The 288,358-nt window shown below is 40.2% G+C and overlaps 1 protein-coding gene and 1 long non-coding RNA gene across 2 annotated transcripts; both read right to left on the bottom strand.

Moving 5' to 3' along the window:
• Positions 1 to 84,067: 84,067 nt before the first annotated feature.
• SEPTIN7 (septin 7) lies at positions 84,068 to 156,325 on the bottom strand. Its single transcript, XM_010587172.3, has 13 exons — positions 156,203 to 156,325; positions 154,569 to 154,671; positions 138,786 to 138,892; positions 124,302 to 124,402; positions 123,029 to 123,163; positions 113,490 to 113,607; positions 109,498 to 109,590; positions 108,374 to 108,470; positions 106,581 to 106,632; positions 99,699 to 99,824; positions 89,974 to 90,109; positions 86,368 to 86,507; positions 84,068 to 85,120 (listed from the first exon to the last, which is right to left on the bottom strand). Exons 1-13 carry the CDS (start codon positions 156,308 to 156,310, stop codon positions 85,081 to 85,083), a joined length of 1,356 nt encoding a protein of 451 aa, XP_010585474.2. The 5' UTR covers positions 156,311 to 156,325; the 3' UTR covers positions 84,068 to 85,080.
• Positions 156,326 to 157,807: 1,482 nt separating this feature from the next.
• On the bottom strand, positions 157,808 to 185,760 carry LOC135232254 (uncharacterized). Its single transcript, XR_010322751.1, has 3 exons — positions 184,396 to 185,760; positions 175,946 to 176,264; positions 157,808 to 173,440 (listed from the first exon to the last, which is right to left on the bottom strand). It is a non-coding gene; the product is annotated as an uncharacterized LOC135232254 (long non-coding RNA).
• Between the last annotated feature and the right edge of the window lie 102,598 nt (positions 185,761 to 288,358).

The raw sequence follows: 288,358 nt of genomic DNA, 5'->3' as shown, positions 1-288,358 counted from the left end.
CTATTTTAGATAATGAGGATTTAATTCTCTTATATGCTCCTCACACTTTACCTTCCCCTTGACCTTCTTATAAAGTTATTGCACAATTTAAAAAAATAAATCAATATTCTCTGTTTATATTATATGATTGCAAATTTTCTTCACGATTGAGCCTGGTAGAACATTATAGTGATTTCTTGTATCTTTTTTTTTTTTTTTTCTGGAGTTAATAACAATTGCTTCAGTTTTTTTTTTCCCTCTTAATTGCAGGCATCCTTCCTGGAGCCCTCTGCCTCCTATTCAGATTGATACTGGCTGCTTCTATGGCTGCAGTACAGCACTCATCCTGCAAACTCCTTCTGCCTGCTCTCCTCCACCCGCTGGTTGGTTTCCTGGAGCCCAGGGCTTAGCTTTTTCTTGGTTTACTCCCTGGACTCTTCGTTGGCACCCTTCCCGCAATTCTTAGGTTGAGATCTCTTTGCTCTGCTGAGCCAATTACCAAAATGGCTCTTCCAAAAATGTGCTCATCTCTTATCTGCTATTACTCTATCCTTCTTTATTTATGTATTTATGTGGTTCTTTGGTTTACACTAAAAGAAAAAAAAATCCTTTACTGTCGTTTTAAAGGGTTTCAAAAAGAAAGAGATAAATGTTTGTGCTTGATTTGCCTTGACTAATTTATACCCTACCATCCTAACCCCCAAATGTGAGACTTGGTCCATAATTCTCCTTTTTCAGGAGGTTTTCCCACTAACCTGACCACAACCGAATGGCCATTTGTTCTCCGTCTCTTCAGGAGGTGAGTGTTTAGTCTATCAGAGAGTTTACGTTGCTCTGCACAACGGATTTGTGCCTACGAAGCTACCCAGACTCCCATTTTTCTATCTTTTTTTAAAACAAGCTTTTTGTTTTATAACCATTTTTGGTTTGCGGAAAAATTGCAGAGAAAATACAGAGTTCCTATATACCCCACACCCGCTTCCCCTTATTATTAACATCTAATGTTTGTATTTATTACAATTAATAAGCCAGTATTGATACATTATTATTAACTGAAGTTCATACCTTATTCAGACTTCCTCAGTTTTTACTTAATGTCCTCTTTCTGTCCCAGGATCCCATCTAGGACACCACATCACATTTAGTCATCCTGTCTCCTTAGGCTCCTCTCGGCTGTGACAGTTGACTCTACCTTTGTGAAGTGAATCCAGACACACTTCTAGCAATAAGGCAAATGTATTCTAGAGATACTGTGGTGTGTTTAATTGTCAGAAAGTTCACAGCCAGAGATAGAAATAATGGTAAAAATAACAGATATTTTCATATGAGCATTCAAAAGTCTCAGGAGCAAAAGGAGGGGAAAACTCACCAAAACCAAACCTGTTGCAGTCGATTCCAACTCACAGCGACCCTACAGGACAGAGTAGAACTGCCCCACAGGGTTTCTAAGAAGCTGCTAGTGGATTTGAACCCCCAACCTTTCAGCTAGCAGCCAAATTCTTAACTGCTTCACCATCAGGGTTCTGAAAGGAGAGGAGGACACAGTTTATATTAAGATTGCGGAAGGAGAGAAGAGAGCCAGCTAAGCAGAAGGACACCTGCTAGCAGGTAGGCTGTGGGCAAATTCGTATTCTATCACTGATACCACTTTATAGTAATTATATTAGTTAAGAAAGGGATAAGCTGCTGTAACAAAGACCCCAAAATGTAGTTGCTTAAATAAATAAATACAGAGGTCTTAATTTCTCTTGTTCAACATTCCAGAGGTAGGCTGACAGTCTGTCAGCGAGTTTACCTTGCTCTACGCAATGGATCGTCATAGTCATCCCAGACCCCAGCTAAGGAGGGGCAGGGGGCCAAGGCAAGTCAAAAAATGGAGGCCTCTGGGCTAGGAGCCAGAGGGAAATGTGGAGGATTTCACAGCCAAAACCGTGAGTCCCGCTTACTGGAGGGAAGGATCCGTTCCTGGAAGCACTCTATTGCACAGTCCAAGGCAGGCAGTTGTTTGCTGTGATGGATGAAGATGGTGTGGGTTTCTCCTTTGCAAATAGAACTTCTTTCAAAGAAGCCTGGTTTCTTGGGGTGGGGGAGGGCATGGTGATGGTGGTGAAGGTGGTAATTAAAAGATCTAGCAAGGTGTTATGGAGCCCTGGAGGCATAGTGGTTAAAAGCTCAGCTGCTAACCAAAATGTCAGCAGTTTGAATCCAACAGCCACTCCTTGGAAACCCCACGGGGCAGTTTTACTCTGTCCCGTAGGCTCCCTATGAGTTGGAATCGACTGGACGGCAATAGGTTTTTTGTTTTTTTTTTTTGGTTTGTTGTTGTTAGGTGCCATCGAATCACTTTTGACTCATAGCGACCCTATGTACAACAGAACAAAACTCTGCCTGATCCTGAGCCATCCTTACAATCATTGTTAGGCTTGAGCCCGTTGTTGCAGCCACTGAAACATCTCGTTGAAGGTCTTCCTCTTTTTTGCTGACCCTCTACTAAGCGTGTTGTCCTCCTCCGGGGACTGATCCCTAGTGATAACATGTCACTAGGAATGTAAGATGTGAGATGTAATCTTGCCATCCTTGCTTCTAAGGAGCATTCTGGTTGTACTTCTTCCGAGACAGATTTGTTCATTCTTTTGGCAGTCTGTGGAATATTCAGTATTCTTCTCCAAAACCACAGTACGAAGGTGTCAATTCTTCTTTGGTCTTCCTTTTTTGGTTTAGTAAGGTGTTATTTTAAATGCATGAGGAGCTTGCTAAAGCCAGAGTGGAACTCCTAAAAATCGAAGACTCCCTCTGCACAGTGGCTAGCCCTCCAGGATGGCCGGGTCACCTGAAACCTGGGCACCTGCAACTGGACGTGGCTGTGTGGGTTCTGTTCCCAGGCAGTTCACTATAAGGTGATTTTCTCGGCCCTTGGAGCCCCTGGGCGGTGCAAATGGTGCTCAGCTGCTAGCTGAAATGTTGGGGGTTTGAGTCTACCCATCGGTGCCTAAAAGAAAGGCTTGGTGATCTACTTCCGGAAGGTCACAGCCATTGAAAATCCTAGGAAGCGCAGTTCTACTCTGACACACACGAGGTCTCCATGAGTAGGAATGGACTCTATCACAACTGGTTTTGTAGGGGTGCTCAGTTGCAAACCTGAGCCTGTGGTAGGCACGAAATGTGTGGCTTGACCAGCTCCTCTTTCCCCATCTTCAGCCTCTGGGCTTAACAGGGAGGAGGCACCTTCAGAACAGCTTCCGTTGCCTCTCTCTGGTCCATCTACCCCTTCCCCTCAGGTAACGGGCTTCATTCACATTATTCTAAACTACTTTTTTTCCCCCCTCAGGAAGAAAAATGTAAAATGTTCAACTTACCTGGTTTTAAAATTAATAATAGGGAATTCAAAAATCACTCAAGCCCCTGAGACAACCACTGGTAACATTTTGATGTATATCTTTTCAGACTTTTAGAATTGCATACATACTTTTTTAATGAAAAATGAGAACCCTTCTTTACATGCTGTTTTAGAACCTGTTTCATTGACATAGAGAAATGTTCATGAATTATTATTATTATGTGTCAGTGAATATTCATCTGCAGGAAGAAAAAAATTTCAAGGAGTAAGTAAACTCAGGTATACGTGAAAGCATTAGTTGCATATTTTGACTGGTGAAGGGCCATTTACTGAGCATGTAAAATGTACTGACGAAATTTTATTGGTGTGATTGTATTAACTCCCTACCACAGTCCTGTGAGGGTGTGGAATCATCTCCACACAGAGGAAGCGGAAACTTAGCTGAATGGACTTAGCCGGAAACTCACCTGGGACCACCCCTCTTGTCAGAAGAAGCAGGAAGCTCAGAATCCAGGACTGGATGCTCTTAAATGCCTGTCCCACTGTTACTAGCACAGGAGGGAGGACTGGAAGAAAAACAGGTGGTGGAAAGGGAGAGACAGCTCAGCAGAAAAGAAACAGAGATGCCTGGAGAGCAGAGATACACAGAGAAGGAGAGCGTCAGAATTAAAGAATGAGGGAAATGAGGAAAGAAACCTGGAGGAAGAGATATGGTAAATGTTGAGACTTAAGGTTTGGTGGGTGTTTGGGCTGGAGTTTACCCCCTTATCCTACTGTTTTCTGAGATGTTGTTAAGCTAATGAACCATGGCTCCTAATTCTTTAATTCTCCAATTCTTTCACCTACTTCAGGGAGTGGGGGTCTGCAAACTTTTTCTGTAAAGGTCTAGATAATAACTATTTTAAGCTTTGCGGGCCGTACAATCTCTATTATAACTATTCAACTCCGCTGTTGTAGCAGAACAGCCTGCTATATAGCAGTGAATGAGCATGGTTGTGTTCCAATAAAACTATTTACAAAAATAGGTGGCCAGCCAGATTTGGCCTGCTAGCCATAGTTTGTTTATCCCTGACCTATAGAAGAGTGTTTTTGTATTGAAATAATTCTAATGGAAAAGGAAAATGCATTTTTTACCCAAAGGGTTTCTGGGGATAGGGAGTTGGGAGCGGTCACTTAAAGAGGCCTATTATAAGTTGAAATGGCTTTGAAGTCTCATATCTACAAATTTGTGCAACTTTTGGATTATTCTTCATAACTCAGGATGCTGCTGATTGGGAGAGAAGACAGGGTAGAAGTTGAAAAAAAAAGTTGAAGACAACCTAAATGAGATTGGAGTCTCTGTGAGGCGTTTGGCCCAGACTGCTCTTCTCCATTAGCTCAAGTAATTGGTTTAGCACTCCAGTGAGTCAAAGGTCTCATTTTCAAGTTGCCATGGAATCCGAGGCTGAAAGAAGATGGATATGGCAATCTATTTATTGACTATTTCTTTCAACTTCTCCCTGTTTAGATTTTCCTTTGAGATGATTACACCATGGAAGGTAAAACGGATGTAGTTTAAACTGAACATACAGCTTGTGGACATGTGCCAAAGGGCTTTCTCTCCCCATGGCCTTTCTCTCCAAGGTGATGACACCCTGTACACCAGCCCACTCAAGGGCATCACAGAAAGGGTCCCAGGTAGATAAAAGTATACTTACAGCTGGCATATGCTTCAGCCCTTTGAGAGAAAACAAACAGGGTGCCAGATGAGACATAAGTCTGCCTAATCCCCACGTAGCTCTTGGCATTGTTTTTATTTTACCTCAGGAATGATGTCATCTCAACTCTGCAGACTGGGTTTTAGGCTACATTTTAACCAGGTCTGTTTGACTGCAAACACAAGAGTTACTTGAACTCAGAGAAATTGGCCATAATTTTTCTAACTAGAAAAAGTTAATCTGTTCTCCGAAAGACAGACTATCATCACCAGTCAGCTTCCCTGGAAAGAGTTGATCGTTAGTGTTTTTCTTTATTCTAACTATTGATGTGTTTACATGGTCCCAGTGAATGTGGACAGTCTTTGCTGAAGGGCTCATTCCAGGTGAGCCCAATCCTAAGAAGCAAGAACAAATGGATCGTCATCCCATTGTTCCCAAGAGAACATGGTCAGCAAAGGCAGCCAGCCTGGAAAATTCAGTCCCAAAAGGCAGCTTTAACAGAGCTCAGTGGATCTTCATCACCATTTCACAAGCTTCTGTAAACTTGGGTTTAGGATTAGAACAGTGAGGGATAAACGGTGTGATGGAGAGGGGGCAAAAAAGAACTTTTTAAAAACCCAAATCGCTTATAGCCCGTGTTCTACCCCCACTGCCCCCTCTGGCTGAACTCCATGCTTAGGTTAAAAACATCATTGTCCTGGGGTTCTGGGGCCTGTAGGAAGGGAGAAGGGGCTTCCACAGCCTGTAGTCTAGGTTCGAGCCAATTTAATCTGAATCTCAAAAGATAAAGCTCCTCATCTGACATCAGGGTAGCAACAATATTCCATTGAGACCCAGTGATATGGCAGTTTGGGGGTGTATCAGAATGAATGTCCCCATTTATTGTCTTCTAAAGTGGAAGGCAACTACGATTTGGGGACAGTTTTCTTGAAAGTGCCACTGTTGCTTCTGTACCCTGCCAAGGCACAACCTAGTAGGTGGGAGCATTAGACTCAGGGGATGCACTTAACCCTCCCAAGAATAGATGTTCTCTCTCACCACTCAGGATACCCCACTGAGCCTTCCATCTTTTGAGGCCTTTATTGGCCTCACCACATGGCCATGATAGATTACATCATGCCTTCTGAAGCTTCGTCAGCATCAGGTCTTGGTTGTCCCTCTTGGTCTGGTCAGCCCTAATTCATTGGCCTCAGGTGTGGTCTGGCTCTTAGGAACCAAGACCAAAGGCCACGTTGTTCCACACCTCACAGTGGCCATTTCACAGACTTGCCATTTCTCCAAAAGGGGCAGATTGAACAGCCTTTGAGTTACAATTGGGGAAACTGCAACTAGACCCAAGACAAGGTTTGACATTTGAAATGGTAACATCTAGCCTCTGGTTCTCTCTTAATGCCAGCTGTATATTAGGGCCTTCTGCATTGGTTATCTGCTTCATCGACATATCATGTCAAGTGGTATGGCAGGAACTGGCCAGCTGCTTACTGAACCCGTTTCCTTCTCCTCTTGAGCACAAGATAGATTACATTTTCCATGAGATCTTCCTAAAAATCTTCTAGAGAATGAGCTTCTGACAAACAAAATGTCTACAGAGACATCAACATAAGGACTGGTGATGATTATTAAACTCATGGTCTTTTGTAGAACTGAGACTAAATGTGGTTTAAAAGGGAGAGCATATAACATGTAATGCCCAAAAGCTTGCCCAGTGTAGATATAGTATAGTGGGGGTGGGGGAGAATGGGAAAAGCATACACACACACACAAAAAAAAATTTATCTGTTCTCAATAATTATATCAGTGATGGTAGCATTGTTATTCTGAGGCTGTTCTGGGTGTAAAGTGGAATAAAGTAAGTAAGTCTCTGTGGGATATTCTAACTCTATCAACCCCTGTGTCTACACAAGTATTGGTGTAGAAGGAAGTAGACGAAAATATCATGTAGACGTGGTAAAGTAAAAAGCTCTGTAGCCCTGATTTTGAATTGGAAGTATCAGTAAAAACTCATGGGATAGTTTACCCTTAAAAACATGTAATTATTCTGCCCATCAGCAGACAAATGGATAAGCAAAATGTGGAACATACATATGATGGAATACTACTCAGCCAGTAGGAGAAATGAAGTGATACATGCTACAGTATGGATGGAGCTTGAAGATATTATGCTGAGTGAAATAAGCCAATCACAAAAGAACAAGTATTGTATGATATCACTTACACAGAAAGATAAGAAAAAGCAAACGTATAGACCAAAGTTTATTATTGGTTACCAGGGGCAAGAGGGAGGCGGGGAAAGGGAGGTTAACAGTGATGGAACAATTGCATTTATTAAGGGAGCGTTACACAGCCGATTATTGTAATTGCCGTCAATAAGTCGTACATCTGTAAAATGTAGAACTGGCAAAAGATGTGTGTTGGATAAATTTACAACAACAACCAGAAAAAGATAGCTGCTGAGGCGCTTATGTACAACTCAAAACCTCATGGGATTTGGTTCCTTGGTTTGAAGGCTTAGGGTCGTGGTTTCATGGGATATCCCGGTTAAACTGGCCCAATAACATGTTTAATGCTCCTCTTTGACCTCCTTGTTCGTTGCGTAGTGTCTGGGGTCTTAAAAGCTTGCAAATGGCCATCCAAGGCATGACAATTGGTCTCTATTCATCTGGAGCAACAAAAGAAGAATTAGGAACAGGAGGAGAACACGGAATGTGTGACTCATTACCTACATGAATAACTGCCATGAGACCAGAAGAACTGGATAGTGCCCTGTTACCATTCCTGAACATTTTGATGAAAGGTTCTAAAGAAGAGTCCTGATCAAAAGGAAGAAAATGCAGAACAGAATTTCAAATTCTCAAGGACTCTAGACTTTCTGGAGCCATGAAATTATGGCCCTGAGATAATCTTTAAAACATAAACCAAAAATATCCCCTAAAGTATTCTTTTTTTTTTAATTAATTTTTATTGTGCTGACCTTTCAGTTAGCAGTTGAGCACTTTAACCACTGTGCCACCAGGACTCCTTCCTGTCCACTGAAGAGGCCTAGAAACAATGACCAGCCCAGTAGCAATGAACATCCCTGTTGTTTTTGTTGTTGTTAGGTGCTGTCAAGTCAGTTCTGACTCATAGCGACCTTGCTTACAACAGAACGAAACACTGCATGGTCCTGCATCATCCTTACAATCATTGTTATACTCAAGTCCATTGTTGTAGCCACTGTGTCAATCCACCTTGTTAATGGTCTTCCTCTTTTTCAGTGACTCTCTACTAAGCATGATGCCCTTCCCCAGGGAGAGGTCCCTCGTGATAACATGTCCAAAGTATGTGGAACAAAGTCTCACTATCCTCGCTTCTAATGAACATTCTGGCTGTACTTCTTCCAAGACAGATTTGCTTGTTCTTCTGGTAGTCCAGGGTATGTTCAGTAGTCTTTGCCAACACCATAATTCAAAGGCATCAAGTCTTCGTCAGTCCTCCGTACTGATTGTCCAGCTTCCACATACATATGAGGCAAATGAAAACACCATGGCTTGAATCAGGCACACCTTAGTCCTTAAAGTGACGTCTTTGCTTTTTAACACTTTAAAGAGGTCTTTTCTGGCAGATTTGCCTAGTGCAGTATGTCATTTGATTTCTCAACTGCTGCTCCCATGGGTGTTGATTGTGGATCCATGGAAATTGAATCCTTTACAAGTTCAATATTTTCTCTGTTTATCATAATGCTGCTTACCGATCCAATTGTGTTTTCTTTATGTTGAGGTGTAATCCATACTGAAGGCTGTACTCTTTGATCTTCATTAGTAAGTGCTTCAAGTCCTCTTCACTTTCAGCAAGCGAGGTTGTGTCATCTGCATAACGCAGGTTGTGAATGAGTCTTCCTACAATCCCGATACCTCATTCTTCTTCATATAGTCCGGCTTCTTGGACTGTTTGCTCAGCATACAGATTGAATAAGTATGGTGAAAAGATACGACCCTAATGCACACCTTTCCTGATTTTAAGCCACACAGTATCCTCTTCTGCTTGAACTACTGCCTCTTGGTCTATGTACAGGTTCCACATGAGCACATTTAACTGTTTTGGAATTCCCATTCTTTGCAATGTTATTCATAATTTGTTATGATCCACACAGTTGAATGCCTTTGCATAGTCAATAAAATACAGGTAAACATCTTTCTGGTATTCTCTGCTTTCAGCCAAGATCCATCTGACATCAACAATGATATCACTTGTTCCACATCCTCTTCTGAATCTGGCTTAAATTTCTAGCAGTTCCCTGTGGATGGACTGCTGCAACCCCTTTTGAATGATCTTCAGCAAGATTTTACTTGGGTGTATGTTAATGGGTATATGTTAATGGGAAGCCTTGGTGGCGTGGCGGTTAAGTGCTATGGCTGCTAACCAAAGGGTTGGCAGTTCAAATCCACCAGGTGCTCCTTGGAAACTCTATGGGGCAGTTCTACTCCGTCCTATAGGGTCACTATGAGTCGGAATCGACTCGACGGCACTGGGTTTGGTTTTTTTTTTTTTTTGGTTTGGTACATTAATGATATTGTTCGATAATTTCTGCATTCTGTTGGATCAACTTTCTTTGAAAGAATGGGCATAAATATGGATCTCTTCCAGTGGGTTGGCCAGGTAGCTGTCCTCCAAATTTCTTGTCATAGATGAGTGAGCATCACTAGCATCCAGATCGAAATATTGTTTCCCATTAAAACAAACCAGAGCATCTTGGGGAAACGGCCAATTTCAGGTCTGGGGCAGAAAAGTACAAGATGACCCTGGAAACTTGTCATTCCAGACGGTAAAGAATCTATCATAGACACTGGAGTCATGACGAAAAGACTCAGGAGCCAACCTGAAGAGGCACTCACTGGCCAAAGATGGGCAACTTGAGCTGCAATAAGAATAATAATTGCAGTAGACAGAAAACTATCAAATATACTTAAATACATTAGTTTGCCATGATACTTTAAAAAAGTAACTGGTTACCTTCAGACTATGATAGGGAATTAATTAATTATCTTGAAAACTGGTGAATAGGGGGAAAGAATCAAGCATTTATTCTGCCTTCCCTGTACAAATGGTACCACTGGGTAACCAAATAGTAGATGAGGAAAAGCAACTCTCATAAAACTATTTCAAGTAATAAATAAAAAAGAAATTATAGAATTAATCTGTTCACCATTTTGCAGTCTCCAGTGAATTAATGGATCCAGGCACTGAGCATCAACAACTGCCAAGAGCAACAGAAAGAGAGAGAGAGAGCCAGACATCATGTGCCTCCTGATGAAAGAACACACCACCACCTATAGTCTTGCCAAAGGGATTGAAAATGAAACAGAACAAACCTCTGATTTCAGCTGCCAGTTTCAGGAAACAGAGAGCACAGAAAAACATGTTGAATTGCACCATGAGTATGCAATCTGCAAAATCCAGACTGTGGAAAACTACATGTGAGATGTTCCAGGTTCTCCACTAGGTCAACTGAAGGACAACTAGAGTGATGGAGGGGAAACCTGTCCATCTAATGAGACTTGAAAGACATAACATGTTTTTCACTGGGCAAGACCAAACTATAGAGACCAGCAAAGAAACACCAAGAAGTGGTAATTCCTAAAGGTCAAGAATGAAAAACCCGTAGCCCTGAATGTGAACTGGAAGTATTAGTACAAACTCATGAAATATTTCATCTTTTTAACTTCTTTCCATTCTCCTAAAGTATTTTTAGTAGACGGGGAGGAGCGTGAGGTGTCTGGCAAAGTTCCATTTGGTGACTTGGGTAGTGATTAAAGAATGTTCACCTTACCGTAACTCATGAAGCTATACATTTATCTTATTATGTATTTTATTTTATAATTAAAAAAGAAAGAAAGAGAATTATTTAGCCTTTGTTTGCCAAAACTCCATTCATTAGAACAATGATCTCAAGGTACTGAGAGGTCTTGGAAGGTATCCAGAGCCTTCTAAGGACACTTTAATTTTTCCAGGATATTTTTAGTGTTCAGTACATTGCATTGCATTCCTGTACATTAACAAGTGGTGATTCCAGATATGCTGTATCACAGAGGAAATGGCACCTGAAGTCTCTTTTCCAGGTCCTATGGACGGCAGTGTCTGGTAGCAGTATTAGGAATACTAGTTCTGGGAAGGCAACCTCTTTTCCTCAGTCCTCTTTGTACTCCTTATGCCCAGATCTCAAGAACTGTTTGCTAACTGGATAAATTAAAAAATGCTACAGCTACAGAGGACCATGAAATTCACCCAGTCTAGTGTTTCCTAAAATGTGTGCTCCTCCTCCCTAGAAGAAGTCCCTGGGTAGTGCAAAGGGTTAATGCACTCAGCTGCTAACCAAAAGGTTGGAGGTTAGAGTCCACCCAGAGGCACTTGGAAGAAAGACCTGGCAATCTATTTCCAAAAAATCAGCCATTGGAAATGCTATGGAGCACAGTTCTGCTCTGACACACACGAGGTCATCAGGAGACAGAACCAACTCATCAGCAACTGGTCTGATCTGGTCTCCCCTAGAGACCCACCTGCTTCAGGATCTCAGGGGGGCCTTTAAAATGGGGATCTGGCCCCATTCCAGATCTGCTGAGCCAAGATCTCTGGAAAAGGGGCATGGGACTCAGCCTTCGCTCAAGCTCCATAAGCAACTCTGATGCTTAGTGAGGTTTGAGACCCACGGGTCTACTCCAACCCCCTCGTTTTTTCTGGTGAGGAAACAGAAGAACAGAGACAAAGAGCTGCTTACCAAACAGTTGTGCAGCAGATTAGCACAAACCAGAACTAGAACCCAGTTCCTCTATTCCTAGATACCAATGCTTCCCAGCATGTCCATTCATTCCCTCCCTCCCTTAAAGTTATAGTAAGCTACTCCCAGGTGCAAGGCTCAGGAGGTACAGGTTTGAATAAAACAGACTCAGTCCCCACCTAAATTTATGGCACTTGGCATCTAACAGATGAAACCAACATTAATTTTAAAAATTCACATAGTATATAGTTATGGACCGTGATGGTGTCCTAAAAGAAAAGAACAGAGGCATCTCGCCTTGTCAAGGTGGACAGGACTAGCTTCCATTAGGAGGTGAGCCTAATTCGGGGGAGGGTGAGCCTTCTAAGCTGAGAGGAAACCTCGAGTTATAGAAGGCTCTGAGGCCAAAGGGAATTTGGCTCAGCTGAGAAACTCAAAGAAGTCCAAGGTGGCTGGAAGACACTTAAACCAAGGCTGAAGAAACATGGAGATGGAATTCCCTGAGCACTCCTGGAATTACCCTTTTTCAGTCTAGATGTAAGACAGCAGTTCTCAAACTAGGCTGTGCATTTGAATCATCTTAGGAATTTTTAAAAATACTTCTGCCCCTGACCAACGCCATGAGCCTGATTCAGCAGGACCTGGTGGAGCCCGGGAATTTCTTTCTTTCTTTTTTTTTTTTTTTTAAGGCTTCCTTGTTTATTCCGACGTGCAGCCAGGCTTGGGAAAATGGTTTCCCAATTTAACAGTGGAAACACTAGTGGCAGAGTGGTTAAGTGCTACAGCTGCTAGCCAAACTGTCGGCTGTTCGAATCCACCAGACGCTCCTTGGAAACTCTATGGGGCAGCTCTCCTCTGTCCTATAGGCTTGCCCTGAGTTGGAATGGACTCTGCAGCAACGAGTTTTTAATTTAACAATTGGTGTTAACGAGTGCACTGGCTGTGAACCTCAATGTGCTCATTTGTAAAGTGGGAATGAGAACACCAGCTTTAGGGGATTATAGCAGGTTTTTTTTTTATTGTTGTTGTTGTTAGTTGCCCTCAAGTCGATTCCATCTCACAGGGACTCCATGTGTGCAGAGCAGAAGGGCGCCATAGGATTTTCAAGGCTGTGACCTTTCAGACACAGATTGCCAGGTCTGCTTTCCAAAGCGCCTCTGGGTGTGTTCAAACCACCAACCTTTCGGCTAGTAGTCCGGTGCTTAACTGTTTGTACCACACAGTGACTCCTGGTAATATCTGCAAAGAACCTGGTACCTTCCTGCATGCTGAATTCACGGTCACTATTTTTTTTTTTTTTTTATTAATAAATGCGGAAACCCTGGTGGCATAGTGGTTAAGTGCTGTGGCTGCTAACCAAAGGGTCAGCAGTTCGAATCCGCCAGGAGCTCCTTGGAAACTCTATGGGGCAGTTCTACGGTGTCCTGTAGGGTCGCTATGAGTCGGAATCAACTCGAGGGCAACGGGTTTGATTTTGGTTTTATTAATAAATGCAGGCCCCTGGTTTCAAGGAGGACTGTTTTTAGAAGGATTATTTTTATCATTCCGCAAAACCTCTGATTGTTTTTGGGAAATCCAGCATTGCTCTCCTTCCGACCCCAGAACAATTCCTGACCGTTTCACGCCCCACCCCGCACTGACAGCACGGGATTTAGGGTCAAAGCTGTTTTAAATCTACACACACCCTTTCCTCCCCTCCCTCCCCCTCCCCCAGCCTCACTCTATTTCCCAGCTGCCCATATGGGTGAATAATCTTTTCCCTAAAAATAGACAGCGGGTGCAGGCTCCATCCAGATTGCATTTCACCTCTTGTTTTTAAGGCTGTCAATCTGGCAACCAGTACTGAGGCTAAAATATCTTCTTGAAAATCTTAAATGACGAGAGGAAGGCCTCCTGGGTATGAATTCTTGGCCTTGGAACAGTTATGTGACAAAATCTCCAGATCTGAAAAAATTGAGCAAGAGACTTTTTTGAACCACAAGTATTTATTCTTGCAGAATCAGCATAGACTCTGGGACTATTGCAGCTGGAAGGAAGCATTAAGGCCACGTAGCGTGTTAGCCATGCAATGAGCGGGGTGTGGGGGAGTTGAACCCAGAGTTTACTGCTGGATAATGATTTGAGACTCAACAGAGAGAGGCTCCTTACCAGGAAATAGCTCCCTCTTGATGCCACTAGAGACTGAAGTCAAATATGAGTCTCTCTTTCTAGGTGCACATATCCTACCTGCTGGAGGGATATCGGAAAATGGGCCATGACCAAACGGGAAGGTTAATTATGGCTCTGGAAGGTGACTTTTCTCTGATACATATATACATATATAACATATACGCATACATATACATGCTGTTTTTGGGTGCTGTCCAGTCAATTTCTACTCATAGTGACCCCATGTGACAAAGTAGAACGGCCTCATAGAGTTTTCTAGGCTGTAATCTTTAAGGAAACAGATCATCAGTCTTTCTCCCATGGAGCCCCTGGGTGGGCTCAAACCATCAACCTTTCAGCTAGCAGCCATGCCCTTAACTGTTATGTCACCAGGGCACCTTATACAGGTATACATATATATACGCATATGTATAACCAAAGGCTATATATATATATATATATATATATATATATATATATATCCCATGCCATGGAGTCATTTTTGACTCATTGCAACCCTATAGGACAGAGTAGAACTACCCCAAAGGGTTTCCAAGACTGTAAATCTTTTCGGAAGCAGACTGCCACATCTTTCTCCCATGGAGCAGCTGGTGAGTTCGAACCACTGACTTAACCACCGTGCCACCAGGGCTCCTGTACATATACACCCACTCCTCACTTATGGACACGGTTAGGTTCCAAAGATCAGGTCATTATGCAAAAATCAACATCATACAGAAATGGAGGATGACCATATCAGATGAAAAAATGAAGGATGATTATACCATTACATAACTTCCAAATTATATTATTACGTAACTGCCAAACCACTGAGAATTACGGCCCAGCCAAGCTGACACAGAACCGTCACAGCCAGTGTTACTCTCCCCTTGCATTTCAGCATTTGTTATGGCCAGGTGTACATCATTAATGGCAAAATAGTTGGGTAGTAGATTTTTTACTATTGTTGTAAATGCAAAATGTTGGATAATGAAATAGTCCATAAGTGAGGAGTAGGTGTATTCTACCAAGGAGTCCTGGTGGCACAACAGTTAAGCTGTTCTCCTACCTCAGAGGAGAACATTGAAAACATTTGATTAAGAGAATATACAACACAAATGGTGCTTCGGGAAAATTTGAAGGAAATTTGTTATGAATAATTATGAAAAGTTATAAAAAGAATTCTTTTGTGTTCTACTTTGTCACATTGGGTCACTATGAGTTGGAATCAACTTGGCAGCATACAGTGTGTATTTTACCAGTTGCTGTAGAGTTGAATCTGACTCATGTTGACCACGTGTGTGTTAAAGTAGAACTATGCCCCACAGAGATTTTAATGACTGATTTTTTGGAAGTAGATCACCAGGCCTTTCTTCCAAGGCACCTCTGGGTGAACTCAAACCTCCTTCCAACCTTTCGACTAGCAGCTGAGCGTATTACCTGTTTTGTACCACCCAGGGACTCCCTATGTTTACATATAAATAATATGTAAAGGAGTATAAATATAAAAGAGGCAATGTCAAGTACAAAACAAAAAGGGAAAATTTCTAAGTACTGTCTGAAAATCACAGTGATAACTTTTTTTTGCCCACTGTCTTACTTGAGCCTGATTTCAACTGTTTTACCAAATCAGTGACCCTATCTTGAATATTATGTTAATGCTAATAAAATAATGCCTTATGGGCTATGGGAAACCCTGGTGGCATAGTAGTTAAGAGCAACGGCTGCTAACCAAAAGGTTGGCAGTTCCAATTCACTGGGCACTCCTAGGAAACCCTATGCAGCAGTTCTACTCTGTCCTTTAGGGTCACTATGAGTCGAAATCGACTTGACGGCAACAGGTTTGGTTTGTATGGTTTTTTATGGGCTATGAAGATATGTAGGACTCTGGGTCCTGCCACTAAAATTTCAGTTCTTGTAGTTGCATTTCCTAGTTTTCTAATTCTCTTCTCATTATCAGTCAACAATCCCTTTCAGCTGTTACCCGAGAAGGCAGTTACCCATCTCTACCCAGCCCCATGTCACCTCAGGTGTCCTCCCTCACATCTAGCCCATTCTTCCTCCTTCCCCTCTTCTGACTTGCTTCTTCTGAGTCCTGGTGGCTTAAGAAACAGGATATCCAGTCCTCTGAGGAGCCAGGCGCTCCTTGGAAACTCTATGGGGCAGTTCTACTCTGTCCCATAGGGTCGCTATGAGTCGGAATTGACTCGACGGCACTGGGTTTGGTTTTGGAGGAGTACAGAGGGCATTCTCAAGGCCAGTGAGTAGACAACCGGTCCTGGAGTTGGGGTGTAACCAGCATGGTGGTCAGCTTTTGGGGGTGCAGTGCACCGGGGTAAGGAGTTGTTTTCCATGTTCTCACAGCTCAGAGGAGAACATTGAAAACATTTGAGTAAGAGAATAACATGACGCAAATGAGACTTAGGAAGATTTGAAGGAAATTAGTTATGAACAATTATGGAAAGTTATAACAAGAGTACTTTTGTGCAAGAAATAACAAAACTTTAACATGTTTGCCAATACATTTATACCAATTTGTTTTGTGACTATTAGGTGGATATAAGCTCATTTAGCTGTGTAATTAGTTATTCCTGGTTGGGGATTCTTCAAACTCTTTCACAAATGTATCATGCCTTAAGCACATTCTATGTCCCAAGCATTTGTTGAACATTCCTTGTACGTTATCATATTTCATTAATAAGTCTAAGGTGGTAAGAAACATTATCTTCATTTTCCAGTTGAGAAAAATTAATATAGGTACAAAATGGCAAAGTAAAAGGCCAAAGGCCCACAACTAGAAAGTGACCAAACTGGGATTCCAACTCTCGTTGATCAGTGTCAATAACTGGAAATAGGCTGTGGTTACCTGGAAATGCAATTGTGGTCCATGTCTTGCGTTGGTGTTTTGAGAAGGCACAGCCAATGAAACTGTAATGGGATCTTTGGTGTCCATCAAAGAAAGTTGGTATGGGTACTCCACTGAATTAAATACTCCAGCCCTGATTCAGACTTAAACAGTATGTCACATATGGCTCTGGGGTAGACAGGAAGCTTGTTTTAAATATGTCTGGGAAGAGGAAACAGTGACTCAACACAAATGGGGCACTGACATACCAGGCCCATCGAAGTGTGGAAAGACCCTCTTGGCAGTCATTGATGGCAATCTTATGTCACTGTCTTAGTCATCTAGTGCTGCTATAACAGAAATACCACAAGTGGATGGCTTTAACAAAGAGAAATTTATTCTCTCACAGTCTAGTAGGTTACAAATCCAAATTCAAGGTGTCAGCTCCAGGACACGGCTTTATCTCTGTCAGTTCTGGAGGAAAATTCCTTGTCATCAATCCTCCCATGCTTCAGGGGCTTCTCAGGCACAGGGACCCCAGGTCCAAAGGATGCCCTCTGTTCTTGGTGGTATGAAGTCCCCATGTCTCTCTGTTCGCTTTTCTCCTTTATTTATTTATTTGGAGATATTAGTTTTCTCTTGCTGTTGTGACAAAATTACCACAATCTTACTGCTTTAAAACAACACAACTTTGTTACATTACAATTCTGGCAGTGAGACGTAAAAAACAGTCACCCTGGGCTGAAGTCAAGTAATAAGAAGACAAACATCTCCATCTTTGTCTAGAACTAGAAGTCAGAAGTGCAATTAATATTTTTATATAAACCATGTAACCAGTGATGTTGAAAATTTCCTTTTTTAATTTTTTTTAATGTTTATTGTGCTTTAAGAGAAAATTTATAAATTAAGTCAGTCTCTCATACAAAAATTTATATAGTTTTTTTTTTTTGCTCGTACAAAAATTTATATACACCTTGCTATGTACTTCTAATTACTCTCCCCCTAATGAGACAGCACACTCCTTCCCTCCGCTCTCTATTTCCGTGTCCATTCAGCCAGCTTCTGATCCCCTCCACCCTCTCATCTCCCCTCCACATAGGAGATGCCAACATAGTCTCTTGTGTCTACTTAATCCCGGAAGCTCGTTCTTCACCGGTATCATTTTCTATCCCATAGTTCAGTTCAATCCATGTCTGAAGAGTTGGCTTTGGGAATGGTTCCTGTCTTGGGGCTTTTCTCCTTTATATCTCAAAAGAGATTGGCTTAAGACACTACCTAATCTTGTAGACATAATTAATATAACTGCCACTAATCCATCTTATTACATCATAGTGATAGGATTTACAACACACAGGCAAATCATATCAGATGACAAAATGGTAGACAATCATACAAGGGAACCATGACCGAGACAGATATTTTGGGGGGACACAATTCAATCCATGACAGTCACTATGACTGGCTCCCTGGGCAAAGCCTGTCTAACTAAACGTCTTTCTCCAGCTTGGACTCTTGGGCCAAGCCCTCACATTGCTTTCAGAGGTGCTCGTGGGATGACAGGATAACTGATAGTCCATGGAAAACTAATCTAGACACCAGCAGGGTCTCTGCCCCTCCAGCTTGGGGTCTGTCCTGTATCTCAGTTTTGATCTCATTACTCCAGTTCAAAGCTGAGCCTCTTCACTGGTGTCCACTATGAAAAAACAGAAACAATCAAATTAGTGGCTGTCAAATTGATTCCAACTAAAGGCAACTTGGAAACCCTGGTGGCGTAGTGGTTAAGTACTACAGCTGCTAACCAAGAGGTCAGCAGTTCGAATCCTCCAGGTGCTCCTTGGAAACTCTATGGGGCAGTTCTACTCTGTCCTATAAGTTTGCTATGAGTTGGAATCGACTTATTGGCAGTGGGTTTGGTTTGGTTTGGTTTTGGAAAGGCAACTCCATGTATTTCAGAGTAAAACTGTGCTCCGTAGGATTTTCAATGGCTGTGATCTTTAGGAAGTAGATTGTGAGGCTTTTCTTCCAAGACATTTATGGAAGAATTTGAACCTCCAACTTCTTGGTTAATAGCCGAGTGCTTAACTGCGCCACCCAGGAACTCTAGTGTCCACGAAGTAAAATTAAAAACCTACTTGTACCAAGCATTTTAGATTAAACACATAGCCATTTCAGTGATTATTTAAAGAGCAGTGGAGCTAAGCCACTCAGAAGAAAGGGCTGGCAATCTACTTCCAAAAAATTCAGCCAATGCAGTGCAGTTCTACTATGACACACGCGGGGTTGCCGCGAATCAGAGCCAACTCGATGACAACGGTTTATTTTCCTTTTTTTGGGAGCTAAGTCACAGAAGAGGAAGGACAAACTCCTACCACTCTTCTTTCCTCACCCCCTGCTCCCCTCAGGAGTGACACATAGACTCTTCTTGTCCCTTGCACTTCAGCAGCAGTCCTTGTAACTTGATCATGTTCCTGGGGCCTTACTCTCTTTCCCATTAAGGAATTCTTCCCCCAGCGCACCACGCCTTCTCCAAGAGGAAGCCTGAGGAACAAAACTTCTCCATTTTTTTATCTCACCACATAACCATAGCTAGGCCATTTGACATGGTCCTTTTTAAGATTTTTTGAAGTACAGAGATCTGATGATTTTTTAATAAAAATTTCAAAAGTGAGAGAAAGTTCACCCACAAAGAGGCTGAGAAACTTGAGTTTGGTGCCATTATTTACTTAAAAGCACGCATCAGGAATTTGGAGCCCCAGTAACATAGTGGTTAAGAACTTCGCTTCTAATCTAAAAGGTCAGCAGTTCGAATCCACCAGCCGCTCCTTGGAAACCCTAGGGGGAAGTTCTACTCGGTCCTATAGGGTCGCTATGAGTTGGAATCCACTTGACAGCTATGGGTTTGGGTTTTTGGTATCAGAAACTTAAGGCGGTGAAAATGTTTCCGCATCTCACATTCTCCGTCAGACTGCATTTTGCTCAAGTTTCGTTGCAGTCTGGGCTAAAGGCCTGATTTCTTAAAGTGAAACCCAGGGATGCCAGAATATTCACTCATTAAACACAGAGGTCATTTCCTCGCTGCTTCCTGTTTTGCCTTCATCTTTGACAATCTAGACTGGGCTGAGGAATTTGCTCTTGTGTCAAAGGTCCTTCCAGCCTGTCTTTTTATCTTTCCCTTTTAAATCTGAAGTTTTAAAGTGCCACCATGAGTGCTGGGCCCAAGGCCACACAGGAAGTAGCTTGTCGTTCCAACGTTCCCCATTCTCCGTGCTGTCAATGGCATGGGTAGATCAACAACCCCCTCCTCCTCACGTGCCACGACTAGCTACCCCCTCCCCAAATCATCTTTGCCTTCCAAACCAACTAAAAGACAAATTAAAACACAATAAAAACGAAGTTTGTTTCCAAAACTTAAACTATTTCAAAGGTTTAGAGATTACTCAGGAGGTAAAAAAAAAAGCATTTCACAGAGGAACTGAAACAGAATGCCAAACCAGCTTTAATAAATTGTGGAGCAACAGTTTCATTGCTAAAAGAGGTGTTCCAAGTATCACAAAGATGTTCCCTCAACGGGAAAATTATAATAATAGTTAATATTTATTGATTATAATATTTACACGGGCTACTTCAGTTGAGTCTATGAGGTGGGATTATAATTATCCTCATTCTACAGGTAAGGAAACTGAGGTCTAGAGACAATAGGTGACTTGCTGCAAGGATGCTCAGCTAGTAAATTTTAGGGTCAGAATTCCCACCCCAGTGGCTGCGTTCCAGGGCCCGTGACCTTGGCCACCAAGCTGCACTGATCCTGGAGGCTGGTGCCCAAGGTCCTGGACTTCCCATAAAGAAAGTATAGAGGGAATTCTCTTCCATGGTGACCATCTCTGAATTCAAATTACTTTTTCAAAAGTGGGAGAATTTCCTTCTGTCTTCTGCTAGCCCCAGCCTCTGCAGATTTTGCTGCTGCTTCCTCTGTTAAATGCTTAAAACCTCACTATCCAGCAGCCAGAACGGCCTTGTATCCGCACGAACCTTTCCTGCATCACAGCTTTGCAGGTCTGTCCCCTCTGCCAGAAATGCTCTTCCCTCGGGAGGGTCAGCTCCTTCTGTTGTTGGTTCAAACATCACCTCTGCAGAGAGGCCTTGCTGACAAACTCCTGAGTGACAACCATATTTCCCTGCTTATTACTCTCATGAGAAATTACCTTGTCCAATACGTCCAGAGAACTAATGGACCACATCTACTACGGCCTCCACCAGGCCAAGTCTAGTACAATTGGATGGTGCCCAGCTACCACCACTGACTGCTCTGACAGGGATCACAATAGAGGGTCCCAGGCAGAGCTGGAGAAAAATGTAGAACAAAATTGTAACTCAGAAAGAAAGACCAGATGTACTGGCCTGAGAGAGATTGGAAACACCCTGAGTATGGCCCTGGGACACCCTATCAGTTCAGTAACGAAGTCACTCCTGAGGTTCATCCTTCAGCCAAAGATTGGACAGGCCCATAAAACAAAATCAGACTAAGGGGGTGCACCAGCCCAGGGACAAGGACTGGAAGGCAGGAGGGGACAGGAAAGCTGGTAATAGGGAAACCTAAGGTTGAGAAGGGAGAGTGTTGACATGTTGTAGGGTGGTTAACCAATGTCATAAAACAATATGTGTACTAACTGTTTGATGAGAAACTAGTTTGTTCTGTAAACCTTCATCTAAAGTACAATTTAAAAAAAAAAGAAGTTACCTTGTCCATTGATGTCTTATTCATTGTTGGTCTGCATCCACTGGGTCTGTGAAGACAGGGACTAGGTCTGTCTTATCCCCACTGTCTCCTCCCAGTGCCTGAAGCCCAAGCCCAAAACTTAGGAGAAGAAGGCCAAGAAGCTTTGCCTCTCTAAGCTTAACTGCAGTAATGGGGCCTCACACCCACATGATAGGGCCAAATGTCATTTGCTCATTCATTCAACATTTGCGACCCCTTGTGTGACCAACTGCAGAGCCCTAGTGGTGCAGTGGTTAAGAGTTGGGCTGCAAACTAAAAGGTCAGCAATTCGAATCTACCAGCCACTCCTTGGAAACCCTATGGGGCAGCTCCACTGTGTTCTATAGGGTTGCTAAGAGTTGGAATCACCTTAAGGGCAAAGGGTTTAGTTTGATTTTGTGTGACCAAAGGCATGATGATGGTTGCTATTAATACAGAGTTTGTTTGTTCGTTTGTTCATGCATTCATTTTTAAAGGCACAGCCTGGGTTGTACTAGATTTCCCAGATACAGCCCATAACCCACCTCTTACGGGGCAGTGAGGCATGAACTTAGGTTCAAATCCCAGCCTCATATCGCTTATCAGCTGTGTGGCTTTGGGCAAGTCACTTAACCTTTCTGAATTCCATTTCCTCACCTTCAAATCCCTTCCCACTCTCTGCAGCTCCATGCAGCCACTAGAAACCACACTACCTTTTTCTCTACTGACTTTTTTTTTTGTGTGTGTGCATTAGGTGAAGTTTTACAGAGCAAATTATTTAACCATTTAATAGTTTATATTCAGATTGTTCTGTGGCATTGGTTACAGTCTCTGCAATAGGTCAGCACTCTTCCCGTTACCACTCTGAGTTCCTCATTTCCATTCATTCAATTTTCCTGCCACTTCCTGCCTCCTTATCTTTGCTTTCGAACAGATGTCCTTTTGGTCTCATACAGATAATTGTTTTAAGGAGCACTTCCCTCAAAGGCATTGCTGTTTATTTTATTGTTGTTGTTGTTAAGTGCCGTTGAGTCGGTTCTGACTCACAGCAATACCGTGTACAACAGAATGAAACACTGCCTGGTTCTGTGCCATTCTCATAATCATTGTTATGCTTGAGCCCATCGTTGAAGCCACTGTGTCAATCCATCTCATTGAGGATCTTCCTCTCTTTCGCTGACCCTCTACTTTACCAAGCATGATGTCCTTCTCCAGGGACTGGTCCCCCCTGATAACATGTCCAAAGTGAGATGAAGTCTCACCATCCTTGCTTCTAAGGAGCATTCTGGCTGTGTTTCTTCTTTTATAGGCCTATTTATTATTTGCTGAAAGATAATCTCCAGGAATGGCTGCAGTTCCAAGTTAGAAGAATGTCTAAGAACCATAGTCTCAGGGTTTCCTCCAGTCTCCCTCAAACTAGTAAATCTGGTCTTTTTTACGAACTTGAATTTTATTCTACATTTCTTCCCCGCTCTAGCCAGGACCTTGCATTGTGACCCTGGTCAGGGCAGTTGGTAGTAGTAGCCAGACATCATCTAGTTTTTCTGGTCTCAGGCTAGTGGAGACTGTGGTTCCTGTGGTCCATTATTAGTCCTTTGGACTAATTGTTTCCTTGAGTCTGGTTTTCTTCACTCCCCTTTGATCTGGATAGAAAGAGACCTATAGTTGTATCTTAGAAGGCCACTGCAAGCTTTTAAGACCCCATATGCTACTCACCAAAGTAGGATGTAGAACATTGTGTTTATGAACTATTTTATGCCAATTGACCTAGATGTCCCCCAAGACTATGGTTCGTAGCCTTCAAGCCCAGTAACTCAGTCCCATGAGGTGTTTGGTTGTATCTAATATGTTTCCATGACTGTGCCCCCGTGTGCTCTATTACATATATGACTATTCGTGCAGCACATACAAATACATATGTAGAAATATCCACAGCCAAACCTATATATGCACATGTGTGCAGTCCCATACATCCTCTCACACCTATTCAGCTTACCTATCTTACCTATGTATCCACTCATAGTTTCTTGTTTCTTATTAATGTTGTTGCAGGATTGTATGTGTTATAGTAGTTACTGTCATTGCCTTTTATTCCTGCATACCTCTCAGGGTCTTCACTTGCCTTGGTCATGTTGCTCTGACTTCCCCCATATTGTGTACTGCCTTTCCCTTCACCAAAGTTAACACATCCCTGGTAGCCATAAAAAAATGTTTCTGTGTGTAAACCTTTTCTTTACTATTTATAATAGTGGTCTCATACAATATTTGTGATTGACTTATTTCTCTCAGCATAATGTCCTCCAGATTCATCCATGTTGTGAGATGTTTCAAGGATTCATCATTACTCTTTATAGTTGCATAGTATTCCATTGTATGCACGTACCACAGTTTTTTAATCCATTCATCTGTTGATGGGCGCTTAGATTGTTTCCATCTTTTTGTAAATAATGCTGCAATGAACATGGGTGTGCACGTGTCTATTCTTGTCACGACTCTTATTTCTCTAGGATATATACCTAGGAATGGGATTGCTGGATTGTATATATTTCTATTTCTAGTTTTTTAAGGAAGTGCCATATTGTTTTCCATAATGGTTGTACCAATTTACATCTCCACCAGTAATATATAAGAATTCTAATCTCCCCACAACCTCACTAGCATTTATTATTTTCTGTTTCTTTGTTTGTTTGTTTTTTTGATCAGTGCCATTGTTGCCAGATAAGATGGTATCTTTGTAGTTTTGATTTGCATCTCTCATTTTTTTTTTGTTTTTAATGGCTAAAGATCGAAAGTGTCTCTTCATGTGTTTTTTTAGCCACCCGAATGTCTTCTTTGGTGAAGTACCTGTTCATATCCTTTATCCATTTTGAATTGGGTTGTTTATGTTTTTGTTGTTGAGGTATTAAAGTTTACTATAAATTTTAGAGTTTAGATCCTTATTGAAAAAATCTTTTCCCAGTCTGTAGGTTCTCTTATTCTTTTCGTAAACTCTTTTGATAAGCACAAGTGTTTAATATTTATAAGGTCCTAGTTAATTAGTTTATCTTCTGCTGTTTGTACATTTTTAGTTATGCTTGGTTTTCTATTTACGCCGTATATTAGGGCCCCTAGTATAGTCCTTATTTTTCTTCCAAGATCTTTATAGTTTCAGGTTTTACATTTAGGTCTTTGATCCATTTTGAGTTAGTTTTTGTGTAAAGTGTTAAATATAGATCTTATTTCATTTTTCTACAAATGGAAATCCAGTTTTGCCAGCACTATTCATTAGAGACTTTCTCTTCCTTATTTAATGAACTTCTCCTGTTTGTCGAAGATCAGCTGTCCATAGGTGGATGGATTTACTCCTGGGTTGTCAATTCTGTTCCATTGGTCTATGTGTCTTTTGTTGTACAAGTACCAAGCTGTTTTAATTACTGTAGCTATGTAGTATCTATTGACTATTTTGTTGTGAATCTCCTAGGAGTTCAAGGACTTTCCATCCCTCTCTTTTAAAATTCATCTGAAGCACAGAAGGCAATGCATGATGTCTGGGACCCACCCTACTCAAGCAGTGGTGGTTCGGTGGTACAATTCTCATCTTCCATGCGGGAGACCTGGGATAATTTCCTGGCCAACGCACCTCATGCAAAGCCACCACCCATATGTCAGTGAAGGCTTGAGTGTTACTGTGATGTTACACAGGTTTCAGTGGAGCCCCCAGACTAAGATGAACTAGGAAGAAAGGCCTGAAGATCTACTTCTGAAAATCAGCCATTGAAAACCTTTATGGATCACAACAATTCAATTTGAAACCAGTCATAGGAACAGTACAGGACCGGCAGCATTTCTTTTGGTTGTGCATGGAGTCCCTGTGAGTCTCGGCCCGACTCAACAGCAGCTAACAAGAACAGGAACTACTCAGGTAGTTCCTCATGGTAACTGGTAACATCTTCAATGGCCTTCTTTCACTGGGAACCAGACAAGGATGCTGTTTATCACCGCTCTTATTCAACATTGTGCTAGAGGTCCTAGCCAGAGCAATTACGCTTTATAAAGAAATAAAGGGCATCCAGATTGGTAAAGAAGAAGTAAAAGTATCTCTATTTGCAGATGACATGATCTTATACACAGAAAACCCTAAAGAATCCTCAAGAAAACTACTGAAACTAATAGAAGAGTTCAGCAGAATATCAGGATACAAGATAAACATGCAAAATCAGCTGAATTCCTCTACACTAACAAAAAGAACATTGAAGAGGAAATCACCAAATGAATTCCATATACAGTAGGCCCCAAGAAGATAAAATATTTAGGAATAAATCTTACCAGAGATGTAAAAGACCTATACAAAGAAAACTACAAAGTACTACTGCAAGAAATTAAAAGGGACCTACATAAGTGGAAAAACATACCTTGCTCATGGATAGGAAGACTTAACATTATAAAAATGTCTATTCTACGAAAAGCCATCTATATATACAACGCACTTCTGATCCAAATTCCAACGACATTTTTTAATGTGATGGAGAAACAAATCACCAACTTCATATGGAAGGGAAAGAAGCCCCGGATAAGTAAAGCATTCCTGAAAAGGAAGAACAAAGTGGGAGGCCTCACTCTACCTGATTTTAGAACATATTATACAGCCACAGTAGTCAAAACAGCCTGGTACTGGTACAACAACAGACACATGGGCCAATGGAACAGAATTGAGAACCCAGATATAAATCCAACCACACAGGAGCAGCTAATATTTGACAAAGGCCCAGTGTCAGTTAATCGGGAAAAAGATAGTCTTTTTAACAAATGGTGCTGGCATAACTGGATATTCATCTGCAAAAAAATGAGACAGGACCCATACCTCACACCATGCACAAAAACTAACTCCAAGTGGATCAAAGACCTAAACATAAAGTCTAAAAGAATAAAGATCACGGAAGAAAAAATAGGGACAACGTTAGGAGCCCTAATACAAGGCATAAACAGAATACAAAATATTACTAAAAATGGTGAAGAGAAACCAGATAACTGAGAGCTGCTAAAAATCAAACACCTATGCTCATCTAAAGACTTCACCAAAAGAGTAAAAAGACCACCTACAGACTGGGAAAAATTTTTCAGCTATGACATCTCTGACCAGCACCTGATCTCTAAAATCTATATGATTCTGCTAAAACTCAACCACAAAAAGACAAACAACCCAATCAAAAATTGGGCAAAGGATATGAACATGCACTTCACTAAAGAAGATATTCAGGCAGCTAACAGATACATGAGAAAATGCTCTTGATCATTAGCCATTAGAGAAATGCAAATTAAAACTACGATGAGATTCCATCTCACTCCAACAAGGCTGGCATTAATCCAAAAAACACAATATAATAAATGTTGAAGAGGCTGTGGAGAGATTGGAACACTTATACACTGCTGGTGGGAATGTAAAATGGTACAACCACTTTGGAAATCGATCTGGCGTTTCCTTAAAAAGCTAGAAATAGAACTACCATACGATCCAGAAATCCCACTCTTCAGAATATATCCTATAGAAGTAAGAGCATTTACACGAACAGATATACGCACACCTATGTTTATTGCAGCTCTGTTTACAATAGCAAAAAGCTGGAAGCAACCAAGGTGTCCATCAATGGACGAAGGGATAAATAAATTATGGTATATTCACACAATGGAATACTACGCATCGAAAAAGAACAGTGATGAATTTGTGAAACATTTCATAACATGGAGGAACCTGGAAGGCATTATGCTGAGTGAAATTAGTCAGATGCAAAGGACAAATATTGTATAAGACCACTATTATAAGATCTTGAGAAATAGTATAAACTGAGAAGAACACATTCTTTTGTGGTTACGAGAGGGGGGAGGGAGGGAGGGTGGGAGAGAGTTATTTACTGATTAGATAGTAGATAAGAACTACTTTAGGTGAAGGGAAGGACAACACTCAATACAGGGGAGGTCAGCACAACTGGACTGGACCAAAAGCAAAGAAGTTTCCTGAATAAACTGAATGTTTTGAAGGTCAGCGGAGCAGGGGTGGGGGTTTGGGGACTATATGGCTTCAGGGGACTTCTAAGTCAATTGGCAAATTAATTCTATTAAGAAAACATTCTGCATCCCACTTTGAAGTGTGGTGTCTGGGGTCTTAAACGTTAGCAAGCGGCCATCTAAGATGCATCAATGAGTCTCAACCCACCTGGATCAAAGGAGAATGAAGAACGCCAAGCTCACAAGGTAATTATGAGCCCAAGAGACAGAAAGGGCTACATGAACTACAGACTACATCATCCTGAGACCAGAAGAACTAGATGGTGCCTGGCCACAACGGATGACTGCCCTGACAGGGAGCACAATGGAGAACCCCTGAGGGAGTAGGAGAACAGTGAGATGCAGACCCCAAATTCTCATAAAAAGACCAGACTTAATGGTCTGACTAAGACTAGAAGAATCCCAGTGGTCATGGTTCCCAAACCTTCTGTTGGCCCAGGACAGGAACTGTTCCTGAAGCCAACTCTTCAGACATGGATTGGACTGGACAATGGGTTGGAGAGAGATGCTGATGAGGAGTGAGCTACTTGCATCAGGTGGACACTTGAGACTATGTTGGCATCTCCTATCTGGGGGGAAGATGGCAGGGTGGAGGGGGTTAGAAACTGAGAAAATGGTCACGAAAGGAGAGACTGGAAGGAGGGAGCAGGCTGACTCATTAGGGGGAGAATAAAGTGGGAGTATGTAGTAAGGTGTATATAAGCTTATATGTGAGAGTCTGACTTGATTTGTAAACTTTCACTTAAAGCACAATAAAAATTATTTAAAAAAAAATTACTAACAATGCAGAAGTGAAACTAGATAACTGGGAACTCCTCAAAATCAAACGCCTATGATCATCCAAAGACTTCACCAAAAGAGTAAAAAGATTACCTACAGACTGGGAAAAAGTTTTTAGCTATGACGTTTCTGATCAGCGTCTGATCTCTAAAATCTACATGATACTGCAAAAACTCAACTACAAAAAGACAAATAACCCAATTTGAAAATGGACAAAGGATATGAACAGGCACTTCACTAAAGAAGACATTCAGGTAGCTAATAGATACGTGAGGAAATACGCTCATTAGCCATTAGAGAAATGAAAATCAAAACTACAGTGAGATTCCATCTCACTCTAACAAGGCTGGCATTAATCCAAAAAAACACAAAATAATAACTGTTGGAGAGGCTGTGGAGAGATTGGAACACATATACACTGCTGGTGGGAATGTAAAATGGTACAACCACTTTAGAAATTGATTAGGCGCTTCCTTAAAAAGCTAGAAATAGAACTTCCATACGATCCAGCGATCCCACTCCTCAGAATATATCCTGGAGAAACAAGAGCCTTTACACGAACAGGGATATGCACACTCATGTTCATTGCAGCACTGTTTACAATAGCAAAAAGCTGGAAGCAACCAAGGTGATAAAGTATGGTATGTTCACAGAATGGAATGCTATGCATCGATGAAGAGCAATGATGAATCCGTGAAACATTTCATAACATGGAGGAATCTGGAAGGCATTATGCTGAGTGAAATTAGTCAGTTGCAAAAGGACAAATATTATATGAGACCACTATTATAAGAACTCAAAAAATAGTTTAAACAGAGAAGAAAATATTCTTTGATGGTTATGAGAGTGGGGAGGGAGGGAGGGAGGGAGGGAGGTTTTCACTAATTAGATAGTAGATAAGAACTATTTTAGGTGAAGGGAAAGACAACACACCATACAGGAAAGGTCAGCACACCTAGACTAAACCAAAAGCAAAGAAGTTTCCTGATAAACTGAACGCTTTGAAGGCCAGCGTAGCAGGGGTGGGGGTTTGGGGACCATGGTTTCAGGGGACATTTAAGTCAACTGGCGTAGTAAAATCTATTAAGAAAACATTCTGCGTCCCACTTTGGAGAGTGGCGTCTGGGGTCTTAAATGCTAGCAAGTGGCCATCTAAGATGCATCAATGGATCTCAACCCACCTAGAGCGAAGGAGAATGAAGAGCACCAAAGACACAAGGTAATTATGAGCCCAAGAGGTAGAAAGGGCCACATAAAGCAGAGACTACATTAGCATGGGACCAGAAGAAGTAGATGGTACCCAACTACAACAGATGACTGCCCTGACAAGGAACACAACAGAGAACCCCTGTGGGAGCAGGAGAGCAGTGGGATGCAGACCTCAAACTCATAAAAAGACCAAACTTAATGGTCTGACTGAGACTAGAAGGACCCCAGAAGCCATGGTCCCCTGACTTTCTGTTAGCCCAAGAAAGGAACCGTTCCCAAAACCAACTCTTCAGAAAGGGATTGGACTGGACTATGGGATAGAAAATGATACTGGTGAAGAGTGAGCTTCTTGGATCAAGTAGATACATGAGACTATATGGGCAGCTCCTGTCTGGAGAGGAGAGGGCCGAATGGACACAAAAATAGAGAGTAGAGGGAAGGAGTGTGCTGTCTTATTAGAGGGGGAGCAACTAGGAGTATATAGCAAGGTGTATATAAATTGTCGTATGAGAGACTGGCTTGATTTGTAAACTTTCACTTAAAGCACACTAAAAAAAAAAAAAAAAAAAAGGCCCTCTTTCTAAATAAGGGCATGTTTGCAGGTACCAAGAGTTAAGACTTCAGCATAAATTTTGGGAGGGCATCATTCTATCCATAACACTTCTGCTATAATATGGGGGTGGGGGGTGGGTAGGGGCCATACCATTGCGGATCCCATCACCACCATCCTGGCTCTCGCTGTTTAGCAGGCAGAGTTGGCTGTCAGGCCCAGCTCCATTTCTAAATGCTGTCCAAGCCACTTGGAGACCTAGGAGGTAAGCCTGCCAGATCTAGCTTTCAGGCCACTGGTTTGCAGCATAAAGGATACTGCTCTTCAGCACAAATTAAGGAACTGATAACAATCTGTTGCCAAGGTAACTATTCTTCCAAGACATTCAAACAAAGAAATTACTCAGGTAGTCAATAGTGATGTAATTTTGAACCCAGAGGCCATCTGGCATCAAGTCAAGAAGAACAGCCAAAAGCCCATGTGCATTTTTTTCTTAGCTTGCAGTTTTACTGAGAGCTCAGGCCTGGGAACCTTGTTGGCACCCCCAGGCCCTTACAGCCACAGAGAGTAGCGGTATTTGTCACCGTGCCTGGGAAACAGAAGTGGTCTTTTGTGGAGCAACTTGAGAAGGCTCCCGTGCCAAAGTCTTCCTCTTCCAGCTCTTGTAAACCCTCCCTGCTGAGGGGAGCCCAGAGAACAGCCGCTCAGCTTTTTTCAGGGCTGGGAAAGTCAGGTTTTCTGTCGCCTTGGCGCAGCCCAGGGACTTGAGTCCGTGGTCGTTGGCCCAGGATTTACACAGAGAGAAGGCCAAGAGGGATGGGAACCTCCAGACCTTTCACTGACTTAGAATCGGGACTTTCAGAGCTGGAAGGACTCTTCACAGGCCTCAGCGCAGCCACCCCGCTCCCTCTGTTGATGAAAAAGGAGCCCAGAGAAGGTTGCACAGCTATGGGTGCACGGCTCTTGCCTCCCAGAGCCAGAAGGTCTGAGTGAATCGGGCATCAAGCCTAGCATCCCTTGTTTGCTGTGGCGTCCCCTGCACTCGCACCCCCTCTGTGGCCCTGCTCGGCTCCACGGAAGAGCACAGCACGCTCCTGACTCTGTTCTTGTCAAACAAAAACGATTCGTTTCAAAACTCCCACCTCCGTCCAACCACCCAATCTATCTTCAGCCCCACTTCCCTCCCACTCCTTTTGCTCAAGCAACCACTCAGTTACCAGTTGCCATACAGTCGACTCTGACTCATGGTGACCCCCTGTGTGTCAGAGTAGTGCTGTGCCTCATAGGATTTTCAGAAGTAGATGTCCAGGCCTTTCTTCCGAGGTGCCTCTGGTTGAACTCAAACCTCCAACCTTTCAGTTAACAGCAGAGCATGTTAACCACCTGCACCACCTAGGGACTCCCAAGTGTCAGTAGGAATCCCAGCTTCCTAAAAGAGCCATGTCAAGCTCTTAAGAGTGTTATGTAAGATCAGATGATATTGGAGGGAGAATGGGCTTTGGAATCAGCCAGACAAGGGTTCCAAACTGACCCTGCCACTTTCTTGTACTTTATATTGGTTAAGCTACTTAGTTTTTCTGAGCTTTAACGACCTCATCAGTTACATGGAGGTAATAATAGCTACCAAGGAAGGTTTTAGGAATTAGTCTGCAGAGTGCATGCAGTGGTGTCTGGCACGTGTAGGCACCCAGTAAGTGGCAGAAGCTTCCCTTTGGGCTTCTCGCATCTTACCAGACCCATCTCCTGGCGATTCCCTGAGGAACTCTTTACTTTGGCCATTTGCTGTAATTTGCTTTATTTGGTGACCATGGCTATAACTATTTTTCATCCAAGTAATGTTTTCTCAACACCTACTGTGTGCAGGGCCCCTGCGCAGTGCTGGGGATTCAGACACCACTCAGCTGCAGTTCCTGCTGGCTAGAGCTCATGGCCCAATGGGAAGGCAGAGTGATAAGACAAGTACAGAGCAGCAACTTCCCAGGGCAGAAGGGGTCATAAGCGAGGCACGAACACTGGCCGGAAGTACTCAGATGAGAGGGAGCTTCATGGTTTGAGTAGTGACTAAACTCTTCTCTGTTACAGCAGGAATCTGGTTCCCTAGTCCTGGGGGCCTGGGCTGGGAGTAAGAGTTGCCCCCTTGGGTTCCATAGTATAGAGACAAAGCTTGACAGTGCCTAAGGGGAAGCTTGAACAAGAAACAAGTGGACTGTTGTGGGCCGGGTTCCCAAGAAGCAGATCCTGGGGCATGGATTCAATGTATGTGATTTATTGAAGGGGTGCTCTTGGGACGAGGCGAGTGAGGGAGGAAGGGAAAGGAAGCAGAAGGAGCTAGAATGCTGTCTCAGCTGAGTGTAGTTTCAGCCTGATCCCAGGGGAAGGGAGGGGGGAGTGGGAAGCGGGAGGCTCTGAAGTAAGAATTGCAGCATTTAGTGGACACCATCTTGAAACAGAGCAGCCAGACTTCAAAGGGTACAAAATGGCTGATAAGTCATTAGTTCTGGGTTTGGGGAAGGTGGTGGATGTCTCTGGGTGAAGCAATCCCTATTGGGCTGAGGACAATTCTCCAGGAAAAGGGGCAGCTCTGAGCCCTTAGCAGCCCTTAGCCATTCAGCTCCTGGAGAAAGGGGGCACTGGCCCACTGCACTGTCCAAGAAGGCTGGGTGGGGGCAGAACCTGGTGGGGGCAGCTACATGGAGATGGGTTGGAGAAGGTTTTAGAAGGGCAGAAGAAGGGGAATCCTGGGATGTTAGAGCATTTTTTGTGTGTGTAAGAGTTATTAACTCTAGCAGTGAACATTTATTGAGCTTTCTTTGTATACTAGGGATGGAGAAGGTTTTAGAAGGGCAGAAGAAGGGGAATCCTGGAATGTTAGAGCATTTTTTGTGTGTGTAAGAGTTATTAACTCTAGCAGTGAACATTTATTGAGCTTTCTTTGTATACTAGCTCTTGTGCCAAGCCTTTTATTAAATATAACCTCATTTTACCCTATTGAAATATCCACTTTGTAGGTGAGAAAATGGAGGCTCAGAGAGGTTTAAGTCAATTACCCAGGGTTACACAGCTAGAAATGATCCGAGCTGGGAGTTGAACTCAAATCTTACTCTGAACTTAGTGTTTATAGATATACAACTTGATTGATCTGAGGTTCAGCTTCATGGACACCTTACCTAAAAAATTCCTAAAAACATAACCCAAGGATAGCAAGAAGAGTTATAGAGTTTTATTGAAGTTAATGGATGGATTTTCATTCTACTCTGAGCACAGGCTAATTTGTATGTCTATTTCTAATACAGTAACCAAATCAAACTCCTGGAAGAAGAGAAGGGCACTTTTTCTCACTTTCCTCTGTCCATTCACCATCTCTGAGCAAGTTTCAGAAGGTGAATTTATTCAAGGTTCAATAAATATTTCTTATGTGTCTAATAACATTCCCGCCTCCACACCTGGACGAAGTCCCAGGCAAAGCGTTGGCAGGAATGGAGCTCCGATTGTATTTATAGGTCGGGAGACTGAACAGTCTCCACCGCAGCATTGAGGAGCAAGCTGCCAAGTGGTTGATCTGAAGATGTGAGCATCCAAAAGATCACGAATAAACATATCGATGGTTTTTTGACAAATACACTTCGAATGTAGTTTGCCCTACTCAGCTGTCTCCTCTCATCAGAGCAGACTTCTCCCAGGGGCTGTCTGGAACGTTCAGCAGCTCACCTCAGAAAAGGGCTCTCTCTGGGCGGTAATGGAAGGTGGAAGGTCTGCCAACAGTCACTGGACACAGCCACTCTCTGCAACAACGCAGATAATGTCATGGGGAAGCCTGTGGGGAGAGAGCCGGACTTCCTGGTTAAATCACTACAAGTCCTTTTCAAATACTAGTTTACTTCTTTGAGCAGGAAAGATAGACTTCTTTGCTATTTCATCACTCCCAGATTTGTAAAATGGAAAAAAACATTACATTGGGGTTAGGAGTCCAGCCGTTTTCAGCCCTCTGCCATTGTGAGGTTCAGTAATCTGAGACCCAAAATCTGGACAAAACTGGTAAATTTAGGGGAAAAGTGGAGGTCTCAGGAAGAGCACTAGTGTGGCGCAGCGAGTTAAAATGCAATCTTTAAAGTCGGACAGAAAAGGTTCTAGTCCTACTTCTGCCACTTATCAACTGGGTCACCATCGACGGGCAAGTTGCAGTTCATCTTTGAGCTAATTTTTCTCATGTGTAAACCAAAACAAAATCAACTCTTACAGTTATTTTGCTTTAGCCACTTGATGAACTTCTACCCCTCTTAACACTGCTACCCCTTCTGATGTACCCCTCAAACATCCGAGTGGCCTTCCCCACCTCCAGGAAGATATGCACCAATACTGTACACACATTTGGTCTGTGTTCCAGTCAGGCTCCTTTGTGGAGACCCAGTCAGTAACTCATTGTGGGCAAGTCCCTCGTCTTGTTCATCTCTGTATGATGGAGATATGATTTATAAATAGGTGAGTGCCCTCGTCCTCTTCCCACCCCAACTGGCTAGAGAGAATTTTGTCTTTGCCTACTCAGGTGTTCCCTCTCACCTAACTTCTAAAAAAAAAGTTTAGTCTTTAGCAGCCAAGTTATAAAATATTTGTGATAGAATTGGAACTACGAGTAAAAAGAAATAGGACCTAAGCTGCAAGAGTCAGAGAGGCTAAGTTTAGCTCCATGGCAAAAAGCCGAGAGAACCTGGGAAAAGGGGAAGGAGGATAGTGAGAGCGAAACCACTTAGGATGGGCACCCGGAAGACTGCACAGGGAACTGGGCAAGTGAGTTGTTCTAGGACATCTCCTAACTGCTGGAAAAGAGACAAAAGAGAATTTGGAGGGGTTTAGGGAGTTATGAGTTGGTTCTCTATTAATTTTCCTCAAAAGGTGAAAGCAAAAATTATAATTTGGTTTTAATTAAGTTTAATTGATTTTAGAATGTGTCCTTTTAAATGTGTCCCAGCACCTAAAATGTATTTGGGTTACACTGTCTTAGTTATCTAGTGCTACTATAAACAGAAATACTACAAATGGGTGGGTTTAAGATACAGAAATGTATTTTCCCACAGTTAGGAGGCTAGAGGTCCGAATTCAGGGTGCGGTTCTACGGGGAGGCTTTCTTCGTCAGCTCTGGAGGAAGGTCCTTGTCTCTTTTCAGCTGCTGTTCCTCTGCGATCTTCCCATAACTTCGCATCTATCTTCTCCCATCTCTGCTTGCTTGTGCTTAGTCTGCTCTTTTATATCTCAAAAAAGATTGATTTGAGACACACCCTACACCAATCCTGCCTCATTAACATAACAAAGAAAGCCCATTCCCAAATGGGATTATAACCACAGGTATGCTGTTGTTAGGTACTGTTGAGTCAGTTCCAACTCATAGCGACCCTACAGGACACAGTAGAACTGCCCCATAGGGTTTCCAAGGAGTGGCCAGTGGATTTGAACTGCTGACCTTTTGGTTAGCAGCTGAGTTCTTAACCATTATGTCACCAGAGCTCCAATGGGGGTTAGGATTTACAACACATATTTTGGGGGCTGCAATTCAATCTATAACATGCTCATATCTTCAGAGCCTAGAATGGTATCTCACACATGCCCGGACTTTCAGCTGGTGGGTTGGACTGGCTGTCTGAACACTAGTGGGCTAGGAAAATACTTCCCATTCTTCATGATCTGAGCCACTCCCATTACAGTCACAGTGATGCCACAATAGGGAGCTGTTATACACAAGTGCGCAAATGTGGATGTATAACCATAATAGGTAATTTTAGGGATATAATCTCAGCCCCCAGTGAAACCCTGGAAACCTGCTTTCTATTACATGAGCGTGACTGCCCAGCCACAGTTGATCTAAAACAAGACAATAAGATTCTCTCTTCTTGGAGCTTGGAATTGGGACTGACACACTGGTCTCAGACTGGGCTGGTTAGCATGAGCAGTTATGTAAACCCAGAGGCCACAATGTGGCAAGGTTTGATCTTGTGCAGCGGAAGTTCATCTGTAGAGAGAAAACAAGAAGAATGGAGAAATGAGAGAGGAAAGGTCAAGGGTCCTGTCTACCCCAACTTTCTCTGAGATGGCTTTCAAATAAATGTCCGTTTTGGCTTACACTAGTATGAGGTCGCTTTCTCTGCAGTCAAAGTAACCTTGACTAAGGCAATAATGTCAGTGTCCTGAGCAGAGTCCTCGGCATTGCTGATTGTCGTTCTGTCAGCATGGTCTTCTTAGCTCTGGGGAGTTTGGGAAACCACAGGCTCATAAGAGCCTCATAGGTGGGTAACCAGCAAAAATTTGTGCTGTCAATCCTAACCACTGTGCCTGTGGTTATAATCCCATTTGGAAATAGTTTCTGTTATGTTAGTGAGGGAGGATTAGTGTAGGGTGTATCTTAAATCAATCTTTTTTGAGACATAAAAGAGATTAAACGAGCAAACTAGGCAGCAGAGATGGGGTAAGATAGATGCCAAGACACATGGAGATCTCCGATGAACCAGGTAGCAGAAGTTGAAGAGACAGAGCTGACAGAGAGAGAAAGCTTTCCCCTAGAGCTGGCACTCTGAATTTGGACTTCTAGCCTTCTAAATAGCGAGAAGATAAATTTCTGTTTGTTAAAGTCATCCACTTGTGGTATTTCTGTTATAGCACACTAGTTAACTAAGACAACATCTGTTATGTATTGAATTACATCCCTGAAAAAGATACGTTGAAGTCCTAACCCTTGTACCTGTGAATGTGACCTTGTTTGGATGCAGGATTTTGTTTTGTTTTTCATGTTATCATTTGACAAGGTCATACTTGAGTAGGGTGGGTCCTAATCCCTTCTGAGTGGCATCTTACAAAGGACAGTCACACAGGGCAGAGACTGATGTCATGTGAAGAGGCCTGTAAAAGCCAAGGAACTGTCAAGGAATGCCTGGGGCTAACAGAAAGTGTAAAAAGACCAGAAAGGATCTTCCCCTAGAGTGGACAGAGGGAACATGGTCCTGCCCATGCCATAAATTGGGACTTCAAGCCCTCGGAACTGTAAGGTAATAAATTTCTGTTCCTTAAAGCCATCCATTTTGTGATGTTTTGTTATGACAGTCCTAGGAAACTCAGGCACCGTCTTGCAGGCTGCTCAAGTGCCTCCTGCCTTAACTCAGTCTATCTAGATTAGCAAAGGGCAGAAGAGGTGACAGCACTCACTGTTTCAATCTCCCTTTGATACCAATGAAAAGAAAATAAGAAAAATACCTTTTTCCAAACAGAAGGTCAGCAGAACAGCAAGGAATCAATGTTTTCTCTATGGATTTGGCAAATAATTTTTGAAGGTGTTAAAGATAATCAAGGACACAAAAATAAGACCTAATTAGGCACTGGCTTTGCCCTCAGGAAAACTGAACCCAAAGATGAAAATGTATAGGTTTTGTGGAGAAAGCTTTCTGGATAGTCAATAAAAAAAACCAGTGTTACCCCATTGTCACCTTAAAAATTGAGAGTGAGAAAGATCTTTTTTTTTTTTTCTAGCTAGTTTTTATTCTTAACTGATATCAAAAGAGAAAACACCACAAAAGGGCCACAGAAGCCAGAGACTCCATCAGCCTGCATAAACCAGAGGCTTCATCAACCTGAGACCAGAAGAACTAGCTGGTGCTTGACTACCACCAAGGACCGCCCTGACAGGGAATACAACAGAAAGCCCCTGACAGAGCAGGAGAAAAGTGTGGTGCAGAACTCAAATTCACATAAAAAGACCAGACTTAATGGTCTGCCTGAGACTAAAGGAACCCCAGAAGACATGGTCCCCAGACTCTCTGTTAACCCAGAACTAAACACATTCCCTAAGTGAACTCTTCAGACAAAGGTTAGACTGGACTATAAAACATAAAATAATACTTGTGAAGAATGTGCTTCTTAGTTCAAGCAGATACACGAGACTAAATGGGCAGCTCCTGTCCACAGTCAGGATGAGAAGGCAGAAAGGGACAGGAACTGCTTGGATGGACACGGGAAACCGGGGGTGGAAAGGGAGAGTGTGCTGTCACATTACAGGGATTGCAACTAGTGTCACATAACAATAGGTGTATAAATTTTTGGATGAGAAATTAACTTGAGCTGTAAACTTGCACCTAAAGTACAATAAAAAAAAAAGATATTTTCAAAGCTGTGTCCAGGAACCAAGGTGAAAAAAAAAAAAGAGAAAACACCATCCACTCATAACTCTACAAAGCCATGGGCTGGGTGACTATGCCCTCAAGTGCCTAGTGAGAGGGGAGCCCATGGAATAGGCCCATCACAAACACCTTCAAACCAAAATCCAAACATGTTGTCAAGTTGATTCCGACTCATGGCAACCCCATGTGTTACAGAGCAGAGCTGCTCCAGAGGGTTTTCTTGGATGTAATCTTAACAGACGCAGATCACAAGGTCTTTCTTTTGAAGCACCGCTGGGTGGGTTCGAACTACCAACCTTTAGGTCAGTTTGCACCACACATATGAACACTTTAGAGTTCTCCTATTTGCAAATCAATTCAGAGGTCATTAGCAGAGCCCTGGCTAGAAAGAAAAATCAAAGGGGCCTTGTGAAAACGTGTACGGCTGAATGCAAAGTTCTTAAAAGAAGATGAAAAAAAAGTAATACAAGTTTTTCAAAAATGATTATTCTCTAAAAACATTAGTTATGTGCTTCTCTTGGCTCCCGGCACTTGTATAAACCAGAAGTGCGGGGAAGGTGATTGTGGCCCTGCCCTGGGCTGGAGCTCCCTGATTGTCTTACACCCTCTGATGCCCTGAGCAGCCCCCTGTTACTTTGTTTCATGTTTTCTCCAGGGGCTTTGGAAAACTATTGCACACTGCATTAATTAATTATAATTAAGAATATTATAATAAGTACCAGTAAGTTTCCTCAAAGGCTTCACAACCAAGACAGCTGCCTTTTTTTTTCAGGTGTTCTAGATTTTGGGGTTAGTCTAATATTTTATTCCAGAATCTCTGCTGTTAAAAAGAGGCTCTGCAGCTCTTGGCCACCACTCCAGAGGAAGAGTGAGACAACATCATCTCCTTTGTGAAGCATTCACCATTTACGAAGACCAGCCACCCCACTTGCCCTGTCCACACGCTGGGTAGTTTATAGCTTCTCCCCAGATTCCACCCACAGTGACTCAGGACACAAGAACCCTAGATATACTGGAATATTTGTTCCTGCAGCCCCTTGTTCTTACACACCTGCCCTATTTTTAGGTCCCACCTCCCTAGCCCTCAGCCCTCTCCCCACAACCAGCCTGGGTGGCATTGGCTGATGGCTCCTTTGTTGCCCTAAACACGTTTTCCCTTTGCATCAGCCTGTCTCTTCGCAACACCGCCCCCGCCCCACCCCACCAGTTCCCCATTTCCTCTTGGAATGGAAAGGAAAATAAAAGCCATCCATGGCCCATGGGGTTTGCTCTGAAAGGGAGACTAATTCACCTTTTTCTTCCACATTACCTTACAGAGACTGTTGTGCAAAGAAGAAAACCCAGGTGCCCTGGCCTGAAGCCCTAATCAAATTTTTTTTCTAAGTACTTTAAACAAATAGTAATAATTTCCAAAATAGAATTTTTTTTTTAAATTGGGGGAAATGTATAAGAATGAATCTATAGTTAAGCAAATCCTCAAGTTGATCTAATTCTAGTTAGAGTTTTTTTTCTCCAAATAATCAATAAAGCAGCAGGATGACAAAAAAAAAAAAAGGATTAGAAGTCTCCGTAGCAAAATGCTAATAGCTGTTATCTCAAGGCAGTGGGATGAAAGATGATTTTACTTTTGCTCCCTGTATATCTAAATTTTCTATCATATCCATTGCCCTCAAGTTGATTCCAACTCATAGCAACCCTCTAAGAAAGAGTAGAATTGCCCCATAGGGTTTCCAAGGAGCGGCTGGTGGATTCGAACTGCCGACATTTTGGTTAGCAGCTGAACACTTAACCACTGTGAAACCGGGCTCCTTTTCTACCATCAACATGTATTAATTTTGGGATAATTGTTTTAACAGTAAACATTATTTAAAAAATGAAACCATATGGAGAGTAATTGCCTGCGCGCTCTGGTTCTGGGTTCTGAAAAGGCCCCCAGGCCAGTACACTGCACCCGGAGCAGTCCCGTCTGGTGCTGGGAAAGAAGTGAGAGGCAGCGGCATAGAAGAGAAAGCATATGGCTTTCCAGGAAAGCTGCGCATTGGAATTCAGGGCGCGTTCCCCTCTGACACCACATCGCACAAAGCCCTTCAGATCCTTTGGCAATAAGTGCACTCGTGCGAGAGTAAGAGCAGCATCTCAGCTGGGTCAGGCCACCTCTCTCTGTGTCCTCTAGCCAACAGCCAGGAGACAGGAGAGGTTTTCCAGGCTCAAGTGGCTTGTTGCCAGTCACTGAAATGGGAACAGCAGGCACGTGGCCTGGCTACCAGGTATGAACGTGGCAAAAGTGAAGTCATGCAAGGGGGCAGATGGGCGATATGGGCAAGAGCAGCCCCTCTGTGGTGCAGAAGGGGATGGTTGGGACCAAAAGGACAGGGTGGCCAGACCAGGCAAGCCTAAGGTTCATCCGGGAGGTCCCCCTACCCATCTGTTCACTCTCTGAGCCCCTCCTCTGTCCCTGGCGCTTGCTAAAGGTTAAGGATAGCCACATGGCTGCCCTGATGTCACTGTCCCTAGGGGATGATGACATGCCAGGCCCATAATAAAAGACTGAAAGTTTAAGAAGCATGTCTGCCTTCACACAACAGTGCAAGGCGCAGTGGGAGTTGGAAACAGACTGTGGAGGTCAAGCTCAGTTAGCAAAACACAGACATTTCCTCTTTCTTTCCCCCACCCTCCAAAAGCCTTGCTGAGGTCATAGCACTAAGGGTAAATGTTTACAAAACCAGGCTTATCTCCTAGTTTAAATCAACCAGAAAACTCAGGGATTCTATTTCCAGGCAAACACCTAAGTACCCAAAGCAAAGGGGTTTGTAAAATGCTGCAGATTCTGCTAGATTCCCTCTGAGAGTCTTGGGGAACGTGATGTTGATTCATCGCATTGTTCCTTTAATGTATTCATTCGTTTGCTGAGTATTAACATTCATTAAGCATCTACTATGCGCCAGTGGACCCAAACATACCACCGATCATGAAGACAGCACAGGACCAGGCAACGTTTCATTCTATCATACACAAGGTCGCCATGAGCTGGAGCTGACTCAACGACAACTAACGACAGCATTATGTGCCAGATTACCGCAATCCCAGAGTGCTCCTCTCAGACAAGCGAAGAAATGGGGAGAGCAGACTAAAGTGGGGCCTGGAACTAATGGAGATCTATCTAAGGAGCATTACAGGAAAAAGTGTTTGTGAAGCTCCCCCAGGCAAACCAGCAGCATCATATTTAATATGATAAGCCATTGCTGATGAGTCTATTCTGACTCATGGTGATCCCACATGTTATGGAGCAGAACTGTGTTCGAAGGGGTTTTCTTGGCTGTAACCTCTAAGGTCGTTACGAGTCAGAATCGACTTGACAGCAATGACTGTTTTTTTTTTTGGTTCTATGGAAGGGGATCACAGGGCTTCCTTCCATGAAGCCCCTGGGTGGGTACGCGCCACAAACTATTTAGTTAGTAGCTGAGAGTAAAATGCTTGCGCCACCTGTGGTCCTATTTAATGTGATATAGTATCAGCTTTTCCAGATTCGTTATCCTCATCCCTTTAAAAGGAGGAAGAAAAAAAAAAAAAGGAGAGGTCGTATTAGTTTCCTACAGCTGCCATAACAAAATAATGTAAATCGTGTGGTTTATAAGAAGAGAAGTTTATTCTATCACAGTCCGGATGCTAGTAGTCTGAAATCAAGGTATCAGCAGGATACCGCGCCCTTTCAGAAGACTCTAGATGAAGGTCCGTTCTTGTCTCTCTCAGCTCCTGGTAGCCCCAGGCATTCCTTGACTTGCAGCTGCAGCATAGCTCAGTTGTCACAGTGCTGTCTTCCCTCTGTGTGTGTGTCTCTGTCTCTTCTCCTCTTTTATAAGGACACTACTCTGATTGGATTAGGATCTACTCTTCTCCATTGTGACTCCTATTAGCTGATAACATCTTCAAAGACCCTATTTCCAAACAAGGCCATGCTCACAAATACTAGGGGTTAGGACTTCAACATACGCTATTGGAGGACAGAATTCAGTCCATAACACAAGTGTTTTTAGAGTCAGAGGGAAAATTCAGAAGATTTCACTGTGGCTTCAGGAGCCATCTCTGGTTGTCATAGGATCAGACCCCAAAGGAAAAGGTCGAATGAGAGAAGCTTTTATGACTGTTGTGACTATTTAGGGCAATTTCAAAGATAATTTCAAACTGGTTTAGGTGACAGAGCACCTGAAAGTCATCAGAGCTGGAAGGAGTTTCCGACCTTACCAAAGGCCCCATTTCCTCTTTTGTATAATAGGGTAGCAGTAAGTAGTACCTACCTCATGAAGTCACTGCAAGGACAATATAAATAATGTATATGACTCACTTAGCACATGTCCGGTGCATATTAAGACTTAGTGAATGTTAGATATGAATTTAATACTAAGCTCTTCAAAACACATGACATATTGAGGCATTAAATTCCATCAAATAAACTATGAATAATTTTTCCAGCTACAAATGTGACCATGTTCCAAGTATGCAGGAATTTGTATCTCCTTAGAAAAATATAAATTATTGAATATTTTCTTGAGGTTTTTTTTTTTATTCATATTTACTTGTTGTTAGTTGCTATCAAGATGACTCCAACCTGGGGTCATCTTATGTATAACAGAATGAAGCATGGCTCAATTCTGAGCCATCTTCATGATCATTGGTGTGATGGTTAATGGTATGTGTCAAGTCGGCTAGGCTATAATTCTCAGTGGTTTGGCAGACACTATGCATCATCTCCCATTTTGTGATCTGATGTGAGTAGCCAATCAGTTGAAAAAGGAGTTTCCTTGGAAGTGTGGCCTACATCCATGATATAAACGGATGTTCTGGCAAAGCTCACTCTCTTTCTGATGCTGCAATCTTCTCAGCGTCTGACCCCAGTTCCTGGGACATAAGCCAGGAGGGGACTCCTGCCTGTGGCCTGACCTTCAGGTTTTGAGTTCATCAGCCTCTGCAATCCCATGGGCCAGCGGAGGTCATCAGCCTGTCATCTGACCCACAGATTCGGAACTTGACAGCCCCTACAACTGCGTGAGCCATTCCTTCACAAATACATGAGGCATTTCCTTGAAGTAAACTTCTCTATCTATATCTATATATGTTTCACTGATTTTGCTCCTCTAGAGAGCTCGTTTTTAGAGAGCTCAGACTAAGACATTTTGTACTGAGAGTGGTTCTAAAGGAACAAAATCTTAAGGAGGAGTTTTCTGAATTGGCTCTCAAGTCTGGCTAAACTTAAAGGCTCTAATGATTCTAGTTCTAGTAGTGAAGAGGGCACTGCTAATCCATGGTGTGAGGTGGCAGTAGAAACATGTAAAATATCCCACCATTGGATCAAATATTTGTGAGGAACAATGCCTGGGTGATTGTGTATTTGATAACTTTCAAAGTCTCCATTGAATTGAGAAGTATAGGGAGGCTGGTTGGTTGGTTCTGCTTTCTGTAAACAAAGTGATGAAAGAAAAGAATGAGCTCAGGGCTTCAGAGTCACAGGTCAAACACAGCATAAAAGACTCGAAAGTTGCAATTTGTGCCCTGAAACAAAGGACAGCTTCAGTAGTAACAAAACTGATATTGCGGAACATCAAACCCACAGTCTTATTCTAAGAGTAGCTGAATTATGCCAATTAAATTGCCAACCTGGAATGGTGTCTGAAGTTAAAGTGAGGGCATTGATTGGGAAGAAACGGGGCCTTGAAACTTGGGATGGAGACATATGGACAGATAGTCAGAAAGCTGGGGATATTTAGCCCCTAAATTCTGCTGGATCACTCCTGCTAACAGAACCAACACTCTCACTCTGATTTGAAGAGGTTACTCCAGTTTTGTCTGCCAAAACACTCTCCCCAGTAAAAATATTATCCCCTCCAACCCCATCTGATGAAGTTAACCCAGCTGTGTCTGAAGAGTCTTTGTCTGATACATTACCTGGGACATCACCTGGGCAGATGCCTTGTAAGGCTTTGTTGTATGTCCCCAGGACCCACCGTACCACCTGTTTTTGCCTCTAGACTTATTGTTAGACTTAAGTCCCAGGGAGCCCCAAGAGGTGAAGTACAAAGTGTGACCCATGAAGAGGTATGTTATGCTCCAAAAGAAATGCTTGATTTTTCTAATATGTACAAACAGAAACCTGGGGAATATGTGTGGGAATGGCTATTAAGGGTATGGAATAATTGCGTAAAGACCATAAAGTTGGATCAGTCTGAGTTTATTGATATGGCCTATTCAGCACAGATTCATTATTCAGTGTTTTAGCTCAAGAGGTTAGAAAAGGACCCAACAGTTTATTTGGTTGGCTGACTGAAGCACAGATTAAGAGGTGGCCTACACTAAATCGATTTTCAATTCCAGAACTGCCTTGGTATACCGTAGAAGGAAGTGTCCAAAGGCTTAGGGAAATTGGGATGTTAGAGTGGATTTATCAGATTGGACCCACAGACCCACCCAGAGAGTTCCCGGAGGACATATTTTTCACCACAACTGTGAAGAATAGGTTGTGAAGGGAGCCCCAGCAACCTTGAAGACTGCTATGATTGCTGTTTTATTTAGATCAGATTTTACAGTGGGAACTGCGGTAACTAAATTAAGACACCTAACTACAATGGGGCTTATTGGACGCCAGGGTGGTAGGGGCCAAGTGATGGCACTTGACCACCAAAGACAAAGTGAGCATGGTTACCGTAAGGGACAGCAGAGTCAAACCAGTAATCAGAATAGTCTAACTCACGTGGACTTATGGCACTGGCTACCTAGTCATGGTGTCCCTAAGTGTGAAATAGACAGAAAACTTACTAAACATTTACTTGTGCTGTACAAGAAGAATTCTAGATCAAGAGAACAACAATCTAACTTGAATCACCAGAATGGAGGGTCACAGCCCCTCAGACTTGAGCCAGGTTACAGACCCATAACCCTCTGAATGGAGGGGAGGCCAGGTCTCCTTGAAGAAGGACCCCACTGCACTGCCAAAAACTTATACTGTTAATCTTTCTCCCAGCCTTCCCCAAAAGGATCTATGGCCTTTTATGATAGTGACTGTATTTACTGGGGAAAAGGAAATAATCAGACTTTGGGGGATTATTGGACACTGGTTCTGAACTGACACTAGTTCCAGGAGACTCAAAAGTCGCTGTGGCCCATCGACCAGAGTAGGGACATATGAAGGTCAGGTTATCAATGGAATCTTAGCTCAGGTCTGTGTCACAGTGGCTCCAGTAGGTCCCTGAACCCTTCCTGATTTCTCCAGTTCCAGAATGCATAATTGGAATAGACATACTCAGCAACTAATAAAACCCCCACATGGGGTCCCCGACATGTGGATTAAGGGCTGTTATGGCAGGAAAGGCCAAATGGAAGCCATTAGAACTGCCCCTACCTAGGAAATTAGCAAACCGAAAACAAATCCACATTCCTGGAGGGATTGCAAAGATTACAGCCACCTTCAAGGTCTTGAAGGATGCAGGGGTGGTGATTCCCACCATATCCCCTTTCAACTTGTTTATTTTGCCTGTGCAAAAAGCAGATGAATCTTGGAGAGTGACAGTGGATTATAGTAAACTTAACCAGGTAGTGACTTCAACTGCAGTGCAGTCTCGGATGTGGTTTCATTGCTTGAGCAAGTTAATACATCTCCTGGTATGCAGCTATTGCTGTGGCCAATGCCTTTTTCTTGATTCCAGCTTTGAAGGATCACTAGAAGCAGTTTGTCTTTAGCTGGCAAGGCCAGCAATACACCTTCACTGTCCTACCTCAAGGGTGTTTCAACTCTTTAGCCCTATGTTATAATTTAGTCTGCAGGGAACTTGATCACCTTTTCCTTCCACAAGACGTCACTCTGGTCCATTACGTTAATGACATTATGCTTATTGGACCTAGTAAGGAAGAAGCATCAAGGACTCTAGACTTAATGGTAAGACATTTGCATGCTAGAGGATGGGAAATTAATCCAACAAAGATTCAGGTGCCTCCCACCTCAGTGAAATTTCTAGGAGTCCAGTGCTGTGGGGAATGTTGAGATGTTCCTTCTAAAGTGAAAGATAAGTTGTTGCATTGACCCCTCCTACAAGTAAAAAGGAGACACAACACCTGGTGGGCCTCTTTGGATTTTGGAGGTACCATATCCCTTATTTGGGTTTGCTACTCTGGCCCATTTATCAAGTGGCTCAAAAAGCTGCTAGTTTTGAGCAGGGCTCAGAACAAGAGAAAGCTCTTCAATAGGTCCAGGCTGCTGTGCAAGCTGCTGTTTCACTTGGGCCATATGATTCAGCTGATCCAATGGCACTTGAAGTGTCAGTGGCAGATAGAGATACTGTTTGGAGTCTTTGCCAGGCCCCTGTTGGTGAATCACAGTGCAGATCCTTAGGATTTTGGAGCAAAACCCTGCCAGCCTCTGTGGATAATTACTTTTCTTTTGAGAAACAGCTTTTGGCTTGTTATTGGGCCTTAGTAGAGACTGAACGCTCAACCACAGATCAGCCAGTTACTGTGCAGCCTGAGCAGCCCACCATGAACTGGGTGCTGTCTGACCCACAGAGTCATAAAGTTGGACATGCACAGCAGCACTCATCATTAAATGGAAGTGGTATATACCAGATCAGGCTTGAGCAGGACCTAAAGGCACAAGTAAATTGTTTGCAGAAGTGTCCCAAATGCCCATGGTTCCACTCCTGTCACATAACCTTCTCTCTCCCAGTCTGCACCTATGGCTTCATGAACAATTCCTTATGATCAGTTGTCTGAAGAAGAGAAAGCTTGTGCCTGGTTTATAGATGGTTCTGTGCGATACGCAGGCACCACTCGAAAATGGCAGCAGCAGCACTGCTGCCCCTGTCTGGGACATCCCTTAAGGACAGTGGTAAGGGAAATCCTTACAGTGGGCAGAACGTCAAGCAGTGTTCATATTTCCTGGAAGGAGAAATGGCCAAATAAGCAATTGTATACTGATTCACGGGCTGTGCCCAATGGTTTGGCTGGATGATCGGGAACATGGAAGGAACATGATTGAAAAATTCATGACAAGGAGGTATGGGGAAGAGATAGGTGGATAGACCTCTCTGAATCAGCCAAAGAAGTGAAGATATTTATATCTAAGATGAATGCTCACCAGAGGGTGACCTTAGCAGAAGAGGATTTTAACAATCAAATGCATAGGATGGTGCGTTCTATGGCGATTAGTCAGCCTCTTTCCCCAGCCACTCCTGTCATTGCTCAATGGACTCATGAACAAAGTGTCCATGGTGTAGAAATAGAGGTTATGCACGGGCTCAGCAACATGGACTTTTACTCCCCAAAGGTGACTTGGCTGCAGCCACTGCTGAGCGCACAATCTGCCAGTAGCAGAGACCAACAATGAGTTCCTGATATGGCACTACGCCTTGGGGTGATCAGCCAGCAACCTGGTAGCAGGTTGATTACACTGATTACATGGAACGGGCAACATTTTATTCGGACTGGGATAGACGTTTACTCTGGATATGGATTTGCCTTCCCTGCATGCAGTGCTTTTGCCAAAGCTACCAGAATGTCTTATTCACCATCATGGTATCTCACAACACATCGCCTCAGATCAAGGGACTCACTTCACAGCAAATGAAGCATGGTAATGGGCCCATGCTCATGGAGTTCACTGGTCCTACCACGTTCCCCATCATCCAGTTCAATGGAATCAGTGTTGTGTCTCCAGGTGAGAGCATTTCTCCCTTTACAACTAAGACCTGTAGACCAGCAGAGCATAGGGTCATAGGGAGAGGAAGCAAAAATTTTGCAAGTGGCTCACTGTGGTAATAGTGGTGCCACTCCCATTTCTGCCCCTTGATTCCTGGACTGGTAAATCCTGGCTATGGGAGAAACAGCACCGTATATTGGGCACTGGTTTAGAGAATGTATAGCCCTCATCCTGAAGCAGCTGGCTTGATGAAATGATGGAATAGCCTTTTAAAGTCATAATTACTGTGCCAGTCGGGTGGCAATACCTGGCAGGCCTGGGACGGTGTTCTCCAGGAGGGCTTTTTTCAAAGTAGATCGAAAGGACTTTCCATCTGTCTTATTCTGGAAGCCATTGAGTCAACCCTGACTCAGCAAGACCCCATGCATGTCAGAGTGGAACTGTGCTCCATAGAGTTTTCAATGGCTGATTTTTTGGAAAGTAGATTGCCAGGCCTTTCTTCTGAGGTGCCTCTGGGTGGAGTCAAACCAACCATTCGGTTGGCATTGTATACTAAAAAGGATGAATTATACTGTATGTAAACTACACCTCAATAAATCTAACACAAAAAAAACACATTATATACTTAAAATGTGAATTTACTCTATCTAAATTATACCTCAATATAACCCAAAAACCCAAAACCAATTGCCATCAAGTCGATTCCGACTCATAGCAACCCTATAGGACAGAGTAGAGCTGCCCCATAGAGTTTCCAAGGAGCACCTGGTGAATTTGAACTGCTGACCTTCTGGTTAGCAGCTGTAGCACTTATCCAATACACCACCAGGGTTTCCAATACCTCAATATAGCTGATTTAAAAAAAAGAAAGAAAGAAAAAAATCATGTGCCCAATGCATTGCTTCTCCACATCTTTTAGCCTTTGAGCCCTTTCTATAGAGGAAACCTTCATGGATTTTTAAAATCTTTAAAAAATATATAACTGCCACCCCCCGCCCCCTTGAATTGAGTAGGGGACACTCTGTTGAATCCTCTTCTTCCACCTGCCCCTATCACCCTGAGGGAGCTGAGGACATCATTCTAAGTTAGAAGAACCAGGGTTGCCAAACCATCAGACTCTGAGTGTTGAGAGACAAGTAAAACGGTGTTTTAGAAGCCTCAAACTAAGGAGTCAGCCTGGTAAAAACTCCCACTGGAGAGAGATGTCCCCACCCTGGACAAGTCATGAAGAATTTGATTTATTCCAGTGGGTCCCAAAGGGATGATCTTGAGAAGAATGGCTTCCATTCATGAGCTGGCTTTCCTAATCAGCCACATGGAAACTCTGTAGTCAGCTCCATACTCCAGCTTGTGAGGTAATTAATCTTCACCATGACCTGAGGGCTGTTGATGAAAGGTGCAGGGGAAGGGCTCAGGAGAGAGCCATGTTATTAAGAAAAGCTCAGCTGGGCACTGAACAATGCAGCTGAACTCAATGGTGAGCAGGCCCAAAGGGCCTTTTCAACTGAAAAGCAGAGACACCAAGTGAGGCTGCCTTGGCTGAGGATAGCGGGGAAGGCTCAGGAGCAACCTCCACCTCACCCCAGCTCATCCATTTAAACTTGGCAATCAGATAACAGAAAAAAAGCTTTGCTATCCAAGCCTTCCTAATGTAAGCATCCCCATGACACAGGATAGAGGGGATGGGAGTGGGATGGAGGAGGAATGGAGGAGACGGTGGGAAGTGCTGGTGTCTGAGGTGGCTCAGAGCCCTTTCAGATGACACAGTCACAATGTTAAAAGGAGCTCAGGGCTCTTCCAATCCAACCCCCATGTTTTACAGACAAGAAACTGAGGCAGAGAGAGGGGAAGTGACTTGCCCAAGGTCATTCAGCTGATTGGTGGAAGAATATGATTTCCCCTCTGCTAAATCTTCTCCTAACATCCAATATTTTTCTTCCCATCAGGAAACTGGAGTCCCTGGTGATACAAATGGTTGACATGCTCAGCTGCGAACCAAAAGGCTGGAGGTTCGAGTCGACCCGGAGGCACCTTGGAAGAAAGGCCTGGCGATCTACTTCTGAAAAAGCTATTTGAGAACCCTGTTGAGCACAGGTCTACTCTGACTTGCAGGGGGTCACCATGAGTCAGAGTCGAGTCCACTTCAACTGGCTATCAGGAAATTGAGGTGCTAGGCCAAAGTCAGACTTTTTGTTACTTTTATTTATTTGTTTTTTAAATTTTTATTTTGAAATAATCATAGATTTACACAAAGTTGCTGAGATAGTAGTACAGAGAGGTCCCATGTACCCTTCACCCAGTTTACCCCAAGGATTACACTTAAATAATTACAGTACAATATCAAAACCAGGAATTTGACCTTGGTACAGTGTGAGTCACACAGTCTTTAAAAACCAGGGTTAAAGAGAGCTCCCCAGTTTCTTGACTTTCACTCTAGTGAAGTAGAATGTAAATATTTGTTTACCCATCGAATAAACGTGCTGGACCCAGGAGGTACAATAGTGACCAGACACAGACAAGGTCCCTGCAAGCAAACATTAGACAGACGATATTACTAATATATGGTAACAGTGAAACTGTACCTATTACTATGAACGACAAGGACGAGGTGTGCAGAGGACCTGTAACAGGAGATTTGACATAAAGCTACTAGGACAGGCTTCCCTGATGACGGGATGGTACATGGAGATCCTGGGAGCCTGAGGAGGAGGCAATCACGGGAAGAGGAAAAGAGAGGCTGTTTCAGGCAGCAGAAAAACACGTGCAAAGGCCCTGTGGTCAAAGTGAGCAAACGTGTAAAGGCAATGAAAGAAAGCCACTGGCTTTTCTTCAGTTTAATATTGTATCCGTTATACTTGCATTTGGCAGCAAGTAAACAGAAAACCCAACAGGAATAACATTTATCCCCTCACACAACAGGCAGCTCAGAGATGATGCAGAACTCCTGCATTGCATCTGAACTTGAGACAGGAAGAAAGGAAAGGTTTGAACAGTGGTCTCTGTCCCTTTTGATCAGGATTTGGTATAAGTTATGTTACTATCATAAGATGAACCGGAACTCTTTCTGTCTTTTTCAATGCTCTGAAATAATCTATTCATCATACAAATTATCTGTAACTTGAAAATGTGAAAGAAACTGGACTTGATGGCTTTTTGGAAAGGAGTTATTTGGCAAATTTCCATTTCTTCAATGATTATTAGTCATTTCAGTTTTTCAGTGCAATTTATATTGCTTTAGGAAATCATCTACCATGCACAGATTTTAAAATTCGTAAGCCTAACATTGTGGCTGGGTCACCAAGCATTGTCTTTACAATTTGTCTACATTCAATGCCCCATAGTAGAACCTGCCCCCCGCCCAGGTCTCTGAGCTAGAGTGCTGGTGAGCCTGACTGGATGAATTTTTCACCTGAAGAAAAACTCCCTGACTGACCAAATTTACTTCAACCTAAATAATAAGGAGGAGGGTACTATTTAAAGACATCAGGGCCTCAAAGGCCTATACAACACTTTCTGCACTTGAAAAAGACTTTGTGCCGTCAAGGAAAGTACAAGGGCTTTGGCCCAAAGCTGGATTTCAATCACAGCTTCTGTGCAGCTTGCTGAGTGGTTGTGGACGATGTTTGTAAAGCACCCGGCAGACAAACCCAGATCCAGTTGCTGTCAAGTAAATTCCAACTCATGATGATCCCATGTGTTGCAGAGCAGAACTGCTCCACAGGGTTTTCATGGCTGTGACCTTTTGGAAATATATCACTAGGCCTTTCTTCCCACGCACCGCTGGGTGGGTTCTAACTGCCAAGCTTTCTGTTAGTAGCTAAACACTTAACCATAGGTACCACCCAGGGACTATCCAGAAGGAAGAGGGGCTTAACTAATGACTACAATTTCATGTGGATACAACAGTCACCTTTGCCAAGCCTTCTCAATTTAGAGTTTTTCACTTAGAAAAGATCGGTTACATATGAGTTCTGGCCTGTGCAGGGACAGTTTGAAAGTGTCCTGTCCCGGGAGAACAGGTGACAGTCATTGCAAATGGGAGGGCCCCTGTCAGCTGCTCCCCTCCCCCACTTCTGTCTGTCTCTTGCTCCAAACAGCTCCTAGGTTAAAGGGACCCTTGCAATCTCTTTGGGTTCCTGGGTGGTGCAACACTACAGAATAAATCAGCTTCTGTAAAGATTAACAGCCAGGAAAATCCTATGGGAGCAGTTCTGCTCTGTAACACGTGGGGTTGCCATGAGTCAGAATTGACTCCACGGCCATGGATTTGTTGTTTGTTTGTTTTGCAACTGTTTATCTTACGATTACCTAAGAAGTGAAAGGCTCTCTTGAGGCACCTACAGTGTTTAGCGCCATTCTTTGAGAGAATCCCTCCAGCGAGGATTCCTCCAGGTGTTGCTGGGCCTTGCCTGACCACCATGAGCCTGCACCTCCAGGACAACTCTTATGAGCCTCGCATCCTGTGATTCACAGCTCTCACCTCCATATGGTTCCTCCCTTGGGGGCTTTTTTCCTGAATCACTTTCAAGTGATGGAAATTTGTAGAGTTTGGTGTTGACAAGTGGGGTCTCCAAAGAATTGCCTTCATGACAGTCCAAGGGCAGGCTGCTGGCCACTCACTTCTAACAACCAGGAACTGAACCACCCTCCTTTGCCAGACTCACAGCTTCACCGGATATCCTTGTGTTCCTGGTAGACATATGTGGCAAAGCAAATGTGTTTGGAAGCTGAAGTAGCCTGACCACCATGCTGATGAAGATGTGTTACTTGCACAGCACAGGGTGTCCTATGTATTATTAGCTCTCATGGTTAGAAGAATAGCAGTTGCATTCAGGTGGGGCACGTTAATGGCTTGTACAAGCATCCTGGAGAAGACGCAGTCTACACATGTACTGAGTCCGAGCGAGCTCTGGGCTGATCAGGGAAAAAGATACGACCGTGAGATAGCAGAGTTGCACATCAAGCTATTTATCGGAGCTGATGCATTGACAGTCAGGTGCATGGGGTTGTTCCCCACAGCAGGAGGTCTTTCAGAGGCAAGTGGTGCAGGAAGCCACCAGAAGAGTAAGAAGGCAAGGAAACATCAGGAAAGAGGAGGAGGAGGGGAAGGATGGCTTACACTTGATGTCTTTCTGCACCAAGGTGTGGAGTTTCTGGGTCAGAGAGCTCCGAAGGACAGCAACAACTTTGTCTTACCTATGGCTGGCAGGAGAGATCAGTCCCCTGGAGAAGGACATCACGCTTGGTAAAAGTAGAGGGTCAGCGAAAAACAGGAAGACCCGCAACCAGATGGACTGACACAGTGATTGCAACAGTGGGCTCAAGCATAACAATGATTGTGAGGGTAGTGCAGGACTGGGCAGTGTTTTGTTCTGTTGTGCATAGGGTCGCTGTGAGTCGGAACTAACTCGACAGCACCTAACAACAACAACACAGCTGGCAGACATTGGGTGCGGTTTCACAGGGTATGTAAAATAGGCAGGCTCTAGGTAGCTAAAAATCTGCTTATTTGGGCTATTTTGAAAACAACTGGATGTGTACAAATTTGGGTTTGGTGCTGGTGAGCTTTCTCTTGAGATGAGGGTTGGTGGTGCTAACAGGCCTTAGATTGCTATAAAGAAGTAGACAACTTGGGACTAATACACAGAATCCATCTTTGACTCACTTAGATAATACCAGAGAAGGGGTTAGATGAAATTATGGTGAGGTCTGACCTATGAGCTCTGACCGCGGCATAGTCTAGTCTAACTAGCCTAGAGGGTCTTACAGGCAGGCCTGTCACTTAGAAGCTGAAGCTGTTATGAATGTAGGCATTCCCATGTGTTAGGCACTATGTCAGAGATATGCACATCTCCATGGGATCCTCACAGCAACCCCCAAAGGCAGATACATGGTCCCTGTTTTATAAATGGGGGACTGGAGCTCAGAGAAGGTAAGTCAATTGTCTGGTATATGGAGAGCTGAGGTATGACGGAGTGCATATTTCTCTAAAGAACTGCCACCTCTCCAATTCTGTTTCTTTATCTGCAAAGTGAGGATAATTAAAAAAAAAAAAAAAATCATCATTTTTGGAAAGTTCAAAGAAAAATATGAATAGACAGAGGTGGCCAGGGCTGGCTGTGGCTGCCAGCTCCAAAGGGAATGTGAAAGAGACCGTAGGAATCACTGTTGTAGTCCTAAATCATAATAAATCATGGATGAATATTTTGTTAGTCTTTGAGTGGGAATTGCCTTTCAAGCATGACATGAAAGCTAGAAACCATAAAGGAAAAAAATGATAAATTTGACCACAAAAAAATCATTAACTTCTCTGTTAACAGTAGAACATTCTAAACAAAGGCAAGAAATTAACCAGAACATGAGAAAAAATACTTAATCACATATTACAAAGTCCTAAAATCCTAGATAAATAAAAAGTTGTCACAAATCAATGAGAAAAAAATGAACGACCGAAGAGTGATAAAGAGATGAACAGGCATTTTGTGGAATAGGAAATACAATACACAGTATGAAATCAGTGCAACTTCACTAATTAAGAAATTCAAACTTGCTTTTCATTAATAAAAATTAAAAAAATTTTTTTTTATTGATTAATGCATGATGTTGGCAAGGATATGGAGAAGTAGGTCTACTCATATGCCACTGATGGACAACTTGGCAATATCCTAAAATGTGCTTATTCCCTGATGCAGAAGTTCTACTTCCGGGAATATAATCCGGGAATATAGACTACAAAAAAAATCTCAATTTCATTAAGACTCACCTCCCCACCACCCACTGGAAGGGGCGCCAACACAGAATGTATGTATATGAGAAAGTAGACATCTATCTCATCAGTGCCTCACAGAAAGCTGTGCCCAGCATCTCCCCGTTGGAAAAATGTGATATGTTTTTAATTAAGGTAGTATAACCCAGAAATCAGCTGGAATCTCAGGACCTCTTGAGATCTAGATAAGTTTGACTTAAACCTCTTTCTGTAGGTTGTTCAAGTCTAAAGCCTTGGCAAGATTTCTCTGAATCCTGGGACATTTTCATGCTCACCTCTCTTCTAAACCAGTTTCTTTACCAAGATCTTGCTCTCTTTATCCAGTCAGTTGAAGGCCTTAAGAGCAAACATGAGGTTTCCCTGAGTAAGAAGAAATTGTATCTCAAGTCTGTAACATAGAAATCTTGCCTAGAGTTCTCAGCCTGCTGGCCTGCCCTATAGATTTGAGACTTTCCAGTCCGTACAAATGCATAAGCCAATTCTGTGGAATAAATCTCTTGATATATGTAATGATTCAGAATGTAACCATTCTGTGTTTTAGAAAGAACAGACTGCTCAAGCCTGAAGCGCAGTATCAACAGTCCACCAGGGAAGGCCAGTTATGAGACTACTGCAACCATCCAAGCAAACGTCAAAGAGGGGTGGTGGCTGCAACACTTTGTGAATATATTGAAAACCACTGAGTTGTATAGTCTAAAAGGGTAGATTTTATGGTATGTGAATTATATCTCAATAAAAAAGGACAATGAAGGCCTGAGCTAAGGAAGTAATAATGAAAGAAAATGCCAGAGGTATTTAAGTAATGGAAAAGTTTTCCAACTTTCAATGCCTGGAACCATCTTAATGACCCTAGAGACTCCCCAAGAACTATCGATTTTTCTCCATGACCCAGGTTCTCCTTGAAAGAAGATGAAAATGTTGTTATCTTAGCAGTTGTATAATGAGCAGGCTTCAGGAAAATCATCCCCATGGAGCTTGAGACTCCCCCATAATGCCTGCTGTTTAATGATTATTTTCCTTTTGTTTTGAAAACAGCTGAGATTAACAGTCTTCTATGATGGCTGGTGGAAGTGATGGGGTGATATGTATTTTGGTTGTTTGGTATACGCCAGGAGCTATGTAAAATGCTTTATGTGTGTTATTAACTCATTTAAACCCCACTATGATCCTGTGCTGGGGCCCTGGTGGCACAATGGCTAAGAGTTCATCTGCTAATCAGAAGGTTGGCAGTTCGAATTCACCAGCCTCTCCTTGGAAATCTATGGGGCAGTTCTACTCTGAGGATTTTTTGTTTGATTTTTACAGAACAGGAATCTGAGGCACCGAGAAGTGAAGTGAACTGTCTAGAATCATACCTGTAGGATGTAGTAGCTCAGGGGTAGGAACCCTAAGTCACCTACTGAAGATCTTAGAGTTAGGAAGTTAGACTCTAAAGACGAAAGTGGAAATAAGATCACAAGTGAAAAAAGAAAGAAGGAAGATGGAAGGAAGGAAAAAAGGAGAGAGAGAGAAAGAAAGAAGAAAGAGAAGTTGTTGTGAATTTTGGTTATTTGTTCCTGGGAGGGAAGAGAATAGCAAAGAAGAAAGGAGAGTGAAGGGAGGGAAAAAGCAAGAAGTCAGCAAGAGAGAAAGATCAGGGGTGCCATGAGGTGTGCCGGCGTCAGTGGGAATTCCCAGTGCAAATATGGATTTTAAAAGATTGCAGGCAAAGTTCTGCTACATGCAACTTTATCTTCAAGTTTGCCCTGGAGGGGCTAAGAAAACAGGAGAAAGCACTGTGCCCATGCTTGGGTCAAAGGAGCAGCTGAAACAAAAGAATAGCCACAAGATGCAGAGCAGAGAGCAAGATCTTGGTAAAGAAACTATTTTAGAAGAGAGGTGAGCATGAAAATGTCCCAGAATTCAGAGAAATCTTGCCAAAGCTTTAGACTTGTACAACCTACAGAAAGAGGTTTGAATCAAACTTACCTAGATCTCAAGAGGTCCTGAGATGCCAGCTGATCTCTGGGTTAGAGTACGTTAATTAAAAACACATCACATCTTTCCAATGGGGAGGTGCTGGGTACAGCCTTCTGTGAGGCACCAGTGAGAGAGATGATGTCTCCTCTCTCATACATGGATTCTGGGTTGGAGCCCCTTCCAACGGTTAGTGGGGAGGTGAGTCTGTAAGGACCCCAGGTAGTAAGGCTTGATACAGGAAACCTCTCAACTCCTGTGTTTTTGTTGTTGTTAGCTGCCGTTGAGTTGGCACCCAATTCATGGTGACCCCATGTGTATCACAGTCGAGCTTCCTCGGTGGTGCAAATGGTTTGTGCTTACTTACTAACCCTAAGATTGGGAGTTTGAGTCCACCCACAGCAGCACCACGGAAGAAAGCCCAGGAGATCTGCTTCTGAGAGCTTACAGCCATTGAAAACTCTGTGGCTTGCAGCTCAAGTCCTGCTGTAGAGATTAACAAAATTCACAGAGCTCCAAGAGCAAAAGAGTAAGTCCATTAGTCCCAGAAAATCCACACCAGTCACCCAAATTAGGGGTCAATACCAGAAATCTGAAGGGAGAGGATGGACCCAGGGGTCTTTGAGCCTCCTGGGAGCCACTGACAGTGGAAAGATGGCCTGGGGGTCTCCTGGAACAGACACTTTTGTGTGCACTGAGCATGAGCAGACTGGCCATGTTCAAACAGTGAAGCAATGATGAGTAAAGTATTAATTCAAGACAGAAACAAAAGTCAGCTTTAATCATTAATACTGCAAGAAACTAACTCCCGGCTCATTCACAGGGGCCATTAGCCATCCCTGGTGCATATTTTAGAAACACCATCCTTCTAGATTGCCAAGATTAAGGACTGGAGCTAACTAAGCATTTTCTGTCATAATGGGGGATCTGAATGATATAAATAATTGATATTCATAGAGAGTATTCAGTGGTTTCAACCTCCTCATCTTATGTAACCCTTGCTGGAGATAGTACTTGTTAGTAACATTTTTCATCTTTTTTGCCTTCTTCTACTTTGTCCTTATACAGAACTAAGAGTATTGGCTGAGATGGAAGGGGAGAAAAACAATCACCCACGAACAGGATGACCAACTGCCAAGTAACCAAGAGCTATATATCCTGTGTAGTGTCAGGACCCCTTCTGTTTGTTTCCATGCCATGTGCCATAGTGAAAGCAGGGCATTGTTGCCAACAGACCTAGCAGTAACCGAGCTCCTACTCTTAAACTCCATAATCAAAAGAGGCACGGACTATTTTTATTAATGGTTTTCAAATAAAAATAACAAAGAGATGCTGTAGTTGTGAGCTGCCGTCAGCCCCTGACTCATGCAGACCTCATCCACAACAGAAGGAAGCGCTGCCCAGTCCTGCTCCATCCCCATGATGGGTTGCAGGTTGGACTGTTGTGACCCATAGAGTTTTCACTGGCTAATTTTCAATTTTCAGAAGTAGATCACCAGGCCTTTTTTCCTAGTCTGTCTTAATCTGGACACTGCATTGAAACCTGTTCAGCATCAAAGTAACACGAAGCTCTAAGGACAGACAAGTGGTGGCTGCACGTGAGGTGCATCAGCTGGAGTCAAATAGGGCCTCCCACATGGGAGGCGAGAATTCTACCACAGAACCACCACTGCCCTCAGTAACAAAGAGATACTGGGCTTTAGAACTTGTCATTTCTCCTCTTCACATAAATACCCTGGAAATAATTGCTTTTAATATTCATAAGCCAAAAATCCTTGGTCAAAATTGTGCCCTCTGGGCAGCTCCAGTCACCTATTCACTGGGCTCCTGCCTCCTAGCACCTCTGCCCGAGTCCACCTCTGCTGGATCTAGTCCTTGCAATTCTGTTTTGGGCATGTCAGTCCCTGGGCTGAAAACTCTGACGGTAGCTTCTGCTTTGATGTCTACGCTCCTTAGGCTGTTTTTGTTTTTGTTGGCTGTTGTCCAATGGGTCCCTGACTCGTGGAGACCCTGTGATCAGACCATTTTGATCCATAGGGTTTTCAAAGGCTGTTAGAAGTAGAGCACCAGGCCGTTCTTCCTAGTTGTGTTAGTCACCTAGTCCTGCTATAACAGAAATACTACAAGTGGATAGCTTCAACAAGGAGAAATTTATTTTCTTATAGTTTAGTAAGCTAGAAGTCCAAATTCAGGGCATCAGCTTGTTACCAATCCCAAATCTGACACAAAGGGTCCTTGTCTTTTTCCGAGTAAGAATACACGCAAAAGACAAACTTTATCTTCAGCAAGCTTTATTTTGCTTGAGTCAAGCAAAAGGAGTCAGTGGGGATCTAAGCCTCTAAAAAGGACTGACTCGAAAAGGGAAGCAAGGCTAGAGCTTATATGGATTCGGTGGAGACAATAGAGTAATGAATATTTAGTAGGCTTCCTTCAAGGGGTGGGCACTTCTCAGAATGGCAGTGTATGCTAATTAGGTTGCCGTGCATCTGGAATCTAAGATGGAACCTGCTGATATTCAAGATGGAGTCCTCTCGGCAGCCCTTGGCATCACTTATTATGGGATATAGCACAAGCGCACTTGATCTTAGGCACTACATTGCCATCTTTGGAGGGCTAAGGAAGGTTAAACAGTGGTCACACTTTGTTTTTCTGCACATGTGGAGCCTGTAAAGGAGGAGGGGACTAGAAAAACACTAAGAAGGAGATAGTAATTCAAAGGTTGTTTCAATCTTATCTCATGTTGACAGAGTGGGTTCCTGTTTACCCAACTTCTAGATGGTAATGTTTTAACACCTGTTTTGTTCAGCTGCCGGCACAGTTAACACAGCTATCTATCTCAAGCTCCAGGGGAAAGCTTTCTCTGTGAGCTCGGGGGGAAGGTCCTTGTCATCAATATTCCCGTCAACTAGGAGCTTCTCTGCCCAGGAACCCTGGTTCCAAAGGACAGACTCTGCTCCTGGCACTGCTTTATTGGTGGTATGAGGTCCCCAACTCTCTGCTTGCTTCCCTTTCCTTTTATCTCTTGTAGGATAAAATGTGGTGCAGGCCACACCCTGGGGAATCTCCCTTTGCATTGGATCAGGGATGTGGCCTCAGCAAGGGTGTTACATCCCACCCTAATCCTCTTTAACCACAGTCAGAGATTATGATTTATAACACATTGGAAAATGACAAAATGGAGGACAACCACACATCACATGGCCTAACCAAGTTACACATATTTTTCGGGGGCACAACTGAATCCATTACACTAATCTTAGTCTGGAAGCTCTGCTGAACCCTATTCAGCCTCATGTTGTTGGTGTTGTGTGCCATAGAGTTGATTTCGACTAATGGCGACCCTACAGGCCAGAGTAGAACTGCCCCACAGGGTTTCCTATGAACCACTACTGCCCTCATGCTCCTTAGGTTATTATACTTACTCCTTACTTATCGACTATCTCGTTGTCCAGCATTTTGAAGTTACAACAATAGTGAAAAATCTACGGACTATTTTGCACAATAAGGAGGTGGTGGGCACGGCAGCAATAGCTGTGGAGCACGCCTGCCTTGAGAAGTGTCTCTGGGTGGCCTCCAGGAAGCTGAGGCATGCTGCTCGGTGCCCTTCACTCTCTCCTGCCAGTGGAGGTGCAGGCACAGGCAGCACAGAGCCAGCGGGTGTCTGTTCTGGGTTCCCGGCTCCTATGCAGCTCAAAATTGCTGTGTGGTGGGCAAGGAGGAAAGAAAGAGGCATCGGAGAAGGTGTTGGGAAGAAATACATGCAAGTTTAATGACATCTCAAAATGAGCTGAACTGGCCCTGAAGCCTCTGCCTCGGTGGGACTGGGTGCACAGCAAGGTTCCCAGGAAGGCTCCCAGAGCCCTTGCAGGAAGCCCAGAGGCTGGTGACTCACCAGGCCCGCAGGGCAGAGCGGGCTTTGGAATCGTGACAGGGCTTGCAGGGGTGGAAATGGAGCACTGGAGGCTACACCTGGAGGGAAGCTTTGACCCAGCAAGGGAGGAAGGTAAAGTGCTTAAGTCTTGGGCCCTCCAGTCACACAGCCTGGCTTTACCCAGCTATGGAATAATCCATACCCGGGCTCATCACAGCGATGAGCACATCAGTAAATCTGAGCTGTTATTTCCATGATCATATTTTCTAAATAGAAAGAATTGGACAAATGGGTGGTCTGAAAACAAAGAAAATCCTCTATTTTCACATAATGCCAGTTTTTGCATAATTACCTGGTCTTTGGAACCTAACTACATGGATAAGTGAGGAGAGGGTGTATTCATAAATCTTTACAAAGTGACTCTACAAAATGTGGTGATGCTGTTGTTTTGCTGACCCCACATCCATTGCCAAGTCCCTCCTCCCTTGCTGCTGTCCTTTATAGAGGTAGGAGAGGTAAGGACTCCCTTTCCTAATCTCTCTTAAAGATATTAGTAACTTCATGAAAAGCTTTTACATTCCTAAAAAAAGGAACAGAAGTAACTGGTACCACTCCTTCATCTCTCTTCCTGAATGAGTATGTGATGGAAGGAACCATGCAGGTTTATTGTGATCATGAAGCAACAAGCATGAAGGTAAAAGAACAATATACGGAGAAAGAAGGAGCAGAAAGATGCACAGGATTTTGAGGACATCAGTGAGCTTCTGCACCAGCCCTAAAGTGTCCACCTCTAAATTTCCTAAGCAAGAAAAATAATTCTCTATTCATTTAAACCTCTGTTAGTTTTCTGATTGATACATCTACTGATACACAAAGTCTTAACTCAGTAATGGTTATCTGCAAAAAAAAAAAAATGCAGCAAAATGGTGGGAAGAACATTTACTTACCATTTAACTAGATATTCCTGTCATGGATTAAACTGTATCCCCCAAAAATGTGCATCAACTTGGCTAGGCCATGATTCCCATTACTGTGTGGTTGTCCACCATTTTGTGATCTGATGTGATTTTCCCACGTGCTGTAAATACTACCTCGGTGGTGTTAATGAGGCAGGATTACAGGCAGTTATGTTAATGAGGCAGGACTCAATCTACAGGATTAGGTTGTGTCTTAAATCATTCTCTTTCGAGATATAAGAGAGAAGCAAGGTGAGAGAGAGATGGACCTCATACCACCAAGAAACAAGAGCCAGGAGAATACTGCATCCTTTGGACCTGGGGTCTCTGCAATGAGGAACTCCTTGACTGTGGAAGACTGATGACAAGGACCTTCCTTCAGAGTCCACAGAGTAAGAAAGCCTTCCCCTGGATCTCGTGCCCTGAATTCAAACTTCTAGACTCCTAGGCTGTGAGAGAATAAATTTCTCTTTGTTAATGCTGCCCATTCGTGGTATTTTATAGCAGCACTAGATGACTAAGACAACTCCCTACCTTATGCCTCAATCCTGTTATCTCTTATTTCCTTTGTTACTGTTCTGGCTAGGACTTTCAATTACAGAGTTGAATAGGAATGGGAAATAGGAAACACCCTTGTCTTGTTTCTGATATTAAAGGGAATTACTTTATCATTTCACCATTAAAAATTACTTTCACAGAAAAAAATTTTGCAAATATCTTTTGTCAGTTTAAAAAATGCCCTCTATTTCTAGTTTCCTAGACTGATTGCCTACATAAAAATTCAAGAAAGTGGTTATTAACATTATTAAGAGTATTTATGAGCATTATGCTCTTTTAAGATTTATATATATGGGATCAAATCGACAACAGTGCTCGAAAAGATAGGAAACTTAGGGGGCAGTGAGTTTACGTTACTGCGGGAGGAACAACTCAGAAAAGGAGGGTGAGCATGATTGCACAACTGGAAGGATGTAATCAATGTCACTGGATTGTACATGTAGAAACTTGAATTGGTGTATGTTTTTGCTGCGTATATTCTCAACAACAACAAAAATAAAATAAATTACTAAAAAAAGGAAAGAAAAAAATTATTAAAAGCATTTCGTAAGATCACTGGGTACAAAATCAAAATTTAAAAATTTGCATTTCTATATACCTACCGCAATTTTAAAATGTAAATACAGCATTTATTTGCAATAGCATCAATAAATTTAAAATACCTACAAATAAATCTAATCAAAGGCACACAGGATTTGATTGCTGAAAATTATAAAACTTTATTGAAACCATTAAAGAAGATCTAAATAAGCTGAGGAGAATGCCATGATTATGCATGAGAATAGCGGTTCTTATTAAACTTTTGGTTTCAGGACCGCTTATACTCTTAAATATTATTGAAAATCCCAAAGAGATTTTGTTTATGTGGGTTATATCTACACATATTAGAAATTAAAACCAAGAATTTTCAAACATATACATTATTTCATTTAAAAATAACAATTTCATTATATACTAACATGAACATTTTTATTTAAAAAAATAACTGTTGAAAAAATTCCTGATTAACTGCACTGTGTCAAGCAAAAGGCAGGCCCCTGAGTAAGATTAGTCTTCCTTATCCCCCAAATAAGGAGCCCTGGTGATCCTACGGTTAAGTGCTCTACCGCTAACTAAAAGGTCGGCTGTTCGAACCCACCAGCAGCTCCTCGGAAGAAAGATGCGGGCAGTCTTCATCCGTAAAGATACTCCATCCTGTGGGTTGCTACGAGTGGGAATGGGCGTGACGGCAACAGGTTTGGTTTTTCTGTGTGTGTACCCCAAATGGTTTGTACTCTGATACCAACTGAAAGGTTGGAGGTTCAATCCACTCATTGGCACTATGGAAGAAAGGCCTGGTGGCCTGTTTTGTAAGATCCAAACTAAAACCAAGCCTACTGCCATCAAGTCGATTCTGACTCATAGTGACCCTATACGGCAGAGTAGAACTGCCCCATAGAGTTTCCAAGGAGTGCCTGGTGGATTCGAACTACCGGCCTTTTGGTTAGCAACTGAGCACTTAACCACTATACTACCTGAGTTTCCTTTGTAAGATCACAGCCACTGAAAACCCTATGGAGAGCAGCTCTTATCTGAAACCCTTGGGGTCATCGTGAGTTGGAATCAACTTGATGCAATGAATTATACCCCAACTGAGCCAACTAGACTTCATCCCTGCTTCCGGCTGGGTCAGGTCCACTCCTGGCAGGTTTAGGCCCATATCTGCAGTTCAGGACAGCTTCCAGCTGGATCAGGCCTGTTTCCAGAGGGTGAGGACAGCCTCTGGCAGCAGGGGCTCCAGGTCTCTGTAAATCCCATGGATGGCGGCAATCGGTAAACTTTTCAGGTTTTGGCTGCCTCCCATCTTGGCCAGCAGAAGAGGTAGGAGAAAGATAAAGACCTCTATTCTTGTTCTGGTTCCTTGCTGCGGGAGGGGCACATCACCTAATTCTACCCCACCCCACCCCAATATTGTCTCCACTTGGCTAGAGCTGGGAACAGGAGGCTGTAAAGATTATAGCTGGGCTTTTCAGTCCTAGCTGCTATTGGTACTACTAGCATATTGTTTCTAGGTCTACTAACAGTGCTGCGGTGCATGAGCCCTACTATGTGCTTACTATGGACCAGTAAGCAACATCATGATAAACAGAGAAAATGTTAAAGTTGTTAAGGATTTCATTTTACTTGGATCCACAATCAACGCCCATGGAAGCAGCAGTCAAGAAATCAAATGACGTATTGCGTTGGGCAAATCTGCTGTAAAAGATTTCTTTAAAGTGTTAAAAAAAAAACCAAAGATGTCACTTTGAGGACTAAAGTGCACCTAACTCAAGCCATGGTATTTTCAATTGCCTCATATGCATGTGAAAGCTGGACAATGAATAAGGAAGACTGAAGAAGAATTGATGCCTTTGAACTACGGTGCTGGCAAAGAATATTGAATATAGCATGGACTGCCAGAAGAACTAACAAGTCTGTCTTGGAAGAAGTACAGCCAGAATGCTCCTTAGAAGCAAGGATGGTGAGATTTCATCTCACCTACCTTGGACATGTTATTAGGAGGGATCAGTCTCTGGAGAAGGACATCATGCTTGGTAAAGCAGAGGGTCGGCAAAAACGAGGAAGACCCTCAACGAGGGGGATTGACACAGTGGCTGCAACAATGGGCTCAAACAGCAACAATTCTGAAAATGGCTCAGGACAGGGCAGTGTTTCATTCTGTTGTACCTGGGGTCTCTATGAGTTGGAACCGACTTGACGGCACCTAAAGACAACATGTGCTGAAGAGATTCATAGTTGTTCCCCTTTAAAACTCTCATCAACTTTAAGAGGTGTAGGTGCTGTTAAAACCATTTTACAGGTCAAGAAATTGAGATACAAAGAAGCCAGGTGTCTTACCCAAGGCCTCGTAATGGGTGGCGGGATAGAGCTGGTCTGAGCTCTCCTGTCAGCCTCGGTGGCTACGCCCTGCAGCTCCGGCCCTAAAACGAGGCAGCCATGTTTTTGTCAGTCACAGTACCCCTCCCTCTCAGAGGAAAAAGCAGCTCAAAATCTCATGGGGAGAGGAAAAAAAATGTAATAGCCTAGATCAAATTTAAGTTAGTCAAAGTACTGAGGAATTTGTATTGCTAAACAGGAAAGTTACATATTCTGGGATCCAGCCGTTCCACTTCTAGGAATACACTCTGAGGAAATCATCAGAGTTGCGAGTACAAATTTGTTCATGAGGGTGTACACTATTTATATTAGTGAAAAAGTGAAAAACACCCACACATTCAAAAATAAAGCGCTGATTAAATTATACCTACTATATATATATATATATATATATATATCTAGAGTATATATGAAATAATTGCTGTTTGCTGCCATCAAGTTGGCCCCCGACCCATGACAACTGCATGTACAATGGAACAAAATGCTGCCTGGTCCTGTGCTATCCCCACGGTCAGCTGTGGGTCAGGCCGTGATCCCTAGGGTTTTTCATTGGCCGATTTTCAGACGTAGATCATCAATCCTTTCTTCCCAGCTCTGCTGAAACCTATTCGGCATCATAGCAACAGACAAGCTTCCACTGACAGAGGGTGACTATGTGTGAGGTGCTTTTGTCAGGAATTGAACCGAGTTCTCTTGCACGGAAGGTGAGCATTCTGCCACAGAACCATAATAGCTGGGATGCATTGAGTGCTTACCATGTGTCACTCTGTTTTAAAGCTTGATACATACATATTTAACTCATTTAATCCGTATAACAGATCACAGTGTGATCCTTAAAGTGAGGTGCAGGAATATTTCTGACTTGAGTAAATGTCCACGATCCATGTGGAAAAAAGTACTTTAGAAACTTTAGAAAACTATGTTTAAGAAATGTGTATATATATAAATATAAAACGACCATAATTACCTCTGAAAAGTGGAATTACTGTTTTTATTTCCTTTGTGATTTGGGAGATTTTCCAAATCTTCCTCAGTAACAATCATCTATTCCTTTTTTAAGAGTTCTTTAAAAATAAGCACACAGTCCAGGTATTAGCCTGAGGCCATGCCCACCCCCCTGATGCCCCAGCCCCGATCAGGCCTCTGGAGGAGGCTGGGCCACTGATAAGCAAAGTGGGGAGTGAGCCCAGTCGGTGCCATGGCCCGGCAGCCAATGACCCCTGGGGTGACCACGGGAGCCCTGAGCAAAGTGAGAAGACCCAACCAGGGCGCTTCTCTGCCCGGGTCCTGCCCACTGCGCTATTTGCTCTGTAGTTGCACGTGGATGCGTGGCCTTGGGACTGGCTCATCAAGCAGGGAGCCCTCAGGTCATTCTGGCCATCACTAAAAATGGAGTTCCAGGGGCTGACTCCTCAGGACCAAGGACAAACGTCTTACTCCAGCTTTAAGATCCTGTCGCGACTGGCTTCTGCTGACCTCTTGGGCCCCTTCACCCCAGAAAGGCCATTGCCTCCTAACTTTCACCTGTACACAGGGTGCACTTTACTCCCTTGGCACGTTTGTCTAAGCTGTCCTTTCCCTCCCCAGCTCCAACAATATCCCTTCTTGTTTCCAGGCTATATCTATGGGTGATGCTGTTGAATCTGAGGCTGGTGTTGATGCAACTGCTATAAACTTATGTGTGATAGTAGTAACAGCAATAAACTTACGTGTGATAGTAGTAACAGCAATAGTAATAAACCACCCATTTATTTAGCATTTATTATGTGTTGTTTAAAAATGTACGTTGAATCCCATTTAATCCTTATAGCTCATTTGTGGGCAGGTAATAGTTTCCTTCTTTACAGATAACCAAGTTTTTCCAGTTGTTGCTTGCAACAAGTTCACGGCCCTCAAAACCTACTACTTAATATCCCCCAGGAAGGAACTGCCTCTGCTGCTGCGGAAGCCAGGAAGGGTTACTCTGTGGAAAGAGCCTGACGCTAGGATAGTGCTGCCCTCTGGTGTCCATCGGGAGTTGTGTTCCCAGCTCTCTCAAAGAGCGGGCATCCAGGCACATGCTTACTCCCCTTCCCCAGTCATCTTCCTCATCCAGGCTTCTTTTAAATAAGGAAGAAGCAGGCAAAACAAGGCACAGGGGTGGGGGACAAACAGGCCTTCCCAACACCCCATTCCAATACCCAGCCCACCTATTAGGCCATGTCCGAAACAAAACTTGCTGCCCTCATGTCGATTCCTGACTCACAGGACAGTTGTTGTTAGGCACCCTTGAGTCGGTTCCGAATCACAGGGACCCTATGCACAACAGAATGAAACACTGCCTGGTCCTGCTGCACCATCCTCACAATTGTAGCTATGCTTGAGCCCATTTGTGCAGCTACTGTGTCAATCCATCTTGCAGAGGGTCTTCCCCTTTTTCGCTGACCCTCCACTTTCCCAAGCATGACGTCCTTGTCCAGGGACTGATCCCTACTGATAACATGTCCAAAATATGTGAGACTAGTCCCACTGTCCTTGCTTCTAAGGAGCATTCTGGTTGTACCTCCTCCAAGACAGATTTGTTTGGCAGTCCATGGTATATTCAATATTCTTCTCCGACACCACAGCTCAAAGGCGTCAGTTCTTCTTCGGTCTTCCTTATTCATTGTCCAGCCTTCACATGCATATGAGGTGACTGAAAACATCATGGCTTGGGTCAGGCGCACTCTAGTCCTCAAGGTGGCATCTGTGCTTCTCCACACTTTAAAGAGGACTTTTGCAGCTGACTTGCCCAATGCAATATGCCATTTGATTTCTTGACTGCTGCCTCCATGAGTGTTTATTGTGAATGCAAGTAAAATGAAATCCTTGACAAACTCAGTATTTTCTCCTTTTATCATGATGTTGCTTAACGGTCCAGTTGTGAGGATTTGTTTTTTTATGGTGAGGTGTAATCCATACTGAAGTCTGTGGTCTTTAATCTTCATTAGTAAGTGCTTCAAGTCCTCTTGACTTTCAGCAAGCAAGGTTGTGTCATCTGCATAACGCAGGTAGTTAATGAGTCTTCCTGCAATCCTGATGCCCTGTTCTTCTTCATATAGTTCAGCTTCTCGGATTATTTGCTCAGCATACAGACTGAATAGGTATGGTGAAAGGATACAACCCTGATGCACACCTTTCCTGACTTCAATCCATGCAGTAGCCCCTTGTTCTGTTCAAACAACTGCCTCTTGATCCATGTACACATTCTTTATGAGCACAATTAAGTGTTCTGGAATTCCCATGCTCCAAAATGTTACCCATAATTTGTTATGATTCACACAGTAGAATGCCTTAGCACAGTCAATAAAACACAGGTAAACATCCTTCTGGTATTCTCTGCTTTCAGCCAGGATCCATCTGACATCAGCAATGTTCCATGTCCTCTTCTAAATCCAGATTGAACTTCCGGCAGTTCCCTGTCGATATACTGCTGCAGCCGCTTTTGAATGATCTTAGTAAAATTTTAATTGCATGTGATATTAATGATATTGTTTGATAATTTCTGCATTCAGTTGGATCACCTTTCCTGGGAATAGGCATAAATATGGATCTCTTCCAGTCAGTTGGCCAGGAAGCTGTCTTCCAAATTTCCTGGCATAGATGAGTGAGCACTTCCAGCACTGCATCTGTTTGTTGAAACATCTCAATTGGTATTCTGTCAGTTCCCAGAGCCTTGTTTTTCGCCAGTGCTTTCAGTGCAGCTTGGACTTCTTCCTTCAGTACCATCGGTTCCTGTTCATATGTTACCTGCTGAAATGGTTGAACATCAACCAATTCTTTTTGGTATAGTGACTCTGTGTATCCCTTCATCTTCTTTTGACGCTTCCAGCTTCATTTAATATTTTCCCTGTAGAATCCTTCAGTATTGCAACTCAGGACTTGGATTTTTTCTTCAGTTCTTTCAGCTTAAGAAATGCTGAGTGTGTTCTTCGCTTTTGGTTTTCTATCTCCAGGTCTTTGCACATGTCATCATAATACTTTGTCTTCTCAAGCCACCCTTTGAAATCTTCTGTTCAGCTCTTTAACTTCATCATTTTTTCCTTTTGCTTTAGCTACTCGACGTTTAACAGCAAGTTTCAGAGTCTTTTCTGACATCCATTTGGGTCTTTTCTTTCTCTCCTGTCTTTTTAATGACCTCTTGCTTTCTTCATGTATGATGTCCTTGATGTCATTCCACAACTCATCTGGTCTTCGGTCATTAGTGTTCAACGCGACAAATGTATTCTTGAGATGGTCTTTAAATTCAGGTGGGACATAGTCAAGGTTGTACTTTGGCTTTTGTGCACTTGTTCTAATTTTCTTCATTTTCCACTTGAACTTGCGTATGAGTAATTGGTGGTCTGATTCACAGTCGGCCCCTGGTCTTGTTCTGACTGGTAATACTGAGCTTTTCCATTGCCTCTTTCCACAGATGTAGTGAGTTTGATTCCTGTGTATCCAATCTGGTGAGGTCCATGGGTATAGTCACTGTTTATGTTGGTGAAAAAGGTATTCGCAATAAAGAAGTCACTGGTCTTCTACATCATCCTGAGACCAGAAGAACTAGTTGGTGCCCGGCCACAATCAATGACTGCCCTGACAGGGAGCACAACAGAGAACCCCTGAGGGAGCAGGAGATAAGTGGGATGCGACCCCAAATTCTCACAAAAAGACCATACTTAATGGTCTGACTGAGACTAGAGGAATCCCGGCGGTCATGGTCCCCAAACCTTCTGTTGGCACAGGACAGGAACCATCCCCGAAGACAACTCATCAGACATGAAAGGGACTGGACAGTGGGTAGGAAAGAGATGCTGATGAAGAGTGAGCTAATTATATCAGGTGGACACTTGAGACTGTGTTGGCATCTCCTGTCTGGAGGGGGGTTGGGAGGATAGAGAGAGTTGGAAGCTGGCAAAATTGTTACGAAAGGAGAGACTGGAAGGCCTGACTCATTAGGGGGAGAGCAAGTGGGAGTACGGAGTAAGGTGTATATAAACTTATATGTGACAGTCTGACTTGATTTGTAAATGTTCACTTGAAGCTCAATAAAAGTTAATTAAAAAAAAAAAAAGAAGTCACTGGTCTTGCAAAATTCAGTCATGCGATCTCCGCATCATTTCTATCACCAAGGCCATATTTTCCAACTACTGATCCTTCTTCTTTGTTTCCAACTTTTGCATTCCAATCACCAGTAATTATCAATGCATCCTAATTGCACTTTTGATCAATTTCAGACTGCAGAAGTTGGTAAAAATCTTCAATTTCTTCATCTTTGGCCTTAGTGGTTGGTGTGTAAATTTAAATAATAGTCATTATTAACTGTCTTCCTTGCAGGTGTATGGATATTACCCTATCACTGGCAGTGTTGTACTTCAGGATAGATCTCGAAATGTTTTCTTTGACGACAAATGCAGCACCATTCCTCTTCAAGTTGTCATTCTCAGCATAGTAGACTACATGATTGTCTGATTCAAAATGGCCAATACCAGTCCATTTCAGCTCACTGATGCCTAGGATAGAGATGTTTACACCTTCCATTTCATTTTTGACAACTTCCAATTTTCCTAGATTCATACTTCATACATTCCAGGTTCAGATTATCAATGGATGTTTGCAGGTGTTTCTTCTCATTTTGTGTCGTGCCACATCAGCAAATGAAGGTCCCAAAAGCTTGACTCCATCCACGTCATTTAAGTCAACTCTACTTTGAGGCAGCTCTTGCCCAGTTGTATTTTGAGTGCCTTCCAAAGTGGGAGGCTCATCTTCCTGCACAATATCCAACAACGTTCTCATGCTATTCATAAGGTTTTCACTGGCTAAATCCTTTCAGAAGTAGACTGCCAGATCCTTCTTCCTAGTCAGTCTTGAAAGCTCAGCTGAAACCTGTCCTCCATGGGTGACCCTGCTGCTGTTTGAATACCAGTGACATAGCTTCCAGTATCACAGCAACACACAGCCCCCACAGTATGACCACCTGACAGACGTGTGGAGAATATACATATACATATATATACATATATACATATATATATATATCTTGAACTCCAATTTTTCCCATCCCCAAATTTTTGGAGACATATGCAGAACTTTGATGTGCTTGTTGGACAATTCAGCACAGGGTTGGCAAAGGAGGGAGGCGAGGCAGAGTGTGGGGACCCAGAGGACCTGACCTCTGAAGTAAGAACAAGAGGGGGTGTAGACAGTGGTGGTGGAGGGAGTGAGCTTTCAGGGGGGCAGGTGTTGGATGGGAGGGGGTGGATGGGTTAAGGTCCCTGGAGCTAAAGCAGCCACATTGGCCTGAGCCAGACCTGAGGGAGAGAGGAGGCCTCTGGTAAGCCACCAGAGTTTGCCTGGGAAGCCTTCTGGTCGTGCTGACCTGGGCTGGGAACCAGCCGAAGCAGGTCCTAGAACAGTCACTGTTACTCACTGTCTGGGGAAGACTGGGGCAGGCATACTAAGACCCAGACCTGGCCGAGGATAAGGTCAAAGACCCACAGGAAAGCATAGGGAGAAAAATTGAAATGTCGATGACCTAATGGGTCTCCCGGGAACAAGGGAGGGGGTATGAGGCACTTCAACCCCTCCAGGCTCCTGAGCCTGCTGCTTGCTTAGAGGGCTACCGCCCATACGTCGCAGGGGTTTGCTCCAATCCTACACCGTCCTTTTATATGACTTGGGTTAAGCCACTCAACTGCCTCTGAAAAAAAGGAGAAAAATAGTAGCTTCCTTACAGATTATTGTGGAAATTGTGTGCTACTACTTTAACGCTGTGCTTTGCATGTAGTCACTGGACATATACTTGCTCTTGGAATGCATTAAAAATTAAAAATAAACTCTTCCCTTAGGAAGTATAGCCACCAAGCTCTTAACACTAGTTACCCCAGGGGGGTCGAATGGTTGGTAAAGAGAGAATAATTTTGTAGCATTTTAAAAACTCACCTTCTAATAAAAAATAAAAATAATAGAAGGTCCTGAAGGATTTTCGAAACGAAATAGTCGAATGACATGGAAATCAAGGGCAGCTGCAGCACCCGAATCCCCCACGAAGCCCTCCCCACCACCACCCCCGGCGCTCTGGAAGGGTCATGCTGTTCGCCACCAAAGACGAATTGCGGGGCGCTGGGGGGCGGCCAGCAGGGGGCGCCGCAGGAACCTGCTGTGGCCGGTCCCGTGCACGCTGCCTTATATTTTATTTAATCCTCAGAACCCACACCAGAGGTGCTAGTGGTCCCGTTCTCCTGAGGGGCCAAGCAGAGGCCTCTGTGCCGACCGAGCTGGGTCCCAGGGCCGCCCAGGACAGCAGAAGTGGGGGGCAGCCGGCAGATTTTGGCCTTTACTGGGCCCTCAGGCGAGAACAAATGTTCTGCAGACTGAGGCCCTGAGCTAAGAGCGTCCCTCTCAGGGTGCTTCGTGCCCGTTTCTCTCAGGGGCAGAGGGCTCCTGGAGGACAGGAACATAGTACGCCTGGGTGTCCTGTGCAGGGCAAGGGCATGCACCCGTGTGCCCAGGTGTCCTGTGCATGGGACTCAGTGCTCAGAGGTCTGATGGAATGAATGCTTGAATGAATGATTGGGAAAGAAAGAGACTGACCCTCATGGTGGAGAGAGAAGTGAACTAGGAGCCTGGACACTAGACCCTGGAGTCAACCCCGCCATTGACTCCATCCAACTCAATGCACAGGGCTTATTTGCGACCGAAGGGTACAGGCACAGGGACAATCAGGTGGTCCCCTTTAAATTTGAGAGAAAAAAGCCTGAATTTGGGATTTCGAGTCACAATGCAAAATGCAATGTACACAAACATGAATAAACATGTATTTAACTAGCAAAGGTCTGTTTTATTAAAAGCTCAGTAAATTTCGATCATTGTCCTGTTATTACATAAGAATTTCCTCGTTTCTAGGAAATACACACCTAAGTATGTAACAGGCATCATGGTTGCAAATGATTCACAAATGGCTTAGAAAAAAAAAGTACTTCGGCAGTTTTTAGGAAATTCTGAAATTCTGCCAAAATTAAAAGTTAAAAAAAAGTTAATTAAAAATCCACAGATAAATGAGGGAACCCTTGACAGTCTGTTGGAAGTTCCAGCAGGAAGCAAGCCCTGGGGAGTCCTGGGATGTCGGCTTTGAATCCATTCCTGGAGTAGGGCCCAGAGAAAACCCACACCCAGGATGGGTCACAAGGAGGAAGGGAGACAGGTGGAGTCTCATCAGGCCTGAGGTTCCAGGGCTGCCCAGGTATCGGGGAGGAGGAACGGAGGCAAAGCCCCAGGCTGGCCCATCTGATATGCTACAAGCTGGTGCTGGCATGTGGATCAGTCCAGTTGATTCAAACCCCCAGGTTGGCTGCAGAGCTGACACTCCTGGGTGACAAGTTTGGGGAGGGGTGCTGCCCAGCTCACAGTAGTTCTCTCAGACTGCACATCTGTGCCCCCCACAATACTAGGCCCATTACAGCTCTTCCTTGGAAATTTTCAAACCCTAAAGGCAGAGGGCTGGCCTGTGGGGACACCTAGTTTCCTTCAGACTGAGATGCTGAGACAATCCTGGAGCCTGTCATCCTACCATAGGGTGGTTTGCCTCTGCTTTATGAGAGCCAGTAAGATTACCCCACTCTCATTTTTTGGGTTTAAATTAGTTCAAGTTAGATGTCTTTCACCTGCAACCAAGAATCCTAATACAAGTACCCCAGGGAAGAAGAACAGTGGCTGATTTCCTAGAGAAGAGGTGAGAGACATGCAGGTGCAGCAGACTGAGGTGAGTGATGGCAGGAAGAGAGGGCCTATGGGTCTGAAGAAGCTTCAGATCACCCTAGACTGTACACAGTGGTTAATCCAAAGTGCCACAGCAAGAGCTCAGCTCCCTTTACAGATTCTTCTCCCAAAAAAGCAGCCACTGTTCCCGGCAGGACCAAAGTCATTTTTTCAAGTGGCTTAAGGATTATCCACAGAGGGTCTTTTTGCACCAGGCCACAGCAGTTTCCTGGCCAGCTGCTGTGGCCAGGGGCTGACAGAGTGGCATTCCTAGGGCTGCTCCTTCAGCAGGGCCGGTGTGTGGCCTGGTAGACCAGGCAGGGTAGGGCAGGCACCAGGATTTACTCCACGCAAAGGAAACATTAATACTGAAGCAGAGGACACCAAAGAGTCACTTGAGCTTGAAAGAGCTCCAGTGGCTGCCTTGTAGGGTGAAGGCAAGTGTGGTGAGAGCTTAGCCAAGCCAGAGTTGGATTTTGAACTGAGGAAATGAGGAACCACTGGGGAATTTGCCTAGGGGAGTAAATAACAGGCTACATGATTACAGGAGCATCTCAAAAGTATCTTAAAAATTCAAGCCTGGAGTTGCAATAGTGAAGGATTCTATGGGGAAAATATTAAATGATGCAGGAAGCATCAAAAGAACATGGAAGGAATACACAGAGTCATTATACCAAAAAGAATTTGTCGATGTTCAACCATTTCAAGAGGTGGCATATGATCAGGAACCGATGGTACTGAAGGAAGAATTCCAAGCTGCTCTGAAGGCATTGGCAAAAAACAAGGCTCCAGGAATTGATGGAATATTAATTGAGATGTTTCAACAAACAGATGCAGCGCTGGAGGTGCTCACTCATCTATGCCAATATGGAAGACAGCTTCCTGGCCAATTGACTGGAAGAGATCCATATTTATGCCTATTCCCAAGAAAGGTGATTCAACCGAATGTGGAAATTATAGAACAATATCATTAATATCACACACAAGCACAATTTTGCTGAAGATCATTCAAAAATGGCTGCAGCAGTATATCGACAGGCAACTGCCAGAAATTCAGGCCGGTTTCAGAAGGGGACGTGGAACCAGGGATATCATTGCTGATGTCAGATGGATCCTGGCTGAGAGCAGAGAGTACCAGAAGGATGTTTACCTGTGTTTTATTGACTATGCAAAGGCATTTGACTGTGTGGATCATAACAAATTATGGATAACATTGCGAAGAGCGGGAATTCCAGAACACTTAATTGTGCTCCTGAGGAACCTTTACATATATCAAGAGGCAGTTGTTCAGACAGAACAAGGGGATACTGATTGGTTTTAAGTCAGGAAAGGTGTGCGTCAGGGTTGTATTCTTTCACCATACCTATTCAATCTGTATGCTGAGCAAAAGCATCCGAGAAGCTGGACTATATTAAGAATAACGGGGCGTCAGGATTGGAGGAAGATTCATTAACCTGTGTTATGCAGATGACACAGCCTTACTTGCTGAAAGTGAAGAGGGCTTGAAGTACTTACTAATGAAGATCAAAGACCACAGCCTTCAGTATGGATTGCACCTCAACATGAAGAAAACAAAAATCCTCACAAATGGACCAATGAGCAACATCATGATAAACAGAGAAAAGATTGAAGTTGTCAAGGATTTTATTTTACTTGGATCCACAATCAACATCCATGGAAGCGGCAGTCGAGAAATCAAAAGATGCATTGCATTGGGTAAATCTGCTGCAAAGGACCTCTTTAAAGTGTTGAAAAGCAAAGTAGTCACCTTGAAGACTAAGATGCGCCTGACCCAAGCCATGGTATTTTCAATCACATCATATGCATGTGAAAGCTGGACAATGAATAAGGAAGATCGAAGAAGAATTGACACCTTTGAATTGTGGTGTTGAAGAATATTGAATATACCATGGACTGCCAAAAGAACAAACAAATCCGTCTTAGAAGAAGTACAACCAGAATGCTCCTTAGAAGCAAGGATGGTGAGACTGCGTCTTACATACTTTGACATGTTGTCAGGAGGGATCAGTCCCTGGAGAAGGAAATCATGTTTGGCAGAATACAGGGTCAGGGGAAAAGAGGAAGACCCTCAACGAGGTGGACTGACAGTGGCTGCAACAATGAGCTCAAGCAAACGACGATTGTAAGGATTGCTAAGGACCAGGCAGTGTTTCGTTCTGTTGTGCATAGGGTCGCTATGAGTCAGAACCGACTCGACGGCACCTAACAACAACAAACAGCCTACGCCCACTCTCAACTGTCCAACTCCATAGAGGCCATCTTTGCTGCCTTACCTTCTTGGATTAAGGCAAAGAAATTACATATTCTTCCCAGTTTGAGTATTACCTAGTATGTTCACATTTGGTAGGATGTCAGTCCTAACAGTACAAGTTGGAGAGAAAGCTGATCTCTTCAGAACCTGTGCTATAATCAGGCCCAATCCCACTCAAATGAGACCACAGGTGAACAGCTATCAGTCGCCTCTACTCCATCATCCAAGCACCTGACTATGACAGATGGGGTCCAATTAGGCACCAGTGGGGTGGAGGCTCAGGACAGAGAATGCCAGTGTGAGTCATGGCACTGATGCCCAGCAACCTGAAGGTCTAAAGAGGATTTCATTTTGGTATCTGAGTGACAAAGAGCTGTGTTCCTGAAATGTTGATTACACATTTTTTTTTTTAAAACAACACTAAGCTGTAGGATTTATATAATCACATGAGATTTATCCCTATGGGGGGAAAAATTGATAGCTCCCCCACTCCCCATGAGACGAAATCTATCCCGATTGCTAAAATGCAGGCAGAAAGCTCACTTTAACACCAGGGTCCACGCCAGGACACCCATCATTTGCCAAGTTGCTTAAATTACCAGCTTATAGAAGACACAGGGAACTTTACTGTGCCTGCTGTGGAATGGAGCATGTATTTAAATATGAAAGAGAGCAGTGAAATTCCAAGACAACAGAATTAAATGAGGAGGAAAGAAAAAGTTATAAGCCCTTGCCAGAGCAAGTTAGTTTGGTACCCCATATCTGGGTGTGAACCAGCCCGGTCGGCTGTGTTTCCTTGTTTAAATATCCAGGGTGCAACGCTGCTCCTTCTAACACACAAAGAAGTCAGGGAGCTACGAGGGGTCCACCTAGAAGAGGGAGAGAACAGGAGGACAGACGTTTATTGGCAGTGTCCGCCCTTCCCCCTTCCCCCCCACTCCTTCTTCTGCCATGTCTTCACAGACCTCACATAGAAGAGGGAGAGAACAGGAGGACAGACGTTTATTGGCAGTGTCCGCCCTTCCCCCTTCCCCCCTCACTCCATCTTCCGCCATGTCTTCACAGACCTCACATAGAAGAGGGAGAGAACAGGAGGACAGACGTTTATTGGCAGTGTCTGCCCTTCCCCCTTCCCCCCTCACTCCATCTTCCGCCATGTCTTCACGGACCTCACATAGAAGAGGGAGAGAACAGGAGGACAGACGTTTATTGGCAGTGTCCGCCCTTCCCCCTTCCCCCCACTCCATCTTCCGCCATGTCTTCACAGACCTCACATAGAAGAGGGAGAGAACAGGAGGACAGACGTTTATTGGCAGTGTCTGCCCTTCCCCCTTCCCCCCTCACTCCATCTTCCGCCATGTCTTCACAGACCTCACATAGAAGAGGGAGAGAACAGGAGGACAGACGTTTATTGGCAGTGTCCGCCCTTCCCCCTTCCCCCCTCACTCCATCTTCCGCCATGTCTTCACAGACCTCACATAGAAGAGGGAGAGAACAGGAGGACAGACGTTTATTGGCAGTGTCCGCCCTTCCCCCTTCCCCCCCACTCCTTCTTCCGCCATGTCTTCACAGACCTCACATAGAAGAGGGAGAGAACAGGAGGACAGACGTTTATTGGCAGTGTCTGCCCTTCCCCCTTCCCCCCTCACTCCATCTTCCGCCATGTCTTCACAGACCTCACATAGAAGAGGGAGAGAACAGGAGGACAGACGTTTATTGGCAGTGTCCGCCCTTCCCCCTTCCCCCCTCACTCCATCTTCCGCCATGTCTTCACAGACCTCACATAGAAGAGGGAGAGAACAGGAGGACAGACGTTTATTGGCAGTGTCTGCCCTTCCCCCTTCCCCCCCACTCCTTCTTCCGCCATGTCTTCACAGACCTCACATAGAAGAGGGAGAGAACAGGAGGACAGACGTTTATTGGCAGTGTCTGCCCTTCCCCCTTCCCCCCTCACTCCATCTTCCGCCATGTCTTCACGGACCTCACATAGAAGAGGGAGAGAACAGGAGGACAGACGTTTATTGGCAGTGTCCGCCCTTCCCCCTTCCCCCCTCACTCCATCTTCCGCCATGTCTTCACAGACCTCACATAGAAGAGGGAGAGAACAGGAGGACAGACGTTTATTGGCAGTGTCTGCCCTTCCCCCTTCCCCCCACTCCTTCTTCCGCCATGTCTTCACAGACCTCTGCTTTCAGTGGTGTCAGCCACCCATCCCCCATCCCCAGCCCACTGCCTGAGTGGAATCAGATTTCAGCAGGTCCACAAATATTGCACCGAAAACAGTGGTGGTCCTGTGTGGCCAATGGGGTTTGGTCTACCCCCCGAGAGGCCGGCACAGAACAAGGTCTCCTTTCACTTGACACTCCTGTGCTAGTACAAGGCTGTTTGGCTAGGCTCGCACCCCATGGGGCAAATGTTCAGGCCAAGAATAGTCTTCATTCTTCCCTGTAAAGCTTTGAAAGACTTCTAAAGAACACAGGAAACTGTCAGCCTCTATTTTCTACTGAAAACAGCTGACACTGAACTTTGAACATTCTATGGATTAATCCCAAATCATGGGAACCAAGTTTGCTTGAAAAGCAGCAATGTTTTCATCTGAGATGAGATACTCTGAACAGACCATTTCAGAGCTACTTGCAAAAAAATGACATTTTATCACTTCCACTGTCAGCACCTTTAAAAATCTTCTCTTGATCAAAATTATCTTATTTCCACGGGGTGCCACATTATCGAAACATACCTCGTTTAGTAACTCCAAAAGACTATGCTATCCGTGTATACAAAAGCCGCAGGTCTAGAGACGTATTACGGCACCATGCACATTTAACTGAAAATGAGCCACCACCTAACACTGGGGAAAAACAACACTCTCTAGTCTGTGCACAGCTCCAGCAAACCATCACTTCCATTAACATTCAAGGATGATCCATCGAGGACAGGACGCTTCACAACTGCAGCCAATGTAATCCTCATCCCAAACCAGCAAAGGAGATACCGGCCCTATGGTGTAGCTGAGAAAACAGACCATCAGAGAAGTAACATGTCCAATTCACACACAGCTGGGATTTGAACCTAGATAAGGACTTCAAGTCCTGTGTTTTCTAAGCCTCCAGGCTGCCTGGCAACCAGCTGACCCCTCTAATCAGTGAGCATCTGCTCTGTGCTAACTCTATGAAACAGCTCACATTTCTGAAGTACACCAGGTGGCAGTACAGCACAAGACTGAAGAACACAGGCTCTGGCGTCATCAAGACTTGGGTTCAAACTTCAGCTCTGCCAATTACCACCTGTATATTGGATAAGTTACTAAACATTTCCAAAGCTCAGTTTCCATATCTGTAAAACAATGGCACTGTTACCTATTAAGGATTAAATAATGACCGTAACTATTTAGCATACTGTCTCCGATACAGTACATGCTCAATAAATTTGCTTCATGTTCACATTAGTGTAATAATAGTACGTGCATACATTAACATATAAGTAGGGATACATACTAAAAATATTCTAATATGTAAATAGGGTCAGGCTTGAAGACAACGGCCTAGATGGCTATTCTACGTCAACACTTTGCTCTTGCTGCATTCGTGGCTTTTATGCTCTTTTCTCACCTACTATAACCTGGGAGCCCTGGTGGTGCAGTGATTAAGAGCTCAGGCTGCTAACCAAAAGGTTGGCAGTTTGAATCCTGCTCCTTGGAACGGGACAGTTCTACTCTGTTCTATAGAGTTGCTATAAGTCGGAATTGACCTGATAGCAATGGGTTTGATTTTTTTTTCACTATACCCTGACTTCCACACCCCTGGATCAGAGTTTCTCCAAGAGGGCAATAGGAATAAAAAGTGCAGTGGACCAGGACACAGAGAGGATAGTGACACCATGAGTGTGTATCTCCTGTTTTCAAGGTTACAATCTAGGGCACACGGAAATATGCCACATGTCTAATTCTTCATTATTCATTAATTGTAAATCTGGTAAGGAATCAGACCCCATTCCACTAGGTGGCAGTAAAATTCCACTACATGTGACTAGTGCTTACTTGGTCAACCCTATTTAGTTAGCAGAAAGATTGTGGTTCATGAGTGGCTTCACTTATGTGATGCTCCTTACAATGGAGACAGGGCATTGAGACCCGTTTGCTTTTTAGATGCTGGCCTTTCTTTAGTGTTCCTGAATGTCACACACTTTATGAATTATCATACAGCAATTGTCAAAAATCCACAGCCAAAATAGCCCTCAATAGGCTTAAAAGGCCTAGAGTCAAAGACGAAAGAGACTATAGTTTATAGGTCCTGTATTAGATTTATGTACAGCCTGGAGCACACGTGGACAAAAACTTGTGAAAGTCATTCCAGCGGCAGAATAAAAGTGACCTATAAACTTATCACAATGTACAGAATTTTGAAATGGTTCAGTATGAGAGCAAATTTCCAGAGGCAGTTGTTTTAATTAGGAACATCACCAGTTACAGAAAACACAAATTCAAAATGGATAAAGGACCTAAATGTGCAAACTAAAACCATAAAATCTTAGAAGAAAATGCAGGAACAATGCTGTTGGGCCCAGCTTTTAACAATGGATTATTTAATATACTAACAAAAGTACAAACAGCAAAGGACAAAAGAAACAAAAGGGACCTCAGAAAAATTAAAAACTTTTGGTCATCAAAAGACTTTAGCAAAAAAGTGAAGACAAGCTACCAACTGAGAGAGTATCTTTGGAAACCATACATTTGACAAGAATCTAATAATCAAAATATATATATAAAACCTTCACAACAACAAAAAGACAATCCAGTCATAAAATGGACAAAGCACTTGAATAAACATTCCATCAAAGACGACATTCTAATGACCAACATGAAAAGATGCTCAATGTTATTAACCATCAGAGAGATGAAAATCAAAATCACAATGAGATACCATTTCACTCCCACTAGGACTGAGGCGCTGTGGTGCAGTGGTTAGGAGCTCAGCTGCTAACCAAAAGGTCGGCAGTTTGAATTCACCAGCCACTCCTTGGAAACCCTACAGGGCAGTTCTATTCTGTCCTACAGGGTCACCATGAGTTGGAATTGACAGCAACAGGTTTTTTGGTAGGATGGCTAAGATTAAAAAAAAAAAAAAACCCAGAAAATAACAAATGTTGCCAGGGACGTAGGAGAAACTGGAACCCTTAACCATTGCTGGTGGGAATGTGAAATGGTACAGCTGTTGTGGAAAACGGTGTGGCAGTTCCTAAAAAAACTAAAAATAGAACAACTGTATGATCCAGCAATTCCACTCCTATATACCCACCAAAAGACTTGAGAAGCAGAGACTCAGAGACTTGCCTACCAATATTCACTGCAGCACTCTTCACAAAAGCCAAAAGGTGGAAACAACCTAAATGCCCATCAACAGATAACGAATGGATCAACAAACTGTGGTTCATACAATGGAATACAACTCTAGCTGTAGAAGAAACAAAGTCTTGATACATGCTACAATATGGATGGAGCTTGAAGACACTATGCTGAGTGAAATAAGTCACTCACAAAAGGGCAAATATTGTATGAACTCACTCATATAAAAAGACAAGAAACGGCAAATGTACAGAGACCAAAATTTATTAGTGGTTACCAGGGGTGGGAGTGAAGGGAAGCAGTGGTTAACAATGATGGAAAAAAGGCATTAAGGGTAGGGTTTTGTAGCTGATTATTGCACATGCTGTCAGTAACCTGTACACCTGTAAAAGGTTGAACTGGCAAAAAGCTGTGTGACAGACAAATTTACAACACCAACCACAAAAAGAGTGCTGAGGCACTTATGTCCAATCAAAAACCTCATGGGATTTGGCCTCTGGTTTGGAGGTTTAGGGTCACGGTTTCATGAGACATCCCAGTTAACTGACCTAATAATATGTTTAGTGCTTCTTTTCTACCTGCTTGTTCACTGCGTAGGGGCTGGGGTCTTAAAAGCTTGCACGTGGCCATCCAAAGCACAGTGATTGGTCTCTATTCACCTGGAGCAACAGAGAGAGGAGTCAGGAATAGGAGGAGGATGTGGAACATGAGGTTCATTGCCTCCATGAATAACTACCTCCCCTTTGACATGAGACCAGAAAAACTGGATGGTGCCTGGCTACCATCTCTGAATATTTTGATCAAAGAGTCTATAGAGGGATCCTGATCAAAAAGGGCAAAATGCAGACCAGGATTTCAGATTCTCATGGACTCCAGACTTTCTGCAGCCATGGGACTGGATGAAACCTTAAAACTATTGCCATGAGATAATCTTTACACCTTAAACCAAAAATATCCCCTTGAAGTCTTCTTAAAACCAAACAATACTTTAACTAGTAAAACATGTCTGCCTTGAGCATGATGCTCTTTTAAGAACTATCTATATAGGACCAAAGTAACAATAGCAACTCGGAAGATTACACAGAAACCTTAGGGTGTAATGAGTTTATGTTATAGGAGGAGTGACAACTAAGAGGGTGAGAATGGCTGCACAACTGGAAGAATATAATCGATGTTGCTGAACTGCACATGCAGAAATGGTTGAATTGGTGTATGTTTTGCTGTATATATTCTCAACAACAAAATTAAAAAAAAAAGATACCGAGATCCCAGGAAATATGGATGGAGTGCTGATCATGTCAGCCACGGTAGATTAGTGTTGTTGTTATAGTTTTTCTACTTCTGTAAAAATAAATAAACCCTATGCAACGATAGGAAAAAAAATGTAACCAATGTCACTGAACAATCTGTGTAGAAGTTGTTGAGTGGGAAACTGGCTGTGTACGCTTTCACCAAAAATACAGTATTATTTATATACACTAAAATTAAAAAAAAAAAAAAAAGAGCTTCACCAGTTAGGCAGTCTATGAGCTTTTTTGCTCTGCATTCTCCAAATTCAGTAGGCTGTTCTTAACAATCTGAAACTAAACTTTTTTGGCTAGTGGTCTTAACCCAATCTCTCTTAACACAAAAACCTGTATAATTACTTCCTGTTATTCCTGAGCACCTGATCCTGGTACTGGAATAACTGTCATACTTCTGGGTAGGTGTAAGGTAAAAAACTTAGTTCTACTTTGCATGGGGCATTTACAGTACAGTTCTACCTTAGTAAATACATAGTTCCACTGCAATCCATCTTAAAAAACATTAGTACCATGCTATTCTCCAAAGGCAGAAGGCAATTTACACCCAACAAAACTTTTCGAAGACAATTTTTAACTAGTGATGACTTCTAAACCATGCTTTTAAAGCCCCATAGATCTACTTAAAAAAGCCTTAATTCAAGAGAGTATATACCGTATGATGCCATTTGTATGCAGTTCAAGAACAGACAAAACTAATCTGTAGTGAGAGTCGCCAGTAGAGTGGTTATCTTTCGGGAAGGGTGTGTTGACTGGGAGAGGGCACAGAACATCCTTCTGGGATGTTAGGAATGTTCTGTCTGGGCGGAGTATAAACATGGGTAAAAATTCATTGGTGCACTTTGAGTTCTGCCTCAATAAAAATAAATATAAGGAAAAAAAAATAGTGCCCTAGGGTAAATTCCTAAGTGAAGTCAAGATTCTATAATGTGAATAATCTTCCTAATACATTTTTATATCAATTTAAATCCTTCATGCTGTTAAGTAAACAAAAATATTGGCTAACTGGAATTCTCATTACGTCCCTCTGATTCCCTCACTAACTTAAAAAAAAGTAAAGAAACGCTGTGAAACTTTTTAAGGTGATAAAACTGAGCTGCATTATTATGTTAAAAACTCCATCACTTGAGCCTAGTGAAAAGAAATTAGACTATCCTCTTCCCATTTAAAAATTTCCGTTTCCAGGGATCTTAGAATATACCTCATTTAAATGGGTCGGGAATTTTCTCAAGGAATTAGACATATTAGTGAGAGGTATTAATGAGCTGAGAGATACTAATCTCTTAAACTAGAAAACGAGTTCATATTCTAAATGAAAACACACAAAAGACAGGAGTGATAACGTGAGGGAGGCAACAGAAATGGTAAAGTGGGGGAGGCAAATTCTAGTTGAAAAGTGTCTTCCCAAGCATATTACACTACTTGTGTATCAACTGTAGAATATTTAAGACCTCGCAGTCTATTACATCACAACATTGTTTATTATGTGAATTTTTACAATACAAACAAAAAATACAGAAATGCAATATATGGATACAGCTAAATGCAGAACGGTGACTTTTTTTCTCTTTAAGAGGCCATGATTCCCATTTCTAGTAAAATAAAGAGACTGCACATAGGTAGAAACAGGTTGGTCGTTAGCTTCACAATTTTGCCTAGAAAGGATCTATAAATGCATTTCCCCCCCTGCTACTTACCATAGAGTGTAAAAAGGGAGTTAAAGGAAGTTTCCTTGTCGGTTCCTACCATATGAAAGATGCTATATCCTATTTTAGCAGGGCCAATATATGGAAAATATCTAAATTAAACGTTATTACAAAAATGAAGCAGTAATGAGATTCTGGCTAAAGAGGGTACTAAATGAGAATAATATATATTTAAAGAATCCAAAACAAACAAACAAAAAATGGTTGTTATAAAAAAGCTCTAGGTGCATTGTAAGCATATAGGTTTTTTTTTCCATGTGTATTTTTAAACAATGGAAGTGTCAAAAATAGGGTCAACTGTGTTAGACTAAATTACATTATTGTATACGTTGCACTGAATGGGACTTCTGTATTATAATTATCAGAGAGAAGCATAGTTTGCATCATATTATGGCAATTTCTCCTCAGTGAGAACCTCCCGGAGTCCTTTTATTCTGGAATATCCTGTAAACAATCAAACCACCAGAACATGATTGTACAACAGTGAAATGTTCTCTTGCATTAAATTGAAACATCTGTTTAATAAAAAAAAAAAAAAGTAGGAAAGGTACTTAGAGCTGTCACTTTCTAAGTACACAATAACCCTAGACAATTCAAGGCATCTTAATCTCCATCAAGAACAACAACAAAAAAATAATAATTTTTGTCATGCTGTTAAATCCATCATTATGGATAAAACTGGTGCAAATTGGTCAAACGGATCCAACAAACACTGATGTCCAAGCTGGCATATTGGCAACTAATACGTAACTGGTGGTCAATAGAGGGTTTAAAAGATCTTCCCTTTCTTCTTGTTCTTTTCCAAAGTTCTAAATGATTAAAGAAAAACAAGACGAGTGACCATGTTATAAAATATTACAGATAACATATGAATAGCTAACCCAACTGTGTTGGAGTTTAAAACACCATATTTTTTCATTTTAAAATTACAAGATTTAGAAGTGACTGACGAGGATAATACTTGTCTATAGTAAGTATTTTCTTAGACAATAAAATACTTGCCAAAACTTCAGGATAAGCAGTAAAAAATATAGCAAAATCTCATTTTTAATATACAAGCACAATTCTTCTCACGTGAAACAACAGTGCAAACTGAAATAGATCAACTGACACCAAATAGGGTACCTGTTTCTCCTACTGTCGCCTGTATCCTGAAACACATTTGCTTTTACAAATATATTTTCCTCTTCTTTGGGGAAAAAGTTAATAGTAGTATTATAGAACAACTGCTTAATCTTGAAAAGGTTTAGCAATAAAGGTAAACTACAGAATTCTTAGAGTGATGTAACTTTTCAGTTTTAAATGGGACTAAAGAGTCCAAGGAAACCCTGGTTAAGTGCTATAGCTGCTAACCAAGAGGCTGGCAGTTCAAATCTGCCAGGCGCTCCTTGGAAACTCTATGGGGCAGTTCTACTCTGTCCTATAGGGTCCCTATGAGTCGGAATTGACTCGACGGCAGTGGGTTTGGTTTTGGAATGAGTCAAAACTGGCTCGACGGCAAGGGGTTTTATTTTTTTTTTTTGAATGAGGAAGAAAAAAATCCAAAACACAAATATTGAGTTTTGTATAAATTAAGAGGGAGTAACTGCAAAGCTACAGTAGAAATTAGATACATAAAATTTTATTTTAAAGGTATCCTAAGGAAATAACACAATTAAAACACACCCCAAATGCATAAAAGATCTTGTAGTAGTGTTCTCTATGTTTGCCCCAAACTGAAAACAACCATTATGTCTAACAATTGGAGGTAGAGAACAATAAATCAATTATGGTTAAGTCAACTGAGACAATGCTATGAAGCTAAATTATAATTAAGAAGTTAGTAACTAGTCATGAAAAATGTTTATAGTGAAAAAATAGTTAAAGTACACAAATTGCATCCATCCACATGAAAAGATTCATCCATAAAAATAATTGTGTTTGGGATGTATGATAATGGGTGATTGATGGTTTTTAAAATTGTTATTGTAAATGTGTTTTTTTTTTAACAGTAAATAGGAAAACAATTCTTTAAAAAATTAACGAATGAACTTCTTAGGAATCTGGTATTAGTTACCTCGAAGAGTTCTGTTGTTCTAATATACGCTGTTGAGCTTCCCAGTTTGCTTTCTCATCCTCAAACTGACGACGTTTTTCTTCTAATTCTTTGTGCTGTGCTTCCAAATTCTTTTTCATTTGCTCATGACGTCGCTGGAGCTAAATCACGAAAGGAAATAGCATAATACATAAAATAAAACCTTAAAAAAAAAAACAGGAACAGAAGTGTGTTTCATCCAGGCAGGATACGTATCCTAATGTTAAAAAGCATAAACTTTAAGTCCTAGTGTTATAAATTAAGAATATCACCTGGAAAGCACCGTCTAGGATTCCTTCTACATATTACCTGCCTCCCAAAAAGCCAGTGACCCAAGAGAATAATCTTGGGAAACAGAAAAAAAAAGTGTAACAAACTTGAGTTGTGTAGCACTTTAAAATGGAGATATATTATCTCTCCTTTTTTTTTTACTCACAAGCATGTTGGAGGAGGGGCAGGGAAGACTTCACTGTTCCCACTGTACGGATGAGGAAACAGTTGCAGAGTTTAAGTGACTTGCCCAAGATAACTAGCAAGTTAAGTGTCAAAACCAGGACTTGAACCTATGTCTCCTAATTCCATGTTCAGAAAGCTGAGACAGGGTGGGAAACAAGCAGGTAATTAAGAACATAAGAGCTCTGAGATCACTACGTCCGCTGATTCTTGTAAAGCAGTCGTTCTCAAAGGTTGAGTCTTCATACAAATCACCTGGGAGGGCTGTTAAAAAAATAGACTACTGAGCCTCATCCCACACATCCTGAATCAGAATTTCTGGGTTTTAAATCTAGTAATCTATATTTTCAACAAACCCAGTGGTCCTAATGCAGGTGGTCCTTCCTACAGTGAGAAACAATGCTGGAAAGGATGCTAGCTGAGAGGTGGGCAACGCTCCTGCAGAGGAACTGCAGAAGCAAAGGGGTTAGGTCTAGTGGATCATTACGTAAATAATTTCACTTAGACACGAATCAATCTTTCTGCAGAAAAACTGAGGTGCCATCTTTCTGATAGCAGCAAACAGGTTACTAAGAAACTATCAATAAAGAGGAACATTAAAAAAAAAAATCCAAGGGAGCCATAAGCACACCACTCACAACAGTGGTTACTGCCAGGAAGGAGAGAGAGGGATACAATGGGCACCCAGGGTCGGCTCACAGGTGCTGTCTTCTCTAAAATCATGCACATACACATAATTTTTCTGTTAATTACATACAAATAAAAGTACAGGTCACAATTCCTCACACCAAGAAACCCTTGGAGTCAGATGTGTTTTGAAGTTCAGAATTTTTCAGATTTTAGAAAGGCAATGCTATTCAGAAAGGTGTAGTATGTATTACAGTTTACAAAACACCTCCCAGGCTGTCTGGGGCAGCACCTGTGATCAAAACATTATTACTTTTCAGTAATATGTAAATATTCACATTAAGTGAGACAAAGACTATTAGTTCATGTCAGGTTTTACAGTTTTCAGAGATTTTTAGATTTTGAAATTGTGGATGAAGGACTGTGGGCCTCGTCTAGTGAGTAAGACCAAACTTAAAACCTTAGACTAACGGGGGTTCAATGCTGGCTCTCAGCAGCTATACAGCACTGACCAAGTTATTTTATCCTTCCTCTCATCTATAAAAGGGAGCTCCACCTCACAGGGCTATGGTGTGAACTGACATAATCCATGAGAGATGCTGAGTGCCATGCTGACACACCGTAAGCACTTACAGCACATTATCAGCTATGTTACTGGTGCTCTTGTTTGCTATTAAAGCATTTCCCAAGCTGGTACTCCACGGTACACAGTGCTCCCTGATACTATCTGTGGCCCAAGCAAATAAATCCACAGAAATGAATTTCGGAAAAAAATTGTATTAAGCAAGGTTAAATGGGTTTCTTAACCTACATAAATACTTTATATATTGTGAGGGGCTCTGGTGGCACAGTAGTTAAGAACTCGGCTGCTAACCAAAAGGCTGCCAGTATGAATATACCAGCTGCTCCTTGGAAATCCTAAGGGGCAGTTCTACTCTGTCCCATAGTGTTGCTATAAGTTGGAATCAACTCAGTGGCAACGGGGGTTGCCTTTTTTTTTTTTTTTTAAATACTGTAATGCTTTCCAAACATCACACCTAGGATGTTGGTAAGGGACAGGGTTCTACTAAGCAAGAGGAACCTGGAATGGGCATGTTTAGTAAGATAAAGCTTAGAGTATTAGGGGGATCTTGGCCCAGATCATTTCATAGGTTCTTTCAACGCTGAGTCCATCCTTCAATGAGTTACTTACTCAAAACTCTGTTTTCACCATTCTCAGTAATCATTACACTTTGAAAGGTTCTTTGGCTACAGTTTCACAATTATTGTTTATAATATTTACTCTTTAGGAGCAGACCCTAACATATGTTTACAGCAAAATAAGTTAAAGTACTTCTAGATTTTCAATGGAATCTAAATGTGGAGATACCGAATGCAGCTGACTCTTGATTGGTCGTTGTTTTTAACCATTACCTTCTGACATGAATTTTCTAGATTAGTTATTAGTCAAGGGATAGAGACTCAAATGGACAGATACAATAAAAGTCTGAAAAATAAAAAAGAATAAATTCCATATGCCCGTTGGATTAGACCCATGACAAATATAACAACAGTGAGAAGTTTTTACAAAAAATTACAAGAAAGGCTCAGTAATTTAGGAGAAATTTGACACAGAATAAAAACATTTCCTCAAAATTACTGAATACTTTACTCCATGCATTCTGTCTAGTCAATGGATTAGAGTACTCTTAGTTACATATTTAGTTTCAGTGTATTATGCAGTAATTACAGAACAAATGAGGTCAACTGTCTGGATTTAACAGAATAGATCTGACTCCTTTTAATATATTTAGATACAAATTATTATTTCTTTAGTAAAACCACATAAAACATAGGGATTTCACTGGATTTTATCCTTAAAGGTTGTTTTAAGAATATTTCATATATTGTCATACCACATATTTAAAAATAATTTCTAGAACAGTGAAAACAAACCTATGTAGAAAAAACTTTCTCATCACCTGTTGAAGGAACTATCTGCAGAGGGGTTTCAAGACAGTAGATATGTTTGCTAGGATGCTTTATGACTACGCTGCCTAATGTAACACTGGGAATTATTTTGGCACTATATATAAATAAGTCTGGGTTTATTATCATTTATTCTAAGACTAGTTTTTATTTTCATATACATCCAAAACTCTGCTTTTTAGTTTTCTTATACCTTGTATATGGAATGGCTTTAATTTTACTTCTCGTAACTCAAACTTGCTCATTATAACTATGACTCATATTATTATAAGTATTCTGACTACTTTCTTACATCTTCCCATCTAGTATCTTATGCCCAAGCACTTACATATTGAAGTATATACTATTGTATTAAAAACATAGCCCTTGCTTTTATTTCGCCATTCTACTACATTAGAGTACTACATTTCTTTAAAATAATGTATAAAAAGGTAGTATTATCTATGAATTTTATTCAAGATAATATTTATTATTTAAAAAAGGAACGCTGTGTCTAATACGGCAGGGAAATCCAAGAGAGAGAAATGTTAGACTGATTACCTCTGCTTCAGAGTCCTTCAATTTTTGAACTTTTTCTTTGACCTTCATTTCAAACACCTGCTCCATCTCCATCTCCATCTTCTTCATCTTGGCTACATGCTCCCTTCTTTCTTCTTCCATTTGTGCCAGAGGGCTCCTGTCATGTTTAGTAAAGGCAATCATTAAACGTCTGGAAATGAAAAATCTGAAAATCTGTTTCAGATTTTCAGAGTAATACGCTACATCCCACTCATAAATTCTCTTTTTTCAAAGTAAGTTTCAAAATATTACCAGCTCTGACACCCTCTTAAATGACACAGAATACAGATTTTAAGTTTATGTATAAATGGGCTAAAATTTTTGAAACTTTAAAATTTCTAAATATACTTATAATCTAGAACTTCCATGAGGTTTCGTACCTGAACTTGGATAGCTAGGGAATACATAGCTATGAAAAAAAGATGTAAATAACAAAGGCAACTGTTAGTAGGATGTTTCTATAAACCCAAGGCATGTTAAAATGACATACAAAAGAAACAGTAAAAGGAAAACTGAAAGGAAACATTCCCAAAATACAGTTGAAATGAAAAATTAGAAGAAAATTACTTAATTTCATACTTTGTTTAAATAATATTTAATTTGGAGGGAAAAAACAATTTAGTTCATGAAGTTAATACATACAGAATATTTTTAGTTCTTCTAAAATTCCAAGTACTACAATCTCTTCTTCTAAGACAACTATTTATACCACAATTTAATAATAATTCAAACTTATTTTAGAAATTGATATGCTGGAACTACCAGTCAATATCTAGAGCATTTTTCACTTACATATAAAGAATATTTTCAGGCCCCTTATGATAACTTTAAGGAGCGCTGGTGGCGCAGTGATTAAAAGTGCTTGGCTGCTAACTGAAAGATCAGCGGCTCGAACCCACTCACCGTTCCAAGGGCAAAAGATACGGCAGTCTGCTCCTGTGAAGATTACAGCCTTGAAAATACTATGGGGCAGTTCTACTCTGCCCTATAGGGCTGCTATGAGTGGAATCAACTCAATGGCAATGAGTTTGACTTAGGTTTGGTATGCTAACTTAAATGCCTTGCAAATTCATTCCACTTTATTTCATTGTCTTAAGTTATAAAGATGTTAAGTGATTAAAAAACAACACCATCACATTAAAGATAATCAGAAGCAAATAAATGTTTTGATAACTATTCATTTTTAAAATATCAGAAAATAAACAGAAGCAGAGTTAAATAAAAAATAGTTCACTCCATTGACAGTAAAGGTCCACAGGCTCAAATCCTGACACAATGTGTTCAAAATTTTCATGTCAAGAAGTATTTACAGTTGAACTCTATTTTAAGGCTAGTATACTTGTAGACACAAATGAATGTCAAAGTATAAGTACGCTACTATAGTCCCCGAGTAAAAAGAAAAATGAGCTCTGTGGCTTTGAGAGTCTTTGAAAACTATTCCACACACTGGGAGTATTTTAAAAGAAGCAAGCCCTTCTCTGGATTTATTGATAAAGCATGTTTATTTTGCTTCTACAAAAATGGGCTGTGACCATTGAATTATATACCTTAAGTGAGTAAATTTTAATCTCAATAAAGCAATTTTAAAATAAGGAAAAAATTAACTCATGGCTTAAAAACAAAAACCAGGCCTTGGATTTTACCCATAACTTCAAAGGCTAGTAACTTTAACTCTATTTGACATATTCTGATTGTGGTGGCTTCTTTCCTTATTAGTCGACCTGTACCCGGCAATCACAGCCGCCTTCTTCCCTATCAAGGAGGACGAAAAGACAGTTTAGCTGAAAACTATCAAGCAAAAGTGAAGAGGCGGAAACTGGCTATCAATATGTTATGAGAAATTTTTCTTAGCAAATAAGGACAAAGATGTGATATACTAGTGTGATCAAGATAATCTGTTTTTGTAATTGGTGTAAATTGAAATAAAATGTTACTTAACTCAAGAATGTTTCCTCACCAAAAGAAAACTTACTTCTACAGACAAATCTGCATGTTTGACCAATATAGCAATTAATCAGAAGATCTAAACTTGAAACACAAAACCAGACATATTAGCTTAGAGTAAGAACTTGAATTCAAAAAGTGAAGTCAATTGAAACAGCAAATTTTCAAGTGTAAATGCCATTATTTGGTTAGAAGCTGATGAAATCATCCTTAATAATATATTCCTCATATTTATGTCAGGTGCTTTTAATATAGGGGCCTCAGGCAGAGAGTCTGGGAATGCCTGAGACTACTCTCAAATGTATGCTCTGTGTGTACATTTTTCCAGTGAGAGCGTCCAAAGCTTTTGCTGGATTTTCGATTTTCCCTCCCCTCAAACTTTTAGGCCTGTAAAAAAGAAGTAATCTAACTGCTTTTGAATTAATAGTCTTGAATAGTTGAATGTGTGTATTTGATCATCTTAGATTATCAAGAAAATACTACTGCCCTGGTGGCAACGGTCTTGTAAAAATTACTTGACTCCTGAACAAATCAACTGATATTCAAAGTATTAAAAGAAAATGTTCACACATATCTAACATGCATTTTTGAAGCCTCTCACCAATTAACATGACTTTTTAGATCTCTCAATTTTGAATTAGCAGAATACTTCTAGTTGCCTTTATTAAGGGGAAAGTTAAAAAACTACAGAGTAAAATTGTGCATGCAATGTAGAAAACACAGGTAAAATGACCATTTTTTACTTGTCATCACATTTAGTGTTATTTTTCTTCCAAGTAAAGCTTTTTTATTAGATGCCTGGAAAAACCATTTAATTTATATCATGTCTGCCTGCTTTTTAACAGTAAAACTCTTCACTGCACACTTAGATCCTAAAAGCTTATAAATGTGTCTGGGAAATTAAGAGCAATCCAGCCAAAGAAATTAAAAGGCCTAATAAAAGAAAAAAAGCCTGTAACATAATTGGAATAAATCCCCAAAGATATATCTTAGACACCATCCAAGCTATCACATGACTCACCATTTCATGTGACCTAGTAAGGTTCTACTGTGGCCATATTACATGACCCACATTTGCAGTGTAATGGAAAAAAAAAAAAAAAAAATTGAAGACAACCGTATTTTATTGAAATTGTGTGGTCTTTCCTGAAGAACAAATTAAACAAGTATTTTTACATACTTTTGCTCCAGTGGTTTGGTAAGTCACCATGTATACAGACATACAGCAATTTCCATAAAAAATTTTTCAAAGTAATTTCATTTAAACAAATTTCAAAGACCGATAAAAATTTCCTAAAAGTATGGGAGAAAACAGAGTTGCCAGTGCTTTATTTTGCCAAGTGACAGCATTAAAACCAAACATAAAACAAACCCCAGCTACTATCACTATATTTTTATGAAAGGGCTTTTGAACAAAGAGTAAAAAATCATAACTGAATAAATTTAATTTTTTTTATCTTTTGAAATTTTACAAAATTAGCCTTATTTCTCTTTAGTGAGAAGTCAGTCATTTATCAAAGGAGTTCTGAGGATCAGCCTTTGAAAACCCGCGTTTCTAATCATTTAGACTCCATTACCTTGAGTTAATTCCAACTCATAGCAGCCCTACAAGACAGAGGAGAGCTGCACCATAGGGTTTCCAAGGCTGTGCTCTTTGCGGAAGCAGACTGCCACATCTTTCTGCTGTGGAGTTCAAACTGTTAATCTTTCTGTTAGCAGCCAAGCACTTTAACCACTGTACCATCAGGGCTCCTTTATAGCAACTTAAGTTACCCATAAAGAAAGTTCTCCCAAGAATACAGAATGGAGAAGACTACAGTTAACAGGAAAATAAATTAACTAGCACATGGGCAAGAGGTAATTGAAAGGATCTGTCCCAAACTCAGAGCAAGACATGGTCATAATTGGTATGACAGAATATCAATTAATTGACACCCAAAGACCAATAACAGTTCAGAAAAGAGTCACCAATAAAATGTGACTTTTCTGTAAAGGGTACAGGTAAGACCCATGGAAGAGGAAGCAGATAAAACTGTAAGAAGCAGATTTAACAAAAAAAAGGATAGTCCTATCTGCCTCAGTACTTTCTTTAAGAGATCAACAATCTAGATACAACCACCTCTTCTCCCCTTCCCTTTAAAGCCTCTTATTGAATCTTCTTTGATCTAGGACATGGCCTCCCTTTATGTTGCTCCCGACCACCCTCCACACTCCATACAGGAGTCGGAAAGACACACGCTCCCTGAGGATTTAAGAAATACTTAAAACAGATGAACTGATACTTTGCCAAACACAGGTGATACCTGAATAGCTGCTGAGAACAGTACCCACTTCTCCACACTCTGGCCTTGAGACAAATTAGCATCTGACAATGACATAAGCTTGCCTATTTTTCAGATTTAAACCACATAAACAAAATCTTGTTTCAAGTGTTTCCAAAATATATTCTAGAACCAGTAACATTTCATGAAAGGTTCATTTTTAGACATGCAAACCAAATGTTTTTATTTTTAATCCATGGTTCAGTAGACTCTATAGTCTACCCAAAACTATCTTATAAAAGATAAATTAATCTGCTTTTACTATTCAATGTTTAACACTAAAAATTTTTAGCTTATATTCTAAAGCCAAAGTGTACACTGCCATACAAGGGCTAATTTAACTATAAATTCTGAATAGGTGTCTGTGTCTCTGTGTGGGTGTGTGTATATATATATATATATATATATATATAAAACATCACATAATGAAAAAACAGCTCTATTAGCCATTGGTAGGTGAATAAATTATCTTATTATCAATAAGATTCTTTCCCAAATGGTTTGCAGATAGCCTAGTTAGAGACCATTAAAGACAAAAAAAAAATCCACTGCTTCTGAAATACGTATACTAATTTAAAAGGGCCGTAAAAAACCCAAACCCATTGCCATTGAGTTGATCTCAACTCATAGCAACCCTACAGGACAGAGAAGAACTGCCCCATAGGGTTTCCAAGGAGCACTTGATGGATTCGAATTGCCAACCTTTTGGTTAGCAGCTGTAGCTCTTAACCACTATGCCACCAGGGCTTCCTTGGAGATCATAAGCAGTAATTAAAAAAATGATAAATCACCAAAGACTGTCTATAGTTTAGTGGTCTTCAAACTGGGGTCTACATATATACGAAGCATTTAAAGAGTGACCTGCGCACGGGTAGTTCCAAAAGAATCAATTTCCAGATAATCAACTTCCATACAAACTCTGGCCTAAAGTGGTATGCCTTAAAACATCAAAGTTACAGATAGCCATTCTCTTACTTAAAAAAAAGACAGACTTATCCCTCCCTCTCATCCCCCCTTACCTAAGTGACACTTTCCCTAGATATGAAAACTTGCAGGTGACAAAAGAGAAGTCTCCTTCAATGATTACTTGAAAGTATCATAGCATAAACCTGTGGAGTATCTTTATCTCCAGCGTTAAATGGGTTTTTGTTAAGGGCGAGGTGTGGCGTTAGATGTTTACAAGCCTGGTATTTGGGGACACGTTTGAGATGCTCTGAGTTCAAACATACAGTAATGTGGTTGGAGAATTGGTAATTTTTTTTTTATTGTGCTTTAAGTGAAAGTTTACAGCTCAATTTCTCATACAAAAATTTATACACATACTGTTTTGTGACATTAGTTGTAATCCCCACAACATCACAGCACACTGCCCCTTTCCACCCCAGTTCCCTGTGTCCATCCAACTAGTTCCTGCCTTCTCATCCTGCCTCCGGATAGAAACCGCCCATTTGGTTTGGTATATCTGCTTGAATTAAGAAGCACACTCCTCATGTGTATTATTTTTAGTTTTATAGTCCTGTCTCATCTTTGTCTTAACAGTGGGCTTTGAGAATGGTTTTAGTTCTGGGTTAACAGAGCGTCCAGGGGCCATAGTTTTGGCGGTTCCTTCAGTCTCTGTCAGACCATTAAGTCTAGTCTTTTTACTGAATTTGAGTTTTGTTCCACACTTTTCTCCTGCTCTGTCCAGGACTCTGTTTTATTCCCTGTCAGGGCAGTTGTTAGGGGTAGCCGGGCTCCATCTAGTTTTTCTGGTCTCAGGCTGGTGGAGTCTCTGGTTTACGTGGACCTTTAGTCTCTTGGGCTAATATTCTCCTTACTTCTTTGGTGTTCTTCATTCTCCATTGCTCCAGGCGGGTTGGGATAAATTGATACATTTTGGATGACTGCCTGCAAGCTTTTAGGACCCCAGACACCACTCACAAAAGTGGGATGCAGAAAATTTTAATAAAACTCTAGTTATGCCAACTGACCTAGATATCCCCTGAAACTATGGTCCCCAAGCCCCAACCCCAGGTACCCTATCCCTCAAAGTATTTGGATGTGTTCAGGGAACTTCTTAGCTTTTGTTTTGGTCTGGTTGTGCTGACTTCTCCTGTATCGTGTACTGTTCTTTCCTTCACTGAAGATGATCCTTGTCGACTATCTAGTTAGCGAATTCCCCTTCCCCCACTCCCCACCCTCGTAACCATCAAAGAATGCTTTCTTCTGGTTTTAAACCTTTTCTTGAGTTCTTATAATAGTGGTCTCATACAGTATTTGTCGTTTTGCGACTAATTTCACTCAGCATAATGTCCTCCAGATTCATCCATGTTGTGAGATGTTTTGAGGATTCATCATTGTTCTTTATCGTTGTGTAATATTCCATCGTGTGTATGTACAATAACTTGCTTATCCATTCGTCTGTTGATGGCCACCTAGGCAGTTTCCATCTTTTTGCTATTGTGAACAACGTTGCGATGAACATGGGTGTGCATATGTCTGTTCGTGTGATGGCTTTTATTTCTCTAGGATATATTCCAAGGAGTGGGATTGCTGGATTGTATGATACTTCCACTTCTAGCTTTTTAAGGAAGCACCAAATCACTTTCCAAAGTGGTTATGCCATTTTTACATTCCTGCCAGCAGTGCATAAGTGTTCCAGTCTCTCCACAACTTCTTCAACACTTATTATTTTGTGTTTTCTGGATTAGTGCCAGCCTTGCTGGGGTGAGACAGTATCTCATTGTAGTTTTGATTTGCATTTGATTTGGCTAATGACTGTGAGCATTTCCTCATATGTCTGTTAGCTGAGAGTACTGGCAATTTTTGTTACCCCTCCACCTTTATCAAAGGATGCACTGCTCTGGAGGCGAGTCCAAAGACAGTAACATAAAGAGAACATCAGTAAGAAAGTCTAAACCCACACTGATTTTCGTCATATATTTATTCTTTTCAGTTATTCATGTATGTGTCCTTAGCTGTAAAGAAAAGTACGCTTTATCAGCTAAAGCACCATAAGTTGTTGACACTGATTTTTTTTTAATTCAGTTGGAATATTATCTGAGATTGTTAATATTTTCAAGACACATTAAATAAAGCCAGTGAACAAAAATTCCAAGTGACTTATCTCAGATTCGGTGTGTATTATTCAACAAGTAGTAAAAACCTAATTTATCAAACCGTATCAAATATTCCAATTATAGCCATTTCCTAATTGGTGTAATCTTCAAAAATGTTTACTTTTCTACTTTCTATTAACAAAACGACAGCTACTGGGTGAACCTGCTTTTTAGAAGTAGAAACTTTCCTTTTTTATTATCTGCATAGGCAAGGTTTGACCATGATTCATCTCATTAAGAGATACATTTCCAATAGAATTCTACTTTTTCTGTTTTTACCTTGGTTATAGTTTAATTCAAGTAATTCAAACAGTAACATTTTGTATACACAGAAGAATTTTTAACAATAGTGTGAGACTTACTATTTTTCTCTGAGTTACCTTGCCATTCAATAGCAGTAATATTCTAATAAAAAAACCAAACCCAGTGCCATCTAGTCGATTGCGACTCACAGCAACCCTATAGGACAGAGTAGAACTCCCAATATTCTAATAGCACTACTTAAAAACCTTGTATTTGAAATATGCAAACAAAGAAAATTCTCTGTGTCTAGGACATGAACAAATGTTTTTAAAGAATCAAACATTAAATGCATTTAATGAAAACTATGCAATGTTAATGTATTTGCCGTTAACATACTATAAAATTATCAGTAACTTTAATTGTGTATATTTTTCTTTTAAACAGTTAAAAAATTAATATGCATTTCAAATGGATTAGGATTGTCATGAACAATATTCACTGTAGTGGGTTCTTGTTTTTGAGCTAAATATTAAAGCTGTTCAATATATTGTTAAAAAGAAACGGTAAAGTCTGGCCTGTTTCTCATGCACTGAACCTTATCTCAAATAGGATCTTTTTTGTTTTAAATATTTTTAAAATGGCTGACATGTTAACCATATTACTTTCCAAAAGAGCTGTAGAAAACTCCTCCAAGTCAGTATTTTGCAATGTATGCACTACTGATCACCTCTATCAGAACCACCTAGGGTGCAAATTAAAAATACAAGCCTCCAGGCCCATCCCGTATCTACTGTATCAGAATCTCTTGCCAACGAACCTGGCTTTGTGACAAGCACCCCCAAGTGATCCTTGAAAACAGAAAACCTAAGACTGCATCAATAAAGTCCCTCAAAAAAGCATTATAATTGACTAAGAAGAAATTCAAAGGGTGAGGAGGTTAGGGTCTATATCCAGATATCATTAGGAAATTAAACAGAAAGCTAAATTTAAGGTCAGTTTTAAAAAAGAATTGTTTGCAACTTTGGCAGTGAGTATAATGCTTTGTGTGCTTTCTCCTGGAATTTAGGGCCATTGGGAAGACATAACTAAACAAGAAAAAGGGGGCATTTTTATACTGCATTATAAGAAATGTTGACCAGTATCTTTAAAACTTATTAAATACAGCCTGCTCCTTTGAGAGCTTGTCTTTTTCAGTATTTATATAGATGATCCTTGAGGATTCTATCTCTAATAGCAGGTAACACCTAGCTACTGATGTGCATTGTTAAAGTGGTTTGCCTAATACTTCGGATCTTCAACAATCACAAATAAAGAAAAAATAGGGCACATACACACGGTTACCAAGAACCCTACCATCTAATTCACACAGCTTTCTGACTCATCTCTTTTCCATGCCCGATTGTGAAGCCTTCACAGCTTGAGATACAAGCTTGGTAGGGCAGAGCTACCCCTTGGTAGTGACACCACTCTAAAAACCAACAGAAGAAACCTAAACTCCAGCTTACTCCCTGGAAATATACAATAGGAATAGAGAAGGACTACACTCAACAAAATACTTCCCTTGTTTGGTCCTGTCCCTTATTCCTATATAATTTTTTAGTAAAAACTCTGTTATCAAAATGGTTTATTTAAAAAAAAAAAAAAGGACATAGAAAAACAGCTGTAAGTTTAGCTCCTTAAGGAGAATGAAATTACAGGAAAAAAAGTATCTTAACTAGATAAACTAGTTAAGAGATCTCAGTATTAACTTCATTCCGTCCTTTTAAAAAACTCCTTCGAGTTGCGATGCTGAAGGAGCTGTTTTACTTCTAATTCAGGATCTATTAAATGTGTGGTGTACAGATTACAAAGATGATGGCAAATGACTAGAAGAGAATGTGTGGTTCTTTCACTTTTGGAACAGGACCATAAAACAACTTCTTCAAACAAACAGTAAAATATAAAACTACCAAAACAAAGCTCAACAATAAAAATTTCTGCTGTTGTACACAAGCAACATTAGCCAAATTTTCTGAGTAGCCAGGAGGAATCTGATAAAAATGGAATTTAACAAAATTATTTACCACATAATAATACCTTTTCTGGAGGAAAAAATACTTACTTTGTAAGCTGCCCTTTATTCTTGTTGTTATCAACTCCATTGTAAGTCACAGCTGCCAGTTTTCTGCTTCTGTAGTTCTCATAGTGTACATTATTAGTGACATCTTTCAAGTCCTGCATGTGTGTTCTGTTATAAATAAATACCATGAATTTATTTCTATTAAAAGAACAAAATTTTCTGGCTTATAACAACAGAAGAAAACTCCTAAGGAAGATGGTACTTATCTGTTTTCATTTCCACTCAAAGCAGAGCAAGATAAAATGTGCTAACTTTAAACCAATGGAAATTTAGGCTTCAAATGAGATTTCAAGAGCCAAAAATCCCACAATGAGGTTACTAAAGAATGACCTTTCCACAGAACAGTATTTTTAATAGTATATATCTGATTTTATTCAAGAAGGGACAGAGGTACTACTGAAGCTAATATAATCTATAAGAAATTGCTGTTCTTTTAGCAATAGTAATGTCTGATTTTTTACAAAGGAAACACTTAGCAACACTTTAGATCATAGATCAAGTTAGAGGCAAACTGGGAAATTTTAATTAAGAGTAAATTTCTTTTTATTCAGACTGTCCAGCGAATGTGGTATTTTGGTTAAATTTTTGCTCACAGTTAGCATTTATATCAGATACACATGAGATAAACTATCAAGAATATGACTTCATTATTCCTTAATGATATACTATAGACAATAGTTTATATCATTCAATTCTCTCATTTCTCATCATCCATTCCAATTTTAATTTCATGCAGCTGCCATCTTTCATCTTTCACTTCCACCATTTTAACAAAACTCCCTTCAAGCAGACAAATATAAAGGTGTATTCTCTTTTCATTCTTCCAGATCTCCTGAAAACATTTACCATTACTTCACAATCCAGCTTCTTGAAGTCCTCTGTCCCTTTGTGAACAGAGTGTAATACTGTGTTACTCCAATTCATCTCCTATCATCTGGCGATTCCATGCAGTTCTGATGGCTTATTCTCCCTGGTCTTAAGTCTGTGTTCTTCAAGGCTTATCTCCCTTTATACTTATCTGTTGAGGAACTCACACTCTTATGGCCACAACAGTCTTCTGAGTGCCGAACAGTTACATCTAAAGCTTTCCCATTCTCCCTTCGGTCATGTTGGGCAGATCCCTATGCCAAGCACATCCCCTTGGTTGAGACTGAATGGCTCTTGCTAATTTGTTACTGCCTCTCCAATTTTAAGAGCCTAACTTTGGGAGTCCTCTTCCCTGCCTTGAAGCCAAGCCCTCCCAATCCATGACGATCTTCTCCTTGGCTGTCACTCATTCTTTTTTGTACCAGTATATATATATATATATACACACACACACACACGTATATAGGTGACATATTATCTCTTCAATTATATTGTAAGCTCCTTGTCATAAGGAACATATCATTATATTTTGTACTCTTACTACAGAGAAAAAATAATAGGCCTTTAAAAAAAAAGTTGGTAACTAAAAACAGGCTGAGATATGACAAACACTGTTGATTTTTTGTAATAAATTGCAGTTAATAGTTTCTCTAAGTAAAAAACAAAAACCCATGCCCATATAAAGCAATATTTTTGAAAATTCCATTATTGTATCATATGACATTACTGTATCATTAAAAAGTCATTAAACGACCTGGGAAAGAGTGCTTAGTAGCAGAAATACAAGATGTATTGAGTAACAATAAGGCAAACGTACTCATTAAGTATTAAGCTACTTTTGTTGACATCTTAACATTTTCGATAATGGAAGATTTTCTCTTTCACTAAAATAATCTTTACGATTCCTAGTTCTGATTTTTTGAGGATACAAAATCTATATTTTCATTTAAATGTACCTTACTTTATCCTTTTAAGATTCAACCTACTCCTTTACCCTTAAAAAATGTGATAATTAGTAATAGATTTCTCTACAATTTCAAGAATTTATACTTCTTTCCATTTCCCACTGCTCGGGTCGTAACACTCTTCTTTTCCTTCCCTGTTTGATTTCTGCAGCTCCCATGCCTACACCCTGGAAGTACTTCTATCAAGTTTTTATCCCTTTCCACCGTTTTCCCAGATTTGCCTATTAGCAGCCAGTTCCCTTAATTGGCTACATGATACTTCTTTGACCCTGAGGCTTTCTTAGAAGCAACCACTGTCCCTAACTTTCACCTGCAAAAAAGGCTGAATACTTGAGGTTTATCTGGCACCTTTATACTGATCCCGCCTTCCTCCAACTATTTATTAAATATACCTTAGGTGCTTGTTCCCTAAAGATAAGTTATAGTAAATACATATTTTCTCATTTCTTCTCCAAATTTAAAAGGATAAACAATAAATTGTCTCTATGCTTTTCATCTCAAAAGTATAATATTTTTCTTTTTAAAGATAGTTTGCTTCTTTAAATATAAAAATTTTAAATGAAAAATTATGATAAGCAAAAAAGTAACACCATCTAGGATAAATGAACATTTATGCTTTAGGAAAAAAAATAGAGAAACAAATGTGCTACAGTTAATTTAACAAATAAATGCATTTTCATAAAGTAAAATTACCCAAACATGCTTACACCTCAGGGAGCTGAATCCAATGTTCTCATCTTAGTCATTAACAGAAATGTAAATATGGTCAATTCCAATCTCACAAATGAACATCATTCAAGGATTGCATTTATCCTAATTCAAATTACAACAACTATTTCCATGAATTTTTCCCTATTTGGCCAACTCTATAATAACCCCCCTACTGTGAATTCCTTTAGTGTAGTTACCTGTATCACATCGGCACGTATCTGGTTATGTATTACATACCTGTTAGGAACTGAATTGTGTCCCCCCAAAATATGTGCTGTAAATACTAACTTCTATGCCTGTGGTTATAAACCCATTTGGCAATGGGTTGTCTTTAATGAGACAGGATTAGTGTAGGGTGTGTCTTGAGCCAATCTCTTCTGAGATATAAAAGAGACTGAACAAGCATGAAAGAAGCAGAGATAGGGATGAGCTATGCCAAGCCACATGAAGACTGCCTAGGAGCAGAAGACTGCCTAGTCTCTCAAAAGAGACTAGGAACTTCCTCGAGAGCTGACAGAGAAAGCTTTGCCCTAGAGCTGGCACCCTGAATTTGGACTTCTAGCCTCCTAAACTGTAGAAAATAAATGTTTCTTAAAGCCACTCACATGCAGTATTTCTGCTATAGCAGTACTAGATAACAAAATTTGGTACTAGAAGAGTGGGATGCTACTCTAACAGACACCTAAAATGTAGAAGCAGTTTTGTAATTGGGTAATGGGTAGAGGCTGGAAAAGTTTTAAGGTGCCTAATAGTAAAAGGAAAACTCTGGTGGTGTGGTGGTAAAGAGCTACGGCTGCTAACCAAAGGTCAGCAGTTCAAATCTACCAGATGCTCCTTGCAAACTGTATGGGGCAGTTCCACTCCGTCCTACAGGGTTGCTATGAGTCAGAATTGACTCGACAGCAACAGGTTTGGAACAGAAAAAGTCTAGATTACCTTGAAGTGACTGCTGGTAGAATTATGGATATCAAAGTTAATTCTTGTGAGGGCTCAGAAGTGTGGAGACCTATAGAGAAAGTCTCTTATTGTCTTAGAGAATACACACAGCACCAAAAACAGAACGTTGCTAGAACTGTGCATGTTAAATGTACCTCTGGTGAGACTTGACAAGAAAATGACAAACGTGACTGGACAATGGAGGAAGTGCAATCTTTTTCATGCAGTGGCAAAGAACTTGCTTGAATTATGTTCAAATATTTGGTGGAGGTAGAACTTGTAGGGAATGAGCTTGGATATTTGGCTGACAAGATTTCTAAGCCAGATCTTAAAGGGGCACGTGGTTTCTCCTTGTTGCTTATGGTAAAATTAAGAGGAAAGGGATGGACTTAAAAATGAACTGAGTAAAATGAAAACAAAACTTAAAGATTTGGAAAATTCTTATGTACAAGCTAAGGACACGTGTCTCAGAATTTTCACCAAGGACGTGGCTACACAAACTTCTGTTAAAGAGATTAAGCCTGTTACTGATGGATCTAACTAACGACCACAGCAGAAAATCCATCAGCTTAGACAGGCTAAAGGGGACAGAGACAGAACATTGTCTGCCTCCTGGAACTCTACAGGCAGGAAACTGGCCAAAGGAACTACATCTGCTGTCCTCCAAAAAAGAAAAGAACCATCCATGAAGCAGCTTGGAGATCAGCAAAGCTTCTGGAAGGAGTAGTAGCAGGGCCTTCTTGTTTTCAAAGGGTGGGGCCGTGGTCTCATAGGTATCAAAGACTGGGGCCATAGCACCCTAGGTGTCATAGTCGGATCTTCAGCAACCCGGTTCTATACTGTGAGTTGCCATTAAGGTGTGCCAGGGGATGGGGCCACTGCCCAAAGCTGAAGGAGCAGGGTTGCCATGCCCAAAGGGCAGAAGAACAGGGCCTGCTGGGCCGAGGGGGTGTGGTCATCACTCAGATGGACTAGGAGAATAGGGCTGCTCAAAAAGTAGCTGTCCCAGGGGGCCTGGAAGGCAGACCTGAAGCCAGAATCCAGGGGGCATGGCCAACACCCAGATGACTGCGGAGGGCTAGGACGTTGCCCAGAGGGATTCAAAGAAGAATTATTTTCAAGTCATGAGAGCTAATGTAAATTGTTCTGCTGAGTTTTGTACTTGCTTGGTGCCTGTTATCCCAACTCTTCCTCCATTTTCTCCCATTTGTAATGGAAATGTCTACCTTGTGCCTGTTCTACCACTGTACTTTGGAAGTACACAACTTGTATTCTAGATTTCACAGTTTTATAGATGAAGAATTTTGCCCCAGGATGAAATATGCCTAAAGTCTCACCTATAATTAAGATGATTCAGAAAATGAGGTTTTGGACTTGGAGTTGATTTAAGACTTTTGGGATGATGTGATGGGGTGAATGTGTTTTGCATATGTCAAATACATGAATTTCAGGAGGCCAAAGGTAAAATGTTATGGATTGAATTGTGTCCCGCAAAAATATGTGCTGCAAATCCTAACTTCTATGCCTGTGGTTATAACCCCATTTGGGAATGGGTTGTCTTTGTTGTGTTAATGATAGGATTACTGTAAGGTGTGTCTTATCTTAATCAATCTCTTGAGATATAAAAGAAATTAAACAAGTAGAAGAACGAGAGAAGCAGAGATAAGGGAAGAGAGACACCAAGCCACATGAAGACCACCCAGGAGCAGAAGCTCAAAAGAGAGAAGGAACTTCCTCCAGAGCCAACAGTGAGAGAAAGCTTTCCCCTAGAGCTGGCGCCCTGAATCTGGACTTTTAGGTTCCTAAACTGTGAGAAAATGTTTGTTTCTTAAAGCCAGTCACGTGTGGTATTCCTGTTATATCAGCACTAGATAACTGAGACAACACCTTTAGGTTTTTTTTTATTATTTTCATACATGCATGAGGGTCTTGCTGCTTTGCTATACTAAGCTCCCTGCTGGCATGGTCAGTTTGCTCTGTAATGTTTTATACTAGTGTGCTCCACTTACCAACTTGGCCAGGCTGTGCACCTTCAAACATTCAAAGTCTAGCTTCTTGTTCAGTAACTAGCCTTCCCTTCTACAGTGTTTTGGTAAGCAATTACTGATTATGTATTTAAAAAATATACAAGAAAGTTATTATAGAGTACTATGTGTCAAACACTGGGCAAGTACCAAAAGAGATTTAAAATTGAGGAAAATAATAAAATCAGAGGAAGACAATGGTAACTGTTTAATATTTATTAAGCATTCCCCACACATACATCGTCATAAGAAATGACATTATTAGTCCTCTTGAGGTCACACCTTAAGAATGGCAGAGTAAGGAAACAGTTTGTAATAGAACCTATGAAGCGTTACATTCGCAAAACCAAGATGACCCCCCTCGTATATACTTTTCTGTTCTCCTACTGTGTGAGGCCTGGCAACTCCAACTGCTGAATCAACCCTATCATCACTCAATATAAAAACACTTTGTTGTGAGCTCTTCTGAATAAAGACCAATTACATGCCAATCTCCTTGACCTCACAATTCAAATTCACTCTCATCCGTAGTATATTTAGTGAGACAGCAGTTTGACTCTCTTAAATTCTTCCCCTCACCTGAAATGAACAGACCTCAAGTTAAGATGGCCATTAGTTGTATATATGGTAGGTGCCTGGAGAAACAAGATGAGAGAGGGGAGAAGTGCGAGAAGGGTGTGAGGTAGAGAAAAGAAGGCTGTTTCTTAACATGAAAATACTGAGGTTCATTTTGTTCACTGCGTTCCAATACAGGAAAATGCTTCACTCACCAGCTGCCAGGCTGTGTGCACCTTTTAACATGCAATCTAGCTTTTGGTTCAAAAACAAGCCTTCCCTTCTGCAGTTTTTCAAGCTTTTCACATTAAGCAAGAATAACAACCTTCTTTTTCCACTTTCCATACTCATTTTGGTATAGTATAATGATAAAGTAAAGAAACTCATTTTCCTACATACCCCTGGCCACACAGCTTATTTTGTATTTTCACGGACTACTTTAAAACCTTGGAGAGCAAATTTAAGTTGTCTTCATGCCTGCTTACTTCAGTGCTAAATAAAGATGCCGATTTAACTAAATATATAGAATGAACACAAGGATTGATACAATAGTCTCAACAATGGATACAATGAGATGGACTGACACAACAGTCACAAAAATGGACTCAAACATACCAACGATCATGAAGATGGTGCAGGACTAGGCAACATTTTGTTCTGTTATACATAAGGCTGCCATGAGTCAGAGTCAACTCAGGAGCAACTAACAGTAACAAAAAATTTATAGAAGATGAAAAGTAAATCACTCCAACTCTAACTTTATTCAGGGAAAAAATTATGCTATTTTCATCACTGTGCATACTTACCTTATCAACATATTTCTTAGAATTGTAAAATCACAATGTTCACCATTTTCAACTATAAGAAAAAAATAGATCATACACATTATTTTTACTAAACCCAGTCTTGAAAGAAAATTTCACAGGAAATTGGAGGTTGCAACAAGAGAATATGCAAAACAGTTTCATTTTCATTACAGTTTAACACTGAAACAGAGTACTCAATTTAAAGACATACCAGACAAGTGTACTGTAACGTTTCTTTATTGCAGTCTAATCCTCAGTGATTAAAATTTGTGTAAACCTAACAAACGAGCTCTCCAGAAGGAAACACTTTTGAAATTTTGACAGGGGAGGGCACTCTTAATTACTACTACATTATTACCACCAGGAAACCCTGGTGGTATAGTGGTTAAGTGCTATGGCTGCTAACCAAAGGGCTGGCAGTTCGTCTCTGCCAGGCAGTCCTTGGAAACTCTATGGGGCAGTTCTACTCTGTCCTATAGAGTCGCTATGAGTCAGAATCGACTTGACGGCACTGGGTTTGGTTTTTTTTGTTTGGTATTACCACTGAGGTAAACAACGGGCAAAACTATTTGCCAAAAATGACTCTAAAAGGAAGCTGCCCCACATTGGAAAAATTAAAAAGGGTAAAAATATATTGGCATTTAGAGGAAAAAAAAAAAAAATTAAGAGCAAAGAATACACTATTAAAAAAAAAACTACATTTTAAAATTTTAGTGGTGGAAGTGAGGGGAATCACCTCAGGAAAACTTCCTTAGGTAACCAAAATGAAAAGTAAGATTCTTTATTTTTAAAAAATGTATCACAAATAGGAACACTCCTGGGGGGAGGGAGGGCTTTACCAAAAACTAGAATTACAACGCAGTTTCTCCAGGGCATATTTCCAAAGCGCGTAGAAGTTCTAAAGCCCTGCAATCGAAGGTTGCCTGACTATGAGAGAGAACTAGAGACAAGTATAGCGTACGGGTGGGGAAAGTCATTGAGAAGGTCAGTAACTTGGAATAATATCCTAAACAATACAGAATTGTTGAAAGTAATATCAGTAAGTAGGTAAAACAATCATAAATCAATCTTGCTTTCAAGTTACTATAATATAGAAGATTAGATACTAGGTTAAACCAATATAATAAACACAAATTTAGCAACACACTCCTATTGCCTAGAGGACTTTAGGGGTTTGATGATATAACTAAGTATTTTACTAGTGATTAGAACTCCTTACAAAATAAGTAATGAGGAGCTCTTAATAATAAAATGTTTTTACTCTAAAGATGTAATGCCAAAAAAAGGGACTTTCATCCTGAGAAAAGGAGATTTTGAATGTTTTGACTGAGCCTTCAAAGATTGTTCTTCATCATTCTTGAGGATCTCATATTCATCTGAAAGTTGGCTAAAAGCTACTAGTAGGCCTTCTCTCCAAAATTATTTTCAATTTCAGAAGGTTCATTAGATTCCCTCGAAGTAATCCTTGCATCCCAGGATACAATCCCTGTATTATAAGTATGGCCTCAAAAAAAAAAAGCAGGAATAGACTTAATGACTTAATAATGGGGGAGAGGAGGATGACAACGGACTTTTAACGTAGTACAATTTTAGGATTTGACACATATTTGACTTAATAGACAAGGTCTGAGAAACAAGCATGTACTTATAAAAATGAAACTGAAATGACAACTATCCTTGAAATCTAGACTACATCAATGCAATATACACACAGTACTATTTACTACAAATATAAAATTTTAATCACATTTTGAGAGATCTTATAGAAAGTCATTCACTGAAGAAAAGCTTACCTTCAGCAACACCCCAAGGATACTGTCTTCCTCTGACCCTTTTGCCATTAACTTCAATGATAGTATTACTACCTACCACAGCAAGAGGTAAACGGTCCTATAAAACAAAGTATTCTTGTTCAAATATATACCTACAGTCCTCACAAATCCAAGAATAAAGAAGTTACATCATTCAACAAATTAGCAAAAAAAAATTTACCTTTACAGTTTCTGCATTAGCTTTTACAGGCCACTGAATCACTATTTGGTCTACTACCACTACATTGTTATTACTTCCAAGGTAAACAACGGGTAAAATTTGCTAAAAATGACTCCAAAAGGAAGCTTAGAAAGTAATTAAAAAGGGTAAAAAAAATACACTGGCATTTAGAGGAAGAAAATTAAGCTTGTGACAAGTCTGCCTGTCTGATTACAAGCCAGCCCTAACAGTACTGGAAACACAGAATATTATACTTGCCACGCTCTAACTTTTGGAACTTCATAACCAGGGGATTAAATATGTATTCATTCATACTAACTCTAATCCTTTCAAAATTCTTGTGGCTCCCAGAAATATATAAGTAGTTATTGTAAAAAACCTCAGAAATGCTTCATTGCTCAGATGTATTCTATTATTCCAAGATAATTAAATTATTAGCCTAAATAACGCCATTGATCAATACAAAGTTTTAGGTTGATGGTACCTAGGAAAGCACTACAAATTATAAACTGTAATACTAAATTATGTTGGTATAGATTTTTGCTTTCTTTTTTAAAAAAGGACAAAAGAAAATATGCTTTTGTGTGGCTCCTAAAACAAAGGTTAAACAGAACAGTACGTAAAAACAAGTCCTTTCCTTTCGCATCTCTTGATTTTCAAGGAGGGAAACCGCATAACGTGAAACCAGTTAATTAAAAGTCATTTGAAGAGAGGAATTGTGTTATTCATCTCCCTTTTAGCATTCATATAATAATCAATAAAGTTAACTTGACAAAGTTGAACCAAACACTAAATAATTTCCCCATACATTTTATAAGCCAACTAACTACTTAAAAACGCTGATACATTTGGTCTTTCCTGTGGATATGACAGTATGCTTTTAATGCCCCAGAACATGTTATTACATGTATGGGTATGAGCCTACCTTTATCTTTTTAACAAGCTTATTTTCTTCTTCATCATCTGTTTCTGGAAATTCATATATTTTAATTTTATGTTCTTGGATTTCTTTCATTATCTAAAATGGAAGAGGAAGTTAGCAAATGAGCACCACTCATAATTAGTACCTTAAAAACCTGCTGCCTTAGTCTTACTTTTATCACACTCTTCTTGAGTCCCTACTATGGGTCTGTAGCACTAGATACTTTAATACTTTCCAAAGATACAAAACTGTATCTAATGTCAAAGCACTATGCTGGCGTTTTGCTTTTTTTTTTTTTAAACCATAAAGTTGATATATAAATATTATTTTCAAAATCCAATTACTTGGGAAGTGTTCAGTATAATGTTATAATATCAAAAAAGTAATAAAAATGACATTAGGACCCCAGAAGGGATTTTCCTGGTTGATTTTTACTTTGGGCCCTGGTGGAGCAATGGTTAAGAGCTTGGCTGTTAACGGAAAGGATGGCAGTTCGAATCCACCAGCTGCTTCTTGGAAACCCTATGGGGCAGCTCTACTCTGTCCTACAGGGTTGCTATGAATCAGAATCAACTTGAAAGCAAAGGGATTGTTTGTTTATAATGACCTTGGTCATTTTTTTACAATGACCGAGGTTCTTACTCTAGATGGAAATTCAGCTGAGTCAACAGAGTAAAGCTCACTTACAAATTTTACTAGAATTTGGTAAGGTTGAATAAGAAAGAATAAGAGCAACAATGGCCCACTCATCAGAAAATATTCTCATATGTATACATAGAAATCAGTGAGCCCACAAATATTGGGCAAGAGTACTGGGAGAAAGCATGCCCCGGAAATTAAGAAGCTAAAGAGTTAATAGAGAGGCTGCAGAATACCAAAGAAAGTCACCTTATTAATAACATCAGAAATGATTTCGTTCAAATGAAAAGATATTGTCCAAAATCACTCCAAATTCTAAACAGAATACAGATATCCAAATATTTCAACTACCTACCCTATCTGACCTTGTAGAACTAGCTCCCTAACCATACTAATATCATGACTCTACTTTCACAGCAGCATCCTCAGAAGCAAGGAAACAAACAAAATGTGTTACATGGTAACTGTACTGCCATACTGTAAACAGAAGTAAAGACTGCCTACTGGGAAAAACACAGCCACAGATATTTTAGAACTGGGGTATGTTATCTATACAATTTACATAGAAAAAACATGAGACTAAATGTCAGAGGCCAATAAGCAACTAGAAGAGAAAAAGAAAGAGCAGTAGCTAGCTCCAAGAGCAGTAATTCTTAGAGGTTCTACAGCAAAATGAAATGAGTGAGTATCTTCGAAGCAACAAATATTAAAAAAAAAAAAAAAAAAAAAGCCCCATCTTAATCTACAGAACCAGCTGGTAGGGATACAGTACTGTAACTTATTTTGAAAAAGCTTTGTATGTGATTCCAATAGGCGCTCCTGGTTAGGAACCAGTACTCTACGCACAATAAATAGAAAACTGTACAACCACTAGAATGCAAGTAATTTGAAAGTAGAGATGATTGCTTATTCATGTTTTTGGTCTCCAAGCCCTTAGTACAATTCCAGGCACAAAGGATTATTCAGAACAAGTTGGAATAATTTACTTCAGAGGAAGTAACTGAAGTAGACAAGAGAGTGGTTTTGGCTCTATACTGCCTATGATTCAAACTTTGGCTCTGCTAATCACTACCCATGTGACCCCAGGCAAGGTATTCAATCTTCCTGTGTCTCAGTTTCTTTGTCTGTAAAACAGAGATAATAATCTGCCTTATAGGTCATTCTTAGGCTTTAAATGCCTGGCACAAATCAAACCAAACCCATTGCCATCAAGTCGGTTTCAACTTACAGTGATCCTACAGGACAGAATAAAACTGCCCCATAGGGTTTTCAAGGCTGTAAATCTTCGTGGAAGCAGACTGCCACATCTTTTCCCCACAGAGCAAATGATGGGTTTGAACCACTGACCCTTCGGTTAGCAGTCAAGAGCTTAACCACTGAGCCACGAAGCTCCTTAAATGCTCAATATATGTTAGTTATTCTAGCATAAACCCTGCTGCCGTCGAATAAGAAAAATAATTTTAACATTATTAACTGTACTGATTTAAATAAATCCAGACAGAAGTGAACCTGTAGGACAGAGCAGAACCGCCCGGTAGTTTCTAAGGAGTGCCTGGAGGCTTCAAACTGCCGACCTCTTGGTTAGCATCCGTAGCACTTACCACTACGCCACCAGGGTTTCCCTAAATGGATTAAATACTTAAAATCTCAACACATTAAAATGAAGCAAACAACATTAATCCAGCTATGGAAATGCAGCAATATAACTGGTAGACAAAAGGAAACAAATTTTAAGATAGGTAAGTTCAATTATGTTCATATAATGAACTTTCATACAACGAAAACAAAATTAAAATGTAAGAAGCAAAAGAGAAAAAAATACTTGTGGAAACGAGATTTGAACAGCCAGAGTGAAAAGAACCCATATAAATACATAAAGGCAATACCCAGTACAGATGGTCCCTGATTTACAACATATTCTAGTTATGACAAACAGTTTTTAGTGTTTTTTTGTTGTTGTTCATCTTATTGTTGGTAATATATACAATGCTGCAGCATGTAATCTGCTGATGTTATCATTTTCAGATGTTCATTTTATGATTTAGTGTTCAAAACACTGCTGCATAAATTTAGTTTTCTAAATCTAATCAGGGGCTTCAGTTGCTTGAAAACAGACCCAAACGCTGATCACTTTGCTAAAGTCCATAGGCAGATTAGCGAAGCAGTGAGATGTTACCGCGAAATATATGAAGAAAAAAGAAAAGGATCATATAGACAGCTCTCACTAATTTTTTGACTAGAACCAACATCCCCATTCCCAGGGATAACCCAGATGATCCAGAACCTTCCACAAGTGACCTTACCACAAATGACAAAATGCCAACGTTGTCCAACTCTTCTTCATTGTCGGGGTAAACTTTTATAATTTGGGTATTTTTTTATGTATTAAAATATACCTGTAAGTTTATATGCAATCTTTCCAACCCGCAAAGACAAATAAAGACTGGATTTATAAAGATCCTGATAATAAAAGGCAATAATGAAAACTTAAAAAAAAAAAAGAGGTATCTGACTTACATCAGAGCCAACTTATGACACAGTTGTCACAACAGAACCCGTCGTAAGTCGGGGACTACCTGCACTACTGTCCAAAAAGACAAATGATTTGAACAGGGTATTCACAAAATAAATAAAAATAAACCCCTACTTTAAAAAGTTTAGCCTTTCTAGAAAATAAAAGTTAAACTGTTGTTGCTGTTTCTGTGTGCTGTTCAGTTGATTCCAACTCATAATGACCCTACAGGACAGAGCAGGACTGCCCCAAAGGGTTCCCAAGGCTGAAATCTTTACAGGAACAGTTCACCAGGTTCAGCTGGTGGGTCTGAACTGCCAACCTTTCAGTTAGCAGCCAAGTGCTTAACTATTACACCATAAGGGCTCCTTAAAGAAACTATTAGGTATCACTTTATTCCCAAAAAGTTGTAAAAATAAAAATGACAAACAATGGTGGCAAGGCATAGTGAAATAAATATGTCTGTTATAAAAGGAATAAGACTGTCTTATTAGGAAAGTACCATCACAAAATAAAGAATAAGAAATAATTCTAAGAAAGTAATTCTGAAGAAAAGGGGCATGGTGGTGTGGGCTACACAGAAACATCTAGTCTTATTTATATTGTACCAGTATTTTAAAAAATTACCAAAGGATAAGGGTACTATGACAGTGGATAAGAGCTCTGAAGAGAAAACAAAGGCACGAGATTATTTTCAGTAAAGGTTACTTTTAATACAGCATAAACAACAATATAGCAAAGGAGCAAGAAAAATAGATTGCAATACATTGTGCAGAAAATGATAAAAAACTGCAAATTATACAAATGGTATAAAAATCCCTGAATTCAAACTCATTCTGCTCACCTGTTTTTTAAACTGTTGGCACTCCTCTGGTGTGAGTGTGTCTGCTTTGGCAATAAGTGGGATGATATTCACTTTTTCATGTAAGCGCTTCATAAACTCAATATCCAATGGTTTAAGTCTGAAATATACAATATTTATTATGACAAAATTGGTCAGTTTGGAGGAGTATATTCTTCACATTCCCAATACTAAATTAAATATAGTAGAACTACTTAACAATGTTTCATTCTGTTACACATAAGGTCACCATCAGTCGGAGCCAACTTGATGCCAACTAACAACTTTACTTACTTATCAGAAACACTGTCTCTGAAGATGTATTGGGCCAGCAACAGTTAGGTACAACCGGACTTCAACAAGCACTGGAGTAGGTTAAGAAGGCTTTGACTCCTGCCTTTGAACCCCTGGTCATAGGATTTTAGTCCTAAGGAGGAATTAGAAAAACCAGAAAGGCTCCTAATAGAATTTCCTAGAATAACAGACTACATATTTATTACTCAAAATTTGTGATTTAAAAATTGTTTATTTTTAAATGAAAAGAAATGGCAGCCCTGTTTCAACCCTACATTCAATTCTTGCTATCAACTATCCTTCTCAGAGAAGATGCTAAAAGATAATCTTCATTATTATTTCTTTACAGTCTAGCTGCTGACTCCATTTTGATATTATACTTTCAAGAAGGTCACCAAATACATACTTGCTGCTAATATATTACCAGCTAAATTTTTAATAACTCATAAATACTATGTTGCTTACCATTCATTACTTTCTAAATGGTCCTAATTCGCAGCATCTGACGTAAAATAAAATAAAACCCGATCTGTTGTCATTGATTCCGACTCATAACAACCCTATAGGTCAGAGCAGAACTGTCCCATAGGGCTTCCAAGGAGCGCCTGCTGGACTAGAACTGTTGACCTTTTGGTTAGCGGCCGAGCTCTTAACCACTATACCACCAGGGTTTGCTGTTCCCCATTAGGTACTTTTCAGGATCCTCTTTGTATGCTAGTCCCTTAAGAGCTATGTTCCTCAGAATTCTTTACTAGGTCCTCTTCTCTTCTTACTCTACATTCTGTAAGACATCATCTACTAACAAGAGTTCAATTATACCCTATAGGCCAATGACTTCCAAATCTTCATCTCTAGCCCAGATTTCTCTAGAGTTCCAGACCTGTGTCAAACTACCCAGTAGATATGCAACTTCAACATTTCATAAGCACCTTAAAATCTTGATAACCAAAAGCTCACCTGAACTCCCAAGTCCCCCCAGCCCATGCTTTCTATCTCAGTGAATGGCACTATTACTCAATGGAGCCCAATTATTCAAGCCTGAAACCTAGGATTCCTCCTCTAATTTTCACTTCCAAAAATTCACCAAGATTCACTGAACAAAGAAATATATTTATATATTTATTCCCATTGCCATTACCTTAGTTCAGGCCACCAGGACCTTTTATATGGGTAACTACAAGAGTCTTATCTGGTTTTCCTCCAAACCACCCACATTGTAACCACAGAAGTCTTAAAAACAAAACAAAACTCAAAGCTGGTTTGAGTCATTCCCTGACTGAAAACCTTACTAAAGAACAGATTCCTGAGCTTACATAGCCTACAAGGCCTGTTAGGACAGTCTCTCCAGCTGGCCTCATGTCTTAGCACTCCTGGCCTTTCCTTTGCCACCTCCTGCTTTCAATGTTCCAGCTTTTATAAACTTCTCACAATTCCTTGAAAGCACCATACTTTGACCTCTGTACATAGGCTACTGCTTCTGCTGGGAAAACCTTCCACCCCACCCCCTCTTACTTGGTCTGCCTAGTTCTTATTCATCCCATAGGATCTTGCTTACAACTCTCATTTCCTATGGGACTAGGCATCCTTCTGTAAGAGTTCAAAGTACTTAGTGTGCTGTACAGTAATTGCCTACTTGTGCATTTGTTTTTCCCATCTTTTCACTAGAAGATTCTACAGAGTAAAGGACTGTGTCTCATTCATCTGTATCCCTAGCACCTAGCACAGTGCGTAACACTTGAGAAGGTGCCCACATATTTGACAAAAAAAAGTAAACTGCTGTGTTTATCCCTGTGTTCTTTAGTGACTCTAAGTAAAAACCAAAGAAATTTCTCACATCTAAAATATACTGTGGAATATAATGTTCCACAAGACTAAACGAAGATAAAGGGAATATTCTGCATAGGAATATCATTCTAAAGTGGCATCACTCACCTTTTTATAAAACTATGAGGAAAAATAGCTCTAAGTTATGCAATATTTTGATATAAATTTTATTGACTAGTATAAAGAAAAAGCTCTTGTTTTTAGGTGCTGTTGACACACATACAAACACACAATTACACGTGTATTTTTAAAGTTGGGGAAGAGGGCTGGGGCCCTGAGATGCTGATGAGGTATTCCTTTTCATTAATGAATAATGCTGCATCTCATTGTGGTAGTGAAGCTGGCTGGTAGAAAGATGCGGGTGAGGAGGCAGAAGGAACAGATGGAGAATTAAGATAGAACAGATTGTTGCTTCCTACTCTAATTCTCCTTATCTTGAAACCCTGGAAGTTGCTGGGATTCAGAGACTGGGGAACACGATGGGAAAGCAAATACATTTGGAATTACACCGTATTATTTATAAACACTGCCTTTACTTCACTTGGGCTAAATGAAAGAATCTAACAATCTTTGAAAATAATTTTGTTTCGCTTCTTTTCATCAGTAAATGTAACAATATAAAAGCCACGACCTATTCAATCTTAGAAAAATTTATAGCTTAAAGTCTCCGGATTATGCTCATGATCAAAATTTAAACTACCAATACCTTGCTATTTTCGTAAGTTCATACAAAAGCAAAAGCCTGCTTAAACCAAGGACAGAAAAGCAAAGAGTTCAGTTAATCCAAAATTTCAATACATCTTAAGAGTATTTAATACAAAATATTAAAGTCAAAAGCCAAGTTAACAAGGTAAGATTTTATACTTAAAAAGAAAACAATACTTGCTATTATTTATATTCCAACTTTAAAGAAGAAAAACACTTAAAATAGCCATGACAAGTAAACTGGGGACATCAACTTCTTAAAAAGAAAATAAATCAAATCATTAAAAAAAATTAAATTTTAGAAAAAAACTTCAAAAAAGTTTAGAAAATACCCGGATAAAACCCTCCTGCTTTTCAGTGAGTTTGTGTTAATGGGGGAGGAATAACTCAGAAAAGGAGGGTGAGAATGGCTGCACAATTCTAAGAATGTAATCAATATCACTGAATCGTACACATAAAAATTGCTGAATTGGTGTATGTTTTGTTATGTATATTCTCAACAACAGAATAAATAACAACAAAACAAAAAACCCTCCTGCCCTTTTAAGGGAAACCCTGGTGGCGCAGTGGTTTAAGAGCTACGTCTGCTAACCATAAAGGTTGGCAGTTTGAATCCACCAGGTGCTCCTTTGAAACTCTATGGGGCAGTTCTCCTCTGTCCAATAGGGTCTCTATGAGTTGGAATCGACTCGACAGCAATGGATTTGTTTTTTTTACGGTCTTTCAAATTAATATACAAATTTCAGAAACTTTCAAAATATGAATGGAAAACAGTTAAATCACATGTAGATTACACTCTGATTAAAAATCTTCCTCTGTTCATTTAATTTTATTTCAGTTTATCTTTTCATCACAAATTTAGTTTTTTAACTGTTGCTTTTAAATGATGGAAATTCTATTTCTAGAAGTTAAGCTGACTTTAGAGGGAAAAGACTATTTAACCTCAAAGCCTATAGCAAAACAGCAAAATAAGATTACTATGGAACAAATGAAAATGTGTGTGTGTATACATTTCTAAGACAGAAAACCTTCTACATAAAACTCACTCTAAAAATGGCGTGGCACTGCTGGTGGGAATATAAAATGGTACAACCACTCTGGAAATCTATCTGGCGTTATCTTAAACAGTTAGAAATAGAACTACCATACAACCCAGAAATCCCACTCCTCGGAATATACCCTAGAGAAATAAGAGCCTTCACACAAACAGATATATGCACACCCATGTTTATTGCAGCTCTGTTCACAATAGCAAAAAGCTGGAAGCAACCAAGGTGTCCATCAACGGATGAATGGTTAAATAAATTGTGGTATATTCACACAATGGAATACTACGCATCGATAAAGAACAACGACGAATCTGTGAAACATTTCATAACATGGAGGAACCTGGAAGGCGTTAGGCTGAGCGAAATTAGTCAGAGGCAAAAGGACAAATATTGTATAAGACCACTATTACAAGATCTTGAGTAATAGTATAAACTGAAAAGAACACATACTTTTGTGGTTACGAGGGGGGGAGGAAGGGAGAGGGTTTTTTACTGATTAGTTAGTAGATAAGAACTGCTTTAGGTGAAGGGAAGGACAATACTCAATACATGGAAGGTCAGCTCAAATGGACTGGACCATAAGCAAAGAAGTTTCCGGGATAAACTGAATGCTTCAAAGGTCAGCGGAGCAAGGGCGGGGGTTTGGGGACGATGGTTTAAGGGGACTTCTAAGTCAATTGGCAAAATAATTCTATTATGAAAACATTCTGCATCCCACTTTGAAACGTGGCGTCTGGGGTCTTAAATGCTAACAAGCAGCCATCTAAGATGCATCAATTGGTCTCAACCCACCTGGAGCAAAGGAGAATGAAGAACACCAAGGTCACATGATAACTAAGAGCCCAAGAGACAGAAAGGGCCACATGAACCAGGGACCTACATCATCCTGAGACCAGAAGAACTAGTTGGTGCCCGGCCACAAACAATGACTGCCCTGACAGGGAGCACAACAGAGAACCCCTGAGGGAGCAGGAGATCAGTGGGATGCAGACCCCAAATTCTCACAAAAAGACCATACTTAATGGTCTGACTGAGACTAGAGGAATCCCGGCGGTCATGGTCCCCAAACCTTCTGTTGGCACTGGACAGGAACCATTCCTGAAGACAACTCATCAGACATGAAAGGGACTGGACAGTGGGTAGGAGAGAGATGCTGAAGAAGAGTGAGCTATTTGTATCAGGTGGACACTTGAGATTGCGTTGGCATTTCCTGTCTGGAGGGGGGATGGGAGGATAGAGAGAGTTGGAAGCTGGCAAAATTGTCACGAAAGGAGAGACTGGAAGGCCTGACTCATTAGGGGGAGAGCAAGTGGGAGTACGGAGTAAGGTGTATATAAACTTACATGTGACAGTTTGACTTGATTTATAAACGTTCACTTGAAGCTGAATAAATGTTAATAAAAAAAAAAAAAATGGCGTGGCATCACAGGTCCTCTAACATCAAAAGGGGGAAGAGAATCCAGATTAGCCATCAGCCCAAAACTAATGATTTCTATTAGGTGGAGGTGAAACGCATCTCTACCCTTCAACCTTTTTACCAATCCTGACACCAGCCTCTCTCCCACAGCACACTCTACTTCTCTGCTGGGTTCAATAATTCCTTGCAATGGCTACACAGAACTCACAGACCATGCTCACAGTTGCGGGGTTTATTAGGGAAGTAACAGGCTACAATTCAAGATCAGGATTAACTTGGGAGTAACAGTACAACTCAGGATACAATTCTTCAATCAGGACGGCTTCTTCTCAACCTGCTGCTGCTGGGCCCTGTGGTCTCTGTCTGGGCCCTACACTCTTGGCCTGGGCCCTACATTCTTAGCTCCCGCTCAGGTTGAGTGTTATACCTTTTTAGCTCTGCCAATAAGTTCTTAGAGGCACCCTACTCAGCCAGGAAGCCCCCTGCCCAAAGGTGTTCAGCTCTCTCACCCCATGGGTCAGCATGCGCACCGTAACTGCCTCACTCCGTGGGCAGAAAGCCCAATGAGTCATCTTACACCAGTCTCCTGGTTTCTGCTGCTACCATTTCTTTGCCAAGCTTGCTTGCTGCCACTTCTCACCCTCTCATGCTTTCTCCAGTGTTACAGCTCTGTCTCCTGGGTCTAGGAGGTTATGCAGCACAGGAACCCGAGTCCAAAGGATGTGCTCTGCTCCCAGCTTTTCTTCTTGATAGTAGTAAGGTCCCCCTTCCCCACTTTTGGGATTGGCTCCCTTTAAGCCTAACAGAGTGGCAAAACTGACCAATCCCCTCGTTAGGGTTCCATACATCTTATTTGTATGGTCCCATTCCCACAAGGGTTCCGTGCACCTTATCTACAGTATTAGCAGGCTGTGCAAGCCTCTTGGTGGGCCACAAGTACTTTATTTGCATAGTCCCACCCAGTCATTTTAAGGGAGCCACAAGATTCCATGTGGCTGGAAGGACCATATTAAGTAACACAGTGCATGGTATTCACTGATTTAAGTTGCAATCGGTATCTAAAAGGTAAAAACATCATCTTAAAATTCACATTCCAAATTGGTTAAAAAAAGAAAAAAAAAGGTTAAAAAGGTTAAAAAACTGTTTTTTAAAAAAAGCTGTTAAAAAACTGTTGCTGTCAAGTCAATTCCGACTCACAGCAACCCTACAGGACAGAGTAGAACTGCTCCATAGGGTTTCCAAGGAACGGCTGGTGGATTCAAACTGCTGACCTTTTGGTTAGCAGCCCAGTGCTTAACCCGTTGCTGTCGAGTCGATTCCAACTCAAACTTACCCACCACTACACAAGGGGAAAAAGGCAACAAGAGCTGATATCATAAGTCAGCTCTGCATTCAGTGATGATCATTTGGCAGGGCTGGGTCGGGGGCACTGCAAATATAATGACGGACTGGTTTATAATTACTCCTAAAAGAGATCCCTCTAAAAAGGGAATCCGGGGACTACCCTGACAAGATAGAAAGGACCTAATTCATTTATCATAGCACCTAAAATTTCAGTTTGTAGCGAGCAGCGGATTTGTAACTCTCAACATAAAATTTGGTGCATATTCTTTCACTTAATATATAGTAGCACCTACCAATGGCCAAAATTTTGTTCAATTTCTAAATATAGTTAACCCTTTCACCCCTACTACTACATACAGGTACTATTTACATTTTGTGCCTCTGGGGTTTCTGGAGAGACTTTTTTTTTTTTTTTATTTAACTATTTATAGTATATGCTGGCATTGGGACAGGGCCTTGCATAACTGCATAAAATAGAAGGATGTTCATCAGCACTGTATTTCTGGGTTGAGAGGTTATTGTATGAAGTGCTGCATCCTGGAGGAGTAACTGTGTAAAACTTTTGTCTCTACAGCAAGATAAGGCTTATAAGTATATTTACTGTTTCCTTTGTATTTTGGGAAGGTGTACTTTTTGGGGTTAGGTAATATTTACGTGAATAAGTTATTTTCAGGTGCAACAGAGTGTAAGCATGCATCCTTGATGTACTCTATCACCACAGGTACATAAACCCACTGCTGTCAAGTCGATTCTGACTCATAGCGAGCCTATAGGACAGAGCAGAACTGCCCCACAGAGTTTCCATGGAGCGCCCGGCGGATTTGAACTGGTTAGCAGCCACAGCACTCAAGTACTGTGCCACCAGGGTTTCCCACATATACATATCACTTACATTTTTTGCCTCTCAGTCTTCTGAACTGCAAGATAAGGCTTATAAGTATATTTATGATTTCCTGTGTGTTATTGGGAAGGTGCAGTTTTCAAGATTAGGTGATATTCAAGTGAATAACTTATTTTCAGGTACGAAACAGTGTAAGCACATCCGACTCTGACAGGTTGGTAAGCATTTACCTGTCAAGGGAACCAGAAGGCGACGCAGAGAACGCAGCACTAAGAACAAGCAGACTCAAACAATAGTTACGTGCAGCCCAGTGCAGGGTGCCGTTATGTGGTACACCATGTTTTCAAGTTTCACTCAGTAAAATTGCCAAGATAAAATGATTTTTTCCCTGCCTTGTTCCATCTATCCTACCTCCACAGCACACAGGCACATACGTCTACCAAATAATATAAAAATCCATCATACATAACAAAAAATTACCAACACTGAATGATTCAGCATGCACTCTATCAGCGAAAAATAATTACATCACAGAAAAATTACAAACATAATTCAATAATGAAAAGCTCTTCAAAAGTACATTTTTAAATATAGAAAATAAAATTCTGAATGTCTATCCCTTTTGACAAATAAGAAATGGCCCAAAGCCACTACACATCATTTGAATCATATAAAATTTTTTTCTGGGGGGAAAAAAAAAAAACTTGTTTCCCATGCAATTTAAAAAAATGCATTTTCCCCAGAGGATGGCAGGAATGTGATTTCATGAGAATTATTAAAACTTGGAAAGAGTCCACAGATCTAATAATAAAATTGGTTATAAGCTGACAAATTTCTATTGACTTAGCTACAAATTAAGATTTTCTTCTTTGCTGCCTTCCAGGAAAAATCCCCAGCAAGTTACGCTAGAATTATAAAAATAAATAAATTCAGGAAAAAACTACAAGAGTGCTCATAAAAGGCTATACAGTGTGTTATATTTTTCAGGTTACTTTCTTTGAGCCTTTAAAATGGATGAGCCAGTTTAGTGATTTAAATATGTAAACTTCTGAGAACACTGTAGGAGAAAGACTATTAGAAAAATGAAAAATTTTCACTACTCCCAGCTGATAGTGCACAAATGGCAAATTATACAACTGAGGCTCCCTATTAAACCAAGAAAGATAATGATAATGGGCTCCAGCCTATCTAGAAAACAAGTGGAGGGAGACACAGAAAACAGAAGAGAAAGGTACTCTTACAAAGAACTGGTTCACACTGCTGTAATGCGGGTATTAGATTATTTAATGCTATTTAATCAATGTCACTTTGATGCTGTATAACAGTCCAGTTTTGTTTGGAGAGATAGCAGAGGTGCAATCATCAGATAGTTGAATTATGCTGAGTCATTTAGCCAAAGAAAAAGTTTGAAGATTAATTAGAGACATGTGCAGCTAACAATGACATGTCTACTCAAAATGAGAGACGAGTACAAACAACAAAAAATGGAGTACAGCCTGAGCCTACTAACAGAACAATCAAATCAGAAGGATGTTTAGATACTTAGATCCTAACTCCTAATAAGTAGCAAAGCTGATGACACAATACTCAAACAATGTGACTGCGATAGCTTAGGTACAATAGAGGCCAAACAAATTTATCAAAGAAAGAAACAGCACCTGAGAATATTTCTACTTAAGATTTTTTGTACCCCTCTGTCATACCTATAGCAAATAACATCTCTGGGTTTCTTAGAATATGTCTAAGCTAATTGTTACGGCTGCTTTTCCTTATTTGGTGGTTCAATTAGTGGCAAAGAGTGGTCAAAAAAAGCTACATTAGCCACATTCAAACTTCAAACCATAATAGAAACACTCTTCCTTTCTTCCTTAGGTATGTAGAACCAAGAAAATAAAATCATTGTTGGCTTCCCTAGAACTTAATAAGCTTTTCTACAAGTCATTTTTACATGGAGCTTGGGATTTTACATTTGGTATGCTTTGGTACAGTTTTAGAGATAAGGATTGCTAAAATAGGCATACAATGTTAATAGTAAAGTAAAAGGTATCAGAAGCGTCAAGGTACTGACCCATGTCCTGAAGGAGCAATGAAGTATAAACAACACTGCACTCTGTTGTCAGGCATCTGACGTCTGTTCACTCGAGATTCTGCGTTTAAGTAGTCTTCAAATTTACTATCAATGTAATCGATAACAGGCTGCCAGCTATAGGATGCAGAAAGACAAAACAATTAAGTTGAAATTCTGTATATTAATGTACAACTGGTGACTCTATTTAAAGGGCAACAGTTGTAATCGGCATTTTTATTGTTGATTTGTGACTTAGGAGATCCCATGTACTGCAGAGTAGAACCGCTCCATAGGGTTTTCCTGGCCATAATCTTTAAGGAAACAGATTGCCAGGCAGGGGTGAATTAGGGTAAGAAACGGTGCTACTGGGTAGGTCTGAATCACCAACCTTTGGGTTACCAGCCAAGCACAAACCATCTGTGCCGCCCAGGGACCTTTTTTGTAATCAGTATTTTTAAATGGGCAAAATCAATTTAACAGGTGGAAGATAACCTTCCCTAGTTACTACTTGTACATACTGGTTCAAGAAACAGGCATAAATTAAGCTAAATAAATCTTGATTCATTATTTCTAATTTTCCAAATAAAATAAAATTGTCAAAATACTGCCAATTTATTATTGGCATATTATATGCATCGATGAGTGTATCAAAGCTCAGATACTTTGTACAATATGAAAACATTATACCTAAGGAGTTTTAAATTTCTAATGAAAAGATTACTTTAAATAATATAAAAACCTCATGATAAGTTTACTTAGATATTATAAGAACTGACAGAAAATTATTTCAAAAACAATTGGAAATCAAAGAAAAATAATATTTCTTATAAGGTACTAAGATTTACTACTTATGACCAAAATTTCATGGGGTTTTTCTTCACTTATTAAAAAAATCTGAAGGTCTAAAAATGAAGTTTAAGTTAGGATAAGCTAGAAAATAATTCATACAAATGAATAAAACTCTAGTAGAGAATGAAAACTTTTAAATTTTTTTATATAGAGAGAGTTCTTATACCTAACTAGATGTTGTTTTAGAATTTAATTCTTTAAAATAATTCTATGTAAGTATTATTTTCATTTTATAGAAAAAGAAATGGAATCACAGACATTAAACAACGTCAAGTAACTTGACAATGACCCTGGGTTCTATTATTATAAGTTCAGTCACGTTTGCTAAGACGAAAAGTTTTATAGTATCAGGTAGAAAAGTTTAACCACCTTTCCCACTCCCCAAATGCCAATGAAAAGCACCGAGTACAAACCCCTTTCTTACCAATTACTATTATCCACTGCATCTCCAAATCCTGGGGTATCAACTATCGTGAGCAGTAACTGAACTCCACCTTCTTTGATTAAAACTTTGGATTGTTCCACCTGTAAGAGTCATTGGTACAGATATTAATATTGTATATTACATTAGTGGTATCCAACAAGGGAGAAGAAGTAGGGATGTAAGTGTTTATCAAAACCAACTGGGAAGTTTTTCCAAACTAAATCTATCCACCCCGACATTTCCTTTAAAATCAATATACTGTGGACATAAGGAGTCCTGCATACTTTAAAGAAAAGCACGTATGTAGTAAATAGTCTGCCAAGCTCTTGGCAAACTCATGTAGGGTTTATGGCTCATACTTGGTGTAGGGAAAGAAAGAGGAACTGATAAAATAGTAATAACCACTAAAGCCATAAAATACTTATAAGCCCTAAATGCATAGCTAATAATATAAATAAACGATATGTTTGAATGATTCCATAATTCACAGAACCAAATGTGGTTAATCAGACAGGCACATCTTACATTTATTTTAAACGTTTTCCTGGACTAACTCCATCTAGTTCGGTCCAAATCAATTACTCAAGTGAACTTATTACGATTCCCAACTCTTTCTCAACGTGACTATAATTATTAACACTTGTGTTTATGTTAAGGCTAAGATCCAAGTCTCTTCTCAAATGTGATACTGTATACTCTGGCCAGTGCAATCAGCAAAGGTCCAGACAGTGAAAAAAATGTTTTCTGATATGGTGAACTTCTATTAACATTGTTTAAGATCTTTACTTCTATTTAGAATTAAAAAGAAAAAGTTATTTGAGAGAGGGCACTGGACTTAAACAACAAGAACAACAACAGTTCCTGGTACAATCTAAGATTATCTGTAACCCCAAGCTCTATATCGTGTATACTGATTATTCATCCTGAGCATATGTTTCTGCTAAATGCAGTTCTCCTCTGTGCTACTGGGTCACTATGAGTCAGAATCAACTTAACAGCACTCAACAACAACAAGGCAAAAGAAACACTGACTAAAATAGGAAAAAGAGTAGTTCTCCCAGAAAAAGACAAGTTTTCACTGGATGCACAGGTATATTAAGCACTTATTAAGGGTAGTGGCTCTGGGTATGCTGACAGGATAACTAATACAAAACACAAAAATTATACCCAAACTATGACTAAGTGCCATCCAAATAAAAAACTAAATCCACTGCCATTGAGTCAATTTCGACTCACAGCAACCCCATGCGCTAGAGCAAAAATGCTCCATAGGTTTTTCTTGGCTGTACTTTAGTGGAAGCAGTTGGCCAGATCTTTCTTCTGTAAAGCCATTGGGTGGGGTCAACTACCAACCTTTAGGTTAGCAGTGGATTACAAACTGCCTGCACCACTCAGGGACCTCAAAGTGCCATAAGATGGCACAAATTAAGTACTACCGGATTTAAGATGAAAATGTGAAAAGCATGTGAAATGTAAAAGTCGTGTGAAAAGCAATTTCAACCATTTACGTTGATTAAAAGGGGTTTGGAAAGGAAAAGTGACTAATTTCTGTGAAGAAAATGTTTGGTTCACCTTTAGAGATTCAGAAATGGTGATGTCTTTCCATTTTTCTTTGGCATTTTCTTACAGATGCTAGCTGATGCATGAAGTGTGTACTGAGTTGGGGCTAATGATTGTCGAACAAGAAGGTCTACAGTAGCAATGTTCAGTAAAGTTTCTGCAATGATAGAAATGGTCTATCTGCACTGTCCGATATGGTACCCACTTACCCACAAAGTCCTTGAAATGTGGCTAGTGAGACTGAAGGTCTGAATTTTTTGTTTAAATTAATTTAAATTAACTTAAATAACCAAATGTGGCTAGTGGCTACTGAATTGAACAGTGCAGGTCTACAGCATTCAAAAGTTTTTTGTTAGGAGAATTGTATTATCAAGAAAGAAACTTTGCTACCACTGCTTCTCTGGTACCAGGTTACCTTAATAATAAACTCACTGCCGTCAAGTTGATTCTGACTCATAGCGACCCTATAGGACACAGTAGAACTGCCCCAGAGTTTCTAAGGAGCGCCTGGTGGATTCAAACTGCCAACCTTTTGGTTAGCACCCGTAGCATTTAACCACTACACCACCAGGGTTTCCACCTTAATATGAGGTGGCAAAATGCCTCAAAGGAAACAATCAGACTCATCAGTGTTAGAGCATCAAAACTACAACATTTTTAAGTGATACTATCTCTCTGGCTTAGGAAGTTTACAGTTTATTTATCTGGTGGCACAGCGGTTAAGCACTTGGCTGCTAACTGAAAGATCGGCAGTTCAAACCCACCAGCTGCTCCGGGGCATAAAGATGTGACAGTCTGCTTCCCTAAAGATTTATGGCCTTGGAAACCCTATGGGACAGTTCTACTCTCCCTACAGGGTTGCTAGGAGTCGGAATTGACCCAATGGCAGTGGGATTTTTTTTTTTTTTTTTGGTCTCTAGTCAAACGACAGGTCATATCTAACATCTCAATATATCTTGAATTCATTCCTATCACCTTCATGAAAAACGATCACTCATTTATTGTAACCATCACTGAAGCAGAAACATCCAAAGTAACCATGCTATCCCCTTTACCTAATAGTTCTTTAAAATGACATACCACTGCATATTAGAAACTGATGCAAAAATCTAACTGTTGTACATGAATCATCTGCTGATTTTTATTGCTTAAATTAAAGCCCAGTTCAACAACCTAATTGCTTATTGACTTGGTAAGAAAAATGAAGATCTGCATTTTATACCCTTAGAGAGTCTGTTTATAAACCTTCTTTTCCTCACTGGCCTATGGAATTCTGTGTATCCATACATGGTCAAATACAAAGAAGTCAGCAACATGTGGAAGAAATCTAGAAAACATAATTGTAAACTAGTGTCATTCACAAGATCCAACTGTATCCTGTCATCTGGTTTTGCAAGTATCCTCACGGGATCCATGGAAAACAAATTAGCCCAAGTTCAGGAATTTCAAACTTTTCTTAACAAATCTATTCCAAATGGCTATTTTCCCATGCACTTTACTTTAGCAGGTCACATCAGCATACTTCATGGCATCACTCAGAGCTCTCTAAGTTCAAATGCATAATTTAGTACTGAAAAAATAAATCAAGGGGATTTTTAACTGTTTTTCCCTGGAAAATAAATAAAACTAAAGCTCATTAAATTTTTATACTATTAATTTACTGAGGACTCTTTTGGCTTCCCAAATTCCAGAAATCCAAGGCACTCATTTTTCTACTACTGTTTAGTTTCTCAGAGCCCTTGTGGCACAGTGGTTAAGAGCTTGGCTGCTAACCAAAAGGTCAGCAGTTCAAATCCACGAGCCAGTCCTTGGAAACCCTATGGGTAGTTCTACTCTGTCCTATAGGGTCGCTAAGAGTCGGAATCAATTCAACAGCAAAAGGTTTGGTTTTTAGTTTTAGTTCAGTTTCTCAATCTAAAAAAAAAACTCCAACTTTTAACGAACGGGTTTTATTATAAGCTTCATAACCTGAAGAGAGCTAAATACACTAAACTTTTCTAACTAATGTTAAAGAGTCATTTAGTGAGGTAAATAAATTTAGTTACCTCAGTGTTTGTAATTAACTCAATATAAATCGCTGCTGCCTTTCAGTGTTACTTAAATATTTAAAATTTTGAGGAGAGGATTACAATCTCCTGTTAAGAACTCACCCCTACCTATGCTTCCTCAGGAGGTGGGCATTATAAGCAAAGCTCTGAAGAGACTTGAACAGCCTGCGATGTTCTGCTTAACTCAAACACAGGAACTATCTATTTCAACGATTTAATAGCTCAAAAGATAAACATCATCTTAACTACTTCATCATGTTCCACAAAAAACCCAAAAGAGGCAACGACCAATAGTACAACAATTATACCTAAAGGCTACTTGCTTCTCATCAAGATACAGAAGTAGTTTACTGAGAAGAAAGTTGATCCCAAGATTCCAATTCCGTCTTCTACTCTCTGAACTTCATTCCCCATCTCCTTACTTTGAGACTTCAAGACCCCTGCCCCCTTCATTTTTTTATTAGCAACTCCCTCCCCCAAAACTTTTATTTCTTTCCCTTTCCAGCTCAGATCTCATTATGAATTAAGCCATCTATCTACACCAGGAGGAGCCTTGGTGGCTCAGTGGTTAAAACACTTAATTGCTAACCAAAAGGTTGGCGGTCGGAGCTCACCAACTACTCCATGAGAGAAAGATGTGGCAGTCTGCATCCGTAAAGATTTATAGCCTTGGAAACCCTACGGGGCAGTTCTACTCTGTCCTATTATAGGGCTGCTATGAGTTATGAGTCGGAATCAACCTGACATCAGTGGGTTTGGTTTGGTTTAGCCACACTATAAAATTCATGACTTTTAATCTCAGCAGGCATTTCCCTGCTGCCTGATAATCCTTTTATGTTCTCTGTAATCTCATGCCTCTCCCATTTCCCAGTATCGCTATTTTAAACCTTTACTACTCTTTCCAAGTTCTCTACCTATTATCATTGGCACCATGCTCAGCAAAGTACCACACCTTTTTTTCAGAGAGCATCCCCAATTTGAATCAGCACTGAGACGTCTCTCTTGTTCAGTGGAATAAGTTATCTCTTTCTTCCTAAGGCCTATTCCTCAATCTATGTTGGGGATCTGATCACGTTTTATCTTAAGGTCATCTTGACAACTAGTTAGTCTACCAAAAAACCAAACCAAACCCACTGCTGTCGAGTCGATTCTGACTCATATGTAGACCCTATAGGGTAGAGTAGAACTGCCCCATAGAGTTTCCAAGGAGCACCTGGAGGATTCGAACTGCTGACCTTTTGGTTAGCAGCCGTAGGCACTTAACCACTGTGCCACCAGGGTCTATTTCCCCTAAATCTTCAACCCTCTCTTTTCTTAGGGACTGGACTCTCTACAGGATATAAACATTCTTAGGTCTCTTTTGGAAACAAAAACCAAAATACTTTCTCAGCCTCCCACACTCACCTTTAGGCACTCCTTTCCATCCCTTCCTTCATAGTCACACTCACCTTCACTGCCTCACTTCTCACCCCACTGCTCTCTGGCCTTTTATCCCTATTACTTCATTAAAATCTACCTTGCCAAGGTTGCATCCAAAGCACCTTACAGCAGCATCTTTCTCACTAAATTATAATACTTTGTCTATGTTTTCCACTTGATTCTGAGATCCTTGATAACTGTGACTTGGTACAAGACAAGCATTCAAATGTCTGCTGTGTGAAAGACTGGTTCAAAAATAGCAAAAATGGACCTACATCTACAGAAGAGGTTCCTATGCGGAGTGCCAGAGAAATGTTTCAAGGAGTTATTTTAGGGTCAGGATTCATTGCTTTCACATTTTCCTACCTACCAATTTTTTGTACCCACTTAAAATATATTAGTGATTTACAGGCTTAGAGTCCTGGGTGCCACAAACAGTTAAGCACTCAACTGCTAGCCAAAAGGTCGGCGGTTAGAACCCACCCAGAGGCATCTCGGCAGACAGGCCCGGCGATCTGCTTCTGAAAGGTCACAGCCTTGGAAACCCTATGGAGCAGTTCTACTCTGCACGCATGAGGTCACCGTGAGTCACAACTGACTCGACGCCAACTAACAACAAAAGGATTTCAGAGAAGAAAAAAATTTCTAAAGGGAACCTACAAAAGGTTGCCAACTAATCATTAAAAAAAAAAAAAAAACTATCACTGTCATCATCTTGCAGAAGAATTCTCTTAAGAAAAATACAAATGGACTTAATCTCAAAGATAGTCTTAAGAAAGAACAGCTGGCAATCTTTCAATGATAAATAAAATATGATTTTAAATGTTCAACAAAATCATCAAATTTTATCATACATACAACTTTGTGTATGTTTTTCTTGTAGAAATTTTGTCAATCCAGGTATCTATATTTGAGACTGGAACATGAAATTGAGCTAAAACGTCCTATTTTTTTCTATTACTTCATTTTAATTAGTTGATTAGTAGAAAATATGTAACAATGAATGAAAATGGAAGCAAAGAGGTGCCATTTAATTCAATTTGAAATATTCAGAAAGAACTGAGAAAAAGAACCAAGGAAAAACAGTCCCCTCTCTTACTTTCTCCCCCCAGAGCCAGGATGAAACCAGTTTGCAGCAAGCCAGGAACATTACAAAGCAATGGTTCTCAAAGTATAGTACACTAAACAGTAGCAGCATAACCTGATAATTTATTAGAAACGCAAATTCTTTGGGCCCTGCCCCAAACCTACCGAACAGCAAATTCTGACAAGGGGGCTCAGGAATCAGTGCAGCAATGTTTCCAGGTGAGTGTGACGCAGTAACATTTGAACGTCTGGCATAAAACACTCCAGGACTGGTGCTGGGACACACCTAGTGTTGCACAGCACAGGGTCCTGAGGTCCAAGATGCAGCTCAGTTTATCTTAGAGGGCTTCTATCTCATACTGAAAACTTCATTCAAATTAGAACCACTGACATATAGAAGCCTCAGAATCATCTGTTTAGCATAGACAGTTTCTCCTTCTCTCTAAATTGTGAATGTGAAGAAATGCCTCCTTTAAGAAACAAGTGCTTTGTAAATACATGATGCCCAGAGAAAAGATTATGAGATCATGGTCTTTACATTTCACTCCCCATTCTACCACATCACAGGAGATAATTTTTTTGGACAGGTGAAAATATTCTAGAAAGCCTACAGGGTCAGGAAAATGATAAATATCTGCCTTTTAAAACTTAGGATTATATGTTTCTACTGGCCTAACACAGCCAGGCTGAGATGTAATACTGATGACTACTCTCCTGCACTAAGAAAATTTATGAACTTCCTAGAGCAGATCATTTACTATACTACTGGGCTTGGGGAGGAGTGAGCCAGCTATAAATGTTGACTATACTTTATTCTCTAACTATGGGCTGGCAATTAGTGGAGATTAACAGCTAAGTGTGGTTAGGTTTGACTAGAGTAGAAGAGTATCATGCCAGTACCACTGTCATCCTAGGGTGACTAGACATATCCAAGGCTGCACTTCTCTGAGTAGCAACTTCAGAGACTTGGCACTGGGGGAGGAGGGGTTTGGAGACAGACTTCACTAAAATAATACTGTCAGCCACTAAACCAATAAGAACATAATAAGCCCGGGGCTGGGGGGCGGGGGGAGAACAAGTATCCGTAGCTGCTACATTATATAAAATGCCCACCTTCAAACAAAAAATGAGGCAAGCAAAGAACAGGAATGTATGACCCACACACCAGAAAAAAGCAGGCAACTGAAACTGCCTGTGAGAGTGACCAGATGTCGGATTTAATGACAAAGATTTCAAAGTAATCACTGTAAATATATTCACTGAATAAAAGGAAAAGGAAAACGTCGCATCAAATAGAAAAAATCAGTAAAGAAGCAGAAATTTCAAAAAAGAACAAAATGGAAATTCTGGAGTAGAAAAATACAGTAACTGATATTAAAAAATCCACTAGAGGGACTCAACAGTAAACCTGAACTGGCGGAAGAAAGAATTAGCAAACTTGAAGATAGAGCAATACAGATTATGCAAACTGAAGAAGAGAGGGGGGAAAGTATGAAGAAAAAAGTACACAACCTCAGAGAAATATGGGATACCATTAAGTATCCAACATATGTGTAATAGGAGTACAAAAAGAAAAGAGACAGGAGAACAAAAAAATTTGAAGAAATAATGACTGAAAACTTCCCAACTTTATAGAAAAACAACAACTTATATATCCAGGAAGATCAACAAGCTCCAAATAGAATAAACACAAAGAGAACCATATCATAGTAAAATGCTGAAAGTCAAAAACATGGAGAAAATCTTGAAAGCAGAAAGAAAGCTTCACAAAAGAGACTCAATAAGATCAACAGCTAACTTGTCGGCTGAAACAATGGAGTACAGAGGGCAGTAAGATACCATATTCAAAGTACTCAAAGAAAAAAAAAAAGCCATCAAGCTATTGTTAAAAAATGAAGGCAAATTAAAGACTTCAAAACTGAAAGAATCCATTGCTAACAGACTTACTTGCCTTGCTAGGAATACTAAAGGAAGTTCCTCAGGCTAAAAACAAGTTTACCCAAATTGACATGAACAAGCAAATAGCACTAGTAAACATTAACTATGGAGTTATAATACATACTATCGATACATATGCTTTTCTCTTAAATGATGTGAAGAGCAATTGTATAAAACATGTACATAATGTGTTTTGGGGCCTTTAACATGTGGAAACGTAATATATGTTACTATATTTGCAATAACAGCACAAAGGAGGCGAGTGGGAGCAAAGCTGTGATAGAGTAACGAAATAAAGACAAATCGTAATACTGTTGGGTTTGCAACATTAAAAAATGTAACACAGGCAGTCCCCAGGTTACTAATGAGATCTGTTCCTTAGTCTGTATATAAGTTGAATTTATAGGTAAGTCAGAACAGGCAAATATGGTTCTTATTTACCATCAGTTAGTCGAATAGTTGTATCAGTATATAAAAAAAATATACTGAGACATATATTTTATCTTTCTATACATATAAAATACTTAAGAAGCACTTTCAAACCGTGCAATGTTTTTATGAGCATCACAAAGTAGTGCCCAGGTTCATTACTACAAAACCACTGTATGTACTTGACTTAAATTTTTAGTGTAACAGGCATTATGGCAGACTGTTCTTAATACGAGTTGTTCCTTAAGTTGGACGTTTGTAACCCAGGCACTGTCCGTAAATAAAACAACAAAACCACAAAAAAGGAACAGAACTATATAGGAGTAACATTTCTATATACTAATAGATTTAAGTTAGATTTAAATCTAAAGCTGATTCTGGAAGGGGTGTATGTATTTTAAGAACTATCTATGTGGGATCAAACTGAAAACAGCAACTCTAAAGATCCGCCAGGAACCTTGGGGGCAGTGAATTTATGTTAATGGCGGGGGGAACTGAGAAAAGGAGGGTGAGAATGGTTGCACAATGTGAAGAATGTAATCAATGTCACTAAATGGTACATGCGGAAACTTGAATTGGTGTATGTTTTGCTGTGTAAATTCTAACAACAACAAAATAAATAAAATTATACATGAAAAAAGAGGGGATTAGGCTCACTCTCTCAATGGGAGGAATGTCAAATAATCTGTAGACATGTTTTAAGTAACTCACATTTTTTAAAAACGAAGACAAGATAGTTTTGAGACCATCAAAACAAATTTGGCATATGGTAAACTCTAAATCAACCACTTAAAAAAATAAAAAAACTCAAAAAATGTAATGAAATAACAATAAAATTAAAATGCCATGCTAGAAAATATTTACTAAATGCCCAAGAAAAGAGTAAAAGAGGAACAGGAATAGAGGAACCAAAGGCATGAGAGATATAGAAAACAAAAAGTAAGAGGGTAGACATAAATCCAACCGCATCAATAATGACATTAAATGTCAATGGATTAAACAATCTAATCAAGAGGCCAAGATTATCAGACTGGATAAAAAAACATGATCCAACTATATGTTGTCAACAGGAGATACACTTTTGAGTCAAAGATATAAGTAGGTAGAAAAATATATACCATGCAAACAGAAGTCACAGGAAAGCTGGATAAAATATACTTTTAAAAACATACTTTAGAAAAAGAAGTTACCAGAGATATTTTATAATGATATAAGGGTCAATTCATCAGGATAATAGCAATTATAAATATCTCTGCACCCTGTAACAGAGCACCAAATTACATAAAGCAAAAACTAACAGAAACGAAGGAAAGGAAACAAGAGTCAATTCAACAATAATAGCTGGAAACTTCAATACCCTACTTTCAATAATAGAACAACTAGCAGAACATTCCACCCAACAACAGAAGATACATTCTTCTCAAGACCACATGGAATGTTCTCCAGAACAGACTACATGCTAGTATAAGGCAAACCTCAGTAAACCTGTTGTTGTTGTTGTTGTTGTTAGGTGCTATCGGGTTGGTTCCGACTCATAGCGACCCTACGCACAACAGAATGAAACACTGCCCGATCCTGCGCCATCCTTACAATTGTTGTTATGCTTGAGCTCACTGTTGTGGCCACTGTGTCAATCTACCTCGTTGAGGGTCTTTCTCTTTTCCGCTGACCCTGTACTTTGCCAAGCATGATATCCTTCTCTAGGGACTGATCCCTCCTGACAACATGTCCAAAGTATGTAAGGTGCAGTCTCTCCATCCTTGCTTCTAAGGAGCATTCTGGTTGTACTTCTTCCAAGACAGATTTGTTCGATCTTTTCACAGTCCATGGTATATTCAATATTCTTCTCCAACACCACAATTCAAAGGCGTCAACTCTTCTTTGGTCTTCCTTATTCACTGTCCAGCTTTCACATGCATATAATGCAATTGAAAATACCATGGCTTGAGTTAGGCACACCTTAGTCTTCAAGGTGACATCTTTGCTTTACAACACTTTAAAGCGGTCCTTTGCAGCAGATTTACCCAATGCAATGCGTCTTTTGATTTCTTGACTGCTGCTTCCATGGCTGCTGATTGTGGATCCGAGTAAAATGAAATCCTCGACAACTTCAATTTTTTCTCCATTTATCATGATGTTGCACACTGGTCCCATTGTGAGGATTTTTGTTTTCTTTATGTTGAGGCGTAATCCATAGTGAAGGCTACGGTCTCTGATCTTCACTAGTTAAGCGTTTCAAGTCCTCTTCACTTTCCGCAAGCAAGGTTGTGTCATCTGTATAATACAGGTTGTTAATGAGTCTTCCTCCAATCCTGATGCCCTGTTCTTCTTCATGTAGTCCAGCTTCTTGGATTATTTGCTCAGCATACAGATTGAATAGGTATGGTGAAAGGATACAACCCTGATACACACCTTTCCTGCCTGTAAACCACTCAGTATCCCCTTGTTCTACCCGAACAACTGCCTCTTGTTCTATGTAAAGGTTCCTCATGAGCATAATTAAGTCTTCTGGAATTCCCATTCTTCGCAATGTTATTCATAACTGTTATGATCCACACAGTCGAATGCCTTTGCGGAGTCAATAAAACACAGGGAAACATCCTTCTGGTATTCTCTACTTTCAGCCAGGATCCATCAGATATCAGCAGTGATACCCCTGGTTCCATACAGTCTTCTGAAACCAGCCTGAATTTCTGTCAGTTCCCTGTCAATACACTGCTCCAGTCATTTTTGAATGATCTTCAGCGAAATTTTGTTTGCATGTGATATTAATGATATTGTTCTATAATTTCCACATTCTGTTGGATCACCTTTCTTGGGGATAGGTATAAATGTGGATCTCTTCCAGTCAGGTGGCCAGGAAGCTGTCTTCCATATTTCTTGGCATAGACGAGTTAGCACCTCCAGCGCTGCATCCATCTGTTGAAATATCTCAATTGATATTCCGTCAATTCCTGGAGCCCTGTTTTTCGCCAATGCCTCCAGAGCACCTTGGACTTTTTCCTTTAGTACCATCAGTTCCTGATCATATGCTCCCTCTTGAAATGGTTGAACGTCGACTAATTCTTTTTGGTATGATGACTCTGTGTATTCCTTCCATCTTCTTTTGATGCTTCCTGCATCATTTAATATTTTCCCCATAGAATCCGAAGTATGTTCTCTAGAAGAATGGCCCTCAGCTGACAGCCAGTAAGAAAACAGGGATCTCATTTTACAAGGTACGCAGCCCTGCCAACATCTTGATTTTAGCCTGGACATGTTTGACTTCTGACCTACAGAATTGTAAGATAATAAATCTGTGTTGCTTATGCTGATTAATTCTATGAGTCGGAATCAATCCACAGGAACAGGTTTGGTTTTTTTCGGTTTTATGCTGATTAAGGAGCCCTGGTGGTGCAGCAGTTAAGAGCTCATCTGCTAACCAAAAGTCTGACAGTTCAAATCCACCAGCTGCTCCTTGGAAACCCTATAGGGCAATTCGACTCCGTACTACAGGGTCGCTATGAGTCAGAATGGACTCGATGGCGATGGGTTTGGTTCCTTTATGTTGATTTAAAAAACAAAGAAAAGAATGATACAGCAAAGATAAGGATTTAACAAAGATGAAGGTCTAAAATTCAAAGGAATGACAAAGTTGCAGTATAATCACAAATAGTGAGAATTTGTCAGTTCAAAGAATAATTCATAGAATCAATACATGATTAAAGTTTATATGAGAGATTCCTTAAGACGAAAAAAAGTTGCTTTAGGAGAGATAAAAAGCATAAATCTTATACCCATTTAACCCATTGCCATCAAGTAACCCTATAGGACTCATAGTGACCCTATAGGACAGAATAGAACTGCCCCATACAGTTTCCAAGGCTGTAAATCTTTACAGAAGCAGCTGGTGGGCTTGAACCTTCAATCTTTCGGTTGGCAGCTGAGTGCTTAACCACTGTGCCACCAGGGCTCCTAAATCTTATACAGTAGTTAGTACATTTGAAGAATCTACTATCCTTGGGGCAATATTGACTGGATATTTTAAAATCAAGTTTTTACATACATGCATGGAGGTTTAATCCACAAGAGTAAAGTAAGTGAAAGTAGAAATGTTTCAGAAATACACTGTTAGAAAACCTGTTTATATGTGGGGTTTTTTTTTTTTTAACACATTATAATATTCTGAATAAGTATCAAAATATATCTTATGGAGAAAAGCAATGGTCTCTCATATATTAAGAAGCAGGTTTACAAGTCAGTTGAAAGTCAGACAAGTTAATTACTAAAAACCAAAGTTAGGTAGTTAATTGTGATTAATCAACACTTAGCAGTCAAAGGCAAAGGAAGACATTTAAGCCTTCTTGAAAGAAGGTGAATTAATTCCTCTCATTAGTGAAAGGCTGTGGGGAGATTCTCATTGTTTACAGGACATGGTAGAGATAAGATCTTTTCATTTTTGCTAAAGCCCTTGCAGGACAAAGTCTTATCTTTCCTCATATAAAGAAAAGACATCTGGGATCTGTAAGTGACTGAAAAGTTGAATACCTGCTAGATAAATACAAAACACAGGTTATTTAATGAAAAATACCATAGGGTTTTGCCAACCTCGCTAGGTAAACTGAAAACCTTGGAAAGGAAAATTCAGAGTGACATGTCTATTCAAGATCAGGGTCAGAAACAAGGTTATCTTGATGACCCGTTGCCAAAACCAAACCCGATGCCATCAAGCTGATTCTGACTCATAGTGACCCTACAGGACAGAGCAGAACTGCCCCGCAGGGCTTCCAAGAGCAGCTGTTGGATTTGAACTACAGACCTTTTGGTTAGCAGCTGAGTCTTAACCACTGTGCTATCTTGATAAGTGCTCATTAAATTTAAGAATTCCTTATCTGGGAAATGCAAATCAAACCACAAAATCAAAACGACTACACATCAATAAGAATGGTTAAAATTAAAAAATAACACCAAGAGTTGGCAAGAATGGACAGCAACTAGAACTCTCTTAGTTGCTGGTAGAAGTATACAATGGTACAACCACTTGAGAAAAGTAGTTAGCAATATCTACTAAAATTACGTATACCCTACACCTCAGTAAACCTACTCCTGATTTTACATATATCCAACAGAAATGAGTGCCTATGTCCACCAAAGACATGTACAAGAACATTCACATTAGTCAAAAATTGAAAATCCAAGTGCTCATCTATAGAAAGGATAAACTGTGATACATTCATAAAATGGAATATTTTATAGCAATGAAAAAGAACAACAATATCCAGTATGAATATCACAGACAGAATCTTCAATGAAACAAGCTAGACACAAAAGCGTACAGGCAGTCCCTGAGTTACGAATGTCTAACTTACAGACAAGTTGTACTTGCCCTTTAACGTAATGTAAATTTGCCCTCACTCTGAAACAACTGCACATTAAAAATTAAGAAGCACTAAGCTAGACCAAAAACAGCTTGAGAGCCGATTCTATCACGTGGTGTTATTTCACTGATTAATACAGGACACTGTATTTAAATAAGAATAGCTTTAATGTGAATTATGTTTCCTCCAACTCTTTCTGCAATCCTCTATAGCTGTGCTACCCAAAATGGTAGTCATTAGTCACTTGTAGCTACTGAGCACTTGAAATGTGTCTGGTGCAACTGAGAACCTGACTTTTTAACTTTATTTAATTTTAATTGACAAACTTAAATAGTCACATATGCCTAACGGCTACCATATTGGACGGTGTGACTGTAGAGGTATTACTTACTAAATCAGTGTTGTTTCTAGGAGAGTTCTGAGGACAAATCTAGATGGTTCTGATCAATACACATTTTTCTTATTAGCTGCCCTTCTCCTAAGAAAACAGTCTGCTTTTACTTCATGAATAGTCATGTTTACCCCTTTACAGCAGCTAAAGCCAAATTTGAAACTCACCTGTAGGCAACCATTATAAATGTTATGTGTTTCATGTGTGTTAACATTACTCTACCTTCATCATCAATTAACAATACTAATATACATACCTGTACAGTCTTTTTTATCCTATGGGAAGGACCAGGGTACTCTGGAGAATACAAATCTGTGAGGAATAACGAGTTGATTAACGTTGACTTTCCCAATCCAGATTCACCTGTAAGAAAGAGGGGAAAACAGCTGTTAAATCCAGCTTCTTTACTCATTTTAAACACTCAACCAATGCTATACTCAAACTTGCTTTATTTAAGTACTTCTTGGTGCGAAAAGGATGTGGCATTAGAAAAAATAAAGACCCTCTACTAGAATAAGTTCTTTGCTCTCATTTTATCTATCAAATAAGAGGGGTGGAAAGGTGTTTCTGAGGATTCCTTTCAGTTTTATAATTCTATAATCTGTGGCCTTTAAAAGTAATATATCTAATACAATAATCTCCAATTTTAACTATAATGTTTTTCTACAGTTAAAAGCTAGTTATTAAGAAAACATCTTAGTTGTGTTGTATATTGCTGCTTCAGCAAAATCAAAGGTTAAAAAAAAATGTGTATCTTAATTAGACAATAATGAATAACCAAAGCAAGAAATCATGCAAGTATGAAAAGCAGAAATCTGCTGGTACAAAGAAGAAAAATAAATCACACTGCACCCACTATAAAACTCTGAACCACATGAAATACTTTCCAGCATGCTAATAATATGCTAATAATGCTTACTTGAAAGGGTTAATACTCCACATTACAGACATAATTAATATTAATACACATGCAGGTTGCTCTGAATTTTTTTGCTCCTATAAACAATCCTACAATAAACACTATATGTAGATTGATATTTGTGTACTGTTACCTTGTATTTAGCTTTGTATATTGTTACTTCTACATGTCACATAAATCCCAGGAATGGTACTTTGGGTTCAAAAAATATACACATTTTCAATTTTGATAAACACTACCAGATTACTCCCCAAAAGCTTGTATCAACTTATTCTGAAAAAAGTGTAAGATACATGTATAAGAATGCAGAATTGTATGATTATGTATGAGATCCTTTTCATAGACTAAATTTCAATTATGAAGGGAATAAAAAAAATTATACGGACGGCTGGAAAGGAAAAAGAAAATTATATTTTAGTGATGAGTGGGATGTGGGATTTGCTTCAGAAAGAAAAGAGACAGAAAAACTCAGTGAAAGAATACAGGCTAACAATGAAGAAGAAACAAGATTCCCAAATGCTGACCGCTGAGGATTGTGACAGTACAGTGTAATACATATACTATAGTATACATACAAAAAAAACCAAACCCAACCCGCTGCCTTCGAGTCGATTCCGGCTCATAGCGACTCTATGGGACAGAGTAGAACTGCCCCCATAGAGTTTCCAAGGAGGGCCTCGTGGATTTGAACTGCTGACCTTCTGGTTAGCAGCCGTAGCACTTAACCACTACATCACCAGGGTTTCCATAGTATACATACCAAACCCAAAACCCATTGCCACTGAGTCAATTCCAACTTATAGCAAACCTACAGGACAGGGCAGAACTACCCCACTGAGTTTCCAACGAACAGCCATTGGATTTGAACTGCTGACCTTTTGGTTAGCAGCCGAACACTTAACTACTGTGCCACCACAGCTCCATAGTATACAATATAGCATATATACTCTGAGGATTCTGACAAAAAAGTATAGCAGATAACTGGTCTAGTAGCTGGGAATAAAAACGTGAAAGGAAAAGTGTAAGAATAATATGCTCCATATTTCCCTCTCCCAGAGAATAAAGGGATGTGCTTTTATTTTTAGTGTATAGTAAACGCGTAAGCAGCCAAACTTCCCCTTATTCAGTTTACATCTTTCTTCAAGGCAGCCTTTTGCCTCAGAAGAGACAGGTGGTCATAACTTAGATTCAAAAATCCTAGCTTTGGCACTTAATGGATGTGCAACCTTTAGCACATTATGTGACCTCTTTGCTTCAGTTCCCTTATCTGCAAAATGGAGAGAACACTAGCTGTAATTCCTGAATTGTGAGGACTGAAAGAAATGAAAAATAGCATCCAGTACAGTCTTTCACAGAGTAGGTACTTAGGTCTTTTTAATTCAGAAAAAATTTCCATTGAATTAACAGAAGCGGTGGTGGTGGTGGCGGGACACCAACTTTAAAGAGATTGCCCTGGGCATTCGTTACCCTCCCTATGCTTCTGCCAATCAGTCCAAATCAAGCCGGTTTTATTTACCCCCTTCCTACTTAGCCAAAATATGATGCTGGTAAAACAAATTCTCACAAATTGCTACTTTTTACATGAACACACATACCCTCAAAATTTTAAAACTGTTTCATAAATACCAACTTTAAACTCTCGGAATTATTAGAATTTATATTTTAGGTTACTTACTTCCTACTTGAAGCACTTACTGATGAAGATGAAAGACTACAGCCTTCAGTATAGATTACACCTCAGTATAAAGAAAATAAAAACTCTCATGACTGAACCAATAAGCAACACCATGGTAAACAGAGAAAATACAGAAGTTGTCAAGGATTTCATTTAACTTGGATCCTCAATCACTGTCCACGTAGGCGGCAGTCAGGAAATCAAACAGTGTATTGCACTGGGCAAAGTTGCTGCAAAAGACCTCTTTAAAGATGTCACTTTGAGGACTGAGGTGTACCTGACTGAAGCCACGGTATTTTCAGTCGCTTTATACGCGTGAGAAAGCTGGACAATGAACGAGAAAGACCAAAGAAGAACTGATGCCTCTGAATCACGGTGTTGGTGAAGAATACCGAGTAATATACCATGGACTTCCAAAACAATGAACAAATCTGTCTTGGAAGAGGTACAGTCAGAATGCTCCTTAGAAGCGAGGATGGCGAGGCTTCATCCCACTTACTCTGGACATGTTATCAGGAGAGATCAATACCTGGAGAAGGATATCATGCTTGGTAGAGAGTCAGTGAAAAAGAGGAAGACCCTCAATGAGATGGACCAACATAATGGGTGCAACAATGGGCTTAAACATAGCAAAAATTTTGAGGGTGGTGCAGAACTGGGCAGTGTTTCCTACTGTTGTTCATGGGGTCGCTATGAGTTGGAGCCAACTCAGTAGCACTTAACACAAACCTCCTACTTTCATCTTTACTACCATGATTATCTTGGAAAGGAATTTGGTCAGTTTCCTCAGCTAAGTTTAAAAATGAGGTGGGTGTAAATATCGTATGTAGGAATTATACTGTCATAGCTGATTTTAATAACTTCTAATTTCTTTCATTCTCTATTATAAGAAAATAAAAATACAACATTATTTGTATATCTCTATTTTATAGACTTGCTTTCCTCCCTTTAATTCAATTCAGAGAAATTCAAAAAAGTTATTTTACAATCGACAGATATAACTATAAAACCAAAAAATCCAAACCCACTGCTACCAAGTTGATTCTGACTCATAGTGACCGCATATTAAGTATAGTATATATCTGATTCTGGAGAACTCAGGCTTATTAGTTTTCTATTTAATGACTGAACTATTTGATTTGTGCTTTTGCTTTGCTTTCATCAATTTTCCTTTTCAGGAAAAAAAAGTCAAGGTTGCTCCCATAACTCTAAACTGCATGTATCTCATTTTGTTATTAAAGTTCTAAAGGCTTTGAATTATGGTGCTGGTGAAGAATAGTGAAAGTACCATGGGCTGTCAGAAGAATGAACAAATCTATCTTGGAAAAAGTACAGCCAGAGTGTTCCTTAAAAGCAAGATGGCTTGGTGAAGTAGAGAGTCACCAAAGAAGAGGAAGACCCTCAACAAGTTGGACTGACACAGTGGCTGCAACGATGAGCTCAAGCATAATAACGATTGTGAGGATGGTGCAGGACAGGGAAGTGTTTCATTCTACTGTACACAGCGTCGCTATGAGTTGGGACCTACTCAATGGCACCCAACAACAACAAAGGCTTCCTGCTTTTTTATATACTCATTAAAATCAGAAAATACTTAACTATACTTTCACTTAAGATTTTTTTTACCCACTATTTTCTATATCTTTTTAACTCTTGACCTTGACTACGTGAGCAATAGCAGCCTGTATACTCTGAACTAAAATGTAGCTTTCGGCAATTTTTGACGTGTCAGAAAACATCTAAATAAACTAACTTCTAACCATTCCTAGACAACTCACACTGAAATTATGGGCCAAGGCTTTCAGATTTAATTTTCATTTGGTATCCCTAAAGGTAGTAACAAGAGGTAAATTATCTTACTGAAAACCAAGCTGTGCTTATTATTTCACGAAACTTTATCAACAGTTATGGGGGATGAAAAATGTCAGAGCGTGTGGAAAGAAGTAGCTAACCTGCAATTTAAAGGGAAATAATTGTCATGCTTCACCAGCTTATTTCTGTATTTTATATTTTTTAGACTATAATGTGAACCATGGCTATACTAATCAGTGGATTTCTTTCAAAGTAAATGCTACAAATAACATGGTGTGTCATTTGGCCAAGGAAAAGACAGCTTTAGAGTTATAACTTCAGAGTCCAATTCAACACTGCACAAGTATAACAGGTGTTCTCGTCTAAGGCTTGTAGCTATTTCTAAGTTATCTGTAGTTATTTCTAATCTGACTCTAAGCAAGGTAAAATTCTTCATACTAGAATTTACTGCTCAGTTTTCTCGATTTTGAGATGCACATTTCGCCCTCATCAACATTCTGAAAATAAACGTCTGTTATAATCAAAACATTCATTTATTGTACTATCTCTTACCTCCTCCAAATCAATTCGATTACAGGTTGCATAGTAGATCATCTCTTAGAATCAAGGAAACATGAAGATCAAAAGACTTCTTCCTTCAGGCTCAAACTCAATGAAATTAAGACCCAAATTAAAGAAAAGGGATCTTACTTATTTTTTCCTGTAGTTTAGAACCTTGCCAATTTATTTTTAGAACAAGTTATTCTGAACTAACATGATTTCTATTTCTTTCTTATTTGCAGAGCCCCAAAGGAACAGGGGAAACCCTGGCGGCATGGTGATTAAGTGCTACAGGTGCTAGCTAAAAGGTCGGCAGTTCAAATCCACCAGGCACTCCTTGGAAACTCTATGGGACAGTTCTGCTCTGTCCTACAGGGTCGCTATGAGTCAGAATCCACTTGATGCCAACAGGTTTGGTCTGGTTTTAAAGAAACAGGAGGTTTTAACAAAAAACCTGAAGCAGAAACAAGGAAGGCAACCAATACCATCTCCCTGCCTTGAGAACAAAGCTTCCCCTTGAAAGAGTTATAAGCTGTAGGACAAAGTATCCTCAAAGGATCAAGTTTCATTCAGGGCAAGGAGAGGGATGGAATATACCATGAAGCAATTTAGGATTCAGTATAATGTGTTGAGCATAGAATGGGAGATCCGGAGGATGAAAATACTTCCAAATTTTGAAGATAAAATACTCTGAGAGAGCAATGTGAAACATCATATACTGCTTTGTATGAAATAAATATCAAAGTATTTTATGATCTCTAGATTTTATAACATCTCATTTAAAAAATGAAATCCATGAATTCAGCAAATATTTATTAATTACCTATTATACTAGGCACCTAGGTGGTACAAATGGTTCACACACTAGACTGCTAACCAAAGGTTGGAGGTTCCAGTCCAGAGGTGTTTTAACGGCTCAGTGATTTGATGATTCAATTATTACGTTACAGAAGTTACCAAAGTGCCATTTGATGTATGACTGATAAAATCTAATTTAATTCCTATAAGCAAAGCCACCTTAACTCAAATCATTGTGACGAGTATGACATTGATAGGAGAGCTCTGAAAGTACAGACTGCTTTATAATAAATGGCTAGTCGTTTTACAAAGTATAGCACCTGAGAAACAGTGTGGAAAAGGTCTGAGGAAATTCTTATTCTGTAGAAATTTTTCCTAAGAAGCAGCCCCAAAAGGTTAATAAAATATATCCCAACCCTCTTCATGTTTCCGAAAAACCAAACCTGTTGTCACTGAGTCGATACCAACTCACAGCGACCCGACAGGACAGGCAAGAACTACTCCATAGAGTTTGCAAGGAGTGGCTGGTGGATTCAAACTGCCGTCCTTTTGGTTAAGTACAATGTAACTAACCTTAATCCAAGTCACTGCAAACCTTTTTTCCCAAAAATACTACTAATTGTAAAGAAAGTAGTTCTGTAACTCTAGGAAAGTCTAGGGGCAGAACTGAGAGCAGTCCATTAGAGCTCAAAATTTCTTTGAAATCTCTTATCTTCGTTCTACCAATAAACTAATTTTGTGATCTTGGGCAAAACACAACTTCTATGCCTCAGTGTTCTTGTCTATAAAATGATAACAGTAAAAACTGTATCTCAGGGCTTGTGAGAAATAAATGATCTTATTAGAACTATGCCTTGACACAGTGAACACTTCAACATTAGATGAATTAATAATGGATAAATGGATTTACCATTCATGTTTTCTTCCAGAAAAAAAAACACTAAAGGTAAAAAGCAATTGAGACAGGGGGATGAGGCAAAAGGATGAGGGATGGCAGCATAACATTAAAGAGTATTGGCCTCAAAAATAAATAATATGAATGTTGAATGCAGTGAGGCTATACCAGAATATGGACATTAAACTGTTAATTTCTACTTATATTTAATACTGCAATATGTACCTCCATGGAAACCCCGGTGGCGTAGTGGTTAAGTTCTACAGCTGCTAACCTAAAGGTCGGCAGTTTGAATCCAGCAGGCGCTCCTTGGAAACTCTATGGGGCAGTTCTACTCTGTCCTATAGGGTCGCCATGAGTTGGAATTGACTCGACGGCAATGGGTTTTTGGAGATATACCTCCATACCAAACTGCCAGATATCCTACACTTAGAAGACAGAAGACAGAATAAAGCAGCCTGACAGGTTTATTTATCTGTATGCAAGTATTGCATAAATGTGTAGGTGTATAGTAGAAATTTGAAAGTTTCTTAAAGCAATACTCATGCTAGGTAAAATGCATTGTTTCTTAACCTTTTTCTTTTTCATTTTTTAAAATGATTAACTTGATTTAATAATCCAATTTGAATAAAGCCTGCCAAGAAACATCAAGGTTTCATTCTGCTGAATAATCTCCTTCCCACATCTTAGAGCTTCTTTATCCCAAAAGCTATCCTCTGATGGACCTATTTCCACTGATGGAAAAGAAAAATAATTTCATTCTATGATTATTTACTGTTACTGTTAGTTATCATCAAGTTGGCTCCAACTTATAGCAACTTTATGCATACTAGAACAAAATGTTGCCTAGTCCCGTGCCATCTTCCTGATCCTTGGTATGTTTGAGTCCGCTGCTGTGGCTACTGGTCAATCCATCTCACTGAGGGTTTCCCTTGTTTTTGCTGACCATCTACTTTACCAAACATAATGCCCATTTTCAGCAATTGGTTGCTCCTGACAATATGTTCAAAGTGAGCCACAGTCTTGTCATCCTCATTTCTAAGAAGCATTCTGATTATTTACTGAGTAGATGTTAAATGCTACAAGTGAGGATGTTTATACGCTCAAAAAGCTTAATTTTGCTCAGAAACAAAAATACCGTTTATCAAAATGCAGTAAGAATATATAAGACACACCTAAGTTTAGCTTGAAGAATCAAGGGAGGCTTTATTGAGGAAATGACTTTTCATCGAGACATGAATAGGTGCTAACTAGACAAACCAGTGAGGGCAGAAGTAAGGCTCAGATGTAAAATGGTTGAAAAAGAAAAAAGTAGAATCTATCATCTTTATTCTAGCATCTGGATGAACAGTACAGAAAACACAAGAGGATAAAAAAGTTTAGGATGAAATAATTAGTTTTTGAGGGATTATAAAGATATCCTGTAATAGCGGTCTAACAGACAGGTGAATATAGTTTTAATTAGAATGAAAACTGTAAGAAAAAACAAGAATTCTATACTATTTCACAAGTAGCAAGTCTTCCACTTTTCTTGAGAGAGCCTGAGATTGGAAATCACAAGCAATGAATTATAGGTATAGTTCTATAAAACAATGAGGACATGGAACGCCACTGAACACACCCATTACAAAGAAAAGACTTACATTCTCTCACATTTAGGGACTGGCTAATGTTTAACATTAAAATGGTGTCTTAGTCATCTAGTGCTGCTATAACAGAAATACAAGTGGATGGCTTTAACAAAAAGAAATTTATTTCTTTACAGTAAAGTAGGCTAAAAGTACAAATTCAGGGCGTCAGCTCCAGGGGAAGGCTTTCTCTCTGTCGGCCTTCTCATCATCAATCTTCTTCTGGACTAGGAGCTTCTCCATGCAGGGAATCTGGGTCCAAAGCACAGACTTTGCTCCAGGCGCTGCTTTCTTCGTTTTATGAGGTCCCCCCTCTCTGCTAGCTTTCCTTGCATATCTTGAGAGATAAAAGGTGGTGCAGGCCACACCCCAGGGAAACTCCCTTTACACTGGATCAGGGATGTGACCTGGGTAAGGGTGGTGTTACAATCCCACCCTAATCCTCTTTAACATAAAATTACGATTACAAAATGTAGGACCACCACACAATACTGGGAATCATGGCCTACCCAAGTCGATACATATGTTTGGGGGACACAATTCAATCCATGACAAATGGTTTTGGTATTATTTTTTAATTCCCTGCTCTGGTCAGTTCTCATTAACTGAGCAACCACGACTGCTGTCACACAGGAATGCTTTATAATGTTGCCTTAGACTGTATTAAACTTAGGCAGACCTAATTTTCTCTGTCACTAGGAGCTCTGTTGCATGGGTTACGTCCTTTTCATCTCTAGACTCTCAGAGACTAGCATAGGATCTGGTTTTTGTAGGGGATCATTACATTTCTACTGAATAAATCAATGAAGAATGCAGAGATAAAATGTAGTCCTTGCCCTGAAAAGACTTAAGTATGGCAGGAGAGGTAAGATATGCAAACAAATAATCATAATACAAGACATAATTTGTTCAAGACCATGAGTGAGATTTCCAAGAGCTATAGGATTTCAGAGAACTGAGAAATCATACCAGCCTGGAAAGGAGATCACATTTCAACAAGTCCTTGAAAGATGGACTAGAATATCAGTAAGCACTTTAACTTTCTGTAACATTTATAGGCAAAGAGGTCACCTTTACCATTTTGCAGCAATAGTGAGAGAAAGAAAGAACACCCATTTTGAAAACAGGATCCCTAAGTTTTTTCAGGATGTCTGCCCAGGTTGTAGTTTAGGCAAGAGGAAAGCCTGGTGCTTGAAATGAGGCAGTGACCACATTGTGGAGCTTTTCTTTTTTCTTTGCATTCCTTCTCTCATTTTTCTTGCATTTTGAAATCAGTTTTTTCAAAATTCAAATCCTAATTCAACTACAATCCAACTATGTGACCTTGATCAAGATACTTAACATCTCTAAGCCTCAGTTCCTTCATCTGTAAAATGGACTTACGGGCAGATTAAACAGTGGTTAGTAGCATAGTACTTGACATAAAAAGGTGCCTCAAATGTTACCTATTATTAAAGTACAGGTGTTAATTTTAGTTGAGGTAGCAATGAGACAGTGTCAAACTCCAGTTCTTACTTAGACTGCATATCAGTGTCATCTAGCAAGCCATTTCAAGATAGATGAATATACCCTACGCAAGACCTAAAGCCCAAAATGTCTTGCCAAGTGTTCCCAAGCTTCCCAAAAATAATGCTGAAAGGCAGATCAAATTAAAAAACTCTTACAAGTAGACGGGAAATCCTACGGGGCAGTTCTACGGAATTGACTCGATGGCAATGGGTTTTTTTTTTTTTTTTTTTAATAAGCAGAAGACAATGTAGGGGAAAATGTTGAATTATGACATTTAAAGATAGCCTGTAGAAAAGGATCCTAGTAAAAGAGACTTCAAAACACACAGGTAAAGCAGGATGCAGGATCACAAAAAATGAGGAAGAATTTCAAGGAAAAAGTGGTCAACAACATCAAATAAGAGGTTAATGAGAAAGTGACCAAAGAACAACCAAGGAGCCTTTTAGTAGTTCTGTAATAAGCGGAGAGCCAAACGGTGATAAATTAAGTAATGGGTGCGGGGAAAAAAAACAAGTAGAAATTTACTCCTTCTTTGTATCTGGCTGTAAAATGAAGAAAAGATACCACCCATGAGGTAAGTAAAGATGTGTTGCTGAGGGAGTACTATTCTTGGTTTTGCTTCTTAATATGGTTATCTGCTGAGGATGTAATCTATCAAGAATAATCTAGACTATATTAAATTAGACTCTAATTATTTCCAAGACATTCCATATATATCTGATCTTGGATTTGCTACAAGAATATTTCATCTCTAAATCTACTAGGGTATCTTTAACATACATACTGATGTACTAGCTAATCCTAAAATTCCAGTTAAACAGGTTCTCCATGACCTGGCTCAGCAATTATCTTAAAACTAGGCTTACTTATTCTAATTACAGTAATTGACCAACAGCACTAAGAAGTAACTTAATAATTCTGTTGTATAGTCAGTAGTAGCAAACATTCCAACCAGCCACTCATTAATTACCTCATTCCCCAAATCAAGCAGCTTTCACTTGCTATGCATATAACCTTATGCTAGGAGACCTTCAGGAAGATGTTATAATCTTTCTTGCTATACTCAATGAACAAAGTACTGTTTTATATAGACCAATTCAAGTAGATAATTATGTTTTTTCATCCTTATGTTACCAGAGAAATCTAAGTGCCTATTTGGAAAAATTTCTCATGATCAATGATTCCAAAAACTGATTACTACAATTTTGTTAGTAAAATGTATCACCAATAAAAGACCTAAACAGCAGATAATGTAGCAGGGAATATACCTTCTCATTAAGAGGGAAGTATCGACTCAACAGCAGTGGGTATTTATCAAGCACCACTCTCAATACACATATGCTTAAGAAAAAAAAATCCTCCCCCTTAAAGAACTTATTCTAATATGTAGAAAAAATAAGCATATCATAACAATAACATTTCAAATTCACTTCTAGTATTTTAATATTATATTAGAGTTTTCCTGATATGATGGATATTATACTACAAATGAAATTTCATGTATCTATATAGGCAAAACCCTGTACTGGGTACCTGTAATTTCACTAGCACAGAATTAGAGAAAGAATTACGGATACATTTAAAGTTTTGTAGCCAGTAGAAATTAAACATTCAATAAAGGATTGGTTATATAAACTACAAAACACACATACAAAAGAATGCTATGTGGCTATTTTAAAAAAACATAGTTTGAATATGCAGTGACATGGAAAGATGTTTACGATATTCAATAGAATATTACAATTTGTACATGGCATATTATTTAATTTTTATGAAAATGTGCATCTGCAAAAAAAAAAAAAGGACTAGAAACCTACATAGGAAAATCTTAAAGTTTTTTTTCATGTGTGTGCATGGGAAATGATCTTGACTTAGGTTAGGGATTGGCAACCTTATATAAGTTGTACATCATGTTTCTGCAGGTTCTTTTGCTAAATTAAAAAAGACATGAGATCAGCAGTTGGATACTGTTTATGAGCTCTCAGAGTCTCCCCCATGTTCCCCCTCCTCCCATGAAAGTCTTCCCATTATTGCCTGAAATTCTGATCGGCACTCAATAAATATTTCCTTTTAAAAATCAAGTATTCTTATGAATACTATTAGTCTTTCGTATCTTAGAAAATGATACTTTCCATTTATCTTTTAACTGTGCCCGGCAATCGCTAAGAAAATAAGAGTTTTAACTTGGAGGGACATGGAGCTAACTTTGGACTATGGGGATTAAGAGAAAGTAAAAGTTTTGTTGAAGTATCAAAAAGGAAGGCTCTAAGCAGTGAAAGGCAACCTGAGGCTCTGGGCACACTAGAGGGTAAGTAAAGGAGAGATCCACCACCCATCTGTGAGTCTGTCATGCTGTGGTAGCTTGTGTGTTACTATGATGCTGGAAGCTATGCTACTAGTATTTCAAATACCGGCAGGGTCACCCACGGTGGACAGATTTTAGCAGCGCTTCCAAACTAAGACTAAGAAAAAAGGCTGGGTAATCTACTTCTGAAAATTAGTCAATGAAAACATTATGGATCACAATAGAATATTATCCAATATGGATCACAACAGAATAGTGCTGGAAGATGAACCCCCTTGGTTAGAAAGTCACTTACACAATAGTTGCAACAATGGACTCATGCATACCAATGATCCTGAAGATGACCCTAGATTGGGCAAAATTTTGCTCTATTATACACAGGCTGTCATGAGTTGCGGCCAGCTCAATGGCAACTAACAACAATGTTGATAAATAATGTTTCTAATAAATCATATACCACCCGCCGCCCAAAGAAAATGCCTTTATGCATCTGTCCTAGCCCATAGTGCTTACTGTACAATACAAAGAGCAAACCCTAATATGAACTGTGGGCTTCAGTTAGTAATAATGTGTCCATATTGATTCATCAATTGTAACAAATGTACCACACAAAGCCAGATGTTAATAACAGGGGAAACTGTGAATAGGGCTGAGAGAGGATATGTGGGAACTCTATACCGTCTGCTCATTTTATTTAAATTGCTTCAAAAAATAATGTTAAATTTTAAAAAGACAAAAAAAACCTCCTGACAAATTCTGAATCCCAAAAGTGGCTAAACTGTACACTCTGAACTCCCTCCTAAAGAAAAAATAGAAATATCAATCTGCTACTAAAGATATTCAGTGTTGATCAAATACATTTTGATATATTGCTTAAAAAAAAAGACTTCTACCACAAAGATTTTGCAAAGCTCAAAATTACAGAAATGATCAAATTCAAAATAACAGGTTTTAATACCACCTGTTTTTCAAGCTATTTTTCTATGATCTTCTGAGTTCTACCTCCTTGAAGGATTCTAGTAACATCATGAGTAAAATTAAAGGAATTAACATTTTATTCTCAGAACACAGTCTAATCTAAAAAAGCAGCAAACAAAAGACAGTTGCCACGGTTAGTATTGTGTGTCAGCTTGGTTACACTATAACAAAAAAAAAACCAAACCCAGTGCCATCGAGTCGATTCTGACTCACAGCGACCCTACAGGACAGAGTAGAACTGCCCCACAGAGTTTCCAAGGAGCGCCTGGCGGATTCGAACTGCCGACCCTTTGGTTAGCAGCCATAGCACTTAACCACTGTGCCACCAGGGTTTCCTATAGTACTCACTTATTCAACCAAACACTAATCTAGGTCTTGCTGTGAAAATATTTTGTAGATGTGGTTAACATCTACAATCATTTGACTTTAAGTAAAGGCAATCACCCTCGATAATGTGAGTGGGTCACATCAAATCAGGTGAAGTCCTTAAGAGCAAAAACTGAGGTTTCCAGGGAAGAAGAAATTCTGCCTCAAGGCCGCAGCATCAAATCTAGCCTGCTGGATTTCAAACTTGCCAGTTCCCATCATCAGTGAGCCAATTCCTTAAAATTAATCTATCTCTCTGTCTCTCAACCTAATAAAACAGTTAAGTTCCAATGGGTTGTGAACTTTGCAAAATGAAGAACTGAATGTCTTCATTATTTGACATGTCTGACATTGGTTTTTAAATTAATTTTTAAAAATACAATTTAAAAACAGGAATTTCAATCTCCTCATCATGGTAGCAGTCAGTCAAGGTCTCCAAAATCAATGCTAGCCTATCTTTCCATTCTATTTCTAACCACTGCAAAGTCACATCTTAAGGATATAACTTAGATCCTAAAGTCAACATGCAGTGGAAATTAACCTTGAAAATTCCTTATATCATCCATAAAACAGTTATGGATTTCTCCTGCTGCACTAAAACAGATCCCTGTTTCTTTGAGCACATATAAAGCAACTGGCTTATATTTAGAGGCCATACTGTCAGTAGACTAACATTCAGCAAGGTGAGAAGCTCACACTATGAAAGATATGTGGAAACTGAAAATGAATGATGGAACAGCGGACTCACCTCTCGCACTTCACGCCCACTCTTGGCCAAATGCTCATTCCAAAGGAATGCCATAAAAAACCTGCTTGCACTATTGTAAGTTCTCTAGCTCTCATTCATTCTCTCTCCGCTTGTCCCTCTCCCTGTTCTGCTTCCCTTTCGCTCTTTCTTTCCCTCACTGGGAAACCAAGAACATCTAGTTAAATTCATATAAGTTTAATGCATATTAAATGTACTCTACTGAAGTTGGCACTATGTCACGTACCCCCCAGATAAGCTTCTGCATGGTGGTTAAGAGCACCAGATTAACAGGAGGTAGATGTGGGTTGGGTCTGCCATCTACTAACAATACAGTAACAATGGGCAAGTAACATAATCTCTCCATGCCTCAGTTTTTTTACCTCTACAATGGAAGTAACAATAATACTTAACCTCACAGGGTTATTATAAGGATTAGGAGCCAAAGTACTTAAAACACTGCTGACACATAAGTTATGTGGGTGTTGGCTATTATTTTCCCAACTGGACTGCCCTCAATATCTATCCCAATTCTATGTATTCTTCAAAATCTGACTTAACACCACCTCCTCAAAATAATATAATAGTAACCTCCAAACAAGGGCAAATGCTCCAATGCCCTTAAACTTCTAAGGCTTTTAAATTGTATACCATTCTAGTGACTTGTAAATACTTCCTAATCTTTTTTATGTGTACAGTCTACCTTGTCATATAAATTATAAGCTCTTATAAGACAGAAAGTATGAGAATACATATCTTCTCTCTTTAATACAAAAAGTCACTCAAGCACTCAATGACTATTGCTTATGAGCCAAGGTTATTGGATAAAGGTTTTCAAACACAGGAAAAAGTTTCATAAAGAAATCTGCTGTAAAATATAGATTCTCAATTTGTATCAATATATGTCTTAAACCATGAATTGTGTTAAGGGCCAAAATTACTACAGTTTTGGATCTCGAAAACGAGGACTTAGCTCATAAGAAACAGCATGTGGTCTTTAAGACAAGAGTACTAAAGTAAGGCTGATTTTAGCTTTCTATGATTTGCAAATGATTCTTAGATTCAACCTAGAGTCTATATTGCAATATAACAATATGCATAAAACACACAAGAAAAAAGGAGACTGACTTAGAGAACAAGGAGAGTCATGTTTCACTCACTCCAGGTCTCATACTCAATGAACGGAATTCCCAGGGTAATCATTTGCATTATTATGATCCTCTATCCTCCTCTCCTTTTAAAATTCAAAGCATAGCACTGAATACGTTCATGTTCAATTTTAAATGCTCATATGATTCCATTAGTGTATAAGCTAGAAGAAAAAAAAAGTTATCCTTGGGTATAAGTAGCCTTCAGATGTTCTTTCCTTTTGCAACATTATCAAGTAAAAAGAACTAAGAAATGAACCACAGCCTTTTATACTTCTCCAGTGTTCTATTTCTCCCTCCTACTTCTCAACTTTCACTTAGTTTCCAAAATTGTGTTGCCATAAAAAATAGGCAAAAAGAAAATACAAAACCCATTATGCCGCCAGGTTAAATTTTAAAATGTAGTCACATAAAAAAGAACAAAACCAAACCAATTGCCAATGAGTTAATTCCGACTCATAGAGACCCTACAGGACAGAGTGGGATGCCCCACAGAGTTTCAAAAGAACACCTGGTAGATTTGAACTGCCTACCTCTTGGTTAGTAGCCGTAGTACTTAACCACTACGCCACCAGGGTTTCCTGTATTCACATAGTAAGAGAAAATATAACACATGGTCCCTGGAGTTATTTGTGCTATTGTTTTCTTAAATTTATTCAGAGTCGATTAACAGCTTAAAACTTAAAACCAAATTCAATTACAGTGAGAAACCATAACTTACCTACTACCATAAGTGTGAATTCAAACCCTCTCTTCACTGATTTTCGGTATACTTGATTTGGAAGATTTGCAAATCCCACATAGCCTTCAAGGTTCTTCTGTTGCTGAGAAAAGTAAAAAAAGCCAAGTTATTCATGCATCAACAATACTCTTCTGTCATACATCTCAAATTCCCTTCATTGATCTATTTTAGAAAATTATGTAAACTTTCATTCATGGCAAATTGAACTGCTTTTATACTGTTACCAATAAAGTATTACTTAATTGCAGCAATGGACAAAATGAGCTGAGCATGAGATGACTGATAATATAATATTTAAATATGAAAACTCAAAGGAATAAAATAAAAAGTGAAGAAACCTGCCTCGGAGCAAAAATATCAACTGACAGAAATTAGTAACAATAAGATTCTGACCAACTGAGAAATAAAACAACAAAGGATTTTTCACCATAAAAAATTTCAAATCCTCTTAAAATTACATTAAGATCCCTTTTTAATCACCCTTTTGCTCACACTAATTATCACAGGTGTTTCTTGAAATCTGTCTTTTTATTCATGAGAAGAAACCAAAATTTTGAGTTTAAGTAATTTCTTTTACATAAATTCTTGAAGGCTTTCATAATTAGCATCAATCAGCAAACAATATCTTCCAAATGTTTTTAGCAGTCCCAATTATGTTGCTTGAATGTTTCAGATGATCTTGTCGCTTGCATTTTCAGGGAGATCAGATTTATCCAGGTTTTAAAGTAAATCATGTTTCAGTCTTCTGTATGGTTTTTGCTTTTTCGATGACCTCAACAATAATTTCATGAGCAATTCAAGGAAAGCTACTTCTAAATTGGCATACAAATAGTCCCTGACTTACAATGTATCCGAGTTATGACGAACTGCACTTATGATCCTCTTTTTTTTTTTTTTTTGTGAACATACTATCATTAGTAGTATGTACCACACACAACATTGCAGCGTGTAATTTGCTGATGTTATCGTTCACCTGCCAACCCCCAAGACAAATAAATAAAGATCGGATTTATAATGACGCTGATAATAAAAGGCAATAACGATGAAAACTTAAAAAAAAAAAAAAAAAAAGAGCTGTTCGACTTGTGTCAGAACTGCCTTATAACAGAGCTGTCAGAACAGAACCCCATCATAAGTCAGGGACGACTTGTAATAAGTAACCCATCATGCAAATATCAAGGCAAAATACTCCTAAGAGGTATATATTTCTCTTAAAAGTTTTGCCATGTTTAAATTCTCATTTAGAAAAACTCACATGAGATCAAAGTATCAATTCAAAATACATTTGGATTTAACAAAAAAAAAAGAAGTCTGTACTCCTTACTAGTATCAAATATTCCATCCACAAGCTTTTACCCTATTTTTATTCATATAAACCAATTTTAAAGCCAAAGTTGAGAAGCTATAAGTTAGTGAATTGATTAAAATGAAAAGCTAATTTTAAATATGCTAATTAGAAGACTGATCAGGATATAGTATTTTAAAGTCAAATATTTGAAAACCTACTATATGTAGAACTAAAAGTATGTATTAAATTTAAGGTTTCCTTGGCTCATGTTTCATCCAACTGAATTTAGACTGAAGAGTTTGTATAAATTATGTAGTATACTCACAGCTACTTTGTAGAGAACACATTGTCGCCATTCCAGTGTTTCAAATTCCAACAGAATAGATCCACAGAGGAGCAGTAAATGAGAAATTCCAAGAATTGTAGATGACATGTTCAGATGCAAATCCATTGGAACATAGCAAAAAAGGGAAAAATAAATGTTACTTACATGTAACTCAGTAAATTAGAAGTAGGTTAGAAATAAATTGAGGAACAACACCCTATATAAACATATAAGTTGAGAGCAGAATCTTTTCTATACATGTTAAAAACCCACTGCTGTTGAGTCGTTTCCGACTCACAGCAACCCTATAGACAGAGTAGAACTGTCCCATAGGGTTTCCAAGGAGTGGCTGGTGGATTTGAACTGCCAACCTTTTGGTAGGCAGCCAAGCTCTTAAACACTGCACTACCAGGGCTCCATACATGTCAAGGTAATGCTTTTTTGAAAGATATAAGGCTCAGTGAGTTTTAATCCATTTTTCTTTTCAGCAGCTCTTCTGCTGAAATAAAGAACGAAAGACCTATCTTTTTATAATGGCCAACTACTATTCCCTGCACCTGATGTCTTGCAGGAAATGGTGGAAAAGATGTAAACTTCATACAATTCTGCTTTGTCAGTTACTGGATTAAAAAGGCACAGTGCAAATACAAGATCAGCATGCAAAGGTTTTAGTTAAAATCTTCACATAATGTTGCATTTCAAGTTCTGTTAATTAAACCGAAGTCCTGAATTCAAAGAAATGCATACTTATGAAGAGGGGAAAGGGAAAGGAGTAACAGATGGAAAGATAGAGTTGATGTGGGTTATGAAAACTGAAGGGCAACTATATAATGCATACAGAAGAAAGTAGACTACCCTTGGACAAACTGCCTGAAAAGTATGTGTTTATCCTATATCGACAAAAATCTGTAAGTTACATCACAACCTACTTCAAACAATTTGAGGTAGCTAAGGTTTTACAGTTAAAGTTATTATAGTTATTAGAATATAATAAAAATCGTTTTTTAAAAAAGGTGTTTTAATGATTAAAATTATTTTTTCCCACAACAATGAGTCCCCATATCCCTCAAAGATAAAAGCCAAAGTCCTTACAATGGACTGCAGTGGTCCTCAACCTTACTTGCACCTTATAACCACTGGGAAGCTTTTATTCCAATGTCCTGGTTACACTCCACACTAATTAAATCAATCTCTGGGAATGGGGCCTAGTCCATCAGTATTTGTTAAAGCTCTTCAGGCAATTCCAATGCTCTGCTAAAGCTGAGAATCACTGGCCTACAAGGTCCTGCAACATCTGGCTTCCCTGTCACTTCTGGCCTGATCTTCTACTATTCCTTCCCCTTTGCTCACTCCTTTTCCAGCTGTACTAACCTCCCTAGCTACTCCTCAACCATACCAGGCTTGCTTTTACCTCACAAGTTTTACACTTCCTGCTTTCTTTGCCTGAAACAAATACCAGAGATTTATTTAAAAGTACAATCTCACCTCTCAGCTCAGCACTTTGCTGTTTTCTTTTAAAATCATGTATTTTGTTTTCAAGCCATTAATATGTATTTTACTCATCTTGTTTCTTGCGATCTCCATTTTTTTCCACCACACCTATAACCAAAATGTACACACCTATAACAAATGTTCTCAAATTTGTTGGGCTTCATCAAGATTAAGAAATAAATAAATTACATAAATTGTGGCATCAAAAAAAGAGGAAGCCCAACAAATTTGAGAACCAAGAGAAAATGGAAGATTTTCTAGAAATATACTACCTACCTAAACTGACACAAACTGAAATAGAAAATCTGGGCAAATAACAAGAGAAGAGATTTAAGAGGTAATAATAATAATAAAAAAAAAAAACTCCCAACAAAAAAAAGGCCCTGGCCCGAACAGCATCATTGGAGAATTCTACCACTCAGAGAAGAGCTCACACCAGTACTACTCAAACTATTTCAGAGCATAGAAAATGAAGGCATACTCCCAAATTAATTCTATGAAGCCAGCATAACCCTGCCAACAAAGCCAGGCAAATACACAACAAAAAAGAAAATTACAGACCAATGTCTCTCATGAATATACATGCAAAAATTCTCAACAAAATTCTAGCTGACAGAATTCAGCATCATATCAAAAAAATAACACACCATACATAACCAAATGAGATTCATACCAGTTACGCAAGGATGGTTCAACATTAGAAAATCAATCAATATAACCCACCACATAAGTAGAACAAAAGAAGAGATTCATATGATCATCTCAATCAATGCACAAAAGGCATTTGATAAAGTCCAATGCCCATTCCTGATAAAAACTCTCAATAAAATAGGAATTGAAGGGAAATTCCTCAACATAATAAAAAAACATCTATACCAAACCAACAGCTAACATCATTCTCAATGGAGAAAGACTGAATGCATTCCCCTTGGGCACAGGAACAAGACAAAGATGTCCTTTATCAATACTCCTATTTAACATTGTGTTGGAAGACCTAGCTACAGCAGTAAGGCAAGAAAAAGAAAGTAAATCCAAATTGGAAAAAAAGGAGTAAAACTATTCCTATTCACCGATGACATGATCCTATACATAGAGAATCTCAAAGATTCCATAAGAAAACTACTGGAACTAATAGAAGGATTCAGCAGAGTAGCAGGATACAAGATCAACACACAAAAATCAGCTGGATTCTCATACAGCAACAAAGAGAGCTTCGAAAAGGGAATCAGGAAAATAATACCATTTATTATAATAGCCCCTAAAAAGATAAAATACTTAGGAATAAATTCTAACCAGGGATGTAAAAGACCTATACAAACTATAAAACATTAACGCAAGAAACCAAAAGAGACCTACACAAATGGAAAAACATACCATGGTCATGGATAGGAAGACTCAACATTGTGAAAATGTCAATTCTATCCAAAGCAAGATATAATGCAATACTGATCCAAACACCAACGGCATTCTTTAATGAGATGGAAAAACTAACCACCAACTTTATACACAAAGGGAAGAGGCCCCAAATAAACAAAGCATTACTGAAGAAAAAGAGGAAAGTAGGAGGCCTCTTACTACCTGATCTCAGAACCTACCACATAGCCACAGTAGTCAAAGCTGCCTGGTACTGGTACAATGACAGACACACAGACCAATGGAATGAAATCAAGAACCCAGATATAAATCCATCCATCTACGGTCAGCTGATCTTTGACAAAGGGCCAAAGTCCATTAAATTGGGAAAAGGCAATCTCTTTAACAAATGGTGCTGGCAAAACTGGATGTCTATCTAAAAAAAAAAAAACGGAACAGGACCCATACCTCACACCATACACAAAAGCTCACTCAAAATGGATCAAAGACCTAAATGTAAAACCTAAAATGATAAAGATCATGGAAGAAAAAATAGGGACAATGCTAGGGGCCCTAATACACAGCATGAAATTCAATACAAACCATAACTAACAATGCACAAACACCAGAAGATAAACTAGATAACTGGGAGCTCCTAAAAATTAAACATGCTCATGGAAAGACTTCATCAAAAGGTTAAAAAGAGGATCTACAGACTGGGAAAAAAATTTTGTCTACAACATATCTGATAAGGGTCTAACCTCTAAAATCTATAGAATACTTCAACATTTCAATTAAAAGACAATAAATAATCCAATTAAAAAATGGGCAAAGGATATAACAGACATTTCATCACAGAAGACATTTAGGCAGCTTACAGACACATGAAGAAATGCTTGCGATCATTAGCCAGTAGAGAAATGCAAATCAAAACTACAGTGAGATACCATCTCACTCCAACTTTACTGGCATGAATCAAAAAAAAAAAAAACAGAAAATAACAAATGTTGGAGAGGTTGTGGCAAGACTGGAACTCTTATGCACTGCTGATGAGAATGTAAAATGGCATAGCCACTATGGAAAACAATACAGTACCTCCTTAAAAAGCTAGAAATAGAAATACCATATGATCCAGCAATCCCATTCCTAGGAATATACACTAGAAAAATAAGAGCCACCACACAAATAGTCATATGCACACTCACGTTCATTGTACCATTATTCACAATAGCAAAAAGATGGAAAGAACCTAAGTGCCCATCAACAGATGAATGGGTAAACGAATTATGGTACATACACACAATGGAATACTATGCAATGATAAAGAACAATGAAGAATCTGCAAAACGTCTCACAACATGGATGAATCTGGAGGGCATTATGCTGAGTGAAATAAGTCAGTCAAAAAAAGGACAAATAGTGTATGAGACAACCATTATAAAAACCCAAGAAGAGGCTTACACATACAAAAAAAATCTTTGATGCTTACAAGGGAGGGGAGGGCAGGGAGGGGAAATCACTAATTAGATAACAGCCAAATGTTAGCTTTGGTGAAAGGAAAGACAACACACAATATGTGGAAAGTCAGCACAACTTGACAAAGACAAAGGCACAGAAACTTCCTAGATACATCTAAACACCTTGAGGCAACGAGTTATTGGGATCAATGGCTGAGGACCACAGTCTCGGGGGATAGCTAGGTCAACTGGCACAATGTAGTTCAAAAAGAAAATGTTCTACATCCTGCTTTGATGAGTAATGTCTGGGGTCTTCAAAGCTTGAGTGGCCATCTAAGATACATCTATTGGTTCCATCACCTTTGGAGCAAAGGAGAATGAAGAAAACCAAAGATACAAGGAAAACAACCGTCCAAAGGACTAATGGAAACCCTGGTAGCATAGTGGTTAAGAAACTACAGCTGCTAACCAAAAGGTCAGCAGTTCGAATCCACCAGGCACTCCTTGGATACCCTACAGGGCAGTTCTACTCTGTCCTAAGGACTAATGGACCACATGAACCATAGCCTTCATCAGCCTGAACCCAGAAGAAATAGATGGTGCTCAGCTACCACCATTGACCACTCTGACAGGGATCATAACACAGAGAGTCCTGCACAGAGTGGGAGAAAAATGTAGAACAATATTCAAATTCACACAAAAAAAAAAAGACCAGACTTACTGGTCTGACAGACTGGAGGAACCCTCAAGACTGTGGCCCCGGGACACCCTGCTAACTCAGAACTGAAGCCACTCTGTAAGTCCACCTTTCAGTCAAAGGTTAGACAGGCCTATGAAACAAACAATAACACACGTGAAGAACCTGCCTCTTAGTTCAATCAAGTGTATGAGACTAAATAGGCAACACTTGCATAAAAGCAAAGACAAGAAGGCAGGAAGGGGCAGGAAATCTGGACGAATGGATACGGGAACCTGAGTTGTAAAGGGAAAGGGGGAGAGTTTTGATACATTGTGGGAATTGCAACCAATGTCACAAAACAATTGTGAATAAATTTTTAAATAGAAACTAATTTGCACTGTAAACTTTCATATAAAACTAAAAAAAAAAAAAAAGAGGAAGTCATCTCAGGGAGTTTAAAAGTTTCAGAGAAACTTTTCCATCTTCAAGGAACCCACTAGACAGAAGGCGTAACAAAACACCTTAGAGTCTACCCGTGTCTTAAAAAAAAAAAAAAAATTCGTGTCTTAGTCATTGCTTTATCCTTAGCTCCTGGAACAGTTTCTGACACATGGCAGGATTTTAGGACTGAATTAAGAATGGGGTAAGGCATTGCAGGCAAAGGAGCAGACCCTTATGTGGGGATGAACCTGGCACTTTTCAGGAACAAACGGAAGGTAAGTGAACTACAATGAAATGAAGTAGTGGACAAGAGAATGAGTGGTAGGAAACGAGGTCAGGGAGGCAGGTAGGGGCCAGATCATGTGGGACTCAAAGTAAGACATTTGGATGTTATTTTCAGCATGATGGGGAGTCAGTGGAGGGTTTTACACAGGAGAGTGACTTGACCTGATTTGCATTTTAAAGATAGCTCTCATTGCTAAGTGAAGAAGGAAAAGAATAAGGGAACTAGTAAAGAGGCTACTGTAATAGTCCCGGAAAGAATGGGTACACTGAACCAAGATGGTATAGAAGCAATGAGAGATAGGAAGAATTCAGAATATGTTTTGAAGATAGAATTGACAGCAACATTGCTAAAGGATTGAATGTGATGGGTAAGGGAAACAGGAACTAAAGATAACTCCTTTTGGCTTAAACAACTGAGTGGCTAGTGATATTTCTTAGGAATATAGGGAACAATGGGGCAGAAAAAGATTGGGCAGCAAGAGATGAAATCTCCAAATCAAAACAGCTTTGAACACTTAAATTTGAGGTGCCTATTCAAGAATTGCTCAGTAGAGTCCAGAAGTTCCAGGGTTAGCTGGTGCTGGAGATACAGATTCAGGAATTATCAGCATATAGATGGTACTGGGAGAGGACTGGATTCCCAGGAAGAGGGGGTCAAGATAGCCCCGGAGCACTCCAAAAAAAAGAAGCTGAGAAGAGAAAGAGATAACAAAGACAACAGAGAAAGGTCAGCTTGTAAGATGGGAGGAAAATCCGGGCCATCTTAAGGACAGAGCAGTTATTCAATTGTGTTGAATGCTACTGACAGGTCAAATGAAATAACAGAGACCACACCAAAAAACCAAACCCACTGTCGCTGAGTCGATTTTGACTCATAGCGACCCTGCAGGACAGAGTAGAACTGCCCCCATAGAGTTTCCAAGGAGCGCCCAGTGGATCTGAACTGCCAACCTCTTAGTTAACACCTGTAGCACTTAACCACCACGACATGACCACAAAATTTGGAAATGAGAAAGTTACTGTTAACTTTTGACAAGAACAGCTTCAGTTAACACAGTAAGGAAGAACTATGACTGGGTTGAAAATAGACAATTCTTTGTACCTATTACAATATTTTAAATATGGTTTATTTGCCAGTCTCCCCTCATGCAACTGACTTCTCAGAGGAAAGAAATCTTGTCTTTTCCATCTCTATATTCCCAGGAAAGTGCTGATACATAGTAAAACCAAAAAACCAAACCCAGCGCCATCAAGTCAATTCCAACTCATAGCGACTCTATGGGACAGAGTAAGAACTGCCCCATGGAGTTTCCAAGGAGCACCTGGTGGATTCCAACTGCTGACCTTTTGGTTAGCAGCTGTAGCTCTTAAGCACTATACCACCAGGGTTTTCTGATACACGGTAGATACTCAAAAAGCTGAATGACTAAATTACACTTTCAGGAAAATTTCTTCTGAGGAAGAATCTTTGTCCAAAAAATGATTTGGCTATTGTAAAAAAACCAAATTATCCCAGAATTAATACCAAAGTATCCCGCTATACACAAATATGTATCTAAATAGTATTTGGCCCCAAACTACTATTTAGAGAATTTGCTAATATTCTAAAATCAACTAAAGAAAACCCATTCACTGATTTTTCTCCAGACTAACAAAATGTTCACAGTATGAGTGTGAAATATAATCTCTGGATAAGGAAACATTATTTCTAGATGTGGGTGATAAGACTGTGACATTTACATGCATGTGAAGAGAGATAAGTGTATTCACCCAGGCTTCTACCAAAATACCCTTAGGGCTTGAAAGCAGTGCTTGGCGGCAAATATCAGTAACATAAACAAGAAACAGGTTATCAAATAATTTTTCTGAAAGCACATATTTACAAAATTCTTTTTAATTACTATGTCAAAATTCATTTTTAAGAAAATTAAACTATGACTCTTGCTTGATGTCTCACTCCTGTGGAATAATCAACGTAAGCACAATATCCAGTAACTTCAGTGTTGCACTTACTTAAGCTATTTCTAGGAACCAATTAAAATCAAAGCATAACATGTTTCAAACAGGTTTCAATAAGTGACTGGAACACTTAAGAATTCCTTAGCAAAACTTTGGGATCTGAAATCGCACTGTAATTTTTAAAGGTTCAGATATTAATACTTCCTGTAACAAATCTTCCAATACAGAAAAGCAGCAACTTATTTGGAAAACTGCTAAATATATTTTCAGGAACAACAACAACAAAAATCTGAGTAAAATTAAAAGGTGATGCTGGAAGGCATCTATGTACTATAAAACTTCAAATTTCCTCTATCTGTACAAAATTAGACTTTCAATAGAAAACTAAAATGGTTAGGCATAATCACGTACACTCCAAACTAACTTAATATGATCAGAATTCTATTTCTGTGTTTATAACCACAAAAAAAATGCCATAAAGATCCGAAGTTTACCTTCAAAAACTTTAAATTTCAAAGATAAACATTTATTTGATGTTTCCTAAATAGCTAAGTTCAAGTTGTTCTCTTTGGATTTAATATATACATTGTTTTGTATATTGACAAAAAAAATTTTTTTTGTTTCTCTTAAAGTTTAGGCAATTCTAAATATGGAAAACAACTACAGACCACTAAGGAAAATATTATTGATGCATAAATTCACTTGTCCACACCTTAGCAGTCCTAACGAGAGCCTATTTCATACATATAGATACAGCTGTCTGGTACTTCTTAGTCAAATTCCTACTATCTCTTACATAGCTCAAGGGAAAAATTAAAGAACTTCATGATTTAAATGTTTAACAAATTTTAAATATAACTGGTATAAAAATATCTAGATTCTAGATTTAATGTAACAAGAACAGTAAAGTGTTACAAGATTACATAGGTATATCCCAAATATTTGCTTTGACCCCCCCCCCCCGCCTTTTAAGTCTCATGCCTTAGTTTGCATGCTCCCAGCTCCTCCCTTTTTACTGAACTGAGCAATTGTGTACTGATGGAACCAACTTTTGTCTCCTTAATCCATTATTGCTTAATCTGTTTAACAGATTCTAATATTTAACTCTATGAGCACATTATGATGTTGGCGAAGGATACCGAATATACCATGGACTGCCAGAATAACAAATCTGTCTAGGAAGACGTACAGCCAGAATGCTCCTCAGAAGCAAGGAGGGCAACTTCATCTCACATACTTTAGACATGTTATCAGGAGATACCAGTCCCTGGAGAAGGACATCATGCTTAATGAAGCAGAGGGTCAGCAAAAAAAGAGGAAGACCTTCAACAAGATGGATTGACACAGTGGCTGCAACAATGGGTTCAAGCATTGCAATGATTGTGAAGACAGTGCAGGACCAGGCAGTGTTTCGTTCTGCTGTACATAGGGTTGCTATGAGTCGGAACTGGCTCAACAGTACCTAACAACAATAGCATTAGCAAGTATAGGAACGAGATAACTTAAAATTTAAAGGTTGTTTTTCTTTGCTCTGAACATGGGATTCAGATCTTGATTTTTCATTCATTCATTTCATTCAACATACAGTTACTGAAACTTTACAATATGCCAGGCAGCTATGTGTGTGTTAACTATTAGGGATGTAAAAGCTAATAAAAACAAGGCCCCTACTTATGAAGATAAGAATCTAACTGTAAGATAAATTAGAAGGTAATTACAATAACACAGTGATAAATAACAATTGTGAGGACAGTGCAGGACTGGGCAGTGTTTCATTCTGTTGTACATAGTGTTGCTACGTGTCGGAACCCACTCCAAGTCACCTAACAACAACAGTGATAAACAACAACAACAACAGTGATAAATATCATGATATGAGCAAGCACAGAAGAATAGCTATAAGAACAGAAAAGGAAGGGTGCTTCATCCTATCCTGATGGCGTAAAGGATTCAGTGAAATATAAACTAAGTCCCGAAGGGACAGCAGGCCTTAGTCTAATTACAGATGAGGTTAGGTGTTGGGGAATATGGATCTCAGAGGCAGTGGTAAGTACCAAGGCCCAAAAGCAAGAGGAGACTATGATTTCTTATGGCAAGTGCAAACAGTTCAATATGACTCATGTTCAGGTTCTAGAAGCTGTGGCTTCTAGAAGGGAACTTAAGCAAAGGCCAGATCATGAAGGTTGCTACATGGTTGCTATGTGTTGGAACAGAATCAAGGGCATACAACAACAAGGTAGCCAAGGCGTACATGTAGCTATTGAGCACTTGAAATATATATAGTCCAAATTGAGATGTGCTGTTAAGTGCAAAATGCACACATTTTACCATGTAATTATAACATACTCAGCTGCTAACCAAAATGTTGGAAGTTTGAGTACACCCAGAGGTACCTGAGAAGAAAAACCTGGTGATCTACTTCCAAAAAATCAGGCACTGAAAACCCTATGAAGCACAGTTCTACTCTGACACAAAGGGAGTTGCCATGAGCTGGACTCAACTCAACAGCAACTGGGTGGTGGATCCACAATACAGAGTTCCAGGGTAATATAAACAATTAATGTGTTCGGTTGCTAATCAAAAGGTTGGAGGTTCCAGTCTACCCAGAGGTGCTTTGGAAGAATGTCCTGGCAATCTACTGCCAAAAAATCAGCCACTGAAAACCCTATGGAACACAGTTCTATTCTGACACTCATGAGGTCACCGTGAGTCAGAGGCAAATGAGTTTTATCCACAATGTAACTCACCTCAACATGCATTCAGTGTAAAAAATTATTATGACTCAATTTCACATCAATGAGTATTTTACATTCTGGATGTTCTGGGGTTTTCTGGTACTTAACCTTTGAAATCCAATACATATTTTACAATTACAGGACACCTCAATTAGGACTAGTCACATTTCAAGTGCTTAGCAGCCACGTGTGGTCAGTAGCTATTATACCAGACCACACAAATACAGAATATTTTTTATCACTGTCAAAAGTTCTATTGGAGAGTGTTAATTGAAATGAATAGTAGGTACCAACCAGTACTGTGTAACAATACAGGAATATAGGCACTACATTACTGGTGAAATCTAAACTTCAACCACAGCCCTAAAGGCCAATTTGACCATATGCACCAAAAGCTTAAGTTTTCATTCTCTTATACATAGCAAATTCCACTTTCACAAAATTATAATCACAGAAATCCATAAGATTTATATATAAGAATACTCAACAAAGCACTGTAACTAACAGTAAAAAAAACAACTGGACAAAAACAGCTCCCCAAAAAGTTTTAGAAAAATAGATACGGACAAGTAATAATGATATCCTAAATGGGAAAAGTATTATTAAACAGTTGATACAGTATTATGCACCTCTAAATTATGTATCTTTGTTTTCTAATATACGCACTAGAAAATAATTAAAAGAATATACACTGGAGTGACTTCAGAGAAACTGGTAGAGTAAGGACCTCAGAAAATCCTTTCTTCTACTAAATCCAATAAGAAAACTGACAAGATTGTCAAAATCAACTTTTTCACAACTCTGGAATTAACCAAAGGCTTGAGGAAATTAGGGAGCTCTTATTCAAGAAAATCAGCTGAATCTTGGTGAAAAAGAGTGACCTTTGTTGCATTTTAATGTGTCCTATTCTCAACCCTCACTACCCAACTCCACAGGAGCCTTTGAGCCTTAAAACCAACTGCATACAATCATGGTGAAAAGCAGCAGCCTGGCAGCAACTAGTGAGGGCAGAACAGGCTTGGAGCTCCTTCAAAGTCCATTTCCAAAGAACTACCATTATTTGATCTATCCCTGGAAGACCTCATTTACAAAGCTAGCTTTATCTGACCTGATTTGGAGCTCATCCAGTGCAAAATCATTTTTCTTCAGAGGACTATGTCAAAACAATTAGAGAACTAGATAGTGGCAATGGCTGAAAAACATTGTGAACATACTAAATGTCAATAATGGTAAATTTTGTATTGTCTTGTATATGTATTTCCCTAATGGTAAGTTTTGTGTTATACGGTATAAACCACATTCATGCCACGGCCACATTAAAAAAATAAATAAAAATAATAGAAGCAACTGTTTAACATTACAGCCACCTGAAGTGGTGGAAAATGGTTGGGGTAAACAACAGATTAACCAAAGAGCTTAAAAGGAAACTCTGGGGAATGAGATGTCTATACCAAAACCAAATCCACTGCCATCAAGTCGATTCTGATTCATAGTGACCCTATGTCCACAGGGGCTTTAATAAGCTCCAACATATTCCTGGGGAAAACAGAAGGTCACATACTTGCATAGAGTTGTGAGCATGCTCAGAGCTGTGTGCAAGCTCAGGAAAGACATGAGAAAGCCCTAAGCTCTCACTTCCGGTAGACCCTGAGGCTCTGCACAAACAGGAAAACTGAAGGCTAAAGTGGAGTTGTCAACTGCCTGGCTGAGTGTTAAAGGCTTTCCCCACCAAGCATGCAGAGCCTGGCAAACAATGGGAGATTGACTGGTTCCAGGCAGTCAATTAAATTTATACCTAATCATTAACTGAACAGTAAGATAGTACACAGAGTCATCAGTAGCCACGTTAAAGAATTCAGACTTTATAGAATTAGTTCAAAAAAGTCATTGAACAAAAAACGAACAGAAACAACTGTAAGCCTTGGGGAAAGGGTATAATTTGATTTCCTGAGCTGCCATATTATACTATTCAAAATGTCCAGTTTTCAACAAAAAATTAGGGGGTATGCAAACAAACAAGAAATTATGGCTCAGATTGTTTTTTTAGAGGGGGGAGGCTACAAGGAAGATCTATAGAAATTATCCTTGAGAAAGCCCAGGCATTAGAATAGCACTTTAAATCTGCTTTGTTTAAATACATTCTAAGAACTAAAGGAAGTCATGTCCAGGAACTAAAGTATGAGAACAATGTAAACCAAACGGAGAATATCAATAGACAGATATTATATACACAAAAAAGAATAAAATAGAAATCTGGAGCTGAAAAGTATAATAACTAAAATGAAAAAACTGACTTGACAAGCTCAACTGCAGATTTGAGTTGGTAGAAGAATCAGTGAATCTGAAGAATAGGTCAGTTGATACTATCTAGGCTGAGCAACAGGAAAAAAAAAAAATGAAATAAGATCTCAGTCATGATGAGAGTATGAACAAATCAAGAAATACTGGCTGGAATACTAATAAGAAAAGATGGATTAATAACTGGTAAGTAGTATGTATAAAAAAAAAATAGTATGTATAGCAGCAGAATTATACACCACCGTGATCCATCCTCAATTAAGCCCAGATAACAATTTGATGAAGACACAGAATGTATACTTGTCAAACCTGCAGATGGCAAAACCTCAGAAAGGTAACACGTATTTTATATGGCACACTCAGAATTCAAATGAAATTTAATATGGAAATATGTAGGATACATGGATATGTGAATCCAAAACAAGTCCTTATCCCTCACCCTCAAACTGGAATTTGAAAGACAAAGTTTCTGTTAAAGTCACACTATAAAAAAATGGGATTGCAGAATCAAGAATGAACATATATTATCTACTCAATCGAGTAGTTCCTCTAATTAAAAAAGTATTGAGTAAGACAAAGAAAGGAATTAACAGCACATGAGAAAAAGGCTTAGACATTGTTGTTGACAGTATAATCTATCAGTCAATTAAGAAAATAAAATTGCCCAAAAAGACCATTTAACTTTAGGCTACAACAGATTAATATAAATGGTGATGCAAATGGTTAATGGCTCAGCTGCTAATCAAAAGGCTTGAGGTTCAAGTCCACCCAAAGGTGCCTCAAAAGAAAGGCATGGCAATCGACTTCCAAAAAATTAGCCATTAGTTCTATTGTGACACACATGGGATTAGAACTGACTCAATGGCAATTGGTTTATACCATGTAGAACAAGGCAGGAGATAAACCTGTTCTGATCTGTAATTTTAAGAGGGCAAGATATTCAGTTCCTGGTATCGGCAGGTTAAGTGCAAAACAAAGAAAGTTCAGAGGAGAGCAACAAATATGGTTGGCCAGACACAACCCCCTGCACATAAACATCATTTAAAGGGAATGGAAATGATTAATGATAAAAGACTAAGGGCAATATCAGAGTCTAACTTTTAAATAATAATTAGTAGATAAGAGGGACTACTGTTGCGTGCCATCGAGTCAATTCTAATTCATTCGACAGTGATCCTTTTTGGTCTCAAAGGGTAAAACAAAAACCTCTGAATATAAACATCAAAGATAGGCCAATTAATACAAAAATAGAAAAAAATAACAGTGAGAGCTATTCAAAGATGAAATCTGCTCCTCACAAGGTAGTGAGTTTTCAACACAGGCAAAACCAGTTCTGCCCATTAGAAATATAATGCAAGCCACATACATAATTTTAAATTTTCTAGTAGCATCATTTTTTAAAAAAGGTAAAATGAGTTGTAATATATCTTTTATTTAAACCAATATAGCTAAAATATTATTAAATTCTTTTTTTTTTTTTCAGACTAAGTCTTTTAAACCCTCCATGTATTTTACCCTTATACCACATTTCAATTCAGACTAGCCATATTTCAAGTGTTAAGTTAGCCACATAACCTTGTGCTGGACAGTGCAAGACTAGATAGCCAGCTGCCAAGTATGCATTCTGCAGGGGGCATTAGAGCAGTATTTGCATGGTTATACCAAATGACTTAATACATCTTTCAATCCTGAGATCTTAGGAAAATACCTGAATAAAAAGTATCAAGAACCTACTCAAAATTTAAAAAGGATTAACTATATTCCATTTTAATGAGTTACTACTGTAGCCCTGGTGGCACAGTGGTTAAGAGCTATGGCTGCTAACCAAAAGGACGGCAGTTCGAATCCACGAGCCGCTCCTTGGAAACCCTATGGGGAAGCTCTACAGTGTCCTGTAGGGTCGCCATGAGTCGGAATCGACTCAACGGCAACGAGTTTGGTTTTTGGTTGTAAGTATAGCTACAGATCTCAACTTCAATACCTGCCGTCACTTTGACCTATTTTCTAGTTAAGTTGCTGTTATTGTTATGTGTCATTGAGTCATCTCCTTATGCACAACAGAACAAAACGTTGCCCAGTCCTATGCACTCCTCACAATAGTTGCCACGTTTGAGTCCGGTGCTGCAGTCATTGAGTCAATCCATTTCATTTAGGGTCTTCCTCTTCTTTGCTGACCTTCCACTTCATCAAGCATGATGTCCTTCTCCAGCAACTGGTCCCTCCTAATGACATGTCCAAAGTACGCAAGACAAAGTTCTCACCATCCTCACTTCTAAGGAGTATTCTGGCTGTACTTTCTCCAAGACAGATTTTTTCATTCTTCTGGCAGTCAAAGATATATTCTTCACCAAGACCACAACTCGAGTTCATCAATTTTTCTCTGGTCTTCCTTTTTCATTGTCCAGTTTTTGTACATGTATGTTCTTGCTGTAGGTGCCGTCGTCAAGTCGATTTTCGACTCACAGCAAACTCCAGAATAGAACTGCCCCATAGGGTTTTCTTGGCTGTAATCTTTACAGAAGCAGATTGCTAGGTCTTTCACCTGCGGAGCGACTAGGTGGGTTCAAACCACCAACCTTTGGGTTAGCAGCCAAGAGCTTAACCAATTGGAAATGTCATGACTTAGGTCAGGTACAACTAGCCACCAAAGTGATATCTTTGCTTTTTAAAATTTTAAAGAGGTCTTTTGAAGCAGATTTGCCCAATACATCGTTTGATTTCTTGACGGCTACTTCCATGGGCACTGACTGTTTACGCAAGAAGAATGAAATCTTTGGCAACCAGAGAGGTAAGTCACTTTATCTTGAGTCCTTAGATGGGGATAACATTTTTCCTTATGAGATCATTGTACAGTTTAAATGAAATAATATAAAGGATCTGGCACCTCCCACATAATAAGTACGATAAATACCAGTAATTATAGTGATTGTACAATGGATGACAGCTATTATTAAGGCCTCTGGACTTATACCTTACAGATAAACCCACTGCCGTCGAGTTCAATTTTGACTCACAGTGACCCTCTAGACAGAGTAGAACTTCCCCATAAGGTTTCAAGGAGTGGCTGGTGGATTCAAATGGCCGACCTTTTGGTTACCAGCCGATCTCTTAACCACTGAACCATAGAGTCTTGTTGGTAGGGCCCAGAAAACAGTATTTTTTAACAATAACACTAGGAACTCATACTGCAAATAATGGAAAGATATTTAAATTTCTGCAACAGGTCAGTCTATAAAAGTGGTCTTAAATTAAGGTACAATAACCTTACAAATTTTTATTAGAAGAAATAGGAAGAGACTGGAAGCAATAATATGACCAAGAAATGACATGATTGGAAAGAAGGTCCCCTTTGTACATCCCGGCTAGGATTCTAATTTGTTCAAATGGAGTCCACTAGACATCAACTATGCTTAGAATACCTATCCTTCAATTAAAAAGCAATGAAACCTCCAAGTCCTACCCCAAAACTTTCAACACAGATTCAAATAAAAGATACAAAAAAGGTTGGCTGTTCTAATACACCAAGAGGCACCTCAGAAGAAAGGCCTGGCAATCCACCCCTGAAAGATCACAACCATTAAAAACCCTATGAAGTGCAATTTCACTCTGACACATACAGGACTGACACAAGTCAGAATCAACCCAATGGCAACTGGTTTGATTTGGTTTTCTAAAAAAAATTAGAGTTTACAAAGTACTTTCAGATATATTACCTCACAATATAAAATATATATCAGAGGTTATCAATCCTGGCTGCACATTCTGGGCCCCACCTTGAATCTGGTTAATTAACAAGCCTATGTGTCATAAGTGTTAAGGGTGGCAAGTGTTTCCATGCCTGACCAGATTTAAGAACCATTAACCACTAATGTACCACTAATTACAACCATGAAAAAATATATGTAATTAAGAAAGAACACAAATTAACCTAGAGTGACTGAAGTAGTTTCTTTCCCTCCTGGTTATCTATGAAATTTTTTTTATTAAAAAATGATTTAAAATGTTGACGTTTGAAGATGTGTTAGTTGGTGAAAACTTTTTCCTTGTATACATCACCTAATGCCCCAGAATGCTGTTAACAAATGAGGTGGTAATCTGTTTTGTTTTGCTTATATAACAGTATAAACAGAAAGCACTAAAATTATTATGAGGATTTTGCCCCTCTTACATAAACGATGATCTTACTGAAAGTATTTATAATATTCTTTAAAACTGATTGACAATATATACCAAGTCTCCCTCAAAAAGAAGGAACTCCAACTACTACGTGAATGAACAATTTGAATATATAAGGATACAAAATGTCATTTACGCAAAGAAACACTAGCATCACCCTGCCTTTGAAACAGCTAGTGCTTTAAAATGTACCCGTAGAAGCTTTAAGTAAGTAAATATTTTAGTACTTACTCAAGAAACTGGTGACCTCAGTCTATTTAGCTTTGAAGGACAAGTAAGTCTCACAAGGTGAAGGTGCTGAACACTCAAATCACTTCACTCCATTTCCTTCAACTCTGCTCACCAAAACCCACAAATACTTGGTCTTAAAAAAACAATACAAACAAGTTTACTGACCAAACTATACTAGAGCTTTTGCTCAATATGGCAGATTCATTTGCTAAAGTAAATTTTCAAAGCACGAATGAATAAATTTACAATAATCTTAAATATGTCTAAATTTTCCATCCTAGATGTTGTCAAGAGGGATCAGTCCCTGAAGAAGGACATCATCCTTGGTAAAGTACAAGGTCAGCAGAAAAGACGAAGATGCTCAACGAGATGGACTGATACAGTGGCTGCAACAATGGGCTCAAGCATAAGGATGACTGTGAGCATGGCCCAGGACCAGGCAGTGTTTCGTTCTGTGGGACCCAGGATCTCTATGAATCGGAACCGGCTCAACGGCACCTAAAAATAAGACATCTCTCCTAGTATCGAAACTCTACTAGACATGCCCATTTAGATACCCTCTAGGCCTCTCAAGTTCATGTTTTCAAAATTTTCTATTCAAGAAAGAGTACTCAAGCCAAAAGGCTCAGATATTCTGGAATCTCTACTCACCACTCACATCTTCCCTAATATCTCATAACCATTTCCTTCACTTCATATCCTCTGCCACTGCCCCAGTCTGTCCTTGTCTTTTAGTCCAAGGACTGCTGCATTAAGCTTCCTGAATTCTCTGACTCCACCTTGGTGCTCTATCATCCCTCCAGACAGCAGTCAGAATTATCATCATGATTCTCATAATTACCACTCTTCTCCTCTTTGAAATCTTTACATTTCCCCAGAACTAGCACGATAAAAAACAAAACTCTTCAGTACAAAATACAAGGTCTCTACTTACCCTCATAACCTTACACTAACTTGATTACTCAGCCTATAATAAAACCCTTCCTCTTTTTTCTCTGCCTAATTATCCCACTCACATTTCAAAATTTGCTTTCTTTAGCTTGGAAAGGTAGCCCACTCTGTGCTCCCAACATATACTCTATATATCTTTAAATCATATCACAAAATGTATTTACCAAATACATGCTAGGTCTGAAGATACAAAAGTGAACAAAACACAGTCCTTCACCTTAAGAAACTTACAGTGGAGGCAGAGAAGCAGACAATTGCAGTATAGTCTGTTTTGTTTTTTTAAGCTAACATCTAAGTGCTTATTATGTGCTAGGCGTCATACTAAGTACCTGCCATGTATTACCTCATTTAATACTCCAATGCCCAAGGTTCAGTTAGGTTTTAGAGTTGGGGCTGGAATCCAGGTGACTCCAGAACCTAAGCTCTGAATCACCATGCCTATTTCTACTGTCATAGTATTTAACCCATTTTTTTCCCAGTGTCCAGAATATAGCAGGCACAAGCCATTATTTGTTAAATGCATGAACTTGAGTGTTTAAGCTCTAAACTGGTAATAACTTACCATCAATACTACCACCGTAACTGATATGCTATCTTCCTTCAAGGAGCTCATAAGCACTGAGAAACTAACACATGTGAAATGATCAACGTCCAAGTTACTCATCATGTTATGGTTTGTAAAAACAAAATACTGAAAATAAATATCTATCAAAAAGGGACAAGTTAAACAAATCATAATCTATTCCTACACTAGAATTATGCAGCTGCACAAAAGAAGAAGCATATTCCTTATGTACTGATATGGAACAATTTAAGATACACCGATGAGTAGAAAAAAACAAGGTGAGGAGGAATGTGTCTTAAGCTATGATGCGGGTGTAGGTGCTATATGATTTTGCATGTATGTACAAAAACACTTTGGAAGAGTACACAAGAAACTGTTAACCTGCCCATGCAGAAGGAAACTGAGTGACATGGGAGACAGGAATAGAAAGGGAGATTTTACTATGTATCTCTTTTTAACCTTTTGAATTTTCAACCAAGTGATGATATTACCTATTCGAAAATATATAAACTAAAAAGTACTTTCAGAAATGAAAACACACGATACGTTAAGATCTATGAAGGCATAGGTGATCGTTTTCTTGATTGCTACTACTTCTCAGTGTATGACACTTGTTGGATGCTAAATCAATAAACAAGTTGACAATTTGTATGGTGTAAGAATTTTATCTCAATAAAGCTATTCAAAAAATAAAACTAATCTATGACTATTAAAATTAGATCAGTGGGTACCATGAGCAGTAGGGGCTGACTGCAAAAGGACACAAGAAACTTTCCGGGGTGATGGAAATGTTATGTATCTTGACTAGAATAAACGTCACATGGGTGTTCATATTCATTGAAATACTTAATATCTGTACATTTTATTGTACGAAAACTGTATGTCAATAAATTCAACTAACAATTTGGGCAACATTTGGAAATGCAGATTCCTGGGTTCCTCTCCTATTGATTATGAATCTGTGGTGGAAAACGGTAATCTGCATTTTTAACAAGAGGCCCTAGTTGATCCTGATGCATATGAGCCAACAATTGTATTTTGAAAAATACTTGCTTAGCATAATGTTGCATGTCCAGTAATTACCAATGTTTTGCAGAAGTGCATGAATTAATGGTAACTCACCAAAATAAATAAAGTTACTTAGGTAATTCTGATTCTAAATTTGGGAAGTACTAAGTGGTATAAGAGTCCCAGAAGGGAGAACTATGTATGGGCTAATAAGATGGTTAGGGACGGTTTTTTTCCCATCTCCTACAATCCTTCAATGGTGCTCCATCATCTAGTGCAGTGGTTCTCAGTCGGTGGTAGTTTTACCCTCCAGGGGTATTAAGCAGTGTCTGCAGACATTTTTGATTGTCAGAATGGAGGAGGAGGGCTCCAGCATCTGGTGGTCAGAGGCTACAGGTGTTGCTAGACATCCTACAATGCACAGGACAGCTCCCTACAATAAAGAAGAATAAAACCCCAAATGCCAAGAGTGCTAAGGTTGAGAAATCCTGACCTAGAACCACATTTCTCAAGTGAAGTTAACAAAAAGTATTCAGTTGTGGTCCCAGAGGTAAACAAAATTAACAAAATTAACATGCTATCTTTTCAGGGGGGTCACTTCTTACTTACAGATTGGTAGGGAAGAGATTATAGCAAACAAATATAGAATAAAATGTAAATGTTGCATTGATGCCTAAGATTTAAAAGAAAAAAAAAATCAAAACAATGTAAGAAGGAGAAGCTTCAGGCTATACACCTCCAACCCCATGGGATGCTTAATAATTCTCTGCCTTTGAAGTACCTTGAAAGCAAAGCTTAATAAGCACACTTACTTAAAGTATAAAATCCATTAACTATAGCATGACAATATCTCATCTTTAGCCATCCTCAACAAAATCTTTAGGGCTCTCAGTTACTGTTAGTTACTATTCAAAGTGTGATCGTGGACTAGTGAGCCACTTTGTGAATTGCTTATCAGTTTATGTGAAAGAAGGATAGAAACTCAGAGCACAAAAATGGAAATGTTTATAGCAGAGTGTTATGGACAGAATTTGGTGCTGGAAGAGTAGGGTGCTGCTCTAACAGATTATCTAAAATGTAGAAGTGGTTTTGGAATTGGGTAATGAATGGGTAGGGGCTGGAAGAATTTTAAGCTGCCTAATAGTAAAATCTTATATTGCCTTGAAGAGACTGTAAAATTATGGACATGACAGGCAGTTCTGGTGAGGGCTCAGAAGGAAGTGACAACAGCTATACAGAAAGCCTCTAAGGTCATAGGGAATACACATGGCACCACAACTGAATGTTGCTAGAAACGTGGACATTAAACGTGCTTCTGGTGAGGCTTTAAAAGAAAATGATAAACGTGACTGGACAACGGAGGAAGGAAGGGGCATGTCTTTACTCAGTGGCAAAGAACTTGTCTGAATTATGTTCAAATGTTTGGTGGAAGGCAGAACATGTAAGTGATAAACTTGGATATTTAGCTGATGAGATTTCTAAGCAAGATCTTAAAGGGGCCACATTTTTTCTTCTTGCCACTTACAGTAAAATGTGAGAGGAAAGTGGTAGACTTAAAAAAAGAACTGTGCAAAATGAAAACAGAACTTAAAATATATGGAAAAATTCCACTGTGTCCTAGAATGTTCACCAAGGATGTGGTGACACAATCTTTTGTTAAAGAAATTAAGTCTGTAACTGATGGATCTAGCAACCACCACACCAGAAAACCCATCAGCTTAGACAGACTGAAGGAGTCAAAGAAAGAAGGAATGGAAAGAATGTTGTCTGCCTCTTGGAATACAGGCCAAAGGAGCTATATCTGTTCTCCTCCAAGAAAAGAAAAGGACCATCCCTAGAGCAGCTCAGAGATCAGAACTGCTGGAAGATGCATGGGAAGCAGAGCTGCCTGCAGCCATGGCCTCTGGGGTTTCAAAGGCTGGGACCACAGTCTCCTAGCTATCAAAGGGTGGGGCCACTGTCTCCTAGGTTTCAAAGAGCTGGATCTTCACCAACTCTGTTAAGAGTGTGGGGCTGCCATTAAGGTGTCAGGGGGATGGGGTTGCCACACAAAGCAAAGGGGATATGGCTGTCATGTCCAAGGGACAGAAGAATGGGGCTGATGGGGTGGGGTCACCATCCATATGGACTAGGAGAACCAGGCAGCCTAAAGCTGAGGGAGCAGAGCTGCCATCCCTGTGGGCCTGGAAGTTGGAGTTGAAGCCCAGGGCCAAGGAGCTTCTACCCATAACTCGGAGGATGTAGCCAAGACCCAGAGTTTGGAGGACAAGGCCATTGCTCAGGTGGTCTCAGAGAAGAGAGGATTATTTTCAAGCCATGAGAGCTAATATAACTGTTCTGCTGGGTTTTGGACTTGTTTGGTATCTGTTATCCCTTCTTTCCCTCCACTTTCTCCCCTTTGTAATGGAAATGTCTACCTTGTTCCTGTTCCACCATCGTACTTTGGAAACAGGTAACTTGTAATCTAGATTCCACAGGTCCACAGAGAAAGAGGAATTATGCCCCAGCAGGGAATACATCTGAAGTCTTACCCATATTTGATTTAGATTACTTAGAAGATGAGATTTTGGACTTGGAGTTGATTTACGACTTTTGGGATAATGTGATGGGGTAAATGCGTTTTGCATGTGCCCACAGGGCGGAATGTTATGGATTCAATCGGGTCCCTCCAAAATGTGTTGTAAATTCTAGCTTCTATGCCTGTGGTTATAATTCCACTTGGGAATGGGTTGTCTTTGTTATGTTAATGAGACAGGATTACTGTAAGGTGCACCTTGAGTTAATTTTTTCTGAGATGTAAAAAAGATTAAGCAAACTGGAGAAGCAGAGATGGGGGAAGACTGATGCCAAGCCACACGGAGATCTCCACCGAGGCAGGAAACAAGATGAAGAGACAAACACCTTTTTCCCCAGGGCTGACAGAGAAAACCTTTCTCTAGAGCTGGTGCCCTAAATTTGGGACTTCTAGCCTCCTAAACTGTGAGAAAATAAATTTCTGTTTGCTAAAGCAACTCACTTGTGGTACTTCTGTTAGAGCAGAAACAAAGACACAGAGTAATTGTATGTATACTACACACAATAACAAAAAATTGTTGTTATTTGGTAACATCGAGTCGATTCTGACTCACATTGACCTTATGTACCACAGAATGAAACACTGCCGGGCCTTGCACCACCCTCCCAATCCTTAGCTTGAGCCCATTGTTGCAGTTACTGTGTCAATCCATCTCATTCAGGGTCTTCCTTTCTTTGGGTGACCCTCTACTTTACCAAGTCCTCCTCCAGGTACTGATTCCTCCTGATTACATGTCCAAAGTATGGAAGATGAAGTCTCGCCATTCTCACTTCCAAGGAGCATTCTGGTTGTACTTCTTCCAAGACAGATTTGTTCATTCCTCTGGCAGTGCATGGTATATTCGATATTCTTTGCCAACACCATAATTCAAAGGAGTCAATTCTTCTTCGGTCTGCCCTATTAACTGCCCAGCTTCCACATGCATATGAGGTGATGGAAAATACCATGGCTTGGGCCAGGCGCACCTTAGTCTTCAAAGTGACATTCTGCTTTTTCAATAGTTTGAAAAGGTCTTTTACAGCAGATTTGTCCAATGCAATATGTCATTAGATTTCTTGACTGTTGCTTCCAGGAATGTTGATTGTGGATGGAAGTAAAATGAAATCCTTCACAACATCATCAGTCTTTTCTCCGTTTATCATCATGTTGCTTATTGGTCCAGTTGTGAGGACTTTTGTTTTCTTTACACTGAGGTGCAATCATTCTTTGATCTTCATGAATAAGTGCTTCAAGCCTTCTTCACTTTCAGCTATCAAGGTTTGGTCATCTGCTTATTGCAGGTTGTTAAGAGTTCCTTCAATCCTGATGCCATGTTCTTCATATTGTCCAGTTTCTCAGATGATGTGCTCAGCATAAAGATTAAGTAAGTATGATGAAAGGATACAACCGTGACACACACGTTTCCTGTCTTTAAACCACACAGTATTCCCTTGTTCTATTCTAAAGATTGTCTCTTGGTCTATGTACAGGTTCCTCACGAGTACAATTAAGTGTTCTGGAATTCCCATTCTTCACAATGTTATCCATAATTTGTTATGATCCACACAGTTGAATGGGTTTGTACAGTCAACAGAACACAGGTAAATACTTTTCTGGCATTCTCTGCTTTCAGCCAAGACCCACCTGACACGATCCATCAGCAACGATGTCCCTTGTTCCACATCTTCTTCTGAATCCAGCCTGAATTTCTGGCAGATTCCTGTCAATGTACTGCTGCAACTGCTGCTGAATGATCTTCAGCAAAATTTTACTTGTGTATGGCAGTAATGATATTGTTCAATAATTTCCACATTCTGTTGGATCACCTTTCTTTGGAATGGACACAAATACGGATGTCTTCCAGTCAGTTGGCCAGGTAGCTGTCTTCCAAATTTCTTGGCTTAGACAAGTGATCACCTCCAATGCTGCATCCATTTTTTGAAACATCTCAATTGGTATTCCATCAATTCCTGGAGACTTGTTTTTCACCAATGCCTTCAGTACACCTTGGACTTCTTCCTTCAATACCACTGATTCTTGATCATATGCTACCTTCTGAAATGGCTAAACATCGACCAATTATTTTTGGTACAGTGACTCCATGTATTCCATCTTCTCTTGATAAAAATTGGGGCTTGTATTTTAATAAATCTTTTTTATTTCATCTTCATTTATTTTTGCAGGACTTTCATATTTTTATTGTATTTTATAATAGTATCAGTCCATTGCAGATCGGAATTAAATAAAAAAAGAAGAAAAGGTCCTCCGCCAGCTTGAGAAGCACTTACCTACCCTATCCTGACTGATGCACCTACTAAACCGCAAAGCTAGAATTTGAACCCATGTCTATTTGAAACCAAAGCCCATATGCTTAATCTTTATACCATATGGTTCTCTTATCATTAACTCTTTGAATCAAACCCCTGTGTGTAATCCCTACTTTTAGAGTACTTGACTGCACCAGGTATGAATAAGGCCTTCCACACTAACAGCAAGCCAAGCTGCCCTGTTGGCCTCTTTTCCTCAAGTCCACACCCAAAACTTAGCTCTCAAGATCTCTGATGATGCGGGAAAAAAAAAAGACGAAAAGAGCATTTTTCCTCAAGGCCTGAAGCAGAGTCAGTGAACGCTACTATTTTCTTCTCAGACCCATCCTGGTTTCTACCTGGCTCTGGGTTGTGGTTTCCCCCCAAGCAACACTGGGCCCCAGGTCTCTCTTACTACACCAAGTACAAGGAGCACAGAATCCTCAAAGAAATTAATTCAAAATAAGAAGTCACATGGGTTTAACAGTTTTTAATGTCTTCCCTCCTCACATCAAGACCTCTAACCCTTACCACTAATGTCTAAAGACTCTAGACTTGATACATCTATATTGTACATTCCAAGTGTTTTTCAAACTTCTTTGACTACAATCCTTAGTAAAAAAAAAATAAGCCCTTAACAAAAAATAGATTTTACATTCCAACCCAACAGTTGTAAAACAAAACTTAACCAAAAAATATATATATATATTAAATACAATGTACACTATTTTTATTTCTGCATTGATAAAAATGCACAAAATTTATTTCAAGACCCATTAGTGGGTCACAACCTGCAGTCTGCAAAACACTGCTCTGAAGTCCGAGTCTACATTTAACATTATGTTCTAATCTGGCAAGCCAAACCTATAATCATGCTACCTTAAAATTCTATTCCTCAAAAACACTTTTTCCACATCAGTTTCCATTGTACAATAAGGCTCTTATGTCATGCACTGTCAAAACTTAGTAAATATTCAAAAAGTTAAGTTTGCCTCAAAACATACTGAATGTATAAATTGCTAAAGTTAAAATTTCTCGACTTCTAACCTAAAATTGAAGATAGCGTATTAGTTCAAAACGTGAAACACGGTGAACAGCCAGCAATTTAGTCAGGTAACAATACTCTATCTGACCATTCCCAGAAGTCTACAGCCTATGTTATTGTTGTGTTAGGTGAGTCAATTTTGACTCATGGCGACCCCATGTGACAGAGCAGAATTGTTCCACAGGGCTTTCTAGGCTGTAATCTTTATGGAAGCAGATCACCAGGTCTTTTTCCTGCTAGAATGCTGGCTTCAGCCTTCTTATAAATTGATGGTATATGTGTATTTATAGCCTATACTATCAATTTATAAGAAGTCTGAAGCCAACTTGCTCTTTCACTATCTTTAGTCTCACTGGTCTCTTCATCTGACCACCTCCCATTACTGAGACCTTGGAAACCACAAATCCAATTCTTCCTTCTCTTCCTCTGTATAATGTTTTTATATTTTTTGTTCTGATAGCCTGACTCCATTGCTGTGGAATCAATTTTGACTCACAGCGACCCTACAGAACAGAACAGAACTGCTCCATAAAGTTTCTGAGGCTGTAAAGCTTTATGGAAGCAGACTGCCACATTCTTCTCCCAGGGAGAAAGACGGCTGGTGGGTCTGAGCCACTGACCTTTCAGTTAGCGACTGAGAATTTAACCACTACACCACCAGGGCTCTTTACTATAGCCTAACCCTCTAGAACTGCTCTTAAGTCTACCAGGAGTCCTACTTTGTCTCAGATCAGCTTGAAAGTTCTGGCACAGATTTAAGATTATTTCCATGTGAAAATGTACAAATTCAAACAATTTTATAACAAACTTTAAGATATAATCTATTTGATAAAACTACCTTTCAGGAAGCTATGTATTAGAATACCTTTCCCCAACACCAAAACCAGCAACCAAAAATTTTTAAACTAAATCAGAAAAAATGTCTTTTCTATTAATTACACTCTAACATAAATGCAAAATAAACGTAAGTTATTAGCTATGAATCTCATAAGCCTATGCACTCATGTGATGTCTCTAATATACTGTAGTAAAAGGACCTGGCTGCATAATGCTGCCCCTTCAGAGTGACACAATGCCACTATGCAAACCATCTATGTAGCTTCCACATTTATTTCATAGTTCCACTCAACCCTATCTCCTCTAGCCCCACCCACTGAACAGCTGGGTGGGATGAAAGACTGTTCCCTACCCTTCCCCCTTGCTCCTTCCCTTGCTATTTGGAAGAATCTAAGGGATCCAGGCAGCAGTAACTAGCTTAGTGACTGTACCTTGCAAAGGAATCATCTTCCAGTCTATCAGAATTTCATAAATTTCATCCTTACCTGTACACTTAATGCCTAAAAAGAGTTTCCTCCCGAAGCTGAGCATGAACTTTGAGGGGAAAAAACTACTCATCCATTGCACTGACATAAATATCCAAAACAAGTGAAAGGCTTCTGAATCTAGATCACCTGTTCATTTAGACTCGCAAGGGCATTCAAGAAGATACTCTTCCATTTCATCAAAATAACCAAAAGAAAAAATTCTTGAGGTTCAACTATTTAACAAGAAATCAGCAGTAAGTTATGGTTTTAGTAACCAAGCAAACACCTGGACGTCACAAATTTCCCTGCACTAAAAAAACCCTGATTTGAAATAAGGTACTTTCAAAAAGTAACTTAGTAAATGGAAATGCGTTAGAAAAATCTCAGTTGCTTATTTCATACATACACAAAACATGAAATGGAACTCAGGAGTGGAAAATGTGAATGAAATGGCCTCGTTCTTTTTCCAATATGTGGGGGAGGAAAGGAAATGAAAGGGCTTCTTAAATTCAACCAGTCGTATCTCCCTCGCTTTTTCAGGGTCTTTCCCACCCTTTCCCCCTCCTCCGGGGGGCGCACTTTCCAGACGTTCCTTTTCCCATTTTTCTAAAAATTAAACCCAAACCCATGTCATATTTCTTATCCTCTGTACTCAAGACTTGCCCGCCATCCACCGGCCTTCCGGCCAAGCCTAGGGAAAGGAAACACCGAGAGGCGGGAGAAGGAATCGAGTAGGCGCGGCGGTTGCTGGAGCTGCTGCTGCAGCCGCCGCCGCCGCCGCCTCCACCCGCAGCCTCAGCCTGGTGCATCCTTCTTCCTCCCTCCCTCCCGGCCGCCGCCGCCCTCCCGGGGCCGGCCCACACAACAGCCTCACCCGGGCCGCACACCCATCCCCACCTTCCTCCCAGGCCCACTCCCCCACTAGGGTACTGCGGCTGCCGGGAGAAAGCAGCAGGGCCGCGGGATCGGCACGGCCGGGAGGAGGCGGAGGGAAGGCGAGGGGACACAGGGAGGCAAAGGCTAGGCAGAGCCGACCCCGGTCGGGCTGCCCCGGCCGCCGCAGGGAGGCCATAGCTCGCGTCTCCCGCTCCGGGGCCTGCCCGCCGCGGCACAGGAAATGCCGCCGCCTCGGCTCTCCTCACATTCAATTCAAACTGTCACCACCACCGCCGCCGATTCCCCTCCCCCCGGGCCCGCTGCACCCCGGGGCCGCCGTCGCCCCCACCCTGACCTCCCCTGGCCGCTGCCTCCCGCTTCGCCTCTGGGCGTTCCCCCCGCACGGTCCAGCGGCCGCAGAGCTCTCCCGCGCCCGGACCGCCGACCCTGAGTCCCGGCGGCCCAAGGCTGAGACTCACCCATGGTGCTGCTGTTGACGCTCCTCTCCTCAGCAGCAGCGGATCTCGCACTGACCGACATCCCCTCCCCCCTCGGCGACCAGCCCCGGCGCAGCACAGCCCGCCGATTCTCCAAAGCCGCCTACGCCGATTCCGCGGCGTAGCCGCCCGGCGTCGCTGCCCCGCTTACGCACGCGAGAGCGGGCGGACTCCTCCACTGGCCCTCGCCCGACTCCCGCTCCCTCCTCCGTCCCCCGCCCCCTCAGACTAGGCTTCAAGGCCTAGCGGAGGCCGGCTTCGATCTCGCGAGACTACCCCGTCTCCGGTCCCGCCGCTTAGCTCCATTTCGAGCATGACTTCATCAGCGTCAGCGTTGTTTTGCTGTTCGGATTTAGCCGCCATGTTTAAAGTAGCCGGATTTGGCGCCTCCGGGGTCATGGATAGGCAGGCCCCTTTGCGCGTTTCTTCAACAGTGTCTCTAAAGTTAATGGCGTTACGTTTGCCGGTGAAAATCCCGGCGAAGGAGGGAGGGAGTGGTCGGTGGGAAGTGAGGGTGGGGTTTTGCCCGAATTAAAGATGGCCGCTGACCGTATCGCCCCGCGCAATTTAGCGTCAGGCTTTGGAGCTGTGGGAGCCGCCCGGTTGGCCTTAACGCCTCTTTACGGAATTGGCGTAAGGCAAAGAGGCGCCGCTGGAAAAGCCAGATCGGGGAACTGCCCTCAGGGCGGGGATCGCTTCCACGCTTCGGCTTTCTGCTACTGACCTGGCGGCTTTGTGAGTGAAAGTGATGCGATACGTCGAGGCAGGTGTTTGTGCTCGATCCATCCCCGTTTCCTCAGGTTCCTTGACTTTCCAGGTGGAAAGTGAGATTTAGGCCCAGCTTGCCCCGACACTTTCCTCTCGCTGTCACTGTCTGGTGGCCTGGAACAGCCTAGAGGTCGGTTGCTGCAGCTTCCACCGCAGACTCTCCACGGTCACACACGTGTTTACTCACCTTGTTGGTGCCCGGTTCGGTCCTCCTGGAGCTCACAGTCCAGTTGAGGAAATGGAATGGACACACACGAAACTATTGGGTCACAGTAATTAAAGACTAAAATTGTGTGATCTCTTACTGTAGCGACGAATGTCCCTCTGTCACTGGAGCCTTCACGAAATCCTTCCTAATGAAAGTAGCCTCACTTTGCTCGGAACAGCCAGTGGTCTTCTGTACTTTCTTGAAATTCTTGGCTCTCTTCATCGTATAGTTTGCGAACGTGTATCTTATGTTAAATCTCATGTTTATGTTATATATGCGTAAAATTATCCTGAGTCTGCCCGAGAATGTTCTTAGCAACATGGCTTATAGTAGTGAAACGATTTAAATGTCCACCAACAGGAGAATGGATGAATAGACTACATTATTTGGAGAAATTGTCATACATGGACTACCTAAAGCTGCTTATATTAATTTAGATGGGATTCGCAAACATAAAAATAAATATTGCGCAAAAAACAAGTTGTAAAAAATGCATATGTTGTACCACAAATTGTAAAGTTTAAAAATAAGAAAAATGTGAGATCAAAGTGATAAAATCATATAAGGAAATGATACCAAGTCCAGAGTAATGGTTACTTCCAGAAAGAAAGAGAATGGAATGCAATAGGGAGAGCTCAGGTATATTTATAATTTTTTTTTTCCTACCGAAAGTCCTCTGCAGAAAATGTGTCAAAATGTTAAGATTTGTTAAAGCTAGATGGAGGGTATGTGGATGTTTGATTGTAACAATTTCCTATATTTTTTTCTGTATACATGAGACATTTCCAAGTATATTTTTTAAATGAAGGAAATTTTATGTAAAGAAACAACTTCTGTTTTGATATATGCTGTTCATAAGTCTGCGTTTTTACTGAATTGTGCATAAAGTCTATTACAGTTCATCTGCTCGACCAATCATGTTAAATTTCTAACATTTCAAGCAAGCATTTTACTTTGAAAAATTCCATTAAATTACTATTTTCCAAAAGGCAATGTAGCCAGCAAGATAAAAATGTGGCCTCTGGAATCAGACTGCCTGGTTCAAATATCAGCTCCACCATTTCTTAGTTAGCCATATGAGCATCAACAAGTTGCTTAACCTTTCAGTGCTCTGGTTTCATCATCTGTAAATGGGGATAATACCTATCTCATGGGGATTTTGTGAGAATTAAATGAGCTAATACGTGTGCCATAGTAAGTGCTTACTAAATGTTATCTATATACAGATCATTTTGAAATATGAAATTATGCCAGATATTATTAGTGTTTAATATTATCTAAACTCTGGTGACATAGTGGTTAAGAGCCACGGCTGCTAACCAAAAGATCGGTAGTTTGAATCCACCAGGCACTCCTAGGAAACCCTATTGGGCAGTTCTACTTTTTTTTTTACTCTGTCCTATAGGGTTGCTATGAGTCAGAATCTACTGAACTGCAGCTAGGCTTTTTTTTTTTTTTTGGTTTAATAGCCTCTAAAGAAGAAAATCTTTGCCTCCCATCTCTATTCATGTAATTCTTCAAGGAGCATTTGTTAATGAATATGAAGACGTGAATATTGTTCTTCTGCACTCTGGAAATAGATAAATTCTTAGTACAGTAAAACCTGCAAAAGCCAGAACCCATGTAAGGCAGAGACCTGCCAGAGAAGAAAAACTCAAATATTTTCCACTAATACGGAGTGATAAAAAAAAAAGTGTAAGACTGCATGCACCCTGTCAAAAGTGGAAAACTTGTGAGACCCAGAAAAACAAGGCAATCCAGTCAAGTGCCGGCTCTCACAGGTTTCATAGTATAAATAATAAGTTCCTTGCCTGAGGTTTATTCATACTTTTCTAAAAATTCCACCCTATACAATAATAGCTTCACTACTTTCCACTGAAAATTAAATGGAAGATTCTAGGCGATGAGATAATGATATCCTATGGAACTTTCTCCATAAGGCGATCTAATAGGGTTCCATGAAGTATGTATGTAGGTGTATGAGAGAGAGAAGAAGGAATTGTAATGGCTTTATGATCTCTGTTGCAGTATCCGGGGATTTATTACATTTATTAATGAAATATAGCCTAGACTTTAACCTTCTAATTCTAAAACAGGTTTAAAAAAGAAACTGATCTGAAATCCTAGACAGACCATGTAGATTGTTTCCACTAACTATGCATTTACAGTATCCAACCTTAAGTGGGTCTTCAACTTTACCCATCATCGCTTGTTTCCCTAGTTACCTCTCCCAGTTTCCACAACAGCTACTTTAGAATTTCTCCACTGTTTTCAAACTATTTCCCTCACTTATTTTCAGGAAAAAGTAGAAGCTATAAAAGAGGAACTCCGACTTCTTCCCTTTATACTCATAAGCCTACCTACGTCCAAACCCATCATTTCACCTGCCACAGTGGATCAGGTATCCCCCATGTCTGAGGCCCATATCTCTACCTGTTCTCTGTATTCTGTCTCTTCATGCCTATTCCCTGGATTTTTTCTCCTCCCACCTTTCCAGGAACTTCACTCCATGGGCTATTTATACAATAATTTCTGGATTCTACCCCTACCACTGCACTGAATTTCTCAACAACTGTTCAATTCAGTATTTTACTTGACCTCTCTGCAGCATTTGATACTAGTGACCGTTGCCTCCTGCATTCCCATCCCTTGACTTATGAAACCACACGTTCCTGGTTCTCCTACTAAACCTCTGCCTTCCTCCATTTATTTTCCAAGACCTCCTTCCTCTGCCTGTCACTTAAATGTCCATGTACCTCAGAGTTTTGACCTAGTCAGTTTATTTGCATCTCACTTTTTACACTCTCCTTAGGTGATCATATCCACACCTATGACTTCCATGACCATATATATGCTAATAGATCATAAATGTAAATTCGTAGCTCAGGAATCACTCCTGACTACAAATCTACGTATCTCAAAACAGGCCTTCAAAATATCTGTCCTGGATGTTCCAATATATCTCAAAACAATATGTCCCAAACTAATCATTTTCATTGTACCTGCTTTTATGTTCTCAGTCTCTAAATGGCGTCATCATCAACCCAGAAATTTGGATATTACACTTGGCCCTTCTGTCTCACCTACCACATCCATTAGTAAGTCCTTTCAGTTTTTCCTTCTCATATCTAATCTCTCACTTTCTCTTCATCTCCACCACTACTGTTCTAGTTAGGCCAATATTATCTCCTGCCTCAGTACCTTGCAATAACCTTTCCCCCTGGTGTCTTGTTGTACTGTAACTCATTCTTCATGTTGTACGCAGCGTGACCTTTCTAGACCTAAATCTAACTATGTCAGTCTCCTGTTTTAAACTCTTCAGATGTTCCCTTAGGAAACTTAGATGATGCTTTCCAACCTCATTTCTGGCCAGTCTACCATGCCTTGCTCTCTCTCATCTCTAGCCAGCCTTGCTGCTCCATCTCTCTGAAACACTTCACTCTCCTTTTTACACCTGCACTCCTTATCTGGCTTTTTCCTGTAAGTTTCAACTTAGCATCATCTCCTCTAAGAAGACATCCCTCATCTTCCAAGATTGGCTAAATGCCCTCTAACCTCTCATATATACCCATTGCCATTGAGTCGATTCTGACCCATAGCAACCCTGTTGGAGAGAGTAGAACTGCCCCATAGGGTTCCCAAGGAGTGGCTGGTGGATTCAAACTGCCAATCTTTTGGTTAGCAGCCAAGCTCTTAACACTGCACCACCAGGGCTCCCATAAAAAAACCCTTTGCCATCATGTTGAGTCTGACTCATAGTGACCCTATAAGACAGAACAGAACTGCCCCACAGGGTTTCCAATGAACAGCTGATGGATTCAAACTGCTGACCTTTTGGTTAACAGCGGAATTCTTAACCACTACGTCACCAGGGTACACCAATACAGTACCCTGTATTTACTCCTATGGTGGCACTAGTAGCACAATATTATAAATATTTGTCTCCCACCCATTGGAGTCTTAAGCTTCTTAAGGGCAGGGGCTCATTTTGTTCACCTGTGTAGCCCCAGCACATAGTACAGGGTTTGGTATTTATTACTTCATTCGGCAAATATTCCTTAAGTGCTAACTGGATGGTATGCATTAGCACAACGGTTAAAGTATGGGATGGGAAGCCCTGAGAGGAGAGTCCCTGAAATGCTTTGGGGCAGGGAGGGGGTGGTAGTCTATGAAGTCAAAACTATTTTAATTATAGTATGAAAACTGTGTTTTTAAACTTTTTTCATTCACATTCTCTCATGAGCATATAGTGGAGTTACCCAGAGGTTACATAATACAAGATAATTTTAACAGATTAAATGCAATAACACGTAAAATAATCCAACTGACTTCTATTGAACCAGACATTAAAGAGATTTGCAAAACATGTAAAACAATGCCACTCTTCCAACTAATATTTTTGTTGTTGTTTTGGAAGATTTAGTTATTTTTCATAAAGGTATGCTATTTATGTTAACATGCAATTGATTTATTACTGTTATTTTGTTAATAAGTAATATTTTTAAGTTTCTCAATTTCAATTTCTAATACGGTAATTATCACTACTCCACATAACACATAAATACATAATATAATCATAAAACATATATAATCCACATAACAAAATCTCCTTGGGGTCTTTAGTAATTTTTAAAAGTGTTAATGTGTCCTGAGATCAAAAATTTGAGAACTGCAGTGCTAGCACACGTTATGTGCTCAGTATAAAATTTTTTTTTTATAGATGTATTAAATAGTTAGAGTGTCAGCTTGCCAAAACTCAGGCACAGAGCTGCTTTATTGTAAAAATATAGCTGATACAACATTTGCCAGTTCAATATTTTTTACATGTATAGTTCTGTGACACCAATTACACCAATCATGTTGTGCAACCATCACCAATATTCATTGCCAATTTTTCCATCACCACGAACCAAAATTCATTGCTTCCTAAACAATGATTCTCTCTTCCTCCTTCGCTCCTGCCCCTGTGATCACTATTAAAATCTGACATCTATACGTTTTTTTATTCTAGGAATTTTATATTAATGGGATCATATAATATTTGTCCTTTAGTGACTTCACGTAGAATTTTTTCAAGGGTCATCCATGTTGTAGCATGTGTCAGGACTTAATTTCACTTTATAGATGAATGATATTGTGTATATATAGTACATTTTATTTATCCATTCATCTGTTTATGAGCATTTGGGTTGTTTCCACCTTTTGGCTATTGTACATAGTGCTACAATGAACATTGGAGTATGTGGCACAGAGCTTCTTAAAAGTTTCTTAATCATCAAAGATTCCTCAAAATGCCCATATTCAATATCTGATTAGGCAAAAAATACTTCGGCTTAGTAACGGAATATACATAAGTGAAGGTATTCATGCGAATGTACTTTGTAAACTATGCAGTATTACACAGATGTTGTGGTTTTGGTAATTGTCTGTGATAAGTATGGGCCAACATTCAGCTCTGGTAGTAGAAACAGGACTACGTATAATAGTTGATTTGAAGATGAAAATTTTCATAGCCAGCCATTTCACGTCAATGTAATTTAATCCATATAACAACATTGTGAAATAGCTATTATCCTAATTTTGTAAAACAGGAAACCAAGATTCAGAGAAGTAAAGTGGGTTACTCAAGGTCTCAGAATTAAGAACAACCTGAAAAAGAGTCCAAAGTACTCATGTTTTTCCAATATACAACAAGATCTCAGGTGAAAAAAATTGTTCCTCTACTGTCCTGAATCCAATCCTCATTTGTTAGACATTTAGCCTAGTGAGAAGGTAGGATGGTGGCTACAATTTTAAGGAGAAGGAAATGTCAGTGGTGTTAGGTATAATATGAAGGTTCTCTACTGAGGGCCAACTCAGAACAGACAGTTTAAATGACACGCCACTTAAAAAACAAATATATCCTGTTCTCTACATTGCCAGAACTTTGCATACATGGACGGGTTGGGTGATAGAGGTGGAGCTTGAGATGTCAAATGTGTATTTTATGAAATGAGTCAGGCGATCTGCAGTATTTCCCTGTTAACAGTAATAGCCATTGAAACAATCCTTGGGTGCTTTCTAGTCCTCCTTCGAAGGACTCTTTTTTTCGAAGGACAGTGGAAAAGGATTGAAAAATTATATGGAAAAGAAACAGCCATTAGCTAATGGAAACTTTTTTCTTGTCAGAATTAAAGATATATAACTTATTCAAAAAAAGCTCAAGCTAATTTCATATGAATACTTCTGGGGGTATATTTTGCTCAGGACAAATTGAGATTATAAAATCTGATAACTGAAGATGTTACACAAGAGAAATATTCTACCATCCACAAAATCTCTTAAGTGTCATGAAATACAAGCACAGGGAACACACAAAGGATGGTTAAACATTATTCTTATATTTTACTTTTAAATATTTGAAAACTAGAGTACATTCTAATGTTAAATTCATGGTTAAACAGTACAGTTACTAAAGGTAAATTTTTCTATTGAGATCAAAGAATTTAACTAAAATAATTGACAATGTTAATATTCTACAAATGAAAGGGAATAGATATTGGCATGCCCTTTTATAGATTAAGAATGTAAGGCACAGGAAGTCAAGTGGCTCTTGTAAGATTTTATAACTAATGAGCAAAAATGAGAAAAAAATGAAGCTTTATACTTCCTCTTCCTTTGTAAAGATCACAGTTCACCCCATAGAGGAAAAAAAAAGAAGCCAAAAAAAAAAAAAAAAAGGTAGTAATAACAAAATGGAAGAAACAATGAGAGAATTATGTAATTTGAAGTCCAGAGATTTAAACAATAGCCAAATAGCTCCCATTCTTAAATCCATTACCTCTGAAGGTCAGGTTTTTTCTTTTTCCCACCAGCCAAGGCTGAAGTGGGAGGAAGCAGCCCAGAGATAGGATGCTTGAATCCAGACTGCTCCTGGGAGACCTGATTTATCTCAACTTATCTTTTTTTTTTTTATCACTGGAAGCTCAAGGAATTTTTAAATTCCAGAGCTCCTGGAAACTTAGTTCTAATGCAGATAAAAGCCCTAGTTCCCTCTGAGGACGCCATATCCCTAGCAATCGGCTAGCAGTACAGTTACCTCCAGGACTGAGAGAAGAGAAAAAACCATTTACCCGGAGTTCTCTTGCCAATCAGCACCTCGTTGTAGGCTATCCAATCTGATTCCATAGTGAAAATACCACAGAACACAATGCTAGGAGAAAAATCCAAAGTACATGAAAGAAAATCTATTATAACTGGAAAAGACCATTGTTGCCAACTTACTTTGGTTTCCTAATACTGAGTCAGAAACTGTAATAGGAAATAGGGACACATGGCTCTATGGGAAATGAGCCACCTTTGACAACCAGACTTAACATATTGACTTTGGCAATGAATGAAAGCCTCCTGCTGTATAAGAGGCTAGCAAAGTGACTTGAATTGAACTTCAGTAAGTTTATGTGGATGGAACATGTTAAGCTAGAACAAGGCTATCATTTTAGCCTATCCTCTCCAAATTGCCCTTCCTAGCTGACATGTGATGAGTGACTATTTCCTGAAGGTACACTTCAGAGACCTCATATCCAGGAAAACAGGAAATTTGGAGAGGAAGCAAATTCCTGTGCCAGACTACTGTGCTTTCTTTTGTGAAGCAATTGCATTGGATATTCATGGAGACTGACTGGAAGATGACAAAAGCTTGGTAATAGTTAAAATAGTATACCATTATTTCCTTCCTTTGTGAGACTCCCAACAACTCAGGGGCTCTTTCTTATACCTCTAATCATTGGACATTGATTGGATCCTATTTTAGGGAGGTACTTAAGCATCTGATAAAAAATAGAAGAGCAAATAATGGTATTTATGAATGTGGATCCATTTCAATGGAAGGAATCATGATTATGATTTATTTATGGATTTGAGTTGATATTCTTTTTTCCTTCATTTGCTTCCAGAAATTTGGCAGTAAATCATAACATCTTGCCAACCACTACAAATAGTTAAACAGATTCATAAAACCAAAATAATGGCAATTTTTACTATCCAAATGGTAGCAATACAGCATTAAACACTTAAGTGTTGAGCTGCAGATATTTTCTCCTGGAGGGTATGTTTGTGTCCTGATAGAATCGAATACCTTAGAAGAGACCTGAGAAATCTAAATCAGCTACCTACCAGATTCAAGAACTTCCTGAAATAGTGATTTTTTTCCTGACACATATATAGCCCACAATACCAACTATTAAAGCTATAAATGTTAGAATTTGAATTTAAAATGAAGTAGCATAGAATGTAGGCAGATGTATCACAGATGATATTGTATTACAGCATAGCTGTATAGTTCACATATGGCATGGGCGTAACTCTCCTTCCCTTTCAAGATTTATGACACAAGAGATTGAATTCTTCTGAAATCCTTGTTTCTGATAATAGTATTCATTTACTTGCTTATTATCTCAAAATATGCTTTTGGTTTGGGTTAAATCTCAGGGACATTTAGAGTCTGTCAATGAAGACTAGACAATGAAAATATTTTCTCTTTTAAAAATTTAGCTGTTTTTTACAAATCTATGAGTAAACATGGCCAAGAATTCCTCTTGCTGTGAGACCGCAGACCATGAGGATAGACTAAATCTTAGCTGCCTTTTCTTCTCTCATGCGGGACTAACATAATGCCTTGTACTTAGTAGGCACTCAAATATTTTTTGGAAATAATTATACATACTTTTTGGCTTAGGAAGCTGAATAGAGCAGAAAAAGCAACACCAAAATAGGGCACTTGTCCAGGCCTTTCTCCCACCGTGCTGCTGGGTGGATTCAAACCATCAACCTCCCGTTTAGTAGCTGTTTGCACCACCCAGGAACCTATTGCAAACAAAAAACCCATTGACATCGAGTCTATTGCGACTCAAAGCAACCCTATAGGACATAGTAGAACTGTCCCATAGGGTTTCCAAGGAGCGGCTGGTGGATTCGAACTGCCAACATTTTGGTTACCAGCCATAACTCTTAACCACTGTACCACCAGGGCTCCCCACTGCAAACGTGAAGAGATTATTATCTTTGTATTTGCTCTTTAAATTATCCCCAACTTCATTACACACACATACACACACACACACACACAAACATATTGAGAAGAAAGTCAAGAAAAAAACCTGCCTGCACAGTTTCCCCCAGATTTCAAACAGCAAAGACTGTTGTTTTGTGTTTGTGCTTGTGTTTTTTAGCATCATCTTGATAGTCAAATGAAAGGCGCAGCTAACACTGCCATTGGTAAGGCTGGGGAAAGAACATACCTACCTTATCTCTTGCTTCAGCCCAGCCTCTCCTCACCCTTCTCCCTCCTGATCACTTCCAGATAAGAGGCGGGCCTACCTCTTAGCTTCCCAAGATGTACTGGTCTAGTTGGCGAAAGTAAGCATAAGCCTTCCCAGGCCCGTGGTGCGTAAGCAACCAAAGTGAACTCTGAAAAGAGAAGGAAAGGAAAAGATCCTAAAAAAGTAAAACCCTCTTTTCAATGGCTGACAGATTCTCTCTCTTTCCCCTCCCCTTTGTCACCAACATGCAGCAACCTCCAACAAAACAACCTTTCACTATAAGTGAAAAAAAAGAATTGCTAAAGGAAGAAAGAACATTGGGAGACCTGGAGACCAACTGAAGCCCTGGTGGCACAGCCGTAAGGGCTTGGCTGCTGACCAAAAGGTCAGTAGTTGCAATCTACCAGCCACTACTTGGAAACCCTACGGGGCAATTCTGCTCTGTCCTACAGGGTTGCTATAAGTCAGAATCAACTTGATGGCAATGGGTTTGGTTTGGTTCTTTTTTAGAGACCAATTACTCGAACTGCTGTGGCTGTGTAATTCTGGGTGAGTCACTCGTCTTCAGGAAATTGAAAGAATGTCAAATATGTGACATTTGCTGAGGATGGCTACAGAGCAGAACTAGATCCTCAAGGAATTCCGAGTTTCCTTTCTACCCTCCTGGACATAAAGCGCACACAACAGATAATGTTTGAAGAAGAAGGGGTGGTCAGAGAGAGGGAATGTGTTAGAACTGTTTTAAGGGGTGCGTTAACTCTCCCTAGCCACTAAGACAAAAAAAAAAAAAGACAAAAAAAAATAGGGTAAATTAATTATTTTAAGCTAAAGACTCACCGAAACAACAAAAAAAGCCCCAGTTGCCATCAAGTTTTTTCAGACTCATGGCTACCCCATGTGTGTCAGAGTGGAATTGTACTCTATAGGGTTTTTGATGGCTGATTTTTCAAAAGTAGATTGCCAGTCCTCTGGGTGGACTCTTCCAACCTTTCAGTTAACAGCCAAGCTTGTTAGCCATTACACCACCCAAGGACTCCAAAAACTTACCTAGTGAACTCAAAATGATCTGCCGAAGGTGAGTTATTTACTCCCATCAATCGGGAAGAAATGTGGGAGCATTTGTGCGGGAAAGTTTTTCTTGATTCTCTTCTCATTGTTTGATAGTTTATATAATGAAAATGGTGGATAATTCAACAGGAAAATACCTAAATAACCTCTTCCTAAAATCTTAATGCTGTGCCAGCATAAGTTACACCAAAAAAAAAAAACAAAAAACAATTGCTCACAGACCCCAAAGTTCAGAATAAACACCTTATTAAATAAACCGCAGCAATAAGCAAGGAGGGTAAGGACAACAAAGGCAGGGACTGAGAAATCATAGGATTAGAAAAGTAGGGAGCAGTTGACTGAAATAGCTTGCTCACAGCCACAGGGGTATAGAGTCCACAGAATATCGCCTCCAGGTAATGCAGGCTGGCCACCAAGGCTTTGCAAATAACCCCTTCTTGCAACTTGGAAAAGTCTAGTTATTATGTACACCCTTTGCCTTGACAATTTCTCTCCTAAAAATTTGTCCTAGAAAAATAACTAGCACACACGTTAAATTATATATATATATAGGAGCCCAGGTGGTGCGGTTGTTAAGCACCCGGCTGCTAACACAGAGGTCGGTGGTTCAAACCCACCAGCTTGCTCTGAGGGAGAAAGATGTGGCAGTCTGCTTTGGTCAAGATTTCCAACCTTCAGAACCCTATGGGGCAGTTCTACTCTCTCCTATAGGGTCGCTTTGTGTTGGAATTGACCCAAAGGCAACAAGGGTTTTATATGTGTGTATGTATATATCTATATATATAGATATTGCATAAGGATGTTCATTGTAGCACTGGTTTAAACAGAAAAAAATAGTAAATAATTGTCCATTAATAGGAAAATAGTATCATAAATTACAGTTTACTCATACCAATAGAATAATAGGCATGGAAAGATGTCCAAGATGTTAAGTGAAAATCTCAAATTGTAGAACACTGTGTATGGTACAAACTCATGTTTAAAAATTATATATTTGTATATGGCTAGAAAAAAGTCTAAAAGGATACATATCAAACTGTTAAAAGTGATTACCCGTAAGGTATGCACTTTGGGGTAGGGCCTTTCATTTATGCATTTAAAACATTTTTGCAATGGATATGTTTGCTTTTGTAATTATAAATTAAACCAATAATTTTTTAATTATTCCCCAAAGAATATGGGCAAGGCACATCTAAATCCTTAAAGCATAACGAATATTGTAGTAAATAATAAAATCTACCTAGATTGTACATCTATGGCTCATTCATTTGACAAATATTTTTGAACCCCTATGGGCCAAGCAAGAGGAGCCCTGGTGGCACAGTGTTAAGCCCTGGGCTGCTAACCCAAAGGTCTGTGGTTCAAACCCACCAACCCCTCCACAGGAGAAAGATGTAGCAGTTTGCTTCTCTAAAGACTTACAGTGTTGGAAACCCTACAGGGCAGTTCTTCTCTGTCCTATAGTATTGCTATGAGTCAGAATTGACTCAACAAAAACAGGTTTGGTTTTTTTTTTTTTTTTTACATCCCAGGCATTGTTAGGCATTCTGTATATACTGTATTATATCTAATTATCACAAAATTCTCTCAAGGCAAGTATTATTATGTTTATTTTATCATGGCAGAAAGAAGAAGTCCAAGCTGCGTTAAGGGGAATGACAAAAAACAAGGCCCCAGGAATTGATGGAATACCAATTGAGATGATTCAACAAACGGATGCAGCACTGGAGGTGCTCATTTGTCTATATCATCAAATTTGGAAGACGGCTTCCTGGCCAACTGACTGGAAGAGATCCATATTTGTGCCCATTCCGAAGAAAGGTAATCCAACAGAATGTGGAAATTACTGAACAATATCATTAATATCACACGTAAGTAAAATTATGCTGAAGATCATTCAAAAGCAGTTGCAGCAGTGCATCGACAGGGAACTGCCAGAAGTTCAAGCCAGATTCAGAAGAGGATGTGGAGCAAGGGGATACTGCGTGGTTTAACGTCAGAAAATGTGTGCATCAGGGTTATACTCTTTCACCATGCTTATTCAGCCTATATGCTGAGCAATAATCTGAGAAGCTGGACTATATGAAGAAAATGCAGCATCAGGATTGGAGGAAACTCATTAACAATTTGTGCTATGCAGATGACACAACCTTACTTACTGAAAGTGAAGAGGACCTGAAGCATTTATTAATGAAGATCAAAGACTACAGCCTTCAGTATGGATTAAACCCAGTGCCTTCGAGTCGATTCCAAGGTCAGTATGGATTACACCTCAACATAAAGAAAACAAAAATCCTCACAACTGGACCAGTAAGCAACACCATGATAAATGGAGAGAAGATTGAAGTTGTCAAGGATTTCATTTTACTTGAACCCACAATCAATGCTCATGTAAGCAGCAGCCAAGAAATCAGATGACATACTGCATTGGGCAAATCTGCTGCAATAGAAATCTTTAAAGTGTTAAAAAGCAAAGCTGTCACTTTGAGAACTAAGGTGCACCTGACCCAAGCTGTGGTATTTTCAGTCACCTCATATGCATGTGAAAGCTGGACAATGAATAAGGAAGACCAAAGAAGAATTGATGGCTTTGAATTATGGTTTGGCGAAGAATATTGAATATACCATGGACTGCCAAAAGAACAAACAAATCTGTCTTGGAAGAAGTACAGCCTGAATTCTCATTAGAAGCAAGAATGGCAAGACTTCATCTCACATACTTTGGACATGTTATCAGGAGGAACCAATTCCTGGAGAAAGACATGCTGCTTGGTAAGGTAGAGGCTCAGCAAAAAAGAAGAAGACCCTCAATGTGATGGATTGACATAGTGGCTGCAACAGTGGGCTCAAGCACAACAACTATTGTGAGGATGGCACAGGACTGGGCAGTGTTTCATTCTATTATACATAAAGTTGCCATGAGTCAGAACTAACTCGAGGGCACCTAAGAACAACAACAACAACATGGCAGAAACCAAGACTCAGAGAAGTCAAGTAATTTGCAAAAGTTGCACTGTTGATAAGCAACAACGCCAAGTCTTTGGTCTGGTTTACCATACTGCCTTATAAAATTACTTTCTCCTGTTGCATCTACCTATACAAGATATAGAATATGGTCATCCAGCATGACATTATGACATTATCTTAGAATTCATAGGTCATCATTATAATTCCCTCAGCCAATAAACTACCACCTCTAATTCTAATAATCTATATTTATATATATGTAACAAATTACGGATAATATTGCAAAGAATGGGAATTCCAGAACACTTAATTGTGCTCACAAGGAACCTTTACATAGATCAAGAGGCAGTTGTTCAGACAGAACAAGGGCATACTGATCTGTTTAAAGTCAGGAAAGGTGTGCGTCAGGGTTGTATTCTTTCACCATACCTATTCAACCTGTATGCTGAGCAAATAATACGAGAAGTTGGACTATATGAAGAAGAACAGGGCATCAGGATTGGAGGAAGATTCATTAACAACCTGCGTTATGCAGATGACACAACCTTGCTTGCTGAAAGTGAACAGGGCTTGAAGCACTCACTAATGAAGATCAAAGACCACAGCCTTCAGTATGGATTGCACCTCAACATACAGAAAACAAAAATCCTCACAAATGGACCAATGAGCAACATCATGATAAATGGAGAAGAGATTGAAGTTGTCAAGGATTTCATTTTGCTTGGATCCACAATCAACAGCCATGGAAGCAGCAGTCAAGAAATCAAATGACGCATTGCATTGGGTAAATCTGCTGCAAAGGACCTCTTTAAAGTGTTGAAGAGCAAAGATGTCACCTTGAAGACTAAGGTGCGCCTGATCCAAGCCATGGTACTTTCAATCGCATCATATGCATGTGAAAGCCGGACAATGAATAAGGAAGACCGAAGAAGAACTGACGCCTTTGGATTGTGGTGTTGGCGAAGAATATCGAATATACCATGGACTGGCAAAAGAACGAACAAATCTGTCTTGGAAGAAGTACAACCAGAACGCTCCTTAGAAGCAAAGATGGTGAGACTGCATCTTACATATTTTGGACATGTTGTCAGGAGGGGTCAGTCCCTGGAGAAGGACAGCATGCTTGGCAGAGTACAGGGTCAGCAGAAAAGAGGAAGACCCTCAACGAGGTGGATTGACACAGTGGCTGCAACAATGAGCCCAAGCATAACAACGATTGTAAGGACGGCTGAGGACCGGACAGTGTTTTGTTTTGTTGTGCATAGGGTCGCTATGAGTCGGAACCAACTCGACGGCACCTAACCACAACAACAACATATGTATATCTATATATAAGTCGGTAGCCACTAATCAGAAGTATTGGCGGTCAGAGTAATTTGGAACTCACGAGTTCCAAATTTTGACATGTAGGGAAAAATCCCATGGTTGTGCGCTTTCATCATACAATGACTGTGGTTGGGTGAGAAGTACCAGGACAGCCACTCTTGTTTATTCTGTTTATTGTAGGGTAGGGCAGTAGTGGTATTCTGGAATACTAATAAAGTTGGGTCTGGGTCTATAATTTCAGTTATTGAAAGAAAGAGGCTTTGATGTGTTACGACCACTGATGGCCGTCTTTGTGGGATGTGTACACATGCTCATTGTTCCCTGTGGAAAAGGAGGACTTTGTACAGATAGGCTTGTACAATGGTATGAAAAGTACTTCAAGAGAAACTCTGAAGCAGCAAAACTGTCCATCATCCCATCTCCTGAAATTTTATCATTTCTCTTCAGATAGCAAAGGACTCATTGGAATGTGCTGCAGCCCATCTACAAGTGTGTTTTCAGGAAATGCAGTGTTTCTCCCAAATCCTTCCTATCCTCTACTTCTGTTATCAGCTTTATTCCTCTAAGTGTCTGGTCTTTGTTCAAGTGCAGTAGGTCCCCAAAGCACAATGCTTTCACCTGTCATCCAATATGTAGTTCTAATGTGAATGGAGATGAAGAGCTTGAGGGCAGTAGGGATAACGTGAAAAATGGGTAAAAATGGGGAAGCTGGGGACACAAAGATAACTTGCCAATTTCACTGTTGCCTGGCATATAATGCTGGAAAGAGTGAGAGCCATGTTGGGCAGGAGTCATTAGGAGTTGTCTTAGTCATCTAGTGCTGCTATAATAGAAATACCACAAGTGGATGGCTTTAACAAAGAAATTTATTTTCTTAGAGAAAAGTAAGCTGAAAGTCCAAATTCAGGGTGTCAGCTCCAGGGGAAGTCTTTCACTCTCTCTTGGCTCTTGAGGGAAGTCCTTGTCCTCAATCTTCTCATGGTTGCAGAGCTTCTCAGGCGAAGGGACCCTGGGGCCCAAAGGACGCACTCTACTCCAGGTGCTGGTTTCTTGGTGGTATGAAGTCCCTCTGTCTCTCTGCTCACTTCTTTCTTTTGTATCTTAAGAGATTGCCTCAAGACACAATCCAGTCTTATAGATTGAGTCCTGCCTCGCTAACACAACTGCTGCCCATCTCCCTTGTTAGCATCATAAAAAAAAAAAAAATCATAGTGGCAGGATTTACAATGTATAGGAAAATCACACAATACTAGGAATCATGGCCCAACCAAACTGACACACACATTTTTGGGGGGACATAATTCAATTCATGACAGGAGTTTATTTTACCCATTAGAGAATGGAGTATGAAAATTGTCAGCTTATACCGGTGGTTCTCAACTCTTCCTGGGACCACTCCGGATGTAAGCCCTTTTGTGGGCGAGGCCTGGCGATCTGCATTTTTAAAAAACTCCCCTTCCCTCACCTCTTTCCCCATTCTGGCTTCCCCGCAGCAGTTCCCAACATGCTATAGAGTGGAAGCCTTAGAATCTGCTTTGCTCATAGCAGGGGCTCTAGGCTGCTAAATGAAAAGTTGGAGGTTCAATTCTACCCAGAAGCCCCTCAGAAGAAAGGCCTGGTGATCTACTTCCAGAAAATCAGCCACTGAAAACCCTATGGATCACAGATCTACCTGGACACACATGAGGTGACCATGAATTGGGGTTGACTTGACAGCAAGTGGTAACTGGAAGGTGCTTAAATACAAATGTTTATTGTGCAAAAGAAGGCTTAGATTCTGTTGGATGTTATGTATTTTTTCCTTACAAGGATATTTAGCCATAGTATTTTTAAAATACCGTTAAAATAATGGCACATATAAGGAGCTCAGTAAGTATGGATTCATCAGTAATTAAAACCTATTTCATTTGTGATCGATTTTGGGAGTACAGCTGTTTGGGAGAATGCCTGTGAGGGCAGAAGTCCCACTGAAGTAAATGAAATGACAGCACATAGAAGAGTTTCATGAAGCATGAAGGACTATGAGGAAGAACAATGATGTTATTAGTACACCATTCAAGTTTGAGTGTCAGTGCATTCTAATTTGTTTCAGAGAAAAGGGAACTGGGGCCTAGATAACTTTTCAAAGGTTACAGTGTGTCAGGCAGAAGAGAAAAATAAGAGAGAGGGGTGTCTTCGAGCTATGTAAGTGCGATAAAGAGACTTATCCTTTTTTTCTTTTCATTATGGAAAATTTCCAACATAGATAAAAGTAAAAAGTATAATAAACCCATGTGTCTGTCATACTTCTTTAACAATTATCAATATTTTGTCTATACTGGACTAACCTTCTCAGGAATGTAAAATAGACCTTCTGAGTTTACTTTAAAGATTGTGTAAAAAGAATGTGTAAATAAATGCTCTAGGACTAGGTCAACATTCTTTGGGAAGATTTAGAGACAACATGTACTCCCAAAGCCTATTTACATATATTCTTCAACAGCTGGCTAACAATTCCTCTTTGAGTTGGATGATTACAACATCCCCAAGTCTGCCCAATCTCCCAATGAGTGTGTATAATAGAGTCACTGTACTTGTCGCTAAAAAAACAACTTATTTATTTTCAGAGCTTTAGAAAACTGTGGCTCTGTCCCCATCTGGGGTACAAAGGACCAGTGAGCCCAGTTTGCTGTGGCTCCTGCATCTGATGGCTCCAGATGTGCCACCATCAAACTAGTTCTATGACAATCCAGAGGGGACTCGGTGAGACAGGCTGCAGGTCTGGGTTCATGGACTATTTGTAGAAAGAGCTTATGGGTGTGAAAGTTTATACACTAAGGCAAATCACTAGGGAGTGATTAGCAGTTTCATGTTTAATAAGAGTAATTTTTTGAGAATCACTATTATTTACTGGGGCTAACCGTTTATTTAAATATATGGTGATGTTTCGTAATTACTGGATTTATCTTTCCTGTCTTTTCTTTCTTCTTCTTTAGAGTAACTGGTTTGTATTTTCTACTTTTAGTGTAACATCATCAGGTATTAAGTTGTACTCTTAGACAGTGGGAAGTAAAATCATAATATTAATTCAGACCATCTTTTAAGAAGACTCCATCATATCATGCTTATTAAATTGAGTTTCATGTTAAGCAGATAGGAGTACCCAATATATATATGTATTGAATGAACAAGTGGGGGTCTTCATTTCAAGTATTTTTCTATCTGGTCCTGTATTATAATACCATACTACTTCAGCTTTTGTCATACAAAAAAATCTCAGCTATAACTAGTATATTTTTCATTGGGATTCAATATCCACGTTGATCATCTTTCTAACTCACTGACTTATCATTCTCTTACTTGATCTCTGCATCTTCCATCTCATTCTGCCCCAGATCCTTAGAATAGCCACTGTCTTAGGCTAGGTTCTCTAGAGAAGCAAAACCAGTGAAGCACAGAGAGAGAGAAAGATTTATCTTAGGGAAATGGCTCACATGGCTATACAGGCTAGAGGCTTCTCCTGACTCATGTAGCTGCAGGGTCCGATGAACCCAAGATCATCAGGTAAGACAGATAAGGTAAGATGGCAGGTAAGACAGCAGGCCTCTGGCTCAAGCCAATGGTTTCTTATTTTCCTAGTTAGCTCTCTCTCCCACTTTCTGCAAAAGCCACTTCAGAATTTCTCCATTGTTTTCAAACTACTTCCCTCGCTTATTTTCAACAAAAAATAGAAGCCATCAGAGAGGAACTCGAACAACTACCTACCTTCACATTCGTAAGCCTACCTACATCCACATCCATCATTTCACCTGTCACAGGGGATCAGGTATCCCCCATGTCTGAGGCCCATGTCTCTACCTGTTCTCTGTATTCTGTCTCTTCACGCCTATTCTCTGGATTTTTTCTCCTCCCACCTTTCCAGGAACTTCACTCCATGGGTTGTTTATGCAATAAAATTCTGGATTCTACCCCTGCCACTCCACTGAATTTCTCAAAAACTGTTCAATCTGGTATTTTACTTGACCTCTCTGCAGCATTTGATACTAGTGACCGTTGCCTCCTGCATTCACATCCCTTGACTTATGAAACCACACATTCCTGGTTTTCCTCCTAACTCTCTGCCTTCTTCTATTTACCTTCCAAGACCTCCTTCCTCTGCCTGCCACTTAAATATCCATGTACTGCAGAGTTGTGTCCTAATCAGCTTATTTCCATCTCACATTTTACACTCTCCTTAGGTGATTTGGGTTTTAGGTGATCTTATCCACTCCTATGACTTCAATGACTATATATATATATATATATATATGTGTATGTATATATATATATATATGCTAGTGAGTCCTGCCTTAAGCTGGGTTCTCTAGAGAAGCAAAACCAGTGAAGCGTGTATATGTAGAAAGAGAGAGAGATTTATCTCAAGGAAATGGCTCACATGGTTGTAGAGGCTGGGAATCCCGAGTCTGTGGGTCAAGCATCAGGCTGGAGGCTTCTCCTGACTCACGTAGATGCAGGACGAGCCCAGGATTGGCAGGCAATACGGCAGGCCGCTGTCTCAAGTCCCAAGAACCGGAGGTAAGATGATGATGAGCTGGATGTAGGATCCAGAGCAACCAAGCAAACTTTTCCAGAATATCCTTGAATACATTGGATGCATGCCACATCCCCAAGGAAACTCCCCTTACAACTGATTGGCTGATCACATCAGATCACATCATGGAGGATGACTACATCATTACATAACTGTCAAATTATATCATTACATAACCACCCAACCACTGAGAATCAGGGTCTAGCCAAGTTGACACACAGCCTTAACCATCACAGCCACACTTTAGTTTTCACCATCACCCACAACTTCTCCACACCTGAGACTCTTTAACTTGAAAATTTTTATTGACTTCCAACTGTCTTTCTATCTCTGCTATTACCTCACACCACCTGACCTGCTCTTGATACTTTCAGATCCAGTTCCTTTGCTCTATCCCCATCTGCCAGCCTTCCTGGCCTCACCTAGAATTTCATGGATGATTAGTCCCACTGTATTCTCACCTGTATGCTATTGACTTTCATGTCATTGATCTTCTACCTTAACTTTACACAGTTGGTCTGGGAATTTGATGACACTGGGCATTCCTTTTCTCATCTCTCATTGATTCACTCTTAAAATATCCATAGCTACTGTTTCTTTTTACTGTTTCAGTCCTTCTATTACCTCGTTAAACTTCTATACCCACCTCCGCCTTTTTTTGCCACCTACTTTACAAGAAGCATCTGATGTGAATTCTACACAAACTTCATTTTGTCCAAATTGTCACCCATTCCTTTGTCTTTCTTCTAGTCTCTGAAAAAAGAATTTTTCTGGTTTCCTTCTAAAGCTAGTGTTTCCATTAGTCCCTTTGCTCTTCCCCTCCCCATGTCCTTCTCAACTTTGCTCCATCAATTATCTACTTCCCTTACATTTTTTGGGCCTTCTTCCCTTGTAGTCCCTTCTTTGATACCTACAAACTTTTCTCTCCTGTCCTAAGGAGAGCCTCCCTTGACTCTCATTTCCATTCAAGGTATTTCTGTCTCTGTCTTCTCTGTTCACAAACTTCTGCATGCATCACCTTGGCTTCCTCTCCCACATGATCCTCAGCATCATCAGCCTATGAAAAGTGCTAAAGTAAAATCTCTTCCTAGACCTTCTGCTCAAATTCAGGGGAAAGCATAATTTGACAACACTGACCACCCTTCTGCTTACCAGAACTCTCATCTCCTCTGGAGCCCATGTTACATCCTTCTGGCTCTCTTCCTGCCTTATGGACTGTTCCTGTTTAATTTCCTTCCAAGATTTCTCTTTCCTCTTTTAAAATAAGCCCTTTAAATATAAGCTTTTCTAAAGATCCAGTGTTCAGTCTTCTCTGTTTTAACTCCCCCTTGGTAATCTCATCCTATTTTATGGCTCCATCTATCTAGCTCTCACCTTTATAAGATAGATTCCCAGCTTAGTACCATTACCCCTCATCTGTTTCCTTAACTCAACACTTATTCCTAACTAAATGCTGAGTGTTCCACATTGATATATTGCAGACACCTTAAACTCTGATCCAAATTCAACTCATCGGTTTTCACTCCTATGTTTCTGTCTTAGCTTGTCAACTCAGTGGGGTCTCCTTCCACCATTATCTTTCAAATCAGGCTCCTTCTTTTCGTTATTCTTCTTCAGAAACACATCATTGCTTACCTGGGCCATCACAATAGCCTCCTGAATGGTTTCCCTGCTTTCAGTTTGTCTTCTGTCCAATTAGTAAAATCTTAGCAAGTACATTTAATTAACTCTGTTACTAACAGGTTACGTTCTTTTGCATTTAAAAAACCTCTTTCACATTTGAGGGGGTGGGATCATTTAATTGTCTTTCTCCACCACTACCTTAAATGTTAGCTTTTCTGAACACTGCTGCTGGAGTCTTCTTTCTAAGGTTCACATCTAGTCATTTCCAGCTCAAAGATTTTCATTTCCTACCCATTGTCTAATATAGACAAAACCCTCCATGATTTGGTCTGAATCCCTCTCTCTTGCCTTCTCTCCCACTGTACTCTACAGCCTGGACTGGAACAAGTCCCCAGCACACCGTTTGCTCAGGTGCCTTTTCTTAAACTATTGCCTCTGATGTCCTTTCTTCCAGGTCAGTTTTTCCAAGTTTACTTGGTCTTGAAAGCCCAATTCAAATCATTCTCCACCAAATTGCTCTCTCCACCACCAAAGTCAGAACAAAAGGATCCCCACCTTATCAAATATTTATTAATATCTGGGACACAGAACTTTCCACAGTCTGCCTTGGTATCCAACTGTTTTGGCTTTTTTTTTCTCCCTCTCTTTTTCCTTAGAGCATCCACTCTTGTAAGGGAGGGACAGAGTTTCATTCATCTTAGTATCTAGCTCAGTGAATGTGAAGCATTCCCATAAAAAATATAAAAAAGCATTCCCATAGTAGGTGCTTTATTGCTTATTGAATTCTGTATCAAGGGTTGATTTAACTTATAAAATAAAGGACCAGATTTAGCTTATTTTGGAGAGCAAGATTTTTGTACTGCTTTCATCAATAATTTGGTCTTTATTGTAATATAAGTTTTCCATTTGTAATAGACCATCTATAAACCCAAAAAAAAAACCCCAAACCCACTGCCATCGAGTTGATTCCGACACATAGCAACCCTGTAGGACAGAGTAGAACTGCACCATAGAGTTTCCAGGGAGCATCTGGCAGATTAGAACTGCTGACCTCTTGGCTAGCAGTAGTAGCACTTAACCACTACGCCACCAGGGTTTCCAATAGACTGTCTATAGTCAGAATTATTCAGTGGACAAAAATTCATGATATTCACCATATCTAAACAAGTCATTGACTAATATCACAAATGATAACAGATTAAAAGGAAGACACAGTGCAGATCAAAGAATATATGCAAATATCGGGGAATTTCTGATTATAATTAAGAGATAATGTATGTAAAGTGCTAACTCATTATCTGGTTCAGAGTAAGCACTATAAATATATATTACATAGCACAAAGCTAGAAAAATAATTTCCTTTTTCCCATTTAGTTTAGTTTTGTATGATAGCTGATACTAACTTTAAACTGCATTGACTTTTCAAATCAGCCAGATATTTTTTTATGATAATGTCAAGAGCAAGTAACAAAGAGTAAGGCATGTGAGGAGATAGTATGATGTAATTAACCATGTGCACTATTGATGAGGACTTGGCCTCCCTCTGTACCACTTGATATTCAGCATGAAATAAATAATGGCGATAATTGTCACATTCCTAACAAAGACATCTGCTAAACCAGGCAATTTAAGCAAAAGCAAAGCTGTTTGCTACTGACAGATTGCTTCAAATGTGAATGTTGCCATTAAGAAAAAATAAGAGTTTCTGTGTTTATCATATTACCTAGCATGTTGTGTTGGCAGTGCTTCATTTGGGGACTGCCATGAATTGAATTGTGTCCCCCCAAAATATGTGCCAATTTGGCTAGGCCATGATTCCCAGTATCACGGGATTATCCTCCATTTTGTGATGTGTTGTAAATCCTAACCTCTGCCTATGGTTAATGAGGCAGGACTAGGTTATGTTAAAAACAGTAGGTTATGTTTGTTATGTTAATGATGCAGGATTAGGGTGGGATACAACGCTCTTACTCAGGTCACAGCCCTGATCCAACGTAAGGGGAGTTTCCCTAGGGTGTGGCCTACATTACCTTTTATCTTGCAAGATATAAAAGGAGAGAGAAGCAAGCAGAGAGAGAGAGGGACCCACTACCACTAGGAAAGAGGAGCCAAGAGTAGAGCTTGTCCTTTGGACTCAGGGTCCCTAAGCTGAGAACCTCCAAGGCCCAGAGGAAGATTGATGCCAAGACACATGGAGATTTCCAATGAAAGCCTGGCCCAGAGATGTTGAAAGGAGACAAGGACCCTCCCCCAGAGCCGGCAGAGAGAGAAAGCCTTCCCCTAGAGCTGGCGCTCTGAATTCCGACTTCTAGCCTCCTAAACTGTGAGTGAACAAATTTTTGTTTGTTAAAGCAAATACCACTTGTATTTCTATTATAGCAGGACTAGATAACTGGTGGCATAGTAATTAAAAGCTATGGCTGCTAACCAAAAGGTCGGCAGTTTGAATCTACCAGGTGCTCTTCGGAAACCGTCTAATAGGATCTCTATGAGTCAGAATCCACTGGACGGCAGTAGGTTTAGATAACTACACCAAAGACTAAATCCACTGCTGTTGAGTGTATTCAAACTCATAGCAACTCTACAGGGAAGAGTAGAACTGCCCCATAATGCTTCCCAGGCTATGATCTTTACGGAAGCAAATTGCCACATGTTTATCCTGCTGAGCAGCTGGTAGGTTCCAACCACTGAGCTTTCTGTTAGGAGTCGAGTGCTTTAACCACTGTGCAACCAGGCCTCCTTAAATAACTAAGACTGGGACCAAAACACCTATGCTGAATTTTAAGTTCAACATACAAACGTTTATATTTACTTAGTAACCATTATAAGGTCTTTATTGCTTGTTTTAAGGGAAATTCAATATATCTACATGAAAAAAATCAAACAATTCAGAATGGTACAAACTGAAGAATAAAAATCTCTTGCTCCATTCTCCCTATACTCATACCTCCTCCACAGAGATTATGTTTTCAATCATATACTACGCAGAGACCACACTAAATAATACTGAAAAATTAACCAACTCTACCTTATTTTACATATGGTCTTGAATTTCAGAAAATCTCAATGTTACTTAATGCCCAGAAACAAATCATTTCATCTTTTGATTTTTCTCTGTCAATTAGAATCTTCTTTAAAAAAATATTCATTTGAAATTGTTATTCCAAAGGACCCAGAAAAATGAGTTTTGTTCTCTACTTCCTCCTCTAATAATGGATCACTAAGAAGTATCTGAAGCTTAGACCAGGGTGAGAAAGGTCCCTGAGAAAGACAGGGCCAAGAGAAGGCCAGAGTGGGGCCCCGGAAGTTGGCCCCGTCTTTTTCTGTGGGGTGAGATGTCTGGGGCCAAAGGGACATCCCATTCAGAGCCTATGTGCCCCCTACCTGTTTCATTTGTTAACTTGATTTATAACTTTAAAAAATTTTTGCATATGAGATATTGACTTCAGCTTGTACTTTTGACCTTGTCCTCCAAATATTATGGGTAGGGCTGATTTGAAGATAATTTCATTGTGAAACTCATATAATTAAATGTCCTTCCATTTGAATTTTGTTTCTAAATGCTCTTTGGAATAAAGACAAAAGGAATCTTATCCTTAAAATCACTAGTTGCTTTTTAATGAATAAGTCTAATTTCAGATTATTCTGTCCCACTTTTACATCTACTGTTGAAATGCTCAGTGAAGGAACCATGCTAGAGGTGAAATAGAGATTTACTTTGTTGCCATTTTACTAAAATCATAAGCCTTCATCTCTTACTCTTTATTTCAAACGATTTTTTATGGCTCGGCCTTTTTGTACTCATTCCTCTCTCTCTCTCTTTTTTCTCTATATAAATTATTTCTCTTTCAATCGACAGGAAGAGTTTTTCAGGGCAGAAAATTGTATTTAGGCCTACACCTTCATGAAAGGGTAGCATGATCTTTCAGGCAAAGTGTTTTAGAAATTTTGATTGTAGGAATTTGGTTCATACAGGTTTGGCAGGGTCAAATTCTTTGGGTTTTCATTTTGTAACTTATTTTTTAAATGAATTCATGGAGATACAGGGGGTAGAAGGATTCAGCATTTGGGGGCGGGGGTTGTTTCTCAACAATGATCTCCTTTTGCCCAGGTGACCATCTCACTGCTTATTCATAGAGAGGAGTCCTATAAACAGGGGTTAAAACATTTATTAAATAGATATTCCTGTGTGAATATTAAATAGGTGTTAAAATTTTATTAAATTGGTATTAATGTTGTTGTTAGTTGCCATTGAGTTGATTACAACTGCTTAGTATGGTTTTCAAGGCTGTGACATTTTGGAAGAAAATTTCTAGGTCTCACTTGGAGGCGCCTCTGGCTGCATTTCTACCAACAACCTTTAGACTAGCAGTTCAGTGCTTAACCATCTGCCTCATCTAGGGATTCCCCCATTTGCATGATATATATATGTATATATATTCCTCCCACCCTCTTCTCCATCCACCACATTTTTCCAACTACACACTTGACGGATGACCACTGTTATTAGATATTGTGTGTGCTTGTAGGGTTTCTTTAGGCATATACAAGCCCTTACACAAGAGTTTTTTTTTTCTTTTTTTTCACTTAACAATCTTAGGAATCTTTCCTTATCCGTTTAGGGAGAGCTTCCTTAATCTTTCTTGACTGCTACACAGAATTATTCAATTATTTGGCTATCTTTTTTTTTTTTTTAATTAATAACCTTTATTTTTTAGAGCTGTTTTAGATTTACAAAAAAAAAAAAGTGAAAAAATATTGAGGTCTCATATACCTAGCACCCAGTTTCCCTGTTACTAGCATCTCACTTTTGTATGGTACTCTTGTTAAATTAGTGAACCAATACTGATACTTTATTAACTCAAGTCTATATTTTATTCATATTTTCTTAGTTTTTCTGTTCCATGATACCACACTACATTTAGTTGTCATATCTCCTTAGGTTCTTCTTGGCTGTGACAATTTCTCAGACTTTCTTAGTTTTTTATGAACTTGACAGTTTTCTGGAGTACTGGTCAGGTATTTTGTAAAATGTGCCTCAATTTGAATTTGTTTTATTTTGGTACAAAAAAAGTCTTTTAATGGATGCTCCATCTTCCCAATCATTTATTATTACAAACAATAATCCAATGAATAATTATGCACATTAGTCATTTCACATTTTGCAGGTATAACATAAGGATAAATTCCCAGACGTGACATTGGTGGATTAAGGGGTAAATACATTAGTGACTTGGACACTGTCTTAGACCGGGTTCTTGTCTTAGTCATCTAGTGCTGCTATAACAGAAAAACCGCAAGTGGATGGCTTTAACAAGGAGAAATTTATTTCTTCACAGTAAAATAGGCTAAAGGCCCAAATTCAGGCTGTTGGCTCCAGGGGAAGGCTTTTTCTCTCTGACAGCCTTCTCATCAATCTTTTCCTGGACTAGGAGTTTCTTTGTGCAGGGACCCTGGGTCCAAAGGACTGCTCCGCTCCCCGTGCTTCATTCTTGGTAGTATGAGGTCCCCAACTTTCTGCTTACTTCCCTTTCCTTTTATCGCTTATAAGATAAAAGGTGGTGCAGGCCACACGCCAGGGAAACTCCCTTTATATTGGATCAGGGATGTGACCTTAGTAAGGGTGTTGTAATCCCAACCCTAATCCCCTTTAACGTAAAATTACAATCATAAAATGAAGGACAACCACACAATACTGGGAATCATGGCCCAACCAAATTGATACACACATTTTTGGGGGACATAATTCAATCCATGGCAGTTTTACAGAGAAGCAAAACTAGTGAAGCATACATATGTGTGTGTGTGTATATATATATATATATATGTATACACATAGAGAAAGAGAGAGAGATTTATCTCAATGAAATGGCTCACACAGTTGTAGAGGCTGGCCAGTCCCAAGTCTGTGGGTTAGGCGTCAGGCTGGAGGCCTCTCCTGACTCACATAGCCACAGGGGCTAATGAACCCAAGATCAGCAGGTAAGCTGCTAGCTCAAGTCCCAAGAACCAGAGGTGAGATGGATGACAAGCCAGTTGCAGGATCCAGAGCTACAGCCTTGCTAGAACATCGTTTATATACAGGAGACGGGGCACACCCCCAAGGAAACTCCCTTTCAACTGATTGGCTGCTCATAGCAGATCTCATCATGGAGTTGATTACATCATTACGTAACTGCCAAATTACATCATAACTACAAAACCACTGAGAAACTTGGCCCAGCCAAGGCGACACATAACCCTAACTATCAGAGACACTATCGCCAATTTGCTTTTCATAATAATTATGCAATTTATACTGTATGTAAAACCAGTTTTTTTTTTTTATAAGTGTGCCTGTCCCCTGATGCTTTGCCAACAAAGCATGTTGTAAAACTTTTGGAGTTTTACAAGTCTGATAGGAGAAAAATGGTAGCTAAGTGTGCTTTTAAAGTTTTAATAACATTTCTCTTATTATTAATGAAGTATTTTTAATTTATTCCTGCTATCGTAAACGAATTCTTTTCTTCCATTGTATTTTCTAAACAATTTTTGTTCATGTGTATGTGGATTCCTGTACAACAATTTCATAAGGAGTAGATTATTTTAGCTCAGTATCTCAGAGATGCTTGCCGTGTCTTTTCACATTAAGGCTTGTACTCATATATTAAACCCTGTTCTCATATACTGACTCTTGTTCTCAGATGCAATAGTTATTAACAGGTTGGTTTCTATCTAGACACAATACAATTACTTACTCCTAAGAAACTGCTATTAACCATCTCAGGGGATGTCAGAGGACACCAGAATGTTTCCTTTGCCATCCTTTACCTTTTTGACTCGTAGGTAGGAACTGTCTTGCTGCATTATCCTTTCTGGGGAGAACAGAGATCATCACCCAGGTATAGAAAAAAGTGACCTTGGCAAGGCTCCCACTTTATCAGCAAGCCACAAAATGCTGTAGTGACGTCTTCAATCAAGGTACCCATCCAGGTTTTAGTGTTTATTGTGCCAGAGGGGGAGCGATGTAATCACTCTAGGAAGCAAATTCATTTTGAAGGATTTTGAAGAAGAGAATCACTATCTATGTTTTCATTTTCATAGAGAACCCTCATGTGCATTTGGGAGAACCTTATGAATGATCTCAAGAATAAGCTTTTCAAATACAGGTGATGACATAATCAGAGCTTCAGGGACAGAAGAGAATTACACAGTTCTTTCTACTGCTCTAGCTTCTCTAATTTCCTTAATTTAATAACTCAGCAATTTATTATATGCCTACTATCTTTTATAATTTATTTTATTTCATTGCTGTTGTTGAGAATCTGCACAGCAAAACATAGAGCAATTCAACAATTTCTACATGTGCAATTCAGGGACACTGATTACATTCTTCAAATTGTACAATTCTCACCCACCTTTCCCAAATTTTTCCTCCTCCATTACCATAAACTCACTGCTCCCTAGGTTTACTATCTACTCTTTCAAGCCAATGTTGTCAATTTGATCCTGTATACCAAACCAAACCCTTTGCCATTGAGTTGATTCTGACTCACAGCGACCCTATAGGACAGAGTAGAACTGCCCCATGGGGTTTCCAAGGAGTGGCTGGTGGATTCGAACTGCTGAACTTTTGATTAGCAGCTGAACTCAACCACTGTGCCACCAGGGCTCCTTGATCCCATATAACCCAGTGCCATCGAGTCGATTCCAACTCGTAGCGACCCTGCAGGACAGAGTAGAACTGGCCCATAGAGTTTCCAAGGAGCTCCTATATAGATAGTTCTTAAATGAGCACAATGCTCAAGGCAGACATTCTTTGCTAATTAAGGGAAACTGTTTTTTTATTGTTTAGTTATGTGCCTACTATCTTGTCAAACACTGCCCTGAACTCTGGGGATATAAACATGCTACGACACGATCTGTCTCTTACTATGATTTAAGTGAAGGAGACAAAAAAAAAAAAAAAAAACAGGCTTGGAAAAAAAATACTGGTGAATATGTTTTAAGTGCCATTAAAGAGGTATGCACAAAGGAGTGTTACAGTGGTTATAGATAATTCTGCAGGGGATTGAAGGTACATAAGAGAAGAGAGGAGATTACAGAAGAGGTAACATTTAAAGAAGAGTTAAGAAGATGGAGCGTGATTGAAGCAGTCTGATCTTATGTAAACCCTGAATCAATTGGTCCCTTAGAATAGGACCATCTTTCCCAAAGAACTGGATCTTACCTTGGTCATTTGTGTGATGACTTCTGGTAGCATGCTGATAAAAACCAAAACCAAACCCATTGCTGTCTAGTTGATTTTGACTCATAGTGACTGATAGGATTTTAAATAAAATTGACTTAGAAAGTTATTCTCTTTGCCATTCTTTTTGAGCCCTTCTGATGGAATCAAGGAGAAAGTCTCTGGTACTGCTATCTTTTTATCTTTTTTTTTTTTTTTAATACATCTTCTAACACCTGTATTACTTTTTAAGTATAGAAATGCTGGATCCCAATTTTAGAGCCCTCAGGAAGCAATGGCATTTAATAGTACTGTATTTTTTCATTGTATTTCTTCTCCGTTTCTGGCATATGATGCTGGCTTTCTATTTATAGCAGTAATCTAAAGTTTTGTGTTCTTTCATTCACTTATTCATTCAACAAATGTTCACTGAGTACCTTCTATGTGCCAGGAAATGTTCAAGGAATTTGTGAATAAGACATCAGTGAATAAGACAAAAATCCTTGTCTTTAAGAAAAAAGACCAAACCCATTGCCATCGAGTTGATTCCGACTCATAGTGACCCTACAAAACAGAGTAGAACTGCCCAACAGGGTTTCCAAGGAGCAGGTGCTGGATTTGAACTGCCAGCCTTTTGGGTAGCAGCTGTAGCTCTTAACCACTGCTCCACCAGGGTTCCTTGTCCTTAAGAACCTTATAACATAGCATGTTATTTTGCTTAACTATTGTTTTTACAATAAAAAAAAAAAAAAAGTGGGGTCAATTTTAAAGAAGCTTTGCGAAAGTAAGTGTTATGGATTGAATTGTGTTCCCTCAGAATATGTGAATAACTCCAGTTTGGAATAGGGCTTTCTTTGTTATTTTAATGAGACCATATCAGTGTAGGGTGTGTCCCAAACCTAATCATTTCTGAGTTATAAAAAGAATAGATAAGACACAGATAAGAGCACAAACAGGGGAAGATAGATGCTACGTGAAGATTGCCAAGGAATCCAAGAGCAAAGGAGGATACAGAAGGTGAAATAGATAGGGATTTTCCCCCAGAGCTGATGGGAGAGAGCCTTCCTGTAGAGCCAGTGCCCTGAACTGTGAAAAAATAAATTTCTGTTCTTTAAAGTCACCCACTTGTGGTATTTCTGTTACAGCAGCACTAGGAAACTAAGTGAGTAAATTATCAATGATATTAGGTGATAGCAAGTATTGGGTACTGGTGAAAGGTGGTCTAGAGGAGAAGATAATTGAAGTCGAGAAGTGAAGGTGAGAGATAGTATAGAGAAGAAGTTTATCGAAGTTGAGAATTCTATAAATGTTGATTGTTGGTGTTGTTATTATTGTTCATTAAACAGATTTGCAAAAATTCAGACGTTAATACTCAAATGACTGAGTTTGTGGAAATGTTGGAATAGAGGAATTATTTAAAACAAGGCAAAGTCAGGGCTTGCTCTTTTTTTTCTCTTTATTTGGAAATAATTTTAGACTTACAGTAATGTTACAAAAATAGAATAGAGAGTTCCCATGTACCCTGCCTCCAGCTTTGAGATTATGAAAATATCCTGTTTCTTCCCACTAATTTTAGCATCCATTGATGGATCTTGCCATTAGCAAATATTATCACGGTGTTCTGTCTTCAATTATGTATTTTCTCATTCTTTGTGCATTATTAATTGGAATTTTCCTATAAGAGAGAGCTGTTTCTCCCACCCTTCACACTTATTTATTTATTCAAGTATTTATTAACATCGATATGGGTTTCTGGATATTTATTTTCTGTGGATTATAATTCAATGCTATTGTTATTTATTTTTGCTCAAATTGTTCCAACTTTGGCCATTGAGAGCTTTTTCCTGTTGGCCCCCAGGGTTTTTGACATACCCCCATCCTTTTTTTTTTTTTTTTGAGCACTTTCTTACTTTCTGGCACCACAAAATCAACCACTTTTCCAAAGAAGGACTTAAAATAAGATAAGATAGAACAAAAATTGTAAACATAAAAATTAAACACAGAAGATAAGTAATGTGAAATTTAAATTTAAAAATAGAATTTTGATATTAGAAAATTAAAAAGAAGACAAGGTTGAGCATAGATGATAGTGGCATGAATTTTTTCATAGAATTTGACTCCTATTTGAATTATAGGTTTCTTCTCAGTGCTAGATTGATAGAATTCATCAGACAATCAGAACATTGTATCATGGGGCAGTGAGGGGATGCTATATTGTAGATGAATAACAATACAATTCACAGCATATATGTTAAGAGCATACCCTCTAAAGTGAAATTGTCTGGGTTCAAATCCTCGCTTCATCTCCTTCTAGCTGTGTGGCATTAGGCAAGTTACTTAACTTCTCTGTACCTTAGTTTTCTCGTGTATAAAAATAAGGTTAATAATAGTACCTAAAGTGCCTGGCACATAATGAGTGCAAAACATTACCACTAACTTCAGTGTTCTTTAAATATTATGAAGGGCTTTCAGTTGTAATAGATTGTTTTTATCACACAATAGCACTTATTGTATTACTATTTCAAATTTATGGGTAAAGAAACTGAGGCTAAGAAAGGTTATGTGACTTTCCAGATCGTGTATCTCAAAAGTGACAGAGGTAAGACTTAGCCCCAATTGTCCGACTGCAAACTCTAGGCAGGAATGTAAATGCCAGTCGTGGAGAGCAGGACATTAAAAAACAAATGGTGACAAAATTCCGTATTAACAAATTGCCTGAAAACTGTTAGTACTAATGTCGGAACTTCAAGGAGGTCTTTAACTGAACTCATTTGGATTTCTTAACCTGGTCTAGGACACCAGCTAGCTTCAAGGGGAATCAAAAACGCCCTGAAGTATTTATGCAAAGTTGGGTGTGTGTGCATTTTTTTCTGGGAAAAGTGTCCATATGTTTCATCAGATTCTCTAAGGGATAAACCCAGGAGGTTAACAACTTTGGCTGGACTTCCTGAATTCTCTGGAAAATTGCTTTCTTCAAGTGGCTATTATTTGAATGTTTATTTGAAAAGACATAAAAGGGTCAGTTCTCATTTTGAGGGGGAGATAACTAAATTTATTATTATTATTTTCTTGTCTCTTTTTTGAACTTTTTATTATGGAAATTTTCAAGCACTGAAAAAAGTGTAACCCCATATTCCCATCTCAGGTTCTCAAGTGTTCAAAATAGGCAATCTTATTTTACAATAACCCCTAAACACACATGCCCCCCACTCAATTATTTTTGACAAAACTCAGCATTATTTCATTTCGTTTAATCTGAAAATACTCGAGATTGTCATATAATTAAATATGTAATCCCAATACCATAATACCATAGAGTCTATCGTTTATTCATTCAACATCATTTTATGGAGTTCTTAATATTGACTATTGCAAGGCCCTGCAGAAGATAAAAATATAAGTGAGATTTTCATTAACATTAAGAAATTAAAATACAAATCACATAGTAACTGAGTCCTAAGATTTGGGCCTTAAAATGTCTCAACAATTGCTCAAGGCTAAAAGTTAGGAGTCATCTTGATTTCTTAACTTCTCTCAGCAACCTCTCCTCTCTACCAAATCCGTCAGCAAGTGTCATCACCTGCAGCTCCAATATACAGACCAAATTTCTCCACTACTCGTCATCTCATTTGCTGTTATCCTAGTCCTAGCCACTACTGGCTTTCTGCTGGCCTATTGAAAAGTCTTCTAATCAGTTTCTGTGTTTCCAATCTTGTCTACCTATATTTCACTGTCTACCCAGGGATGAATTCTAAAATTTTAATCAAATAAACCAATGGATCCAAAAGGGGAAACCAGAAACAGACCCACATCTGTATGTAAGAACTTGATATATGATGAAAGTGGCAACAAATGGTACTGGGACAATTGGTTCAAGTGTAAAAAAAACAAAATGAGACTGCTGCACCACACTTCAGGTAGTAGCACCCTTTCATTGTGGCAACCAAAACCCCCTCCATGAATTTTCAAAATGCCTCTAAGGAAACAGAACTGCCCCCACTGAGAACCACTTAGTAGCATTTCTTTGTGTGAACAAAAACATTGAAAACAACATAATACCCATAAATGCTTTAGGTGAAGGTTTACAGAGCAAATTAACTTCTCATTAAGCAACTAACACACGTATTGCTTTGTGACAGTGATATTTTAATACAAGAGAATACCGAGCAGTAGTTAAAAATTAATGAATAAGAGCTTTATATATCAGCATAGATAAATCATAAAAATATAAGATTGAGAAAGAAAGCAAGTTGCACAAGAATGTGTAAAGCATACCACTAGTTGCCATCAACTTGACTCTGACTCATGGTGACTCCACGTATGTCAGAGTAGAACTGCGCTGCATAGGGTTTTCAATAGGGTGGATTTTTTCAAAAGTAGATTGCCAGGCCTTTCTTCCAAGGCACCTCTTGGTGGACTTGAACCTCCAACCTTTCAGTTAGCAGCTGAGCACATTAACTGTTTGCATCACCCAGGGACTCTATCTGAAACAGTCCCTACCTATTTTGTCTATCTCTATGTATCACCCTTTCATTCCCTTCCAAAGCACTTATTACCATTTGAAGTTTTCTTGTTTATTCACTTATTGACTGGCTTCCTCTACTAGAATGTAAGCTCCTTGTCTGTCTTCCCCACTGCTGTGTCCCTGGCATCTACAACAATGCATCACATACAGGAGACACTCAATATTTGTTGAATGAGTAAATTTATCCTTAGTCTGAAAAATCAGAAAAACCTCTCTATTGTTCCCAAGCTTGTTTGTCCAGGAATAACCCAAAAACCCACTGCCGTCGAGTCGATTCCAACTCATAGCGACCTTACAGGACAGAGTAGAACTGCCCCGGAGAGTTTCCAAGGAGTGCCTGGCGGATTCAAACCGCCAACCTCTTGATTAACAGCTGTAACACTTAACCACTATGCCACCAGGGTTTCCTGTCAAGGAATAGAACCTAGAATTCCAAACTACGTTTTCTTTTCCAGATGTTTCAGGTTTTTTAAATCAAAGAATAATAAATCCGATTTCTATTTTGATGATAAGCGCTTGTGTCAGCTCCTTTTTATTGTCCCTAATGTGGACCATAAAATGGCTGATTTGATTAGACCATCTGTCCTTTGATATACAGTCACGTCTGTTGCTGAAGCATGTTTTTTTATCTTCTACTTTCTCTAAGACACTAATTTAAAAACGTACAAACTATGAGTTCCTTCCTAGAATAAACAAGTTACCTTGAAGGTAGCTGTTGTTAGTAGCTGTTGAGGTGGTTCCAACTCGCGATAACCTCATGTATAACAGAACAAAATTTTGCCCAGTCCTGTGCCACCATAACGATCATTGGTCTGTTAAAGGGTCCTTTGTTGTGGCTATTGTGTTAATCCATCTCACTGAGGATTTCCCTCATTTTCGCTGACCGTCTACTTTACCGAACAGGATGTCTTTTTCCGGTGATTAGTCTTTCCTAGTGACATGTTCAAAATAAGCAAGCGCAGTCTCGCTGTCCTTGCTTCTAAGGAGCATTCTGGCCGTATTTCTTCCAAGATTGATTTGTTTGTTTTTGGCACCCTTTGGTATATTAATAAAAATTCAGAACTATTTTGTCATAAAGAGAAGTGTGAATAATGATTGATATTGTGGAATGGTCTCAAAACATGTGCCTTCAGTTTTGGCCTTTTATAGACCAGAGAGATTCCTTGTCAGGAATGCCACTCTGATTAGCACTGAGCTCTCTAAGGGAAGCCTCTGACCTGGTGAGGCTGCCCTGAGATAACATAGGCTTTTGATACAAAACTAATTTAAATAATTCCTCTCTGGAAGTTACTTCAAATCTTTATTTCTTAAATAAAGGTTTTTTTTTTTTTTCACAATCGAATCTATGCTGTACATTAGTCAACTTCATCCCATAATTCAATAGCGATTCCAAAAAATTTTCCAAGGTTTATAAGTTTGATCTTTAGGTTAAAGATAAACATATACATTTTTCTTCTTTCTGGCTAGGCCTAGCTCTCAGCTAAGAAACAGAGCATATGTCTTACATTAAAGAATCTTATCAGGCTCAGAAGATGTACTCCCATTTCCTGTTCATACCAGGCTTTCGTGCTGTGGAGCTCAATTATAATCGTAGTTGCTCTGCTATTTTTAAAAGGCAGTTACAGTTTGAGTTCCTGGCTGCCTTTTTAGAACCATGACCATAGCCACTGTCTCTTCACAGGAGCCATTTTACAGTATTTGTGTGGCTGAAATAAGAAACATCTTACGCTAACAGCCTTCTGGAAACAAATAGACCTTGCTACCTTGCTGGGAAGTTTATTCAGTAAATGAGAAGTACCAACCTTTCAAAGAAGTTTTTTTGGTAATTGAAGAAAATGATCTTATGTCTAAGTGTCTAAGTTGCACTAATTTTTGCTGGTTAGCTTAAGGGGGAGACAGAAAGGGAGAAAGTTAATCTGACAAGCCAGTGAGAAAACAGCAACCTTGTTTTAGAATTAGGTAATATATTGTTTTAAATCAGGTAAGCAGGTTTGGCAGAGATCTGTGACCTATCTGATTTAAAAAACATGTATGTCTCGCAAAAGGAAGTTTGCTTTTTGTTAGTGAGAGCTGGTGTTGGTTGGTTTTTGTTTGCTTGCTTGCAGCGTCTGGTTTGGCTGCTTACAACTATTAAGTTAGTAAAATAACTCTGGGAAACCTTGGTGGCGTAGTGGTTAAGTGCTTTACGGCTGCTAACCAAAGGGTTGGCAGTTCGAATCCACCAGACACTCCTTGGAAACTCTATGGGGCAGTTCTACTCTGTCCTACAGGGTTGCTATGAGTTGGAATCGACTCGACGGCACTGGGTTGGTTTTTGTTTTTGTTTTTTTAGATAATTCTGTGCTGTGTAGGCACAAACATAGTCTGTTACTGGTTTTCATATGTAAACATTTGGGAATAAAAAATGTTTGGGATAGTCCTACTCCTGGATTCATAATTCAGTTCAGAGAGAGAGTGCTCAAAGAAGAGGAGAAGGGAGATTAAGTCAGACCTAGAAAAGACACTGGGATTTTATTTCTTAACATTTCCACGGGACAGAAATTTTTATCGCTTAGAATGTAAGTGGGCACAGATAAAAGGGTAGGTCAGCAAGCCACAGAATAAATCTCTTTCAACCGTTCACCAGGGGTGGAGTTACGGAGATTGTTCTTCATATTTTACAACTCAAACGCTGCTCATCAGAGCCCTAATTTTGGCATCAAGAAGCTGGATCATTTGGGTTCAAACATCTGTTGTTTCTGGATGGCTTTAAAATTCCATTGCAAGCTCAAAAATGCTCAAATTGCAAAGCATGCCCCTATGAGAAGTATCTACTTGGTGTACGTTTGCCCTCCTCTCTCACGAACCTTCCACGAACTCTACATTTGGGCCGACAATTTCTGCTCTGTTTCTCCACATGTAGTAGTAACGTAACGGGCTTCTTCCACTCAAATCCCAATTTCAAAGACTCGGTGTTGGGTACGAAATACTTTTCCCAGCTGAGTGTATTCTTTATGTGTCTGGAATGTGCTGGAATGTATGTAAATGCTTTTCAAAGTCAGAACTTGCTGTTTTTTTCCCTCTTGTACTTGCCATTGCCCGACTGCTCCACACTGATTTCTGTTAGAATTTTGCAAGTTCTTTTTTTTTTTAGCAAGAGTGTTTGGAGAAAGATAATTGTAATCAGATAACCCTTGAAGGGCACATGTAGCATTAAACGAAGCATCTCCCTCTCTCTTTTTCTGAGAAGTAGTCACTTTATAGCTTTTTGCCATTCCACGCAGGATTCCGCCTAAGAAATGTTGTGAATGCGGGCAGAAAATGAGCTAGCCGAATAGATTTCCTCATATTGAAAAAAAGAGAGTTTTGGTGTACACATTTTGAAGGGGGTCAAGTTCTTGCGATTCTTTCACCACACTACTGAACTCTCTAGCTCTGCATTCTCCCAAATTCTTTGAATACATTTTAAAGTAAAGATGAATAGACATTGCTGAAAGTGGGTTGGGGGAGAAGACTCCATTGCAAATTGCACTGGAGTTTGGGGTCATTTAAAAACTGCTGGAGTTTAGATAATGCTATGGTCATTTCAGTCCTTCGAAAAATGATTTCCTACACACAGTCACGTATCTCAGGAAAGTAATTTGGGAAATTTTTCTCCTCTTGTATATAAACTTTGTGTTTCCTCTCTCAACCCGATAATGACCATAAATTAATACAGCATTTACTATCCTAAGAACTACAGTGTATTAAGTAAATGATTTATAGCAAAACAAAATAAACCAAGGAAAGGTCTTGGCCTTCAAGGACCGAACAGTGTCAGTGGTTAATTCTTGAGTTCTCCATGTCGGTGCAACTCTGACAGCAACAGCCACCCCTCCAGTATCAGGGGGTTACTTACTGGCAGGCAATTTCTAGTCCTTGGGGATCATTAACTCTAATCTTTCCTGGGCCTTCCTGACCTCTTTATCTCCAGATGCAGATCCAAGTTTTAAACCCACTCCCACCACTAACTTTCTGGACTTTTACCCCCTCAGTCTTGGCTCTGCTTTTCAACAGAAGAAACTGTGAGATTTGGAAGGCTGCCTGTTTCAGAATATGCCCTGTGGTTTCCTCTGTCCTTTTTTAAAAAGAATCACACACACATTAAAAGTTTGCCCTTTTTAAGAAATCATTACTATTCCTTATCTGTTGGGCTGAGAGAATAACACGAGGTTGCATTCTGCCATCTTTTACTATATTTGTGAACCTTTTAAAAATCCTTGCTACTGGATTCCAAATTCCTTGATTGGGTCATTTTCATCTTTAAGCTTCCCTAGGGACGGTCCAGTGTTTGTCATTGAGAGCTTAAGCCCTGGTGTGAGGCACACCTGGGTTGGAGTCCTGGCTCTCTCCCTTACTAGAGTGACACATGGCCTGTTGTTTAACCCCTGTAAGCCTTGGTTAAATAAGCTAATGTATGTATACCACTTAGCACGTGTTTTGTACAGCGTCATTACTAAAAATGTTAACTATTAGAAGCATGCATACATGTGTTGGATTACAGGATGAAAAAGTATAACTGGATCTTTTTTTTTTAAGTGATCCAATAATATCAACAGTTCAATATATAAATTATGAAAGGAATTATACATGAAAGTATACACACTTACATATCTTTAAAAAGTATTTAAGTTTAGTACTCCTGCATGATAAAATGGTGAGCTAAAGGAGATAAATGAGAACATCAACTAATAAAGCCCTAGTTTTTACTAATAATCTAACAATCTTTTGGTCCTCACATTTCTGGGGAGTGAAGGGTGCTTCTACAGAAGAACCCAAGCAAAGCTCTGATGCAAATTATTTATATTAATAGCTGGTGTTTATGCAAACTATTTGACCAAACTCTAAGTGGCAAGCATTTCTGAACACTGCTTTTAAAATGAATAATTGCAGTTTTCACATCCAAGTGACAAAATGCATGGACGGTCCTAGACCAGGCAGAGACTGTGAGTCTGGATGTGCCTAACAGCTAGGCAGTGTCGTTAGGCGGTGGCATGGTGGCTGGGGTATCAGACACCCAGCTAGGCCTTTGAGTCTGGGACTGGCAAGGCTTTCTGCCATGAAACTTTTCTAGATCATGGATCCCTTGGAGAATGTGAAGAAAATTATGCATAGATAAACAGATGGTGAGAAAGGGAGGGATGGAGAGAGAGAAGGAAGAGAGATAGAGAGGAGAGAAGACAAAAAGCCAGAGTAGGAGCAAGAGCCATGGAGAGGCAGTAAGATCCCAGGCTCTGGATTCAAAGAGACTTGGGTTTAAATCTTCCTTTCCTAGCTATGCGATTCTGGGCAAGCTACTTAACCTATCTGAGTCTCAGTTTTCTTACCTGCCTCATAAAGTTTTCATCAGGACCCAATGACATAATGCATTTAAAAGTACCTAGCCCTGTGTACATACTGTTTTACAACTTTCTCACTGCATAACGTATGGAGGGCCCTCCCCCATATATGATGTTTATTTCTGTTTATTTATGTATTTACTTGGGTATTTATTTTATTAGGTGGTGCATCACCAGAGCCAAATGGATGTGGTCCTTTGTCATCTGTAGAGATTCTTGTTGCTGGTTTTGCAGGAATGATTGCAGATAGGTGATGTTAGAAGCTTTTTCTCTTCTAAAGGGGCTGACTATACCATTTTAAGAAATAGCGATTTAAATGTAGAACAAAACTGAAATTCCTTAAAAAGTCCAGACTTACTAGACCAATGAGACTAGAGGAACGCCTGAGACTATTGCCTTTGAACTTGGAACTGAAGCTACTCCCAGAGGTCACCTTTCATCCAAATAATAGGTTGGCTCATAGAATAAATAATATCACAAGTGACTACTGTGCTTCCTTAAACAATCGACTATATGAGACCAAATGGTCAGCATTTACCCTAAAACAAAGATGAGAAGGTAAGGAGGGGCAGGGAAGCTAGATTAATGGAAACAGAACAAACAGAATGGAAATGAGGAGAATGCTGACACATTGTGAAAAATGTAACCAAAGTCACAGAACGATTTCTATAAAAATTGTTAAATGAGAACCTAATTTGCTGTGCAAACTTTCACCTAAAACAAAATAAAATATTATTTACGAAAGAAAGAAAGAAAGAAAAAGCAATTTAAAGGTTCAAAGACCAAAATAGGAGCCACAAGGCATTCTTTTCTTTCTCTCTCTCTCTTTTTTTTCATTCCATCCAAATGCCAAGCCAAGTGCTGAGTTAGGTAGTCACTGGGGTGTGTGGGGTGGGAAAGGGGGTACAAAGGGGAACAGAGTCCTTGCCCTAACCAGGTATAGGGATTTGACCCTTTGCCCTGCCCCTCTGACAGGCAAAGGGAAGTTTCTCCTCTTGTACCAGAGTGTGATGTCAGGGGTTCCTAATAGAAAAAAGGAACAGAAAGGGAAATAGAACAGGACCACAAAAGTAGATTCTGGGCAGCATTTCTGCTCCCTCCGCCCAGGTCTCACATCATTCAGTTCTGACTCTGACTCACTGACTCACCCTGGACTGTGCATCTTGCATGTCCATCAGTCCTCAGGTCTGTAAAATGGAATGATGGTACTTGCCATTTTCTCCCCTTCAGGCACTGTTACAACCTGTAAAAATTCACAGGCTGTACATGGAAAACATTTCAGCCTCACATCTGAAAAGCAGAGAAGTGGCTCAAGGTGTAGTTTATAGATTCATTGCATTGGACAATTTCCTTTCAGATTATTTCCTTCAAGATGTGGATGAATATTTTCAATTTAATAATTCAAAACCCGACCAGATTTATTGGGCACTTATTACAAAAAATAGAAAGATAAACAAGACTCCACCTTTACCCTTCAGTTGTGGTAAATTCATCTGCTTTCAGATTTTACTTGTGTGAATCAATGGCACTGGATTGGGGTGTACCCCCAACGGGACCTGTTCATCTTGCTGAATTTATAAATTAACATTAATAGTACTGATGGGATCCTTACTTATTCCCCTGTGCACACCCCTACACACAGTCAGACCAGAATGAAATTTAATTCTTAACATTTGATGATTTCAGTCTAGTGAAGATTTCTGAATACAAGGTATCTCCAACAGGGAGGAGGATCTTCGTTTACCCCATTTGCTAGCCTATAACTGGGGTTAAGCTGTCTTCCATATTTCTTGGCATAGACGAGTGAGAACCTCTGGCACTGCATCTGTTTGTTGAAACATCTCGATCTATATTCCATCAATTGATATTCCTGGCCAACTGACTGGAAGAGATCCATATTTATGCCTATTCCCAAGAAAGGTGATCCAACCAAATGTGGAAATTATAGAACAATATCATTAATATCCCACACAAGCAAAATTTTGCTGAAGATCATTCAAAAATGCCTGCAGCAGTATGTGGACAGGGAACTGCCAGAAATTCAGGCTGGTTTTAGAAGAGGACGTGGAACCAGGGTTATCATTGCTGATGTCAGATGGATCCTGGCTGAGAGCAGAGAATATCAGAAAGATGTTCACCTGTGTTTTATTGACTATGCAAAGGCATTCAACTGTGTGGATCATAACAAATAATGGATAACATTGCGAAGAATAGGAATTAATTGTGCTCATGAGAAACCTTTACATAGATCAAGACGCAGTTGTTCGGACAGAACAAGGGCATACTGATTTGTTTAAAGTCAGGAAAGGTGTGCGTCAGGGTCGTATTCTTTCACCATACCCATTCAATCTGTATGCTGAGCAAATAATACGAGAAGCTGGACTGTATGAAGAAGAATGGGGCATCAGGATTGGAGGAAGATTCATTAACAACCTGTGTTATGCAGGTGATACTACCTTGCTTGCTGAAAGGGAAGAGGTCTTGAAGCACTTACTGATGAAGATCAAAGACCACAGCCTTCAGTATGGATTACACCTTAACATAAAGAAAACAAAAATCCTCACAACTGGACCAATGAGCAACATCATGATAAACGGAGAAAAGATTGAAGTTGTCAAGGATTTCATTTTACTTGGATCCACAATCAACAGCCATGGAAGCAGCAGTCAAGAAATCAAAAGACACATTGCATTGGGTAAATCTACTGCAAAGGACCTCTTTAAAGTGTTGAAGAACAAAGATGTCACCTTGAAGACTAAGGTGTGCCTGACCCAAGCCATGGTATTTTCAATCGCATCATATGCATGTGAAAGCTGAACAATGACTAAGGAAGACCGAAGAAGAATTGATGCCTTTGAATTGTGGTGCTGGCGAAAAATATTGAGTATACCATGGACTGCCAAGAGAACGAACAAATCTGCCTTGGAAGAAGTACAACCAGAATGCTCCTTAGAAGCAAGGATGGCGAGACTGCTTCTTACATACTTTGGACATGTTGTTAGGAGAGATCAGTCCCTGGAGAAAGACATCACGCTTGGCAGAGTACAGGGCCAGCAGAAGAGAGGACGACCCTCAACGAGGTGGATTGACACAGTGGCTGCAACAATGAGCTCAAGCATAACAATGATTGTAAGGATGGCTCAGGACGGGGCAGTGTTTCATTCTGTTGTGCATAGGGTCGCTGTGAGTTGGAACCGACTCGACGGCACCTAACAACAGCAACAACAACTGGGGTGAAGCAGGAGAGGGAGAAAGGAATGTGTAGGGAAAACTGTCTGTCAACAGTTGGAGAGCCACTGTCATCAGCAAGCAGAGCTCAGTAATTTCTAAGATTATGCCTTCTTTTGCTGTAGCCTCACCCAAGCCTTTGCTGGGATTTGAAATCTATCCTATTATTAAAAGATTAAAATCAGAATACAAGGAGGGCCATCACATTCACTTTCAGCCTCAGTCTCCACTAGAGTTTAAACCGCTTAACTAGAGATAGTCTCCAATTAGGATACTTTCCCACCATTTCACTAAAATATTCCAAATCTCATGCAGGGTTAGCTGGCTCCATGTTCCTCTGGAGCAGATAAAGCTGAGATGGCAACATCAGAAAGAGTTCAACCAATCATTAAATATAAACCTCAGCCCATTTGTATAATGCAATCCTTCTGGTGGTAATGACATGAAAGCTGCAAACAAGGAAGATCACAAGATTGTCAAAGTCCCAGATCATCTCTGGCAACAGGGCCACAGAAGCTTTCTCTACTTGGAGTCAAATAGTTGTTATAAATGATAACCGAAAGCTCTCATTCAGGACGTTATTTTAAGAAGGAGAGAGTATACATACATTAGATAAACATGTGCACTCCCTTTAGAAGATAATTATCAATATCTCACTGGGAACTGGAACACAAAAAGACTGAGGACTGTGTAGGAGATCACACCACAAATCTCAGGAGAAGTAATAAGTGCCCGGGGCCTAGGATCCTTTATCCTGGCCATTAGCTAGTCCAACCCGTGTGAAGAAAGGACCAGCTAGCTTTCCAGCATAACATGGTGTTTTATTTCACCATAGTAGGCTGCTGGGAAATCTCTGGAGGCTCTGGCAGCTGTGTCTTGTCTTTAATATGAAGCCTGGGGGCAAGAAAGAGAGGGAGACTCATAAGTCACAAGAGGCACAGCCATTCTGAATAACTGAATCAGACACAGGGAGGGCAGGGGGAGCTGCTATTCTGTTCCTCTGTCAAGAATGCTTTTTGTCTTCCCTTCTTTCGTTATCGGCTGTGTCCTTATGAAAAGATCGTTTATGGAAGGTAGAATGAGTACATTAGAGCCAGCTTCTGTTTCTCTCTTTTTCCTCTCCCACTACCGCTGTCCTGGAAAAGACCCTTTGTTAAAGACTGAAGCAGCAGATGCAACTCAAATATTATCTAAAATATTTTTTCTTGTTGCTGTTGGTGATTTATCTTGAATTGGTTCAACAGCATTTTGGCGGTGAAAGTAGTTTTACTGCTGATTCAAATATTCTAGAAAATTGAGACCCACAGAGCAAAGAAATAATTAACACATACCCTTTTAAAGTGATGTAGCGTATGGGAAGAACTCACAAGTTGATTAAATGATATGTAGAAGAAATAGACACAAAACAGCATCATGGCCTGGGGTAACTCAGGGGAGGTCTTATGGGAGAGGTAGGCTAAGAAAATGCTGGGTAAAGTGTGAGTAAAGGTACAGAGCTAGGAATGGACCGGGTGGGTGCAGAAGTAGAAGAGTTGTGTACTGAGTGGTGGTGCAGTGGTTAAGACCTCGACTGCTGACCAAAAAGTCAGCGGTTCAATCCCACCAGCCGATTTGTAAAAGAAAGATATGGCAGCCTGGCTCTGCAAAGATTACATCTTTGGAAACCCAGTGGGGGAGTTTTACCCTGCCCTATATGTCGCTATGAGTAGGAATCGACTCAACAGCAATGGGTTTGGTTTTTTTAGGTTTAGAACTAAAAAATAATTAGAAGAAAGAGTTGCTCGTGTTCTGCAGAGCCTAAAAACCAGGGTTAAGATTTTAGACTTTTTCAATAATCAGTTGTTATCCATGTATATGGAAACTTTGGTGGCACAGTGGTTAAGAGTTTGGCTGCTAACCAAAAGGTCAGCAGTTGGAATCCACCAGGCACTTTTTGGAAACCCTATGGAGCAGTCCTACTCTGTCCTATAGGGTTGCTAAGAGTCAGAATCAACTCGACATCAATAAATTTGTTTTTTGGTTTTTTTTTTTTTTAATCCACATATATTAAAGAGCTCTGATGGTGTAACAGTTGAGCGCCTGGCCGTTAATGGGAAGGTTGGTGGTTCAAAACCACCCAGCAGCCCTGCAGGGCAAAGACCTGGTGATCTGCCTCTATAAAGATTACAGTCAAGAAAATCCTGTGGGGCAGTTCTACTCTGTTACATGGGGTTGTTACAAGTCAGAATTGACTTGACGGCACCCAACAACAGCATTGGGGAAAGCATTTTAAATATAATCCCACCACTCACAGGATAATGATGGTGAACATTCTGGTGCATATCCTTTCAAATGTTTTCTTTGCGAATTTGTTGTCCTGGTTTAGGTTCCCAGAGGCAGACCCAAGACGAGGATTTGGGTGCATGTAGTTCATTCAGGAGGTGATCCCAGGAATCACTGGTAGGAGAATGGGATAGTAAGACAAGGAAGCAAAGGAAGGCAAAAAATGGGCATGTTTCCAAGCAAGTCAGATAGTTGGAGTTCAGTCATGCCGGAGAACTCTGGGAGAGAGACTAGGACAGGCCTCAGAGTTACAACACTGAAGGATGAGAAAGCGGGAGTGTTTACACACTAATTCCTGTCAGTAGAGAGTTGATTTGGGTGACATTTAACTCTGTAAATGGGCCTTTCTGGGTCAGAAAAAAAGCCATAAGCAGAGGGCAGGTATTTGCAGCAAACAGCCCTTGTTATATAGAGGTGGTATGGGTGTTACATGAATATACACAAATTATGTTTTTATTTATAAAAATAACTTTCTGTGCATCAGACTTTGTCCTGTGTGTTTTACTTGCATTACCTCATATAACTCTCACAGGAGCCCAATGAGGTAGATACTCCCCTTATCCCCTGAGGATTAGAGACTGAGGGAGGTAGATGTGAGTGTCATACTCACAGAGATTAAATACCTGGTCATAAAGAAATGATGCATTCTCCAAGAGAGTTTTAATGACAACTTGATTCACCCAGCTCTCTCTTCTGTACACTTTCTCTCTTTTATGTCAACAATTTTTCTTTAGCAATTATAAACACCCTGTCTGTTTTCAGAGACTTTTGTTGGAAAACAAAACAAAACCTTGAGACAGGAAGCTCTGAAACGGACACCTCTCAGTATCTGTTCAGCATCTCCTCTCCCACCTTCTTCTGGTACGACACCTTATTTCATTTGAGGACATGATCCAGCTCTTTTCCTTGTGGTTTTAGTGGGCTCTCAAACCAGTCTTCTAGTCTATACAGTAAACATGAGATCCAGCTCTGGCCAACCAGAGTCTCCATCTCACTGGCCACGGTGATTGGCTAAAAATGTGTTTATGTACCAAATGGAGCCAGTTGGAGCCTTTCCTTAGGAATTTATATGCAGGCTTTGGGAGAAGGAAAGCTCTCTCCTCTGGTGTCACTGGAGAGGGAAAAAATAACCAGGGTTTGTCTGAACCATGTTCCAATTCCCCACCACAGCAAGATAGATCAAGCCCGTCTGCAGTAGGAGAGAATGTAGCACCTACACAGAGAGAAATAGAACACAGAGACGGAGAGAGAGATAGAGAATCTGGCTGCAATGCTAGAATCCTTTTAGTTCCTTAAGTCTACTTCTCCTGACTTCCTGTTACATGAGTCAAATAATAAATCATAATCTCTTCTTTCCTTCCTCTCTCCCTTCCTTTCCCGCCCTCCTTTTTTCCTTTCTTTTATCAATCTTCCCTTCTCTCTCATTCATTCATAGTTGATTTGACTTGGGTTTCTGTTTCTTGCAACCACAGAGTCTTGACTAATTCAGGACCAAGTGCATTCTGACCATGAAGTGCGTTTGTGGCTCTTAAGTTCCATCGGTGTAAGAAAGCAGGGGGTGGAGAGACTCAAATGACAGGATAGGAGGGATCTTTTTCTGTCCTTCACAACTCCATTAGCCTCCACGAATTCCAGGTCGATTCCAGCTCTCTGAAGCATGAAGGACCGTGAAGGAGGCATCTGCCTTCAGGAAATTCTAAATTGCAGTAGCAACATGGAGCATACTTTCCTACTGACTGCGGCCTCTGCCTGCAGCTATTGATGGCATTCATCAATAGAAAGCTAGCCAAATGGGGACTGTCAGGTTTTCCCTTCCTATTCTTGCAACTCAAGGACATGGTGAACTCTGATTTTAGAGGGTGTGAGCTCATGGTTGTGCTAGTTCTAGCCTCTGGTTTAACCATTCTTTGGCTCATTTGATCCTCCAAAGATTTGGCAGACCTAAGCTCTCAACATGATTTTATTAATCTGAAAACTATAAGACATCCTATAAGTACTACTACTATCAGTCACCATCAGCCAGTTCTGACTCATGGTGACCCCGTGTGTGTCAGAGTAGAGCTGTGTGCTCCACAGGATTTTCAGTGACTGATTTTTTAGAAGTAGATCACAGGACTTTTTTTTTTTGAGGTGCCTCTGGGTGGACTTGAACCTTCAATCTTTCAGTTAGTAGCTGAGCACCACTCAGGAACATCTCCTCTAAATAACAGCTGACATTTATTAAGCACTTTCTGTATGCAAGGCCTGGTACGCGGGCTTCATATACGCAACTGTAACGTAATCCTCACAGAATGCTGCAAAGTACTAGTGTTCTGCTTCTCAGCTGGAACCCTGACTGACACTTGCGGGTAGGTGAAGACTTCACGGCTACAGAGAGTCCTAAGGGAATCATTGTCCAGGTCTCCAATCTCCTATCTAGTCTTTCCTAAAACTGATCTGCCAAGAATAAGGCTGTGTTTGCTCTCACTGTGCCAGTTTGGTTCTCTAGGAAGGAAGGTGCTGAGAGAGAGTTAGGAGTGCAAAAGGTTGATTGGGGAGTAACATTCATAAAAGGAGGAGGGAGAAAAGAGGGCGAGGCAGCATGCCCTGACTGTAACGCAGACCCCAGGACTGTAATCCAGCCACTGCCAGTTCAACGGGGGGATTTCAGAGCCAGGGTTGCCCATCAGAGGTTCACACACTGGGTGGAAATGGCCAGGCCTATGCACCCCAGCCTTGCTCAGTCATTGGCCAGGGGTGCCCTGAGAAGAGAATTACCTTGGCTAGAAAGCTGAGGTAGACCCGGAGGAATCTAATAGCTAGAGGCTGTCAGCTATCCATACTCCTTGAAGCTGGGCAAGGAAAAAAAAACAAATCCATTGCCATCAAGATGATTCTGACTCATAGTGACCCTATACTGCAGAGTAGAACTTCCTCATAGGGCTTCCAAGGCTGTAATCTTTATAGAAATAGACATATCTTTCTTCTGCAGAGCTACCAGTGGATTTGAACCACCAACCTTTTGGTTAGCAGTCGAGTGCTGTCTTAGTTATCTAGTGCTGTTATAACAGAAATACCATAAGTAGGTGACTTTAACAAAGAGAAATTTATTTTCTCACAGTATAGTAGGCTAGAAGTCCAAATTCAGGGCACCAGCCCCAGGGGAAGTCTTTCTGCCTCTGTCAGCTCTAGGGGAAGGTCCTTGTCATCAATCTTCCCCTGGTCTAGGAGTTTCTCAGAGTAGGGACCTCGAGTTCAGAGGACTTGCTATGCTCCCAGTGCTCCTTTCTTGATGGCACGAGGTTCCCCTGTTCCTCTGCTCACTTCTCTCTTTTATATATCAAAGGAGATTGACTCATATATCTCAAAAAGACATTGACTCAAGATACAATCTAATCCTGTAGATTGAGTCCTGTCCTATTAACATCATAGAGGTAGGATTTACAACACATAGGGCAATCACATCAGGTGACAAAATAGTGGACAATCACACAATACTGGGAATCACAGCCTAGCCAATTGACACTCATTTTGAGGGCACACAATTCAATCCACAACAAGTGCTTAAACACAGTGTCGCCAATGATCCCATGGCAGCTGGGCAATGACTCCTTTTTTGGAGAGGGGTTTGAGTAGCACGTTTCTTCCCCTGCCACCTCACTCATCCTAAATCTTACAATGGGGCAATGCCCTGGGCCATGAAAACCTCCCTGTGAGCCTAATAAGGGGATAAATTGAAGTACAGGTGCTGGGCCCAATTAGTCCATCAGGATCATGAAAGAGGGATTATTCTAGATCAGTATATCTCAACCAGATTTTTTTTTTCATATTGTCCTGCTCAGTAACACTTTAGACATTTTCTCCTAATCATCCCTTACCGTGAAATGTTAATACTACAGATACACTGTGCATATGTTTATATATTTACCGTATGGATGAAGCTTGGTCTTAGAAGTAGAGTAATTGGCCTTTGTGGAGAAGCTCTGGGTTTGGAACAGCTGAAGAGCATAAGTTAGTGATGCTAATTCTTTTAAGGTAACTGGAATGCCTTGCAAGACAAGCACATTTTTTGAGAAAACTTGCTGATAAAATTTTTATACCATCCCATTCAGACTTGGAGTGTCTTATTCATTGTAGAGTTAAAATCTATTTTATCAAATAGTTTCATGAAGTATTTATCCCAATTACAGTCTATCATCATCTTATTTTATCTTATGATGAAAAATTTTAGATGTCAACTTAAAATATGCGAAGTTATATCTTAAAAAAAAAAATTCTTTTAGGGGTTATGTAAGCAAAATATTTGAAGATCCCTGGGCTAAGATAATACATTTCAAGTCAAGGAGGCCCTCTCTTTTTGCAGTCTCTTTCCCAGGAGCCAGGAGCTAATTATAGGCACACAATATGCCTGCTCTGGATTCCAGGCAAAATGGCAGCCCTTTGCTTTCGTCAGTGAGACCCAAGTTTATTTCAGTAACGTTTTCTTTTCTTTTTTCTCAGTGGTGGATTTCCACTGTCACACAGCCACAAGCACATCAGTAGCACTCAGGAATCTTATATAAAACTTATATAAAACCACCTCCTCCACCTTTTCTGCCTGCAGTTTCTGAACCTCACTGCTAGGTTCTGTAGAACTCACAGACCCCTCCCTGCTTGATGGTGGGTGAATGAGAAATCACTCCAGGCAGCAATGAGGTAACTTTTGTTTCTTCTTTGATATTTCCAATCAGTGTTAGATTGAAAAGTCAAATGTGAGGAACTGTATTTTTTTTTTCAGACAGAATGAATCACTGGCATGTAGCCTTTTGAAGGATGTTTAAATCATTTCAGAGAACACACTTCTAAGCCAAAGCCTTCCCATAAAGCTGAAGCATCTGGCATGATGTCTGTTCTTCCTGATTTCTTGAGAGTCTGAGACCCCACCTTTCAGGATCTTTTTCCTACTGGATTTAATTTGCTGGCGTGTCTGCCTGTCAGGTCCTGCATATCATTCTCATTACTGCTGACTTTGATTGTCTAGGCTTGGCCTAGGCTTGGAAAATTCCAAAGGGGACTGTTCTATCAGTTTTCAGGCCAAAAGTGAAATTCTAATAAGATCTGTTTGTTGCTCACAGAAAAACTTGGCAACTCTCAGGAGATAGTTGCAATAAGGTATTAGGATTTAGATGGACTATGCACCTCAACGGCTAATTCTTTTCAGAATTAGACCACTGGGTCCTTTTTCCTAGTCTGTCTTAGTCTGGAAGCCCAGCTGAAACCTGTCTGCCATGGGTGACCCTGCCGGTATTTGAATACCAGTGGTGTAGCTTCCAGCATCAGAGCGACATGCAAGCTCCCACGGTATGAAAAAATGACAGACACGTGGGGGAATTAGCCAGTGAAAACCTTATGAATAACAGTGGAACATTGTCTGATATAGTGCTGGAAGACGAGCCTCCCCACTTTGGAAGACACTCAAATTTCGACTGGGGAAGGGCTACCTCCTCAATGTAGAGTTGACCTTAATGACGTGAATGGAGTCAAGCTTTCGGGACCTTCATTGCTGATGCAGTGTGACTCAAAATGAGAAGAAACAGCTACAAAAATCCATTAATAATCAGAACCTGGAATATATGATGAATCCAGGAAAATTTGAAATTGTCAAAAATGAAATGGAATGCATAAACATCAATATCCTAGGCATTAGTGAGCTGAAATGGACTGGTACTGGCCATTTTGAATTGGACAATCATATGGTCTACTATGCTGGGAATGAAAACTTGAAGAGGAATGGAGTTGCATTCATCATCAAAAAGAACATTTCAAGATCTCTCCTGAAGTACAGCGCTGTCAATGATAGGATAATATCCATATGCCCACAAGGAAGACCAGTTAATACAACTATTATTCAAATTTACACACTAACCACCAAGGCCAGAGATGAAGAAATTGAAGATTTTTACCAAGTTTTGCAGTCTGAAATTGATCGAACATGCAATCAGGATGCATTGATAATTACTGACGATTGGAATGCAAAAGTTGGAAACAAAGAAGAAGGATTAGTAGTTGGAAAATATGACCTTGGTGATGTAAACAGCTAAGGAGACCGCAGGATAGAATTTTGCAAGATCAATGACTTCTTCATTTCAAATACCTTTTCCACCAACTAAAGGTGGTTATACACATGGACCTTGCCAGATGGAACACACAGGAATCAAATCGATTACATCTGTGGAAAAAAAAGAAGGAAAAGCTCAATATCGTCAATCAGAACAAGGCGGGGGGCTGACTGTGGAACAGATCATTAATTGCTCAGATGCAAGTTCAAGTTGAAACTGAAGAAAATTAGAACAAGTTCAGAAGAACCAAAGTATGGCCTTGAGTATATCCCACCTGAATTTAGAGACCATCTCAAGAACAGATTTGACACGTTGAACACTAATGACTGAAGACCAGATGAGTTGTGGAATGACACCAAGGACATCATGCATGAAGAAAGCAAAAGGTCATTAAAATGACAGGAAAGAAGGAAAAGACCAAAATGGATGTTTGAAGAGACTCTGAAACTTGCTGTTGAATGTCAAGTAGCTAAAGCAAAAGGAAGAAATGATGAAGTAAAAGAGCTGTACAGAAGATTTAAAATGGTGGCTCTAGAAGACAAAGTAAAATATTATAATGATATGTGCAAACAGCTGGAGATAGAAAAGCAAAAGGGAAGAATACACTCAGCATTTCTCAAGCTGAAAGAACTCCAGAAAAAATTCAAGCCTCAAGTTGCAATACTGAAGGATTCTACAGGGGAAATATTAAAAGACACAGGAAGCATTAAAACAAGATGGAAGGAATACAGAGTTACTATACCAAAAAGAACTGGTAGACATTCAACCATCTCAGGAGGCAGCATATCGTCAGGAACCAATGGTACTGAAGAAAGAAGTCCAAGCTGCACTGAAGGCATTGGTAAAAAACAAATAATTTTCACATTTGATAATGTGAAAATTATCAAACAGTATCATTAATATCACACCCAAGTAAAATTTTGCTGAAGATCATTCAAAAGTGGCTGCAGCAGTATATCGAGAGGAAAATGCCAGAAATTCAACCTGAATTCAGAAGAGGAAGTGGAATGAGGGATATCATTGCTGGTGTCAGATGGATCCTGGCTGAAAGCAGGGAATGCCAGAAAGATGTCTATCTGTGTTTTACTAATTATGCAAAGGCATTCAACTTTGTGGATCATAAAAAATTATGAATAACATTGCAAACAATGAGAATTCCAGAATAGTTAATTGTGCTCATGAGGAACCTGTACATAGATCAAGAGGCAGTCATTTGAACAGAACAAGGTGATATTGCGTGGTTTAAAGTCAGGAAAGGTGTGCGTCACAGTTGTATCCTTTCATCACACCTATTCAATCTGTGTGCTGAGCAAATAATCCAAGAAGCTGGACTATATGAAGAAGAATGGGGCATCAGGATTGGAGGAAGACTCATTAACTACCTGCATTATGTAGATGACACAACCTTGCTTGCTGGAAGTGAAGAGGACTTGAAGCACTTACAGATGAAGATAAAAGACCACAGCTTTCAGTATGGATTACACCTCAACATAAAGAAAACAAAAATCCTCACTACTAGACCGATAAGCAACATCATGATAAATGAAGAAATGGTTGAAGTTGTCAAGGATTTCATTTTACTTGGATCTACAATCAACACCTATGGAAGAACCAGTCAAGAAATCAAAAGACACATTGCACTGGGCAAGCCTGCTGCAAATGACCTCTTTAAAGTGTTGAAAAGCAAAGATGTCACCTTGAAGACTAAGATGCGCCTGATCCAAGCCGTGGTGTTTTCAGTTGCCTCGTGTGCATCCGAAAGCTAGACAATGAATAAGGAAGCACTGACACCTTTGAATTGTGGTGTTGGTGAAGAGCATTGAATATACCATGAACTGCCAAAAGAATAAACAAATCTGTCTTGGAAGAAGTACAGCCAGAATGCTCCTTAGAAGCAAGGATGGTGAGACTATGTCTCATGCACTTTGGACGTGTTATCAGGAGGGATCAGTCCCTGAAGATGGACCTCATGCTTGGTAAAGCAGAGTGTCAGCGAAAAACAGGAAGACCTGCAATGAGATGGATTAATAGAGTGACTACAACAATGGGCTGAAGCATAACAACAGTTGTGAGGATGGCACAGAACCTGGCCGTGTTTCATTCTGTTGTACGTATGGTTGCAATGAGTCAGAACTGACTTGACAGTACCTAACAACAACAACAACAACAAACATGCCCCTAACATGAGGTAGTTGTGGTTCAGTGGTAGAATTCTCACCTTCCATGCAGGAGACCCAGGTTTGATTCCCAGCCAATGCACCTCGTATGCAGCCACCAGCTGTCTGCTAGTGGAATTTTGCATGTCGCTGTGCTGCTGAACAGGTTTCAGACTAAGACAGACTAGGAAGAAATGCCTGGTGATCTACTTCCAAAATTCAGCAAATACAAACCCCATGGATCACAACTATCTGATTTGCAGTTGATCATGGGAATGGCACAGGGTGGGGCAGTGTTTCCTTCCATTGCGCATGGGGTCTCCATGAGCTGCGGACTGATTTCGACAGCAGCTGACAACAATATGGCCCTCACATCTCAAGCCTTCACCTCTCTTTTAACTCCAGGTCTGTATTTCCAACTGTTTGCTGAACGTGTTCTTTTTGATAACCCATCATGATGTCAAACTCAAGATGTTTAAAACGGAGCTGCTATCCTTTCCCTTTAATATCTCCTGCATGAGTTGTTCTACCAGATTAAACTTCATAAAGTGCTATTTTGATCCTGTTACACCCTCTTGCTCAAAAGCCTTCAGTGGTTCACCATTGTCCATAAGATAAAATAAAAATACTTTTCCTGATATTCTGTTGTTATTTGTTGTTAGGTGCCGTTGAGTCAGGTCTGACTCATAGCGAACCCATGTACAACAGAATGAAACTTTGCCAGGTCCTGCACCATCACCACAATGGTTGTTATGCTTGAGCCCATTGTTGCAGCCACTGTGTCAACCTGTCTCATTGAGAGTCTTCCTCTTTTTTACCCCCCTCTACTTTACTGGGTTTGGGTACTTTATCAAGCATGATGTCGTTGGTAAATCGCTGAATTTTGGAAGCAGATCACCAGGCATTTCTTCCTAGTCCATCTTAGTCTGAAACATGTTCTGCAGCATAGAAACATACAAGCTTCCAGGTGGCAACTGTGCATGAGGTTCCTTCCTGATAACATGCCCAAAGTATGTGAGACATAGTCTCACCATCCTTGCTTCTAAGGAGCATCCTAGTTGTACTTCTTCCAAGACAGATTTGTTCGTTCTTTTGGCAGTCTATGGTATAGTCGACATTCTTCACCAACACCACAATACAAAGGTGTCAATTCTTCTATTCTGATATTCTAAGTTCTGACATTCCAGCTTGACTGGTCCATTTAATAACGCTCCAGCAAGCCTTGTACTTAATTCCATTAGGTTTTTGGCCAAATGTTCCCACTTTCCAGAATGTTTTATCCACGTCTTTTCATTTACTAACTTCCTACAAATATTTAACTTGTTTTTCAGATTTGACCCAGATAGAAGCCAGCACAACTTCTACAAGGCAAAGTCATGAAAACTCCATAGACACACCCAAACTCCTTGAGGGACCAAATTGCTGGGCTGAGAGCTGTGGGGACCATGGTCTTGAGGAACATCTAGCTCAACTGGCATAACACAGTTTATAAAGAAAATGTCCTACATTCTACTTTGGTGAGTAGCGTCTGGGGTCTTGAAAGCTTGTGAGAAGCCATCTAGGATACTCCACTGGTCTCACCCCTTTGGGAGCAAGGAAGAATGGAGAAATCCAAAGATACAATGGAAAGATAAGTCCAGAGGACTAATGGACCACATCTACCATGGCCTCCACAAGACTGAGTCCAGCACAACTAGATGGTGCCCAGCTACCACCATTGACTGCTCTGACAGGCATCACAATAGAGGGTCCCAGACAGAGCTGGAGAAAAATTTAGAACAAAACTCTAACTCACGAAGAAAGACCAGACTTGCTGGCCTGACAGAGGCTGGAGAAAATCAGAGAGTACGGTCCCCTGACAAGCTTTCAGCTCAGTAACGAAGTCAGTCCTGAGGTTTGCCCTTTAACCAAAGATTGGACAGGCTGGTAAAACAATAAGAGACTAAAGGGGCACACCAGCCCAGGGGCAAGGACAAGAAGGCAGGAGGGAACAGGAAATCTGGTAATACAGAACCCAAGGTTGAGAAAGGAGAGTGCTGACATGTCATGGTGTTGTTAACCATTGTCGTAAAACAATATGTGTACTGTTCAATGAGAAACTAGTTTGTTCGGTAAACCTTTATCAAAAGTACAATTAAAAAAAATATTTGACCCAGATATCTGCATGACTTTTCCATCATATCATTGAGGTCTCTGCTCAAATGTCACGACTTTAGTAAGCTTTTCCTTAACACTCAAATTAATATTGTGACAAACCACCCTCCATGAACACACTTCCGATTCCCATTCCCTGCTTTATTGTTCTCCATACACTTATTTGTTTATATGTGTATTGTCCATCTGCTGCCATTAGAATGTAAGCTCCATGAACCCACCACCACAAAAAACGTGGTGGTGGGTTCAGCTCCATGAAAGCAGGGATTTTTGCCAGTTTTATTCATTGCTGTAATCTAGGACTAGTTGTGGTAGTAGTAGTAGTAGCATCAGAACCTGTCTAACTTCAGGAGGGGGAATGAGAAGAACCAAGATCACCAGCCCAAGGCAGATTCCCATGAGGTGGAGATCAGACATACCTCCATTCTCCACCTTTTTACCAATTCTTTTTTTTTTTTTAATTTTTATTGTGCTTTAGGTGAAAGTTTACAGAACAAATCAGTTTCTCGTTAATTAAACAATTAATGCACATTGTTTTTGTGATATTGGGTGCCAACCCTACAAAATGTCAACACTCTCCCCTTCTCAATCTCAGGTTCCCCATTTCCATTTGTCCAGTTTTCCTGTCCCTTCTTGCCTTCCTGTCTTTACTCTGGGACTGGTGTCTCATTTAGTCTCATATGCGTGGTTGAACTGCTTGTGCTAGTGTTTGTTTTACAGGCCTGCCTAATTCTTTGGCTAAGGGGTAAACTTCTGGAGTAACTTCAGTACTGAGTTAAAAGTGTGTCTGGGGGCTATATGCTTGGGATTTCTTCAGTCTCTGTCAGACCAGTACATCTGGTCTTTTTTTGTGAGTTTGAATTTTGTTCTACATTTTTCTCCAGTTCTGTCAGGGCCCTCTATTGTGATCCCCATCAGAGCAGTCGGTGGTGGTAGCCAGACACCATCAAGTTGTTCTGGACTCAGCCTGGTGGAGGGTGTCGTACTTGTGGTCCATTAGTCCTTTGGACTAATCTTTCCGTGTCTTTGGTTTTCTTCATTCTCCCTTGCTCCAAACAAGGTAGATGTATCTTAGATGGTCACTCACAAGCTTTTATATATATATATATATATATATATATATATAAAATTTTTATTGTGCTTTAAGTGAAAGTTTACAAATCAAGTCAGTCTCTCACACAAAAACCCATATACACCTTGCTACACACTCCCAATTACTCTCCCCCTAATGAGACAGCCCACTCTCTCCCTCCACTCTCTCTTTTTGTGTCCATTTTGCCAGCTTCTAACCGCCCCCCCACCCTCCCATCTCCCCTCCAGGCAGGAGATGCCAACATAGTCTCAAGTGTCCACCTGATCCAAGAAGCTCACTCCTCACCAGCATCCCTCTCCAACCCATTGTCCAGTCCAATCCATGTCTGAAGAGTTGGTTTCGGGAATGGCTCCTGTCCTGGGGCAACAGAAGGTCTGGGAGCCACGACCATTGGGTCCTTCTAGTCTCAGTCAGACCATTAAGTATGGTCATATGAGAATTTGGGGTCTGCATCCCACTGATCTCCTGCTCCCTCAGGTGTTCTCTGTTGTGTTCCCTGTCAGGGCAGTCATCGGTTGTAGCCAGGCACCATCTAGTTCTTCTGGTCTCAGGATGATGTAGTGGCTGGTTCATGTGGCCCTTTCTCTCTCTTGGGCTTATAATCGCATTGTGTCCTTGGCGTTCTTCATTCTCCTTTGATCCAGGTGGGTTGAGACCAACTGATGCATCTTAGATGGCTGCTTGCTAACGTTTAAGACCCCAGACCCCACTCTTCAAAGACTCACAAGCTTTTAAGACCCCAGACGCTACTCACCAAAGTAGAATGTGGAACATTTTCTTTATAAACTACTTTATGCCAATTGAGCTAGATGTCCCCTGAGGCCATGGTTCCCAGCCCTCAGCACAGTCCCTTTGTGTCTATGAATCTTCTATGACTTTGCCTTGGTCAAGTTGTGCTGACTTCCCTGGTGTTGTGTACTGTCTTACATTTCACCAAAGTTACCACTTTTTTTTTTAGTTGGTCTTTTTCCTTCCCCATCTCTCCCCTCCATTGTAACCATCAAAGACTGTTTTTTTCTGTGTGAACGTAGACTTTTCATGAGTTTTTATAATAGTGGTCTTGTATAGTATTTGTCCTTTCATGATTGGCTTCTTTCACTCAGCATAATGCCCTCCTGATTCATCCATGTTGTAAGATGTTTCATATATTCATCATTGTTCTTTATCATTGCATAGTGTTCCATTGTGTGTATGTACCGTAGTTTGTATATCCATTCATCTACTGATGGAAGCTTAGTTTGCTTCCGTCTTTTTGCTATTGTGCCTTTTTACTGATTCTGACTCAAGCCATTCCTCCCATGGCACTCTCTGCTTATCTTCTGAGTTTAATAATTCATTGCAATGGCCACACAGAACTAACAGACCATACCTACAGTTTAATGGTTTATTAAGGAAGAAACAGGGTACAACTTGGGATCAGGATCAACAGGCTACAACCCAGGATCAGAAAGCATGTAGGCAAAATCTCGAAGATTCCCCTGAAGTAGAGAGCACATCCCTCCCTTCTCCAATGCAGGACAACTCTGTCAGTTCCTCTTTGCTATGCGAGCAAGTAGGCCCTTCTCTCTGCCATGCATACCCCGTCTCAGGCACCCAGGCCTCTTTTTAGCCCTCTCAGGACAGGCTTCTCTACCTTTGGCTTCCCTGCCATTGTCCTCTTCACTGCTAACTGATCTAGCTCATAGCCAGTGTAGCACTTTTTTTCAGCTCTCTTAGCTGCATTCCTAGCAGCAGGTTTCTACCATCTCTACTGACTCTACCTCATAGCCCCTTCCAGGCCTCCCACTGTCTTCAGTGTTATAGCCCCTGACCTGTGTTACAGCTCCTCTCTCTCTCTCTGTCTACTTCTCTCTTCTTGCCTCTCCTCCTTTTTTGCTTCTTTCTTCCTTCTGAAACCTCCATGGGGTTTGCTGCATACATAAGCAAACTCCTTGTCAATTCCAAGGCTTGGCCCTCCCAGCAGGACAACAAATTGACCAATCCTCTTGGTGGACCATAGTCAATTCATTTACATAGTCTATAGTATATTGACCAATCACTGCAAGGTGCATAAAATAGACCAATCACAGGGCAGGCTGCAGGCCCAGGCCAGACAATAAGTATCACACCATCAAGTTGTTTATAGCTTACCCAGGAAATGTCAATCCATTGGACGAAAGTAGCAAACCCTCTAGGGTAGAAAAGTAGGGCAATGGTAACTCCTCAGGGTTTAGGGGAAAAATCTCTCAAGCTGTTTTCCCAAAGAACTAAGGCAAAGGACACATAAAGAAACTCATTTCACCACAATTGCTGTAACCCAAACAACTAGAACAGGGTCTGTCATACAACAGGCACTCATAGATATTTGTGAATTAAATAAATGAATGAACTCTGAAAATATTTAAGGACACTTAGAATGTGTCACTAGGTGATACAAACTGTTAACATATTCAGCTGCTAACCAAATGTTTGAAGGTTCGAGCCCACCCAGAGGCACCTCAGAAGAAAGACCTGGCCCCTGGATGCTCTGCTGACACAGAACTGAAACCATTCCCAAAGCCCACTTTTCAGACAAAGATCGAACAGGTCTATAAAACAAAAAAGAACACACATGAGGAGTGTGCTTCTTAGTTCAATCAAATAGGCCATACCAGGTGGTCGGCTCCCGTCCAAAAGAAGGACAAGAAGACAGGAAGGAACAGGAACTGAGCAAATGGACACAGGGAACCTGGGGTGGAAAGGGGGAGCATGATGTCACATTGTGGAGATTGCAACCAGTGTCACAAAACAATATTGTATAAATTTTTGAATGAGAAATTAACTTCAGATGTAAGCCTTGACCTAAAACACAATAAAAAAGAAGAAGAAGAAAGATCTGGCAATCTACTTCTGAAAAACAAGCAATTTAAAACACTGTGGAGCGCAGATCTACTCCGACAACTCAAAGTCAACTCGACAGCAACTGGTGGAGGACAAGTCAGGTACTATTTTGGGTTCCAGAGATGTGAATATGAACCAAACAGGGTCTCTGGCTTTTAGAAACTCACAATCTTATGGGTAAAAATGGAAGTGCAAAAATGGAAGTATTTACCAAGTTGTGAAGGGGAGAGAAAGGAACCAGTGCTGCTGAGCTCCTACAATGTGCCATGTACATTCATGTATCTGGTTTCATTTAAGCCTCACAATGATACAATCTGGTAGGTTTTGTTATTCTCAGTTTTGCAGATATGTAAATTGAACCTCAGGGAAGTTAAGCAATTTCTCTCAAAGGTTTTTGCTAGTAGGTGATTATCATATTTTTTACAAAAATAAGATGTGCCTTCTATGTTTGTTTGCCAGCCATGCCCTCACCCCATGAGGCGTTTTCCTAAGCACCCTATGTTAATTCATTTTTTAACATGTAAAAAAAAATTGGCACAGCGGTGCTTAATACCTCGTTGGGGCGGGGGGGAGGGGGGGAGGCAGGAATGGCAAACAAACTTAGAAGTTGTGTGTTATTTGCATAAAAATACGGTAAACCTGTGGAGCAAGGGCTAAGCACTTAGCTACTAATCAAAAGTTGGCAGTTCGAACTCACCCAGTGGCTTCGTGGGAGAAAGACCTGGGGATCTGCTTCTGTAAAGATTACAGCCTAGAAAACCCTACGGCGCAGTTCTGCTCTGTCGCGTCGGGTCGCGCTGCATCAAAATCGACTTGATGGCACCTGCTAACTAAGAACAACAACAATGACAGGTGATTAAAACCAGAAGAGGTTCATAACCAGGCGTTCTAATGCAAATAACAGGACACTTTTCACTATCCTAGGCTGCCTCTCAAGTCATTAGGGAGAAAATATATTTGCCTTAATCTGAGGAAGACATTGTGGAATAAGTGATACTGAGTGGTCAATGAGAAGTTCATCAAAGCAGAGAAAAGGCGGCATGAGAGTTACTCCCTGTGCAAACTTCCCAGCCTGCTGCAACCCACAGGGCTCTCTCCCTTCTGACCTCTCATTCCCTTTTATAATATATTCATTTATTCAATAAATGTTTATTAAATGTCTGCTATGTGCCCGGCAACGTGCTATACTCTGGTGCTATAGCAGCAAAACACAAGCAAAACCTAAGCCTAAAACAAGGTCTCAGTTTCCATAGGGTTTTCTTTCTCTAAATATTTTATGTTGTTGGTATGATACGGGGTGAAAACCAGTATATTTGAAATCGGAGGGCTGAGAACCAACTCATGGCTTCATCATATTCTAGCTGGGTAACCTTGGAGAGGTCACTAAACCTCTAAGAATCTCAATTTCTATGTTTGTTATACAGGAAAAACTACTACTCTCACCAGGATATGATTTTGTGAGGCTAGAACAAAATGAAAATACTTTGAATGATAAAGCTCTAGATACTGTGTTTTATTAAATCTAAGATTCCATTAATTTTAAGAAACCCCATTATTTTGTGTGTCATTAAGAAAGAAAAAAAAACTACCAATTAAACTATGACATGCCATCGATTGGAAGAACTATTCCAATCTGAGTGGCCAAAATATGAAGAAAAAACATGCATCTCAGAATTGTTAAATTAAGAAGTCTATTCTTACCATTCCTTATGGCACCTAGCATATGGTACAAGTTCAGGGAGGGACGAATTTAGCAAGATGAATGAGGCAAGCGAGAGAGTTTATTTCTTAGAGGTTTTCAAGGCTCTTTCTATCTTCAGATACTTTTTTTTTTTTTTTCTTCCTTTTCTGGCTAAAATCATTGCAGTCATTTTCTATGTTGTAGAATTTTGGAGCACCAATCACCTATTTTCCCTTGCGGTCCCTTGAACCAAACCCAAAACCCATTGCTGTCAAGTCAATTCCGATTAGTAGTGACCCTATAGGACAGAATAGAACTGCCCCATACAGCCTCCAAGGCTGTAAATCTTTACGCAAGCAGACTGCCACATCTTTCTCCCTGGGAGAGCCTGGTAGGTTGGAGCTGCTGACCTTTCGGTTAGCAGCCAAGTGCTTTAACCACTGCACCACCAGAGCTCCTCTACCATATTAGTCCCAGTCTACCTACCTGTGAGTTATTACGTGAGAAATGAACTTGCTTGTTTAAGGAGTTGAATTCCTGTCCTAAGCCCATACCCTAACTAATACAGCCACATTGCTCAGTGTCCTCTTCACGAAAACCCACCAGGACCAGGAAGAGCGGTGCTTTACTTGAACGGTTGGTTTGTTTTTATCATATGGGCCTTGGTGATCATATAACTGAGAGCTCTCTCCTTTTCTGTTTTGCTTTGGCTCTTGGGAAACTCAGAGACAGATCTTTAGTTCTTCATGATGCTCAGATTTTACTTCGGCTTTATCCATTTCCTCTGACTTTTATTTTTCCTTCCTCCTGAATCCTAATCTATTTTTTCTAACATTTCATTATACAAAATTTCAAACATTGAGAAAAGATGAAAGTACTTTCTAATTAACCCCCATCTGCCCACCACCTGGATTCCACAGTTAACCTTTTACTCTCTTTGCTTTAAAAATCACTTATTTATCCATGTATCCATCCTGCTATTTAACTATTATTTCAAAATAATATGCATATAATTAACTAGAGTTCAATATTTGAGTACAGTTCTTTTTTTTTTTTTTTCCTTTTTAGCGAGGTAAACTTTGCATACAACAAAATGCACAGACCTTAAAAGTACCATACAATGATTTTTGACAAATGGATCCGTTTGTGTAACACAGATCCTTATCAGGTTGTAGAATATTACCATCACTCCAGAAAATTCCCTCATATCCCTTTTCTTGTCCCCATACCCTCAGAGGCAGCTACTGCTCTGATTTTTTTTCTACCATAGATTAGTTTTACCTGCTCTAGAACTTCATATAAATGGAATCATACAGTATGTCCTTTTGTATTGTCTTCTTTCACTCAGCATGCTTTAAATGTTCACATGGTTGTGTGTTATCGGAAATTTATTTCTTTATATTGCTGAGTAGTGTCCCATTGTATGAGTAGGCCTCGGTTTGTTTAGCAATTCTCCTATCCGTGGACATTTGGGCTATTTCCACATTTTGGCTATTATGAATAAAGCTGCTATAAACATTTTTGTACAAATCTCTTTGTGGAAATGGTTTCATATCTCTGCTATGTACCTACGAATGGAATTGCTAGGCCACAGGAAAAGCAAACTAACAAACCCGTTGCCGTTGAGTTGATTCAGACTTAAAGCGACCCTATGACTCTGAGTAGGTGTATATTTAGTCTCATAAGAAACTGTCAGAGGTTTTTCCAGTTGTCGTACCACCACCAACATCTGAGGGCTTAGGTTGTTTCGTTTCCTTGCAACAGTCAGTGTTGCCGTTTTTGTTTTTGTACTTTAGATGAAGGTTTACAGAACAGTTTCTCATTAAACAATTAATACACATATTATGCCAATCCCACGACAGGTCAACACTCTCACTTCTTGAACTTGGGTCCCTATTACCAGCTTTCCTGTCCCCTCCTGCCTTCTAGTCCTTGCCCCTGGACTGGTGTGCCCACTTTGCCTTATTTTGTTTTATGGGCCTGTCCAGTCTTTGATTGAACGGTGAACCTCAGGACTGACTTCATTACTGAGCTAAAAGGTTTCTGGGGCCCATATTCTCAGGGTTTCTTCAGTCTCTGTCAGGTCAGTAAGTCTGGTCTTTTTTTGTAAGTTGGAATTTTGTTCTACTTTTTTCTCCAGCTCTGTCGGGGACCCTCTGTTGTAATCCCTGACAGAGCAGTCAGTGCTGGTAGCCCGGCACCATCTAGTTGTGCTGCACTCAGTCTGGTGGAGGCCAGGATAGTCGTGGTCCATTAGTCCCCTGGACTAATCTTTCCCTTGCGTCTTTAGTTTTCTTCATTTTCCCTTGATCCCAAAGAGGTGAGACCAGTGGAGTATCTTAGATTGTTGCTCACAGGCTTTTAAGAACCCAGATGCTACTCACTAAAGTAGAATGTAGAACATTTTCTTTATAAACTATGTTATGCCAGTTGAGCTAGATGTTCCCTGAGACCATGGTCCCCACAGCCCTCAGCCCAGCAATTTGGTCTCTCAGGGAGTTTGGATGTGTCTATGGAGCTTCCATGACCTTGCCTTGCATAAATTGTGTTGGCTTCCCCAGTATCGTGCACTGCCTTACCCTTCACCAAAGTCACTACTTACCTACTATCTATTTAGTGTTTTTCCCTCCCCACATTCCACCCCCGTAATCATCAAAGATTGTTTCTTTTTGTGTGTAAACCTTTTCATGAGTTTTTATAATAGTGGTCTCGTATGGTATATGTCCTTTTGTGATGGACTTATTTCACTCAGCATAATGCCCTCCCAAATCCATATTGTGAGATGTTTCGAAAATTCATCATTGTTCCTTATCGTTGCGTAGTATTCCATTGAGTGTATGTACCACAGTTTGTCTATCCATTCATTGGTTAATGGGCACCTAGGTTGTTTCCATCTTTTTGCTATTGTGAACAATGCTGCAATGAACATGGGTGTGCATATGTCTATTAGTGTGACAGCTCTTATTTCTCTAGGATATATTCCTAGGAGTGGAATTGCTGAATCATATGGTATTTCTCTTTCTAGCTTTTTAGGGAAGCACCATAACATTTTTGAAAATAGTTGTACCATTTTACATCCCCACAAGCAGCGCATAAGAGTTCCAATCTCCCTGCAGCCTCTCCAACATTTACTTTTTGGTTTGTGCCAGTTATGTTGGGGTGAGATGGTACCTCGTTGTGGTTTCAATTTGCATTTCTCTAACGGCTAGTGGTGGTGTAGTGGTTAAGTGCTATGGCTGTTAACCAAGAGGTTGGCAGTTCAAATCTACCAGGCACTCCTTGGAAACTCTATGGGGCAGCTCTACTCCGTCCTATAGGGTTGCTATGAGTTGGAATCAACTCGACGGCAGTGGGTTTTTGTTAGTGGCTACTGATTGGGAGCATTTCCTCATGTGTCTGTTAGCCTCCTGGATGTCTTCTTTGGTAAAGTGTCTGTTCATATCCTTTGAGCATTTTTTAACTGGATTATTTGTCTTTTTGTTGTAGAGGTGTTAGAGTTTCCTATAAATTTTAGAGATTAGACCTTTGTTGGATTCGTCATAGCCAAAAAATTTTCCCCAGTCCACAGGTTCTCCTTTTACTCTTTTAGTGAAGTCTTTGATGAATGTAAGTGTTTAATTTTTAGAAGGTTCCAGTTGTCTGGCTTACCTTCTGGTGCTTGTGTATTGTTAGTTATGGTTTGTATCCTGTTTATGCCATGTATTAGGCCTCTAGCGTTGACCCTACCTTTTCTTCTATGACCTTTATAGTTTTTGGTTTTATATTTAGGTCTTTGACCCAATTTGAATTAGCTTTGTGTATAGTGTGAGGCGTGGGTCCTATTTCATTTTTTTGCAGATGGGCATTCAATTTTGCCAGCACCATTTGTTAAAAAGAGGTTTTTTCCCCATTTGATGGGCTTGGAGACCTTTGTTGAAGTTCAGGTGACTGTAGATGTACCTGGGTTCTCAGTTCTGTTTCCATTGGTCAATGTGTCTGTCGTTGTACCACTACCAAGCTGTTTTGACTATTGTAGCTGTGTAGTAAGTTCTGAGGTCAGTGGCGTTTCCGTTTTTTTGTATTTTTAGCCATTCTTGTGGGTAGTAGTATCTCATTTTGGTTTAATTTGTATTTCCTTAATGGTTAATGACAAGCATTTTTAAAGTGGTTATGGACCATTTCTGTATCTTCCTTTGTGAAGTGTCTGTTCAAGTCAATCCAAATGGTGTTGTTTGCTTTTTTATTTTTGAGGTACAGGGGTTCTTTACATTTTCTAAATATGAATTCTTTGTCGGATATATATTTTATATTTTGCCAATATTTTATCTAAATCTGTGGATTGCCTCTGAATTTTGCTACCGTTGTCTTTTTATGAGCAAAAGTGTTACATTTTTTAAATCTTTTTTATTGTCAAAAGTTTTAAATTTGATGTAGTGTAACTTATTAATTTTTAAAGGGTGATTGCGTTCTGCCTTCTGTCTAAGAAACCTTGCTTATGCCAAGTTGTAATGATATTCTCTTATATTTTCTTCCAGAAGCTTGCTAGCTTTAGCTTTTATGTTTAGATCTGTGATCCCTCTTGAGTTAATTGTATACAGTGTGAAGTTAGGGCTAAGGTTCATTGTTTTTCTATTTGGGTATCCAATTGTTCCAGAATCTCATCTATTTTTTTTTTTATTTGTAAAAATTGTACTCTATGCATTTTTATAACACTCCTCAAATTTTTTTTAGAACAAACAACAGATGAATTCTACCTAAAGTCAAGAGGATGTCCTCCTGAGTCCCCTTGCAGCCCTATGACAGACAATATTTACTTGACATAGCCATATTCAAATATGACACGCTCCACAAAAAAAAAAAAATACAACTGCTCTGTGTTGCCTTTGGCCCTGGCCTCGCTATTCAGTTTCTGGTCTCTCAGGTGAAAGGCTGCCGCGTATGCACTTGCCCACGATGATTAGCTTGTTCTGACTTAGTCATTTGGAGATGTGGGATAAGATGAGAAGATGCTTAGGAGAATTTTCTGTTGGGTCTGGAGTGGTCTCAAAGGGCTTTATAGCCTGTAATCTTTAGCACTTTGGAAGGATATTTGTGCTAGAGAAAGCTTGAAGGTTGGAGGTGTTCAGCTGTGATGAGATGCAGACAAGATTTGTAGTTGTCTTAGTCATCTAGTGCCACTATAACAGAAATACCACAAGTGGATGGCTTTAACAAAGAGAAATTTATTCTTTCACAGTCTAGTAGGCTCTAAGTCCAAATTCAGCATGTCAGCTCCAGGGAAAGGCTTTCTCTCTGTTGGCTCTGGAGGAAGGTCCTTGTCATCAATCTTCCCCTGGACTAGGAGCTTCTCAGTGCAGGGACCCAGGTCCACAGAATTTGCTATTCTCCTGGCTTTCTTCTTCGTGGTATGAGGTTCCCCTGTCTCTCTGCTCACTTCAGTCTTTTATATTTCGAAAGAGATTGGCTTAAAACGCTATCTAATCTTGTAGATCTCATCAATATAACTGCCACTAATCTATCTCATTACATCACAGTGATAGGATTTACAACACAGGGAAATTACATCAGATGACAAAATAGTAGACAATCATACAATACTGGGAATCATGACTTAGCCAAGTTGATAAATATTTTGGGGGGTCACAATTCAATTCATGACAGGAGTTTTTCTGTTTTCCTCTTTGATCAGAAAAGAGAATAGCTATGGAATCAGAACGTGTGTGAATGTTTACATGTACGTATGTATTTACTTATAAAGGTAATTTTATTTCTGGTTATAAAAGTAATACAAGCTCATTGTCAAATACTTTAACAAGACAAATATGTATGAATAAGAAAGTATGAAACAGCCACAATCTAACACCCAGAGAAAAGCCATGGTGACATTTTTGGTCTGCCTTGGTTCTCAATCTCTACTCTGCCTCTTACTAACTTGACACCTCTTTGAGTCTCATCTCCCATCTGGGAAATGGGGATAATACCTGCCTCATGGACTATCTGTAAAAATGAAAGAAAATATATGCAAAATCTTTGGCAAATGATAGATCCTAATTAAATATAAATTCACTCATTGATGTCATTGAAGGGTGTAGGGGGTGAGTGGGTAGTAGGGAAAAAAGTCTCAGTTCCTTTTTCCCCCGTATTAATTTCTGTTATTAAATTCTTTAAAAGCAGGTAAGACTGCAGAGACAGAAAACAGATCAGTGGTTGTCAGAGACTGGGAGTGAAGGATGGGTAAAGGGGCAAGAGGAAATTTTGGGGATGTGAAACTGTTCTATATCTTGATTGTGATGATTACTACACAACTGTATTGTCAAACTGGGATTGTTAAAACTCAGAACTATACACTAAAAGGATAAATTCTGTTGTGTATAAAGTATACTTCAATAAGTGGCTTTTAGAACAATTTCTTTAATACAAACTCTTAAATTTCTACATTGATTTTGAAATGGCCCTTCCAGTTCCTCTCAGTCTTCCCCCTCCAGCTCATCTCTTTTCTAGACACTTGAGACTTCTTACCTTCCTGATGGTATTTTCAATGCTTATTTAGCAATCCTGTAAATTGTTATACTGAGTTCTTTGTGCTCTGCCTCCCAACTTGACTGCATATTTTATTTCCCTCTTTTGAACTGATACTCTGTTGAGCTAGGCTCAGCTGTGCTCAACGAACAAAATGTATGGCTGTTTCACTTGTTCTTTTTGTGCCAGTAGAGGTCTGATTAGGGCAACTAATTAATTATAGTGAGTGAGATAAGAGAAAAGCTGATCCTGCGTCCTTATATCAATGGTTAAACAGAAGTCTTTTAGAATCTATCTTCCAGATTGTTCCTTCTACCATGATCAAAGGACTTGGAACAACTTTTATGCCCAAAAATAAGAGTATGAGTAATTATTACTTAAGGGGTCCTGGGTTTCTGTTCAGGGTGCTGAAAAAAATCTGGAAAGGGAGAGTGGTGATGGTTGCACACCATGGTGAATATAATTAAAGCCACTGAATTGGACACATAAAAATGGTTGAAATGAAAAATGTTTTGTTACATATATTTTACCACAATAAAAATATTTTTTAAAAGGAAAACAAAAGTAACACAAGCTCATGGTAGAATTTGTTATAGCTCCTTTACAACAGGTTCAGCTATTTGAGGCATCTGCTGACCATATATCCTGAATTTTCTAGGACAGTCTGGATTTCAAATATTCCATGCCAAGTTCTGCCTTAGATACTCGTATTCTGTAGAACAATGTGTCTTGAGTTTGGTCCATAAAATACAGTTATCAGACTCATAAATTAAATTCATTCGTTCTTTATCTATTCTTCCATTCTGTATGTTAATTTACTGAGCATACTGTTGAGTGCGGGTAGGCTCTGGGGAATCAGAGATAAATAAAATTATTCTTAAGAAGCTAATAGTGTTCAGTCTGAAGGAAGGAGAGGTTAAAAAATAAGTTCAGTTTTTCCAGAGAATAATTGATATAGGAAAAGGCCAAATAGAAAGTCACTACTGTACAACAGAGTGCCAGGTTTAGGGCAATTCCAACACAGCATCACGTACTGAGAAAAGTTTTAAACTTTATTATCATATATATGTATAGATTTTAATTACATAAGTAATATAAATTGTTTTTCCAACACCAGTATTAGGAAGAGTTCATTAGACAGCTCTCCATAAAAATACAGTATTTACATATATGAGTATAATATACTCACTCATATGTATACACATTTATGTATTTTTTAAATAGGAGAGATTGCATTCTATTCCCATTGCTTTTGCTGGTATAACTTTTGGCTAGAAATCTTTCTCGATCTTGGCTATGATGCAATTACAGCCAATAAAAATATACAGTGTGTATTAAAAAAAAAAAATTTTTTTTTTTTTTTATTGAGTTCTGCCAAATGCCAGGTAATTTGCACTCGTCTTTCTATCGTTCACACAGTGAAGTAGGCGTTGTCCTCCCCATTTTATAGACTGAGTGGAGAGTGGCTTTTGGGGGAGGGAAATGATTTGCCCAGTGTCACCAGCCAACTGGAGGTAGAGGGGAGATTTACTTCACATCTGCCAAACTAAACCCATGTGCTTTTCTCCAAGCCACACAGCCCCTCTTTGTTAGGATGCTTTTAACTCTGTATCTGGCATGCATTTATTTAAATCTCCGTAGCCACGGGAAAGGAAAGTGAGAAAGGGGGAAGTAATTAGTATGCAGTTACTGCCAAAGCAACGATTTAATCCAATATTCTTGCTGCAGCCGGAGGACTCCGTTTAAATGCAAATCAGGTCATGTCTCTCCATTCCTCAGAATTTCTCTGTGACTCCCCTGGGTTTTAGGCACCCAAAACCAGAAAGAAAAAAAAAGATACAGTTGCAGTAGAGTGGATTCTGACTCATGACAACGACCTATGTTGTAGAGCTCTGTTCCATAGGGTTTTCATGGTTGTGACCTTTTAGAAGAAGATTGCCAGGCCTGTCTTCCAAGGTGCCTCTGGGTGGATTCAAACGACCAACCTTCCTCTTAGTAGCCCATCACTTAACTATTTGTACCATCCAGAGACTCCTTGGGCACTGTCATGGATTGAATTGTGTCCCCCCAAAATATGTGTCAACTTGGCTAGGCCATGATTCCCAGTATTGTGTAATTGTCCTCCATTTTGTGATCTAATTGTCCTCCATTTTTTGGTGTTGTGCAATTAGTCTCCATTTTATGTGCTCTAAATCCTAAACATCTATATGTTTATGACGCAGGATTAGTATAGGGTATATTTCAAGTCTCACCCTTACTCAAGTCACCACCTTACTCAAGTCACAGCCTTACTTAAGTCAACTCCCACGCTTGCTTGAAACACACCTTCTATCTTACAAGAGATAAAACGAGAGAGAAGTTAGCAGAGACAGGAGGGACCTCACTACCACCAATAAAGAAGAGCTAGGAACGGAGCATGTCCTTTGGGCCCAGGGTCTCTGTGTTGAGAACCTCCTAGACCCAGGGGAAAATTGATGCCAAGGCACATGGAGATCTCCAAGAAACACTGGCCCACAGACGTTGAAAGAAAACAAGGACCTTCCCCCAAAGCCAACAGAGAAAGCCTTCTACTAGAGCTGGCTCCCTGAATTCTGACTTCTAGCCTCCTAAACTGTGAGAGAATAAATTTCTCTTTGTTAAAGCCATCCACTTGTGGTATTTCTGTTATAGCAGTACTAGATATCTAAGATAGGGGCCCAAGCTTCTTCCTATTTATCCAGCCTCATCCCGCTGTCTGGTCCTCTTCTTTCCCTTCCAGCCACACTGACCTCTTTTTTGTCTCTTTGTCCCTCCTATGTACTCTCTCCTATCCTTTGCATGGGCAACTGCTTTTGCCTGGGAGACTCCTACAAGTCCTCCCACCTTCTCCGCCATCCAGCTAACGCTGCCTCTGGCTCTCAGCCCCATGGGACAAAGGTTAAGTGCTCATTTGCCAACAAAAATGTGGCTCCATGAGAGAAAGACCTGGTGATCTGCTCCCATAAAGATTACAGCCTAGAAAACTCTATGGGGCAGTTCTACTCTGTCACATGGGGTCACTATGGGTTGAAAATCAACTCAACACCAAGAACAACTCTGGCCCATAGCACCGAGTGGGCAAAGAGTAGGCACTAAAAAATAGTTGAAAGAATGAATCTTTCAGATCTCACTCTCATCTCCACTAGACTTGGATCCCCTATCCTATATTCTCAACAGGACCCTGGACTTTTCCTCCCTAGTCCTTTAATTATATGACAATTATTATTATTTGTTTCCTCTACTGAGGGCCCCACGAAGGCAGAGTTCATGTTTACTTTCCTTACCCTTGTGAGCTTAGTTAGCGTAGTCCCTGCCCAGATATGCCCTTAATAAATTTTTGTTGAAAGAACCAGCTTGGAGCCTATTAACTTGAAAGGAAGTGGTTCAAAAGCCAGAGTAGTGATGTCGTCATTGATGGTGTCAGTTGCTGCTGAGTTGGCTCTGACTCATGAAGACCTTATGTGTAACAGAATGAGACGTTGCCCTGTCTGGCACCATTTTCGTGATTGTTGGTATGTTTTGAGTCCATTGTTTTGGCAACTGTGTCAATCCACCTTATTGAGGGTTTCACTTGTTTTCGTTGACCCTCTAGTTTACCAAATATGATGTCCTTTTGTAGTGATTGGAAACCCTGGTGGTGTAGTGGTTAAGGGCTATGGCTGCTAACCAAAAGGCCAGCAGTTCAAATCCACCAGGCACTCCTTGGAAACTCCATGGGGCAGTTCTACTTGGTCCTATATGGTCACTAGGAGTCAAAACTGACTCGATGGGAACAGGTTTTGGTTGGTTTTTGTAGTGATTAGTCTTTTTTCTGAAAATGTGTCAAAAGTAGGCGAGTCGAAGTCTTGCCATCTTCTCTTCTAAGGAACATTCTGGTTGTAGTCAGAGTGTAAAGGCTACAAAAACTGTCTCATTATATACTAATTAAAATTTATATTAATTTAATAAGTTTATAGTAGTGTTAATAGCAATTTCCAAGATGACTAAAGCATTATTGCTACAAACAATGCCCAAGAAAACCCTTTACAGTTGCCCAAAGCCCCTTCCTATAAAAGTTGGCTCTCTGGCCAGTGAAGGTAACACTTTTGTTCCAAGCAGAGGCAAGTTTCCTGTGAGCAGCTTGAACCAAGGACCTTTACTTGTAGAACACCTTCTGGCACCCTGAGAGATGTCCTAACAATGTGTGCACAGGTCATATGTTTTTGTAAAATTAGCAAAGTAAGATGTTTCAATTACAATAATTTAAGGCTGTCTCTTTCCACCCTGACTCCCTTCTGTCTTGCTGCCAGAGGGATTAGAGTGCCCATGAGCATCCTGGGGCTCTGGCAAAGCGGAAGTTGAGTTAGGGATGCATTTAGCTTGGCTTTAGTTGGATGTATTTATGTGATTTGCAGGCACTTCTGTGTAGAGTTATATCATTGCTAGTAGCCTCAGTGTCAGAATGGCTTCTAGGAATACTTTTACTGCTCACTGTGATAACTCACCTGGTATTGTGACATCAATGTGGCAGCCAGCAGCAATGAAGGTCCTTCTGAGAATCACTTGCTTTGGTGCTGTAGGCAGTGGGGTCATTGGCACTAGCTTCCCTGCAATCCCTATACTTCCTGACTCCCCCAGTCCATCCAATTGTGGTGTCAGCCTCTAATTCCCTGATTTATCACACTTTCTACCTGAAATACCTTGAATGGCTTCCCTTTTTCTGCCTAAACTCTTTCTGACAGGGCATACCAGCTCTGCCTGTGGCATCAGTAATCTTTGTGGCAGAGCCATCTCTCTGGGCATCTTTTACTCCAGTCACCCACCTCTGCTTCCTTATCCTTCTGATATGCTCTTGTGGAATGGGCCTCTTGGAACCTGTAGGTCACCACCTTCTCCCCAAGATGCAAAAGAAAACCCCAACATTGTGTCCTGGACAGACAGACTAGAAGATTAAGGCCAGGGTGGCTAAGGAAGACGAATCGTGGGTGGAGCAAACAGTTAACACTGTCAGCTGCTAACTGGAGGTTCAAGTCCACCAAAAGGCACCTTGGAAGAAAGGCCTGGCAGTCTACTTCCAAAAAATTGGCCACTGAAAACCCTGTGGAACACCGTCTACTCTGACATGCATAGGTTTACCATGAGTCAGAATTGACTCAACAGCAACTGGTTTTGTTTTTTATTAAGGAAGACAGTGAATGATGGGGGTAGTGGATTAACAGCTGAGAAGATGCTGAAAAAAGAACAAACCTAAGAGTCTTCCTTCACCAGATAATGCATCTGTGGATTCAGATGACAATGATGGTGATAATGGGCACCCTTATTAAGGGTTGGTCACTTGCCAGATGCTAAGTTTAGTATATTACATACATTGTCTCTCACCTGGGTCACAGCAGTGGCCTCCTAAGTCTTTGCCCTCCTAAGCCTGTTCTCCACACAGCAGCCAGAGTGATCCTATCCAAATGCGAGTCAGATTTCTGTCACTCCCCTGCTCAAAAGCCTCCGTGTCATACTCTCTGACCTCATCTCTGTCCATCTGCCCCCACCTACTCCTCAGTAGTTCCTGCCACAAACATACTAGGCCCGGTCCTACCTCAGGGCACTGCCTAGGCTGTTCCCTTTGCCAGGAAGGCTCCCCTCTAAATGTCCACCTGCCACCCTTTCATGTCCACTGAGTCACCTTCTCACTCAGGGCTTCCTGGTCACTCCATCAAAAACGCCAACCTTCCCCAGCACTCCCTGGCACCTTTCTCATCTAATCTAATATATAATCTAATTGTATATCTCTGCCACTAGAACGGAAACCCTGGTGGCGTAGTGGTTAAGTGCTACGGCTGCTAACCAAAGGGCCGGCAGTTCGAATCCGCCAGGCACTCCTTGGAAACTCTATGGGGCAGTTCTACTCTGTCCTATAGGGTCGCTATGAGTCGGAATCGAGTCGAGGCACTGGGTTTGGGTTTTTGGGGCCACTAGAACATATGCTCCAGGGAAGGGATTTTATTATCCTCCTTTTCAAGAATAGTGCCTGACACACAGCAAATATTAAATATTTGTTGACTTCCTGTGGTAGGTACTATTACTCAACAGATTTTATAAATGAAAAAAACCTGAGCTTAGGAGGTGTGAAGTACCTTGCCCAGGTTCACGTATTTAAGTGAAAGAGCTCCTGTTGAACCAAGCTCTGCTGTTTTGAAAAAGCCTGGGCTCATAAATGCTTCACTGTACTGCCTTCCTCTTGCTACAAGCTGCTGAGCTCAAATAGGAAATCGCTTCTCACATCAGCCTTTCTTCATGGTTAACCAGACCACTAGACCTTCAGACAACCTTCCTGAGTTGCAAACTGAGTATTTGTTGACAGAAAGGGGGTAAAGCACGAAATCATAGTGCATGCACTATGTGGGAAGTCAAAGAACAGCTTTAAATCTATTTGGTTAAGACTAGGAATATTGAACTCTTTGGGGCCGCCCTCACCTGGGCTGTCTGGTGTGGAAAGGGGCTGCCTCTTCAATACAAGAACACCCATAGGCCAACACAAGTAGAAGCACCAAAATAATAAGAAAAACATTACATGGGTAATAGATTGGTGTTGATATTTTCAAAAACATATTGAAGGTGTAAGGAAAAATCAGAACTTTGCTGGACTTCCTGCCAGGCATTTGACTGATGGCATTGCTGTAATATTACTTTATGTAGGGGAAGCACTCTCAACTTTTCAGGGCTCAGAGCCTCTGAAGGTCCTAATCTGTTCCTGCCAATCTTGGTTCATGAGGTCAGTAGACTCATTTTGTCTGTTATTTATTTTCCCAAAAATGATATGTATGGGTAAGGGGTTTCCATTACGTCATGAGATAAATGGGGCGGAGTAGCTGCTTTGTAAATCCTTGAGGGGTGAAAGCATTGTTTTAGGGGGAAAGTTGGTCTAACCCTGTTATTTTAAAATTAGAGTTGAAAGTCTGGAAAGCTTCTGGTGCACCTTCAACACCTTTTCTGACGTCATCTTCTTTGTGAAGACTTCTCTGCCTACCTCCCCTTACCTCCTGGGTAATTATTCACCCCCTCTTCTGTGCTACCAGTATTATATTTGCCACATTGTGTCATCATCATTTCTATTCACTTCAGATCCCCTACTAGATTTAGTAGTAGTAGTACTACTAGGCTTGGCCACCACCTTTCTATCAGTTTGTCGTACTGTGGTGGCTTGCGTGTTGCTGTGATGCTGAAAGCTATGCCATGAGTACTCAAAATGCCACCAGGGTCACCCATGGTGGACAGGTTTCAGCAGAGCTTCCAGACTAAGGCAGGCTAGGGAGAAAGGCCTGGTGATCTACTTCCAAAAATTAGCCAATGAAAATCTATGGATCACAACAGAACATTGTCCATCTCGCTTTCTTTGGACATATCATCAGAAGGAATCAATAGCTGGAGAAGGACATCATATTTGGTGACATAGAGGACCAGGGAGGGTGAGGGAAACCCTCAGTGCAATGGTGTGATCACTTAGGTTGTGTGTCAACTTAGCTAGGCCATGATTCTCAGTGGTCTGGCAGTTATGATGCAGTTTGGCAGTTCTATGCTGTGATCACTTCCATGATGAGATCTGCTATGAGTAGCCGATCACTTGAAAGGGATTTTCCTTGGGGGTGTGGTCTGCATCCAATATATGTGGAATTTCTCGCAAAGCTCACTGGCTTTTGCTCTGCTCTGGATCCTTCATGTGGCTCTTCAGCATCTGATGAGTTCTTGGAACCTGGACAGGCAGCTTGCCATCTTACCTGCCAATCTTGGGTTCCTCAGCCTTCACAGCCATGAGCCAGTAGCCTGCCATCTGACCTGTGGATCTTGGGTTTTTCAGCCCCTGCAGCTATATGAATCAGGAGGAGCCTCCAGTCTGATGCTGACCCACAGACTTGGGACTTGTCAACCTCTACAACTGCATATTCATTTCCTTGAGATAAATCCCTCTCTCTATATATATAGAATATACTTATCACCATCATCATCATCATCATCATCAGGCTTAGAGCTCCTGGAGGTTAGAGTACCCAGTTTGTTTATTATTGGATCTTATGTATCTGAGTATGTAGCACAGTGCCTGGAATATACTGAAGGCTCCAAAAACCTTTGCCAAAGGCAATTAAATCCAGATTCTGAAGGCTAAGTTTGCTTCTACGAAAAGGTGTTGGTTCTTTGATGAATTCCTTCATAAGACGTGCCAGGTGCCAAGCCCTACCTTCAAGACAGATCAGATCGGAGCCATTGTCTTGGGCCTGAGCTCTGGAGCTCTTCACTTCTAGCAGACCTTCTCTGATGGCTGCTCAGACTCACAGCAGGAAGAGGAGGCATTGGTATTCAACTGTTCCCAAACGCCTTCCCTACCAGCCCTCCAAAATGAAATAATCAAGGCTTGAGATCTTTAGGCTGCCTGGGCCCATTGCTTTACTTCTCTGGGTTTTGGTAACTTATTCTGTACAAAAGGAACCCGATGGTGCAGTGGTTAAACACTCAGCTGCTAACCAAAGAGTTGGTTGTTCAAATCCGTCAGCCTGCTCCACAGGCTTTCTCTGTCTGTCCTGTAGGGTTGCTATGAGTCAGAATCAACTCAATGGCGATGGGTTTGGTTTTTTTTTTTTTTTTTCCTCTCTGCTTCAGATGATATCCGGCAGCATCTTGTTCATGTCTCCAGCCCCTGCCAGACAGTCCCTTTGTCCATTGTTCCAGCTTCTTCCAGGTAGCCCAGCTCCTGAGCTTCCTCCTCCTTTTGTGGCATACTGTCATACTGCCTCCTCCTTTTGTGCCTCTAGCCCAAGTCTTGATAGTGACCTTCTGCTATTGTTAATCTAATTGTTCCCGTGTTTGGTCTCTTAACATGTCCATCTCATGTTTTAAGTTTCCCTCTGCTCGAAACATCTAAAATGGCATCTGGCTTCTGATTGGACTCTCACTAAAACATTTTTAGTGTATGTTACATATGTTGTTTTTGTTGTGTCCCAGGGAGTCGATTCTGACTCATAGTGACCCTATGTGACAGAGTAGAACTGCCCATAGGGTTTCCTAGTCTGTAATCTTTATGGGTGGAGATTACCAGGTCTTTTCTCCTGTAGAACCACTGAGGGATTCAAACCTCTGAGCTTTTGGTTAGCAGCTAAGTGTTTAACCATTTTACCACCAGGGCTCCTTCATAGTACATATAGATATAAAAATATAAATATGTACATATTTATATGGACATATATTGTGTAAAAATGTATACGTATGAAAATGCATAAAAGGAGATCTAGAAGTTTACACATTGAACTATTAACAGTGGAAAATGGAATGGAACTGATTTGGTGAGGAGTTGTAAAGGGGACCCATAGCTTTTTTTTTTTTTTTTTAATAGCATTTTTTATATGTACAGGACCATAAGTTTTGTGTGTGTGCATGTGTTGTTTGGATACTTCTACATTACGCATGCATTCACATACTGCTTATATAATGTTTAACAATAATTCATTTTTAAATTAGTAGCGGAAGTGGGAAGAATAGGACAACACACCAAGTGCTTTGGCCTAAGCCCTAAGCCGTGTAGGGAAAGCTCTGCAGATGATACTGATGTTCTTACTTCAGCAGCTACTTTTTATTTACTGTGTTCCAGGTACTGTTAGGTACTGAGGGCCCATCAATGAGCAGTATGGGCTTAATCCCTGCCCATATTATCTGCAGTAATTAAATACACAATTCTGTCAGTATTAATTAATTATAAGTGTTATGACTAAGTAAAGAGGGCAACAAAAGTCCCAAGCTAGTCAGAAAAGGTTTCTCTGAGGAACTGACTTACCAGTTGAGACATGAAGAATGAGCAGACAAAGCTTAGTCACTAGAGGGAAGTGGACAGACAGTATGGGGTGGTGCCTTAGTCTGGGTTCTTCAGAAAAGCAAAACAAGTCCTTACGGAGAGATTTATCTCAAGGAAATGGCTCACACAGTTGTAGAGGCTGGCAAGTCCCAAGTCTTTGGGTCAGGCTTAAGGGTTCTTCTGACTCATGTAGCTTGGGGCTGACGAACTCAAGATGGACAGGTCAGACAGCAGGCTTCTGGCTCACAGCTGCAGATACCTACAAATCCGTCGGTAGGTAAGACTGCAGGCCGCTGACTCACAGGCTACGGAAGATGATGTGTCATAAGATTGGCAGGTAAGCTGCTAGTTTAAGTCCCAAGGGCCAGAGGTAAGATGATGATGAGCCAAATGCAAGATACAGAGCAAAAGTCTTTCTGGAACATCCATTTATATACTGGAGGCAGGCTATACCCACAAGGAAACTCCCTTTCAACTGATTGGTTGCTCATAGCAGATCGCATCACGGAGTTGATTACATCATTATGTAACTACCAAACTATATCATAACTGTCAAACCACTGAGAATCATGGCCCAGCAAAGTTGACACTCTACCTTAATTGCCAAGGTACACTCTTTGTCAATTGGCACCTGTACACATCTCCTTAAACCATACACAATCTCTAAATAAAGAAAATTATAAAGTCATACTTGCACACAACATGATACAAGTAACATGGGTGTAACTGAAAATGCACTAGCTCCATTTACATCTCATATTTTATAAGTGAAGAAAACAAAAATATTCAATACACACATACAAGGGAGAAATGCTCGTAACAATTGTAGTCCTTGTTTCTGCAACTGGTTACGTGATTGTAGCTGGAATTTAGACCTACCTTCTTCCACCACCCATTCCATATTCCCTTTACCCTGAGCAAGCACCTCAGCTGGTGCTTTGCCTGGTAGGGTGACCCAAGCTTTCATTTCTGAAGGGTCTGGGCTATTAGTAGTCATGTCAGAAATGGGTTGCTGTAGTTTTCCATTGACTTTAATCACAGGGCATGGTAGTACTAAGAGTTGCCCTAAGGGATCTCCTATATTCCAGACATACTGTTCTTTACCTTCATTATGTAATATCACTCCAATTTCCCCTTGGTAATCAGGTCAATCACACCAGCCAATATGGTGACTCCCTTCTTTGCCTGTTGATTCAGAGGCATAAGGAGCCCAAAGTGGCCAGGGGCATTCTTAACTTCCAGTTCAATGAAATCAGAGATGTGTTTCCAGGTGGGAGCATTTCTCCATTTGGAACTAAGACCTCTAGACCCACAGAGCTTAGGATCACGGGGGCAGGAAGCAAACATTTTGTGAGTGGGTCAGCGGGGGTAATAGTGAGTGATACCAATCCCATTTGCACTCCTTAATTCTTGGATCCATGGATCCTGACTGTGGCAGAAACAGCACCATGTATTGGACGCTGGTTTAGAGTATTTACAGCCTCCTGGAGAACATTGCCCCAGCCCTGCAAAGTATTGCCGCCTAGCTGGCACCATAATTGTGCCTTTAGAAGGCTATTCCTTTGTTCTATCAAGCCAGTTGCTTCAGGATGAGGGGAACATGGTAAGACCAGAGAATTTCATGAGCATGGGCCCATTGCTGCAATTCATTGGCTGTGAGGTAAGTCCCTTGATCTGAGGCAATGCTGTGTGGGTTGCCATGATGGTGTATAAGGCATTCTGCAATTCCATGGGTGGTAGTTTTGACAGAAGCATTGTGTGCAGGGAGGCAAACCCAAATCCAGAATATCTGTTCCAATAAGAATGCAATACTGCCATTTCCACAATGGAAGCAGTCCAATGTAATCAAGCTGCCACCAGGTTGCTGGCTGATCACCTCGAGGTACCATACTGGGGACACAGTGTTGGTCTCTGCTGCTGGCAAATTGGGTACTCAGCAGTGGCTGTAGCCAAATCGGTCTTGGTGAGTGGCGGTTCATGTTGCTAAGCCCATGCATAACCTCCATCCCTACCACCATGGTCACTTTGTTCATGAGCCCATTGGGCAATGATAGGAGTAGCTGGGGAAAGAAGATGATTGGTTTCCGCAGAACGCATCATCATATCCACTTGATTGTTAAAATCCTCCTCTGCCAAGATGACCCTTTGGTGCTTACTCACATGAGACACAAATATCTTCACTTCTCAAAGAAGTCTATCCACATACCTCTCCCTCCCTCATATCTTTTTGTCTCCAATTTTCCAATCATGTTCATTCCAAGTCCTTGACCATAAAGCCAAACCATTGGCCATGGCCCATAATCAGCATATAATTGCACATCTGGCCATTTCTCCTTCCAAGAAAAGTGAACAGCCAGGTTCACTGCTCAAAGTTCTGCCCATTGCTTGGATTTCCCTTCACCATTGTCCTTCAGGGAGGTCCCAACAATTGGCTGTAGTGCTACCACTGTCCACTTTCAAGTAGTACCTGCATATTGTGTAGAACTATCTGTAAAGCAGGCATGAGCTTTCTCTTCCTCAGTCCACAGGACATAAGGAACTCCTCAGGAAGCTATAGGCGCAGACTGTAGGAGGGCAGATAATATGATAGGAGTGGAGACCATGGGCATTTGGGCCACTTCTTCGTGCAACTTACTTGTACCTTCAGTTCCTACTTGGGCCCAATCTCATATATGCCACTTCTATTTAATGATGGAGCACTGCTGTGCACGTCCAACTTTATGGCTCTGTGGGTTAGACAACACTCAGTTCATGACGGGCAGCTCAGGCCACATGGTGACTTGGTGACCCATGGTTAAGCATTCAGTCTCTACTAAGGCCCAGTAAAAAGCCAAAAGCTCTTTCTCAAAAGGAGAGTAGTTATCTGCAGAGGATGGCAGGGCTTTGCTCCAAAACCCTAAAGGTCTGTGCTGTGATGCATCAAAAGGTGTCTGCAAAAGACTCCAAATAGCATCTCTATCTGCAACTGACGCTTCAAGCACCAGTGAATCAGGTGGATCATATGACCTAAGTGGCAGAGTGGCTTGTATGGCAGCCTGAACCTGTTGCAGAGCCTTCTCTTGTTTTGGGCCCTTCTCAAAACTAGCAGTTTTTTGAGACACTTGATAAATAGGCTGGAGTAGCACACCCAGATGAGTGATATGCTGCCTCCAAAATCCAAAGAGACCCCTCAGGTGTTGTGCTTCTGTATTAGTTCGAGGGGCCAAAGGCAAAAAATTATCCTTCACTTTAGAAGGAATATCTTGACATGCCTCACACCTCTGGACTCCAAGAAATCTCGTGGAGGTGGAAGGCACCTGAATTTTTTCAGGCTAATTGTCCATCCCCTAGCACATGTCTTACCAATAAATCTAGAGTCATCGATACTTCTTCCTTAGTAGGTCCAAGCAGCATTATGTCATCAATATAATGGAGCATTGTGACATCTTGTGGGAGGGAAATGTGATCAAGACCTCTGCAGATTAATTATGACATAAAGCTGTTGTTGTTGTTGTTGTTAGGTGCCATTGAATTGGTTTCGACTCACAGCAACTCTATGCATAACAGAACGAAACACTGCCCAGTCCTGTGCCATCCTCCCAGTTGTTGCTATGCTTGAGCCCGTTGTCGCGGCCACTGTGTTATTCCATCTCTTTGAGGGTCTTCCTATTTTTGTTTGACCTTCTACCAAGCATGATGTCTTTCTCTAGGGACCGATCCCTCCTGATAACATGTCCAAAGTGCGTAAGACATAGTCTCACCATTCTTGCTTCTAAGCAGCATTCTGCTTATACCTCTTCCAAGACAGACTTGTTCATTCTTTTGGCGGTTCGTGGTATATTAAATACTCTTCTCTAACACCACAACCCAAAGGTGTCAATTCTTTTGTCTTCCTTATTCATTGTCCAGGTTTTGCATGCATATGAAGCGATTGAAAACACCATGGCTTAGGTCAGGTACACTTTAGTCCTCAAGTTGAGATCTTTGCTTTTCAACACTTTAAAGAGGTCTTTTGCAGCCAATTTGCCCAATGCATTGTGTCTTTTGATTTCTTGACTGCTGCTTCCATGGGTGTTGATTGCGGATCAAAGTAAAATGAAATCCTTCACAACTTCGATCCTTTCTCCGTTTATCATGATGTTGCTTATTGGTCCAGTTGTGAGGCTTTTTGTTTTCTTTATGTTGGAGCATAATCCATGACATAAGGCTGGAGAGTTGATACACCTGTGAGGCAGGACAGGGAAGGTGTATTGCTGGCCTTGCTAACTGAAGCCAAACTTCTTCTGGTGGTCCTTCAAAATAGATACGGAGAAAAAGCCATTAGCCAGGTCAGTAGCTGCATACCAGGTGCCAGGAAATGTATTAATATCCTCAAGCAATGAGACCACAACTGGAACAGCAGCTGCAATTGGAGTCACCACCTAGTTAAATTTTGATAATTCACTGTCATTCTCCAAGATCAATCTGTTTTTTTTGCACAGGCCAAATAGACGAATTTGATGACATGGTGGGAATTACCACCCTTGTATCCTTTAAGTCCTTGATGGTGGCAGTAATCTCTGCAATTACTCCAGGAATGCAGTATTGCTTTGGTCTACTATTTTCCTAGGTAGGGGCAGTTCTAATGGTTTCCACTTGGGTTTTCCTACCATAATAGCCCTTTCTCCACTTGTCAGGAATCCAAAGTGGGGTTTTGCCAGTTGCTGAGTATATCTATTGAAATTATCCATTCTGAAACTGGCGAAATCACTACAGGATGTGTTCAGGGACCCACTGACCCACTGTGAGACAAACTGAGCTAAGATTCCATTAATACTTAGACACGCCCCTACTCTGACTAGTGAGCAACAGGGATGTTTTGGGTCTCCTGGAATTAGTGTCAGTTCAGAGCCAGTATCCAGTAATCCCCAACAAGTCTGATTGTTTATTTTTTTCCAATGAATAGTCACTCTCATCAAAGGCTGTAGATCCCTTTGGAGAAGACTGGGAGAAAGATTAACAGTATAAGTTTTTGGCAGTGTAGTGGGGTCCTTCCTCAAGGGAACTCAGCCTTCCCTTCATTCAAGGGATTGTGAATCTGTAAACTGACTCAAGTCTGGGAATTGATGGAGAGGCCGTGACTGTCTATTCTGGCACTTTGAGTAAGGCTGCAGTTCACCTGATCTAGAATTCTTCCGCTTGTAGAAATCAATATTTAGTAGATTCCCCATCTACTCTATTTCTAGGAATACCACGACTAAGTCTCCCATACCATAAATCCATACAAGCCAGACTATTGTGATTACTTCTTTGACTCTGCTGTCTGCTATGGTAACCACACCCACCCGGTCTTTGTTGATTGAGTGCAGCCACTTGGCCCCTACCGCCACAGCATCGGATCAGCCCCATTTCAGTTAAGTGTATTTATTCAGTTAAAGAAGTTCCCACTGTCAAATCTGACTTACAGAAAGAAGTAGTCACAGCAGTCTTCAAGGATGCTGGGGCTTCCTTCACAAATTTTTTCCTCATAATTGTGGTAAAAGGTGTGTCCTTGGGCACTCCATGTGTGAGTCTATGGGTCTATCCACTCTAACATGCCAATTTCCCTAAGCCTTTGGATACCTTCTTCTACAGTATACCAAGGCAGGTATGGTACTTCAACTTGATTTAGTGTAGGTCACTGCATAATCCATGCTTCAGTGAACCGACCAAACAAACTATTAGATCCTTTTCTAACCTCTCGAACTGAAACATTGACCGAAGAATCTGTGCTTAGCGGGACCTTATCAATAAACTCAGATTGATCCAACTTTATGTTCCTTGCACCATTAACCCACCCACAACGCTGGACCCAATTGGTTGTCCCAGGGGGTTCTAGACAAGACAAGAGTAAACCAGTCCTGTGGTAGTTGACAGGACTGGTTTGGAACTGTCTTGAAAGCTAAGGATACCCTGGGTAAGCAGTGGCAGCAAAGCTCCCTCATTTTTTGATGGGGACAATTGGTATTTCTCAATCTTGAGGAAAGTGGCATGCAAATGCTCAAGGTAAGTCCCTAGTCCATCTTTCACCCATGTTTCCACTCCTAAACTCTTCTTAAAGCTTAAGGGGAAGCCCTCCACTGCATATGGTAAAAGCTACCCATAAAGCAAGCTTCATTTTTCTCAAAATCTGTTTTTCCCTTTTTTCATAACCTTATTCAAATTTTCTGACTGTGTCTCAGTTCTTCCAACTTATAGACTTTTGGGCAATGGCTATAATTTTATTTTATTGTAAGTCAACAATCATGGCAGATTCAATTTTTATGTGAAATTAGGTTACTTATAAAGTAGATCATTAATTCCAACTAGTCCAGCATGACCAGACTATGTGGTTACATTTCCTTTTGATACCCAGATTACAAAGGTAACAACAGGACCTTAGCTTGACCTCAGTGTCTGCCAGCTATTTCTGGGCGTCCCCAGGAGGGTGTGTCATTCATACTTACAAACCTGCTGCCATCACCACCCATAATCACCTGGTCCTTTCCTGTTATGGCTCATCCGGGTCTGCTTCCTGCAGGGCCGCTTGGAAAACCTCAGTGCTGTCACTGGCCATAATGAAAACCACACTGGTTGTGCCAAGGACATCAACTCTCCCAGTGCTGCCAACACTGCCAGGCCTTGGATTGGCAGAACAGAGTTTCTTGCACAAACAGGGAAAATGGCCCCTTCCAGCTCTGAGCTACCCTTTGTCACCTGGGATCTGATGCTTACACTGAAAATCCTAAGGTTCCTTGTGAATAGTTTCACCACTTTCTGGCCCTTATCCCCCTAACCGCTGGGGATTTAAACCAATTCTAAAGAGCTAGTTGGGAAGAGAACCCATACCTATAGGACAGAGTAGAACTGCCTCATAAGGTTTCGAAGGAGCACCAAGTGAATTTGAACTGCTGACCTTTTTGTGCCACTAGGGCTCCAAAAAAAAAAAAAAAGAACCAGTTAAGATATATTTTACATAGTACTTAATAGTGTAATTTCACTTTTTATTAATTTTTTTAATTATTATTGTGCTTTAAGCAAAAGTTGACAAATCAAGTCAGTCTCTCATATAAAAATTTATATACTCCTTGCTATATACTTCTAGTTGCTCTCCCCCTAATGAGACAGCACACTCCTTCCCTCTACTTTCCATTTTCGCGTCCATTTGGCCAGCGTCCGACCTCCCCTGCCCTTTCATCTCCCGTCCAGACAGGAGCTGCCCACATAGTTTCATGTGTCTACTTGATCCAAGAAGCTCACTCCTCACTAGTATCATTTTCTATCCTATAATCCAGTCCAATTCCTGTCTGAAGAGTTGCCTTTGCAAATGGTTCCTGTCTTGGGCTAACAGAAGGTCCAGGGACCATGACTTCTGGGGTCCTTCTAGTCTCAGTCCGGCCACTAAGTCTGGTCTGTTTATGAGAATTTGAGGTCTGTATCCCACTGCTCTCCTGCACCCTCAAGGGCTGTCTGTTGTGTTCCCCATCAGAGAGCCATTGGTCGTAGCCAGGCACCATTTAGTTCTTCTGGTCTCAGGCTGATGTAGTCTCTGGTTTATGTGGCCCTTATGTGTCTCCAGGCTCATAATTACCTTGTGTCTTTGCTGTCCTTCATTCTCATTTGCTCCAGGTGGGTTGAGACAAATTGATGCATCTTAGATGGCTGATTGTTAGTATTTAAGACCCCAAACGCCATCCACCAAAGATGGATGCAGAATGTTTTCTTAATAGATTTTATTATGTCAGTTGACTTAGATGTCCCCTGAAACCATGCTCCCCAAATCCTTGCCCCTACTACGCTGGCCTTCAAAACATTCAGTTTATTCAGGAAACTTCTTTGCTTTTGGTTTAGTCCCATTGTGTTGACCTCTCCTGTGTTGTCTTTCCCTTCACCTAAAATAGTTCTTACGTACTATCTTATTAGTGAAAACCCTTCTCCCACCCTTCTTCTCCACTCTTGTAACCATCAAAGAATATTTTCTTCTCTGTTTCAACTATTTTTCGAGTTCTTAGTAATAGTGGTCTCATACAATATTTGTCCTTTTGCAACTGACTAATTTCACTTACTAATGAAGATCAAAGACCACAGCCTTCAGTATGGATTACACCTCAACGTAAAGAAAACAAAAATCCTCACAAATGGACTAATGAGCAACATCATGATAAATGGAGAAAAGATTGAAGTTGTCCAGGATTTCATTTTACTTGGATCCACAATCAACAGCCATGGAAGCAGCAGTCAAGAAATCAAGAGATGCATTGCATTGGGCAAATCTGCTGCAAAGGACCTCTTCAAAGTGTTGAAGAGCAAAGATGTCACCTTGAAGACTAAGGTGTGCCTAACCCAAGCCATGGTATTTTCAATCACATCATATGCATGTGAAAGCTGGACAATGAATAAGGAAGACCGAAGAAGAGTTGACGCCTTTGAATTGTGGTGTTGGCGAAGAATATCGAATATACCATGGACTGCCAAAAGAATGAACGAATCTGCCTTGGAAGAAGTGCGGCCAGAATGCTCCTTAGAAGCAAGGATGGCGAGACTGCATCTTACATACTTTGGACATGTTGTCAGGAGGGATCAGTCTCTGGAGAAGGACATCATGCTTGGCAGAGTACAGGGTCAGCGGAAAAGAGGAAGAGCCTCAATGAGGTGGATTGACACAGTGGCTGCAACAATGAGCTCAAGCATAATGATTGTAAGGATGGCGCAGGACCGGGCAATGTTTCGTTCTGTTGTGCATAGGCTTGCTATGAGTCAGAACCGACTCGACAGCACCTAGCAACAACAACAATTTCAATCAGCATAATGCCTCCCAGATTCCTCCATGTTATGAAATGTTTAAGAGATTTATCATTGTTCTTTATTGATGTGTAATATTCCATTATGTGAATATACCATAATTTATTTTTCGATTCATCCATTGAGAGGCACCTTGGTTGCTTCCATCTTTTTGCTGTTGCATATAGTGCTGCAATGAACATGGGTGTGCCTGTATCTGTTCTTGTAAAGGCTCTTATTTCTCTAGGATATATTCCAAGGAGTGGGACTGCTGGATCGTATGGTAGTTCTATTTCTAGTTTAAGGAAGCGCCAAATTGATTTCCAAAGTGGGTGTAGCATTTTACATTCCCACCAGCAGTATATAAGTGTTCCAGTCTCTCCACAACCTCTCCAACATTTATAATTTTGTGTTTTTTGGGTTAATGCCAGGCTTGTTGGAGTGAGATGGAATCTCATTGTAGTTTTGATTTGCATTTCTCTAATGGCTAATGATCGTGAGTATTTCCTCATGTATCTGTTAGCTACCTGAATGTCTTCTTTAGTGAAGTGCCTGTTCATATCTTTTGCCCATTTTTTAATTGGGTTATTTGTCTCTTTGTTGTTGAGTTTTTGCAGTATCATGTAAATTTTAGAGATCAGACATTGATCAGACATGTCATAACTGAAAATTTTTTCCCAGTCTGTAGGTAATCTTTTTACTCTTTTGGTGAAGTCTTTGAATGAGGATAGGTGTTTGATTTTTAGGAGCTCCCAGTTATCTAGTTTCTCTTCTGCCACTGCATTGTTAGTAATGTTTTGTATACTGTTTATGCCATGTATTAGGGCTGCTAACGTTGTCCCTGTTTTTTCTTCCATGATCTTTATCATTTCGGATTTTATGTTTAGGTCTTTGATCCATTTTGAGCTTGTTTTTGTGCATGGAGTGAGGTATGGGTCTTGTTACATTTTTTTGCAGATGGATATCCAGTTATGCCAGCACCATTTGTTAGACTGCTTTTTCCCCCATTTAACTGATTTTGGGCCTTTGTCTAATACGAGCTGCTCATATGTGGATGGATTTATGTCTGGATTCTCAATTCTGTTCCATTGGTCTGTCTGGTGTTGTACCAGTACCAGGCTGTTTTGGCTACTGTGGTGGTATAGTAGGTTCTAAAATCAGGTAGGGTGAGGCCTCACACTTTGTTCTTCTTTTTCAGTAATGCCTTACTTATCTGTGGCCTCTTTCATATGAAGTTTGTGATTCATTTCTCCATCTCATTAAAAAACGTTGTTGGAATTTGGATTGGAATTGCATTGTATCTATAGATGGCTTTTGGTAGAATAGATATTTTTACAATGTTAAGCCTTCTTTTTTTAAGCCTTCCTCTTTTTTTTTTTTTTTTTTTATCCATGAGCAAGGTATGTTTTTCCACATATGTACATCTCTTTTGGCTTCTTGCAGTGGTGTCTTGTAGTTTTCTTTGTATAGGTCTTTTATATCTCTGGTAAGATTTATTCCTGAGTATTTTATCTTCTCGGGGGCTACTGTAAATGGTATTGATTTGATGACTTCCTCTTTGATGTTCTTTTTGTTGGTGTAGAGGAATCCAACTGATTTTTGTATGTTTATCTTGTATCCTGATATTCTGCTGAACTCTTCTATTAGTTTCAGTAGTTTTCTTGAGGGTTTTCTGTGTATGAGATCATGTCATCTGCAAATAGGGATACTTTTACTTCTTCCTTACCAATCTGGATGCACTTTATTTTTTTATCTAGCCTAATTGCTCTGGCTAGGACCTCCAGCACAATGTTGAATAAGAGCGGTGATAAAGGGCATCCTTGTCTGTTTCCTGATCTTAAAGGGAATGCTTTCAGGCTCTCTCTATTTAGGATGATGTTGACTGTTGGCTTTGTACAAATGTCCTTTATTATGTTGAGGAATTTTCCTTCTATTCCTATTTTGCTGAGAGTTTTTATCATGAACGTGTATTGGACTTCGTCAAATGCCTTTTCTGCATCAATTGATAAAAACTTGTGGTTCTTGTCTTTTGTCTTATTTATATGATGGATTACATTAATTGTATTTCTAATGTTAAACCATCCCTGCATACCTGGTGTGAATCCCACTTGGTCATGGTGAATTATTTTTTTGATATGTTGTTGAACTCTATTGGCTAGAATTTTGTTGAGGATTTTTGCATCTAAGTTCATGAGGGATATAGGTCTGTAATTTTCTTTTTTAGTGGTGTCTTTGCCTGGTTTTGGTATCAAGGATATGCTGGCTTCATAGAATGAATTTGGGAGCATTCCGTTCTTTTCTATGCTCTGAAATACCTTTGGTAGTAGTGGTGTTAACTCTTCTCTGAAAGGTTGGTAGAACTCTGGAGTGAAGCCGTCCAGGCCAGAGCTTTTTGTTGTTGGGAATTTTTTAATTACCTTTCCAATTTCTTCTTTCATTATAGGTTTATTTAGTTGTTCTACCTTTGTTTGTGTTAGTTTAGGTAGGTAGTGTGTTTCTAGAAATTCATCCATTTCTTCTAGGTTTTCAAATTTGTTAGAGTACAATTTTTCATAGTAATCTGATATGATTCTTTTAATTTCAGTTGGGTCTGTTGTGATATCACCCATCTCATTTCTTATTTGGGTTATTTGCTTCCTCCCCTGTTTTTCTTTTGTTAGTTTAGCCAATGGTTTACCAATTTTGTTAATTTTTTCAAGGAACCAGCTTTTAAACTTGTTAACTCTTTCAATTGTTTTTCTGTTCTCTACTTCATTTCATTCTGCTCTAATTTTATTACTTGCTTTCTTTTGGTGCCTGAGGGTTTCTTTTGTTGCTCTCTTTCTATTTGTTCTAGTTGTAGGGATAATTCTTTGATTTTGGCCCTTTCTTCTTTTTGGATGTGTGTATCTATTGATATAAATTGACCTCTGAGCGCTGCTTTAGCTGTTTCCCAAAGGTTTTGATAGGAAGTGTTTTCATTTTCATTGGATTCTATGAATTTCTTTATTCCATCCTTAATATCTTCTATAACCCAGTTGTTTTTGAGCAGAGTATTGTTCAGTTTCCAAGTGTTTGATTTCTTTTCCCTGCTTTTTCTATTATTGACTTCTACTTTTATGGCCTTATGGTCAGAGAAGATGCTTTGTAATATTTCAATGTTTTGGATTCCACTAAGACTTGCTTTACAACTTAATATGTGGTGTTTTCTAGGGAACGTTCCATGTGCACTAGAAAAGAAAGTACTTGGCTGCTGTTGGGTGGAGTGTTCTGTATATGTCTATGAGGTCAAGTTGGTTGATTGTGGCATTTAGATCTTCAGTGTCTTTATTGAGCTTCTTTCTGGATGTTCTGTCCTTCACCAAAAGTGGTGTGTTCAAGTCTCTTACTATAATAGTGGAGCTGTTTATCTTACTTTTCAATGCTGTTAGAGTTTGTTTTATGTATCTAGAAACCCTGTCATGGGGTGCATAAATATCTAATATGGTTATATTCTCCTGGTATATTGTCCATTTAATCATTATATAGTGTCCTTCCTTATCCTTTGTGGTGGATTTAACTTTCAAGTCTATTTTGTCAGAAATTAATATTGCCTCTCCTGCTCTTTTTTGATCGTTGTTTGCTTGATGTATTTTTTTCCACCCTTTGAGTTTTAGTTTGTTTGTGTCTCTAACTCTAAGGTGTGTCTCTTGTAGGCAGCATATAGATGGATCATGTTTTTTTTTAGTCCATTCTGCCACTCTCTGTCTCTTTATTGGTGCATTTAGTCCATTTACATTCAGTGTAATTATGGATAGGTATGAGTTTAGTGCTGTCATTTTGATGTCTTTTTTTTTGTGTGTGTTGTTGACAGTTTCTTTTTCCCACTTAATTTCTTGTGCTGAGTAGTTTATATATTGTCTTTTCCTCTTTTTCGTTGTTGTTGATTTTGTGTCTACTGTGTTCCTATTTTTTTCTTGTATTTTATTTTGGTGAGTAGGATTGTTAGTCTCCATTGTGGTTACCTTAATATTTACCCTTATTTTTCTAAGTTTAAACCTAACTTTTATGTCTTTATATCGCCTTGATTTCCTCTCCATATGAAAGATCTATGGCTACATTTCTTAGTCTCTTTTTATTGTTTTAATGTTGTCTTCTTTTACATAATGACATTGCTGTTTCCCTGTGTTGAGGGTTTTTTTTTTTTTAATCTTGATTAATTTTTGTGATTTCCCTATCTGTTGACGTCTGTTTGCTCTGTTCTGTGTTCTAGTTTTGAGTTCATATCTGATATTATTGATTTTCTAACCAGAGAACTCCCTTTATTATTTCTTGTAGTTTTTGTTTGGTTTTTACGAATTCCCTAAACTTGTGTTTATCTGGAAATTTGCTAATTTTGCTTTCACATTTGAGAGACAGTTTTGCTGGATATATAATTCTTGGCTGGCAATTTTTTTCCTTCAATGCTTTAGATAAGTCATCCCATTGCCTTCTTGCCTGCATGGTTTCTGCCATGTAGCCTGAGCTTATTCTTATTGACTCTCCTTTGTAGGTGACTTTTCGTTTATCCCTGCCACTCTTAAAATTCTCTCTTTATATTTGATTTTGGCATGTTTGATTATAATACATTTTGGTGACTTTCTTTTAACATCTACCTTATGTGGAGTTCAATGAGCATTTTGGATACATATCTTCTCATCTTTCATGATATCAGGGATGTTTTCTTTCAACAAATCTTCACCAATTCTCTCTGTATTTTCTGTTATCCCTTCAATCTCCAATCATTCATATTTTTTTTTTTTTTCTCTTGATAGAGTCCCACATGATTCTTACGGGTTCTTCATTTTTTTAAATTCTTTTGTCTGATATTTCTTCAGATATATTGGTGCCAAGGGCTTTATCTTCAATCTCACCTAGTCTTTCTTCCCTCTTGCTCAGTTCTGCTCCTCTGACTTTCTATTGAATTGTCTAATTCTGTAATTTTATTGTTAATCTTCTGAATTTCTGATTTCTGTCTCTCTATGGATTCCTGCAGCTTATTAAATTTTTCATTATGTTCTTGAATAACCTTTTTTATTTCTTTCTGCTTTATCTGTATGTTCCTTGGCTTGTTCTGCTTATTGCCTGATCTCCTTCCTGATCTCATTCCTGATGTCTTGAAGTGTTCTGTACATTAATCTTTTGTATTCTGCATCCGGTAATTCCAAGAATACACTTTCTTCTAGAAGATCCCTTGATTCTTTGTTTTGAGAGCTTGTTAAAGTGATCATGGTCTGCTTCTTTATGTGATTTGATATTGATTGTTGTCTCTGAGACATCTATAAGTTATTGTATTAGTTTATTCTATGTTTGCTTACTGTATCCTCGCTTCTTGCTTTGTTTTGTTTTGATCTGCCAGGATAGGTTGCCTGAGTGAACTAGTTCGATTATTTTCGCCTTTGAAGCTCTAACGTCCTGTCCCCAGATGGCAAGAGATGTTATCAGGTATATAAGCCTAGGAGTCCATTCACTTTTCTTGTACGGATTCAGCTCAGGTGTCCAGGTAGTTGGTCATCAAGTGTGTGGTACAGGCTTTGTTCTACAGTCTTAGAGGGGCAGGGGTGATTGGTTTATGTACCTGTATCTGGTTGCAGCAGGGAGCCACACTGTGAGCAATGCAGGGGGTTGACAACCAGCCCCCAAGTGCCTGTGAGGAAAGTGCATCCCTGTTCCCTAGAGCACACAGGTGAGTGTGGGTTCTGCAGATGGACCATGGGCACACAATACTTTTGATTGTAAGGACTGGGAGGTACCAGTTATCTTTGTACCCCTTTCATGGGTGGCTGGGTGACCAGAATGGAGCTACCAGTCCTTAGGCCCCTGATGTGGGTAGGTGAGGACCCTGTTTAATAGGCAAAGTGGTGTCAAACATCAAACACCCATCTCTCCACCACACAGCTGAAACAGTTTTAGTCTGCCAACAAGGGCCTAGTCTCCTGAAATCAGCCCACACAGGTCCATGCAGGGGGGAAAGGTATTCAAAGTTCATGGACTGTTTATGCCTGCACAGGAGCTGCTTCTGTCTCTAGCTCCTGAGTTTAGGGGGGCTGGCAGATTGTCTTTTCCCCCAGTTGTGAATTTATTCCTTCTGCAAGGCTGGAAGAATGGCTCATGGCACCTAGCAGGGCCCGTCTCAGCCCCAGGGAAATCAACAGCCACTGAAGCTGCCTTGGGTGTTGGGGGCATGGTAAAATATATGCATGTACTTAGCTTTTGCCAAGAGTGCCATTCTTCTCTGGTTCTGCAGGTGTGAGTAAGCTATGCAGCTGGCTGTTTCTCCCTGAGGAAACTGCAGCCAAATGTTACCACTACTAGTGCACCACTATTGCTCCTGGGAATGGTGACTGAGGTTTACTGGTGATTCAGGTCCAGCAACCCCTCTCTGCTTCTGAACCATCTCTCCCTCCCTCTGCTGCTCAGTCCTTTTTCTAACTTTGCCTTTGATGTTCAGGACTCCTAGCTTGTCATAAATACACTCATTTCATTTGTTTTTTCTGGTCTTTGTTGTAAAAGGGTTCACTGGAAGCATCTGACTACTCTGCCATCTTGGCTCTGCCTCCATATTAATTCACTTTAATAACTGCAATACTTAGTTTAAAAAAATTCTGAAGACCAGACCTAATGGTCTGACAGAAACTGGAGGAACTCCCAAAACTATGACCCCAGGACGCTCTGTTAACCCAGAACTGGAACCATTCCTGAAGCTCACTCTTCAGAGAAAGATTAGATAGGTCTATAAAACAAAAAATAATACAAGTGAGGAATGTGCTTCTTAGTTCAATCAAATACACCAGACCAAATGAGTGCTCCTGTCTGGAGGCAGGATGAGAAGGCATGAAGGGACAGGAACTGGTTGAATGGACACAGGAAACCTGGGGTGGAAAGGAAGAGTGTGCTGTCACATTGTAGGGATTGCAACTAATGTCACAAAACAATATGTATATGCATTTTTGTATGGTAAATTAAGTTGAGCTGTGAACTTTCACTTAAAATGCATTAAAAAAAAATTCTGAAGAGAAATGTCCCACATCTCAATGTCATCCCCTAAAAAGCCTGCCCATGCCTGTATATTTACGTGATGTGATCCACAAGAACTGCACAGGTGAGAACCTGTTCATCACAGGAAGCAAGCAAGAGTTGCTCTGAAATTCTTGTGTAAGGCATGGGTGTTGTAGTTGTGGTTTAAGAGCAAGACCTGTGGTCTAGCAAGGTTCTTCCCTATGTGGGGCCCTGTTTCACTTTAAGATAGAGCTTCCACTGTTTCCTGGTGAAACTACTGATATTGAGTGTGGGTTGGGGTGAGACACTGACCTCCCAAGACATTTATCATCCTTTCCTTTAACACTCATTGTGCCCCCTCCTGGTAGGGGCTTTGGAGAATTAAAAAAATATATATAAAACACTCTCTGTAAAAGTTTGCAACTAAAAAAAAATTTTTATTAGTGAACACTTACCCAGATACTGATTTAACCTTTACATGCATTATCTCATTTAATCCTCATGTAAGGTAGAAGCTAAAAAAAACCCAAAAAACCAGTTGCCATTGAATTAATTTTGACTCATGGCAACCCCAGGTGTACAAAGGATGGCACTCCACAGGGTTTGCAGCAGCTAATTTCAGAAGCAGATCATTAGGCCTTTCTTCGAGGATGCCTCTGAGTGCATTTGAACCGCCAACTTTTCAGTTAGCAGCTGAGTGCATTAGCCATTTTTGCCACCTAGGGGCCCCTAGATAAAAGACACTACTATGTTTCAATGACAGAGATGCTGAACTTTAGACAGGTTGAGTGACTTGCTAAAGGACATAGTGGAGTTCAGATTCAGACTGGGCAGCCAGACAATAGAGTCTCTGTTCTTCCACAGCACTGCCCTCTTGACTCCCCACCCTCCACCCAACCCCCCCAAAAAAACCCCGTTGCCACTGAGTCGATTCCAACTCACAGTGACCCTATAGTAGAACTGCCCCATAGGGTTTCTAACAAGTGGCTGGTGGATTCGACTCGCCGACCTTTTGGCTAGCAGCCTAGCTCTTAACCACTACGCCACCAGGAATACCACACCATTAAAAAATCCTAGGACTGTTGCCAAACAGTTAATCAGATTCCCCTCAAAAACAAACGAATCTGTTGCTGTCTAGTCAATTCCAATTTATTCCCCTCAGTACCTATTTAATTTGAAATAGTGGAGCCTATAAGTTGGTGTCTTAATTATCTGCTATAAACAGAAATACCACAAGTGGATGGCTTTAACAAACAGCAATTTATTCTGTCATAGTCTAAGAGGCTAGAAGTCTGAATTCAGAGCATGAGCTTCAAGGGGAAGTTTTCTCTCTCCATCGGCTCTGGGGAAAGGTCATTGTCATCAATCATCCCCTGGTCCAGGAGCTTCTCAGCACAGGGGCCTGGGGTCCAAAGGACAGGTGTTCTCCTGGCTCTTCTTACTTGGTGGTAATGAGGTTCCTGTCTCTCTGCTTGCTTCTCTCTTTTATATCTCAAAAAAGGTTGACTCAAAAATACAGCCTACATCTAAGATGCATCAGTTGGTCTCAACCCACCTGGATCAAAGGAGAATGAAGAACACCAAGGTCACACGATAACTATGAGCCCAAGAGACAGAAAGGGCCACATGAACCAGAGACTTATATCATCCTGAGACCAGAAGAACTAGATGGTGCCCGGCCACAACCTATGACTGCCCTGACAGGGAGCACAACAGAGAACCCCTGAGGGAGCAGGAGATCAGTGGGATGCAGACCCTAAATTCTCATAAAAAGACCAGACTTAATGGTCTGACTGAGACTAGAGGAATCCTGGCAGTCATGGTCCCCAAACCTTCTGTTGGCCCAGGACAGGAACCATTCCCGAAGACAACGCATCAGACATGGAAGGGACTGGACAATGGGTTGGAGAGAGATGCTGATGAAGAGTGAGCTACTTGTATCAGGTGGACACTTGAGACTGTGTTGGCATCTCCTGTCTGGAGGGGAGATAGGAGGGTAGAGAGGGTTAGAAACTGGCAAAATTGTCACGAAAGAAGAGACTGAAAGGAGGGAGTGGGCTGACTCATTAGGGGGAGAGTAAGTGGGAGTATGGAGTAAAGTGTATATAAGCTTATATGTGACAGACTGACTTGATTTGAAAACTTTCACTTAAAGCACAATAAAAATTATTAAAAAAAAAAAAAGCCTAATCTCGTAGATTGAGTACTGCCTCATTAATATAACTGCCTCTAATTCTGCCTCATTAACATCATAGAGGTAGGACTTAAAACACATAGGAAGATCACATCAGATCACAAAATGGTAGACAATCACACACTAATGGGCATCAGCCAAGTTGATACACATTTTGGGGGGACACAATTCAATCCTAACAGCAGGTGTAAAATAGCTTCTTTGTTAACTGGCAAGAATTGTAAGAGTAACCTCAACAAATTATGATGCTCCATTTTCTGAGTAGAAATTTGGGTTAAAGTAATAGAGCCGTAAAATGTTTTTTTTACCACCATAAATTATAAAGACAGAAGCTCAGAAACAGAAGAAGTTTTCTCTATGGTAACTAAGACATACCCGTATTTTAAAAGCCAGAATGTAGTAACCACAAGCTATTTCTTTTTAATTTGATAGTATAGAAATCTATTTCTAATAAAATAATAATTACAGTGAAGGATTATTTCCCTTATGGGGAAACTTAAAAAAAAAAAAAGGTTAAACTCTGATCATTATATGACAGGTTTAAAGTTCTTCTGGGCACTGGGGTTGTTAAATGTTGCTTGAACAAATCAAGACAGTGTTAGGTGATAAGAAATAGCAGAGGGTAGCAGTTAAGAGCATGGATGCTGGGGTTAGATCCCAGCATTGTCACTTACTAGCTGTGCGACCTTGGACAACTTATTCAACCTGTCTGGGCCTCAAGTTCCTCCTCAGAAAAATGGAGAAAACAATATTTCTTATGTCATAGGGTTGTTGAAGGACTTAATGAGTTACTATTTGTGAAATGCTCAGCCCAGTTCCTGGCACGTGAGAACTTGGAGTTTAAGAACTGGTGATGTCATGCAGAAATGTGACACACATAATTGTACACGGGCACACTGATTTTTGAAGAAACATATTCGAGAAACTAATATTAAATTAATTTAGCTGGAAGATATTTACATTCTAAGGCAACTCTGTTGAACAAAATTAAATACACCAACCTAGGTGGAGGCAAACACCTTATCCATTCCATCCTTTTCTCCACCTCTCCCCAAAAGTTTGGATTCATGTTTAATTTTAAAAGGGCTTCTCCTGTCATGGAATTGCACATGCAGAAAGTGTTGAAATGCAAAGGTTTTGTTACATTTATATTTACCACAATTTAAAAAAAAAGCTTCTTCTCCCCCCACCCCATATAAAACCTCAAATCAACAATAAGTAAGTTGTTATAGGTCCCTGGGAAAAGAGAGGACAGAACAGGAAATGTCTGCATAAATAAAGCCTGTAAAAAATAGATGACGGTTATAATCTTAGGAATTTCAAAACGAATGACATCAAGTAAAGCCCTAATTTTAAAATAGAGGCTTGAATGTTTAAATGTTCATCTTTAAAGGATTTTTTTTTCCTTTGATAGATTAAATTTATACATGTTTTGATCCTTTAGTCTTTAGCTAATAATTATGAATATCAACTCAGAATGAAAGAATCCTTTTTTTATGGATGGGTCAGAGAACTATTTGAAAAAAGAAACAATTGCTTTCAATAAATATGAAAATCTAGTTTTATTTCCAAAGGATAGTCTTTACATGAGATGGAAGAAGAGTTGGGGAAGCAGAAGAGACATGAGGAAGAGACAGAAATAGAGAGGAAGAGACAGAAAGAAAGAAAATTTAAAAAGAGAAAGGAGGAAATAGAAACAGGCTAAGAGAATTGTACAAAAAAAATTGGTTCTGTACGTTTTAAGGGGGCTATTTGTCAAGGGGAGTCCCTGGGTTGTACAAACGATTAACACACTTGGCTGTTAACTGACAGGTTGGAGGTTCAAGTCCATTCAGAGACTCCTCAAAATAAAGACCTGGCGATTGACTAGAAGGCAGCTGGTTATTTGTCTAGGTAATTTGTAAAGTTCTTTTGGGTGGAGAGGATAAAGAGTCTTGTTCACCCTTTCAAAATGTAGATAAGCTGGTTAGTCAGTGTTTACACAGCTTCTACTGCCTGGACCCTGGGAAGAACAAACTTTGGCCTACCAGACTCTGGTGGCACACCAGATACAGAGATGTAGCACCCTGGCTAATTTTAGCAGTAAAATTATATTCCTGAATAATAATCCCACAACCCACTTAATTGAGTGTGTGGAGAGAAGGCCTTTTCTGAGCTGAGTGATTCCATCTCGCCCACCATTTGCTCTTCTTTTATTGGGGCTCTGCAAGCTACTGTCTCCTGTGGGTTAGGCCCTGCTAGAGGCCTCCTGAAAGGCTGTGCATTAGGGACCACACCTGGGAGTTTATGAGACATAGAAAATGACTGAGAGGTATCTTCACTTCCCCTCCTTCCTTTTGAAGCAATGGGCCAGCAAGAATATACCCTTCTAGAAATTTATAGATTGGGAGTAGAGAAGAAAAATTTCAATTAATTTAACCCACATCTATTGAGCACATACCATGCGATAGGCATTGAGGGCACAGAGAAGATGTCAGACAGAGACTCTGTCTCCGCGAGGCTGACACTGTGGTGAGGGAAGCAGTACATGTCTCTCATTCTCACCATATTTTGTATTCCTCCACCTCAGCAAATATGGTCACCTCCTCCAATACAAAATCTGATCCTGTCTCCCCAAGGACCTTCCCAACCCTAGTGCCATTTCCAGCAGACAAGAGGATTTCCTTATCCCTGGTCTGGTCTTTAAATCTCTTAAACTCTGTTCCTAGCTCCACAGTGTTTGCTCACCAATTATGCAAGGAGTAAATAACAACCAAATACTGCATTGGGTGCTAGGTTTGTAAGAAATCCTTGATGACCAGGAGATAAATGATCTTAAAGGTAGTTGCACCTGTGGCATTTCCTCTCTTTTAAAAGACTTTTATTTAAAAAAGATAACCCTCAAACATTATTTTACTTTAACTCAAACCTCATGCAAACAAAACAGAACGTAAAGTTTGTTCATCTTTCACCCAGGGACAGGGTCTTTTACAACAAGGACAACACTGCAGCTCCCTGGTAGGAAGTTTATTCTCTGGGTTTCAGCTATGGAAGCCTCTCTCCCTTGCTACCCCCCTAGTTCTGGGCTCCCCAGGCCTGTGTGGGAAGCTGGACCCATCGTTGTCCATATTGTGAAACCAAGAATGGTCTGAAAAAGGGTGTTCCTTCTCCTTGTTCTGAGTGCTCTAGGCACCTACTCACTTGCTCTTCATCACCTCCTGATCTGGCTTCTAATTTTCTGGGAAATCTAGATAGCTGCGATGTCAAAAGAAATGTCTGGAAAATTTCTGAGACACTTCTCATTTTTCCTGATTTTGGCTCATTGGTAATGGGTTGTCTACCTAGCACCCAGTCCCTCCTTTTACTCATTGGTATAGTGCTAATCTTTTTCAGATGTAACCATGCCCCATCCTCAAGGACTTGGTCTAAGGATAATGGCAATACCATTCTCCTGACCGGCGATCACTTTAGAGAAGGCTTGTGACTTGCGACTTGATCTCGCTCTGTAAGTGTGAGAAGAGAATGGCAGAAAAACCTACAGATATGTCCTTGCTCTTAAAATAAGACCTGTGAAAAGAGAGAATTTTTGTATTTGGATGTGGAATCTGGCATTACAGCAGCCATCTTATAACAATAAGGGAGTTAGCCTGAGCGAAAAATTAATGTGCTGAGGATGGCAAGGTAGGAAGAAAGTGGACCCTTGATGATGATGTTGAGATGTTCAGTTAACTGACCCTAGAATGACTGTCTTCAAGAGTTTTCATTCTATAGCACATCATATTTTTCTTATTGCTTACGTCAGTTGAGCCAGCATATACCTGAAGGGGATTGTCTTGGTCAGCTAGTGCTGCCATAACAGAAATACCTCAAGTAGATGGCTTTAACAAAGAGAAATTTACTCTCTCATGGTCTAGTAGGTTACAAGTCCAAATTCGGGGTATCGGCTCCAGGAGAAGGCTTTCTCTCTCTGTCGGCTCTGGAGGAAGGTCCTTGTCCTCAGTCTTCCCCTGGTCGAGGAGCTTCTCAGGCGCAGGGACCCCGTGTCCAAAGGACGCACTCTGCTCTGGTGCTGCTCTCCTGGTTTTATGAGGTCCCCAAACTCTCTGCTTACTTCCCTTTCCTTTTTATCTCTTGAGAAATAAAAGGTGGTACAGGACACACCCCAGGGAAACTAATGTTACATTGGATCAGGGATGTGACCTGGGTAAGGTTGGTGTTACAATCCCACCCTAACCCTTTTAACAAAAAATTACAATCACAAAATGGAGGAAAACCACAGAATACGGGGAATCATGGCCTAACTAAGTTGATAAATACATTTTTTGGGGGACTTAATTCAATCCATGACAGGGCCTCTTTGTACATTTGCCAGCATCCGTTAACATAGAAGCCAAAGAATCTCAGCTGGTGGTAGGTTTTTGTTGGACTACTCTGAAATTTCAGGAGGAGGAAAATGACAGGATATAAAATTCACTTTGGGGGTTTATTTATTTATTTTTAATTAAATTTTTATTTTGAGATAATTGTAGTTCCACATGCACTTGTAAGAAATAATATGAGATCCCACATATCCTTCATCCAGTTTCCCCTAACGGTAATGTCGTGTAAAACTGTAGTACAGTATTACATCCGGGGAGTGGACATTGATACAATTCACTGATCTGATTCAGGTTTTGTCAGTTTTAGATGTTCTCATGTGTGTGTGCATGTTAATTTCTATGCAATTTTACCTCAAGTGTAGGTTAACTTACCTATCTTTCCTTCATCTCTTCCAGTGCTTTTTAAAATTGTCCTTCTTGGAACCCTTGGAGTTCCACCTCACCACACCTCAGTTGGAGCAGGTCTATCTAGATCTATACCCAATATATATATCTATATCTATACATACCCTCCCCCACGTGTCTGTTAGTTTGTCGCACTGTGGGGGCTTGCGTGTTGCTGTGATGCTGGAAGCTATGCCACTGGTATTCGGATACCAGCAGGGTCACCCAAGGAGGACAGGTTTCAGCTGAGCTCCCAGACTAAGACAGACTAGGAAAAAGGACCCGGCAGTCTACTTCTGAAAAGCAATAGCCAGTGAAAACCTTATGAATAGTGGCGGAACATTGTCTGATATAGTGCTGGAAGATGAGTCCCCCAGGTTGGAAGGCACTCAAAAGATGACTGGGGAAGAGCTGCCTCCCCAAAGCAGAGTCGACCTTAATGACGTGGATGGAGTTAAGCTTTTGGGACCTTCATTTGCTGATGTGGCACGACTCAAAATGAGAAGAAACAGCTGCAAACATCCATTAATAATCGGAACCTGGAATGTACGAAGTATGAATCTAGGAAAATTGGAAATCATAAAAAATGAAATGGAATGCATAAACATCGATATCCTAGGCATTAGTGAGCTGAAATGGACTGGTATTGGCCATTTTGAATCGGACAATCATATAGTCTACTATGCTGGGAATAACATGACAACTTGAAGAGGAATGGTGTTGCATTCATTGTCAAAAAGAGCATTTCAAGATCTATCCTGAAGTACAACGCTGTCAGTGATAGGATAATATCCATATGCCTACAAGGAAGTCCAGTTAATACGACCATTATTCAAATTTACGCACCAACCACTAGGGCCAAAGATGAAGAAATAGAAGATTTTTATCAGCTGCTACAGTCTGAAATTGATTGAACATACAATCAAGATGCATTGATAATTACTGGCGATTGGAATGCAAAAGTTGGAAACAAAGAAGAAGGATCAGTAGTTGGAAAATATGGCCTTCATGATAGAAACAATGCCGGAGATCAAATGACAGAATTTTGCAAGACCAACGACTTCTTCATTGCAAATACCTTCTTTCACCAGCACAAACGGCGACTATGCACATGGACCTTGCCAGATGAAACACACAGAAATCAAATTGACTACATCTGTGGAAAGAGACGATGGAAAAGCTCAATATCATCAGTCAGAACAAGGCCAGGGGCCAACTGTGGAACAGACCATCAATTGCTCATATGCAAGTTCAAGCGGAAACTGAAGAAAATCAGAGCAAGTCCACAAGAGCCAAAATATGACCTTGAGTACATCCCACCTGAATTTAGAGATCACCTGAAGAACAGATTTGACGCATTGAACACTAGTGAACGAAGACCAGATGAGTTGTGGAATGACATCAAGGACATCATACATGAAGAAAGCAATATGTGATTGAAAAGACAGGAAAGAAAGAAAAGACCAAGATGGATGTCAGAGGAGACTCTGGAACTTGCTCTCGAATGTTGAGCAGCTAAAGCAAAAGGAAGAATTGATGAAGTAAAAGAACTGAACAGAAGATTTCAAAGGGCCTCTCGAGAAGACAAAGTAAAGTATTATAATGACAGGTGCAAAGAGCTGGAGATGGAAAACCAAAAGGGAAGAACATGCTTGGCATTTCTCAAGCTGAAAGAACTGAAGAAAAAATTCAAGCCTCGAGCTGCAATAGTGAAGGATTCTATAGGGAAAATATTAAACGCAGGAGGCATCAAAAGAAGATGGAAGGAATACACAGAGTCATTATACCAAAAAGAATTAGTCAATGTTCAACCATTTCAAGAGGTGGCATATGATCAGGAACCGATGGTACTGAAGGAAGAATTCCAAGCTGCTCTGAAGGCATTGGCGAAAAACAAGGCTCCAGGAATTGATGGAATATTAATTGAGATGTTTCAACAAACAGAAGCAGCGCTGGAGGTACTCACTCGTCTATGCCAAGAAATATGGAAGACAGCTTCCTGGCCAAGTGACTGGAAGAGATCCATATTTATGCCTATTCCCAAGAAAGGTGATTCAACTGAATGTGGAAATCATAGAACAATATCATTAATATCACATGCAAGCAAAATTTTGCTGAAGATCATTCAAAAACGGCTGCGGCAGTATATTGACAGGAAATTGCCAGAAATTCAGGCCGGTTTCAGAAGAGGACGTGGAACCAGGGATATCATTGCTGATGTCAGATGGATCCTGGCTGAAAGCAGAGAATACCAGAAGGATGTTTACCTGTGTTTTATTGACTATGCAAACCCATTCAACTGTGTGGATCATAACAAATTATGGATAACATTGCAAAGAATGGGAATTCAGAACACTTAATTGTGCTCATGAGAAACCTTTACATAGATCAAGAGGCAGTTGTTTGGACAGAACAAGGGGATACTGATTGGTTTAAAGTGAGGAAAGGTGTGCGTCAGGGTTGTACATACCTATTTAATCTGTATGCTGAGCAAATAATCCGAGAAGCTGGACTACATGAAGAAGAACGGGGCATCAGGATTGGAGGAAGACTCATTAACAACCTGTGTTATGCAGATGACACAGCCTTGCTTGCTGAAAGTGAGGAGGACTTGAAGCACTTACTGATGAAGGTCAAAGACCACAGCCTTCAGTATGGATTACACCTCAACATAAAGAAAACAAAATCCTCACAACTGGACCAATGAGCAACATCATGATAAACGGAGAAAAGATTGAAGCTGTCAAGGATTTCATTTTACTTGGATCCACAATCAACAGCCATGGAAGCAGCAGTCAAGAAATCAAAAGACACATTGCATTGGGTAAATCTACTGCAAAGGACCTCTTTAAAGTGTTGAAGAACAAAGATGTCACCTTGAAGGCTAAGGTGTGCCTGACCCAAGCCATGGTATTTTCAATTGCATCATATGCATGTGAAAGCTGGACAATGAATAAGGAATATTGAAGAAGAATTGACGCCTTTGAATTGTGGTGTTGGTGAAGAATGTTGAATATACCATGGACTGCCAAAAGAATGAACAAATCTGTCTTGGAGGAAGTACAGCCAGAGCGCTCCTTGGAAGCAAGGATGGCGAGACTGCGTCTTATGTACTTTGGACATGTTGTCAGGAGGGATCAGCCCCTGGAGAAGGACATCATGCTTGGCAGAGTACAGAGTCAGTGGAAAAGAGGAAGACCCTCAACGAGGGAGGCTGACACAGTGGCTCCAGCAATGAGCTCAAGCATAACAACTATTGAGAGGATGGCTCAGGACCAGGCAGTGTTTCGTTCTGTTGTGCATAGGGTCGCTATGAGTTGGAACTGAATTGACGGCACCTAACAACAACAACAACAACATATATACCCCTATATATATCTATAAGTATAGATATATGTAAGGCTTTATAATAACCCTTCCTTTGGAGAATAAGTTCTAGCTT

The sequence above is a fragment of the Loxodonta africana genome, chromosome 8 (assembly GCF_030014295.1).
Source record: "Loxodonta africana isolate mLoxAfr1 chromosome 8, mLoxAfr1.hap2, whole genome shotgun sequence".
NCBI lineage: Eukaryota > Metazoa > Chordata > Mammalia > Proboscidea > Elephantidae > Loxodonta > Loxodonta africana.
This window is presented reverse-complemented; position numbering and strand designations above follow the sequence as displayed.

Coding starts and splice junctions, on each gene's coding strand:
- SEPTIN7 (XM_010587172.3), bottom strand. CDS start 156,310: ATGTCATCTACAATTCTTGGAATTTCTCATTTACTGCTCCTCTGTGGA. Junction 108,471..109,497: donor AGCTTGTTAAAAAGATAAAG/GTAGGCTCATAC, acceptor TTTGTTTTATAG/GACCGTTTACCTCTTGCTGT. Junction 106,633..108,373: donor TCCTTGGGGTGTTGCTGAAG/GTAAGCTTTTCT, acceptor TTTTTCTTATAG/TTGAAAATGGTGAACATTGT.